Below are 287,522 nucleotides of genomic sequence, written 5' to 3'. Positions count from 1 at the left end.
TGTTTTCTGCTTTACATATAAAACGCAATGGTGAATGGCATAAATATGTAGCATTGGCTTTGATGATATAATAAAAATTACTAAAAATACGGCTAAAGTACAATTGAAATTACATTACGTGTCAATATTTCTCCAATAATCGACGTTACAGCCATCGCTTTATTACTTTCTTTATATCTATCTGTATGTGTGTGTAAGTGTGCTTATTGTGAGAAAATTAATAATTTCCTATACGGCTAGTTCTTGTGTATTACCTTTTCACACTGTTTTTAATAGTCGTATAATGAAAATTTACAGAAAAATTTTAAACTTACTTTTATAGATATAATCTTTCAAATTTCAGGTAAAAGGAAATTATCTTTGAAACCATTTTTTTGTATTACAAAGTAGTTATATTATAAGAAGGACCACAGAGAGCATAGCCAGGTGTGAGGGTCACAAATTCAAACTCCCATCACATCCAATATGCTCTCATTTCATTTAGGCGTAACAAATTTACGGTGTGTTTGTGTGTTTTTCGTATAGCAAAGCATCATAGGGCTATCTGCTCAGCCCACCGAGGGGAATCGAACCCCTGATTTTAGCGTTGTAAATCCGGAGACATACCGCTGTACTAGCGGGGGGCCAAATTTACGGTCAATCCCACTATTCATTAGTTAAAGGTAGCAAAAGAGTTGCTTTCTCTCTAGTCTTGTTACTAAATTAGGAACGGTTAGCGCAAATAAAACTCGTGTAGTTTTGCGTGAAATTCAAAATAAACAATAGAACCGAGATAAAGCTATGAACCAGAATCGTTATCTCTAAAACTGTACAGTTCATTCAATAACATATTTCAAGAAGACCAAACTGTAAACTCCATTGTTGAAATTTTGAACACAATACGAGTTCCACAGAACTTAAAAAAGTAGTTTTTAGCGCTATTTTTAGTTGAAACTATTATTTTTTTTTTTTAATTCTAAGAAAAATATGGCGTTTGAATTACTGACTTGAAAGTTGGCGGAACTTATAATTTCAGATATATAAAGAATGGAAGATTATCGAAATATCTTAAATATTGCAAAATACATAATACACATATGAACACTACTGAAACAGTATTGTTTAAAAGAGATCTATTTATATCTACTTGCTTAGGAATATAATGAACGAACTAAACCTTCGGTTAGTACCAAACAAATCCCATGGAGATATGATAAAATATTGATTCTTAGCACAGAGCTTAACATTGATATTTAACTTTCATCCCAAATAATTTCTGCGACATAAATATTTATGTCTTTTAAGAGAACTACAATGAAAGATTTAGACAAGTAATTATTTATATAAAATAAACCAAATACATTGATTTGATCACCATACATCATTTTAAATACACTTGAGAGTTACACAAAATGCTCACATTTGGTCTTTCAACAAAAAAAGTGTACAATTTCACTTCTGTGTCAAATTTACCTAACTTAATTAATTTACGAAACGGTTCATAAGTATGCATATAGATAAACCCTGATATAAGGAAAGAATACAATTATAAGTCTTATCTAAAAATAATAAAATGGCATGTCTGTGGGTCTGAGTGTATGTATGTGTGACCGCCATATCTTCAAGAGGAAAGAACCTAAAAGCCTGACATTTTACCAACATATCAAGAAGATCATGAGGGTGTAAACCTGGGTATTGTTACTCATCCACGAAAAGCCATCTACAAAAGAAATGTGATCACCACAGCTCCATGAAAAAGAAACCTAGAAACTTGATATTTTGCAAACATAATAAATAGACCCTTAGGGTGCGTATTTGGATGTTATTACTTATCTTATTCACGTTCGGGTGCGTCTTTTCAATAAGGCAAGCTAGCGAAAAGCCAAATACAAAAAAGTAGTTCCTTATACTATGAATAGAAATCATAGACAGACATACACGTACGTCTATGTGTATGTATGAGTGCTATAGCTCCAAGAAGAAAGAACCTAGAAATGTGGAATTTTGCACCCAAATTGAGGTTGTGCACCTTGATACTACTTATCTTATCCATGTGCGCATGCACTTACGCATGCGAATATTTTCAACGAGGCAAACTAACGAAAAAAAAGAAAAGAAAAGAAGTGGTTCCTTATAAGAGGCGTAGATCCTGGGGGATGGGTGGATACATCCCCCCTTCATTTTAGGTAGGAGCATGGTGCATACAATCATCCCCCCTACAGTTTGGTCTGTTGAATTGTTTTATTGCATCACAGGCCTACAAATTGTGTGTTTGTTCTTGTGATTCTCATGTTCTTATCACTCGAATTACATAATTAGGCTTAGATGTAGGCTTTTTCAGTAGCCGAAATGTACATCTTTAATATAGGCGCGATTCTAAGCTTTTCGATCTAAGCGATAATTCGTAAGTATCAGTCAGTAGGCCTAAGAATACATGCAAGGCTTGCAAGCACTATCACAGAATCTACCTACGTCTTGTACGTAGTGCAAGATTAAGTAAAATTTTAATCACAACAGATTGAACAGAGCATGAAATTCGAAAATATTACTCCCAAGCGTAAACTCTTGTTATCTAGATCTGGCAAGCCGTTTGTAGCTTGTAGCTGCATTATATCTTATGTCTATATTGTGCGGTTTTCCAATGCCATTTGTTCTTATGCATGTCTAGCCGGTTTTACGAGTATTGTCGAACGCCTTACTCTCCTTAGCTGCCTAATCCGCTGACCATAGTGTATGTTTAGTGTACAGTTAACGACAGGTTTGAGCTGCTCAGATCCAGACGCGCCCTACATCATCCCCCTCCGTTCCCTTTAGTCTAAGCCTCGATTTTACAACAAGGATCATTTGACCTGTGTTTGTGGCCCTCATTAATCCATGAAATTTCAGATTATCACCGCCCTCTAATAAAGTGCTGGTGCTTTATGGTAAAAGAACAATATATTCTTTTATCATATATAGTAAAAACTATTATATTTTCTTGTATAATTAGAACACAAAAGGAGCGATTTCAACGGCCTGAAGCCTCTACTCGAATTGTATTGCTAGTTTTTGTTTAGATGTTTTTATTTAATATACGTGCTTATAGACATTATATCACAACATGTTTGCCTTTTGATGAGCTTTAACAGGAATATAATATATTTGTGATTGTTTAAGTATTTTTCGAGAAACTTGCAATTACTTGTGTTGTAACTAGCACACATTATTGTCCCAGCGATGCCCAGGTGGTCAGTTGGCTCGGTAGTCACTGTGAAGTTCACGCGTTCGACTTAAATACATTGTACAATTCAGTCCTACTTCCATTCTGTTCTATCTTCGTTCGTTGTACGTTAGAGTTTTTCAATAAAGACTATATTTTAGCCTGTTGAGTCATCTGGAAAACAGATTCCAATTTTGGAAAGCAAGTGTCTGAAACTTTCTGATATTAGACAGTTCTGCAAGCCAGTTACTAGCACGACAAGTAATAATGCAGATGCAGATAATCCAACAACCTCAAGCAAAGGAATAGAAACTTGCCATACAGAGGAAATATCATGTTCATCAGAGAACGAGTCTGAAAATGCTTGTGCAACTATTGCACATCATGAACCACCAGATATTTGTGAAACAAGTTTGTGCAGCAATGAAAAATCTTACACTCCACAGATACAGTGTGGAAAGCCATATCATCCAGACGCACAACTAACACCACGACAGAAAGCAAAATCTCAAAATATCAACTTCCAGGGCAAGTGGTTTGATGAGTTCCCATGGCTACACTACGACAATTAGACTCAAAAAGTCATATGGTTTCATTGTGCCAAGGCGGAAAATGGAGGCCTTTTTTACAAGGAAATTGGAGAGGCCAGTGGAGTATACCATCATATCCACCGGTTTTTGCAACTGGAAAAATGCAAAACAGAAATTCAACGAACACCAATCCTCCTCTCAGTACAGATTCGCTATATCTCCAGAAGGTTCACTTGATGTAACTCCAGTAACTGTCCAGCTACATGATGGAAAAAAGAAGCAGCAGGAAGAATGCAAAATAAGTCTAGTCAAAATATTCAGAAGTTCATGTTTCTTACTGCGTTAACGTTTAGCATTACGTGGACATACTGATACGGAGGGTGACTTCCTGCAGTTAATGAATTGACGGCCTATTTGTCAAAGAAAACCACAAGAAAATCATCCCAGGCTCAGAATGAAATAATGGAGATGTTCAGCCATCAAATACTGAGGAACACAGCACACAAAGTGCAGCAAAGTAAAATCTTTGCATTAATGGTTGATGACACTCAAGATGTTACAGATGCCGAACAGGAAGCAATATGTGTACGATACGTAGATGAAAACCTTGACGTCCATGAGACATTTCTTGGTTTGTACAGTGTTTCAAATACAACTGGTGAAACAATATCCTCGTCTATACTTGATGTTCTGACTAGACTCAATTTACCGCTGTCAGGATTAAGAGCACAAACTTATGATGGAGCCGCTAACATGAGTGGTGCGTACAGTGGATGTCAGGAAAAATAAAAGAAAAGCAACTGTCAGCTTTGTTTTTTCACTGCGGAGCACACAAGGCTAATTTAATAATGCAACGTGCAGTTGAAGCTTGTGAATGTGTTCGAGATTCTATCCAGTGGGTACATGAACTTGGTGTCATGCTTCAGAGGTCAGGCAAATACAAAACAATCTTTGAAAATATTGTATCGTCAGACAGCCACAATGGTCCAGTTAAATACATCCGCCCACTGTGTCCAACACGCTGGTTGTGCCGCCTATCTGCAATTACATGTGCTAATGATAACTACAGTGGCATTATTGATTCTTTGTCTGAATTAGCAAATGAAAAATCAGATATAGCAGTGAAAGCACGAAGTCTCCTGGACAGATTTGACAAAGGAAAGACAGTTTTAGGATTGTTGATGGCTCAGCATCCATTAGCTACATTAGAGGAACTAAACCGTGCATTCCAAGCAAAATCAGCGACAGTATCTGGCATGATTGAAGTATCTGCAATGACAGTTGAGCAACTGCGGGTATTGCGAACAGAGGAAAATTACAACAAGATATTTGATGAAGCTGAGAAAAAGGTAACTTCCCTAGATCTGGTGCCTATTGAATTACCACGCATTCGCAGACCCCCCAGAAGGATCACAGAAGGATCAGCACACCATTCTGCAACAGCTAGAGATTACTACAGAAGCCAATATTTTGAATTTGTGGACACAGTCATAGAATATCTGACCATTAGATTCAATGCAGAGAACAATGACTTGAGGCAATATCTGGAACTTGAGAACATGATCACATGTGGCAAGATTGACAACTCGGTTATAAACTTCTATCCAGAAATCTCTGCACAACGGCTCGAGTTTCAGTTGCTCATGTTCAAAGGAACAACAAAAGCAGTATCTCTGAAAGGTACAGAGGATGCTTACTGTAAAATGTATGAAACAAGCCAGCAGATGTTTAGTGTTTCTTCTCATGAAAATTTTGCTTGTATGTCCAGTATCCAGCTGCGAATGTGAACACAGCTTTTCTGCATTAAGACGGTTGAAGACGTGGTTAAGGTCAACAATGTCTCAGTGCCGCCTCAACCATGTGACAGTTTGTCACACTCACAAAGATGAGGTCGACAAGAGAAATATAGAAGAGCTTATGAAAGAATTCATAAACAGATCATCACAAAGGAGGTCTACGTTTGGGAACATGTAGACGAGAGGACTAAATGAATCTTACTTCAATGAAAAGTATGAATAATTATGTGCTACATTTTATTGATGTGTAATTTTCAAGAGTTCGCAAAGATATTTTAATTATTTTTATCAAACAACATGAACAGTTTTTCAGTAGATATAAACTTATCAAGGGTAATTACTAATTTTATTAATATTTGAAAACGTAATTCATGCAATGAAAGTTATTAGTAACCTTGTCAAGTATAATGGCCATCTTTTATACTGTGCAGTGTGCAGGAATAAATTCATGTAGCAGTTAATTTATGACACATTTGTCCTTATTCTATTAACATTTTAAAAACTGTTCACAACACCTTACTTATACAAACCTACATGGAAACCTTGAAGTATCGTGGCAACAAGATTACTCTGTGACTGCATGTTTACAGCTTTCAGGTTCACTGAATCAGATATTACCAATTTGCAAATTGAACAGTCCACATAAGTGGTTGCAAAAATCATCCCCACCATCGGGTGTAAAAAATCTACGCCCCTGTTCCTTATATAACAACTTCTAATATATAGAAAAGCCAGTGCAATTTCGTAACAATGCTTCCAACAATGATTCTTGTGTTATGCCACTTATCAACAAAATCATATAAATTACACTTTTATGCTAAAATTGGTTCAGAATATACATACCATTTATTTGTTTTTAAATTTCGTGCAAAGCTACATGAGAGCTATCTGCACTAGCTGTCCCTAATTTAGAAGTGTAAGATGAGAGGGAAGGCAGCTAGTCATTATAATCTATCTCCAAGCTTGATCAACTGCTTTACCAACAAACAGTAGGATTGATCGTCAAATTATAACGCCTCAACGGTTTAATGGGCGAACATGTTTAGTGTGACGGGGATTCGAATCTGCGACCCTCATATTAAAAGTCAAGCATCCTAACCATCTGGCCATGCCGGGAATATACACACTGACATATTCAAGTAACATACATTAACCTAACAACCCGAGCGAAGCTAGGTACTTTCACTAGTCTATAATAATTAAAGGGCGTATATGTTTGTATGTGACCATCATAGCTCTAAAATGAAAAAGCCTAGAAACATGAAATTTTGCACACATACTAAGTAGAAGCTAAGAATTTACCTCTGAGTTTTATTACTTATCTTTGTGCGCGTTGTTACTTTTTCTGAGGCACGCTAGCAAAAACACACATAGAAAATATATATGTGACGGCCATAGCTCCAAGAGAAAACAACACAGAAACCTCAAATTTTGCACTCATACTAATTGATCACCGAGAGTGTGCACCTGGGTATTATTACTTATCTTATCCTTGTGAGTGCGAGCATGCGCATCTTTTTACTGAGGTAATCTGGTGAAAAAAAAAAGCCACACAAGAAAGAAGTGATTCTCTAAGTTAGAAACAGAAATTACAGACCGACAGGCACGCGTTTGTGTGCATGCGCACGTTCACGTGTGTATCTAAGTAAGTTAAACTGCTGTAACTTCAAGAGGAAAGAACCTGGAAACATGAAATTTTGCATCCACACTAAGTAGATCACGAGGACGTGTGTGCACTTGGGTATTATTAGTTATCTTAGCCACGTTTGTGTGCGTGCGCATATTTTTAATCAGCTGAAAATCTTAATGTATAATAACCTGGCTCCAGGGTTAAAAAAATTACTGTTCGAAACAAAACAGTTGCTAGGGGCGCGAATTTTAAGTTTTGGACTCGTAAAGGCGTGACAACGGTGAAGCGTGGGGAATGGGAGAGAATACCACAAATTAGATTCCGTGTTTAATTAATTTTTTAGGTCATGAGTAAACACAGGAAAAAATAGAACAAGAACCAACTTAATTAAAAATTGTAATACAATAGGTGAACATCTTTCTTTGTATAATATGGATTTACTTATGTGGAAGTTCTAAATAATTTAGAATATTTTAACGTAACTAAAAACTGTTAAGCTGTTAATATTCGCTGCTTTAATCAATTATGTAAAAACTATTAGAAGGTTTTACCGTATTACAAGTGAATATTAGAAGCTTAATGAAAACATATGATGCATTTATTTCGTTACTAAACGAAATAGGAATAAATTTTGATATACCAAGACTGTTTGTTTTTCGTTTGTTTTTCGAATTTCGCACAAAGCTACTTTAGGGCTATCTGTGCTAGCCGTCCCTAATTTAGCAGTGTAAGACTAGAGGGAAGGCAGCTAGTCATCACCAACCATCGCCAACTCTTGAGCTACTCTTTTACCAACGAATATTGGGATTGACCGTCACATTATAACGCCCCACGGCTGAAATGGCGAGCATGTTTGGTGCGGGCGGGATTTGAACCCGCGACCCTCGGATTACGAGTCGAACGCCTGAATCCACCTGGCCATGCCGGGCCTACTAAGACTAATAGACACTTTGTCAGATAATTTGCCAATTTACTTATTTAACACAGCCCGGCATGACCAGATAGTTAAGGCGCTCGATTCGTATTCCGAAGGTCGCGGGTTCGAGAATCCTCGTCACATCAAATATGCTCGCCCTTTCAGTCGTGGAAGCGTTACAATGTATCGATCAATCCCGCTATTCGTCGGTAAAAGAGTAACCCAAGAGATGGCGGTGGGTGGTGATGACTAGTCTTATACTGCAAAATTAGGGACGGCTAGCGCAGATAGCCCTCGTGTAGCTTTGTGCGAAATTCAAAAAAACAAACAAAACTTATTTAATATTCCAGGATATATATAAACTGAAACTTTATTAAATTTGAATTAAAGTAGTGGAATAATAATTTATATTAAAGACAGTTTAAAATCACAAATTAAGATAGATGAAATATGATAATACAATTTACTAGTTGTGACTGTTTAGTTTTACACGTAAAGGAACTGCAAGCTAATTAATAGTGCCCAGTTGTTCCTCAAACGAAATAGCAAATGTATTTGTCAAAGAGCTCCATGAACTAATAATTGAGCGTCTGAATTTCAAATCTATAATTATAGGAGACATTAATGTAAATATTTACAGTAATATTGATAATGGCATTGAGAGTGGTGAAGAATAATTAATTAATTATATTGGTAGAAAAAAGTGTCTCTATCTTATTGCATTCTGCGATAATCTAAAGGCGTGTATCAACCATATTTTTATTTATGGTTCTATGAACAATTGTACTTAATACTAATATTACGGTTCACTGCTCTACATCTGTACACATGGATTTCAAAACTTCCATTGTACGCACCTTCAACTATGATAAATAATTACCCACAACTGATCGAAATTCTCAAGACAGAAAAATAGAATACAGTGGTTATGAAAAATAATGTAATTATCAGCGCAAATAACTTGGTGACCGTAATGTATTTACATTTGCTGCAAATGCAAACCACTGAACAGCTAACTCGAAGTATCGAAAAATACAGTCATAGATAACAAATAGTTTACTGATTTCGATTAGAAGGAAAGAAAATTTGAGTAAAAAGTCTTCCACACAACCATTTAATTCATACGTACAAAAATATTTTAAAAATATTCAAACAGATCAAATATTTTATCAAAATAAGTTAAATAACAGACATTATGATAATAAAATATTGGTAAGTAATATTAATATTGAGTAAATGTGAGAAATAATAAATTTAATAATTAATAAACGAGTTTCACCAACAAAAATAATAACCAAATTAACTGATAGGAAAATTACGAATGAAAATTAAGACAGAAGATGATCCAAAACATGGAGGTAATATATTTGGGGAGTATTTTATAACAATATCGAAAGAAATGGCAGAAAAAATAGATAAGAAGGATGGGCTGGAGTGGGCTAGGGGTAGTATGATTCTGTAGGGTTTGTTTGTTTTGTTTTGAATTCCGCGCAAAGCTACACGAGGGCAATCTGCAATGGCCGTTCCTAATTTTGCAGTGTAAAACTGGAGGGAAGGCAGCTACTCATCACCATCCACCGCCAACTCTTGAGCTACTCTTAGTGGAATTGACCGTGACATTATAACGCCCCCACAGCTGAAAGGGCGAGCATAATTGGTGTGAGAGGTATTCGAACCCGCGACTTTCATACTGCGATCGAGTGCCTTAACTCCCTGGCCATGCCGGGCCGATTCTGTATGGATGCATGGTAAGAGACAAGGGGGTGCAGTGGCCCATAAATAAACTGAGGAAGAAGCAGGGTCCAGGATACGACGGAATTACTGTCAAAATATTTAAAAATAATATTGAGAGTGCAATTAAACCCATAATATATATGATGAACTTAACTATAAATAATTGTGTATTCCCTAGTATATTAAAAACGTCTATTATTACTCCAAAATACGAAAGTGGTGATTCAAAACTACTGTGGCGCGGCATGACCATGTGGGTTAAGGCGTTCGACTCATAATCTGAGGGTTGCGGGTTCAAATCCCCGTCGCACCAAACATGCTCGCCCTTTCAGTTGTGGGGGAGTTATAATGTGACGGTCAATCCCACTATATATATATTCGTTAGTAAAAGAGTAGCCCATGAGTTGTCGGTGGGTGGTGATGACTAGCTGCCTTCCCTGTAGTCTTACACTGCTAAATTAGGGACGGCTAGCGCAGATAGCCCTCGAGTAGTTTTGCGCGAAATTCAAAAACAAACAAACAAAACTACTGTGAAACTATAGGCCAATTTCAATATTTTCAAAAGTTGCTAAATGTCTTGGAGAAAATTGTTAAAAAATTCAGTATAATTCTTGGAAAATAATAGAAAATTATCAAGTAATCAACGTGGATTTCGGAAGGATTTTGGTACTCAAAATTTGATATCGGAAGTGACTACATAAGTTCCTGACTAGTTGCACTAGGGTGGGAAGCAGGCTGCCGTATTCCTGAACTTGGCCTAGGCCTTCGATATGGTATCGTATGAGGGCTGTTCAAAAAATACGCGGACTGACGTCATAAAACAAAATGTACTTTATTTAGAAGTTACAGGTCTGGGACCCCTTCAAAGTACTCTCCTCCCCAACGCACACACTTATCCCAACGGTGTTTCCACTTGTTGAAACAGTCCTGGTACGCTTCTTTTGTAATGTTCTCCAGCTCCTTCGTCGCATTTGCCTTAATCTCGGGAATCGTCTCAAATCTTCTTCCTTTCAAGGGTCTTTTGAGTTTGGGGAACAAGAAAAAATCGCAAGGAGCAAGGTCAGGTGAGTAGAGGGGTGGGAAAGAACAGTGATCGAGTGTTTGGCCAAAAACTCACGCGTTCTGAGGCACAAATTTCGCAGCAACGCGGTGCATCTTCAATTTTTCGGTCAAAATCTCGTAACAAGATCTAACTGATATCCCACACTCTTCAGCAAGCTCCCTGACAGTCAGACGTCGATTTGCCCGCACCAGGGTGTTGATTTTGTCGACGTGTGGGTCGTCAGTTGATGTGGAAGGACGTCCAGGACGCTCATCATCTTCAATGGACTGTCGACCACCCTTAAAACGTTCATGCCACTTGAAACATGCCGCTCGCTTCATAGCAACATTACCGTAAACCGTGTTAAGCATAGCAAAAGTCTTAGTTGCAGATTTTCCAAGTTTAACACAAAATTTCACAGCAAGTCGTTGCTCCTTCAGGTCATTCATTCTGAAATCCGCCAAACGAAAAAATCGCACTTCACTTAAAACCGCGTAGATATCTGCAATCGGGAAATGGCGTCGTAATCAGCTGATCTGTGCGGACCTAGCGACACCAAGCGGATTTCCCTGGAACCAACTGGAGCAGCGCAATTCAAACAGTTCGCGTATTTTTTGAACAGACCTCGTACTCTTAGCTGCTAATTAACTTGTACAATATAGGAGTTAGAGGGGTCATACTAGAGTTGTTTAAAAGCTACCTGCAGAGTAGACCTCATCTGGTTAAAGTAACGGTATTGTCGACTCTGAGTTTACTTGAGAATATTCACTCCTTCAGGGTATAGTTTTAGAACCGGTCTTTTCATAATATTTATAAATAATCTATGCAGCTTAGCACTGGACAGACGGTAAATTGCGCTTGCCGACGGTACAGTCCAACTTTGTTCAGGGGGTTATTGGGAGGAGACAGTCCGTACTACAGAGCTAGAACTTATCAACATTAAATACTGGTTATGTATGAACACACTTTCATTAACGTTATAAAAACAAAATTTGAAACATTTTCGTTCTATAACACAGACCAGCGAACGAACTCCTGCGGTTCTCAGCATTCATGAAAAGAACTCTATTCAATCCTACTCCCCAACAATGTAACTGCTCCAAAGTGAATAAATAGATAAAATTAAATACGTAGGAGCCACTTTAGGAAGCTGCTTAATTTCGAGGCCCTGTATATTAGATTCAACTACAAAAAAGTACAGACGTTGAAATATACATTTGCATCAGTCAGAGGATTTTTGTCGATGGATAAATTAAGATATTATACTATGAATCAGTTGATCCTGTTTTACAGTATGAAATCATAGCTTGTGGAACGACCATTGATTCTTTACAAATATAGTGAGCCATACTGCAGAAAAATATAATAAGGTTATTGCTGAGAACAAAATTACTGGAAACGTCTAGAGTTCTATTTAAGCAGCTGTTTATATTAAATATGAATCAGATGTTTTAAAAAAAAAGTGCATTGATTAGACTGAACAGTGGGAGACACCCGGTAAAGTGGATAAATTATTGTGGCAGCACAGATATTGGTCACACCAAACATGCTCGTCCTTTCAGCTATCTGTGCTAGTCGTCCCTATTTAAGCAGTGTAAGACTAGATGGAAGGCAGCTGGTCATCACCACCCACCACCAACTCTTGGGCTACTCTTTTACCAACGAATAGTTGGATTGACCGTAACATAATAACGCCCCCACGGCTGAAAAGGCGAGCCTGTTTGGTGTGACTGGGATTCGAGCCCGCGACCCTCGGAATACGAGTCGAGCACCTTAACCACCCGGCCAAGTGTAATCTAAAATATCATTATAATTTGGTAGAAGAAGCATATATTTTCCTTCTAAATAATTACCTAATTAGCAATTTATTTAAAACAGTGCCTACTGTTAAGTATTTAAGAAACAAGCGTAACTATATTGAGTTTATAATTTTGTTTTGTTTAATGTATGACATACCTACATTCTAATGTAATTATACTGAGACCTCCCATAGTACAGGGAACTAAATTCTAAAGTGGGAGATAACTTCGAATTAATTTCATTTTTGTATTAGCAATGTAAAATAACCTAATAAAATTTTATATAAAAAAGAAAAGAGCTGGCGAAAAAATTACATAGAAAATAAGTGCTTCCTTATATTACAAAATATTAAGCAGAATCAGCATATATTCAGCTGGATATTGTTACTAAACTTGCATGTGCGCATGTTTCTGATGGGGCAAGCTAGCGAAAAACTGTATGTAAAAGAAGTGTTTTCATGTTTCTGTGAAATGAAAACTTTAAAAATATTTTTGCCTGTTTTGAATATATCAACCTAATAACCTAAGCGAAACCCACTACTTTCGATAGTTTATAATAGAACACTGAAAGAAACAAAATATTCACAATACGAATGTGACGACACAGCGAGCTTGTGTTGTTACATTTAGTTTCTTAAGTGCACTGTCACAAGAACAACATTTTGGAGGTAATTTGTTAATTAAGAAAATGTACTAGATTGTTTACTACATTTCGCTGTCCAGAAGATCTTTGTTAATACAGAACTCAGTAGTTGTACTAGACTTGATGAAAGAGAAAGGTATATTCAAACGACTTAGAAAGAAGACATTTTAAAATTCATAATAAACTAATTATAAACGTAAATATAAGGTATGTAATCTAATGTATTTTGCCACAAATATTAGGTCTATTGGTTTTTGTTGCTGTGACGTTTTGCACAGTTGCTGTGATTATTTTTTGGAGCTAAAGAGAAAAAGCAAATGTTGAAGAATTTATGCATAGCTGATAAGTGCCTGGTATCAAGCGAAATATTCCCTGGGTAACAATTGAAGGCATATGTAAAAAAAAAAAACAAATATTTTTACACATCCTTAGTGTGAAATCTGTAACTAACTCCAAGGAAAATGACAAAAAATATTTTATCACAAATATTATGTGAATTTGTTTATTTTTTGCTTTCGCTATTAAACACCATAAAAATGTCGTTGCTATGTTTATTTCGACTAATAGTGTTGGTGAGAACAATACCGTTGCTAAGTGTATTTCGATAATTAAATTCGAGCCAACAATACAGTTGCCATGGTGACTTTAGGTAGCAAAGTTACATGGTTGATATTATACCTTTGTTTAATTCGATAAACAAAGCTTGCGTGAAAACATCGCTACTGTGTTTGTAAACACCTGAAGATTAATAAATTATCATTCTCGTGCTAAAAATTTAAGAAACTTTGTACATTATCGCAACTTTTGATTATTTTAAAGGCTTATGGTTGTATCAGTGAAGATATAAAGACAACTGGCTTCTGACACGTATTATGCTAATATAATATCAAATCGACAAACTATAATTTATAAGCCGTATGAAAGTTATTTTATGAAAGAATATAAATCATAATGTAATTTTTCATTGTCCTTATAAACAGCTATTTATCTATTTATTATTGATACGTACGTGCTTTAAATATCTCGAGAAAGTGCGTGAAAAATTTTATTATCCCATAATATTGGTGATTAATAGTTCCTCTGCTTGGGTTACCAGATGGAATTTTCAAACGACGTTAGTTACTGTCGTTGAAGCTATGACAAACATCCATTCACTGGATTCTTTGTTATCGTTCAAATAACCTTGAAAATTAACGTTAATTACCAAACAGCTTCTATACATTTTTCATGCACTGAACCAGATTTTATTCTTAGAACTTTTATCGTTTGAAATTCTCAATATTTTAGGCTTACATTAACGCCCAAAACAAACATTTTTAATCATAAGAGTTATCTGTTTAATACACACACGTGTGTATGAATATTCAGTTACTTTTATTATCCTTTTAATGGTAAGATGATGTGGTGCGTGCGTAACTGACCGATAATTTAAAGGACATGTTTTTATTCCATTTTGCAACTGTTAAATAATCAACTTTTCTTCTATGAGCTGACGTAAGGGACATAACAACGTTAACCGGTGAAGCTAAAAATTAGATATTTCTTTCGTAGACTGCTTACTATTGAATTACAAATTTACCATGTCTTAATTACAAAAAAATAAAATACGACACAGAAGCTTGTTTTGTTTATAACTTTGTAGTTACTGAAACACTTTTAGAATAAAATTAGCAATAAAGAGTTTATTTCTACTAGAAACAGACTTTGAAAACAGACTAAAAATAGACTTTGATAAAATAAGCTTCAAACGTGTTATCATTACCGATTAAAGTGTAGACTCTAGATCAGGGGTTCCCAACCGGTGGGTCGCGACCCCCAAGGGGGTCGCAAAGCCTTGGCAGGGGAGTCGCGTAGTCTTGTTAGAAGTAGTTTGGGATAACATTAATTTTATTTCATCAATTACATTTTCATGCTCTTACATATTTTTTGTTTCGGTGCAAAGCAAAACGTGTGCTACGTTAGTTCAATGTCATCAGGTGATATTATGGGTGTATGTATGCGTGCCTGTGAGTGTGTATGTGTCTGCAACTGTATGTATGTGTGTGAGTACTAGTGAGTAGCGAGTATGTGAGTGTACGCGCATGTACGTATGCTTGTGTGTCTGTTTAGCTGTGATTAAGTGTGTGTGTGCTCGCTGTCGACACGTGAGTCACATGTCCGTTGCTGATTGGTGGATGACGAATCGCGCGACTGGCCATGCTCCCTTCCCTCCCAATACTTACCCCATCATTACTCTACCTACACCCCCACAAGTAGTCAGTGTAAGATCTACAGTTGCCAAAGCGTTCATTATTCAACATTTTTATTTTATTTTAACAATGAGATAAGTAAGCAGTAGAGGTGAGTTGTGTCCATGGCTAAACGGCGCAGATACTCAGAATACTACCTCAACATTGGCTTCACCACTGTGCTCGCCAACGATGGCATCGAGAAACCACAGTGTGTTTTGTGCCATGCTGTCCTGAGTGCAGAGTCAATGAAACCATCAAAACTCAAGCGTCATCTCGAGACGAAACATCCAGAACACGCAAAGAAGGGTTTGGATTTCTTCAAACGGCATGAACGGTGTCTTAAAAGCCAAGGAATCGATAGAAGTGGGTCGTTTCAGCAGCAGAGTGCAGCCGTAGTGGAAGCTTCATATGAGATTGCATTCGAAATTGCTAAACAAAAAAAGCCTCACACGATTGGAGAAACACTTCTTAAACCCTGCATGATGAAAGCAGTAAATCGTATTCTTGGAGAAGCCAGTGCAAAGAAGATGCAGCAAGTATCCCTGTCAAATAATACTATACAGAGGCGCATTTCTAAAATGTCTATGGATGTGAAGGAACAGGTTTTGACTGAAATCAAGGGTTCCCCTTTGTTCTCCTTTCAGCTCGACGAGTCAACAGATGTAAGTTCATGTTCTCAGTTGCTTGTCTTCGTGAGATACATTAATTCAGGTGACATCAAAGACGAATTCTTATTCTGCAGTGCACATGAAACCACAACAAAAGCTGATGATGTCATGGAAAAAGTTAACTTTTTTTCAAGACGAAGATCTTCAATGGGAAAACGTGTGTGGGGTTTGTACGGATGGGGCACCGGCTATGCTGGGATCGAAATCAGGATTCCAGTCGAGAGTGAAGAAGCTAGCACCTCAAGCAAAGGGCATCCACTGCATGATTTACCGATATGCTCTCGCCAGTAAGACTCTCCCTGCCTCTCTGCAGAAAGTGCTTGAATCTGTTACCAAAATTGTAAATTATATGAAGACTCAAGCACTCAACACTCGCCTATTCAAAGAACTATGCAAAGACATTGAATGCTGACCACGAAGTCCTTCTCTTCTACACAGCAGTACGTTGGTTGTCGAAAGGAAACGTTATTAATCGTGTCTTTGAAATAAAAGATGAAATAAAGCTATTCCTGGAGACTCAAGAAAGGAAAGATCTTGTAGCTCACTTCGAAGATGAAGCATGGAATAAAAGGGTTGCGTACCTAGCCGAAATTTTTGACCAGCTGAACAAGCTCAATTTGAAGCTTCAAGGAAGGGAAACACATGTTCTCCTTTTTCAAGATAGTCTTCGGGCCTTTGTTTCCAAACTGCAGAACTGGTGTCGGAAAACCAATCTTGGAAATATCGCTATGTTTGAAAAACTTTGTGGAGTGACGGATGAGTCTCAGATCCAACTGGATCAGTTCCTCAAGGATGAGATTACCGAACATCTTCAGTCTCTAGAAAAGGAAGTCGAGCGTTACTTCCCTGAGCTATCACAGGAACAGGAGGCCCTGGTAAGGAACCCATTTTGTACTGAACTTGATGTATCCAGCATCCCAGATGATATCCAAGATGAATTTCTGGATCTAAGGAACGACTCTTCAGCTCGTGATCTCTTCAAGGTGAAATTCGTGACTCAGTTCTGGTGCGCTATGTATCAGTCATACTCCAAAGTCAGCATGATAGCTTTACGTGTCCTTGTTCCATTTGCTTCTACCTACTTGTGTGAGGCAGGATTTTCCACTCTTGTCAATATAAAAAACAAAGAATAGGAACAGATTGGATGTTGGAGATGACATGAGACTGGCTCTAACAAACGCTCGGCCACGAATTTCAAAGCTTGCTGCTGAAATGCAACATCAGGCATCTCACTAGCTGGGTTGGATAGCTGTTCAAACCTATGTTAATATTAGTTTAAGGAATATATGTTCGTTTTGTGAATTCAGGTTGGACCAATGTGATTTAATTTGCTAATAAATAATTACAGAATTTTTAAATATTTTTTTAGATGTTTCTTTCCCTCTCCTTCACAGAAAATAAAATAAAAATTAAGCTGCTGATAGTAAGCCCTAAGTAGGGGGTCACATGGGTTTCAAACTTTTAGGTAAGGGGTCGCGAGTGTCAAAAGGTTGGGAACCCCTGCTCTAGATGACTATCGAAGTGACTAGCTGTGAAATAGGACTTGTCAAAACATTTGTAGTCCGCATAACAGGAATATTAATGGAAAGCTACCCGAATTCTTCTAATAAATATGAGAATGCTGTGTATCTGTAATGGTATTATTAAAGGAAAGGGATGGAAATAAATCTGCAAAAAAAGAAACAACAGCAACAACAAACATGAACAAAAACACTGCATACATTACTTCAGTGGTATTTATAACATATGTTACAGTATACTCTTTGTTTGTTTTTGAATTTCGCGCAAAGCTATACGAGGGCTACCTGCGCTAGCTGTCCCAACTTTAGCAGGAAATACTAGTGGGAGGACAGGTTGTCATCACAATCCATTGCTAATTCCTGTACTACTCGTTTACCAACGAACAGTGGGATTGATACCTTATAGCGCCTCCACAGCTAAAAGGGCGCAAATGTTTGGTGGGATAGGGTTTCGAACCCGCGATCCTCAGATTCTGAGTCGATCGCTTCTAACCACCTGATCAAATAGGTAAAGAGGAGTAAATAATTAGGAATCAAATATTCGTAAAAATGGCACAACCTTTAAACCACAATTATTATACAAATCAAAGTATTTTGCTACATGTTTCGACGATTTTTAATGAGTCACCATCATACACACTTGTCCCACCAAAAGGAAAATGCATTCAAAACGTGTAATAACATATCATCGTTTTGCAATGATAAATAACTGTGATTTCGAAGGTGTATCCCTTTCAACAATTAGATGCCATAATATGGATGAGTGCGCCAGTTACAATATTCACATTTATTGTTTTAACCTTGCTATATATACTCATATATACATATTTCACTGGCTTAAAATAGGTGAATGAAAAAAAAACAACAAAAAAACGTAAAACAATGTAACCGTACCTGTTCTTTTCAATATAGCAAACATATATATACTCATTTAAAAATAAAGATTTCAAAACAACATGTGTGAAAAAAAAAGTGATTTGCTGGATTCAATTATCAAAGAATCCAGTCTTGTCAACAAGTCTGTAAACATAGAGGCTTATTTAGATTTTTCTTCGCCAAAACTTGAATATCTGTGAGAAAAGACGACAAAACTGGACTAATCAACTCTTTGTTTCGTTACTTCCGCTGCAGTGGACTTGTTTCGCGAATTCACAGCTCATCAGTTTCGTTAGGACGAACGACGCAATTAAACAAAGCTGGCCTCACATATTGTTGGATTGTGAACAGTTTGTTCAGTTATGTTACATAATATTTACTTATCGTTAACAATTAAAATGCTTTAGATGCTTGGAATGTGACTTCCCGCCACAATTAATTATCCATTATTATTCGGCATATTGTTTGGTTACATATTCAGTCGCACCATTTTTTTTTTTTATTGGAATACACGATTTGGTGTAAAAATAATTAACAAATAAACGAATAATGGTGGACACTTAATTGTGACGGTATATCACATGTTAAGGCTCGGCATGGCCAGGTGGATAAGGTATTCGACTCGTAATCTGAGGGTCGCGCGTTTAAATCCCCGTCGCACCAAACATGCTCGGTCTTTCAGCCGTGAGGGTGTTATAATGTGACGGTCGATCCCACTATTAGTTGGTAAAAAAATAGCCCAAGATTTGGCGGTGGGTGGTGATGACTAGTTGCTTTCCCTCTAGTCTTACATTGCAAAATTAGGAACTGCTAGCGCTGATATCCCTCGTGCAGTTTTGTGCGAAATTCAAACCAAACCAAGCCAATATCACATGTTATCCAATCACCTAAAACAGGTTTTTCAATCACCCGATTTTAAACCTGTGGATACTATTACAGCAACCTTGTCTGTTTATAGGATTTCACGAAAACAAGCAAACAAAGTTTGACCTAACATTCATTTGTAAATCGTAATGATTTTCCACTATTTGCACTTTTGTGGTTTGCGATACAAAGGGAGACAACGAATCAGTTCCTGATATTAAAACAGTTGAGAAACGCTTACCTAAAGTATTTTAGTCAATTAGTGGTGATCAAAGAACCATATACCAGAACCAAACGTATAGGATAGTTCTAGGAAAAAGTATGTAGTTTAACATATATACATATATTATGGGAGCTCCTCGCTAGTACAGCAGTAAGTCTACGGATTCCCAACGCTAAAAGCAGGAGTTCGATTCCCCTCGGTGAGCTTAGGAGGTAGCCCGATGTGGCTTTTCTATAAGAAAACATACACACATATATATAATGGATATAAGTTGGAACTTTATGTTAGCAATAGCCATGGGAAAGTTTATTGAATCACCCAGTTTTTCACACTTTTTCTTCGGAATCATCATCTGTTTTGAAGCCCAAATGCACTTAGATGCAAATTGGTTTCATGGATAACTCAACATTGTCTAATTATTACATCAGCAGCTTTCTGAATATTGCATCAGCCATTTTTTTTTTTGTCACCGAGTGCCAATTTAGAAACTTATTTGCTACTACGTATGCGTGATGCTACCATCACCAAGGGTTGCGAGTTAGCTCCACGGAAATAACAAAGCAGAACAGTCATTATTTCTTTGAGCAACGAGATATTTTCAACAAGGCAGACTGTCAGAAGAATTACTCATAACCAGTCTACTATGAACCATTAGGTATAGAGATATAGAAAGGTTGTGTGGAGCGGTACAATGAGAAGGGAAGGAAAAAGGTTTCCATAGCAGTTGATGATCGCGTTTTGAAATGAAACTGAATTGTCTACTGTCATCCACATATCTTAAAAAAGCATGGCAGGAAACTTCAGGAATTCTCGTCACTTCCCGCATCGTCTAGTCTCTCCTGTGTTCAGAAAGAAATTCATCCTTAACAAAAAGATGTGTGAGATGAGGCTCAATGAAGCCAAAGAGCATGCTGATTGGACTGAAGCAATGTGGGGGCAAGGTGATTTCCTCAGACGAATCAAAGTTTAACATGCACAGATCTAATGATAAGAAATTTTTTTGTTTTGAATTTTCGCGCAAAGCTGCACGAGGACTATCTGATCTAGCCGTTCCTAAATTTGCACTGTAAGACTAGAGGGATGGCAGCTAGTCATCACCGAGTAGTGGGATTGACCATCACATTATAACGTTCCCACGCAGAGAGGGTAAGCATGTTTAATGTGACAGGGATTCAGACTCGTAACCCTCTGATTGTGAGTTAAACATTCTGACCACCTGTTCATCAATTGTGTTTGAATACAACTGTGAAGCATCCACATGGTCGGGTGATATGGTGATGCATCTCTTGTCAGATTATGGGACACCTGCTTGTTTGTGAAAGGTACTGCCAATGTCGAAAGGTGCATCAAGATTCTCGAGCTCAGGTTAAAGCCGATGATTCGAGATCACTTCAGTGAAGATGACCAGTACACGTTCCAAGATGACTCTTTGCTGAATACTTTCATAATATTTATGCATTCTATGCAGTAGAAGTGAAATAAAGAGAAAATTTCACTCTGCGTGTATCGAAAAGACATCTTAAGTTTTGTTTCATTACTTCAGGTAAACAATAGAGTATCTTGAAGACACAAAGTTGGTCAAGCAACAGTTCAAATTTCAATGCTATTGATATCTGTTGGAAGATAGCAGGCAACAAAGTGCAACAGAAGAGTATTTTAGTGTTTGTCAATTATTTGATTATCTGCTGTGATATGTTTGTCAAGGTTGGTCTTAATAATGATGCATACATGTATTAGGATGACTGAAATATGAGTCAGGTTACACAACATGATGTCCATCATCGTTTTACTCTAATTGTGACACTTTCACAATAAACAGTCTCGTGAAAAGTTATAGGAACCAAGAAAAATATTAAAAGAAATTGTCTGTCTATAAAAGTTCAACGAGATGGAAGAGAAAAATATAAAAAGTCGAGTTTCCAAAAAGGAGTAAAACTATGGTAAAAATGCTTTCAACAATTTAAGTATCATTTATTTCTTAGAAATTATATCTGCTGTTAATTCCTACCAATCATATACAACTGGTAAATTCTACATCTGTGATTTACAATGAAACAACTGAGGTAATAAAATTACAAAGACGAAGCCTTATTTTATGTCGTTTTTTTCATCTTAAGAGTTGCATTATCGTGGGTAAAAATATGATTTAAATTGGGGACGCTGTGGTAGAGGTATGGATTTCGGAGTTAGTGAGCCGGATTGAGTCCTACGATATTATAAAATATTTCCGGTACTTTAAGTTGTGCATCTGTTATAAGAGTGAGAACCAATTCCTTATTGTAGATGACAGTAGAATGTTTCTGATTCAATGTCTTACCTCTAATCAGTAGTTTAAGTTAAGGAAGGTAACAAATGACAAACCTTAGTAGCTTTGTTATAAATATCATATAAAAATTCATATTGTTTTTGAGTGGACTATATAGACGTATTAGTAGATTAAATAACAATCCACTGTCCTCACACTTTTGTCTCCGGATTTACAACGCTAAAATCAGGGGTTCGATTCCCCTCGGTGGGCTGAGCAGATAGCCTTTGTGGCTTTGCTAAAAGAAAAACACACAAACACACCTCACACTTTCCAGCTTGGAGAAAAAACAATGAATAATAAATGGAATTTTTGCGCATTTGGATACAGTTAATTTTGTTTATAGCTACTAACTTTCAGAAGTCTCTTATAGTGTTACAGTTTACTTCCTAGAATATTCTGGCTTGTTAAAATATAAATAATAAATGAAAATGTCTGAAAAGTGGAAAAAAAAAACCCCACCAAACATCAAACGTATTTCAACGTACTTTACCAGTTTAAAATAATATCTAACGAACAGTTTTATTTTATGGAATAGTTATTATATTGATAAGCTATGTCGTAAGCTTTGAAATCTATTTTATTTATTTTCAATTTTAATGACAAAATGTTAACTATATATATATATATATATATATATATGCTTTTGTTATTAATCGAGGTACACCAATCCTTGAAAGAATAAAAAAAAAAGAAATTTCACAAATTACTGAAAATGTACATTTTTTATTAGATACAATTCTGTGTTTGGTTATGAAAATGACAATTTATATGCAATATGATATGTGATTATCGAAATATATTCTAAAATGACGGCTGGGTAGACACGTAATGATAGTGAAATGAACACTAGTATTTAAACCTGTAAATTGTTATTCTTTCTTGAAGAATTGAATCGAATTTTCCCGAGTTACACTGAATTCACGTCTTATTGCATCGTGGACATAAGTTTATTCAGCACATGAATGTTCACTTACCACACATATCACATCACAATCATTTCTGCTTACACTATTATCATATACACGTTTTATAATTTCTGGCGTCAGTAATCACATAAGTAAACGAAACAGTCTTAGAGAAGCAGTCTTTTCACAGAACAGCGTACACGTTCAGGTGCTGAAATGGAATTATGCAACACCATCTGACAAGTCCCCCAGTGGCATAGTGGTATATCTGAGGATTTATACTACTAGAAACCGGGTTTTAATATCCGTGGTGGGCAGAGAAAAGATAGCTCTTTCTGTAACTTTGTGCCTAACAACGAACAACACCATCTGACAAACAATATCTGTTTTTATATTTGCTTCTTTGTTTCTATTTTAGCAAATAGATTCAAAATAACTATATATTGTTCTTAAAAGTAATTTTAAGAAAAGTATTTTAATATACAAATGAGTTTGTTGTATCTTAGGTATCCTTAAAAGCTCTACATTGAGCGATGCTTTGTTTTTGAATTTCGCGAAAAACCACATGAGGGCCCTCTGCGCTATCTGTTGAAAGCCAATTTATTAGCGTTGCAAGTCCAAAGTCATGCAACTGAGTCCGAACTAAATCTTGCTTGTTTGTTTTTGAATTTAGCGCAAGGCTACACAAAGGCTATCTGCGCTAGTCGTCCCTAATTTAGCAGTGTAAGACTAAAGGAAATGCAGCTAGTCATTACCACCCCACTGCCAACTCTTACACTATTCTTTTACCAAAGAATAGTGATATTTACAGTCACATTATAACGCCACCACGGCTGAAAGGGTGAGCATATTTAGTGTGACGGAGATTCAAACTCGGGACCCTCAGATCACGAATATAGAGCCCTAACCACCTGGTCATGTTGGGCAATCGTATTGAGTGAACGACGTTGTTGACATTGTTTAATCTGGCATAATCTGGTTGGAAAACCATTACTATAACATTTTCTAATTCTTAAAAATCCCTGAAGGACGAAGTAAAGAATGTAGGCTTAATACTAATGTCTTATAAGTTAGTTACACATTCCAGTTGTTTGTTCCTGAACATCATATATTGTTACCTTTGAATGTGGTTTGTAGAATAGCATATTCGCTCTAAAGAATGTTAGTAAAATAGACACATCTGGCTGATTATTTACAATAGTATTATTCTATTAATCGCGAATTTTCTAATATCCGCCTAACATTTGGGTTTTCATTTCAAGAACATATATGTATACATGTGTACTGACACCTGCAAGTAGACATGTACAAGCGGTAATATTGATATTTAAATAACAGTTTTTGTCTGTTGAACGAGAAGACAATTTGTGTATAAAAAATTACTAAAATATTTACATATTTTAAGTCAAATATTTATGCATGGAAAGGAATTGTAATTCCTGTGGAAAGTTTTAAATTTATGTTTTCTGTTTTTATTTCACGAGCGAGTATCTTTCCCGGTTGATGACAACAATGGTAACGACTTTTTTATCTTAAAAGACTTATTATATACAGTATTAGAAATGACTATGATTAGTGAAAACATGATTTTTGTTATCGTATTTGGATGTATTCGCTCGGTAAACTCAGGATTGTTAAATAAGTATAACCAGTTTATAGCTAGGCCGATGAACTTTTGCATTTCAAAATCAAGTGTTATTCCAAGAGCTTTATTTTTCTTCTCTATGCCTTCTTTGCTTGCTTTATTAGACAGAAATATGAATCGTAAATGACATGCTTATTATAACTTTAAATTTGTACAGTGTATTCATATATATATAGAAAACCTAGAACCACGCTATTCCAATCAAAATAACACTGTCAAAAACAATAATAATAACAACTAAACAGCTTTCCTTTCCACAAATATTTCATGAGTATTAAAAGAAGACCTATGAAAAAGTAGTCATAAACTTGTCGTTTGCATTAAAGTTGTTAAATTTAATCTTATATAATAAAACATTAGGTTTAGGTTTAGGATAGTTATAATAGTGAACGTTGTATGAAGTTTTACTAGTTACCAACCACCAGCTGATTCGCTTACCGTTGATAAGTTTGTTTTTTTTAAAACGTACACAATACCAAAAGTTTTTTAAGTATTATATTATGCAACTGTTCAGTAGACGGTACACGAAACAAAGTCTATTACAGGGTCTTTTATCTAACACAGCAATTCTTTCGGTCCTCACTCGAAACGTCTTCCCTGTGTGAACCTTAATAACTAACATGTTCACATGATTTAATACGAAATTTCCACTGTTGCATCCAGCGTGTTGAACATCGTCCCAGACTGAATGAGTCTTATCTGTTGGAAAACTGAAAATCTCGTGTTTACACTTTCAGCTGCTGTTTGTCTTACTTGGAGTCTCGAAATCAGATGGCCAATGAAAAGGAAAATGAAGTTGAAAGCTGACTGGGTAAACAGAAGAAAACTTTGCACGAAGTATCACGTTTGACCTCGAGCGTGATTAATGGAAAAGATACATTGGATTAGAATATTCATGTGATCCCATTTCATGCCAGCCTTAAGCAGTGGACATTATTAATACATCATGGCGGGGAACTGGAACGTTTGTAAAAGGGGGAACAAATATTCCCTGGGTTTCTTGAATTATCTAATGTAATTACTAAATAAGATTTTTTTCTTCCGAGCTGTTCATGAAATAACTTACGGAACTATTATTTATCACTCTGCACACGGCACTTTTAGGCCTTCGTATTGTTTATCTATAAGAAAACGAAGTTAGAGAAATTACTAGTAATGCTATTGGTAATTTTACTTTCTGTGCCTGGTATGTTGATATTATTTCAGAGATATGTCCAATTAACCGATGTGTGTGGCTAATGGCCATAAATATGTTCCTTATGTGTGAAATATGACTGTAAATGCTTACCTTGGAAGATTATTTCAAGTCCAGTGTTCTGATGGTTATTTCTTGTCGCTCAGTTAATTCATTATACCAAGTATATGTTTTTAGACAATTTTGTGTAGTGTTATCAATGTTAAAAATATTCGCGCTGACAGAATAACTATTATCACAAAATTAGCTAAGTAAACTTCAGAATATAATTGTTAGTAATCTCCATTTTAGAGTTGAATAATTTTTTTATGCGGATGATTTTCGAAGTTCCTTCGGCTCACCCTAAGGAAAAAACGAATGATTGCTTCTTTAATAAAGTCCATTTATCCGTAAATAACTAAAGACTGAAAATTCTATTCCCACATTCTATTGAACAATATTTTTCTTAATATTGATTTTTTCTTTGTTATTATTGGATAATGGGTTGAATATCGGATTTCTGAAAAGCTATTTTCTGAATAGTCATGGTTTTAGAAAGAAGGGTCAAAGTTGTACAACGTTTGTAAACATACGTCAACAAATTTTGTATTCATTCAAATTTCAATCAGGAGGAGAGTTATATTATCACATTTGTAAGAACGCAACAAGTACTAGTTGGAAAGATTTCGTTCTTTCTGAACTTTGAGCTTACAAAAAGAAAGAAAACTATTCGCGCTGAACATGCTCGCCCTCCCATATATAAAATACATTAGCAAAATATAAACCTTCCCTCTAGTCAGTAAGATGGGCTCTCGAGATTACACAAACAAACAAAATACAAAAGCTTGAAATAACACGAGCAAAATATAAAGCAGTAAGATGGGAGATTACACACTAACAAAAGCTTGAAATAACACGAGATGTTGATTGAATTTAATTTAAAAAAGAATAGTGAATGAATTTTGTTTTAAAAACTGAACTTTTCTTTCCAAGAACAAAGGTTTCGAGGCTCGGGATATTTATGCAGATTAACCGTAAACAAAAACAGTGATATGTGGAAAGTTTCACATATAACAATACGTCTTCGAATAGAAGTGAACAATAGTAGTATTTTTAATTCAAATAACATAAAAATGTCCACCCTAGTGGCACAGTGGTACGTCTGCGGACTTACAACGCTAAAATCTGGGTTTCGATACCCGTGGTGGGCAGAACACAGATAGCCTATTGTGTAGCTTTGTGCTTAATTCAAAATAATAACAACAACATATAAAAACAAGATACACAGTTTTTAAAATATTTATATTGAACGAAATGGAAATTTTAAATGTTGCATCACATTATTTCTTCAAAGGTGCAAGCCTATTGTGTAGCTTTGTGCTTAATTCAAAATAATAACAACAACATATAAAAACAAGATACACAGTTTTTAAAATATTTATATTGAACGAAATGGAAATTTTAAATGTTGCATCACATTATTTCTTCAAAGGTGCAAGTGCAAGCCTAATAGAGAGATCATACAAATCCAATGACCCCAACCTCCATTACTTAGTACTTACAAAACATACCCCATAATGTCTCACAACCTTTCTTAGCGTTGCATCAGTGGCTATTTTTTAAAATTACTTTTAGTATTATTCATATACCAGTATATATTTTAATTTTATGGTTTTGGTTTGTTTGAAATTCGTGCACATCTACACAAAGACTAAATACGCTAGTCTCCCTAATTAAGTATAAGACTAGAGGGAAGGCAGCTAGTCATCATCACCCACCGCCAACTCTTTGGGTTACATTTTTTGCCAATGAATAGTGGGATTGACCGCCACTTAATAACGCCCCTCTCATGGCTGAAAGGGCGAGCATGTTTTAGCGTGACGGAGATTAGAACCCGGGACTCTCAGATTACGAGTCGATCGCCCTAACCTCCTGACCATGTCAGACTTTGGTATTGGTATTCCAGCATAATAAGCTAGTTGTTGCGCACATTTTTCGCGCCGACTTTTTACAGAATGACGAAACGTTGTCGAACAGGAAAGATACCCTAATCTAATTTATAATCTATCTAATTTATGAACATGATACATACACACATATATATATATATAGCGATGAATAAAAAAAAAATTAAAACGAGCCCAATCTTTCATTTAATTAGATTGTCCAACCATTCATGTAAACGAAATAAAACAAAAACGACTGGTTTGCTTTGAATTTCGCGTGAAGCTACACAAGAGCTATTTGCACTAGCCGTACCTAATTTAGCAGTGTAAGACTAGAGGGAAGGCAGCTAGTCATCACCACCCACCGCCAACTCTTGGGTTACTCTTTTACCAACGAATAGTGGGATTGACTGTCAATTATAAAGCCCCCACACCTGAAAATGCAAGCATGTTTGGTGCGACGGGAATCGAACACGCGACCTTCATATTACGAGTTAAACGCCTTAACCAACCTGGCTATGCCGAGCCCATCTGTTTGGTTTGGTTTGTTTTAAATTTCGAGCAAAACTGCACGAGGACTATCTGAGCTAGCCCTTCCTAATTTAGCAGTATCAGACAAGAGAGAAGGCAGCTAGTCCTCACCACCCACCGCCATCTCTTGGACTATTCTTTAACCAACGAATAGTGGAATTTACCTGGCCATGCAGGGCTTCAAAAACAACTGAACAACATTAAAACAGTTTTATATTTAGAAGAAATATTTCCATCACTTGACACTTGCCTAAGTAATTACTGGACCTACTAATGTATATGTTAAGTTTACGGTATTGGTTTTTTGACATGAACAGTAGCCTATACATGCACATTAACTGAGCGATCAGATCAGAGATCCTTTGGATTCTGGTATAGTCATCTCAGATTAATAAACTCTAACCAGAGAGAAGAAAATCAATATACAAAATCATCCAACGAAAGGATTTGAAGTAACTAACGGGAGTGATTGTCACTTTTATAACGCACTCACAACTGAAAGTGGTGAACATGTCTAGCGGCATCGTGGTTCGAACCTTAGACCTTTCTATTAATGCCTAATATCTTTATTGCACGATTTTGGTTTGTTTGTTTGTTTACTCTAGAGAAAACCAGTTTGAGCTATCTTCTGTATGTACTTCGGGAATCAAATCCCGTTTCTTAGAGTAGTAAATCCATAGATTTACAGCTGTCCTATAGGAGGAATTATTGTAAAAATATACCAAAACATCAAGGTTACGTTAAATAATCCTGAATACTGATCTTTGAAGGGCACGATTTGATTTTTTTATTATTTAAAGCATTTCAATGGAGGAACAAAACAAAACATTTTGAATTTTAACTGTAAAACTGAAGAAATAGTTTTACCAACTGTGAAGGACATTCAGTCGAAAATGAAAATACGTAAGATTTCTTAAGCAAACAGAAAAGTTCAGGTATTTTAGATACGTTTTATACACTGAATAAAATATGTTTATGTACGGGTTCGTGTTCGTACGTTTGGCACGTTTGTTGGAAAACAACTAGGTTTCAAAATGTTTTAACCTTTTCTTATTGTTGTTGAAAGCGCTTCTTATAAAAAAAATGCATTTGGTACGATAGCAATGAAGAAATAAAACACTAAAAGTAGTTTTGATGTTGTTATAGCACAATATTTTCCTTTCTGTCACATGCATTGAAATAGATGTAACGAAAACATGCGTTGAAAGCTCGATATTGCGATTTTGGTCTACATAAATGATCTGAACTGTATTGGAAATGAGACTTTTGGAAAAGGAGGAAAGCAAAATTAACATTTTACTGAAAAAAGAAATTGAAAAAAATAGGTTGAGGTGATACTGAATAACGACACGTATGAAAACCGTACGCGGTTCAGTGGGGTTAACGTGCAAGGTTGCGGATCCAATGGTCCAAAATATGACTCATTACGTGCCACTGACCTGCTTTGCACCTTCTGTTTTTCTCTAGAAGGGGTGTTATATATCTCACAGTCAATTCTTCCACTCGGTTAGAAGTAGGTGTAGAGAATGATGGGTGTTGCTGAATTTCCATCTTTATGGTGTAATTATAGACCAAGGATGGCAGAGTCTTTATATCTCTTATTTAGTCGTCCACGCTATGAATCATATAAACTACCATTGAGGTTTAAAGTAATAATTCATAGATGATAGTAAACGTTGCTGCGAAAGAGCGTTTTACCTTCTAGACAAAATTATAATAAATACCCAAGTGTCTTAAGCTAGATATATTCGAAAACCTTATTTTTTTAATACCATTTTTGTTAATATAATAAGTAATAATTATTTTAAAAAAATCAATTGATTTATAATTTAGATATGGAAAAATGTTTGCTCACTTAGAAGTATTCTTAATAATGTAACAGGAAACATTAAAATATTTATTTACTAAATAATGAGTGGCCTGGCATGGCCAAGCGTGTTAAGTCGTGCGACTCGTAATCTGAGGGTCGCGGGTTCGCATCTCGGTCGCGCCAAACATGCTCGTCCTCCCAGCCGTGGGGGCGTTATAATGTGACGTTCAATCCCACAATTCGTTGGTAAAAGAGTAGCCCAAGAGTTGGCGGTGGGTGGTGATGACTAGCTGCCTTCCCTCTAGTCTTACACTACTAAATTAGGGACGGCTCGGTGCAGTGGGCTAACAACCTCCTCACTTAAATACTTGTTGAAGAATCCGCAAGCGATTGCGGCCCTATGTTCCTAGATGGAATCTAATGGTGATAACTTACTAACTAACTAAATAATGAATGCGATACCTTAGCGATACCTTTCCATTGTTACACGTTACACTGCTCTTGAGGACTTTTTAACGCTAAAAATCAAATTTCAATTTCCTCGGTGGGCATGTCACCGTATCTTTTTGTTCCGCCCGGCATTGCCAGGTGAGTTAAGGCGTTCGACTCGTAATCTGAGGGTCGCGGGTTCAAATTCCCATCGCACTAAATATGCTCGCCCTTTCAGCCGTCGGGGCGTTATAAAGTCACGGTCAATCCCACTATTCGTTGGTAAAATAGTAGTCCAAGAGTTGACGGTGGTTGGTGATGACTAGCTGTCTTCTTTCTAGTCTTACACTGCTAAATTAGGGACCGGCTAGCGCAGGTAGACCTTGTGTAGCTTTGCGCGAAATTCAAAACAAACTAATCTTTGTGTTCAGTAAGAAACAACCCCTAATTTTATCAGGACGAATGCACCTTTTTTATGTTTATTGCATTTGAAGGTAAGCCCAAAGCTTCACAATGAGCTATTTGTGCTCTGCCCACCATAGATATCGAAGCCCGGTTTCTAGCGTTGTAGGTCCTCAGACATATTCCTGTACCACTATCTTTTAATATCTTACAAATGGTAATCGTTTGTTACAGAAATCAAATTGAACATTTTCCATATTCGACATCCCAGGATAAGTCCATTGGACAGATCCTGTTACGTTGTATAACCACAGTTTTATCAAATGATATTACTGTAAAGGAAAGACTCATAACTTTATGGATTTCTATTATAGAAGCACTGAACAAATAGAAATGAAAGTTGTCATGAATAATTGAAAACAAAGGATATTTTCGAGGCATGTGTACACTAACAATCTTAAATGTATATTATTCTGAAATAAAACGATCCAGAAAATGCAATATTAAATTGTTCTATAAAGGAATTCTATTTGAAGAGAGACGAGCTTTGTGATTCCTCAACAACATAAAAAATTGTAACGGAATAGTAAAACATTATGTTGTGTAAAATATCGGTAAAATATAAACAAACTGACATTTGGAAGTTTAAAATTACACTTATATGAGTGAAAGAAAAAAAAACACGTTTCTTCAATATAAAACAAAAATAACAACTTATCAATAATAAATAATATGAAAGAAATAAACTGACCATGAAATATACTCACAAAATTTGGTTTGTTTTGAATTTCGCACAAAGCTACACAAGGGCTAGCTGCGCTAGCCGTCCTTAATTTAGCAGTGTAAGACTAGAGGGATGGCAGCAAGTCATCACCACCCACCGCCGACTCTTGAGCTACTCTTTTACCGACGAATAGTGGGATTAACCATCACTTTATAACGCCTCCACGGCTGAAAGGGCGAACATGTTTGGTGCGACTGTGATTCGAACCCGCGTCCCTCAAAATATGAGTTGAACGCCTTAGCCCACATGGCCATACACAGCCGTACTTAGAGGAAACGAAGTAATTCTGAATATGGACTAGAAGACTAGATTTGTACGTTAAAAATATTTCAAAGAAAACTCTTTTACATATGTACTAGCAAAACTTTGAACGATCAATATTTTTATTCCTCTTTTGGTATATTTTGCTATGTTCTGAACCTCATGCGAAGTTACACAAGGACTATCTGCACTAGCCATCCCTAATTTAACAATAATGACTAGTTTTATAAATACCCTTCACCACCAGTAAAGTGACAATGTTACAAAATTAACGATGAAAGCTATAATAACATTCCATAAGTAAGTATTCTATAAAATGAATATTCAGCTCCCTCAAATCAGGACTTATCACGTACACAGCTTAAACGTATGTTGAAACCTTAAATCTGAAAGATTTAATAGCTTAACACTGCTTGTTAAAGTTTAACAGTTGACCAATTTATTTTCTACTTATGGTTGAAGACTAGATCAATTCTGTCATGATGTGACCCTACACTTGCGGAGAATAAACGTTGAACGTCAACAATATAACACTTTGCATCAGGTAAATGTGGTGTCGTTGTTGTTTATTTTAATTACTTACATATTTCGACCTCGACCTGCGATGAAATACTAGAATAATAATAATAATAAATGTGACATACAATATGTTTAACTTTATCAAATGTCAATTTACTATATTCGTGAAATAATGTGAGAAAGGAAAACCAAATCAACATTATCATTTATTGAGGATTTTTGTGAGCATTATAAAATCTTTCGTCGAGATTTAAGAGGATATAATACTTAGAATTACAATTCTATTTATAGAGAAGTAAGAAGGTGTAATTTGTTTAATCCGATAGGGAGGATGCGATAAAAGGAAAAACACAGACATGTAAACGCATAAACATGTTTAAGTGTGTAATATTAAATATACGGAACGTCATTTACTGTCCGCTAAATCAATATTTTTAGCCGCGGCTAAACGGCTTATAGTACGTCTCTACGTTTGTTTCTTTTATAAGGACAAATGTTTAGACCATATCTTCCCAATCTCTTGACTGATTTGAAATCTAATTACAGTTTTGGACTCGGAAGGTCAATCCCTTTCGATTCATGTACATGATCACGCCCAAGGTCTCAAAGTGTAATTTATTCTAATTCTGTCTAAAATCTTTTTAATTTGAGGGTATACTGGTAAAAGATCTTGACAAGTAATAAAATCAAATTGGGTATACGCGCGTCCCACAACTGATATGCGCGAGCCCCACTATTGGTATTGCTGGTGCACAAAAATATAGGTAATAAAAATGTGAAACAAAGGTCTTGAAGATTAATTCACTCCAATCCTGCTTAAAAGAATGTCAAGTACCACGACTAATTCTGAGGGTCGAGGGTTTAAATTCCTGTCGCAACAAATATGCTAGCCCTTTCAATCGTGAGGGCGTTATAATGTACAGTAAATCTCACTGTTCATTGGTAAAAGAGTAGACCAAGAGTTGGTGGTGGGTGGTGAAGACTAGCTGCATTCCCTCTAGTCTTACACTGCTAAATTAGGGACGGCTAGCGCAGATAGCCCTCGTGTAGCTTTGCGCAAAATTCAAAAACAAACACACAAACAAACGAAACCACGACTATTTATGATTCTCTCTTTTTTTTTTAATAAAGGGTATGAATTAAAAGTCTAATTTGCAAATTATCATCTTAATAAAGGTACAATTCCTTGGAAGTAAAACATCCCTAATTTATGTTTTACATTTTTAACACATCTGCAGGTCTTTAGTTTCATACATCTTACGGGATGAATTTTTTATGCTTTGAATGACTAAATATTTGAACAGATACAGCTTGTGTAATATTCTGATAAATTATACTTACTGCTACAAACGGAATTATGTATATTTCTCATACAGCACATCATGATTAAGCTCAGTCTAGGGAGTCTAGGGAGGGAAGGGAAGAAAGATAACTTCATCCCTCATCCCACCACATATACGGATACATTTAATGCTATGTGAAGAATGTTTTTAGTTCAGTTTCTACAGTACGGTACAACGTTCTTCCATTAATATTTTTTTCCTATAAAACTCTGCAAGAAGCTATGGCGATAAAAATGAATAGTTACTGAGGGCTGAGATTACCTATTTACGACACTGAATGGGCCTGATACTTAAGTTAAAGTGCTTAAAGCTTACCCATAATTGGTGCTTGTGTTATGCATGTATGTGCGTGCGTGTCTGTGCACGTATACACAATACGTACGTAAAGACGTACAAAGAGGAAAAGTGTAACTGCGGAACCTTTCATCTGATACAGAATATAAGTTCTAAGTCGTTTTATTCATTTTATTTAATACATTAGTATAATTAAGTTTAATAACTAAATTAGTTAACTTCGTTGCAGACGAGATGACATTAGCTTCCGGGATATAACGACAAAAGTTCGATAAGGAAACTTAGTGCTATAAAATCAATATTCCTTTTTTGTTTTTTTGGAATTTCGCACAAAGCTACTCCATGGCTATCTGTGCTAGCCGTCAATCTTGGGCTATTTTTACCAACGAATAGTGGGATTGAACGTCAACTTTCACGCGGGCGCGAACCCGCGACCCTCGGATTACGATTCGCGCTTGGCCATGGAAATATTCCAACTGTTTTGGAAAAACTGTTTTTAATTTCAATTGCTTCAAGAACTTACGACGGTGTTCGTCAATGAATGCATCATATAATCTTTGCTTCTGATGTTTGAATTAATTAAGGTTTCTTAACTGCGGCTTTGCCCCAAAAATTGTTAAATGTTTTCTTCTTCGTCAATCCATAATAATTTGGCAAGATAAAACAGTCGCTGTTGCACATACGAAACATATTTTTGTATGCAGTATTATATATTCTTTATATCTGAATTATATTTTACAATTAATTCTTAATATATTTTTGGAACCCAGTCTCACATGGCATGAGGACTGTTGTTGAACAGAGTTAAAAATTTCCTTATAAAAAAACGTTGTAATTCAGTGCAATGTTCTGTTTCTTTGTGTTTAAATTTATACTGTTGTTTAGGAATTGTTAAATTCGTTTTACATAGACACAGGATGGTAGAACCGAAAGGAAATACTTATCATTTGTGTGGAATGATCAGGTCGAACTTTTAGTGCAAAAAAAATTCTCATAAAGTTTTTAAACTATTTATTCCGTTAATCCGTATTGTGATGTTTGTTGGTAACCACACATGTGAACCATATCGTCAACGTCAATTATGTTGTAAAGACAAAAAATGTGCATGACGAAAACCAACTACACAGGGCTTTACTTTATTATAAAATCGACAGTTTAAGTATATATATTTTTGCGCACATCTACTACGTTACCTATTTCACGGTGTTTCTTGGTTTTTGTATTAAATGCCATATTATCGTTATATCTGCAGTTTTCTTCCAACCAACACACGAGAAATATATTTCTGTAGCTTAATAGCGAAGCTATAACACAAAGCTCTTGAAGTTTCATTTCTGTGGCAAAGATGACATGAAGATACTACAATCTGGCAAACACAGTTTCATTTGTCTGGCAAAGTTAACATGAAACTCTTGCACTTTTCCGCAATATACGAAATTTTAAGATACACTTCATCATTAAATCTTTCCTGTGTGTTTAACATAAACAGAACAATAAGAATTTCAATACTGGATAACAGCACAGCTCAACTAACATTTTTGTATATTTTTAGACTGTTAATTTTCTTTAGTTACCACTTATTTACAATTACCTCCTTTTATCCCATCTATTTTTTTTATTATATTAATGGTATAAAACCGTAATATTACTGTGTTTATGAATTAGCCTTTATACAGCTTTAATTTAAACGTGTTTTGAATCTGCAAAATGTAAAAAAAACATCACACACCTAAATGCACTTTCAATTAATAATGGATTAGTAGAAAACAACTTTGATTTTCATTTTGATGATAAACAAACGATAGCAAATCAAGGAAATTTTGAATTCAGAAGCATTGCTGTTTGATTCTTAAAACTACAGACTAACCATGTAGTTGAAACATTTCAAGTTTCTTAAGGATCTACTGAGTTTTTGACTAACCATCTAGTTGAAACATTTCAAGTTTCTTAAGGATCTACTGAGTTTGTTTTTTTTACTGTGACTTCGTATTTCGAAGATTCATTTCAGAAAAAAAAATTTTTGTTTGATGAGGCATATTTGAAGTGTTGGTATCTCAGAATTACGTGGTTATAATTAATCAGTTTTTTCCAGAAGTTTCTTTTAATTGTTGATATTTTTAGAATAAGAGTGGTTATTAATATGTTTGAATTATTTGTGAATTACATGGTTATTATTAAACAATTTTTTTCAGAATCTGTTTTATAATTCGTGATATTTTAGGATAATATGGTGGTTATTAATAAGTGTGAATATGAGGGACATATTTTAATTATTGTTTCTTAGAATTACATGGTAATTATTAATCAGTTTCTTCAGAATGCATTTTTTTAATTATTGATGTTTTAGGGTAACATGGTGGTTATTAATTAGGTTCAATCCCTTTCCTTTTTTTTTAAATACGCAAACTCAGATATTAAGTAAACTTTCATGACCGTTTACTTAATACAAATGATTACTTTTGTTTCATTGTATATTTTTCAGAAGTAATAGCATTTAATACATAATAATCCAGGTGCTGGTTCTTATAATTACCACGCATTCTTCACTTGTATAATTAAATATTACATATTTTTATCTACGGTCGGTATTTTATTACAGAAACTTACACCACTAAATTAGGGACGGTTCCATGCAGTGGGCTAACAACCTACTCACTTAAATACCTATTCATGAAACCGCAAGTGATTGCGGCCCTATGTTCCTTGATGGAATCGAGTGGGAGAATAGATAGAAGACTAGAGGGAAGGCAGCTAGTCACCACCGCCCACCGCCAACTTTTGGGCTACTCTTTTACCAACGAATAGTGGGATTGACCATCACATTATAACGCCCCCACGGCTGAAAAGGCGAGCATGTTTGGTGCGACAGGGATGCGAACCCGCGACCCTCAGATTACAAGTCGCACGTCTTAACCCACCTGGCCATGTCGGACCTAAGAGGACGCAAGATCAATATTGAACATTATCGTAACAAGGAAGGAAATAAAATGTTTGAGCATTACACTGTGTAACAACATTTTTACTTTTTTTTGTTTCTGGGCAGAAAGTATTATTTCCCAATTTCTTACGCCTAAAGTAAATGGAAAAAAAAACTATTTTTCTCTTCAAACTTTACTTTTGTGACCTGGGTAATGAAATTTTCAAATTTACCCAGTTTCCAGAACATTCCAGGTAGATTCAGGGCTGAGTAGCTGATAGAGAATTTTCTCGAACTTACAAGAATTTTCAAGAACTTATTAGAATTTACTAGAACTTTCCATAGTAATATATATACAGGGACTCACCATTCACCACTTCAGTTTAGTTCTAGCTGCCTAAGTGAACACATAGACCTATCTGATTTTATCAGAGATGGCATCAAGAACCTGCAAGCATTCTCCAGACGCATTCTGCTATGTATATGGCCAATTTATCAAAACAAGAACGTAAAAGTACTCTGTGACAGCATCTGCTAAAATGTATGGAGTCTACAAGGTATATTTCGGCATGCCTGTTGGGGATCAAGACAAACCCTGGGAACCTCACTTTACCTGTGAGCACTGTATAAAAAAAAAAAAAAAAAAAACTCTAGAAGGTAAGACGGACAATTTTGGCTTGCTTGAATAGTAAAATTTTATATTATACAAATTTTAGACCTTTTAAAAGTTAAATATATTTTTTAAATTTCCAATAGCATAGAAAAATATCACATATAAAATATTTTGCATGAATCTCTTACACATTAGTTGTGATGAAATAAATTTATTCTTCATAATAATTTTATTTTGCTCTTTTCAGGATGGTACAGAGGGGAAAAGAGAGCCATGAAGTTCACTATTTGAAGAATTTGGCGTGAACCCACTGACCACTCAAGCAATTACTACTTCTGCATGTTGGACTCCTCCAAACGTCGGGCTGGCAAGAATGCATCTGCTATCCGAACCTTCCATCATCCATCGCCCCAGTGCCACATTGCTCTGAGCTCCCTGTACCCATTCCGCCAGAGAGAAAACAGCCATCCTCAGAAGAGAGCAGCAAATCAGAAGAGGACGTTAAAGATTCAGATTACAATTTCAGAGGTGCAGTTGGTGAGAGAAACCTACACTACCCCCCCCCCCTCAACCAAAGGAACCTTAATGACTTGATCAGAGATTTTGGTCTAATAAAGTCGAATGCCGAGCTTTTGACATCGAGGCTCAAGGAGTGGGATTTGTTAGATGAAAGTGTGCAAGTCGCAAGTCAGAGGAAGCGTCACAGACGTTTTTCAAGCTTCTATTCACACCTTATGTAAATGAAAATGTTCAAATTTGCCGGTTTTTACATTAAAAAATAGGCTAATTTCTAAATTTCATTATCCAGGTCACAAAAGCAAAGTATGAAGGGAATAATGGCCACTTTCTGTACTTTTACAACATAAGTAATTAAGAAATAACACATACTATCCAGGAACAAAATTTGTGTTACATAGTGTTATCGTAACAAGTAAGGAAATACAGTATTTGAACATTTTGTAACAAGTAAGGAAATATAGTATTTGAACATTATCGTAACAAGTAAAGAAATACAATATTTGAACATTATCGTAACATGTAAGACAATACAATGTTTGAACACCATCGTAACATGTAAGACAATACAATATTTGAACATTATCGTAACATGTAAGACAATACAATATTTGAACATTATTGTAACAAGTAAGACAATACAATGTTTGAACATCATCGTAACATGTAAGACAATACAATGTTTGAACATTATCGTAACATGTAAGACAATACAATATTTGAACATCATCGTAACATGTAAGACAATACAATGTTTTAAGATTATCGTAACAAGAAAGAAAATACCGTTAGATTCTACTTACGAAGATCATTGAAATACTCTTTAAATGTATTGTCGAAACCACGCTTTCACGATTGAGACTGAAAACATGACACAGTCTAAACTGTACAAAAGTAAAATCTAAACCTATTTGTTCCTTCGCCATTTGACTTTAATATCACTTAGTTCTGGATTTGGCCGCTTGGATAATCAGTATTTAGATCAGAATCTAAATACAGGAATCCTGAAGGGATAGTATGTTCGGTGGCGGGCCTCGTATGTGCAACATACTGGTTGCACCAGGCCATGTCAGGCCAATAACCTACACATGGACGTATACATACATATGATACAAGTTATCCAATTAGAATTTCCTTATAATACAAATCTAATACGTATTTAGTTAAATATGCAATTTACGGAACCTTTCTTTTTGAATAACCATCTACTATTAACATAACATAACATAATAAGTGACTTATAATGTTATAAGAGAAAGAAAATGAAGAAAGACCTTTTTTTCCTTATTGTGCTCAAAGCCACACAAAAGGCTATTTGTGTCCAATCTACAACAGGTCTTGAACAACTTTGTCACAATGATCCATCAATTTTTCCACTGTTGATCCTGTCTCTCTTTTGTTTTTTACATTTTTAGGTGTAATCTTAAACTGTCAACATGCATTGTTTTATAGTTTCATCTTTAACAAGTGGTGTATTGTATTTTAATATTTATTATTATCGTTTGATTTATTTATGTCGTTTCTCCATCAGAATGTTTAAAGTGAGTATCATATAATGTATACGTTATTTGTATGAAGTGATTTATATTTGTTTTGAGAGATATCCTTTCTTCCCACTCATAGAAAATAATTGCGGTTTCCCATTATCTCCAAGGTTACCAAACACACGATACAATGAGCCAGAAAAATAAATATTTGGACGAGAATAGTGTGAAGATGACAGGAAGTGAAAATCATCGCAAAATGTCACAAGCAAAAAATTCTCTTTTTTTACAAATGAAAATGAAATGAAGGAAATATTACACTACGTTATAATTGTTATATCAGAAGAAGGCGAAGAAAGTGTGTTCGACTAATTCTAAAAGATACGACGTTCTTTTATACTTCCTAGCGTCATTGCGACTTTTCATTAAGTTACCGACACTTAATTGGATAAATTCACAGAAGCTCGGTTTGGCCTTGTCGCTGGATCGATGTTTAATATTTGTAAGATAATAGTAAGGGTGCTTTGTCAAGAGACACACCATCAGAGGGCGACACTTTTGACTACCATAAGCTTTAGAGAAGAGTCTATAAGATGACATCATAATTCCACGAAGTGGAACCAGTGAGAGTTGAGAGGGTACTTATAAAGCGAAAATGTAAACACAATGTTAATTTAATTTAATTTGCATAACTTTGTGTTTATATTTTTTCCGTTAGAAGTAAAGCATTAAATATATTTTGCAAATATGGATAGTATTTCTATAGATGGATTGTGTTACTAGGGGTAGTATTTCTGCAGGTGGATTATACTACTAAGGATAATGTTTATATATTCGGCTATTTCAATAGAAAGACGAGTTCGTTTAATAGGGTGTTTGAAGTTGTGATGAATATTTAGATTTAATTAGATATCCTAAATAAGTAAATCTATTACATTTTATTGGTTTAGTGTAACAATAAAGGTGTTCTTAAGAAAATATATCATTTTATTTTATAGAAGTAAAATATCAAATCTACTATTTCAACCTTATCAGCTTTTCTTTATTTTCGTCACACAAAGACGGATGGTGTTTCTATAAACGGATGTTGCTACTGAGAATAATGTTAGCATAGTATGTAGGATAATAAATTAACCAATTACGAAGCAGATTGTGTTTCTATAGGCGGATAGTGTTAATAAGATATTATAGTTTCAATTTATATATTTAGCTTTATTAGGTGTGTCTTACAATGGCGGATGGTGTGTCGCTAGGATGCGATTCATAGACGATTGGGTCTACAGTATGGCACGCTACTCTACCGCTATCTCACACCCGGTTTTACGAAAACAGTTATCTGTAACCTTTCTTCTCCAAGTTAATAGCCCCCACCTGCAGTGTCACAGCGGTGTGTCTATAGATTCACACCGCTAAAAATCGGGTCTCGATACCCGTGGTGTGCAAAGACCAATAGTCCTTTGTGTAGCTTTGTACCTAATTATAAACAGCAACAGCTACTTAATACAGGTATGATGATTATAACTTAATTCATAAGCATAGCTTTAATGTATGGCTGTACAATAAATGTGACAGTGAATACGTGGATGGTAGAGGCTACCATGTTTTTGACTGAATATTTCCTCTTCAGTTAATAGTTTAAGTTTAGAAATGGCCGTAATAGCTTGTCGTAATACTTGTTTGTTTTTGTTTTTTTGGAATTTCGCACAAAGCTACTCGAGGGCTATCTGTGCTAACCGTCCCTAATTTAGCAGTGTAAGACTAGAGGGAAGGCAGCTAGTCATCACCACCCACCGCCAACTCTTGGGCTACTCTTTTACCAACGAATAGTGGGATTGACCATTACATTATAACGCCCCCACGGCTGGGAGGGCGAGCATGTTTGGCACGACTCGGGCGCGAACCTGCGACCCTCAGATTACGAAGCGCACGCCTTAACGCGCTAGGCCATGCTGTCGTAATACAACATACAAGTACAATACTCACAGTCACAGTAAAGATTTGTATAAATTCAGAATACTCAACAAATTTAACTGTATTAACAACCAGAACGATATAACTGTATATGATGTTACAACCAGAACGGTATAACTGTATATGACGTTACAACCAGAACGGTATAACTGTATATGACGTTACAACCAGAACGATATAACTGTGTATGACGTTACAACCAGAACGATATAACTGTGTATGACGTTACAACCAGAACGATATAACTGTATATGACGTTACAACCAGAACGATATAACTGTATATGATGTTACAACCAGAAAAATATAACTGTATATGACGTTACAACCAGAACGGTATAACTGTATATGACGTTACAACCAGAACGGTATAACTGTATATGATGTTACAACTAGAACGGTATAGCTGTATATGATGTTACAATCAGAAAAAATATAACTGTATATGACGTTACAACCAGAACGATATAACTGTATATGACGTTACAACCAGAACGGTATAACTGTATATGACGTTACAACCAGAACGGTATAACTGTATATGACGTTACAACCAGAACGATATAACTGTGTATGACGTTACAACCAGAACGATATAACTGTGTATGACGTTACAACCAGAACGATATAACTGTATATGACGTTACAACCAGAACGATATAACTGTATATGATGTTACAACCAGAAAAATATAACTGTATATGACGTTACAACCAGAACGGTATAACTGTATATGACGTTACAACCAGAACGGTATAACTGTATATGATGTTACAACTAGAACGGTATAGCTGTATATGATGTTACAATCAGAAAAAATATAACTGTATATGACGTTACAACCAGAACGATATAACTGTATATGACGTTACAACCAGAACGGTATAACTGTATATGACGTTACAACCAGAACGGTATAACTGTATATAACGTTACAACCAGAACGGTATAACTGTATATGACGTTACAACCAGAACGATATAACTGTATATGACGTTACAACCAGAACAGTATAACTGTATATGACGTTACAACCAGAACGGTATAACTGTATATAACGTTACAACCAGAACGGTATAACTGTATATGACGTTACAACCAGAACGATATAACTGTATATGACGTTACAACCAGAACGGTATAACTGTATATGACGTTACAACCAGAACGGTATAACTGTATATGAAGTTACAACCAGAACGGTATAACTGTATATGATGTTACAACCAGAACGATATAACTGTATATGACGTTACAACCAGAACGGTATAACTGTATATGAAGTTACAACCAGAACGGTATAACTGTATATGATGTTACAACCAGAAAAAATATAACTGTATATGACGTTACAACCAGAACGGTATAACTGTATATGAAGTTACAACCAGAACGGTATAACTGTATATGATGTTACAACCAGAACGATATAACTGTATATGACGTTACAACCAGAACGATATAACTGTATATGATGTTACAACCAGAAAAATATAACTGTATATGACGTTACAACCAGAACGGTATAACTGTATATGACGTTACAACCAGAACGGTATAACTGTATATGATGTTACAACTAGAACGGTATAGCTGTATATGATGTTACAATCAGAAAAAATATAACTGTATATGACGTTACAACCAGAACGATATAACTGTATATGACGTTACAACCAGAACGGTATAACTGTATATGACGTTACAACCAGAACGGTATAACTGTATATAACGTTACAACCAGAACGGTATAACTGTATATGATGTTACAACCAGAACGATATAAGATCGATATATGTTTAGAAACATATAAACTACTACGGGATGTCTGACCGACGTTTTGGTTTGTACATATTTATGATAGTTAAAGAAGGAATTTTATTCCACGATAACGTTTTTTTAGAATTGTAGAGCATCAGAATAATTTATCTTTTCTTATCAACGTCAAAAGCAGGAAATGAAGAGACGTTACAGAACATATCGCCATTGTTATTTCGAGGAAATCCTTTCTCACGATAACTTTGTCAGAGATGATCAAGGATACTGTTTTCACAGCTATTTCTTCCACGACATGTACATTAAGGCAGTAGTTTGCTTAGATTTACCAGCAAGACACTTGGACTCGAGTTTTCAGTGCAGAGAATGTTAAGGATATAAATAATCACAGAATACACGCGCGAAATTCAATACATTCTGGTTGCATGAAGGTACGCAACATCTTAATTATTATTAGCTCCAAGTGTTCAAGAAGAAAACAGAAACTTTAACCGAATATATCACAGTGGCAGAACAATTTCAGTATTTGGAAAATTAAATAATTCATATAGTTCAAGGAGTCTGTATTTCATAGGCATGACCACGTGATTAGGGTGCTCGACTCACAAGTTGCGGGTGGTTCGTTAGAATTCCTACTTCACCTAACATTATCACACTTGCCCTCGTGAAGGCGCGTTATACAGTGACGGTTGGTATTCGTTTGGAAAAAAGTAGCTAAGAAATCTACAGTACTACATTGGGGAGCATTAGCACAAATGGCCCTCTTGTAGATTTGTGCGAAATTCGAACCATCTATTTTATTTTTTATAACATTCATTTTAAGAGTTTTAATATAACTGACTATTAAGAGTTCATTTATCTAGGGCCTGGCATGGCCAGGTGGTTAAAGCATTCGGTTCGTAATCTGAGAGTCGCGGGTTCGAATCGCCGTCACACCAGACATGCTCTCCCTTTCAGCCGTGGGTCTTATAATGTAATGGTCAATCCCACTTTTCGTTGGTAAAAGAGTAGCCTAATAGTTGGCAGTGGGTGGTGATAACTAGTTGCCTTCCTTCTAGTCTTACACTGCTAAATTAGGGACGGCCAGCGCAGATAGTCCTTGTGTAGCTTTGCGTGAAATTCAAAAAACAAATCAAACAATCATTTTTCTATTGAACCATTTTTCATCATCATGAATATGGAATCACTATTTGATTATTATTACACTAAGCAACAATATATTAACTATAGTTTATTTTGTGACTTAGTAATATTATTTTATTTTGACTTCCAGCGGGATAAGTCTTAGGGTTTATAAAGCTAAAAATCGAGTTTTCATAACTGCGATAGGTAGGGTACAGATAACCCATTGGACTTGACAACAACAATATTACATTTTTGATAAACATTTACAATCATCCATGCACACACAGATTTAGCAAATATTGGTGCAGGTTTCGTGATACAGTTTAGTTAATGTAATATATTCATTTTTAAGAACAACCACAAAAATACATTGTTGTATGCGCGGTTTTCTCACCAAGTGTTGTTTTTAATAATGAAACTGAAAACTTAGAAGAAACTAACCTACCAGTTGTTAAATCCTTAAGAACAAAAACAACTGATTGTAAAAACTATTAAAATACTAATACTGTACTCTTTGTCTGTAATTATTTAAGGCTCCTTTCTGAAATGACAGTTGTGGCTCTCTCGAATTAATTTAGTTTTTACAATTCAATTTTGAACAGATTTCAGCTCAGTGGTTTACCTACCTGACTGTAGATTTGAGATTATGGAATTTTCAACCTTTTACCGCCGAAAAGGAGAGAAAAAAAATCCAATCCGAAATTTGAGACTTCGAGTGCGTTATAAGATTGACGGACAAACGCCATTATTAAAATAACAGTTGGGGGTGGGGTGGATGACATAGACTAGCTATCTTCCGTGTAGCCTGTTATTTCAAAATTAGGGACAGCAAGCGCAGATAGCCTCTAACAGCTTTGTCAACAGTCATTTTAATTTCAAAGCTGTAATGCAGAATATAACTTCACGACACTGCACGACGATAGGCCTGGATGGCATATAAGTGGCTCCCAATACGTTAAACCAGAATAGAACGCTAAGTAAACTAAATTTTCATTTAGGCTACTTCTAAACGACATTTAGAGCTATTAATTATCATGCCAACAGATAAGCTTATCTTAGAGATAAAGCTATTTACCTCATACATTCGAAACTACACCGTAATTAACCTCCATTCTCCATGTGTATATACTGTATACCTCGGTTTAATGCATTTTGCAGGTTACTGGATCTTCATAGTAATACAACATTAGTTTTTTCATTTCAGAAGAGTAAACTTAAATTAATGATGACGGTTTAGTTCGTGAATACAGCTTTAATAAGCACCATCTACAAATGATTTTATTATAAGATTGTAGTAGTTTCATTGTGCATGCTTCATAAAATGAAGCATAAATAAACAATATTTGTTTATGTAGTTTCTGTGGCCTCGAGAAATGTTTCTTTTTCCAATTTGTTACGTTAATTTGTATGTCTTTTTCAATACCTCCATGTAATTACGTCTTGCAATAGCATAGAATCCATAATTAATATGCATCTGTGCATATTTTTGTAGATAATTATTTTGGTTTATTTTGAGCGATATTTGAATGATATAACTCTTTCTCTATTGCTCTAAGAGTTGTAAAATTAATTAACATATAACAGCCACGTACAGCTAGAATCTACAGTATATAGGAGGCATTACATCATGTAATGTAAATATCAAAGGTGTTTTGTGACGAATTGATATCACATGTAAGGGGACATCTTTACTGAGGAGAGAACAAGTAAAGTACACTGTGACATTAATTACTGAAGAATGCAATAAACAGGAACTGAAGTCATTGGCAGGAGTATTAAATATATTATAATAATAATCGATTTTTGTCTGTCCTGAATATGTGGGTTCGAGTCCCCGTCATACCAAACATGTTCGCCCTTTCAGCTGTGGGGGCGTTATAATGTTACGGTCAATTTCACTATTCGTTGGTAAAAGAGCAGCTCAAAAGTTGGCGGTGGGTAGTGATAAATACCTGCCTTTCCTCTGGTCTTACACTGCTAAATTAGGGAAAGCTAGGGCAGATAGTCCTCGTATAGCTTTGCGCGAAATTCCAAACAAAACCAATCAAAACCAAAACTGTTTTGAATGGCCCGGCATGGCCAAGCGCGTTAAGGCGTGCGACTCGTAATCTGAGGGTCGCGGGTTCGCATCCCCGTCGCGCCAAACATGCTCGCCCTTTCAGCCGTGGGGGCTTTATAATGTGACGGTCAATCCCACTATTCGTTGGTAAAAGAGTAGCCCAAGAGTTGGCGGTGGGTGGTGATGACTAGCTGCTTTCCCTCTAGTCTTACACTGCAAAATTAGGGACGGCTAGCACAGATAGCCCTCGAGTAGCTTTGTGCAAAATTCCAAAACAAACAAAGAACTGCTTGTTATTTTTGCCAGTTAAGTAACATTAGAATAGTTTGTAAACGAAAGGTGGAAATAAACATACTTCAGTAGACAATTTTTACAGCAACGTATTTAAAGCTTACCACTTACAAATTTTTTTTAAAAAGGTCTAGGATTGGGTCGTAGAATAACATAATAAGTTCATTTATTGACAGTATTAAGTATGGTAACATTTAGCCCTAACTACACTAAAACAAAATGCTTACACAAGTTAAAGTGTCATGTTATTTCTTTATCGAATATTGGTCGTACGTTATAAAGGTTTAACTAATGTTGACCCTAAGACAAGTGGACTTGTAGATTTCGGTGTTTGCGAATAGAAATTTTTTTTTATTATTATTCTATAATCTTGTTTTTAAAAAAGTACTGTTCTAATAAATATGCTAATGTGACCGCAGATGTTTTGCGGGTCTCTGACAATAGAACACCAAATGCAGATAATTGAAACTTGCTAGTACACTAACGTATTTTTTTATAGAAAATGTGCAAAGATACCGTAAAAGTGAACAAAGACGAGACTAAATGAAAAACTACGCTTAAACGGTTCCACCAGCAAAAATACAGGTTAATAGGTTGATCGAATTTTAACTAGCTGAGAAGACCTGGTCATTTCACTTCAATGACAGAATTGTATGTATCGAAATATAAAAAAAATCTATTTCACACGAATGAAAATATGTTTGTTTTGGAATTTCGCACAAAGCTACTCGAGGGCTATCTGTGCTAGCCGTCCCTAATTTAGCAGTGTAAGACTATAGGGAAGGCAGCTAGTCATCACCACCCACCGCCAAATCTTGGGCTACTCTTTTACCAACGAATAGTGGGATTGATCGTCACATTATAACGCCCACACGGCTGGGAGGGCGAGCATGTTTGGCGCGACTCGGGCGCGAACCCGCGACCCTCAGATTACGAAGCGCACGCCTTAACGCGCTAGGCCATGCCAGGCCCATGAAAATATGACATCGGAATAATTGGTGATTGGTACTTGTCATATCACTGTAGCTCTAAAGAAGAACCTTTCCCCAAAGCTATTACAGTAATTAATCTTCCTACAAAAGATCTTGAAAAAGCCAAAAGTGATTCCATGATTAACTTGTCGGGCTGTAAATCCGAGGATCCATGGTTGGCGTTCCGTTGATACAAAATGTGACGTGTTATAAAAGCGACGGAAAAATTTCCTCATTATGATTAGAGTATTTAAAGAATAGCAAGAATAGACAGTTGTTATCTGGTTATTGTGACGGATTTACTAATATATATTTCTTTTAATATCAATGCTTGTTTTAATTAAGTCTATATTTAAAATTATATGTAAGGTATATTGTTGGATGTCTATTACGGAAATCCCACTTGTTCTATAAATTTGTAGAAGAATCTCGGACGTAAGATACCAATATTGTTGTCTTAGCTGAAATTTCTAAAAAATCTCCCAAGCTTATAAAAAGTTAACCAATGAAACGCTGTGAGATAGTTTAATATCGTTGCTGTTTTATTACAGTCAGCATACTATAAGCATCAGAAGCTATGATTGTGATAAACGCTTAATAATCAGAAAACTACCGATATTTTCTCAGAAACTTTTGTAAATTTTGAACGTTACAAGCCGTTTAATTTCAGAGAATTAATTTCGTATGTTAATATTTCTACCAGGACATTTAAATATCTTCGTCTGAGAAAAGTCAGTTTATAAACGGTATGAGGCCAGCCAGGAATAGCTTATTTGTTTGTTTTTGAATTTCGCGCAAAGCTACTCGAGGGCTATCTGCGCTAGCTGTCCCTACTTTAGGAGTGTAAGACTAGAGGGAAGGCAGCTAGTCATCACCACCCACCGCCAACTCTTGAGCTACTCTTTTACCAACGAATAGTGGGATTGAGCGTCACATTATAACGCCCCCACGACTGAAAAGGCGATCATGCTTGGTGCGATGGGGACGCAAACCCGCAACCCTCAGATTAGGGAGTCACATGCCTTAACCCATCTGGCCATGCCAGGCCAATCCAGGAATAGGTAGTTAGCTAGTTTATCACCTCAGAATTAATTTGCTCCCTCTGAACCGTCAATAAAATATTCCGTTCCAGACCAGGTATACAACTCAGTATTGTTTGTAACTTTGTAAAACTTTTGTACATAAATCATTATTTGTAATAACCATCATAAAGTATTTGTTGTTTGTATGTTAAAATATACTTGCCCTAAGAAACAAAATTGTGGATGTCAATCTTTTTGGCAAATATCATAAATTTGATATACTCGAATATTGACACTCAAGTAACTTCTAGGCAGAAATTCAAATTTCTGGTTGTCTTAAATCGTAATACATTAACAACCGCAGCATAATAAATTGGAAACTTGTCTGAGATAAAGTATGATACGTAACACTATCCTCCCTCCAGTCTACCAATTCAAATGATCAGTGCAGGTTGCCTTTGTATTGCTTTGCGCAAATACCCAAAACAAGCAAAAAAAGATACTAATATTTTTATAAACGTACATCTGTACATAAGATTACCTTTATGGTGCAACGTATTTACCTTAATCTGAAAAAAAAAAAAGAAGAGATGAAACAAGCTTCATTCAGTGTTGAAAGAAGAATATGACGTTAGAGATATTTAACCTTTGAATTAGAAGTCATGATAAGGTGTAAAAAAGAAATCAAATTCAGCTTCGATTGTATTACGTTAGCGACTTTCTATATATAGAAAGGACATATCAATATGAAATTGGTTAAGTGAAAAGTTTTTCCTATTTGTACCTAGTTCAGTTACAGCTACATTGCTGGAATTACAAATTACAACGATTTATAATTTAGTCCGATGTTGAAGCCTATTTTACTCACTCTTAGTTAAACTGTATTTTGTACAAATTAGGAACTTTGGTCATTTAGTTTGCTGAAATCATTCGTATTTATATAATCTTAAGAAGAAAGTTGAAAAACACCAGTTTGAAGTAACCTAGTCTACTGGTACTACGATTTATAACCCATTTTTACGGACTAATAAATGGTCTTAATATTTTAATTTGTAATTCATTAAAATAACTGAAATTTTCTTTTTAATTCCACCATGATTCACACATCTAAGTTATTCATATATTTAGGACCATAACTTAGAAATATAATAGTCTTGTTTTATAATAACCCTGAGCGAAGCCCTTTCGTTTTTGCTTTTCATTTGTGTGTGTATGCTTCCTTATAACAAAGCCATATCGAACTTTTAGCTTTGTCTACCGAGGGTCCCCCGCTAGTACAGCGGTATGTCTCCGGATTTACAACGCTAAAATCAGGGGTTCGATTCCCCTCGGTGGGCTGAGCAGATAGCCTTTGTGGCTTTGCTAAAAGAAAACACACACACACACTCTACCGAGGGAAATCGAGCCATTAATTTTAGTTTAAAATCCAAAGACTTACCGCTGTCCCCCAGAGGGGACTTTTTTCTTTATTTTCATCTATTGCAAATATTAGGTAAAATAAAAATAAATAAATTTCGATTTGATTTTCTTTTTAGTTCATATTTAATTTGTCCATTTGGTGGTGGGCTAAGTGTGGTCCTATTATTAGTGGATTCTGGCTATGACGATTTGTGATTCGAGTCTTTCTACCATTAAACAACAACAAATTGTGTTCCGTACTTCGGAGTCGTAGCTACGTTGACACAACAACGGTCAAACTCATTTTCCAGTCCGATAAGGGTCGCGGCATGTTCAGGTGGTTTGGGTGCTTGACTCTGAATCTCAGGGTCGCAGGTTCGAATCTCTCTTACATCAAACATGGTCGCCCTTTCAGCCGTTAAGGAGTCGAAATATGACGTTACAAAGAGTATCCCAAGAGTTGGCGGTGGGTAGTGATGACTAGCTGCCTTCCCTATAGGGTTTCATTACTAAATTAAGGACGGGTAATGCAGATAGCCCTCTAATAAAACTAGCCTAACTTTCGGTCTATTCTCATCTATCAAAATTATGGAGGGCTAACTCAGATAGCTTTTAATACTAACTTTACGTGAAGACCAACAAATAATCAAACTAAATTAGTAGTAGGTCGCTGTAGTAGCTAGCCTTCTAGGCCAATGGTGTTACATTTTTATTTCGAATTGAGTTCTATAGGCATGCAGTGTGGAGGATTTTTTTAGCAATACCTGTTGTACATATGAATTTTACTTTCACTCCAAATTTTTTTTCCATCACACTTAAGGTATTTGGACCTATCACGGGCGTCATTTGGAGATAACTTGAATGATTTCATGTTTGTCGTTTATCTCTTTCATTAAATCTAAATTCCGTTTTGATTAACTTCTGCCTGTCGTTATAACTTTAATTCGTTATTGATGATGAGTAGTTTGATAAATTTCACTTAAAGCTAATTGAGGCCTAGTGCACTAGCAACCCTTAACTTTGAGGCCTCCCTCAGTGGCACAGCGTTATGTCTGCAGACTTACAACATTAAAAACCGGATTTCGATATCCGTGTTGGACAGAGCACAGATAGCCCAGTGTGTAGCTTTGTGCTTAATTAAAAACAACAACACTTAAATTTGAAATGTTAGATTTAGAGTCCATCCCGTCCATCGCTAATTCTTTTGTTATTCTAAATTTCAAATTTCTGCACATTGAACCACGCGCAACCTGACTGACGAAACTCGAAATTCTGTTTTCACACCATTAGATACTTATGATTTCATTCTTCCTCTTTTTTTTTCTTGTATGACATTTCGCTCACTATTTATAACCTTATTTTTATTACGATTTTCATCTTTTATGACAAAATCTACTTTTAGGCTTAGAATTCGTGATAAAAACCACGTTAACTGCAGATGTTTCCGTTTCTGTATTCTTCTTAATTTTTGAATTTCGGATTCGAAACCAGTGTCTTTTGAATCTGAAATGGGCAAATGTTGGATATGGGATTTTTTTTCTTCTGAAACTTGCGTGATTTTTATCACAAATCTTTCGCCTGCTTTTCGGCTTTCGGAGTTTCAATCATAAATCTACTTGTTTTACATAAAAATCTAACGTCCACTTTTTGTTTCTTTCAGGATCAATATCACAAACTTTATTCACATAAGACGTGTTCATTGTCTTTCGTATCCATCACGTTATAGCGTTATTGGCACCACGCAATATTAGCTCTAATGTGATACAAATTCAACATGAATAACTTACGTTTGAGGGGACGATGAATACAAGACTTTCTGAAATTTCTTACATATTATCAAAAGACCGAATCTCTTGTTATCAGAATCAAACTAACCTACTTTTTAACTTGGCCTTTCATTTGAAAAGAAAACCCGGTTCAACCAAAAATGACGACATAATATTTCTAAAAGCTATTTTGGTGACATTGCGTAAGTGCATGTTTAATAAAGTAGACTCGCGAAGAAAGTAACAAAGAAATATTTATAATACAATTATGTCTGAAACATGTTGTCATAAGAAAAAATTCCACGATATACTTCAAATAGGTGTCCAAAAATACACCTTTTAAGTGTATTCTTTATTTTTATCTAACTTTTATTTACGAGATTTCCATCACTCATGTGGCCATTTTCAGTTACTGGAAAAACAGTTTTTGTTATTTTTGCCAGATGTATAACGTTAAAACAGCTTGTTATTTTTGTCAGTTGTGTAACATTAGAATAGGTTGTAATCTTGCTAGGTGTGTAACATTAAAATACCTTATTATTCTTGTTGAGTGTGTAATATTAGAACTTGTTATTCTTGTTAGGTATATAACATCGGACCAGCCTGTTATTTTTGCTACACAACTTGCCTATCAAGATAACAAGCTATTATTGATAGGCGTCTGTCATTAAAATACCTTATTATTCTTGCTAGGTATGTACGAGAAAAACTTGTTATTTTTGCCAGGTTTGTACTATTACAACAACTTGTTATTTTTTACTAGATATGTAACATTACAACATCTTGTTATTCTTGTCAGTTACATAACATTAGAATAGTTTATCTTAAATACGTAAATATTTATTGATTGATAAATCATTAATAAAAAGGGTCTCCTAACTGTTTTATACGAAACTGTGATAGCATATTATTCTTTTACTAATTCTAGGGAATTCATCCCAGTGGAATCTGGAATTACCTGTTGATTATGAAACTTGATTCATGGGTTCGAATCCCGGCCCTGAATATGCTCGCTATTTCACCTGCAGAGTGTTATAATGTTTCAGTCAATCCTCTATCCGTTGATAAAGAGTAGCCGAATAGCAGAGGGTGGGTGGTGTTGATTATATTAGCTGTCTTCCCTTTAGCTTATTACTCCAAAATTAGGGGCGGCTAGCGCAGACACAGCTTTGCACGAAATAAAAACAAACAAACATATAATAATAGCCTTAGTAGTGACCCTCCCAGATTCCCAGATTTGATGAAGATAATTTCAGTGGTTTCTTCAGGGTGTGAAAGATCACATTATGCTCAGAGAAAAGGGATCACGTGATTTGTATTTCAAATAAAATATTGGCATACTTTACTTGCTTTCATGATCGATTATGCAAATTTTGCAAAACACATTTCTCTTTTCATGTATTTAATTGAATTATAAACGTGACACTTAGAATCGTGAGATCGTTTTGTGAGGTAACGAACTAAACGCCACACATTGTAGCCCTAAAAAACCACAAGATTGAGTGCTCTCATACTTTTTGTAACAGATAGTGATTTCACATTAATAAAAAATCTTTGACTTTTGATTCGTTTATTCCAAGAACCTTATAGAACGCGCTCACACACACATCCACATAAATATCCAGGAGCTTGTAAAATTGTTTTAACTGCTTGACATTTACATACACAGAGCTAACAATTTCCTGTGTGAATCCACACGAAAATGCACATCATTCCCATGTCAAACATTATACATATGTAAAAATTATAATTTTCCTTCTGACAAGCAGCTAAAAGTGACTCTGTAGTTATCATGTTCTGGTTATGAACCAAATACTTCATGTTGTTAAATTGGGAACGGCTAGTGCAGATATCCCCTATGTAGTTTTGCACGAAATTAAAAAACCAACAACAACAAACAAACAATCAAAAGAGTTTAAGGTATTCGAAATTTCTAAGCATTCGTTTACTGTAAGTGTTTTGATGACAGCTTTATTTAGAACCGTATATTATGTTTTCTGTTTTCAAAGTGAAAAACACTTTTATTTTAATTTTTGTACCAAACATGCTTGTTGAATTATTCCAGCTGTGAAAAAATGAACTTTTCGAATAATAACAAGAGCCCTGTTAAGGTTGAAAAGAATTCTCTGGAGGTGGAAGGGTAGATTTGAATCTTGTGTGTGACACGTAGTCTACCGTTAAACGTGTAAGAATATGTGAATTTGTTTACTCAGAATAAACTTGGCAGTATTCACAATAAATCTTTTCAAAAACAGCTTTTATTAGAATAGTTACGCTGCTTGTATAAAGGAGCAGTTGTATTTGGAGAAGAGGTAATCAGCTATTAATTAGTTTTAAGTTACATTATTATTCCTTTTGTTGCTTTTTGGCGCAAAGCCACACAGAGGGCTCTGTCTACCGTGAGGAATCAAGTCCTGCGTTTTAATCGTTGAGATTTTCTTATTATGAGAGAACATGCGTGTCTATACGAAGATCTTTGAGCACAAAGTAATCATGGTTTGTTTTCTGAATTTCCCGCAAAGCTATTCAAAGGCTATCTGCGCTATCCGTCTCTAATTCAACTGTGTAAGACTAGAGGGTAGGCAGCTAGTCATCACCAACTCTTGGGCTACTCTTTTACCAACGAATAGTGGGATTAACCCTCACTTTATATCACCCCACGGCTGAAAGGGCAAGCATGTTTGGTGTAATGGGGATTCGAACCTGCAACCCTCAGATTACGAGTCGAACGCCTTAAGCCACCTGGCCATGCCAGGACATATCGTAACAGTTATAGGAAACAGTCCATGAAGTAAAATATAGGTTATATCCTAAAAGTTATTTCTAATATGTTTGATTTTAATTCTCTAAGCCTGAATACCCACAGTGGTACAGAGGCATGTGTGCAGACCCACAATGCTGGAATCCGGTTTTCGACATCCGTGGTAGACAGAGAACAGACAGCCTATTGTGTAAGTTATTTCAAAGAAATAAACTATAAGCCTAAAAAGAGTATAAAAAAGGAAACAAAAACTTTATACACACGTCACGTACATTATTTAGGTTTAAGTTTCAATCACATGTATTTCTTTTATTCTTTCATCTTGTTCAACGTTGGAACTAGAAGTAACAATGCGTCAAAATAAAAGAAACTGGCGATTCAAAACCTCAAACTTAATACTGAACTCGAACTCGTCAGTACAGAAATACTTCACGTTCGTATTACTACAAATTCTTCATGAAATCAGAGGATGTAGTTTACATATAATAGTTGTAAACAGATAGTATTTTATAATAGCTGTAAGCAAAGATAGTTTTATGTAATAGTTGTAAACAGTGTTTTTATGTAATAGTTATAAACAGTGATAGTGTTTATAATAGCTATAAACAGAGATAATTTCTTATAACAGATATAAACAGAGATAGTTTTATGTAATAGTTGTAAACAGAGATAATTTTATATAATAGCTGTAAACAGAGATAATTTCTTATAACACAGTAAACAGAAATAGTTTAATATAATAGTTGTAAACAGAGACCATTTTATAAAATAGCTGTAAACAGAGATAATTTCTTATAACAGAGGTAAACAGAGACAGTTTAATATAATAGTTGTAAACAGAGATAGTTTTTATATAATAGTTGTAAACAGAGATAATTTATGTGATAACTGTAAGCAGAGACAGTTTTTATGTAATAGTTGTAAACAGAGATAATTTTATATAATAGCTGCAAACAGAGATAATTTCTGATAACAGATGTAAACAGATAAAATTTTATATAATAGTTGTAAAAAGAGATAATTTTAAACAATAGCTGTAAATAGAAATAGTTTTATATAATAGTTGTAAACAGAAATATTTTATATGACAGCTGTAAGGAGAAACATTTTTATGTAATAGTTGTAATTGTAAACAGAAGGTTTTTATGTAATAGTTGTAATTGTAAACAGAAGGTTTTTATGTAATAGTTGTAAACATAGATATTTTTAATTTAATAGTTGTAAACATAGATAGTTTTAATTTAATAGTTGTAAACAGAAAGAATTTCTTATAACAGATGCCAACAGAGATAGTTTTATTTAATAGAGATAGCTTTATATAATGGTTGTAAACAGAGAGAATTTCTTATAACAGATGCAAACAGAAATAGTTTTATTTCATAGAGATAGCTTTATATAATGGTTGTAAACAGACAGTTTTTATTATATTTGTGAACAGAGATAATTTCATATCATAGCTCTAAACAGAGATTAAATTGCAGGTGCACAACAAAATATTACAATACTGATCTGTCTATAATATAGCCCATCATACCAGAATAAAATGGAACACCGACATGAAGTTACTAAATATCTGGACTAGAATATAAATTATAAAGTCTTTACTTACAGTCAAGCAGATTACAAATATGAAAAACATGAATAACTCTATTTAAACCCATTTAAGTTATTAGCTGATGCAAGTGTTAATAGGTTGAAAATCAGGATAAGTGGATAGTTTACTTACCTTTTTAACAGTAAGATCCAGGATCGAGTTTAGACTCATATTAACTCGTGTAGTTATTTTCAGGACAAGCTGTGAAGATGGCAGCGAATTAGAAGACAAACTCTAAATATAAACTAATTGTCAATTAGCAGCAAATAAAATAGTACCGGTTGGACTTAGTTTATTGTATAGAATATTAAACACGACAACGACGACAATTCCCACTTTTGGTCAATAACTTTGACTGTCGTGAACGAGCCTTCAACCATGCAGTTTTCATCGTTTATTTTTTGAAAATAATGTTTTGATATTAATAACACAAATTTTTTGGTGTGGTGTGTATTCGTTATTACTATTATATATAGCATTCCTGACATATAATGTGTAGTTGTAACAGTTTTTTTTAAAACTGAATAGTATACGCGTTTTTTGAAAGAGTAGAACGTCTTCTAATGAGAAAGAAACACACGGTACTCTATGACTTGGAGATTGTATTACAAGATTCGCTTCAACTACTGCCGTTCTGTGCGTGCGCTTTCAAAACGGGTATATCGTGTATTATGTATTTGCCGACTGACTGCATTTACCTAAACCTTATTTCCTGCTCTTTCTTAATGAGTTTCTCAAAGGATTAACAGATTAGTATACGAAACTAGTGATAAGACGTTATTTATCTAACCCTACATCTTTTATCAATTGAAGCAAAATAATCTACGCAAACAAAGTGAGGAAGTCCTTAATGTATAAAGTCGCAATCGCTCTGCAGTTTCAAGTTGTACATGAAACGTTTGTTGTCTTTTGGTGAAGGTGATGGATTTTTATAGTCAATAAATAAATCTCAAAGTGAAATATATATATACACACACCACAAAAACGTTTGCTACATGTGAAAGATATTAAACAGGCTATGTTTGTGGAGTTAATTCGTGTATTTGATGACATCATTAATATGGAGAAGTTTCAAAAATACTTTTTTTATTTCAAAAGATAAAGCAAAGGAGTTAAATATTTGTGAAAATTCGTTGCAATTATCAAGTTTCATTTGTTTAGGTTTCACTGAGTTCCATATTATACGTACTAAACTATACAGTTATAGTGCATTGCAGATAGAATTCACTAGCAATGTAACCAAAACCTAGAAAAATTCCAGTTGTTTGTTTTGTTGTATTTTTATTTTCTCCCAACAAAACAAGAAGGCTGCGTGCGCTAGCCGCCCTAATTTAGCAGTAATAAATTACAGTGAAGGCAACTAGTGAACACCACACACGATCAACTTCTGGGCTACTCTTTTAACATTCATGGGAATGATTGTCACGTCATAACGCACTCACACCTGAAACAGTGAACATGTTCAGCGACAGGAGTTCCAACATTCGAACCTCAGACCGCAAGTCAAGTGCCCTAACCAGTTCGCCTTGCCGAGCTTAAAGTAGAAACAATTATCACAAGTAAGGTCAGTGCTTGAACAAAACGTATAAAAAAAATCGAGTCGAGAGCCTTAATTACCAGCCTATGATATTACTTTAAATATAAGGTTGTAATTTCGATGTGGCAGATTTCTTAGCATATATCTGTTTCAATATTGATATTCGTTTGAGTTAAACTTAAGTTGACAAATGTGCATAATTTATATTGAAAAAACCTGTATTGTGAAACTCCAGTCTATTCATTAAAGTTGTAGAAAATTTTCGAGTTGGTACGTAAACACTGGTGTATCGTCCATATTGTTATGCAGGCTGAAATTTCGAGAAACTGTTCTCACGCCTATAAAAGTTAGAACAAAACGCGTCAAGTGACATTATATATTGTTAGTTTTTTATGGTTCGTATGCTGTACACCTCGGAAGTTATAACTTGTTTAATACTTATTTATCAGGAATTTCAGAATTTTTGATCAGGAACGTTTATAAATTTCGAACTTAACTTCAGCTGATTACCACCAAACGTTAATATGTTTACGAAAAAGTCGCATAGCTTCAGCGACGAGAAACTCAACATGTGCTCAAAGAAGAATACAGAGCTACCTAGCTCCCTGTTAAGTGAATTGTATCTACATCAGCTCGAAATTAACTCGCTCATCGTGAACCTTCGGTATGACATCAAGGGAGTTTCAGGCCAGAAAGAGGACTCAATATTGTTTGTAACTTTGTAAAACTTTTGTACATAAATCATTACTTTTATAGCCATTATTGTAAATTGTGTTATTGTTTCTATAAAAAAACTAAGTACATATCGTCCCAGTCACACCAAACATGCTCGCCCTTTCAACCGTGAATGCGTTATAATGTGATGGTCAATCCTGCTATTCGTGGGTAAAAGAGTAACCCAAGAGTTGGCGGTGGGTGGTGATGACTAGTTGCCTTCCCTCTAGTTTTACACGACTAAATTAGGGACGCCTAGCACATATAGCTTTCGCGTAGCTTTGCGCTAAATTCAAAACAAACCAAAACATTTCAAATATCTGAAGGAACTGTATAGGAGCTAAACGAATAACTTGTTCAAGAATTCTTTAAAACCGTTCTCCCACATAATTCATGAAACAAATTATAACAGTTACATTGAGGACTAAACCTGTACTGACGTTTCGACAAATTAAATACTGTAATTATATTTAGAAATACCTTACAGTGTTCTTTCAGACTTTTGGGCTTGTGTAAGTTCTCCATAACAATGCGTAGTTTCTGGATTGTATTTATAACAACAGCTGTTTTGTTTAACTACATTATTTACACAAATTTAAGCTTTCAAAGACTCCTATTTTGAAGTTTGATTGCTTTCCTAAATTATCGCCTTCTCCCTTGCTCACATTTATATTTATGTTTTCAATGAAACTGCTAGATTAAAATAACCTTTTTTAACACGTGTGAAACAAGTGTGTTAGAGTCAGTTAATTGAAACGTTTCGATGAAATTGTACTAATTTATTCGGTTCATATTTAAAACAAGACATTTTAGACACATCGATAAGTAATAATATCCGTTTATTTAGAGTAACATTTTATGAAGTTAAAGTAGTCATTAAAAATAGGTACATCACTTATTCTAGCATATTACTTTTATTAACCCCGCTTTGATGATGAACACTTTGCTGAATAAATAACAAAAAACAAAGGTTACTGGCCGTTTTAATGGTTTTGTAGAAATGCTGTCTCAAATACAATGGATTTCTTTTCTCGTCACTAGGTGTAAAATGATTTAGTGGTTAGGGCGCTTGTTTCGAAATCTGTGGGTCGTGGGATCGAAGCTCTTCATTGCAGAAATTGTATGTATAGATTGTGCATGGACATTGCCCTGAAAGGGGCCTGAGTGAGTGCGGGTTACTCTGGCCCTTGTGTACTGTATATGAATACGCTTGACAGTTGGAAAACCAAAATTTGACGAAAGGAGGAAGAGGTTAACGAAACATGACCCTCCTGAGTATATAAACATCAATACCCAAATACCCATAAAGATATATAGAGAGAGAAACTCGCCATCAGATATGCTTGCCGTTTCAGCCGTTGGGGCGCTGTGATATAAAGGTAAATCTCACTTTTCTTTGATGAAAAGTAGTCCAACTACTAGGTGTTAACTAGCTGCCTTCCCTGTCACTTCTAAATTAAAAACAGCTGAAGTAACCCATGACGACAACAACAACAACATTTCTCGTCATTGGCCAAGCGTGTTAAGGCGTTCGACTCGTAATCCGAGGGTGGCGGGTTCGAATCCCGGTCGCATAAAACATGCCCGCCCTTTCAGCCGTGGGGGCGTTATAATGTTACGGTCAATCCCACTATTCGTTGGTAAAAGAGTAGCCCAAGAGTTGGTGGTGGGTGGTGATGACTAGCTGCCTTCCCTCTCGTCTTACACTGTTAAATTAGGGACAGCTAGCGCAGATAGTCCTGGAGTAGCTTTGCGCGAAATTCAAAAAACAAACAAAAATTCTCGTTATTACTTAATGTCAAACACCTACTTAACATAAGGTATTATCACAAACTCGTTATCGAAACTACATAGATAGCGACTAACGAACTAATTAATTTTATTATTTCAGTGTAGCAGTCTAACTGTTAACATGCAATCTCATAAAACAAAGCCTATAATGACTAAAATGTATGGGATAATTAGTTGGTTACTATTTCTTTTTTCGATATTTACTTTGGCAAAGCTAGTATTTACTTTAAGGTGGCTCAGAGGAAGAATGAAAGCTCATAACGCTAAATATTAGGCTTAGATTCCCTTGGTAGCCACAGCATAGACAGTTCACGTTTTGGTTTGTTTTAAATTTCGCGCAAAGCTACACGAGGACTATCTGCGCTAGCCGTCCATAATTTAGCAGTGTAAGACTAGAGGGAATGAAGCTAGTCATCATCACTCACCGCTAACTCTTGAGTTACTCTTTTACTAACGAATAGTAGGTTTGACTCTCACATTATAACACTCCCACGGCTGAAAGGACGAGCATGTTTGGTGCGACGGAGATTCGAACCCGCGACCCTCGGATTATGAGTCGAGTGCCTTAACCATCTGGCCATGTCAGGCCTAATCCATGTTTTAGCTTTGTACTTAGCTGGAAATAAGGTAAGAAATAAACAGTGTAAGTTTACTCAGGAAAAATGTAGATAGTAATTTTGCAGAAGGACATTTCAACCGTTCAGCTTTTCCTTTATCGTGGTTTTTAATGTTATTGCCACTTCATGTAAGGGGGAATACCGGGAAGGAAGGGAAGTTTAAGGTTGATGAATTAGAAAAAGGCTTAAATTAACGTAAAAAAAAAAGAGAGTAATTTTTATCGAGTGTGCAACTTCACACACGAATATTCGCAACCAAGAACTGAATTCTGGAAATGTCAAAAGAAACAGAGAAAAGTGTAAATATTGACTGGATCAAAGACAAAAGTCAATGAAACTTGTTTACGGTTGACCACAACATTCGATTTTACAGATAAACGCCTCTAGTCACCCCTTCGTTACGACTTGTTGATCAGGGCATTTGATTCGCAATCTGATGGTCGCCAGATCTTAAACTCGCTTTTCGCCCTTTCAGTGGTATCGGTATTATTGCTTTGCTTTAGTAATATGTATCTCAAGAATTCACGGTGGGCAATAATGACTCGCTATTGCCTCTACAGTCTATTATTTCCAAATTAGGAACCACTCAAGCTGATAGCCTTCGAATGGTTTTCCTGCCTGATCTAACAACAACAAAAAAATCCCTCTTTCTGACGTGGTCATGCGGGACAGCAATAACAGCGCATTTGGATGGCCTGTTATCGAACACAGACTAATAGGCGTTAAATAAATGTTACTAACAGATCAAGACTGTGACTCTGTAGATCGACCGTCTGATTTTGAACGCTCTAACAAAAGTTCTTATTAGCACTTTCAGCGAGAACGCATTCAGCTCTGATACAACGTAGAGATAAGGTCGTATCATAATGGTATCATAAAGAGTGAGATAAAACGCTGTTAGTTAAACTATAAATATTAAAGATTTAAAATAAGCACTTCTGTTATTCTGAAAGATGTTAGCAGGCCACGTATCAGTAAAGACGAACACGCGAAGAAATCATTAAAATAGCTATAAAAATACAGCTTTATAACAGTAATTTGTTAAATAATTCTAGCTTTAATATCAAATTAAGCTTTTATAGCTCCAAAATCTTTTAAAATAAATAACTTAATTCAATTGGTGATGGATCCAATTTCAAGTTAACATTTAACTGTTCTTAGTTTCGCAAATTAAGCATGAGATTAAATGTAAAGTTAATTGTTCCATATGAACGTCTTCTTTGCATTTTTAATTTTCTGTATTTACCTATTTCAGGTCTTCGCTAAATTGTTTTCCCTAAAGAATGTCGAAGGTGTTACAGGGTGTTAACTTATAGACACCAGTTAGAAATTTAATGAAATCCAAGAACGAAACACACCGAGGAAGGAAATGAGAGATGTCGTTAGTGTACGTTTCTAAATCGAGTTGTGTAAAAGTTTTCATTAAGTCGTTTACATGTCGTCGGGCACGGTCCTGATTTCAACGAGAAATTAACAAAAAAAAAAAAAAAATACAGCGTATTCACAAGTATACATCATGGTTACTGAATCAAAGTGTTTGACATTAATTCATGAGAAGCTCGACTTCATATCGCCTGAAAGAAAATCAAAACGAGTGAACAAAATCTTCAGCATCTAAGTTCGTTTGTTATTAAATGCAAAGCTACACAATGGGTTATCTGCTCTGTGCCAATCACGAGTACCAAAACCAGGTTTGTTTTTTTTTAGCGGTGTGAGCCCTTAGACTTTCTGTTGAGCCACTGAGGGTGGGCATGTCAATATGTAATTCACTTTGGTGACGGCCCAGTATGATCAGATGGTTAAGCCACGTGACTCATAATCCGAGGATCGAGTGTTTGAATCCTTGTCACACCAAGCATGCTCGTCCTTTCAGCCTTGGGGCTTTATAATGTGATAGTCAATTCCACTATTCATCGGTAAAAGAGTAGCCGAAAATTTGGCGGTGAGTGGTGATGACTAGCTTCATTCTCCCTGGTCTTACACTGCTAAATTAGAGACGACTAGCGCAGATAATCCTCGTGTAGCTTTGCGCGAAATTCAAAAAACAAACAAAACCACTTTACGCGTGCATGCGCTTATTATGATAAACTACACGAAAATGGTATATAAAAAAGCAAAGTACACTTGGGTCCATTTCAGGCCCGGCATGGCCAGGTGGATTAAGGCATTCGACTCGTAATCTGTGGGTCACGGGTTCGAAACCCCGTCGCACCAAACATGCTAGCCCTTTTAGCCATGGGTGCGTTATAATGTGACGGTCAATCCCACTATTCGTTGGTTAAAGAGTACCTCAAGAGTTGGCGGTAGATGGTGATGACTAGCCTCCTTCCCTCTAGTCTTAGACTGCTAAATTAGGGACGGCTAGCGCAGATACCCATTGTATAGCTTTGCGCGAAAATTCAAAACAAAACAAACAAGGTCCATTTCAATCTAATGTTTGTACTTGCACAGATGTTTGGATTTTATGTGTATAGCTTTGTGTGAAATTAAAAAAAAAAAAAATGAAATCAGGCGATTCTAGTTTAGTGTTATTGAATATCCAGTGTTGCAAAATTAAACTCGCCAAAGAGGAATCTTTGACAGATGAAAAGCATATTTATCTACGAATCGAAAGTTACAATGTCTTCACATTTTTATATTCACTATTGACAAATTTAGAGCAAACATTGGTGGAAACTAACAGTAACATTAATTACGTTATTTGGAAGCACATTCATTAAATCGGAAAGATAAAAAACAAAAGTACACCAAAATAGATGTTTATGATTATACAGAGAACAAGATTGTTTGTTTGTCTTTGAATTTCACTCATAGCTACACAAGAGTCATCTGCGCTAGCCGTCCCTGATTTAGCAGTGTAAGACTAGAGGGAAGGCAACTAGTCGTCACCATCCACCGCCAACTCTTGGGCTACTCTTTTACCAACAAATAGTGGGAATTAATCGACACGTTGTAATACCACCACGGCTAAAAGGGCGAACATGTTTGTAGTGACAGGGATTCGAACCCACGACCCTCCGAGCACCCTGACCATTTCGGGCCCGGAGAATAAGAAATCTAATTGTGTGTCTAACAATAAAATCCTTTATGAAAACTTCACGAATAAAATGTATTAATTAAAAACACGATTAACTTTGTTATTAATTCTGATAACTAATAATAATAATGTTATACATCGTTCCTCGCTGAAACTTCCAACACTTTAAAAAGCACCTCTATTTGTTCTTGTTATGAAAAAGCCATTTTCAGTTACGTAACAGAAGTTTAGAAATATCTTAGGATTATACAAAGAATGTTTGCTATTTCAGTTTTATCGAATTAGGATACGTGTTACTGAATAAAACTTATTTTACGTACTAAATATTTATATTGCTTTAATTTTCATTTTTTAAAAGTGGATAAAGTTCGAGAAACAGTTTTCAAAACGTTCTTATAGTTGAAGTGTCTCCCAGGGGCTTAAGACAGGTAGTATTAGAACTAATAATGTGTCTCCGTGTTGTGCAAAACCCATAACACGTTAAAACCTTGGAAATACTTCCCAATAATCTTTTTGGCCTCTTCAGAACGAAGGTTTTATGTGTAGGAAAATATTTTATCGGAGTGTCCATAAATTTTGAAAACGGAACAAAGAGCATTTCCGTTATTCGTGCAATATTTGATGTACAGTTACATGTGTTACTTCAATGTGTTGGCTATTTTGTACCCACATGACTAGATCAAAAGGCTTGCACATCTCTCGATGCTTTATTTCATGGAAAGGCTTTGGGGTTAAGGCGCTCCAATTGTAGTCTGTGGGTAACGAGTTCGAATTCCCGTCGACAAACAGGTAGGGAGTGTTATAAAGTTATGGTTAATCCTATAATTTGTCACTGCTAGATTAGAAACAATGAAACAAAAAACCTTATTTCATTATTTAAAAACAACAACAACACAGACTTCTCAACCAAATTTATCTTCAAGGTACTATTTTTACGAATCAAACAGATAGAATAGATGATATGTAACAATATTTTATTAATAAAAATCCCCCCAGTGGTGCAGTGGTGTGTCTACAGACTTGTAATACTAGACACCGTGTTTCGATACCCGTGATGTGTAAACTACAGATAGCCCATTGTGTAGCTGTGCGCTTAATTACAAGCAACAAATACTGACAAAATAACTTTTTCTTTTTTTTACTAGGGTAAAGTAGCATGCATATATACTTTTAATGTTACTATAACCTATGATTAAAGCTATAATAGCCCCTTATGGTTCAAACTTATTCTAAACTCTTAGATAGTCGTGTATCAATTTTATTTAAAATGTCTATAGTGTAGGAGCTGGAACAGCTAATTAGTTTTATGCATCATGAAATATTCATTGTAATATACACAGTAACATCACGCTGGCGGAGTGTATAGAATGGAGAGGATAGTAGAAATCCATGTTCTGATGTTGTCTCAAAATGTTTTAGTTAAAGAACGTAACTTAGATTAAAATTTACTTACGAAAGGATGTTATTTGAAGCTGTTTGGGACGTTTATTTATTTTCACAGTTACAAGCACTTTCAAAGCACATTAATTTTTGTACCTAATAAATATAATGAAATTATAATTGCGAGATAATATAAGTAAAAAGTTGGTATATGATATTCGGACGAGGAGATTAGCTTACAAGAAACTTAAAGAAACGCATTACTGGTAAAAGATGGCGCGAAATCAATCATTGTCACTCCTTGCAGTTAAACTGTAATTAGAAGAATCGCCGGTAGAGGGAGGATCTTAATTATCTTCCTTGGTAAATTAGTTTACTCTCAATTTTATTATAATATTTCATAAAACCGTGCTTAAAAGTAAAATTAATTTCTGATTATCCTTAAAACAAACGAAGTAAAACGATATTTTTTGTATGTAAAACAACACATTAAAATGTCTTTACAGTTATTTACAATGTTCGACTATTTTTAGTTCTGCAAAATTAACGCTCAAGAACTGAGCGTTATTTATTATATATTTTTTCCTTATCATTTCAAATCCCTGACAACTCAGATGGTTATAATTGTTTGTTAACGAGGTTAATAATTAACGCTACTATATCACTCCTTCTTCTGTACGCGAATAGTAACTACCAGAATTTAAACTGTAGGATAAAGTTATTTTAACAGGAAAACGAAAGAATCTCTTAAACAAAATCAAACTTAGGTTTAAAAACTGAATCCTGAAATGGTGTGATTTGTTTTTTTGCTCTTCGTTCAATCAATCATACTCCCTTGTAAAATGTTCGTTTAATAAAAGTAAAAAAAAAAAAAAGTATATATATGTATATATGTTTCTTCATTATAGGTAGAGAAATGTAATAATTACCTATTATTGGAAATTAGCCCTTTTAATTTTCTTTGTGGCACAAGGAAAGCGTAAATTATTAAACAGTTGCACATGCGTCTTTGTTTGACACTGAATACAACTCCCAAAACAAGGATGATGCGTTTTTTTTTAAAAAGCCATGTACATACAGTCTGTAAGAGTTGTATTTTCCCTATACTACTTGAATAGATCTAAGATATATATATATATATATACACACACACACAATGTGTTTTATGTTACAAAATGTATTGAATAAAAGAAAATCGAGTTTTTAACACGATGAACGATAAAAAATCCAATAGTCATAAGAAGAAACAGCTTATAGAAACTGTCTCAGGATATGTTTGCAGATGTGTTTATATATATAATACAACTGAGATAATTAATACAATATTCAATGCTTCTTTGCATATCATAAACATGACGACATAATTGCTGAAGTATATAAAAAGATGAGTGATGAGAGACATCGATGGTAAAAAATACACACACACACACATATATATATATATATACCTAAAACTATTATTTGTTGGTAACTGTCTTAATTTATATAATAAATTAAAAATCTATACAAAAACCAGTTTAACACACTAAAATTTAAATAATTTATTAATAAGATTCAATATCATTTGTATAATATACAAGAAAAAAATTAAAATATTCCTTATTATAAAAATTGTATTCGCGAAAACGTATTTTTCATGTCATTTTTAATTTATCATGCTTACGAAACGTTTACAAAGATAAATTCAAGTCTGAGTGAAATAGCAGTTTTATTATGTCGTCATGTTTATGATATGCAAAGAAGCATTGAATATTGTGTTAGTTATACTCATTTGTATTATTTAGTTACCCAAACGTCTTTAAGAATGCATCATTTTGCAACAATGCTGGAAGCAGACCACAAGAAACGTGAAAGAATAAATCGTTCCTAAACGATGTATCTCAAGACGGCTGGTATGGGTATTAAAACTTTTATTGAAATAAAGTAAAAACAACGTTCCGATTTTATTAGGTCATTTTCAGGTTAGCAAACTAAGAAGGTCGAAACGTTGTTCTCCACTTTATTTTAATAAAATATTTAATACCCGTGACAGTTATATCAAGTGGGTTTCTCTTCATCACGAATAGTTTCCTAAAGCTGAAACCTAGGTTAGCTGTTCAACATAAGACTTTATGAGTGTCTAAAAAACTAAATAAAAAAGAACAAGTTAAATTAATTTAACATCTATCTATTCGTTAGTTCACAAATCTAAGCAAATTATAGATAATTAAATTCATGATGTTCTAAAACACGTAGGTCCAAGAAGTCTTGATAAAAATGAAATAAAAACCCTATAGCCCGAGCGTTTTCGAAAGGTGGACCTTTATTCTTCAGGAACAAATTGGGAGTTTAGATAGTTATAGTTAAATAGATAATTAAATTTAGCGAAGATGGAGTATCTAATGCGTCGTTTTTAATTTCGAATAAATGGTCATTGGTTACCTTGTATTTATTAGGCCTGTACGAAATAAAGCTTTAAAACAAGTCATAAGGCGACAGAAAATGTCAAATAGATCATAGGAACAAATAATTGGAGCAAACAATCACACCCTTGTATTTTTATTTTTTCAGGGATGTTTATGAATTTGAAAATATATGGTGCAAGAACTTCAAAACGCAGAGTTTTCCGTTACACATTTATGACGACATCCATACGAAGTTAACACGTAATAAACATTAAGATTTCTTAATAAGATGTCCTCTTTAAATAAGTTTTTTAAGATCTAAATGATGAATAAGAAAGAGATTTAAAACGAACATTTTTTTTCGATTTTTGTTGTCATACTTATAAGTAACTAATTCAAAGACAAGTTAGATATACAAGCGAATATTGAGCGTGACACATTTGTGGAACACATTACACACAGTTAAGAATCTTCCAGAGATTCCTGTCTAATAAATTTACATCTACATTTTGAAACAAATATATTTGTTTTGTGTAAACATTTTGTTTTCTTTCTTTTCATGTAAATTTCCAAAACCTGATAAATCTGGAATACATTAACAATCAAATCAGCGTTTTGGACATGGATTCTAAATTAGTATCTAAATATGCCGACTAGGCATCAACTGTTTCCGGATTTCAATCCACTCACTCGTATCCAAGATAGTACAACCAATAGGCGAGATTGAAAGTAAGAAACAATGCGGGGAAAATGACCCGACTCAGCTGATCGATCCGTTTAGCAAAAGATCCGTAAGAACAAGCCACGGATGCAGGGATCGCCTTTTCCACGTTGGTCTCCTCAAGCTTAGCTGTTGTCAAGGAAACCTAGATAGGAAGAAGAGCAGACGAGAGTTTGTTACTTCGTCTTGAATCAGTAAAAACTGCTTGTGTCTAAATCTTTGTTTAAATAAAACAAATAGTGGGTCGAAAAATTTCACATATCTGATAAACTATCAAAACTCCCTAAATAACTAGGCCTTATTCTCTTTGAATGATAAGGATATCTGGAAAAGAAAAGAGAAATAATACTACTTTTTACACCAGTATTTGCAGTTTCGTTCATCTAAGTCGACATTTTGCTACTGTATTATAAATAATTGTTATTCAGAAACAAGTGTGGTTATAATATTCGTAGGTTGGCTTCAAAAAATTGAAACTTGTTGACGACATCTGTCTACATATTCTGTGAGATTTTTTATAGTGTAATACACTTTGTTTATGTTTTATGTATATTTTTAACTTGGCTACTTTAGTAGCGTTTTTACACCAGTTCTGTAAAATAATTCCCAATAAAACGTTTCGTTAATATGTGCAATAAACATGTAAAATACAAGAAATTCATGTTTAATGTTTTACACCGTTGATTTTTATGCGATGTATTCATAAAAAGCCAGCGTGACTCAGTGGTCAACTGTAGGGCTGCGTATCCGAGGCTCCGTGGTTCGCTCCTTTACTGTTAAGAAATCGTAACACTTAGGCCCCGGCATGGACAGATGGCTAGGGCACTCGACACGTAATCAGAGGACCGCTGGTTCGAATCCCCGTCACACAAAATATGATCGCCCTTCTAGCTGTGAAGGCGTTATAATATGACGGTCAATTCAACTATTCGTTGGTAAAAGAGTAGCCTAAGATTTGGTAGTGGGTGGTGATGATTAGCTGTGTTACACTGTATTACACTGCTAAATTAGGGACGACTACCGCAGATAGCCCTCGTGCAGCTTTGCGCGAAATTCAAAACAAACCAATCATAGTTATCGGTGGATGATGTTGATCAGCTAGTTTTATTTCCAGAATTTCGCTTATACATTAAGGGCAGCCAGTGCAGATATTTTTTAAAATTGTGTGACGTTCAATGAATGATAAAGTCATTATGTGTGCTCTCACCCCATCAGTGGAACAGCAACATCTCTGTGTACTTATACTGCTAGCAATCGGGTTTAGATACCTGTGGTGGGCATAATACAGTTAGCCCTTTGTGTAGCTTTGGGCTAAAATAACAAGATTATGGGTGTCCGCAGTTTTTCATTACGGTATGGCTGTTGTTGTTGTTTTATGTTTTGCTGTTAATTCCCGCCAAGAAGTTACAAAAACCTTCTTAATTGTTCATTGAACTTACGTGTCACTGAGTAACTGATTTCTTTCTTGTATTTTATTTTCGTAGAAAATGTAACCACATAGGTAATACGCTCTTAAGAAACTTCTCTATTAATGATATCTCAAACGAATAATTCCAATCTATCAAAGTAAAAATAAGGCAGTTTAAAAGACAGCTGACTGGTTAGGTATCTGCTTAGAGATTATGGTAATAACTGTTTTGTTATTTACGAAATATTACCTGAGTCTTTATTTACTGGGTAAAATATTTCGTAAAATAGCTAATATTTCAAATTAGCATATGCGACTCAGCTATTAAGTGTTTCAGAACTTAAAATATAGTTTATTGTACGAAAAGTTTTGTTTTCATTGAAGCAAGCCTTTTTAATTTATATTGTGATACAAAAGTATGTTTGATATGTAACCTCCTTCACACTGTTTTTGTGTAATATATAACCTTCACACTGTTTATTGTATAATATATAACACCTTCACACTGTTTGTTGTGTAATATATAACCTTCACACTTTTTATTGTATGATATATAACCTCATTTACACTGTTTATTGCATAATATTTAATCCTCTTCACACTGTTTAAAAATACTTTATAACTATTGGTTCCAGTGTGTACTCCTGTGAAACAATTCTTAATTGAAGTAAATATTTGGCTAAATCAACTTTTAGCACCTTATATTTCTGCATAAGTATCCAAAATATAACATATCATGCTTTTTCTTATAAACGAAGTTATATATATCGGTAAGTCTCAAGACCTGTAACCCTGTGGTAATATCCGTTGTGGACACAGCACAAATAGCCAATTTTATAGCTCTGCAGTTAACAACAAACAAACGACAAAACAAATTCATAGATCTATAATATATAAGCAAAGTGCCTAAACCTTAAGCAAAACTAATATCACAATTCCTTTGCCAGCAATAACATTTGTTACACTGAGTTCTTTATAGTCTCCAATACATAATATTATATATCACATTTTATATATGTACAGAAGATGTATTTCAAAATGGTGTCTACTGACTTACAGAAGTCTATTCGTATTACTGTTTTTTATACTGTCATTTCTAAGATAGAAAACTATCCCCATTTAGTTTATGGTTCTGTATATCACAATTATTTCCTAACAGAATCTCGCTTTTATGGTACTATCTCTCGACATCCATAGTTATTTTATGAAACTTTTTTGTGATGATATAGATATTACATAGAACAAGTATCTTTAATAAGCGAGTAGTTTCAGTGAAAAACAGTCCCAAGGTTATCGCGTTATTTATTTTCATTTGATGAAAATACGCCATCTGCTTACCAACATGAAGTGTATGTCTAGGTTTGATACTAATTATTTTTAATGATACGTTTCACGTAATTTCTGTGCAACGTTAAACAGGTCTCAAGGCTTTTAACGTGAGTTACTCTTTAATTGCTTAAATGTAATAATATTTCAGTTAGACTAGAAGAAAGTGGGTTAGAGCGAATAGGACAGGACCTAGGTGGAGCATGATGGTGCACGTGGCCTTCTAAAATATTATTTCACCAGATACTGTTGTAATCGACAGGGAAAGTATTTTCCAAAAAGAAAGCCGTGACCATTAAGGAGTGGGTAAAACAGAAGACAAAATCTGCTAAGTGCAACCTACAACAGTCTATGTTCTAATTTCTGATTTTATCCAAAGAGGTCAAGGTTCAGATATCTTCAACCATAAAAAATGATAGTTTGTTGTTCCTTTTGATAACAGACTTATCTGATGAAATGGTGTAACCATGGATGCTATACTCTGTGTATCCTACAACAAACAAATTTTAAATATCTTCGACTACGTCATGCGGAATATATCAAGCAAATATCGAAAAGAGTCCAAGCAGAAAGATATATCTTCAATGGTGCTAAAAGCGTAAACTATTACTAAAGCCTGTCTGAAAATATGTGAGGGGATCGAATGAATCGATTTGCCCCACTTTTTACTTTTGTAATGTTGTGAAAATAGGTGCTTTGATTCATTGGGAAGTAAGAATAACGTCCAGAGTGTACCTAAAGGTTGTTGAAAGATCAGGTCCATACTATGACAATGAAAGTTAACACTGATGAACAACGACTTTTCCGAAAATGACATTGAAACACTTCACAATGCTCATAATGTCCAAAATCGTTTCGAAAATTGTCGAGGTGACTTTTAACGATATTTTCAATTAGCACAACCATCGTGTTTACCATCATGCCTTTCTTCCACTGTCAACCGATATTTCTTCATATTGTTGTACGAATGGACTACTATCGAGCAATTCACCTTCAAACATCTTGCAGAATATACGCCATACTGAATCTAAGGTGTTACTGCTGTATGTATCCACTGTGAACAAAAATTATCGTAACATTGAGCTCTTTAGTTTATTTAGCGACAAAGAGCACTAGATGTCATCAATAACAGCCAAACTACGTCCATGATATTTTAGTATTAGTTTCATAAAATTATTATGTTGTTTTTTTATAAAACACAAATCTACACAAAGGGATATCTGTGCTATGCCCACTACGGCTATTAAAACCTGGTTTCTAATGGTATAAGTCCGCAGACATAGCGCTATGCCACTGGGGGGAACTTATTTATTACGCAATAAAATCCTTATTATTTCCACACTTACGTATCTGTAATTATGGAAATAAAGTTTACAACAGAACTCCTTTTGAACTGCACTTGTATGTTTAACATTTATTTATGTAATTCGTTGTAATCTTGGTGGAAAAATTTAATTTCACATAATCAGGTGTTCACAGTATATAGTCGTTTGATGAGCCAACGATACGTCTATAAGCTTTCAGAGCTAAAGTCCGTGGTTTGATTCCCAGCAGTGGACAGAATGCAACCAGACCACCGAGTGGTCTTGCGCTAAAATAACAACAACAACAGAACAGTGTATAAAAAAATAAGTTAATGTCATTTCTTTAATATTTCCTATGAGAATGTGTACGTATATTTTAATATAAAAAATCGATTAACCTCTAGTGTGAAGACCTAGTGGTAAGTATGAGGACTTATAACACTAGAAACCGGGTTAAAATAACCGCAAATAATCTATTTTATTTTTGTAGTTTTGTGCAAAACTAACACATAACTTCGTTCTGACATTATAGCATAAACCATATTTCAATTAAATAGAAGGTATTGCAAATCCATTTTATTAAGTTTAAGCCTCTTATTTCTCATTGTATTGTTGTTTCAATTTTTCTTGTTTTTAACGTTTGCAGGCAGGAAGTTTAGCTCACTTATCGAAATTATATATTAACAAGTATGAACTGTTTACTTAAACATTTAAACGGTTTGATAAAAGAAAAGAGAAATGTAAAGCTAATTGATAAGTTTGTTATGTATTTTGTCTTCACATTCGTATGGTGCATTTCAAATTTCTTTTCACGATTATTAACTAGTTGTGTTAATGTGATAATATGTAATTTATAATTCATTGTTGTCAGGAGACTTGCTTCATGCAACATAGATTGTTTTTAATGTTTTTCAACATACTGCCTTAATATTAAAAAAAAAAGAATTGTTTCAGTTATGAGCTCTTTTCAAAATGTTTATTAACCTACCATTTTCTATTTGCTATGTAACTAGCAAAACCGAAAGAAAAGAATGCCTATACCTGTACAGTAATGACTCAAACAGAACACCTATACTTGTACAATAATGATTCAAATGATCCAACTAAATGACTTTGATTGTTCTCCCTACAAACGATGACAGACACCAGACGGATAGCATAAACTTGACTACTGTTTGTTTCAGAGCAAAGCAGCACGATCGACTGTATGCGCAGGGATCGAGCCTTGAATTTTAATGTCACAGGCCATCATGATCACTGTTGAGCCACTGAAAGGGCAAGATTAGTTTTGACAGTTATGGAAATTAGAGTAATTGACACATTTCAAACTATAAAGACGATATAGATAACTTACTACGCCATGACAGCAGCTTTTATTTTAAAATTAAGTTTTTCCTAAGGCACTCTGTGGACCGTAGAATATATTAATGTGTCAACTTTCTATAAATGTGACTTAGTGATTATTGTGTTTACTGAAAACACTGTGTTATAGCGTCTATTAAGAATGAAAGCTATGGTGTGTTTTCACGACGTGTAAAACAGAAAAAGAAACCGTTAGAAGAAGAGCCTTACTGATATTTTATTGCTGTCTTTATAGTCTTACAAGTGAGATATTGCGAAATAAGAAGTAAAAATAGGTGGCGCTGTGTAAGACTGTCAGAACGATATTTTATACTTGTTTATTACAAATTTTCAGTACTTTTTCACGTATTTAATATATGTGTTAGATCAGAAGGTTGATAAAACTTATGGGGCTCTGCATGGCTAGGTGGTTAGGACTCGTACTCTGGGGTCACGAGTTCAAATCCCCATCACACCGATAGCCTGTTGTGTAGTTTTATACTAAAACGCAGACACAATTAGATGATTCACAGAACTACTTTTCTGAACTAATTTTTGTTAAACAAAGGCGAAGATAAATGTTTATTTAATCTTAATACTTTATTATGAAATCTTTGTTTTTCATAGTGACGGTTTAATAACGTTATCAGTTAGGTGTTTAACCAGAATTAACATACGGCAACTAGAACTGCTATTTAGTTGTATTATGTTCAACACTCGTCAAAAGGCAATTGTAATAGCTGATATGTTTTATATGTTAGCCACACTTGACATGCAATTAACACCATTTTGAGTGCTATTACTATCTCTATTTCACTTCTATCATATAATTTTTGTATTGAAGTTCAGCAATGGTTAGCTGTTACATGGAGACAAGGAATCCACAAATAAAAAACTACACTTACACATCTTCTGTTAAGATCAAGTACGAAAAATCTGACGGTTTTATTTGTAATTAAGCACAAAGCTAAACGATGGGCTGTCTGTGCTCTGCCCACTACGAGTATCGAAACCGGTTTCTAGAGGTGTGAGTTCGCAGCCATACCATTGTGACACTGGGGACCTGACGTTTTGAATGCAAAATCAGAAAACGAACAACTTCTAAATTACATAAAGCTATAAAACTGAACTTCTGAATTAAATATATTCTGAAATGCAAAATGAAAACATACTTATTAAATTTTTGTTCTTGCCAGTAGCGAGGGTCGAACCTCGAATTTTAGGATTATGAGCCTTCATATTTTGTATACAATGTGATCTTAAGTATTTATGGCAACAGGAAAAATTGAATAGATAATTAATATGTGTTGAATTAAGCTACATAATGGGTTATCTGTGCTCTGCCCACCGCGGGTATCGAAATGTGGTTTTTAGTGTTGTAAGTCCACAGACATACCGCTGAGCCATTGGGGGGACAGTAAAATTTGTTAACTAAAAGTAAGGAAAAAAAAGACGTAAAACATGTTTAGATGGAGAAAAAAGTAGACGAGGAACAATTAACCATTGAAGGAGAAAATTTTTCACATTCTGTGAAGAAGGAAATCGCAAAATAAATATCGAAAGTGTGTAAGTTTTGATGTGGAAAATTAAAAGTTTAAAGAAGAGAAACTTTCTGCTTTGACTGAATGGTAAAACTAAGGTAAATGTTTTATTTTATACCAAGAATTGTATAACTGGTGATGGTAAATGATGATTTCACATGAAATAAATCTGCACACTTTAATCATCTGCTAAAAATAACAAACGCACTTCAAAGTGATACAGTTGACAGTAACTAAGGGATGCATGTGGTAAGAAACATATGATTTATAAAGGATAATTTAGATGTGTTTTTTTTAAGGATAACAAGAATGAAATATGTGTAAAATACAATTGTAAAGGACAAAAATGAAGAAATATCTGTATAATACAGTACTAAAGGACAGCAAGGACCTGTGGATATTAAATAACAAGAGAACCAAACACTCGTGGTTTGCTAACATTATTTCGAATCACGTGATCAAAACGAAAGCTTCCTAGCTTCTGATGCTGGAACGAATCACTCTTGAACTTAAAGTTCGCGCGAACTCAGCAACAGAAGCAGTATCAATAATTGTGTAGCATCTCACGTTGTATAACTTGTAATATTTTCAATAAGCAACAACAGCATACAGTTTCGTATCACTTCCAAACTATTAACGTATAGAGACTCACAATAACGGGGCTTCAACATAAACAGAAACGAAATAACTGTCGATTCTTTATGAACAGGTCTGGCACTCGACTCGTCATCCGAATCCCCGTCACACACTTCCAGCCGTGGGGGCGTTATAACGTTCGGTCAATCCCACTATACGTTGGTAAAAGAGTAGCCCAAGAGTTGGCGGTGGGTGGTGATGACTAGCTGCGTTCCCTCTAGTTTTACACTGCTAAATTAGGGGCGGCTAGCGCAGATAACCCTCGTGTAGCTTCGCGCGAAATTCAAAACAAACCAAAGTCTACGTGACGTTATGCAATATAAACACCGCAAAATATCGAATCAACAATCACGTTTATTTTTGTAGCTTTAAAAAATTGTGTTGTATTTCAAAACATTAAAGGCAAAATTATTGTTGAAATGTTTTCACTCTTTTTTTTCTGAAACATTAGACATGTTTCTGGTCAAAACTGCGAAACAAGTTATCAAGAGTTTTTCGTATGAAGAGAACGAAGTATATTTGAAAAATGTTTTCGTCGAAGAGCATGTTTAGAATATTACATACCTCGAGTTAAACCAGCAGTTTATATAAATATTACCATTTCTACGTATAAAGGAACATTAAAAATGATCAAACATGAAATGTGTTGTAAATACACTGTTCATATGCAATCAAATAGCAATATAACAATTGCTGGATGGAACGTAATTAGAATAAATATTATCATTAAGTTACCGCAAGGGGGGTTGTACATTTAACAGTTCAATGTCAGCTTCCAAAACTTTAAATAATTTCGCGCATGGTGACAGAAATCTATCTCAAATAGGACTGAGAAGTAACATGCATAACTTGATTCTAATCAATCAAGAACTTCATTCTCCGTTGTATTCTGTATCGACGTATTTTATTAAACAACAATTTCTCCAAACTTAAATAATTCACCATTTATTTCCAATTTTGTAGTTCAAGGTCGGATGTTATACGAAGCCTTCCATAGTAGCTGGATGTGGTGTACATGGTGTGGTTGATATAATGTTACATATTTTTCTGTTCTTTACCTCACATGTGTTTTTAGAATTATTGATGTACATTTCTTTTGATGATGCTCAGTTGTTTTGATTCGATCCTTACGAGACATGATTAACTAAGTGGTCCATTAGTTCTTCTGAATATTAGTGAAACTCATTCAAATAAAATAATAATAAATAATTGTTGATACAAATAAATTATGTTATGTATTCATAGTTAAATAGGAATAGTGATAATTGTAATTTTCTTTCTCATTCTGGTCTGGTCCCCCAGTAGCTCAGCGGTATGTCTGCGGACTTACAACGCCAAAAGATGGGTTTCGATTCCCGTGGTGGGCAGAGCCCAGATAGCCCATTGTGTAGCTTTGTGCTTAATTCAAAACCACAACTTTCTCATTCTGGTACGCAACCTCACACTTGTATTGGAAGAAAAGCCTCTTCTACACTGGATATTCCAGATGTAGCGTGGATTATCTTATTACTACGTGCTGGTTTTTGTTTTCAATTATGAGTTCTTAGAATTACTTTGCCAAGTGTTACGAATTAAAAATAAACACAGGATCCATATCACACGTCATAGAAAATTAACAGCGAATGGTGTACAAAACCGAAAAAAAAATCATATACTTTGACCCAGCATACGTTTCGCTTGTGAAAATCAAATGTCATGTCCATCCTCAAAAAAGGTCTAATGCTAGTAGTAACATTAAGTAACCATTACCATCCAACGCCAAATCTTGGGCTACTTATTTACCAATGAATAGTGGGATTGACCATCACTTATGACGTCCCCAAGGCTGAAAGGGCAAACATATTTGGGGTGACGGGGATTCGGACCCGCGATCTTTAAATTATGAGTCGAGCGCCCTGACCACCTGGTCATGTCAGGGCGTAGCAATCACTTCACTTAGCTTTCGTTCAGTGGTAATCTTGAGAGCGTATAATGTTAAAATTTGGGCATCTGTCGTGTACTATGCAGCTTTCTGCTTAATAATCAACATACTTCCAATACTACACAGACTTTTTAACTCTGGTACAAATATAGTATTGGCTAAAATATAATATCTGACTCTTTAAAAAGCTGATTCCGTATGTACTTTTAGCTTGTTCTGAAATAAGTTATCGAAGATTTTGTGTCGTTATTGGATTTCACATAAAGCTACTTGAGGATTATCTGCGCTAGTCGTTCCTAATTTTGAAGTGATAAACCATGAGGAAGGCAGCTAGTCAACAACAACTACCGTCAAACTGTTGGATAACGTTTTTATCATAGAGCAGTGAGAGTGTCACATCGTAACGCCCCGTCGTTTGAAGTGGTGAGCATGTTCAGTCATGGATTTCAATTCAGCGACTAGCAAATCGAGAGACAAGCGAGCCTACTATGCCAACCCTTTTTGAGGAATAAATATGATTAAAAATACTAAAAATTAAATAACTAGAAAACTTTACCCAAGACAACATGAATGTAACGAGATATAAAATTCCAACATTATGACTCGTTGCTGTAAAGAAAGTACTTATTAATGTGTCACTAGATGACAGCACTAAATTATTAAGGAACAATTTCCAAACATAGTTTCAAGAAAAATCGTACAAAAACCTTGTTCAGTCTTGGTCTTAACTTATTTAATGAATCTTTTTTAATATTTATACGGCTAGAAGTAATGGCGAAGGCTTGATCCATGTTTTATTCAATGCACTTCTTCAGATTAGATCGTCTTGGAACCACCATTCCTTCTTAGTAGCTTTGGGCTAATAACAATGAAAAGCAGGAAAGACCAAACTCAGTTTAAAACGATGCTTTCAAGGTGCCTTCTGGTAATAAGAGAAAACCCACAATAAAAATTGCGTACACGAGAAATCAGGTAAATATTACCTATTTCAACGAAATCGTGAAGTCTAAAAATCGCTCAGCCGCCACAGGGGGAAATTATATGAAAATATATTCCTAGCTTTCGAGTTTCTTTCTTCCCAACATATGATTTTTCAGAGCTTCATTTTAGCTCCCCTTTTACTATTTTATACACTTAAAGATTTTCTGGCACGTGTTAGAAAAAAATCATAAAAGATATCAACACGTATTAAATAAAAATCAGTAGAATATTTTATAAACGAAAACATTAATAACGTACGTATACGTAGAACAATGTATTATAAATATATATTTTTATATCAGGTTTTCTGCATAAAGATGTTACTTTCCTTCTTATTAACGCATCGTGAATCATACTGCTGAATATTATTGTAATTATTTAAGGAAAGGAAATCCTGAAAAGTGAATGTGTTTGTACTTCACCAGAAATTTGTTATTTGTTAGAAAAAGGTGTTTTTATCGAAAACATTTCGTAAGAATGATTGATTATAATTGTTCGTAATTGCCAGTTAATATATGTTACTCTCTCAGATTTTCAGAGCTATGGGTCGACATTTTATGTAAATAAAATTATAACTTTTGCAACATGTAGTAGTAGGTTTAGATCTGATTAATGTAATGATGATAGTATATTGTTGTGTTTACAAGAACCACTCAGTTACGTAAGCATTTAAGGTAAAAGTTATACTGACATCTAGCTAATTATACTAGCAAGTCGAATATCTACGTTTAATTTCAATGTTTAGAGAAATAAAGTACTGATTTACCTGACAGTTAGATTTATTGATAGAAATGCAGAGAAGTTCTTTCGGTATTCTCTTCCTCCACAGATAGTTAGCAAATGTGAATTCCATTAGGGCAAGGAATACAAATGTAGTACATGAACCCATCCATACATCCATAGCCTTGACGTAAGACACTGGAGGTAAGTTATTCTGGATCCCAGAGCCTTTAGAAGATATTGTCAATAGAGTAGTGACCCCAAGGGTGATTCTAGCGGGAATAGCTTCAATGTCCAACCAGAAGGAGACCCAAGAGACAACGACAATCAAGACTGTTGGGAGATACGACTGAACCATATGGTACCCCAGTGATCTGTGGAGATAGAACTCTGCCAGTAGACAACTGTATTCACCTGTTTAAATAGGAAATAAAATAAATATAATTGAAAAGTATAAACCTGACAAAAAACAGTCCTCTTTTAATTTAAAATCTTTATGTTCCATTATATTACCTTTTATCTTACTGAAAAATATTCATTGATGACAAACATCACCGAATTTCGCTCACATCTTTATCTTGGTATCACCAATAAATATATATATAAAGGAATATCGACTTTGTAAGGATGGTGTTATCAATTTAAACCGAATTGTTTCATATCAGGTATTTGCATACATACTCGAGATTTACCTTTCGTGACCATGTTTTAATCTTCAACGTTGTTGCTATAGCAGTTTAATAAGTTTGTGTAGTGTTTCTTTGACTATCTGCAATATGTCCACCAAGGGGAATCAAACTCTAGACTCTAGCGTTGTGAGTTTCCATCGGAATGGAAAGTGGAAAGAAAGGTTAATAGAAATAAACATAGAATTATTCACTTAAGGCTTGCTTTAAAAATCAAATTATACCACATAACATAGCAATTAAAAGCTGACTAAATTTGTGAAACGTTCCTATAAAAAAAAAAAAAATCCAATGGATAATTGAACATATGATTCCGGTTCATTTCAGCATATTGTCGAGTCTAGACACTGTTTGCACTCTTATGGTATGGGTCAATATTTCACACAATAACACCAAGTAAAGGATTCATAACGGTTTATTTTAGCATATTGTCTAGTCTGGACATGATCTGTCTGCTATAATATAAGATAATAGACTTGTTACTTAGATTCTTGAAAAACATCACGTGAAGTATAGTTTATTTCTATAATATTCGCCTGATCAGTTTAATCTTGTACATAATTTCTATGAAAGTTACTCCAACTTCCGAAACGCGTTTGTATTAATTAACAAGTGACTACTATTCACTTAACCATGATGACCTCATTCTAGCCATTATCTTCCATGAAACTCTGAACAACACAGGGTAATTAGATAACACAAGTTTAGACCTGCACAAAAGATGAGAGTAGATGAAATCTATAGTAATTCTTGAAGAGTACGTGTTCAATCTCATGGCAATTATATCACTTACCAGAATCTAATAGAGTGGTCAGGATGTGAACGTATCTCATAACTGGAACTACAAGGTTGGGACTGAATGACCGAGGATTCAATATGACTTACTGTTTAAACATGAAACTTTCTTGCTGGAAATAGAGGTAAATTTACGGAATTACAACTCTAAAATTTAGGGTTAGATTCCCTGTTGTGGAGACAGCAGATAGCCCAATTTGAAAACAAATTCCCTAGAACAAACAAACATGAAAAAACGATATGGTAACAAGAAATTGAGATTTATAGAGGAAAACTTCTCGAGTACTTTTAAATAAATTCAGATAATCTAATGTTTAAAAATTCATTAATTTTTCCCTTTGTTATTTAAAACAATAAAATTATATATATATAATACATCCACAGGATCAGTTCAAACTGTTTTTATACTATATCATCCAGATCACATATATATACATCTATGATATAGAACAGAACATAGGTCTTACCAATGTGAAACTTCTCCTTGCACAAAGAAGTGTTAATTTTGTAGATATTGAACTGCGGCAGTTTCAGGTGATCGTAAAAGTTAACTGGTGTTGTTTCTGCCCATTTCAACTGTAATTCGTCCGTTGTTTTAGAAACTGTAACAGCAATAACAGTAAGTGTAAAAGAGCAAACGGCAGAAAAAGTCGCGTATTGTGTTTTACGATTATTACAAACCTCGTCATGTATTAAAACCGATATATTTACTACATAGTGTGCTATCATCTACAATGTTTCGTTCTATTGGTCTGTAACTGTGAGCGCAATAGCTTTTAAACAATTTTGACCAAGAGGTTTATGTTTTGCAAAGGTTTAATTTTTATAATGAACATAAAGATTTAGAATGTCGTCTTAACAAGATGACAGAAGAAAGTTTATTGATGTAACTATCTGATGACACATACAATTTTTGTTTGAAAATATATTACAAGTTGTTTTACTCATTAGATGTTCCTATTGTCGTGCGGCCACGAGTGCACATTCCTGTCTCTATACGTAACCAGTATACTAACTAATTCCTTTTTTTAATTTTTTATCAACACTTTAAACAAGATATACACACATGGAGATGTTAGAAAGTTTGGTTCCCTTCAGGACCGGCATGGCCAAGCGTGTTAAGGCGTTCGACTCGTAATCCGAGGGTTGCGGTTTCGAATCCCAGTCGCACCAAATATGCTCGTGGGGGCATTATAATGTGAGGGTCAATCCCACTATTCGTTGGTAAAAGAGTAGTCCAAGAGTTGGCGGTGGGTGATGATGAGTAGCTGCCTTCCCTCTAGTCTTACACTGCTAAATTAGGGACGGCTAGCGCAGATAGCCCTCGAGTAGTTTTGCGCGAAATTCAAAACAAACAATTGATTTCCTTCTTGGATAATGGGTCTAACCTTCTTACGTCCCTAATTTAGCAGTGTAAGACTAGAGGAAAGACAGCTAGTCATCACCACCCACCGCCAACTCTTGTGCTACTCTTTTACCAACGAATATTGGGATTGACCATCACATTATAACGCTCCTACGGCTGAAAGAGCGAGCATGTTTGGCGCGCCCCGGATTTGAACCCGCGCCGCTCGGATTACGAGTCGAACGCCTTAACACACTGGGCCATGCCGGGCCACATATTCAAGCGAAAAAAAAAAAGAAAACAATGAAAGTATTTGAAACACCAAGATAGTTTAATTTGAAATTGGTAAGACAATGTTACAATGCTAAATTCCAATATTTTCATATCTTTTCATATCAGATATTTACAATATCTGTAAATTATTTTTGTTAGATTAATTAAGCATCAAAGCATTAAATAAAAACGAGTTTATAGAAATAGCATATTTTAGGGTGTGCAAAGTAAAGCAAGTCTTTGTTTTTTTATTTAGGATTAGTGCTGAAACAGTTTTTGTTGCAGACGTTTGTCACGCGAATCAACGTAATAATGTGAAGTACAGAGAGTAAACCAAGTAACAATTCAAGAGACATTCATTAGGCACTATGCTATACTTGGGTTTCCTACCCACCGCCAACTCTTGGGCTACTCTTTTACCAACGAATAGTAGGATTTACCGTCACATTATAACGCCCCCGCAGCTGGAAAGGCGAGCACGTTTGGTGTGACATGGATTCGAACCCGCGACCCTCGGATTACCTGTTGCCAGGAGGTAGGTAACGTAAGACGTTAGCTAAGAATACTTATATTTCTGTTTGTTTAATTACAGTGCAAGTTATTAAGAAGTCATTTGGAGTTTTATCTCATATTAAACTATTAACTGACATATATTGAAATTTTCTCGTTTAGTCTCTCTGCCAAGTTAGACAAAAGTTATAAGTAGATTTATCGTGTTGTTTCATGTAACATTTTGCCATCGTATAATCTACTAGGTATCTACGACGTTTAAATTTACTCAGGCAAATGTCTAGTATATTGTGTCTGTGTATGTAGAAACTGTACAGACTCTAACCACTTCACTGGATTCGTAACAGTACGCTTCCTCCCACACAGCGGCATGTATGCGGACTCACACCGGTAAAAACCAAGTTTCGATACGAGCAGAGCACAGAGAACCCATTATTTAACTTTGTGCTTATTTCTAAACAAGCCAAAACAAATTGTATTTAGTAAACGTAACTTACATGATGCGAGTTCGATGGAACACATCTGAGAGTCCATTGGATAACTGGATAATTCCATCATACAGGAAAACCTGAGTTTTAGCCTGAAATAAAAGGTTTTAAACATCTGTATACCCAAAGAAAAAAAACACACACTGTAGAGAAATAATCTTAGAAGGAAAGTTACCGGACAATAAATCTAGTCTACTAATAAAACAATGTTGTGTAATGAATAATTGTATTAACATTCAATTATTTTTACTGGTATTACCATGATATATTACCACGATTAAGTTCATTATGCTGGAGATATTTTGAGTTAACTAATGATATTAAACCTTATATATTCTATGAACGGGTAAAAAAAAAGCAACAACTCCAAACTGAACGATTTGAAGCAGTTGTTCATCATGCTTAAGCCTATTTCCCTATAATAAGATTATATATACATACACACATATATAAGTCAAATTTGACTCCATTAGTCTTAGGTAGGATAGCCAAACTTTGTATACGCTTTTTATTAGCTAATTTTTGAACTACTGACTGTTGTTTAAGCATTTAAAGTATAGCGACTAACTCCTGTGCTATAAGTTTCACACATCCAGAAAATCATCTTAGAGAAACAGAGAAATATTACTTTAGAACTGTTACTAATAAACTAATTCTATATATTTTAAAGTATTGTGTTACTCCACTAGCTTCCTTTTTTCATTCACATAACATAAAGTTTGAAACAGAGACTCTCTCCCATTGGACTGTTTTTGACTCGTACACATTTGTCTTAAAATTACCACGAAAATGGCGTCACATTTAGAGCAAAGTTCTTTGCATTTATCACTTTTTGGCGATAGAAACTGTACGCAAGAGCATTTATTCGTTAACAATTCATGATAATAGCGCTTTTTAAAAGATAGAATGTATAGGAAAAGTATTACTGTTACAGTTAATAGTAGCCTTGTGACGTCTGCCGTAGTAAATGCAACATCAATAGCACTTGCATACATATATTATGACACAAATATGGAGATAATGATGACAGCTAAAAAATAATGATAGGTTTCAACAGAGTCTGTTGTATCTTCTATAATAATTCAGAGCTTTCTGTTTTAAATCTAAAGACACTCGAATAACCACTATCGATTTCACGTACATTAAAATTCCAACGTTTCTCAATTTATATTTATTATATACATTATCAAGAAACACAAGAAATATTAAGCCTTTTTCTTTCTTTTGTTTTGTTTTTCATCCGCCAGATTTATTTAATCTTAATTTTGTTAAAACACGATTTTTTTAAAAGTAAACAAATTGTTCCCTGTTTGTCAACAAAAAGCTGTAATATTACGCTTTTAGCTTTGTGTTTATAACGAGTGGATGTCCACATGATTTCGTTCGACAAATTATTTTGATTCTTAGATTTAAATACAGTGTTTTAGTACTTAATTTGAACATTATTTGTTCAGCAGGGAGACAAAAAGCTTGTAGTCGAAACTAGCCAAGTAAGAATCCATTGTAATTACAAACAGTTAAACGTTATAAGCAGGTTTATCGTGTAGTTTCATGAAACATCTCGCCATAAAGATTGCACAATTTACAAAATGCTTATTTACGTTTCATTTACTTGAGTAAACTTATGATAGCTACCTTGCGTATGAGGGAACATGTACAAACTGTAACCAGTTGATTAGGTCTCCTATTAGTATGCCGTATTTGTAAGCTACATCACTTTAGTCAGTTGTCTGGATGAGCTACCAGAGATACCCATGGCATCCTTGATGACCATTAAACTAGCTTTAACATCTCATACTTCATGTATATTCCGGGTTCATCACTGAAAAAAGGAAGATCTTTCTCCCGGTTTTATCCAGTAAAAAGAAAGGTCTTCTAACTTATTAGTTTAAGTTTGAAGAAGGAGGGTCTACCTTTTGGGTTCACCCTTGAAGAAGAAAGAACTATTAACCTCCTGGTTCACCTTTGAAGAAGGAGGGTCTACCTTTTGGGTTCACCCTTGAAGAAGAAAGACCTACTAACCTTCTGGTTCACCATTGAAGAAGGAGGGTCTACCTTTGTAAAACTCCGAGTTGGTTATTTTATGGTTCATCATATGTTTTATATGTGTGATTTCTCAGCATCATGAATCCGGTTTAAGTAAATGTTAAACTATCAGGCCTAGACTTTAGTTTGTTAGCTTACCGTAGCATGTACAAAATTTCTCCGCCTGAATTAATTCGTACTAGCACATTGGGCACTGTGACAAGTTGAAAATCTGCGCTCTTTGCATTGGGGAAAAACACTTCTGGTTTCCATATCCTCTTTACCAGTTCCGGATCATTGAGGTCAAGAGGTCGAGAACCAGAAGCTTCCTTTAATCTTTCATCGAACCACCTTTCCTGAAGGTACAGGTCAACCTCGTAATCCTAGTGACGACAATGCGTTATCTGATTATCTACTTGTAAAGCTAAAGCAACAGATTTTGATTTAAGTATAAAATTAATTGCCATTGAGTCTCTCAATTCAATTAACTTTAAAATTTATAGAGTATTGAAACGCAATGGTAAATATGAAATAGTGTTTTAAAGTTATATGTAATCCGAGAAATTGTTTAGTTAATAACATTACCTATCATAGATAAATCTAAAATTAAAGAACATTGTTGATCACAATATAACACATCATTTATTAAAGCATCACTGTCATACTCCCAGATATTTAGCAGAATACTCCTTAATATTAATTCTCTGTTAAAAAAAGTAAGACATATACAGAAGTACAAGAATGCTACTTGACTGTACAACTGTTTATACTTTGTATTTTTTAAATGTTTAGTTTTAACCGCTGTAATTTTTATTTTCTCTAGCTGGTAAGTCAGGTGTAATAAAACAATTATCGGAATATGATACTAAATTTAAATATCTCTGTTATTATACGTTAAATTTTGATTTTAAATATATTCACGTTAAAAACTTAATTATAGATGTAACCAAACATCGGTTAAAATTGAATCAAATTCCAACGAATATTTCGGTAAACAATAAAAAAAATCTTTTACATGTTATATGAAAATATATTTTAAAAATAAAGAGTATAATTATTTATCTATATCATATTGCCCTTGGTGAGTAGAGCACAGATATCCCATTATGCAGCTTTGTAGTTAACTACAAACAAACAAACACTGACGTATTTCATGCATAAAAGCGTTAAAGTATAACTATTTCCGATAAAGTAATTACAATTTATTTGTTTTAAATACAATATAACTGCAGAAACTCTTCTATTTAATTACTAACATTTATTCAAGAATTAAATCCGAAAGAATCTGATAATTTAGCAACTGTACAATGAATTATTTTATTGATTCTCTTTATAAATATATTGTTACAGGCAACTTAAGCGTCAGAAAAGATTAGGGCTTAAAACTGATTTTGGAAAAACTATACCAAATTTAGTATAAAAAAGGACAGAAAGTGAAATTTTAAAAAAATTTGAAAAACTTATTGATAATTAATTAATTAATTATTAAAATCAGTAAAATGCTCATTATCCACCGTATTTCTTTATTGAATAGAAATCATTGTTATTAACGCCATGGAAATTCAGTTAAATTTCCGTTTTCTTCACTATTAGTATTGTTAAGTTTTCCTTCATTTTTTGTGAGGACTTAACTATATAGGAGCTTTAAATTTTCTAGTTTTTTATAATTATTGTTATTTGGACATAAGAAAAACTGTTGTTTACAACGGTTCGAACTAAATTTTAGACGAATTTATACAAAATTGCTAAATAAGTTTAATAAGCATTTGAAACAACACTATCAGTTTGTTCAGATAACTGTTTCTTTTTCACTCACCATTGTTTCAGGGTTGATTGAACCGAAACTTCTGATGTATATCTCGCACGTGACCACAGTTGGAATGCCTGTGTAAGAAATTCACAGTTTTTAAGAGTTGGTAATTGACATTCAAATATGATTAGATATTTATTTCAATATTTTTAAAAACAAATTTATGAATAATGTGTCTTCAAAATTTAACCCAGAGTGTACTAAACGATTAATGACAAAATAATAATAGCCATTGTATTCCCAATACTTACTTACTCAGTTCACATATTTATTAGTCAGGGCATGATACTGTGGTTATCGTACTTGATTTATAAATCCGAGAGTTTATATAGTGCGTCCTTCGTTTCTGCAGTAGACTCGTAATCCGAGGGTCGCGGTTTCAAATCCCTGTCACACTAAACACGCTCGCCCTTTCAGCAGTGGGGATGTTATAATGTGACTGTGAATCCCAGTATTCGTTTGCAAAAGAGTAACCCAAGAATTGAAGGTGGCTGGTGATGACTAGTTGCCTTCCCCTTAGTCTCAAACTGCTAAATTAGGGATGGCTAGAGCAGATAGCCCTCGTGTAGCTTTACGCGAAATTAAAAAGCAAACAAAACATTTTGAACTTTGAGAAATACTTTATTCTTTTGAAACATAATGTATTTATTTTTTTAATTATCACTATCAGGAACTATTAGCTACTCATAAGTTGTGAGTATCCGTTTATAACATATTTTTGTTGCGCAAACTTTGAACATTTTCTTGTATATATTTTGTTTATATATAATAACTAACATATTGTGTTATAAAAAAACAAAACAAAAAATGAGGCTCTAATATACTACAAAATATGTCAGGCGTGTTCTAGTGGTTACCTAACTAGGTTGAAAATTGGGAGGTCCAGGATTCGAGCTTCTGTGTGCCCCAATACATTTTGAACTTTCAACTGTGGAGGTGTTACAACCATAACAGCATGTCACACAATACGGTTGAGAGTAACCGTACAGGTTTGGTTTGGTTTGTTTTGAAGTTTCGCGCAAAGTTACGCGAGGGCTATCGTCCCTAATTTGGCAGTGTAAGGCTAGAGGGAAAACAACTAATCATCATCACCCATCGCCAACTCTTGGGCTACTCTTTTATCAAGGAATAGTGGGATTAACTGTAACATTATAACGCCCTCACGGCTGAAAGGGCGAACATGTTTGCTGTGACGGGGATTCGAACCCGCGACTATCGGAAGATTAAGAGTCGAGTGTCTTAACCACTCGGCCATGCTAGGCCTAACCATACAGAAATCGAATTTTATTCACTGGCTGTCTTCCTTCTGATCAGCAGTTGAAATCTAAGAACAGTTATGACCAAGCTTTGGATATTCTGACCTACTCTGTTAGCTCATGCGTCGCATAAGGTACCATTCAGGTTGAAAGTATCAAATACCACCTTAAATATGTCGACTTATGAGTCTAATTGATGGTTATGAACGCTAAGTATCAACAAAAATAACACTTCAGAAATATACTGTTTCGTTTATGAGCAAATTTCAAATAAATATTTTAGGTTAAAAAAGTACAAACTGATTTACAGTTCGTAAGAGTACTGACTATAATTTATACCTAAATTGTGTTTAGATCCGTCAGAAAGAATATAGAACATGATTTGTTTGTTTGTTTTGGAATTTCGCACAAAGCTACTCGAGGGCTAGCTGTGCTAGCCGTCCCTAATTTAGTAGTGTAAGACTAGAGGGAAGGCAGCTACTCATCACCATCCACCGCCAACTCTTGGGCTACTCTTTTACCAACGAAAAGTGGGATTGACCGTAACATTATAACGCCCCCACGGCTGGGAGGGCGAGCATGTTTGGCGCGACTCGGATTACGAAGCGCACGCCTTAACGCGCTAGGCCATGCCAGGCCTTACAGAACATGAAGAGTAAAGAGAATACCTTGCTAAGGTATTCACAAACAAAGCGTAGAAACGTGTTAATAAATCCTTGTTTTTAGGCTTACCAAGATGACTGGTTGGAAGAGCTCTTCTGTCATAATTTCTCAACAAGCTGTCAAGAGTCTCAAAGTCTGTGGACTCCAAGGTTCCAGTGCCGTTTATACTATCGGAAAACAACATAACAAATTAAGTATATTTTTGATAATAAGAATCGATAAATTATTAGCTTAAGATAGTTACAAAACTGAACTTTACGATTCAGTCTTAAAACCTTCACCCCTTTCTCTCCGCTCGGTATATTTTCTATTATTAAATTATTGAAACTCATAATTTATAAGCAATGACAAAGTTTTAGATTTATTCTTGTTATTAGTTGTCAGAAGTTTGTCTCTAATCTTCAGTAACTCTTTCATACCTACTTTGTAAGAAAGAGAACATAGGGTGAAATGTGGTATTGAAATGAACCTTTACTTCTTTGTAAACAACTTTCTTATATAAAACATTATAATAAACTCGCATAAGTGGATTTAAAGCTACCAGAAGGACAAAAATGTCAAGACGAGATGGTAAAATTAAACTTAGTTTATTGTTAAGCACAAAACTAGACGAGATGGTAAAATTAAACTTAGTTTATTGTTAAACACAAAGCTACAGGATGAGTCATCTGTGCTGTGCCTACTAAAGGTATCAAAACCTGTTTTAGCGTAATAAGCCTTCAGATTTACTACTAAATCACTGGGGTGCAAAACAAAAGTAGGATTCAGTTAAATGTTGCACGTTTTGAATACTAAAATTAAAAATACTACTTATATCAGTACTACTGATACAATGATACTGACAGGAGAAATGTTCAAGAAAATAACCAGTAGTTCACCTCTCTCCTATATATTGTCATTACACTAGCATCAGATAAGTATCATATTTCTCGCACCAACATCTGCTGAGGTTTTATACTGTAGTCTTAATACGTCAGTTGTTGTCATACCAACAGATACTGTGTCTAACCGTTATACGAACGTTCTGCGGGTGTTACGCAGATAAATTTTGTTTTATAATATTAGAGTTCGTTAGAACCTCGTCCAATGAATAATTTGTTGCCACTCTACCTATATGCCAAGGTACGGATCTTAGAAAAGCTCACAGTTGAGGATCAGAACACCAATGTAATCATGTTACTAGGTAACATTATCTCACACTATAACAAACCTGTTGTTAATTACTTAAATTAAAATTACATAATTGATACTTGAAACCGTCGCTGTTTAGGGAAACTCTATAATTTCAGAACTAGAGAGAAAACAGTAATAATTGCACGCTTCATAAGTACTTCATTTGTTAAGGACCATGGTCGTTGATAAATGAAGTACTTGTGAAACTTAAAATTGTTTTTATTTTTAACTTTTTTAAATTTTGTATTAAGTCTCTATAGAAATAAACGTTGGTTTATTCCTGCTTTTTAAATAAGATTTAGCATTATTAAAGCAAACGCTTTCATAAGTGATGTTTTCGTTTCTAATTTATTAATTTACTAGCATAAAAGCTTATTAATACTGATTGGAACCACTGGAAACCAAAACCATTCCTATAAAACTGGCAATCCGCAAAAGAAATAAAATTTCTACATATTGTTCCTGAATTCATTACACATAACTGAGCAAGCACGCTACATACTGATGCTATTTGATAAAAGATTAAAGCACACAATGACCACGTGGCTGCAAAAAGACCTGTTCGTTACCTGAGAAACAGTCGTCCCTCTTCTCGAAAGATAATTGAAATCTTCAGTCTTTAACAAAGGTTTTTATTCGTAATAGTAACCAAGCACAGGTTTGGGCTAATTTTTAACCTATTTTTCTAGGTCATTGATAGAGTGCAAATACACTTCCGTTTCTTCGATGCCAAAAATCTTCTCGGCTTTCCAAATCAAATCCGACCTAATGTGACGTCATAATGATGTAGATGATGTTGTGTCGCACGCATAACGCCACAAATGATTTAGTCACGGGAACTTTACACTTGACAGGCTTTTGTATAGCGGAAATAGTGCCGAAATGTACGAATTAGTTAAGCCTATTCCAGCGATTAAATTCCACTAAAACAGGAACGAACAATAGGAAGAAAAGGTGGAACTGAACTCGCGTGAGTCACGAAATTCGGAGAAATCGAGAGAACAGAGAGACAGACCGACACTTGAGTTTTTATATCTTTTATATATATTTGTAACTGGCTTAAGATAGCATGTAAATAGCATATGACCGCTCAGAATGATACAGACTCTAGAGTCATCTACTGATGAGTAAAACCTTATTTATTTTATACTATATTTTAGTTTCACTACAAAACATCTGTATGCAGAACAGTGTAGTTTTAGCATGTACAGGCCCAACTAAACGATCATTTTTATGGTTTCAGGTCTGCGTCTTCTTTCATAAATTTATGTATTACAATTTCACTTTTATTTGATCATAAGTTGACATTTTGTTAATTAATATCTTACACTTTCGTGAATCCTAATTAGGGAAGAGTGATAATATTTATAACATTTTCTGCCTCGCTTGCCATGTGGGCTCCGGCATGGCCAGGTGGTTTGGGCGTTCGACTCGTAATCGGAGGATCGCGGGCTCGAATCCCCGCCACACCAAACATTTCAGACATTGAAACGTTATAACGTGATGGCCAATCCATCAATCCAATGATGGTAAAAGAGTAGCCCAAATTTGGGCTATCGAAATCAAAACATGCTCGTCCTTTCAGCTGGTGGGGGTGTTGTTACGTTACAGTCATATCCACTATTTGTTGGTAAAAGAGTAGCCCAAAAGTTGGCAGCAGGTGCTGATGACTAGTTGCTTTCCATCTAGTGTTACACTACTAAATTAGAGATGGCTAGCGCAGATAGTCCTCGTGTAGCTTTGCCCGAAATTTTGTACAAACAAACAAACTCTGGCCATGTCATTCTTAGCTTCGATATGAAACTCATATTGCTGAAAGTGTTTTGCATAATGTGCGTATTTGAAATTTTACGTTGACTCGGGACAAGATGGTCAATAATTCAGGTCTATCGAAGGTCACTGAAGCCATGCCAAAGTTGCGTTGGCCAAGTTGAGACGAAAACCCGGGAAAACATTCAGGCGATATAAATTCAAAGATAACAACCTGTTATGGAATAAAATTTACGTTCACATGGCAACGTATTTTATAAATGTGTAGATAGGCAGATATACATTCTAGCTCAACGCTACAAAATAGATTATCTGTGCTTGTCCACTACGAGATTTGAGATCAGAATTTTATTTCTCCAATTTACCATTAAGCCACCGCAAAGTGTGTATGTACGCGTGTGTATTTGTCGTGGTATTATAACATATCCATATTCTAATAACTAACTTAATTAGCAATATATGATAATGAATCGTTTGACAAAGTATACTGTGTATTATAACGTTATACATAATGAATCATTTTACAAAGTATACTGTGTATTATAACGTTATACATAATGAATCATTTTACAAAGTATACTGTGTATTATAACGTTATACATAATGAATCATTTTACAAAGTATACTGTGTATTATAACGTTATACATAATGAATCATTTTACAAAGTATACTGTGTATTATAACGTTATACATAATAAGGTTGCCGGGTAAGCAAATCATCACCACCAATAGATTTTTGAAAATACACTACAAGATAAACACAAACTCATCTATACAAAGGGCTATCTGTATTCTGCCCACTGATAGTAAAAACGAGGGTGCTAGGCGCCACTAATTTAGTAGTGAAAGACTAGAGTGAAGACGACTAGTCAATATCACCCGCCGCCAGCTATTGGGCTATTTTGTCACCAACGGAGACTGACCGTCACTTATAACGCCCCTATAGCTGAAAGGCAAGCATCTTTGGTGGTACGGGGATTTGAATCCGCGACACGCAGATTGTGAGTCGAGCGACCTAACCACGTGGCCATGCTAAGCCTATAACGTGAGGACATAACGTCCATTTGTTTATAGCGTGATGAGTACACATAGTGTAAATAATTTCAAAGGCTGAACACACATAATGCATAATTTTGAATGATAGTACGTTTTCACCTATTACAATTTTCAGTGTAAATAAACTGAAAGAAGTCACTCATGAAAGACGAATAAACTTATTACCATTAGAAATGTAAACCGGTTCAGAGTAAATGCGATTTTATGTTTAAAAATAATTATATTCCTAAAAGACGTGTCGTAGACTGAATAGAATTCAAATTTTAAAACATTTCAAATATACAGTTTTAAAGTATCGCTTCTAGTGTGACAAAAAAAACAATAAACATTTTTACTTTATTTAAAATATTATGTGAATTAAATATCATAAACATGAAATCATAGGATAAACTATCAGTGTATAAAGCTATTATCTAAAGTACAAAAGATATCGAATTATATCAGCAAATACTGGAGTATTTGGAATGATTTTCTGTTGATAATCAAAACTGCTCGTCTTTTGTAATTTCTTTTCTTTTTCTTCGTTATACAGTTAGTTTCTTAAACATTTTTCAAACACCCTTTCAAATTAATTTCACAATAACCAGTTAGTTATAAATAATGTATCCTACAGCTTATACAGTCAAAACTTCACAACACAATGCGCGTATTTTACGAAATGGAATCTCGTTTACTTCGCTACTTTTCACAATTAAGGTAAGAGATGGTCCAATAACAACGCAAGACAGTAAGAAAGCATTTCCTATTACCTTGGTTACGAGGGAAACGTATTTATAAACACTAATTTCGAAAAAGAATCTGCAGTAAGTGATGTAAGAAGACCGGAAAATGTCCTGTCAAATAATTTACAACTACTATTACAGACTAGTTCTATTATATCCTATATATATATATATACTTATTTCTATGTTTTCCGGATACTGACGAAAGAAAACTCAGTTATATTGTGAGAAGGTGACGTTATTTTCTTTGACAATCTTTCCAGCTTAGTTTTCGTTTCTATGTCTTTTTTTCTACTAGACAGATACATCCATATATAATGGAAAAACATCTGTATTATGTAGATTTACATTTCATTTTATTTTTCCAAAATGTAGTACACAACAAGTGAAGAGAACGTCGGCGTTCGTATTTGTTCGAGAAAAGCATTTCAAAATTATTTCCATTACTAAGGAATACTTTAAAAAACTGGCTAGGTAATACATTGGAAACAGATTTACTTGTATGTTGAGATTTAAGCAGAGCAATTATTCTGGTTTTATACTCAGAGCATGTTCGATATTTCTCTTGTTGTTAAGCATTCCGAACATGCTTTGTCTTAAATGCCATGTATTAAATTAGAAACAGATTTATTTGTATATTGAGGTTTAAGTAATACAGTTATTCAGAGCATGTTCAAAACGCTTAACAACAAGAGAAATAACAAATATAAAGTATCGTAACTTGAAGGCGGTTATGATATAACGAAAATATGACATGAAATAGAACTTTAAAAAAACATTAAATAGAACAATTAAGATAAAAGTAAGATAATTATAAAATTAAACTTTTTACTACGATAAATTTTGTTGGATTAACTTTGGTTTTTAGTGTTTTCAACTCGAATGGCATAATTAACGACACGTGGATTATACAGTTAGATCAGAAACCGCTAGGTTTCAGGTATAACCATCCCTAATTCAGAATTGTTGACCAGAAACAGAACAGCCAGTAAACAGCATCCTCGTTAGGAAATAATTGGATTATCTAATAAATTATGGCGCCATCATACCTAGCTAAAAATGTGCATTGTGTTCAGTAGCACATGAAACGCAATCTCCGGATGTTATATTTTACAGCCCGACACGCTAACCTTTCCATGACAAGTCTTCATCCTTGGTCTCTACCAGAGTAAAATTAGAAATGTAAAGCCGCCTCTTACTGTTCAAATAATTCAGAATTTTTTTTATTTCTCAATAAAATCGTAAAATGAATTTTACCCTTTACCCTTTATATTTCTGAATCTATTCGTGATTGGTATATTGATGTCGAGGGCTAGATACACTCAGTAGTAAAGATACATAGATTATTTTCTTGAAAATACATAACATACATACATTAATTTCAAAACTAGTAATCAGTTTTTATCCTGTGCCGAATTTCAAAATACAAAACTCTGCATAGTACACGATAAAAAAGTTTTATTTTTACGTATTTTCTATGCGTGTGTTCTATCTGCTGAGTCCACCAAGGGAAATCGAACCACTAATTTTAGCGATTTTCTATGCAAATCTTAACGTAAGAGTCACATCAAATATTTCCAAATATATCAGATATGTACAATCAACCACAAGAACGATAGTTTGATGGTTCGTAAATTGTAATTTCCATGAATTTGTATAAAACCATGTTTTAAGATTAAACAAAGTAATTTAACGTTTTTTTTTGTTTTAACATAGGTTATAACTTAACACAGAGTTCAATCATGTTTTTATAACGTCATCTAAGCCAGACCTGTGTCCACAAATTTGATATATCTCTGCTAATAATTTTCGTTTATATGGGAGAACTACAGGTAAAAATGCTCATAGCAGTTCATTTTTAAAGCCCTATTCTTCGTGACACAGCGATATGTCTACGAATTCACACTGCTAGAACTGGGTTTCGATACCCGTGATGAGCAGAGCACAGATAGCCCATTTTGTAGCTTTGTTATTAATTCTAAACAAACAAACTAATCGTTTATAAAACCTAGAATGTTGTTACACGAAATAATATCGTTTATAGAAAATTCTCGAATTACTTATTTTAACGTAACTTCCGGTTAATTGGGTCTACGTGAATATAAGTTTGAAGTGTTTTGGTGGAAAAAGAAAACTCTGATTAAAGACTTAACATTAAACGAATTAATCGTGTTCTAAAGCCTTTTTGTTCGATAAGTTGAGACAGGATGCTGTTACTTGAAGAAAAGAATGAGACACATCTTCACTTTTGCAAGCCTAATATGATGACCACATTCTCATCACAGTCACCAGGGACACTTACAATAGCAATTCTCATCACAGTCACCAGGGACACTTACAATAGCAATTCTCATCACAGTCACCAGGGACACTTACAATAGCAATTCTCATCATAGTCACCAGGGACACTTACAACAGCAATTCTTATCATAGTCACCAGGGACACTTACAATAGCAATTCTCATCATAGTCACCAGGGACACTTACAATAGCAATTCTCATCATAGTCACCAGGAACACTTACAATAGCATCAGAAAAATTTAAAATTACACTCAATAAACAAGTTACATATATAACTAATTTTTGAAACCCAAAGACACTAACAAAAATGGTTCTAGCCTTTCATTCAATAATAACCTCAATGATATTGAGGTAATCTCTATGCAGGTTTAAGAAGAAGGGTCAAACACACAAAAAAAACTCATAAAATTGAACACTAAACAACCCTTATTAAATTAATTAATTTTTTATGCTTTCTAAACAAACACGCTTGTTTTATTTATGTTTATAGGAAAGCAACAACTACATTGTTTGTTTGTTTGTTTATTTTCTTTATAGCAAAGCCACATTGTGCTATATGCTGAGCCCACCGAGGGGAATCGAACCCCTGAGTTTAGCGTTACAAATCCGTAGACTTACCACTGCACATGCGGGGGGCGGCAACTACATTACTTTGTCTAATGATTATTGTCAGTCTATATAGGGTTAAGTTATAAATGACATTTTGTTTAAGTGTATGGGGCACAAATTTCGAGACATTAACACCAATCTAGTTATTATAAAAGAAAGATTTAAACTATTGATTGGTCCTCCATACAGAGCACCTGTGACTAACAGATTTAACTATGGAGTTTGAACTATTTATCAAGACTGTGTTTTCCAATTCATTTGTAATTGCAAAGGATATTACAATATTGAATTCTGATATTAGGTATTAATTCCTCCCAAGAAAGTTTCACATTATTTTAAACAAAAAAAAACATCAACAAAAACTCTACGTACGAGGTCTGTTCAAAAAATACGCGGACTGTTTGAATTGCGCGGCTCCAGTTGGTTCCAAGGGAACCCGCTTGGTGTCGCTAGGTTTGCACAGATCAGCTGATTACGACGCCATTTCCCGATTGCAGATATCTTCATTTGTGTATTAGCTACGCGGTTTTAATCGCGGTGAAGTGCGATTTTTTTGTTTGGCGGATTTCAGAATGAATGACCTGAAGGAGCAACGACTTGCTGTGAAATTTTGTGTTAAACTTGGAAAATCTGTGACTGAAACTTTTGTTATGCTTAACACGGCTTACGGTGATGTTGCTATGAAGCGTACGGCATGTTTCAAGTGGCATGAACGTTTTAAGGATGGTCGACAGTCCATTGAAGATGATGAGCGTCCTGGACGTCCTTCCACGTCAACTGACGACCCACACGTCAACAAAATTAACACCCTGGTGCAGGCAAATCTACGTCTGACTGTCAGGGAGCTTGCTGAAGAGTGTGGGATATCAGTTGGATCTTGTTACGAGATTTTGACCGAAAAATTGAAAATGCACCGCGTTGCTGCGAAATTTGTGCCTCAGAACTCGTGAGTTTTTGGCCAAACACTCGATCACTGTTCTTCCCCACCCCCGCTACTCACCTGACCTTGCTTTTTGCGATTTTTTCTTGTTCCCCAAACTCAAAAGACCCTTGAAAGGAAGAAGATTTGAGACGATTCCCGAGATTAAGGCAAATGCGACGAAGGAGCTGGAGGACATTACAAAAGAAGCGTACCAGGACTGTTTCAACAAGTGGAAACACCGTTGGGATAAGTGTGTGCGTTGGGGAGGAGAGTACTTTGAAGGGGTCCCATACCTGTAACTTCTAAATAAAGTACATTTTGTTTTATGACGTCAGTCCGCGTATTTTTTGAATAGCCCTCGTATGTCCACGAAGTAATTCTTGACCTTCGACCACTTTTATTACTCGACTCAAATTATTCTAGACAGAATTCCATTAGATGATTGGTTAACACCCAATACTGAGTTGAAATAAATTTCTCCAATTATGTATATCCTATAACTCTATACTTTTATTAACATGTGGATAAATGTTTTGTATAGTTGTTTTTGTATTACCTATTCAATTTTCTTTATAATTACTTATCTAATATGGCAGTAACTTCATGAATTAGTAAACAAATAACATATAATATAATAGGCAGGCGGGTAATAGAGGTATTGCTAATCTTCACAGAGTATGTTACAAATAATAAACTGTAACAGACGATTTTGTTGAATAACTTTGTACGTGTAGCACAAAAAAAACGTTTCTCCACGTTAAAGAATAGTGTTTAGAAAACTATGAAAGTTTATCAAAACTTACTATTAACATGTTAATAGTGATTGAATTTGATATCATTATTTGTGAACGCAAAGAAAGATAACTAATAAAGAGTCATTTCATTTACGTAGGTCTACCATAACCAGGTGGTTAATGCACTCGACTCTTAATCCGAGAGTCGCGGGTTCAAATCCCCGTCACACCAAACATGCTCTCTCTTTCTGCTATGGGGGCGTAATAATGTAACATTCAGTTCCACTATTCGTCGGTAAAGGAGTAGCCCAAGAGTTGGCAGTGGGTGGTGATGACTAGTTGCCTTCCCTCTAATCTTACACTGCAAAATTAGGGACGATTAACGAAGATAGCCCTCGTGTAGTTTTGCGCGAAATTCAGAACAGAACAATCATTTACTCAGCAAGACTAATATGAACAACAACATAGAAAAAATCTGAAAAACTAAAATCCGTCATGGCTTTAACTAAAGTACTATTATAACGGAATCTACCTATAAATACATTACATCCTAGAGAGGTGTGTATTTTCTTATAGCAAAACTACTTCGGGCTACCTGTTGAGTCCCCCGAGGGAATCGAGCCCCTGATTTTAGAGTTGTAAATCCGTGGATTTAACGTTGTACCAGCGGGGACACATCTTTGAGTAAAGTTGTAATTAACTTTTATAGAATTGAACATTATTAAACGTTAACACTGTTATTTTCCCATTTCCTTGTTTCGTAATGCGTGAATAAAACCACTTTTTTTTTTGGAATTCTACAATAACAAAATATTATGTAAAAAAAATATTATATCATCCTATGATAATTTGTTTCTTAATTTAAGAAAAGAAGATTTATAACTATTTGTACTGTCATATGTCAATATGACAATATTGTGTCAGCAACAATCGTTTTGGTTTGGTTTCTTTTGAACTTCGCGCAAAGCTATACGAGGGCTATCTGCGCTAGCCGTCCCTAATTTAGCAGTGTAAGACTAGAGGGAAGGCTGCTAGTCATCACCATCCCCCGTCAACTCTTGGCCTACTCTTTTACAAACGAAGGGTGGGATTAAGCGCAAGTTATAACGCCCCCACAGCTGAAAGGACGAGCATGTTTGGTATTACGGGCAACAATGGAGGGATTCAACAAAATACACAATTTAAAATAACATAAAATAAAATCAAGCATAGAGCCATATTTAATTATCTGAAGCGACCCTCGGATTACGGGCAACAATGGAGTGTTTGATAAATACAACAAAATACAACAAAAGCTTTTACTGTTGCAAGCCTTAAAAGTTCCATTACTACTTCACGGTGTGTGTGTTTTTCTTATAGCAAAGCCACATTGGGCTATCTGCTGAACTCACCGAGGAGAATCGAACCCATGATTTTAGCGTTGTAAACCCGTAGACTACTAGAGGTGGGCTGCTACTACCTCGATGACGAAGTACTTCAATGTATTTAACGAACTTTATTTTTATGTATATTTATATATATGTATTACAAAGTTTCATGCATACCTATATATATATATATATTTATTACAAAATTATATTTGCTAAAAATAGTGACAGCTTGTATCGGGTTATTTCTTGGAATAATTTCCTTCATTAAGTAATAAATTCCCCGTTGTTAAAAAAAATGCTATCAAGTTAAACAAAGAAACTCCATAGTGTTAAACAAAGAGCACGAATCTTATCAAGGTATTTATACAAATTGAAAATTAAATCGAATAATCACGTGTTACAAAACTGAGTAAAATAAACTGGAATTTCAATTTACTTTCCACAATAGTCAGCTGTAATTTGTTATTTTGCCTGAAGAAGGTCTCGGAACGAAAATCAGCAAATTAAACCCATTTAGTGAGATTGTAGAAAGCATTTTTATCTACTTTCCTTTTTCGTCGTTAAATGTTATTAATAAAAGATTCCTCGTTAATGTGAAAAGAATTGTTAGTACGTATGCTCGAAGTACTTAAATCTAACAGTGCATACGGGACTTTTCCTAAGCATATTTTAAATAATGATACCAGTAAATGCCTTTAAGACGACTGTTAACAGCTAAAAAAAAAATATGGCTTGAATGAGTTAATTATTGGAATACGGATTTTAGGTGAAGTAATTATATTTATAAGAACAACTTTATATATATATCAAAACTCAAGGCATTGTTTATATTTATTGTTATGACACAAATAACAGCAGTGCTTGAAATAAGATCATATCTTCTAGTTTGGGTCTGGCGTAAACAGAAAATTAGTCACCTGAACTATGATTATCATTTGAAACTAACAAGGCCTAACAATTAAACAATGTTAAAACGAAAGGGTTATAATCTCTGTAATGGAGGAAGGATATTAGTTTCAATCATTTATAAAGCTTAGCTGTAACGTATAGAATAACTTGCGAATCTACAAACTAAACACATATATAGGAAGAATATGGGGGATTCGCGGGTTAGTCTACGTGAGTCAATGTTAAAAGTCAAGATATGTTACTTACGTCTCCAACTTGGAAGCGCAGCAACAGTAGAAGAAAAATACAATAACAGCTCTGTTGACAATCATAGCTAATTGTTGGGTATGTTATAAAAACTGGGATATTCTTAACGGCTAGCGTAAGCTTGTAAATTTGAGTTAGCGAGCTGAAGAGCGAAATGAGGTGATAGATGGCGGCTGCTTCGAGAACTATATTTTGTCAAGCACTCGAGCTCGTGGTCTCCCTAAAAGAGCAGCTGGAACAAAGACTGTGTGCGCAGAGAGAGTATCTACGTCATTTTATTATTGTTTCATTTTGCAGGTGAAATGTACAATACCAGAATTTCGTTACGAAGAGGTAAATTTAGTTTATTTATAATTTATTTTATCAAATAATAGGCTTGTCGAGTTCCGTTATTTAGGTAAATAAGTTGGATGTTTATTTTGTGAAAAACTTATGTCACTACGGAAACCAAATTGGTAAAGTGCAAGCTATAAAATGGAACACTTGTTTACTAAGATTCGTATCAGTGGTAAACATACAAACTTTTTGATTATTTATTTGTGAATGGCTTAGTGGTTAACGTGTCGGGCTGCGGGTCAGGAAGTCCAAGGCTGGAGCTGCGATGTCACCGTACACCTTCCTTACTTTCAGTAACAGTTATATTTGAAACTTAACATTCTTGCCGATTACTCAATTTGCTTATTAACCGTTCAGGTTATAAATATCAGCTCAAAATAAAGTTTTAGATAAGCAACATTTTTCAGGTACCTGATTCAGAAGTAATTGAAAATCTGAATGAGACAAACCTACAACCTGTTGCCAGTAGAGTTAATAATCAACGTTCCAGAAAATTTATAGAAATTACTCTGGAATAATAATTTTCCGTACAAAGTTAATCTTATAGGAAAACTTTAATATAATTTTATTTTATTTACAAGTTAAAAGATGTCTGAAACTCACAAAAGGACAAATAATAATATTAGTCGAAACTTTATTGGTCCTGTCTCTCGTTGAGACAACAGTAAATGTGCTGACTTACAATTGCAAAATCGAAGGCACGATTCTTCGTGGTGGACACAGCAAAAGGGAGAAACGAATACAATTTACTGGCTACATACAAGTTTGTACAAAGTAGTTTAGATGTAACATGTGATAATTCTAGATGTACTAAATTATTTGAATAATACGGATATTTTTTTTTCTCGCAGGATGTGTAAATATTAGAGGAAAAATATTACGTTTAAATATTTCTATAAATATGATTTGGGATATACAAGATCTAAAGCTAACTGAAATAACGGTGAATTAAAAACTAAGGGTGTTAATTAAGTTGTTTTTTTTTCAATTACGTATAGAAGTCAGAATACCGAAAACATTGAAATATGCAAATTATTCTTAGTAAAAAGTTTAATTTTAGGTTATTTTGACAAAATAGCATTTTAAACTCTTTTGTGTTGTTTTGAGTGTTTTTATCATTTTTCTAGGCCCGGCATAAAGTGAAGAGTGCTAAATGTCAATTCTGCTTTGTTTGTTAACAGCGATTATTACTGCTTTGTGTTACTTACTTTAATGGGCCTAGCGTTGCCCGATGTTTAGATCGTGAATACGAGAATTCATGGTTTGCATTCCTTTGGTTCAGAAATGAGCCCTGGAACTTGGGACAGTGAGTGTTCTTTAAATTAATATACAACTGACGGTCATATCTTACAAATAACGTTTCTTAACATTAACTTTACTTCAGTGGCAATTATTAACATCATATAAATTTCACTGATGTACTTTTTTCGTGAAAAAAACATTCTTTGCCACAATAATATATCCAAATATATTGGTTAAACTTTTACTGGCGTATTTAGAGGCAAATAGAAGATTTAGTGTGTGTGTACACACACCTATATATATATATCGCAGAATTACATAATACCGTAATGCATCTGACAATTACACTTTTTTTTTTGTGTGTTACTTTTATGTTATTTATGATGCTGTAATGTCAAAGGCTCTACATGGGTTTAGTGTATTTAATATTTTCTATCGTTATAGCAACCAATAATACAAGTTACACGATGCCTCAGATTTCCTGCTTTACGACAATTTTTTTTTTTTAAATTACGAACTTTTATGCAAATTAGAAAGACATTCGAGTAACATAACAGAAATGTCGACTAAAGTTGGACTATTCTACATATTGTCTATCAGCATTAGTTGTAACAACTACAGCTCTTTTATAATTATATAAATAATGAAAGATATTTTCAAATAAGATAAGTTTTATTTACGTCTTTGAGACATGACTTTTTATAGTTTATATATTTTTCTAAGTAAAAATAAACTACCAAGCTAGTAATGAAAGACAAAATAAATAAACAACAATTAAACAGTCATAGAAACTTTAAGAAAAAATATCAAACAGGTAAATTATCATTTCACGCATTTCGAAACGGGTATTTAGCGACACCTAATGGATAGAAACGTATTAACGTAAATATGTTCGATTTATTGCATGGTTAATTGGTATAACTGTAAATGTAATATTTATTATTTATTTTATACAGGCTTTTACAAGTAAAAATTAACTACATAACATTAATTTAGTCTATATTATTACATAATGATTAATTGCATTTACTTGTAGAAGTACAACGAACTACAATTTATTTTCAGGTTTTCTTCACAAGGAATGGCCCGGCATGGCCAGGTGGTTAAGGCGCTCGACTCGTAATCTGAGGGTCGTTGGTTTGAATCACGGTCGCACCAAATATGGGGGCATCATAACATGATGGTCAATCCCACTATTTGTTGGTAAAATAATAACCCAAGAGTTGGCGGTGGGTGGTGATGACTAGCTGCCTTCCCTCTAGTCTTACACTGCTAAATTAGGGACGGCTAGCGCAGATAACCCTCGTGTAGCTTTGCACGAAACTCAAAAACAAACAAACAAGCTTAAACTAAGCGGTCTGCTTCGAAAGATTTCTTTATAGTTTCTTTTGCTAGGTCACATTTTATTATATTGGGTGCTGGTTTTAAGTTAATGAGGTATTAGTAGTCAAAATATCTCGTTAAATTTTGAAGTTAAAATTTATCTAAAATGTTGAAGACCGTGCACATTTCGAGATTTTATTTTCTAAAACCTTCGCTGTCATATGGTAATAACTTTTATATCATCAACATCGAAATAAAACCGTTCCAGTAATTCTTTGACACATGCACAAGTGCGTTTTAGCGATTTGTTTGTTTGTTTTGAATTTCGCCCAAGGCTACAAGACGGCTGTCTGCACTAGCCGTTAAACTGATTTTATTCGCCCTTCTGTTGTAAAAGACGAGGATTTCCATCTAATACAATGTGATCTAAACTACGAGTGTTTTATATTTTATTGGTTACACTAAAAATATACGAGAGCTTAATTAATCTTAAGGTCCACGCATTACTTTTAAAAGTTGGATTTAATTTTTTGTTTATTTTGACGATATGATTTCTTCAAATTGCTTAGGTATGGCAAATGTTTATAAATTATCACAGTGTATCTCCTTGTAAGTCAGATATTTTATTCTACGATATATCGAAACCGGTTTTATTTTCCGAGATCCATGTGTGTGTTTTCCAAGAGCAAAGCCACATCGAGCTATCTGCCGAGTCCATCGGGTAGAATCGAACTACTGATTTCAGCGTTGTAAATCAGTAGACTTTCCGCTGTACCAGCGGGGGATAGAAAGATCTGATTAAATAGTGTTTTGTGTGACAGTTTAATATTAAAAGATATTGGAATCTTCATTTTTAACAGCTCAAAGTTGACTCCAAACATTTTTCATATTTTATTACTTTGTTCTATTTTGTTTTGTTTAAAACTCCATCATGTTCTAAAGAGTGCGAAGTTGAACGTTTGGTTACCCAGCACAAGTGTTTTACCAGATTTACAGTTTATCGCTTAAATAATTATAATAACTACAGTTGATCTTTAAAAGAATGGTAACCATTACAGTTGATCTTTTAAAAATGATAATCATTACAGTTGATATTTCAAAGAATGATAACAATTATAGTTGATCTTTCACATAATTATTATAATTACAGTTGATCATTTAAAGAATGATAACCATTACAGTTAATTTTTTAAAGAATAATAGCCATTATAGTTGATTTTTTAAATAATTATAATCATTACAGTTGATATTTTAAAGAATGATAACCATTACAGTTTATCTTTTAAATAATTATAACCAATAAAGTTGATATTTTAAATGATTATAATGATTGCATTTAATATTTTAAAGAATGATAACTATTACAGTTGATCTTTTAAAGAATGATAATTGTTACAGTTGGTCTTTTAAAGAATGATAATTGTTACAGTTGATCTTTTAAAGAATGATAATCATTACAGTCGATCTTTTAAAGAATGATAATTATTACAGTTGATCTTTTAAAGAATGATAATTATTACAGTTGATCTTTTAAAACATTATAATCATACAGTTGGTCTTTTACGGAATGGTAAATAACGTAAGTTTCTTTTCTTGAACTTCTACAAGATTAAGTCTGCACGTGTCAGAGATTTTAAAAAAGAAATAGAACATTGATAGTAGGAGTAACTATGAAATATCTAAAGTTTCAATAAGGAAATTTATTTTTGATCTCACGAACAAAAGCAATAACGCTGAGATGTAGCAGTCACAATAATGTGAAATTATTTTTCTTGCATTTTCTTCCGCGTGTACAACTTCCTTCTCATAAAGTTTGTTATTAGCTTTCTTGAACCAAAAAGTGTATTTTATTCTAATAAGAATGAAACTTTTTCAATAGCATAAGTTTATTCTTTCACCTATTAGCAATATGTTACATAAATTTATTTACACTGTTTCATTAAAAATATTCAAGGTGTTATATTTATACATTAAATAAACTTGATATTAGAATGATAGTTACAGTTTGAGAAACGTTTATGTCAATATTAAATGTTTAGTCTACCAATACTAATACATTTTGAAATTCTTCCCAGTTGCTCAGCTGAAACGCTAAACATCGGGTTTCGATATTCGAAGGGGGCAGAACATAGTTAAGCTTTAGTGTTTGGTTTTGAATTTCTCGCAAAGCTATCTGCACTAGCCGTCCCTATTTTAGCAGTGTAAGACCAGAGGGAAGGCAGCTAGTCAACACCACCCACCGTCAACTCTTGGGCTATTCTTCTACCAACGAATAGTATGATTGACCGTCACATTATAACGCTCCACGGCTGAAAAGGCGAGCGTGTTTGGTATGACGGGGATTCGAACCCGCGACCCTTAGATTGCGAGTCGAGCGCCTTAACCACCTGGTCATGCTGGGCTTAAGCTTTAGTGTAGCTTACAACAAACGATCAAAACATTTTAAAATTTTTGTTTTGAATTGTAGGACAACATCTGCCATTAGCTTTTATGATGGCCCTAAACTCGAGACTACACTCTCTTCATATAACTACATTTTTTTCTTTAAAAAACATAAAAGATAAATAGCAGGCACTTCCTCTAGGCAAATTCAATCGAACTACTTTAAAGAGCCGATTCTCAATCAACTTATAATCTTATGTATAATGTAAAATAGTTGGGACATGATTATGTATGAATTCAAGTAGTTTCTATCCCTTACGTAGAAATTTCATTAATATTTAATTTATTTAGTAGACCGAATGAGCTTTTAGATTTTCCCTAACGTTATTATTTTTAATGCGTAAAACTAATTTCTAAGGAAAGAAGTTTGTTCTGATTGTGGTCCATTAGTCGCATTCTTTTGGCCCAGGACCACGTTTATTCGGAGCTAGATTCCCCACGTTAAAACAAATAAACAAACAAAACACGTTTATTACTTGTGTGTGTGTTTTTTGGGGGGAATTTCCGAATGCTCTTCTTAAATAAGTTCTAAGGTTTCTGTAGAGTCAATTTCAAAATACTGTAAATGTTTAGATGGTAAAAATACTAATCTCTAAAAATTCAATCTTCTGTAAAAATCTCTCCTAAACAAGTTTCTTGGAATCCACTGAACAAGTCACTAACAGCTTTGATGTTCGCGTGCGCTTGAAAACTCAGTCGATAATAATTTCTGTCTTTCTGGGCAATGCGATTGCTTTAATCGATTTGAATTTGTACGTTATATATCAGGTGTCTCGCAGCAACTGTGAACTGCTACTGAGCTACCTGATGTGTTATTGTAATCAGTTTTGCACATAAAACTTCAACATTTGTAAGTTATTTCTATAAGTGAGCAGCAGTAGTGAGAAATATAACATGAAGGTAAATAATAATAAAGACTATGTAGTTTTCCAGGAAGAATTTTGTTTGTTTGTTTTGGAATTTCGCACAAAGCTACTTGAGGGCTATCTGTGCTAGCCGTCCCTAATTTAGCAGTGTAGGACTAGAGGGAAGGCAGCTGGTCATCACCACCCACCGCCAACTCTTGGGCTACTCTTTTACCAACGAATAGTGGGATTGACCGTCACATTATAACGCCCCCACGGCTGGGAGGGTGAGCATGTTTGGCGCGACGGGGATGCGAACCAGCAACCCTCAGATTACGAGTCGCACGCCTTAACACGCTTGGCCATGCGGGCCTCCAGGAAGGAAACAACAACACAACTTAATGAATATATCCTTAAGATGTTATATGTATAGCTCTTTCAACTACAAAAGAGCTGTTAGCTTTAGTTCACATGGTATTTAATCATAATTTGTATATAAAGCCTGGAACGGTCTACTGGTTAGTGAGCCCAGCTTCAATTCGGAAGGTCTGAGGTTCGAGTTTCGATGTGCCCATGAATAATTCTCTAAAAGCAGCTAACTGGCTGTCTTGTCTCTGGTTAGTGATTTTAATTTATGAAATAGCGCAGGTATTCCTCGTGTAGCTTTGCGCGAAATTAATAAAAAAAAATTATGAAATTCTATGTTTAAACCTTAATGACTCTGTCTTTTCTTGTCCATTTTACGCATCATCTACGATAGAAACGTTCTGAATACTATTTATGTTCTCGGCACTTATTCAAAAGCCTGTCTCAGTATCAAATCCCGTTATCGTTCTTAGAGGTAAAGTCTTTACGATCGTCAGCGCCCCCCGCTAGTACGACAGTAAGTCTACGGATTTACAACTCTAAAATCAGGGGTTCGATTCCCCTCAGTGGGTTCAGAAGATAGCCCGATGTGCTTTTGCTATCCAAAAATAGGTTTGTTTATTTGGTTGTAATTAAGCACAAAGCGTTTTGACTCCCACGACATATCTCTATGCCACTAGGAGGCATCACAAACAATAAAGCATAAAACTCCATTTATAAATATCATTTTTTTCAAAATCAATGAGATAAGTCTTCAGTTCAGTTGATACTATCACAAATTTAACATAAGATTGTTTCGAATAATTTTCTCTAATTGCTAATAAAAGCCAATTTAATAAGTTACCAGTAATTGACTGGGATGCTTTTATCGAAATAATTATCCCGAGGTAATAAGCAGTTTCTCATGGTGTATTTCTGTTATGAAGACTCAAAGAATAGTGTAATATATACATATATATATAACTCTATTTGATATTTTCACAAAACTTGTTGAGTTAAAATATTGTTTCATATGACCAGTTAACTGTTCGTAGCATATAAAGGTGTCGGTTTTAAGTTACAAAAGAAGACAAAAATTACTCAGTTCAGTTAAGATACATAGTGTCACATTACAGAATTTAATAAGAAAATGTGATATTGAAAGTTGATGCAAGAGGAGACCTATCTTTCCTTAATTTATGTTTCAAATGAAAATAGGTTTCTGAAAAATAATTAATTTAGTTACCTTAGAAAACTGAAGAACAAAATATCAGTGTAACATATCATGTTAATTTATGTTCCAAAGTAAAGAAGATTTCTGATAAATAATTAATTTAATTATCTTAGAAAACTGAAAAACAAAATATCAGTGTAACATATGCTCAGTCAGGTATACGGAATATTTATACAACAAGTTACTGTTTGCAAGAAATGAAGAAACGCATGATATCATTATGGGTATATCAGTAGTTATTACGTTAGTAACATTGATCAGATTAAGTTATGTAAATGACGTAAACAAATATATCCATTATGATATCGATGTGTCTTCGTTTAAAACATGCGTGTACATGAAGCTCTGTAACATTCTACCCACTGTCATCTAAGGCTCATTTCGGTACTTGTAGATAATCAGATAAATTCCTGTTCTATTAAATTATTTTACACATGTGAATATAGCCATTATTGAAGACAAAATGATATTTTACCTTGGCTTTAAATAAAAAAAATTATCACACACGTGCGCGTGTATACTTGATTTAAGGTCGATCAGTTTCAGTACTATCTGACCTAATTCAAAATAAATACATGTTGATCTTTATTAGCATCTATAAAATCAGACATTTTCGTGTTTGTTTGAAAGAAGGATGAATTAATGAAAATATTAGATGGAAAGAAGACTGAGATTTCTAGAAACGTGACACAATAGTACAACGACTGGAATATCTGAAGCTAGCCATTTTATTTTATCTTATGTGCACTTTTTATATCACATGCTAAATACACTCGTTAACTAAATAAACTTCACTTTTCTGAAGTTAAAAAACAAAAGAAGAAATCTTGGTTGTTTTTTGGTTTACAGCTCGCTTAATCAGAAGGTAAAGCGGTTGTAGTACTTAAAAACGAACTACGTTTAACCCGAGACGGAAAGAGTTACAACGTTATAAAATAAAGATGGATGAAACCTATTGTTAGCGCGTCAGAACACGGATCAAAGCCTCCAAGGTTCTAGATTATATTGTAGGCTGGTTATAAAAATCATAGTTAATCGTGATAAGTGGTACCACAACATGGACAAAATGTGAAGAAAGCACATACTGTTTTGGTCAGTTTTGTATATCTGTGCATATGATACAGTTCAGGTGTGAAACTGAAAACTGATCAAATATGTTATTTTGGAAAAAAAATATTTTAAAATTGAAATTTTAAGGTTTTGCAAGCCAAAAAGCAACAACAAACTATTCCAAACAAACTTAACTTTTGTATCTCAGAACAGCTGGGCCCAGCATGGCCAAGCGTGTTAAGGCGTGCGACTCGTAATCTGAGGGTCGCGGGTTCGCATCCCCGTCGCGCCAAACGTGTTCGCCCTTTCAGCCGTGGGGGCATTATAATGTGACGGTCAATCCCACTTTTCGTTGGTAAAAGAGTAACCCGAGAGTTGGCGATGGGTGGTGATGACTAGCTGCCTTCCCTCTAGTCTTACACTGCTAAATAAGAGATGACTAGCGCAGATAGCCCTCGTGTAGCTTTGTGCGAAATTAAAAAAAACAAATAAATCTAATCAAAATCACCTCAGGTTTGAAAAGAAAAAAAAAGGTCTGACCGAAAAAGACTTTAACATGGGAATTAAAAAAATGAAATCAAAACTGGTGACATAACTGGTAGCTTTACTAATAGCATTGCTAATAATTTTATGCACCATCATGCTAAAATTTTATGTTTCACAGCTAATCTGTTTTAGGCCACATCTTTATTAGAATGTTTTTTTCACATTTGCACTGTAAGTAAAACAAAAATTGAACGTAACAATTTTATCACTTGTTACATCGATATTAGAAAATATAGTTGTTCCTGGTTTGTTTATATTTGAAATACATGCAACTGGTATTATTTTGATTGTTTCTTTGTTGAACGCGAAGCAACTCGCGAAACATCTGTGCTGTGTCATTCGCACGAGATACTTTTCAACCACTTCTAAATGTAAATGTTTCCATGTAATGAGTATTTCTCTTAATGACAGTGATAAGTTCGTTAATTTAGTACATGCTGTTATGTTGACATTGGCGTTTTCACATAATAAGGATGTAGTGTCACTATCTTGTTTGACCTCTGACAACAGATGAGTTATATGAACACGTGAAAAACAGTATTATTAACACTGATGATATTGCATATAAAGATACCAGTTCAGTCATGATGTTAAAAAAATCTCATAGATTCACGAAATTAATTTGTTACAAAAATACGATATCCTAATACAACCTAAGCGCTTTCTTCTTCTCGGCAAATTCAGAATGACCGTGAGATAAAATAAGGTTTAAGTGACGTCATATAGGCTATCATGGAAATTTGGAACTGATTGAGTAACTTTCAATGTATTGTTTCCAGAAACGTATTTAAGGTAACAATTCAGTTAATTGAAACGTCCTCATGGGGTTTCAAGAATTTCAAGTTTTTAACCTACTGGCTTTCCACCACAAGAAACGTTACCGGAATACTTTTCCTAATATACTTATATATATATCATACTTGACGTATTTTAAAGTACATACGTAATAACTAGACTTCTCAAGTCAGTCAGATTATATTCCTGATTTTAAAGTACTAGAAATGCACCTTCAATTTACCAGTATTGCACAAATATATATTAACTTTATAATACTTCATTTGTTACATATGTACAATATTTATCCAGCGGCAGTTATTTGTTGTTTCCTTTAAACTTTACAAAGCAGAATGTAAAATTTATTTCTATAATTACATTGTATTATTAAAACAAATGATACGCAAACCAGTAACTCCCGAGAAAACTTCATTGGATATAAGGATGTAACGGTGTACATCATATTGCACATTGAAATTGTTTGCAGTTTCTTAGTTAGAGAGATGCCACTGAAAATTGATTGCTTTTAGGAAGGACATGCAACAGCCCTTTCCAACGCAAGATATTCATACATTCAAATAAGAAAAGGTACGTTTAGACTGGGAATTTAGAATTTCTAAAAAGAGGATAATTCCTACTTTTCATGCCATAAAAAAAAAGACGTGGATCAAGTTGAGGTACAAGGACTATCTAGAAAAAAACCTACAACAAGTTGTACGTAGCCATAGTAAGCAACAAAGGTTTGTTTGTTTTGAATTTCGTGCAAAGATACACGAGGGCTATCTGCGCTAGCCATCCATAATTTAGCAGTGTAAGACTAGAGGGAAGACTGCTAGTCATCAGCACCCACCGCTAAGTCTTGGGGTACTCTTTTACCAACGAATAGTGGGACTGACCGTAACATTATAATGCCCCCACGGTTGAAAGGGCGAGCATGTTCGGTGCCAGGAGGATTCGAACCCACGACCCTCGGATTATGAGTTGAACGCCTTAACCTACCTGGCCATGCGGGGCCTGCCTGCGAAAATTAATAGATGAAGGCTATGAGCTTGAAACTGTTTAAGCAGATGTAAAGAAGGGTGAATATATCTACTAAATTGCTTGCTAGAGGGTGATTTTAATAACAGACGATGTATGAAACACTCAAATATGGGGAGTAGATGTTCTTAGCGTGAGCGAAAGTCTCATAAACTTTATGTCTGTGGCCTGGACATGGGTAAAATTCTCATAAACCATACTTATTATATGGACAGTTTCTTCCCTTATCATTATATATCCATGGTACCTTCAACTTTGCGCTTATGCTAAACTAAGCAAATACTGATTTACCACACGAGAGGGCGCTGTGGTTAAAATTTGAACTAGGCTTGTCCGATGGACGTGAAAGGGTTTTATCAATTCATAGTATATTTTAAAATTAAATGAGTTAGGAAGAACTTTTCATGAAATTTAGATATCAGCGAATCAGTAAACATAAGTAATTAACTTATGGTACTGAGCGGTCGGATATGATTGTTTATTCAAAAGCTGATGTATCGTGTTAGGGCATGTAAGCTCTAGACTCAATAATAATTTTAAGTTATAAATAAGGTATACGATTTATATTACGAACAAAATGATCCATCACGATTTATCCCCTCACGAATGATAAATGAGTAATAATTAAATTATTATTACTAATGACCTCATATAATACTTTAAGATATATATTATAGTACCAGAACATACTGATTAATGCTTATTAGTGCGGATTAACAAAAAAATATGAACAAGGTCGTACATTATTTCCTTGGGGAAATTATTAAAAGGGTAGGTTAATAATGGATTATGTATGACGTCATCAAAAATGGCTGCATTCATTGGGAACAGCCACTTCCCTTTACTAGGCCTCTCCTCACTTTTCATTCGAATCAGATCTATTCTAGAGGATATAACGAATCTGAATATATATTTCAGATATTTGTCTTTATCATTATTGTTGTGTGCAGTGGCATATATATACATTAATATCCAGATGACTTTTCCAGATTCGTTACATGCAGTGGTATATTTATATATTAATATAGAGATGATTTTTCTAGATTTTCTGTGTAGAGTATTATACTTACATATTAATAGCTGGACGAGAGTCGTCTGATGTCAAAGCTTATGTGGTTTGTATAATTGTAAGTCTTATGCGTTTTCCAACAGGTTTACACTAGACATGATTCAAAACGATTTGATACTGTACTTCGTCATATCTAACTTTTAACAGACCAGAATTAATTTGTCTTTAGATAGAAACAAATAAACTGTGAAATAACTAGTACACTTAATATTTCGATCAGTATTTCTAGTCTAACTCATAAAAACAGAATGAATTATTAACAATAAAAGACAGATATAGGGTAGATGTTATTAGCAGAATTTCGATTCTAGTGACAAACATCTACAGACAGTTTGGAAAGTACTAATTATAATTATTTTCATAATTAACTAAGAAAATAAAGCAGCTATTTGAAAATACTTGTCTCGAAAGATTTTAATAAAAATGAAGTTTAACGTATTTAAATATTTTTACAATAAACTGCGCGAGTATTGCTAATACTATTATCAGGATATTAGGAAACGACACAGAAATGAAAAGGGTCGATGACACAAAAATGTGTATGTTTTCCGTTTAGAAAATGTAGATGGCGCTACCTGCTATGACTACCGAGAAGAATCGAACCGTTCATTTTAAGGTTGTAAATCCGTAGGCTTACGGCTGAATTAGCTGTGTACGATAAATTATTTTATCCTAATATTTGTTGGCAGAAATAAGACACAAAATAAACAGGCTTTCTGGTTTTGCATGCCTAAATTTTATTTTTGTTTAAATAAATTTGACGTTTTCACTACAAGATTAAGTGCTTACAGAAGGTTTTTTATTTGAGACTGCCAACACAGACTTGAATATCAAAAGCGCTATCTATCAACGAGTGTTAAACATAATCTCAAAACTTCGTAAAGTATTAATTTTTCAGAAGTTTCAAAAGCTACCTTCTGAAAGTTCTTCAAGACTGTTGTTACCATGCTTTTCCGTTTTCACACGTGAAAGTTTTGTCAACAATACTGACACCTATTACTTTGTTACGTAGATAATAATTATGTTTAATTATTTAATTGGTTTGCGTTGTTTTATTTGCACAACTTTTTACAAATTATTAGGACGAATGATTTAAAGAAGCACATAATGAAACAGTAAAGCCAAAGTTTTAACTTGACATTATATTGTATGTTGTGTAAAACAGCATATGTCAAATATTGCATATGTTTTGTGTAATACGAATTACAAAAATATACGATGTGATAAAATTTTAAGACAGTTAAAATTTATGAAATGGAAAAAAATATTAACATAGTCAGTATTTATAGTAAATACGCTGCTAAACAAATTAGTAATTAGGATATTCTATGAAAATATATAATAAATTACTCAATATACGATGTTCTACAAGTATTCCATTAGTATTTCGTATAGTCCGTTTACTACCTTAAGATACCCTGGTCTTCTATAAGGCCTTAGAACATACAACCAATACTTAAGTTACTTCCCTATGGCCCAGCATCGCCAAGCGTGTTAAGGCGTGCGACTCGTAATCTGAGGGTTGCGGGTTCGCATCCCCGTCGCCCCAAACATGGTTGCCCTTTCAGCCGTGGGGGGTTATAATGTGACGGTCAATCCCACTATTCGTTGGTAAAAGAGTAGCCCAAGAGTTGGCGGTGGGTGGTGATGACTAGCTGCCTTCCCTCTAGTCTTACACTGCTAAATTAGGGACGGCTAGCACAGATAGCCCTCGAGTAGTTTTGTGCGAAATTCAGAAACAAAACTTCCCTTACTCCGTTGCACATCAGTACGCGTGAAGTTTTTATACAGCTAATATTCGGGTTTCTATACCCCTCCCACGCGCAGCATAGATAGATCAATTTCACACCTTCGTGAATAGCACCAAACAAGGAATAGTAACTTCAGATTACTCGAGTATTCTATTATAACTTTAGAAAACCCTGTTCAATATCTTTGTTACTCGGGTCTTCTATTATAACTTTAGAAAACCCTGTTCAATATCTGTGTTACTCGGGTCTTCTATTATAACTTTAGAAAACCCTGTTCAATATCTTTGTTACTCGGGTCTTCTATTATAACTTTAGAAAACTCTGTTCAATATCTATGTTACTCGGGTCTTCTTATTTAGAAAACCCTGTTCAATATCTGTGTTACTCGGGTCTTCTATTATAACTTTAGAAAACCCTGTTCAATATCTTTGTTACTCGGGTCTTCTATTATAACTTTAGAAAACTCTGTTCAATATCTATGTTACTCGGGTCTTCTATTATAACTTTAGAAAACTCTGTTCAATATCTTTGTTACTCGGGTCTTCTATTATAACTTTAGAAAACCCTGTTTAACATCTGTGTTACTCGGGTCTTCTATAAAACTATAAAAAAACCTGTTTAATATCTATATTTCTCGGGTCTTCTATAAAACTATAAATATGTCGCTCAGATGTCCGTAAAGTCTTCATCATACATAATATTTATTTTTACTTAATTATTTTTCTTCTTAAGATATTTTAGAAATTAAAAGAAATTTTTATCGTCAGGTTTCTATTGTAATTTATAGTATTTTAAAACATCCTGTCCAATACCTAAGAATTATATTTTCTCGTAAATATTTATAGATGCCGCTGTCTTCCATATAACCTTAAAGTACGATGCTCAGATCCTGTTTTTTTTCTTTCTGGTTTTCTTTATACCTTAAGTCACGATGTTCAGAAGTTTGTATGTACTGGCGAATATAGTTGTCTTTAATCGATCTACAGGGTGGCCCGTAAGTCCCTACCCATCCATATATCTTATGTATCCAGTGTATCTGTGTGGTGTCCCTCATTCTCGCTGCGCTCATGTACCCATGTACTTGTCACAATATGCTCTTCAAGTGTAAATGGGCTTACATCGGACATGTTTCTCTGAAAAAAAGAAACACATTTATAATACGTGCGTAATTGAATATAACATAATAGCATATGGATGGGTAGGGACTTACGGGCCACCCTGTATGAAGGAAAACGTTGTATTTAATAAATTTACTAAGGAAGGAAATTTGATTTTCATAAACCTATTAGCTAGTGATAAATATATAAATAACGCTATAAATTTGATATTATATGAAAATAAATCGTATTAGACCAATTCTTAACACACAAATTCGTTCCTGATGTATGCGTACAGGTTCTAATTTATCTCCTGAAAATCACCTGAAAACCCAAAATCGTACAAAAAACATTGGTTTATCTAATAAGCCATAGCTCTAAAACTTAATATGATACAAAGCTGAATGTTTTTTTTTTCAAATTTTCTATAACATATCAGTTGATAAATCAACAATTGTTGTAATTAAAAGTTTATTAGATCTCCTGTAAAAAAATATAGTTGGATGCAACTTTTTATGATTTAGCTAAAGATAGCCCTACTTCAGGTCACAGTTTGACCATGTCACCTGTTATTCAGCCTTTTCAGATTTTTACCATATATTCTTATGTTTCTGAATATGATCTGCAAAAAACATCGAGATGGTGTTAAACTTAATAATGCAAGCCTTCAATTGTCTATAAATAATCTAATTTTAAGTGTCTGATATGTACCATTGGATAAAGGACCACATTCAGGGCATTCACTTCTTTCTTGTCAATCAGGAATCAGTCCTGCAGAATTGTGTAAAGTTTGATCTTCTTGAGCACTATGAAAAATACAAAACTGTGACAGGTATTAGGTCACATCATAGCTTTATTCTACCAACAAATTGTATATGAGAAGGTTATCAGATGATGATGTGTACACAGTTGTAACTGTTGGTAGTAACAGTGAAAGTGATGCTGCAGCAGCTCAAATAGGGTCTAATGATAGCAATGACAATTATCAGCCAGGGAAATATGTGGCATGCATATACAATCATGATTGGTATGTGGTAAACAAAAAAGATAGATCAGATGAACATTCTGATGTGTTGGTGTCATTTATGAAGAAATCAAGAAACGAACTGTTCTCATGGCCTGCAAGGTCACGTAAAGATGAAAGCTGGATTCCTTTCCAACATATTCTTTGTCTGATAAGTGCACCTACCGTGCAAGGCAGTAGTACTTGCCACTATGTTCTAAGTCAAAGTGATCTCAACATAATCAAACTCGAATTTCAGAAATTTATTTAAGCTGTCTGAACAAAGCAATGTTTATTTGATGTTGTTAAGGCTAATTTATCACCAAAGCAGTTTTTGTAACATTTCATTGTCACGATTATTGCAGTTTGGTGTGACTATAATCTTTCTCAGTTATCCCCTGTTATAGCACTGTGCTTGTTGTGTCTGACTTACCTTTGTATTTATTATGTTAAGAATCTTAAACCCAGCCATATCTGCATAACTGTAATGCATACACAATATATTTACATTGCCATGTGATCTAACTAGTTATGCCAATAAACTTGTTCAGAAATGAATGAATTCTTTCTTGTTTCTTATAACTTCATTATTTAACATTGTGAAAGGGTAGTTAGAATATTTCAGTGGGATTCATAACATTCTAACAGGTATTTTTCAGAATTGTATGGATATATTTGCACACAGTAACACACCGGAACTGAATTTTTTTAAAATAAAAAACGTATGGTCATAGAATATTTAAAAAAATTATAACTCAGAAAGTAGGTTGAACACCATCTTGATTTTTTTTGTAGATCATATTCAGAGATGTAGGAATATATGGTAAAAATTTGAAACGGCTGAATAACTGTTGACATGGTCATACTATGGCCTGAAGTAAGGCTATTTGTAGCTATATCATACAAAGTTGCATGCAGCTAAATTTTCTTACAGGAGATATAAAAGACTTTTAATTACAACAATTGCTGATTTATCAACTGATATGTTATAGAAAATCTGACAAAAAATCAGCTTTGTATCATATTAAGTCTTAGAGCTATGGCTTATTAAATAAACCAATGTTTTTTTACGATTTTTGGTTTTCAGGTGATTTTACAGCCTCACTATGCAAATTCTAAGACTATTTTGAATTCTGTGAGATTAATTCAGTCAGTGTAGCAAATGTCAGCCTTCTACCGCCATTACTCTTGCAGCTTTAAGCAGCCAAAGTTGCCCGAAAATGAATTCGCCAAAACTAAAAAAAAAAAAAAATTAAATTTTACAGAGCTGTAAATCAGAAACTATTAGAGATATAGATCTAATCTTTGGCAAATTTTCATTAAATGGGTAGATGAGCACATGTGAATTTTTTCCAGGCATTCTGTGGGGGTCACCTGCAGCCCCCTGGATGATTTGACATGGAATGACCCACGAACATTTTAACAAGACCCTTTTCAACTCATCCATTTATGAATCACAAACATGAATATTATTCTTTGTAATTTATTAATAAGTACATAAACTTTATGGATAAATAATTAAACAATAAATTGATGAAGGCAACTCGATATAACAAATTGTGTAGAAGTACTTACACCGTAAACGACTATGCCAGAAGACAAAACCTACACTCTGCGTTTGTCTTAAGTCCATAAAATAGGCTTAATCTTGAAGAATAATTAAGCCTATTATGCCTAATGTTAAGCCTATTTTATGATTTATGAACAAATGTAAATATATATATATGTTACAAGAAATATAATTTAATGAAATAGAGTATAAAACATGAAATAGGCCATTATTTACGAAATACAGACTTTTAACAAAACAAAAAATAACCACTTCACAACCGCTCATGTATTTGCAACAGTGTACAACAACAAATACTGCTAGAAGTTACGGTACAACAACTTAATGAGTAAAGGAGAACGTGATATCACAAACAAGCTATTCAGATAATTAAACTGATAGCCTTTCACTGATTACCTAGGTAAACGTGATACAAATATAAACAAACCAATGTGCCTAAAATCTTCCCAAAACAATTGCAAGGAACCAACGGGAACCATTTTTTCGACCTCCAGCTGTGTAACATAATTAGTTTTACTTCGAATATAAATCGTTTCCGACACGTATTAGTTACCAACGTAAATTATATCAGGGAAATAACAAATTTAAAGTTTAAAATAAGTTAAATTAACCAAAGAAATATAATCATGGTAGGTGAGAGAACTTATCATGCATACAAACGCACGTGCTCAATTTGAGGAACGAGTGTCTGGAAGTGGTAACTCAATAAAAGTTAAACCAGGAGTCACTAGCTTAGAAAAATGGTGCACTTAGATATATAAATAATTACTGCAATAGTGTTACTCAACAAACGACAAAACACGAACAGAGAGAAATATTCAAAATTCTCGTCTATTAGTAATTTTCTTTGTTTGTCGTTGAGCATAAAGTTACATAGTGAGATATTTGTGCTGTGCCCACCACGAGTATCGAAACTCGGTTTCTAGCGTCTACAGGTGGCTCAGCTATCAAACTAAGACTTAAATCGCTAAAATTCAAATTTTGATACTCGTATAAGTACAGTTTTGAAATATAAACGGAAAAAATAAAGTTAACAATCTGACAGTTTTTTTGTTTAACCTTAGCTAGAAAAGGAAGTTCTGTTTTATATAGGAAAAAATAGCAAACACGTGAAAATTATCTTTGCACATTTACGAAAATGATATAGGAATGGTTTAAAATTAAGAGATTATGTCCAGATGCAATGCGGTTCATAAAGAGATTAATATTACAACAATAAATATAAAAAAGATATTTTTCTTACAAATAAATCTCTTTTTTTTGTCAGATTTCTGCTAAGATAAGTCACCATCTCTATAATCTGTTCTGAAATTACCTTGAAGTTCCCTCCAAATAAAAAAAACAACAACAACAAAACATGAGAACATTTAGTATATTTTATATGTAATAACCTTCGGGTTACATATTACGACTTTTACTTATCTGTTTTTATAACAGTTGTAGGCTGGTGAAACACCATAATAGTGAAAGTAAGGCTAAATTTCTTAATATCTCACATATCGATAGTTGGTCCACTGTAAACTGAAACTTTAACAAAGTTAGATTAATACAAATTACATTCACTGTTATTTTTACTAAGAGAAACTCTTTAATATCTTCTACTAAGTATATCCTCAAACTTATACTTAACGTCAAAAGGTGTGAAACATTACTATAAAAATATCACATATTTTCAAAGTGATAGCCGTAGACTCCTAGGAGCAACCAAAAACAAAGATGCTAAATTAAGTTTTAATTCGAAATAACCAATAAGACAATAAAAATGTATTTAATTAATTAAATGATACAGTTTGTTGAAAGAAATTTTACTGTTTTTACTGCGGCACTGTTTTTAGTCATCATGTTCAAGTTATAGGTTAGAGAGACTCAAACTCTATTATTTACATCAATGGAGCCTCAGACTATAATAGTATGGAGATTGCTGGAGAAGATGATAACCCAACATAAAACACTTGAAGGTATAAACGGAATGGTTAAAGTAGCATGATAAATATAATCTCTTACTGTTATCGTTTGTGCACTGTTTGACATACACACTTAAGTTACAAAACAAGTATAAGTTGCTTTGACGACTTGGTGATGTGAAGGATGTATTTTATTATCTATGTTAGTGTAAGTTATATTTATATTTATAATTTTACGTAACTTATACTGTTAATCTGTATTGAGAAATTCCAGTCTGTTAACTAAAGTTGTAGAAGATTATCGACGTAAGAATCAACAATATATATGTATGTATAAATGCCAGTACTATTGTGCAAGCTGAAATTTCTACAATCTTGCCTCACGCTTATAAAAAGCAACCAACGCCAGGAGACAGTATATATTAATGGTTTCTTATAGTTCGTGTTATATAAGCCTCGGGAGCTATAACTGTGATTGATATAGTGCTTATTAATTGAGAACTTCACATATATAATCTGGAATGTTTACAAGTTTCGAATATTATAAATCATATAACTTCAGCGAATTCATTTGAGTCATTAATATTTTTACGAAAACATTATATAACTTCGGTCGTGGAAAACTCGGGGTGTGGCAGGCGAAAAACAAAGATAAAGCTAACTAGCTTGCTCCCTTTTAAGTAAATTCTACCTACATCGACTCAAAATTAATTCACTCATCTTGAACCTTCGATAAGATATCAAGAAAGTTCCAGACCAGACAGAAGACTCAATATTATATGTAAGTTTGTAAATCTTTTGTACATAATCATTATTTATAATAACTAATATTGTAATTTTTTATTGTATGTATATTAAAATATATTTTTATTGGAATGTGTGTGTGTGTTTTTTCGTATAGCAAAGCCACAAAGGGCTATCTGCTCAGCCCACCGAGGGTAATCGACCCCCTGATTTTAGCGTTGTAAATAGGTAGACATACTGCTGTACTAGCGGGAGAATTTAACGACTGACTTTAAATTATCATTTAACTTAGTTTCATGCTATATCATAATTTATTATGATAAAATAAATTAATGATATACAAACTTTTAAACTTTTGAACCGATCCAAAGATACAGTAATTAATAATTTCGTTAAAGTTTATCATAAACTTTATCTAAACATAATTCTTATGCATATTTGCCGTTTATTTATGCTGTTCAAAAATTGGATAAATCTCCAATTAAATTTAGATTTATTTCCAATTCAATAAAAACACTTATCAAACACCTGGCCTTATTATTAAATAAATTACTCAATATTTTACTTGATAAGATAGAAAATGTAGGTATTAACAATAAAATACATACATTTTGGATAATAAAAATAACCAACTTATTTTAGAATGTATAAGAAAATATGAGCAGGTAAATAGTATTCAAACATTTGGTTTTACAACATTCTATATCACAATACCATTAAAAGATTTAATCTTTGTTTCAAATTTATTAATAGAGCAATATTGTTATCCTTTTATAGAACTGAAAAAAGAAAATACGGTTCCAAAAACATAAAAGATATATTAAGTTTCTGTATTTATTATAATTATATATTTTTCAAAAAACAGGTTATTAAACAAGCGATGGAGTTTCAATGGGAGCTAACTATTCAACTTGTATAGCGAATTTATATTTGTACTATTATGTAAATATATTTATTGAAAACTATGCAAATCCAGATATTTTTACTTTAAGTTACAGATATATAGACGACTAAATAATTCTGAAATATATAAAGTTATTGACACCATTTATTTAGCAGTATTAGAAATTGAAAATACTTTAATTTCTAATACGGATGCACATTATTGAGAATTAGAAATTAAAGTAACTGATAAAAGAAATATCAATATAAATATTTTTGAGAAAATAAAATATTTTGACTTTCCAATTTATGGTTTACCCTCCTTAAATATTAATGTGTTATGCCCATCTGTTATGAACATTATAACTTCGCAGTTAATCAGATATTGTAAAATTTGTAATAAATTACAACACTTTATTAATAATGTTCAAATACTGATACAAAAATTAATAGTTAATGGATTTAATAAAGAAATTTTAGATAACATTACTAAATTATTCTGTAATAAATATGAAAATGTATTAAATAAATACAAAGAAATAAAAAATCAGAGAAATTTTACTAAAAATATTTTTAGTTAAAATTAAGGTCTTTTAAGAACTTGGCACTACTTTATGTGGACGTATACCTTGAGCTGCATATAAAAGCACGAAAGTCACAATAAGTTTCGTATACTGACAGGATTCAATGTCCTGTTAAATAGTCTGTCTCTCTACCATATTGGGGGTGGAGATGCTAACTTCAAGAGGTAAGTTTCATGTTACTAACTCCCAAATGGCATTACTTAATTAACTTATTTTTTATTTCTATCTTTTATATTTATCTTTTTATTATTTTTTATTTTAATTTGGGAGAGAAGTCACCTTCCCACAACTGTCTGCAAGCAGTGAAGGGTGATATAGATGTGGGACTTTATGGGCTTGACTACCCACATCTCGCTCTTCTAATTTCTAATCTTCTTATGTGAGACGAGCGAATTGGAGGTTAAGACTGATAGACGGTGTATCCCCACCACAATGTTGGTCCTACATATTAGTCACCTCCCCAACCCACGTTGTAGCTTGTACCCAAGGATTTTTTTGTAAAATCTTATATATAATCTATTTCCATGTATGTTAAATTTATGCACTCAAAACAGAATATCCACAGCATGGCTAACTTATCGGAATAGTAAAATCACTCTGATCAGGGACAACTCAAGGTAGCCGTTGGTGTAAATTTTTATGTTGGACAAAGGTTTCTTCATTATGAAATAAAAATGTAACCAAAAAAAAAGTAGAAAAGAAAGGCCTACCAGTAAAGATATGTGATAAAACAATTCTACCAATTTGGAAAATACGAAAGTATATGCTATTATTATCCATCGAAAATCAACCAAAGCTTGTCGAAAACAATTTTAAAAATGCAACAAAAGATTATAAGAAAGAAAAAAACACTTTTTATTATTTTCTACAGTTACAATTTTGCAGATATGTAATCCTGTTTAAATTAAATAACACATGCATTATAACATTATTAGGACTTCTTATACTGTTTAAAACGTGAAGTATTACTAATAATTTTTGCCACTAAAACTCGAAGGTTTTAACGGGCTGAAAAATCCAACTGATATCATTTTCTCATGCATTTACCTGTATTATGCGTTACCTGTAGGCCCCCTAGTAGCTCAGCGGTATGTCTGCGAACTTACAACGCAAAATACCGGGTTTCGATACCCGTGGTGGGCAGCGCACAAATAGCCCATTGTGTAGCTTTGTGCTTAATTCAAAACAACAACAGTGTTACCTATATTGCGTTTTGGGTCTCACCTAAAACGTATTTTAAGAATTTCATCTACTAGTTTCTATTTTTTTTTTCTTTTTTGAGAACAACGTTTCGGGAATATAGAACAAAGCTTCCAATGTACAGACGTGTTTTTAAATCATCTTTCTTTGTAAATGTAATGCAATATTAAAACAATAATATATGCTATCACATGTGTGTGTGTGTGGCGTATATATTTTATATATACACATACTGGTGTTCCTGGTTTAAAAAATGACTTGATTTAAATATATGTTTATGATATGATACTCGGATTTTCTTTTTCAGTATTCTTTCAGAATTTCCAGTGTTTTATTTGTGTTTAACAGGTTATTTATTTTAACAAGTAATATTGAATAACAATTCTGTAATTTACAGAATTAATGCTACTTATGCATTTTAGACACATAGAAAAGAATATTAACATGTACCCGAGAGCTATCTGCACTAGCGGTCCCTAATTTAGCAGTTAAATACTAAAGGGAAAACCAACTAAACATCACTAACCACCGCCAACTCTTGGGTTACTCTTTTTACCAACGAATATAGGCCTGGCATGGCCAGGAGATTAAGGCACTCGACTCGTAATCCGAGGGTCGAGGATTCGAATCCCCGTCACACCAAACATGCTCGCCTTTTCAGCCTTGGTGGCGTTATAATGTGACGGTCAATCCCACTCTTCGTTGGTAAAAAAGTAGCCCAAGAGTTGGCGATGGGTGGTAATGACTAGCTGCTTTCCATCTAGTCTTACACTGCTAAATCAGGGACGGCTAGCACAGATTGCCCTTGTGTAGTAGCTTTGCGCGAAAGTCAAAACAAACCAAACCGAAACCAACGAATAGTGGGGTTGGCCGTCACATTATAACGCCCCACGGGTGAAAAGGCAAATATTTTTGGTGATATTAATGTGTATTTTAGTACCGTATCCATCTTAAATATTCTAGAAATGTCAGTGATCTGATCATATTAGAACATGATAATAATTTTAGAAACGTAAAGAGCTCACTGGTTCAGGATATACGTTCCTCATAAGTTTTTTTTTTTTCTACAATGCTTTTCCAATATCCAATGAACATATTAAGTATGATATTTCTTAGACATGAAACAGAGATTCACCCAGTCTTTCTTTCATATTAAATATAATAAGATGCCTTATTTAATATGAAAGTTTTAAAACTATATGATTAATGATAATATAACAGTTGTAGTTACACACGTAAATTTTGGTGTAGTGACACGTTCTGTTTAATATATTAAAACTAAGTGAAAAATAATTAGTTACTGTGAATAACTTAATCAGTTAAGAGCTTTAGAAGTTTAAAAAATATATTTCGGTGTATAATATCTACAACTTGTTATATTGACAAAGCATCTATTTCATTAAAATTTATACGATTGAATATTTTAATATTTATACATTTACAATATACAGTAAATCCAAAAGTCTCGCACTACCTTGATATTTCTGTCGTGTCTAATAACTGTGTGATATATTATTAACTATGAAATGGCTTGTAGAAGTCCTCCTGTTGTGCCATATTAACCATGTGCTTAACGAACAGTTGAATGTGTGTGTGTGTTTCTTACAGCAAAGCCATATCAGGCTATCCGCGGAGTCCACCGAGAGGAATCGAACCCCAAATTATAGCCTTGTAAATCTGTAGACTAGTTGTAAGAGTAGGACTTCTTAGAGTAGGACCAGGAGGAAAATAATCGTCATGATACGCGACTTTTTCACTCATTTTATGTGTTTTTTTAAATATAACACTTATTTTGTGTTTTTTTAAATAACGCATAATTATGTATTTTTTAAATATAACATACTTTACGCTAATACAGTTCAACAATGTGTCCCTTAGTGTGTAAACACGACAAACGTAATTTAGTTTTTCATTTCATAAAATATATATTATATCCTCTCACACAAATTCTTATCACACTAGTTTCGCATCAGTTAGTTTAATAATTTACAGAAGATCTGAGGCATGTCTCTTCATCATCGTGTTTGCATTGCTAAGTGGATGCATATATTTAACCCAGTAAGATTTCTTTGATTTTGTTTCACTTGTACGTATATTTCCCACATTATAGATTGTACCTTGGGATCTTTTTAATTAGTGTAACGTTTTTTGTTTATTATGTTTTAATTCATTTTTGTTTCGGCTTGTTTTTAGGATATAACAAATAAATGTATATATAAATATACACAGATACAGAAATTAGCTTTTCAAGAACTAACTGGCACTTTATAACTGTCATTACATTTCTGCTAAATATATTCTTTCATGTAGTTCTGGATCTTTGCAGAAACTAAGAGTGCATATTTCGCAATAAAAAAACAGCTAACATCTTTAGTATACTGAGAATTGAACTTAAGATTTTGACTGTGATTTCGAAGAAGAAATTGGTTGGTGTCAGGTCGTCAGGTTTAATACATATACCATAACGTATGGAAATATTCGTACACTTAAACATATGTTCACTCGCACGAACTTATATTCATTAAATATCCAGACATTAAATAACGAGCGTTGTAGAAAACTGAAGCGAACAACAAAAATATAAGGCACGTGGTGGCACGCTAAACTGTGCTTTTGCGAGATACAATTTGTAAAAAGCAGAATCCTGAGATGTAACGTCTACTTTCAAATTCAGTACGTACATTTTAATTAGAAGCGCGTGTAATCTATAGTCGATGAACAAAAGAAAACTGAAAATTACGTATAAGCAAAAACGTGATGTAAAGCAAAATTTTATCAGCTGAAGATCTGTATTTCGTTTCACTTCGTTTAAATATTCATAAATACTACAGAAACCTTCAGATGGCATTTTCGATGAGTTCTGGTATAATATGAAAGGCTCCTCGGTACTTGATACAAAAGACATTGTGATTGATATATCATTACAGTTTTTTTCACTTTCACTCATAATTTCTTACAAATTAAGTGTCCTTCGTTAAAAAAGTAAAAAAAAATTACTTCTTACGGGAAGTAAGATATTAATTATATAAATTTTTAAGAACTGTCCAAGAAGAGGTCCTTTACGGAAGGTACATAATTGGATTGCCCCCTAGTGGAACATCGGTATGTCTGCGGAATTATAACGCTAAAAATCGGATTTAGATACCCCTGATAGGCAAACCACAGATAGCTCTTTGTGTAGCTTTGTGCTTAACTTCAAACAAACAAATATAGTTTGATATACGTAATTTTATTTATATTATATGACAACTGAGTAATTTAAAGACACTAATGTGATTGTTTATTTTAATATGGTAAATATCTGATGCTCAAATTCATCCCAGTAAACCAAAGTAATGACTCTAGATTATTTAAATATGATAATAACATTAGAAATTTCACAAAGACTGAACTTTTATTCTTCCTTAGTTCACGTGTTGATGTTGTTTTCCTTTGACCATGACCTTTAAACTGTTCTATAAGGAAATCGTGAGCATTCTTTATAAAATTGGAATTGAAACTTTCAACACGAAAGGTACCATTGAAGCGCATGGATTAAACAGCCAGATCAGAGAACCCAATGGCTCATGCATAGTCATCTCTGATTTTAGTCCATTAATAAGACGTATCACAGCCAGCTAGAAGAATATGTAGTCACAAAGGGTGGGCCTACTCTCTGAATCAAGTAATGAGATTGAATATACTTTTTTCACAATGTGCCTAGAGAGGCAAAGTGTGTTAAGTTGAACGTTTCCTGCACTCTCGTTCTGAGCAATAACCACTTTCCTTTTCCACACATACCTATTTCTTATATTAAATAAAGTGTATAAGAACCTGGAAATAAGTCGAAAATAAATTAGTTTTTACTAGAAATGTTTATAGATTTGTTCAACGATTATTTATTTGTTGCTCTGTTTAAACATGCGTGTAATTCCGATTAAAAAAAAAAAAACTTTACTGCTTGGCATTTGAAAATGATTTAATGAAAACTCTATAATAATATACACAAAAAAGTTATAAAACCAGGATATATTGATATAAAATAATCATGCTTTCCGTAAGTGCAAAAATAATTAGTCATCACAAAAGAAAAAGTGAGTGTTATAACAATATTGTGGAAAATGATATTGTAACGAACCAATTTTATATTGGGTTCTAATAAATTATTTTATGTATCGCGTAAGTTCTGCAATAACATTATCTGAGGTTCAGATGGCGTGAAGGAAGAAAAAAATCTTCACGTTATGGATTGTCAGTTTACAAAACTATATTAAACTATTGAAGTTTACACCAATTTGCTTATGAATTCGAACTTTATATACTAATAGGTAGAACATTTTAATGCTCATCTTAGTGAAATGGATAATGACAAAGATTCTAATTAACAAGTTAGTACCGAGGATCACGGACAAAAGCTGTAATAGTTTTGAAACGAGACCCGAAACTTGAGTGCTTTCCAATACTTCACTGCTTCGGGAGAATAATGTTGTCAATTAGAATGAGCTCGAGCTTCGGGTATCGTTCGAAAACCAAGTGCACAAATTGATATTGTTCTATAGACACTTAGTTCGACGTCAAAATTTAAACTGGCGGAAATTAACATTAATGTTAAATGTATAACAGCATATTAACTAGCATTAGCACAGATAATGAGAGAATATAAGTTACATCAATTTATCTTGCCTAATGCTTTCTACTACCACAAAGCTTTAATTTACATAGTGTCTCACAATACTATGAGTTCTGGTGGAAACTTTCCTGGTGGAGGGCAATAAACAAAGATCCTTCATTACAGAGTGATGTTAAGGCGCTGTAACCAGAACCTGTGTGTATTAAGGAAATCCTGAACAATGCAAAAGGGAGAAAAATAATCTAAGAGGTATGTGAACGTAGGGGCGTTAGATTTTTGATCATTTATTGCTACATCACACCTGAGATGTGGTGTCAACAAACGCGCATTTTTTTTATTAAGACTAATGATTTAATTCTCAAGATACATTTGAATTTTGAAACTCCTAGCAAATAAGTTAGGCACTTCTCTTATTTCTTCATTAAGCTGTTGACCCATTTCAAAAAACTAATACCTGCTGCGTAAGCCGTATAGCCGTACGTTATGGAGGTGTGTATAGGTATAATTCATCTACTCTTATCAATTGAACTCTAAAGCTAACAGAATGCGAGTCGAAAAACGTTTCTGTTATCAAAATTAATTTATCTTAAAAGAACTACAGCTTGCAGCTCGTTGGGCTGTCGATACAATTATTGGGTTGTCTTCAGGAAATCTGTTCACTGCTAATTGATCTGATACACAACTGTCTCTGTTTTTAGTAATGACAACGATTATAAGGCAGATAGAGCACATTCAATGGTAAATTATAAATTCTATAGAATTCTGTCAATATAATGTTTGTTCTATTTCTATAGGTTTAATTTAATTGGTAACACGCATGTAGCCTACTGTAAATTATTATTGTGATATTCATTCCTGTAAGAAAACCAACTTTTTTTTACTGTTTTATCACAAAGTTACATAACAGGCTGTCTCTATTCTATTCGCCGCGGAGAATCGAACTCCGTATTTTAACCTTTGAAATTCTTTAAACTTATCTTTGTTCCACAATGGAATTTAACAATACAAAACCACAGGCTTTACTTTTTACTGGTGCAATAATATTTTACTTTCTAACAAGAAAGTTAAGATAAGGATATATGATAAAAAAAGAACTTGGTAAAGAATAACTTACCCTGACCATCTATCTTCGAATTGTCCTAATTTTTTGTTAGCCCTTAAAACGATCTGATTCTTTACTTTCTATTGTAAATAATTTAAAGTTTTTTTCGTTCACTACTAATACTTACAACAATAATCGATTATCTCTTTAACATTTTTATCAAATTAAAGTCATTTCTTTCCTAAGTTGCCACCATTGGCTCAGCGTTATCCTTGAGAACTTTATAATGCTAAGATTAAGCGTTTGGTCCCTGCTGTTGGAACAGCGCACATAGTCCGACATGGCGCTTTGCACTTAAACAGTGGCAAATAAATTGCCTAAAAATAGTCAGAAACAACACAAAAGAGGATTCTTTTGTATAATAGCCCTTTATGTTAAAATTAAGAATATTTATTTATATACATAACAGACTATTCTACAATTTTAATACGTTCACACCAAACTGGCAACCACTTTCAATAGCATGGGTGCTCATTTAACATAATAAAAACAGTTGTTTCAAACTATCTAACAACTGTGTTTAAATAACCGTTTACATAATTATCAGAAAAATCATTAAAACCACTTGCAAAATCACCAGTAATGAATTAAACGGTCCATAACACGGATGAATATTAACCATTAGGAAACCCGTACATTATACAAGACAAGTTACTGTCATTTTCATAAAGATCAAAATATGAAGAAACCGACCTCGTGATAAAGCTGTTTGCTTTTTAATTTCGCGCAAAGCTACTCGAGAGTTATCTGCGCTAGCCGCCCCTAAGTTAGCAGTGTAGAATTAGAGGGAAGGCAGCGAGTCATCACCACCCACCGCCAACTCTTGGGGTACTCTTTTACCAACGAACAGTGGGATTGGCCGTCACATTATAACGCCCCCACGGATGAAAGGGCGAGCATGTTTGGTGCGACGGGGATTCGAACCCGCAACTCAGATTACGAGTCGAACGCTTTAACCCATCTGGTCATGCTGGGCCCCGTGATAAAGCGCCTCTGGATATGTTATAACCATTATGATACTGATTCTTAAGAAGGAAAAGTGACATCGCAGGTTAAGATTTAAATGGTTAAATAACTGTTTAAATCTTAACAAAGTCTTTCATCTTCAAGACTTTCGAAACTTCGTCTTCCACGCTTGTGTCTCCACAACAGGCAGTTGTCGTCCATTCTACAAAGTTTCATTATTTTATATTTTTCACTTCATTAACTGAAACATTACAACATTCTAGCTTATGAGTAAGAAAAGTACCTTCACTGATGATACAGATATTAATTCAGTTGAATTAAGCTCATTTAAATGTTCAAAACCCTCGCATTTCCTTACATATATTAAATAATTTATGTATCTACTATATAGCTTTTCTCAAGTAGCTCTTGTGTAGCTTTGAGCGAAAATTCTAAAATTTATTTTTAATCTTTTATGTATTCTTTAATGTTTATGTTTCTATCAGCTGCATACATCATGCATACATACATATCCACATCATATCGTTAAAACGTTTTTTGTTATATTAATCTATCACGTATATATTTCTTGTCTCTTTCTTATGCATTATTATATACATTCCTGGCCAAAATCTTAAGGCCAATGTTTGTTTGTTTTGAATTTCGCGCAAAGCTACACGAGAGCTATCTGCGCTAGTCGTCCCTAATTTAGCAGCGTAAGACTAGAGGGAAGGCAGATCACCACCCACCGCCGACTCTTGGGCTACTCTTTTACCAACGAATAGTGGGATTGACCGTAACATTTTAACGCCCCCACGGCTGAAAGGGCGAGCATGTTTGGTGCCACCGGGATTCGAACCCGCGACCCTCGGATTACGAGTCGAACGCCTTAACACGCTTGGCCATGCCGGGCCCTAAGGCCAATGAACATAAAAGAAAAATATTCATTTTGCGTTGCTAGACTCAACCACTTATTTGAGTGCAGCTTCAAAAGATGAAAATTAGAAAATGGAAAATAACTTTTTTAGCATTTAATAGAGAAAATGTGAACATTATGAAATTAGCCCAAATACTAGCTGGTCAAAAGTTTAAGACCATACTGAAACGAAGCGTTAATCAGTAAACACGTTACGAAATTTAGACATTTGTGTTTAAGCATTAGCGTTGTCAACATCTCCCACTGATATCTCCTGTGTTATATTGGATAAAAACATGGCAAAGGCTAAAAAGTTGATAGAGTTTGAACGTGGCAGAATTGTCAAGCTTCGAAAGCAAGGTCTCTCTCAACGTGCCATCGCTGGTAAGAATGGGCGTAGTGAAACTGCTGTTGAATATATCTTAGAAGACCCTGAAGGATATGGAAAGAGAATTTTAAGTGTTCGGTCCAAGAAAATTTCGCCGGCGTTGAGCAGGAGGATTCGATTTGTTGTCCGGCAAGACAGCAGCCGATCGTCGAACCACATTAAGGCCATTACAGACGTAGAATGCAGCTCAAGAACAATAAGACGGCATCTACGAGAGAAAGGCTTTATAAACCGTAAACGTCTTCAAAGGCCACGCCTCCTTCCTCACCACGAAACAGCTCGGTTAAACTTTGCTGAGAAGCACCAAACATGGGACGTAGAAAAGTGGACGAAGGTTTTGTCTCTGATGAGAAAAAGCTTAATCTGGATGGTTCAGATGGCTTTCAACGTTACTGGCACGATAAGGATATCCAACCGGAGACATTTTCTACACGACACAGTGGAGGAGGTTTCATCATGATCTAGGTGCTTTCTTCTTCCATGGAACAATGGAGCTTCAGGTTATACAGGGGCGTCAAACAGCAGCTGGCAATATTGGCATGTTGGAGAGAGAGCATCCTTATTGACTGAAGGCCCTCGCTTGTGTGGAAATGACTGGATCTTTCAGCAGGACAACGCTGCAATCCACAATGCCCGTAGGACGAAAGACTTTTTCATGGCGAATAACGTGATTCTTTTGGACCATCCAGCGTGTTCGCCCGAACTGAACCCCAATGAAAACGTTTGGAGGTGAATGACAAGGGATGTTTATAGAAATGGACGTCAATTCCAAACAGTGCATGATCTTCGTGAAGCCATCTTCGCCACTTGGAATAACATTCCAGCCAGCCTTCTGCAAACGTTTATATCAACCATTCCAAAGCGAATGTTTGCAGTTATTCACAATGACGATCGCGCAACTCGCTACTCTTGTTGGGCATTTCCTACTCTGTTCTTTTTGGCATGGTCTTAAACTTTTGACCAGCTAGTATTTAAGCTAATTTCACAGTGTTCGAATGTTTCCTATTAAATGCTAAACAAGTTTTAGCATAAATAAAAATATATTTTTCCTTTTCTTATTTTCATCTTTCGAAGCTCTACTCAAATAAGGCGCTGAGTCTAACAACGCAAAATGCATATTCTTTCTTTATGCTCATTGGCCATAAGATTTTGTCCAGCAGCGTATATGAGGGATATTTTAGTACAAGTTCTCTGTTATTATTTCTGTAATATGGCTATCTAAATTCACATCTTTTAATTTCTAACAGAAAATAGTCTAAATATGCTGTAAAAATATTTATTAGTTTTAGTGTGTGTGTGTGTATATATAGCTGCTTTACAGATTAAAAGCTCATACATTTGATTTAATATCAATCAAAAACTTACTCTCGGATTCACTTTCCTTAATTAATAATTAATAACCGATTAACAAATCTTTTTTTCTCTCATTATATTCTACTGGATTTCCATCATAACTGTTTTTCCATAAATACATTCAAATACGTTTACCAATTGACTCCCGCTAATACAGCGGTATATCTCCGGATTTACAACGCTAAAATCAGAGGTTCGACTCCCCTCGGAGGGCTCAGTAGATAGCCCGATGTGACTTTGCTGTAAGAAAACACACACACACCCACGTTTACTAATTAGATTTTAAATTTGAATAAATATTATCTGGTATACGGTAACATTGTTAATTAACTTCATTGAAGCACCAAACTAGAGGGCCCGGAATGGCCATGTGGGTTAAGGCGTTCGACTTGTAATATTAGGGTTGCGAGTTCGAATACCGACACATCAAACGGTTATCTCTTAAGCGGTGGGGGCGTTATAATGTGATGGTCAATCCCACTATTCATTGGTAAAAAAGTAGCCTACGAGTTGTTGGTGATGGCGAGTTGCCTTCCCTATAGTCTTACACTGCTAAATTAGGGACGGCTAGCGCAGATATCTCTCAAGTAGCTTTGCGCGAAATTCAAAACAAACAAACCAAACTGTGGAATATGAATGGATGTAGTTTTTAGTTATGCTAATCTCGTGAACATGTAGTAATATTAAAGCTAATAACGTTATTTTTAAACATAAATTCTTTGGTTCCTTCTATATGCTATGTATAACAGCTCATAGCTGCAAGATACTCAATATGATCTATTGAAACGGTTCGTAATTAAATTCAGTTGAAATATTTTGGGATCCATGCTGTTATAATGCATGCTGAACTCTGTGAAAGTAGACTCAGGATGAATAAAAAAACCGAATATTAAAACCTATCCAATTATTACAAAGAACTAAAAAGGGGAATCATATATATATATATATATATATATATATATATATATATAATTTTTTTCTCGTATACGTTTTTAATTAAAATATTTTTCAATTCAAATTCTACTTCGATGAGCATAGCTGTGGATCTATGACTCCGTGGTATTCCATCATTCGATTAGAGTAGCCCAAGAGCTGACGGTGGTGGGTGTTTAATAGCTATTTTAACTGTAGTCTATCCCTTTTAAAATTGAAGATAGCCCTCAAATTTCTAACCCCCCCCCCAAAGTAGTTGAGCTGTATGTTTGAAGGATTATGACGCTAAGATCCCGGTTTCGATAATCGTGGTTGGCACCAGTGCAGGTGGTTCATTGTACAGGCTTGTGATTAACAACGAACAAATAAAAATAAATAAATCTTTGTTTTTGGATTAAATTGCAACATTTGTTCTCAGTTTTCATGATGACCCAAAATTTTGCAACAAAAATATAAACAAACCTTGATGCAGCTTTGCACAAAATTCAAGTAACAAAAGTAAGTTTTATTATATGAGTGTTCAATGGCAAAACTAGCTTTAAAAATGTCTTATCAAACAATATTTTGATGTATTCTCTTTCTTTTTACGAACGACTGTGTAAAGTGACGGGTAACTTATGATTGTAGGCACAAAACATAGAGATAAACCTATTTACCTGTTAGACATACTTGTTTATCTGTTAAGTAAACCTATTTTCCCGCTGAACAAACATATTTATCTGTTAAAGAAACATATTTGTTCGTTGGACAAATATTTTTCTCTTGGACAAACTTATTTATCCTTTATATCGTTATCCAAACACAATGAAGTGGTTTTATTTTAAAGAACATACTATATTATGTTTAAACCATTTTTTTGTTAATTTGCTATTGTATTGGCATAAAGTACTTTCATACACAAGAATGGGCTTTTACTATAGAATTCATAAAATTACTCTTTTTACTTTTAGGTTACTTTTATAATTTTTATTCACTTAAAAACTACAAACTAAACCGTCATTTGGTATTTGAATATCATGAGAGGACGAGATGCATTCCGAGTAAACAAAACAGTGGTTTTAGTTGTTGTAACAAATTGTCTAAAGACAACTATATAACGTCTCTTAATTTCTTGAATTCATTCACCAGAAGTTTTTCATGTCTGCTTATAAATGAGGTGACAAATTATTAATAAATCAGGATTTATGAAGGAAGCTCTTACCTTTACTAGTTACACTTGACTGATACGATTTTTGTTAATCTCTCATTCTACAATTAGACAGAATCTCGTTATCTGTAATCTTCATTATTTAATCTGAGTGAACATAATTTACGAATAAAACTAATATTATTTTAAATTAGCTTCTCTCAGTTGTTTAGATATAGTTCCAACTAATATATTTATATGTTCTATATCACATCATAATAATTATCCAGAGCTTTACAATATCATTTTAGTTAGTTAGTTATCACCATTGGATTCCATCAAGGAACATAGGGCCGCAATCGCATGCGGATTCTTCAACAAGTATTTAAGTGAGTAGGTTGTTAGCCCACTACACCGAGCCGTGGCCTGGCATGACCAAGCGCGTAAGGCGTGCGAATCGTAATCCGAGGGTCGCGGGTTCGCGCCCGCGTCGCGCGAAACATGCTCGCCCTCCCAGCCGTGGGGGTGTATAAGTTACGGTCAATCCCACTATTCGTGGGTAAAAGATTAGCCCAAGAGTTGGCGGTGGGTGGTGATGACTAGATGCCTTCCCTCTAGTCTTACACTGCTAAATTAGGGACGGCTAGCACAGATAGCCCTCGAGTAGCTTTGTGCGAAATTCCAAAACAAACAAACAAACAAACAAACAAAAACACCGAGCCGTCCCTAATTTGGTAGTGTAAGACTAGAGGGAAGGCAGTTAGTCATCACCACCCACCGCCAACTCTTGGGCCGTCGCATTATAACGCCCCCACGGCTGGGAGGGCGAGCATGTTTGGCGCGACGCGGGCGCGAACCCACGACCCTCAGATTACGAGTCGCACGCCTTAGGCGCTTGGCCATACCAGGCCTATACAATATCATTTACTGGATTTAATTATATTTAATATTTAAAATACAAAATTGAAAAAAACACCATAAGGTTTAAGAGAATCTGAAATAAATATTTTTGTCTAAGTTTTCAAATATAATGTAAGTTTTTCTTAAAATATGACAAGTGTTTTATTATGTTTTCAGTTAAGAATTATGTATAGATACATTTCTTAAAAATCCATGATAAATTAAACATTCTAGGATCTTGATCAAAATATTAAACATTAAGGCGCTCTCCACTGCGGATTTACAACGCTAAAATCAAGGGTTTAATTCCCCTCGGTGGGTTCAGCAGATAGCCCGATGTGGCTTTGCTATAAGAAAACACACACACACACACACACACACACACACAAACATTAAGGCTAATGCATACGAAAAATATTATCTTTAAAATTTTAACTATTGCCTGTAAAATTAAAAGCAGAAGGAAGAAACATGATTGGCCTGTTTTAGGTGAACAAAATACAGCTAATATGAATATTGCAAATTTTTAAACTAGAAACGTAAAGTACTTTTATAATGTTAGGCTTAAAATCTTCAAGATTAGTGAAACTCGTGGGTGAAACTTTCGACTGAAGCTTCATTTGTGTTGATTATAAAAACTGAACAATGGACTATTTATGCTTTTCCTATCGTAGGAATCAAAACTCGATTTTTCGAGTTCTAAGTTCTCAAACTTACCTCTGAACCACAGGTAGACCAGAAGCCTTTTGCGTAGTGAAAAGACAAGTAAACATAATTAACAAAGTACTAGCCATTAACATTACTAGAATAATTTATTACAACTAATATACTTTAAGAGATTTCCTGGTATTTGTCATAAACAAAAGGTAAGTAATTATGATAATCTTAGGATAGGAAGATGTAATTCAATTTTAATGATCTCTTGTCTCAAAGAAATAGTTCCTTGTAGCAAAAATCTATCAAAGTCCATATACAAATTGACTGTACGAATACAATGCTTGCATCTACGTAGAGTAGTGGTTAGGACGCCTACGATGGAATCCAAAGTACTCAATGGACTATTTACGAGGTTAAGATGGAATATTTCGGGTGTGGACTGACAATACATTTACCCATGTAAGAGTATTCACTATGTGCAACGTGCTTATGTTTGCTAATTATTTATTACTAAAACAAATGCAGCAAAACTTGTGCACTTCATTATTGATTCGTTTAGGCACAAACTGTACGATAGGACTGATGTGGGGATCGAATCGTAGCTAGTTAAGTCACATAACTAGCATTTTATCATATGTAATATTTAACATGAAAAGATGCTACTTATATTTATTCACAACGCGAGAATACCAAATTCATGGAGGGGACAGAACAAATCCTTCATTGTGTTGCGTTGAACTTAACTACAGACAATTGTTTGTTTGTTTTTTATTTTACGCAAAACTACACGAGGGATGTTTGCGCTAGCCGTCCCTAATTTAGCAGTGTAAAACTAGAGTTTGTCATCACCACCCATCGTCAACTTTGGGCTACTCTTTTAACAATGAATATTGGGATTGATCATACATTATAACACCCCAACGGTTGAAAGGGCGAACATGCTTGGTGTGACGGGGATTCGAACCCACGACCCTCACATTATGAGACAAGCGCCCTAACCGAATAGTGGGATTGACCATACATTATAACACCCCTACGGTTGAAAGGGCGAACATGTTTGGTGTGACGGGGTTTTGAACCCGCGACCCTCAGATTATGAGTCAAGCGCCCTAACCATCTGCCCATGTCTGACCAAATATAGGCAAACATATTTACAAAGTGGAATGTTTCTTTCAGTCGATACAATTTGTACTTATGAAACAAAAATATTGATAAATACAAGATTAAAAAAGAGGTTTCATCTCGAGGAATTAGAATTTAACTAATTTAAATAAATTGTGTCGGTGGTGATTAAAATGTGAATTGTTATATTAGAAGTAATACGTGTGAATCGCAGAAATGAATATTTCCGTCGCTGGAGAGAAAGTAATTATTGGCTTGCAATTTACAAATACAGTAAAATTAGAATAAAACAGAGATTTCCATGTTAGATGAATACTTAAAGTATTTCTGGAAATAATTTACATATCCCAAAAGTTGAGAGAAGTTTATCAAATGTTTATCCGGTTAGTAATCCTTTTATAAATTTAAAAAGTACACTGCACGAAGATTGTGTGAAATACAAAAAAAAAAAAAAAACTTTACAGACAAAATTTCATTACGCATGCTTTCCTGACGTAAATTTTTTCTAGAATTTTGTCACGAAATTTTAACCCGAGTAATGTAAATACACGCCATCAATGTAATCATGTTATATAGAAGATTCATCCTGATTCCTGAATAGACATAGCGGACCATCATTCATGAGTAGTTAGTTTAAAATTGTGGTGTATACATCTTCGAAGATATTATTAGTATTGCATTCTTGTGTGTTTTTTATATCGCATCTTGAAAGGGTTTGTTTACGAGTTCATATAAGTTGGTTCTTTTACTTTCATATAACATCTTCCATTGCTGACCTCCTTTGATTATATTTGTAAATTATATTTTGTTTTTACAGTCGACTTCATATACTTCTATTACCTTGCACGTATTTTGTTCAAAGTGAAATAATTTCATTCCTAGTTTATCGAAATTGCGACTTTTTTCCTTGCAAAATACTCTTATCGTTTGATTATATACTCTGTTTATTTAGTAAAAAACTATTTTCAGAAGTCAATGAACTTTGCTTTTATCTTGATTAAAACCTGAACTCCCGCACCTGGTCTTTTTAAGTGTTTTGGCTTTGATGGTGGTAAAACGTAAGAAGATGAAAAAATAAAAAGAGATATTTACTACACTTTGAATATCATTACCTATATTGTGTGTGTAAAAAACAGATATAAATTAAATGCACATTAATACAATATATTTTTTGAAAATAGTTAAACAACTTGGCATTTTAGCCTCTAATCTAGCAGTGTTTTTGGATACCTATGCTACCACCTCCTTTCAAACATTGCATCAGCCCCTCTTCTCTTTGGTCATCAGTTTTAGCCTAACATCTGTGGAAAGCATTTCACTACTGAAATGGAGAAAGAATATGTATTCAAATGAATTAATATTATGTCTTGCAACTGCTAAACCTCATTTCAGATTAATACATAGCAGTACAAGTTTGTTCAATAAAGGTCCTCCTTTGTTTGGAACAGGTTTTTGCCTTTTAAACAAGAAGAACAAAAAATTTTACCACTTCTTGTGAGCGTTTATTTCTGTTAAAATAAATTAGATATTAAGTTGTAGTCGTTAATGTGACTTAAAATATTTAGTTATGTTCAGTTTGTTTGTATTGAAGTCAAGCCTGTGCTCTGCCCACCATGGATATCGAAACTTGGATTTTAGCGTTGTGAGTCCGCGAATATATCGCTCTTAGGAAGGGGCAGAGTTGTTCAGAAACGTAAGATTAGTAGCATTTCAACATTTGGTAAAAACTGAGACAACACACCAGAGCCGAATAAAAATGTCATCCTGTATGTTGTGTCACAGCAGACAACATAGGAGTCACTACTGTCTCTCTCTTTGTGTTTTGCCTGTAAGCTGATAATTATTATATTTTTATCTTTTCTTTAAAAATTACAAAGACGTACATCTAGGTGGTCCTGTGTGTAGTGTCACAGCAGTATTACATAGGAGTCACTACTGTCTCTCTCTTTGTGTTTTGCCTGTAAGCTGATAATTATTATAGTTTTATCTTTTCTTTTTAAAATTACAAAGACGTACAACTAAGCCGTATGTACGGTTTGTGGAGAAGAAGATTTACGTTTCGCGTTCCATTGGCTCTCAATTTGGAGATAGAGATGAGTTGTAAGAATGAATACTATATTCCACTACTGGTAGGTGAGAGTAGTCCAACAGTTTGCGGTGACTGCTTTTGATAGATTACTTCCCTTCCAGTCTTTTAGGTTAGAATTAAGGACGGTTGTACAAAAATAAACAAACAAATACCAATACCTCGCATCTGGACGATTTGATGCTCTGATACTAGTGAGTTAAACAACGTTTCGGCACTCTTCTGTTTGCTTTCCTCAGGTGTTGTATCTGTGTGTGTTTGTTGCGTTGTTGAGTATTAATACATTTGATGTTTTAGTTCTACAAAATATCACAAGCTTAAATTGATCTGCCTACAGAAAACCAATGCCAAAGATAGTGCCACCCAAACAAGGAAAATAAAAATAGATCGTCAGAAACAAGTAAACGTCTAAAAAAAAACAAAACGACACAATCAGAATTATAAAACAGAGTTCTGTCATGATAGTTGGTTAAAGGAGTAAGGATATTTCAAGTCGATAGACCAAGAAAAAAATAGAAAAGTTAAGAAATAAAAGTCATTACAAATAATGGCCAAATATTTAGCCTTCAACCCAGATCAAATATTAGACTCGCATCAATACTTAATGAACTACATTTCTCATAAGTCCAACAGCTCTCTCGATGGAACGCGCTCATTAGCCAAACTAGCTAAAATAACCGTTCTCAACTATTCATCAAACCACATTAATCTAATATCCACCTCACAAGTCCACCTGTGAATAGTCAACAACATGGTGTGCACACAATCGCATAAATATGTCACACCTCATTGACACAATTCTTTGACATGAAATACCAATGACAAACACATACCAAACTAGGTTATGATGCTTCTCCTATTCATCTATAAATCTCATATTAGTCCCATTACTGAACATGGTTGTAAGATTACTATTGCTATATTTGAGAATTCTCTTCAAAGGCTACAAATCTAACAGAATCGTGCTTCTAGAATTGTTTCGACTTCCCATTTACACCCTATTATATTACGTAGAAAATATCCAGGCAATACCTTTACCAACATTTAGATAAAGTACACTTGCTTTAGCCTTTTACTCTAAGGCTAAACAACAAGTCGTGTACCATCGAAAGTTTCCATGTTAACAATCACACCCTGCAAAGATATCTTTCTCCTTTCAATCGGTATAACATTTAGAATTCTGGGTTTCATTAGGTTAAAAACTAATTATAAAGATAAGGTTATAAATGTACATATGTATCTGCACCTTAGCATCATTTATTACTATTTGTTCCTTTTCTTCAATACTGCCAGTTCTTAACCTAACATGTAAAAGCTAACAGAAGATTGGATGGAAGCTGAAACGCTATAAAGCTCATCAATCTCAAGGCAGCAAATCTGTGAAAATATGTTAAACATAATATAAAAACTGACTCTAGATTGTTTTACATGTTGCACAAAGCTACACGGGGCTATCTGCGCTAGCTGTCCCTAATTTAAGAGTATAAGACTAGAGAGAGGGCAGCTAGTCATCATCACCCAACGTCAACTCTTGAGCTACACTTTTACCAACGAATAGTGAGATTGACTATAACATTTATAACGCATCCACGGCTGAATGGACGAGCATGGTTGGAGTGACGGGAATTCGAATCCGCGTCCCTCAGATTATGAGTCGAGCGCCCTAACCACCTGGCCATGCCGGGCTTCAACACCCTCTAGTGTTCTTGAAAGAACAAATAACTCTTTTTCTCGTTTCTCCAGAGTTCATTTACATTTTTAAAGCTTTAATCTTGTATTTATTAATCAGGAAATACAAGGTTAATTTAGATCAATAATAAACTTTGTTATTTTAATTTGTAGTAGCGAGTATGTCCGCAGTTATATAATATTGCACTTAACTATATTTACCTTATGTACACTTTGTTAAAAGATTAAAAGAACTCTTATTTTCTCAAGTTTTACTGCCTTGCATCTTTCCACGTTAAGAGTTATTCTGTATCTGGAGTTAGCAATCGATTGACTGCCTTTCCTTAAATTTTAAAATTTTAATCTCATTGAATTTCTCAAACGCCCTCTATATCCTCACGTTTCAATGGGGTCTTATTTGCACATCTTTTCTACTTCAAAGCTTTTCTAGACCCTTCAGCCTTAAAATCAGAATTGGGTGCTACTTTTCAGTGATATGTCTGATTTCTAATTCAAAGCGTATAGCTTTACATTTACTCTCACTCTATGTTTTACATACAAAGTACAGTCTTCTCCTGTGTATTAATACCAGTTTAAATCCTACACCACTTTACTGACAGTTTCATTTCTTAAAAGTAATATTATTCACAATATCTACCAACGGAATCTCTTCTGTTAAATAAATAGTCTTCTTATTATGAAGATATTTTACAATTGCCTAAGTTACAATTTGATACTATGTATTATTTAAATGTATCGAATGTTAAACATCGTATGTAGTAAAGATATTGTTTATAAAAAAAAAATGTTAATGGACTCCTTAGTAGGTTTTAATTTTTAAATATTTTCTACTTAAAGCTAGAACTTGAGCGACTACAGATTATATGTGTAAGTAACAATACTTCTAATTAACGTCCTCTTCACGTGTAATATTACGATATATTTATTAGGTTGTGTCAGTTTCCAGGAAATTAAATAACAACCACTTCTTAATTTGACGTAAGTGTTGGTTAAAACTTATTTGCAAAGATAACAGTAATTTGGTGCAATGTAAATTTCAAAAATGGTCTTACTGCAACTGTCAAAGGAGCCCATTTAATAAAATACACATCCTAATGGAACCTTTAGTGTTATTTTAATATAGTCATCAAATATTCAGTTGGTTGAATTAAACATGACTGGATGCATTCCGTTTGATATTGCTATATCATTATATTGCTATTAAAGAGCCCAACAGATGTGACAATAATGTTCCTCACTATTATACCTCCTCCAACAAGTTGTAAAGTGCTTCATGTATTTTCTCCAAGTATTTATTCTACCGTAATTACTGTCTGATTATAACACACGTTTTCAGTCATTTCTTATGCGCAGTTTGTATTTCAAGCACCATTGAAGCTACATATTTCTATTCGCATATGCAATAAGCGGATTTTCGATTTATTGTAGACTTACAATATGACAGTTTAAGTAATGATATTTGGACGAAACGGTTAGAGAAAGCAAAATTTGACCACTTCTGGCGCAACTGGAGTCGATCACAATTTGACTTCTGTTTCATTCTCCAAATCTCGGTCAGCGATTCGAGGTCACATCATGAAACATATTATATTTCAATTGGCCGTATCTGATAGACCCTTATGAAAAACATAACTGAGCAGCTGGTCAAAGAAATGGTATTTTTATAACGATACTCCTGCTAGATGAGACTTTTTACAAATCTGAGGAATCATTGGTTTTATTCAAGGTATAAATAAGCATTTAATTGATATTAATCGCTCGATGAATTGTGACAATCTGTTTTGCATTAAATGGAACATTCTATATAAGAGTGTGTGGAGACCCTAACAAAGTGAACTGTCAGAGTACGTTTATTCTGTTTCAAAATATTACAAAAACCACGCATCAACAAAGTATTAACGACTGATTATTATACTAACACAAAATAATGTGGAATAATCATATTTCATGTCGAAAATGTTAACTAGAATAACAAATTAAGAACCGATTAACCACATGATGTTATTATTCCAAACATTATTATGGGTTGCTTTACTGGAACAAAAACACTATAATTGCTTAAAACATTATGTCTGGTTACTGGTTTACCACTTTCATTTAACAGTTTCGTCAAAAATCCTTTCCTTTGACAGTTCGATTCCTAAAGACATAGAAGCAGATATAAACACATAACTAAAGTTACCTTTTAATTTACTTCGAAAAATCGTCTGAGCTTTTTCTCGAAATGATTTGTGAATCGTTAGGCCTAGAGAAAACTGTCGATAATATAATTTCTTATTGAAAACTCTGGTAGCACTTGTCGATTAATTTAACAAACGTCTTTAAGTTATTTTCGTTTCTGTATTTTTCCTTAAATTTATTAAAATTTACGTATTATTTTATTAACGCCCACCGCTAGTACGACGGTACGTCTACGGATTTACAACGTTAAAATCAAAGGTTTGATTCCCCTCGGTGGGCTCCGAAGATTGTCCGTTGTGGCTTTACTATAATAAAACACACATACACTTTATTAAAAGTTATATAACTAAACCTACCTCATATTTTTCACGAAAAAAACACTTATTATACTACAGCATCATAATTGAAATAAAGGACATGACGATAAATCATTTTATTTTTATTTTTACAAGCTGCTGTTTACTTCTAACAGTATCTCACCAAGCTTATTTGTTCCGATTTCTACGCGAACCTCAGCTGACCTGGAAACCACATTGGTTTCTACAGTTAAAACAGAGAGTATTTTTCATCACGTTTTTCGATCACTAGCCCGTGACTTCTCGAAGCTAAGCTGTAGAGAAATATATGATTGGTTAAAATCGATAAGACTACGCTTGTTTTGAAGTTGCAGGACCATGTTAGCCATACCTCACTGACAATGATTTTTTGCTTTACCTACTGAGGAACTATAGATACTGTATAATATGGAAAATTTAAAAGTTTCATTTCGTAGCTGAAATCAATCCAGAATCACATTTCGCGATCTTTATAGTTTTCTCACGTTCGATGTAAGTGGAATTTCCACTTTTTAACTGAATAATTTTATGAGAATAGTTTTATTTTTTAACTTTTCCGAAAGACTGTTGATTGTTGATTTGCTTTAGGGCAAAATCACACTGAGATATCTCTTTAACTCGAACCTAGGATTTTAGCGGTCTTTCGTGTTATATCCGTAGATTTATCGCTGCCACACCGGAGAACTACTTGTGTCTTTTCACTTAACTGGCCTGTATAAAAATGAACCGAGAGGGGGAATGTGAAATGATTTAATAAGTGGTTTTTACTTGTCGTAGTTCTGATATCACAAACTCCGGTAACATATCGGTTGTTTTGTGCATTTTCGTAATACTACGCTATATTGTTTGTTCGTTTGTTTTGAATTTCGCGCAAAGCTACACGAGAGCTATCTGCACTAGCCGTCCCTGATTTAGCAGTGTCAGACTAGATGAAAGGTAGCAAACCATCAGCACCCACCGTCAACTCTTCGGCTACTCTACTACCCTCAGATTGCAAGTTACGCGTTCTATCTAATCACCTGGTCATGCCGGGTCACCATGCTTCATTACAACAACAGTAAGTGTACCGATAAGCAATGGGAATTACTCAGACACATCAGTACGTTAGTTAAACTAGTTTCGTTTGTTTGTTTTAAAGCAAAATCATATTGGGCTACCTGCTGTGTCCACCGCGGGGAAGTGAGCCCTGGATTTTAGCGTTGTACGTCCGTAGAATTACCGAAGGAAAATCCTTTATTCTTCTTCGCTGTTTCATTGGCTACCCAAAACGGACACACCCTAGTATGAGACACAAAATATTATAGGTTTTTTTTTTTTATAAACGCACAGTGAATCTGGCTACTAACTCTATTTTATTTCAAAGTTTCTCCATTTTGTCGATTTAGCATATTTATAATGCCTGCTCTGTCTAATTGCGTTGCTAATATCTATAATGTCTGCTCTGTCTAATTGCGTTGCTTAGCTAATTTTGTTCTTTTGTATTTTTCGCATAGATACTCGAAGAATATCTTCGCTTATTGTCCATAATTTTGAAATGATAGAGGGAAGACAGCTAATCAACATCATTTACCACTAACCTTTGAGTTTCTCTTCCCAGACTGAATAATGGGATCTTACCGTCACGTCTATAACGCACCCATAGCTTCAAAGTGAGAAGTGGATTTTTTTTAATGGTAGAGAGACGGGAACCATAAAAACTCGTATCCGCAGTCTAGCATGTTAACCACTTGTAAACATACCTTCATATAATACTTTCTCCATTCTAAACTCTGGATAGAAAGTTATGTAAACTGTCAACAATAAGTAAGATTTATATTGAAAACGTTAGAAGTTCAGTAGCGATACTTTAGTTAGAAATGCTACAATGTATTGGTTTAATTTCTTAGATTGCAAACAGATGGCAGAAACATCCCATATCTCTGTTATTAATTAAACGCTGAATCTCTAGCTTAAACGTCCGCTATAATCTAGTGTGAGAACTAACATCATTATAAGACCACTGCCTTAAAAGTTACATGTTCAAAGAATACATACAGGGCAAAACTTCATATACCAACTTCGTTATTTCTCAAATAACACTATTAAGTAATGTAACTGATTTAGTACAGTTAAGTTACGACATGAAAATAAGCAATAATTGTAAAAGAGGCTCTAAAGATTGTCATTTGGGCTATTTCTGAATGATTTTGTACATTAAGTTAAGTACCACAAGAGTTCTAGAGAGTAAAACAAGTTAACCATAAGACAATTCTAATTGCAAGATCAGACGTGATTTGTATGCCCAGTATGCTCATTGCGAAGAAAACATTTTCGGCATATTAGGGCCGTGAGTGAGCTGTACGTTATTTATCGGGCAGATAAAAATAGCCCAAGAGTTGGCAGTAGGTGATATTAAGTAGTTGTAATTCCTCTAGTTTATCATTTGAAAGTTACGTACAACTATATGCTGATAACTATTGTGCTGGCTTAAAACGAACACACATTTCTAGTGTCATACATGCATTATTTGTAACAAGTAATACCGAAATATTTATAAGTGGCAACCGTTGTATATCCATATTTTTATTATTTATTGAATATACAGGTCCAAATATGTGTTTGTCAACATGAAAATAATCGCAGTCCAGTTTTTATGACGTCTTTAATCTCGTGATGAAATTTAGTTGAATGGACGACAACTGTCTGTTGTAGAAACACAACCGAATTTCACCACGAATAGTCTGTCTAAAAAATCTGTCAAAGAACCTCCTCATTTTGACTTGCATTAAAACTGAGCTTTATTGATCAAAGCGTTGTTTCTGAAAAAGTATTTATGTTGGTGGGAAAATACCTTGACGTTTTCACAAAATTGTGATTTGGTTTCATTCCTATACGTAAGAATTATGCTTTTGGTTTTAATATGAACAATTTATGAATTGCGCATTAATGTTAAAACTACCAACGTTGTCTGCCGTAGTCAATACTTTCCAAACACCGACCAGAATAATTTGTTTTGTTATTAAGCATAAAGCTACACGAAGGGCTATCTGTGCTCTGCCCACCACGGGTATCGAAACACGGTTTCTTGAAGTATAAAACCGCAAATTTTATAGGGAGCGATCAGAAGGAAAGCATCTGTCAGTAGCCCACTATTACCCACCATTCTTGCCCTTTAAACTCTTATAACTCACCTACAGCTTAGAGTTGTGGAAATATTTTATGGTGCACGAATTCGAACAGACATTTCTGATAAACATATATTACGTTACGTTCCCCAACTTTAGTAAAAAAACAATCTTTCTCTTCATAACATTCCTATTACGCACGTGTTTTTGAAAACTGTAAATTTGTTTTTCAAGCTTACTTTTCAGAACTGTCAACGTACAGATTTCGACAAAAACAACAGTGTTAAAAACGAAACTAAATTCCATGAACTAAAAAATAAACAACAGTAGAAAAACAAACAAAGAAGAACGACAAAACCGTGACGTGGGACTGTAGAACTTTAGATTTCTAAACATTTCTAGACGTAACAAGACAATAAACACAGCTTTCAATAACTTAAAGCTTGCTCCTATATGCTATGCAATTCAACTAATACTTTAAAACAATATTTTTCTTTTCAGAGTTGCGTAGCAGTGTTGCATACATATTTATATACCACTTATTAAACAGACAACGATGAATATATTATTTTAATATATACATACATACATATGGTATTATGGATGAACTACGTAAACATCGGAGCTATCAAGGTACGTTGCATACTGATTCGTTCTTGCAAGATTTTGATAATTTTACTTAATCGATAAAATAAACTCGAGGTAGTGCAGCATTCTCTAAAGACTTTTGGAAGAGATAAACTGATCATAAAGTAGGAAATGTTCTTACCCTAAAATAACATTTAACGTGAGAAATGAATAGCTGGCTAAGATGCTGTCAGTTTATATTGTAATTATTGTCCCCCATTAAAATGTGTTTGAGTCATTGAGTGTCAGAGTTTTATATATGAGCGGACGGGAATTCCTCTACAGTAGGTGCCTGTAACTTGTTGTCGATAAATGCGAGCAATGAACAGACAGCACACAATCCAATTATTTTAAAATAACATACTCAAAATAAGTATGTACAATACATATGTACAGAAGACTCTTTACACAATAGAATAACAGAGTTGTATATAAATCTCTAAATAATTCTCTTTTCTTGTCAAAAGTTCACACAGGTTGATTCATTTACTTGAGAATCCAACTGACAAGATGAGACAAACAATTTTATCTACTTTATTTCTTACCGTACAATCTCCGATAGGCTCACTAACGTTACTCCGTGCGTTACTACAGTTGTATACAGAATTTTAAATAATTGTCTTCTTTTCGAGTTCAGTTACTTTAGAACACTCTTTGAGAAGACAAATTATTTCCTTATATCTATTAAACTTTGTAACTCACCTTAAAATGTCCGTTACAGCTGACACGCCGAATAACTTCACGTTTTCTAACTTTTTACTGATTGAACTTTACTTGAATTTGTTTTTCTCCACTTCTTTAGTTCTTAACTTACAGTCGCCATCCACCTATATAAATACATTATTCATTTGGTTATGGAGCGCTCTCTAACGTATGCGAGCAGCACTGATTAAATAATACGAGAAAAGCAGCACCGGTTCGAGTGACGTGACGTCAACAATATTAGTAAAGCTCAGAGAACAGTGTATTTGCAAACACAACGTACGACCGTTACCGAGTTACGCAACCAAACTTGTCATAATTATCACATTCTTGTTATGAAAAACTAATCAAATATTAAATATAAACTCACAATATAATGAAATAGTAACTCCTACACTAAACCGTCTTGTATATACAACATTCATAGCTAAACGGAATCAGCGAAAATGAATCCTACATATCTTGTTATGAAGTTAGGTTTTAACATAGCGCTTGAAGTTCTGGGCTGTGATTCTGTTTATCTGTGTATATGGAGTGATATATGTTAAGTATATTTTATCTAGCCAGTCATTTCTGTTGCCTTTCACTAGCATCCAATGCAAATAAAGATATAAAAATAGCAGTAACAGATATTTTTATCCGTTTCTTAACTGGACCGTGCAATAGTAAAATTAATAACCCCAACACCAAACATTTACCATTTATTAACTACCAACCTACTGCGATTGTTATTAAACATGTATATAGATATACGAGGATGGATAAAAAACGTTGTTATTTCGTTGCATCTTTTATTAGATAACAAAAAATAAGTAAAACTATGTTTTTATAACACATAGATCTGTTGAAATATGATCTAAAATTCTAAGTTTGACACTGGCTTACGTAAATACCTCAACTTTCTATGATTTTAATTACATTTTCTCATAAAAAACGTATTATGCCCCTGGTGTAGTTTCTTAGATGTTATTCCAATTAGCCTACAAAATTATTAAATAAGTTCCTCTGCAATAATCGAATGTAAAAATGAAACTTAAAATTAAACAAATTAGTTTTACAAGTTAATATTTAGTCGGAACTCCCTTTGACTTCAATGTCCCTTTGACTTCAGTGCTGCTTCACGTCAGCGTTGAGTGCTTTCAGTGAGTTTGTGTTGATGTTCCTGAGTTATTGACTGCCATCTTTCTTTGAGTACTTCAAAATGTTCATATTCCACGTTTGGTTTGCAGTATTTCTTTAATTGGTTTAGCTCAGCCCATTAGATTGATATTAGATGATTGACCATTCTATAACATCAGTTCTCTTATTTCTAAGATATCTTTTAACGACTCCACAATTGCACACAAACTTGGTTTGATCATTTTGTAGACTAAGTGTAATAAGAAGATATAAGAAACTACAACAGGTGCACATTTTTTATGAGAACATGTAACTAAAATCAGGAAAAGTTCAGGTAATTACGATATCCAATGATAAAGTTTAGAACTTGAGAACATATTTGAACGCACTCGACAAGATCTGTTAAAAAACATATAGTTTTACATATTTTTCTGTTGTCTAATCAAACATAAAACAAATTAATGACATTTTCAAGTGGGATCACTTTTTTGTCCACTCCTGTAAATATATACTTGTATAGAACATTTTACTGCACAATTAATTTTAGTGTAAATCCTTCTACAAAAGCTTACGTACTATGAATACTTTTGGAATATCGACTGATTAAACGTACGTTTTTCTGTACTTACGACACGTTAACAGTTGCAATAACCACAGCTTAAAGGTTTGTTGCTGTTTTTTTCTCGCACCTCGAAAACGTTTGTTTTACGATTTAGATTCTGTTTATAGCTTCTCTTTGAGACATATTTGATGATTTAAATGCTTAGAGTAACGGTAGTTGTTTTGAGACAGCACGTTCCGAAAGGATTCAGCAGAGGTCGTGAAGGGGCGAAAAGGGTTTAGATATGGTGCATCTACGGCATCATATTAATTATATATAATTAACTGATATATTTTAACAGATTAACTTCATTTCCTCAGTTTTTTCGCTCTCTGGTCATTCTGCAGGAATTTTTTTTTATTTTTCCATTTTTAACATTTGTTTTATGTATTCTCACAATAATGTTTAAGAACCATCTTCTTATATCTAACTTTTAATTATGAACTGATAGATTAGCGTGAGGACATCTAGTTGTCAGTGTCCTTCGCCAATTCTAGAGCTACTTTTTTTTCCACGGTATTTGACAGCAAATTTTATAGTGCTCCCACGGCCTAATATTCGAACGAGATTTTAGTAAGGGGACGAGAACCAACAACCCCCGGATTCACATCCTGTGCACCCTAACCACTGACCTTGTTTTAAATATTTTCCATGTTTTTTTACATGCTTGTTTTAAACTTCTAAAACTAACTTAAATATAAATTACACGTTTGGAACTTATATAATCGTAATAAGTTTTTGTTGTTGTTGTTGTTAAGAAACAGTCGTCATTCTTTGTTTTTTTTTAGTTGCGTAACGTAAAGTAGGTCCTAACTGTTCGTGAAAACCCTTGGGTTAAAGAATACAAAAGGTACTTAAACAAATGTTACCTTCCATCAGAATAACATAGTTAGGTTACATTGCGATATTCTGTCATCTATCTTGTGGTCCCTCTGTTGTTAAAAATCTGTATCAACATCATTTAACTCATTTCAACCTACGCTGCTATTGCGCGGTAAGTGAATATTCTAGGTAGGTTACGCGCATCTATGAGAGTAACCGAAGTGAACGCGAAGAATGTAAAAGCACAGAACGCCGAAACGTTCTCTTTTCTGCCGCCTATCTGCGCAGGACGAACAACGTATATACGATACTTCGTAAATTCGTGTTTACCTAACAGAGATAACACCTTCGCCACTCGGTATAATAATAGTGGCCATATAATAGTTAAAAAGTTGCTAAAACACTCAGCTAGGCTAAGACAATAATCTTCGAGGAAAATGCAAAAATTACAAAGAATAAGCAGAAAAAAACATGTTGTCTCTGTTGTGCTGTTACTGCTTCTTACTCCAAGCCTACCTAAAGGCCAGAAAAGGTAAGCATATAACTTAATACTTACATTAAAGAGGATAAAAAGTGGATATTGTTGCTTTCTGCTCTATTCCTACTTACCAATAAACAATGATGACACAAACCATCTGCACAGTAAAGGACAGTATTCTCAAATAGACAGAAATACACATATACGTTTGTGTTGTGTATTGTATACATATATAAAAGACGTCACGAGGCTAGTTAATAGAAAGACAGCACAGCCCTAGATCCCACGTTCGATGCATAACACGAGCTTACACTCATTTTTAACTTCGTTTGTGATATACTAAAGGAAAGGTTGCTAGTCAACACAACAGGACGCCAATTCGTGGGCTACTCTTTATCGAAGGAAAACGGGATTGGTTGTCATATTATAACATCCCATGGCCGAACGGGCTAGTGTGTTCGGCGGTGAGATTCGAATCTATGACTCACAGATTCTAAATTAGCTTCCTTATACAGATTGCAATGTTTGGATTAAAATATTGTATGTAACCTTATCGAGGACGTGTCATTAAAACCAAAAAGATGGAGACATAAAATAATATACTTTTCCAGTTACTTACCGAATGTACTTACTTATCGATCTAATTTAACGTTTGTTCCTACAGTTATATTTACATTGTGACCAAGGTGGTTTATGTTTCAGGTGTTTCACAGGGTGTTCGGAAAGTCACTGTGCAGTTTTGTAATCATATGTGTATTCAGTCTATTTCAAGCCAGCAACTGATAGCGGTGTTTAGAAACAAAATGAGAAGGATTCAAGCCTGTATTGATGCCAACGGGGGTTACTTTCAACATTGTTTATAACAGTCATTCATATTTACCTCCTGTATTCTAAATTGAAACATGTCTGTTAATACATATATATAAGTGCACAGTGACTTTCCGAACACTCTGTATTTAATAATGGTAGATGAATATATCCTGGAGCAGGATAGGGTCATTTTGTTGCGATACACTGAATATATCAGAAGAAGAAATCACGTCTGGTAATTGTGGAAATAGTGAATAAAGCCTTATGTAAAAGTAGAGCATTTTGAGCAAGAACTCTTCAAATTGTTAATATACAAGGTTTATATTTAACATCTAAATCGTGCCTTTTCGTCATCAATTACTGAAATATCATAGCTATATCGACTGCCATTTATTTGAAATTTCTCACTTATACTATCTTTAGCATGTTATTTTGATTTCATAAGCCTATCAGCAGTCACTTAACCCAGTAAAAGATGGAAGTCCATAACTGTTCTTTAAAACTGTGGTTCACCTGTACGTAAGTACGCTACGTAATAATATATTACTACAAAGAGCTAAGTCTCAAAGACGTAATTTCAATACAACAACAGTATATAAACTGTATTTACGTAGATCCTTAGATTAATATATAAAATGTCTCCAATAACAAATTAATGGTTTCTGTGTAACTGGTCATCTACTGGGTCAGAGTTGGATTTTTGGATTTACAACGCTAAAATCCGTGGTTGACAGTGTTCAGATATCCCATTGTGTTGCTCTGTGCTACAACAAATGAACAATTAAATATTAGAAAAAATACGTTATATGAAATTTACACAGTTCTTATCGGTTTTCCAAAGTAAAACTTTTTTGTTTATTCTATACACACGTTTCATTAGGTTTACCTCGCATTATGTATTGAGATTGTTAAACCTTGTGAAACGTTGTAAATGAAATGAAGACAAGTTTTTTAAGGTACAATCAGTAAAAGCTTTTGTGAATACGTCTTGAATTTCAATACACATTTATGTAGTGTTCCAAAAAGCTTTTATAATAAACGTGATTGGACCGTCAATTTTCTTTCTCTGTTTTTACCACCATATACAAGTGTTTTACCTAAACTACTCATTATTTATTTTGTTTATAGAGTGGAATAAATATGTACTTGAGTATTTAACAATTAAAATATAAATTTACATTACTATACAAATTTGTATCCAAGTTTATCTCATTTGATGCCTATGCTCATATAGAACTGTTTATTTGATTTTTAGAATTTTTCGCCACAATTTAGATATTTGTAAACAGCATTCCTTAAGATAACATTTATACACAAGAGAGGGAAGGCAACTAATTAACAACACACACCGACGACTGTTGGAATACCTTGTTTGATCGCACAGTGGGATTTCACCGTTACTTCTGTACTGCACCCACGACCAGAAGTGTGGAGCTCATTTTAGAGGCATCGGATCAGAAATCATGGATTCACAACTCGAAGAACCTAATCGTTACAACACATAGGGCTGGACAAACGTATATTTCTGTTTAACAGTTATGTGAAAGCTTTTAATATAAATTACTGTATTTTGTAATTATAGATCTGATTATTTGCACTTTGCTTTTCTATGAGTGGTAATAAATACTAAATAAACTCTCGTGCATACGGAAGAATAAAAGAAAACTAAATGAACTCTCATATAGACAATTAGGTTAAGAGAAAACTAAATGAACTCTCGTATAGACAATTAGGTTAGGAGAAAGCTAAATGAACTCTCGTATAGACAAATAGGTTAAGAGAAAGCTAAATGAGCTCTCGTATAGACAATTAGGTTAAGAGAAAGCTAAATGAACTCTCGTATAGACAATTAGGTTAAGAGAAAGCTAAATGAACTCTCGTATAGACAATTAGGTTAAGAGAAAGCTAAATGAACTCTCGTATAGACGATTAGGTTAGGAGAAAGCTAAATGAACTCTCGTATAGACGATTTGGTTAGGAAAGAGCTAAATGAACTCTCGTATAGACGATTAGGTTAGGAGAGAGCTAAATGAACTCTCGTATAGACGATTTGGTTAGGAGAGAGCTAAATGAACTCTCGTATAGACGATTAGGTTAGGAGAAAGCTAAATGAACTCTCGTATAGACGATTAGGTTAGGAGAAAGCTAAATGAACTCTCGTATAGACGATTAGGTTAGGAGAAAGCTAAATGAACTTTCGTATAGACGATTAGGTTAGGAGAAAGCTAAATGAACTCTCGTATAGACAATTAAATAAACCCTAATTTCCCAACTAGGTTAGTAAGCTTATAGCGGTTCGTACAGAATGTGCCAAAGAAGAAGAAATTATTGAATGAACTTGAAGTTTTGACACCTGAAAACAGAAACAGCAGAGATACAGTTTATATAAATATATATTACAAGTAAAATACAAGGGTTGTCGTCGTTAAAGCGAGTTATTTTGATTTCGCTGGACAACTTTTGAAAACTTTGTTTAAGCATGCATATAGTACAGTAGGATACAACTGTTTTAACGATAAGTGTATGATATACTAAGTTGTATTCTGAGATTGAATCAGACGAAGATGAATAATAGCATTGAAATCTTTACAATAAAATATCATAGGTGGCGCTCTATCGCACGTCCTGGGTTCATTATTACATCCTTTCGTAAGCTTCGTGATATACCTCCAAAGATACAACTCACAAAAGCATCTTTTACTTTTGTTTATTTATGATTTTAGGCGTGTGTGATATTACCAGGCTCCTAGCTACAAAATACTGGTGTTCAAATTACAGAGGGTGTAACCGTAGTTTATATGTCATTGTGCGTAAGAAACTTAATACATGTACGCTGCCTATGACACGAATTCAATCTTCAATATGCTTTAATTATGCAACAACTTAGATTCACAAACATGCACACATATACGTACATGCAGGGGGAAGTAATCAAGGCAGACTGATAATGGTAGCTCGTCTGTAAAGCTCAACAATTACATTTTTATATGCTGAAAAACAATGTTTAGAAGTACGTGAAACGTTTAGTATTACTAGTTCCAACTAGTTGCAATAAGCCGTTAGGTAAGCTAACAAAAAACTTTATAAGAATCTAAAAGCCAAATTCGTCTGTAATAAATTTTTGATTTTAAAGAATAATAAACTATTAAATTACATACATACAAACAAACATCTAAAACTCTATGAGTAATGAAATATGCACAAACTCTCATTTTATTGTTTATCTACGTGCCTGGCATGGCCAAGTGGGTTAAGGCGTTCGACTCGTAATCTGAGGATCGCGGGTTCTAATCCCGGTCGCACCAAACATGCTTGTCATTTCAGCCGTGGAAGCGTAATAATGTGACGGTCAATCCCCCTATTCGTTGGTAAAAGAGTAGCCCAAGAGCTGGCGGTCGGTGGTGATGACTAGCTGCCTTCCCTTTAGTCTTACACTGCTAAATTAGAGACGGTTAGCGCAGGTAGCCCTCGAGTAGCTTTGCGCGAAATTCGAAACAAACCAAACCACCTACGATGATTGTGTGCCTGTATATATTTCCCTTAAATCTGTTGCTACTTTAACACGTAATAAAACAACGAGAATCAAACTCCGAATTTTTGGAGTTCTATGTCTACAAACTTACCCCATCACAAGACTTCTCTCTTACCGAACTACAAGTAAATATATCAAGGTATCAGTGAATTATCTTTTTGTGTTTTCTCTCGACATGCCGTTCGTAAGATAAAAAGCCAGTTAGCTGTTCGCACTTATTCACAGACATGAGAAGAACGTACGGGATTACAGAAACCTATCGGGCATTATAAAATAGTTTTAGTTAAATTTACTTCAGTGTTATGTGTCATAGTAAACATAGAGTTGATTTCAAACACCTCAATGGGTTTTGACGTATTACAAAAAGCATTTTGGCTCTAAGAACTTTATTACAACAAATACATCTGTAATAGGAACACAGTTTCAATTCGTATCTGAAGACGGCTGGTATTGGTATTAAAACTATTAATAAAATAATGTAGAGGACAACATTTCGGCCTTCCTAGTCAACCTGAGGATTACCTGAGGACGAAGCATAGTTCTTTACTTTATGTTAATAAAAGTTTTAATACGCATATCAGCCATCTTGAGATACATTTTTATTTTAAGTGGACAGTTTCAATTCATGCCAATAGTCAAGCAACAACAAAAAAACATTGCCAATTCTGGTAATACCATTAGAGGCAATTTTCTGGCACAACAATAAACGTAAGATCTAAAAAAAACATTTTAAAGTCTCTTTCTGAAAAGAACAAAGGCTGTAAAGACGGAGTTATTCTCTTAAGTTCTAGGAATTTACAATAAAACTGTATTCGACACAAATCACATTTCTCTCTTTCCTTCGAGTTAATAAGAACAGTAAAGCTATTTCGTAAATGTTACGATTGAAACTTCAGAACTCGGCCTTCTTAAGTGATTGTTAGAATTGTTAGCCAATCTACGGAACCAGAACACAAATTTGAACGAAAAGGTGTGGTCTTTGCTTACATGCTGAGTATTACGCATCTGCTCTCTCCAGTGGCACAGCAGTATGTCTGCGGGTTTAAAACGTTGGAAACCGGGTTTTGATACTCGTGATTGGCAAAGCACAAGTAGCCCATAGTGTAGCTTTGTGCTTAACTACAAACAAACATTACGCACCAGCAATAAGTTCAAATTCATTGACTTTCAACATTAAATTTCGATTCTACACAGTGGACAGAGTGAAGATAACCAATTCTGTTGCTTTGCACCAAAACAAAACAAACAATAACAAACACATGGGGCAAAAGATGTTCACTTTGCAACAGATTGATGACTATCTAAAAGCGTTTCTCATAATCGTAGCTACATTACAACATCGATAAGACACTGATTCTATAACGGATGCTTGAGATATCTAGAGGTGATTTCTTCTGTTGTAAGACTTTCCTAAAGTTTCCATAGATCATTTTATTAAGCATAATTTTTCTAATGGTGCCAGAACATACAATTTGATTCGCACCAGTACTGTGGACTAGCCATTTCATAATTCTTATGTCTTCATCTTTTCCTTTCTTCTCCTAAATTGATTCTTCAACATCATAAGACGTATTGATCGTTATCCGCTTTTATTCAAAGACAAAATTCATTCAAAACTCAGCCTTTTCACCTGATGATGGGCGTCGAAGAGGAATGTGAGATATTATTCATTTTTTATAATTTTATCAATTGTAACATATTTTCTTCTTCCGCGGTAGATTTGTTTTGTTTCAAAAGTTCTCATAAAATTTCTTTATTTGTTTTTTAGAGCTAAGGTCATACTGGCCTATCTGTTGTGTCCACCACAGGGAGTCGAATTTTAGCGTTGTAAGTCTATAATTTCTTTGTTTGTTTTGGAATTTCGCACAAAGCTACTCGAGGGCTATCTGTGCTAGCCGTCCCTAATTTAGCAGTGTAAGACTAGAGGGAAGGCAGCTAGTCATCACCACCCACCGCCAACTCTCGGGTTACTCTTTTACCAACGAATAGTGGGATTGACCGTCACATTATAACGCCCCCACGGCTGAAAGGGCGAGCATGTTTGGATGCGACGCGGGCGCGAACCCGCGACCTTCGGATTACGAGTCGCACGCCTAACTAGCTTGGCCATGCCAGGCCTAGTAAGTCTATAAACTTGCTGTTGACAAATGGAGACTTTCATATAGCTGCACAAGTGCTATTTGAGCACATTTGTTACCGTGTTTGAGCTGGTAAACTGGAGAGAGAGAGAGAGTGAACATCTCCCAACGTTAACTCTTAGATTACTATTGTGTGATCAAATAATGGAATTTTACTGGTGGTCTTACAGAACACCCGCGATCCTCAAAGTGAGTAGGTAATTTTGGCAGCAAGAGTCTTCTGCAAGCCATTAATCCTTAAATTTACAGGCACAACACGCTATCCATTAGACTCGCCTGGTTCACTGTGATAAAAGGTTTACCCAAATCATTAAATATACATCACCATGTTTTGTTTACACACTGATGTAAACTTCTTCTATTTTCTCACGATATCACCCTCGGGGACTCAGCAGTAAACACAAGAGCTCATTACATTAAACATAGAGATTCGATATCCTCGAAGGATACAGTGTAGATAACCCACTATGCAGATTTGCGCTGAAACACTAAACACATAGCATAATATATGCTTCCTAGGATTTTCTAAAAAGCTCGATTCTCTAATATCAAGCCTTTTTCACCTTTCTTAGAACTGAATCTCTTCACCATTAGAAACATAAGCGGCCTTGCTTCACCATCAGAAATATTATGCTTTTGGCTACACCATTAGGAACATTAGAGTTGGGATGCTCAAGCTGAACCGAACACCATGTTTGCTTGTTTTGAATTTCGCGCAAAGCTACTCGAGGGCTATCTGCGCTAGCCGTCCCTAATTTAGCGGTGTAAAACTAGAGGGAACCCAGCTAGTCATCACCACTCACCGCTAACACTTGGGCTACTCTTTTACCAACAAATAGTGGGATTTACCGACACATTATAACGCCCCCACGGCTGAAAGGGTGAGCATGTTTGATGTGACGAGTATTTGAATTCGCCGCCTTCGGATTACTAGTCGAGTGCCTTAACCACCCTGCATTTTATGATAACGTTATACAAGAATAATGTGGTATTATTAATATCATCGTTAAAAAGCTGTACAAACATAAATGTTTTCATGTTTAATTACACTTTAAAGGGTGAGGTTTGTTTTTAGTTGAAAGATAAACATGAAAAAAGCTTTAGTGAGCTAAACAAATATTTTATTGAATAAACCGATACAGTTAATATACGGGGCTGATAAAACCCGCTGTTTAGAATTTGTTTCTAATGAAATATACAGCTACACGAGGAGCTATCTGTGCTCTGCCCACCACGGGTATCGAAATCAGGATTATACTGTTGTAAGTCCGCAGGTATGCCGCTGTGCCACTGGGGGTTAGTGTTTAGGAGGTTCGACAAATAATCTGTTGGTCGCGAGATCTAAACCTAGCATCGAACATGCTCGCTCTTTTAGCAGTGGGGCGTTGTAATGTACCGATCAATTTCGCTATTGGTTAGTAAAGAGTAGCCCAAGACTTGGCGGCGTGTGATATTAACTTATTGCTTTCCCTCCAATCTTTAAAACTATGAACGTTTAGCTCAGATACTCCTTTAGTAGTTTTTGCGAAATTCAAAAAAATAATTAAACAAATGTTAAGCCAGTTTCTCATATCACGCACAGATTTTAAATGTTTTTTGTTATAACTGTAGTTTTAATGACAAGTGGTTTGTTACTACTTTAGTGTTCGTTTTGTAAGTAATTTCTTGTAATCTTTTTTTTTTTTATACGTAGTTTGTCATTGTTCTAGTTTCTTAATACTCCAGTACTTATTACTGTGATATGTTCTTACAAGTACTTCATTACTATAATATTTTAAAACAACTTTTATTTCTATAGTTTTTTTATACGTAGTTTGTCATTGTTCTAGTTTCTTAATACTCCAGTACTTATTACTGTGATATGTTCTTACAAGTACTTCATTACTATAATATTTTAAAACTATTTCTATAGTTTATTTGTTGTCACCGGTTCACGAGTAGTTTATTACTATCTATACCAGTTTTTTATTAATACGATACCATTTTTACACGTAGCTTATTGTTTTGTTTTGTTTTTCTTAATTTTGCGCAAAGCTACTCGAGAGCTATCTGCGCTAGCCGTCCCTAATTTAGCAGTGTAAGACTAGAGGGAAGGCAGCTAGTCATCATCACCCACCGCCAACTCTCGGGTTACTCTTTTACTAACGAATAGTAAGATTGACCGTCACATTATAACGCCCCCACGGCTGAAAGGGCGATGATGTTTGGCGCGACTATTACGAGCAACTCTTGGGCTAACCAACGCCAGATTCTAACGCCCCCACGGCTGAAAGGGCGGGGACGTTTGGTGCGACGGGAATTCGAACCCGCGACCCTCGGATTACAAATCGAACGCCCTAACCACCTGGCCATGCAGGGCCTTATTTTAAACTTAAGGTTAGTGTTATTTGCATTGTGTTCTATTAAATACTATAACACTGTAATAATAATAATTGAGATAAATAAAACCTTATAAGTGAAATAAAAAAAAGAAAGCTCTACAAATGAATTAAATGAAAATATTACATTCCTCTGTTCGTTATTTGGTTTGGCTATAATGAACGTCTTTATTGACTCGTTACTGTAGTATTAAATATAACAATCATGTGGAACAGCATACTTGTTGAGTATGCGAACACCGCGAACTTAATAGATAAATATCTGAAATAAGCCAACACGTGTGTGTGTTCTGGTGCTCTTATCGATCTGAACCTCAATTCCCTGTTGAGGGTTAGAATGCTTTTGCGGATATTTGTGTGTACAACATTCTTTAAAATGCAGGGAAACAATATACATCAAGCTAAGATGCTCAATATTTTTGAGGGCGAGTGGGTGTGGTTATCAATCAACCCTGTTTTATGGGCATATTTTTATACTTTGACTCTGGCTACTCATCAGTTTTGAAGTAAAGTGTGTCTATTTATTATATCAGTTCAAATATGCTTCATCAGGTTAACGTCTTTAGATGTTTTTTTTAACAATAACTAATCAAATTAATCTTAAATGTGATTGAGAAAATGCTAAATAATTGATGTTACTGATTTTAAATTTAAAACACAAGCTTAGGAAATCTGTAATAGTTTTTTTATGATTTTTTCAATAATTTTGCATAAAGTTACCGTTACTACAAGTGTTGAAGCATCGCGTTTAGGTTTCTGGGGTCAAGATTTTATGTAATTCTTATTTTCGCTTATAATAAAATATAAAAAAAATTATATGAATTCTTTTTTTCTGAGATTATCTGTTAGACTAGAGTAAACAAATGTTTTTGTATTACTTACATTAAAATAGGCATTAAGCTTTTAGGAACTTATGATAGAATTCTTCAGTGAGAAATAATAGAGAAAGAAAGTTAGTTAAGGGTTACATCTGAGTGTGTTATCTCCTGAAACATGTAACGAAATAATTTCGAAAGGATTCAATAAACACTTAAACAATTATCGATTGGTTTACAATGATTTTGATGTCACTATGTTAGTTAGTCATGTGGTTAAATGGGCTTTGTAATCCATATTCTACTGCGTCTGTAATAAATCAACTAGAGGATATGTTTATCTATAGCATAAATTTCTGAAAACTATAGAAAAAAGAAATGTCAAACGAAACTAATAGTTCGACAGGTGTTATGGCCAAACGTGGAGACAAACAGTTTGGAACAGCTCGATTTTCTTGGCCTGAATCCAATTTACAATAATTATATATCGAAAAACAATATTTTTGCTAGCCTACTGGTAAGCTGTTTGTCTCATCTTTATTTCTATCAAGATACAAATTACAAATCACAGTAGTTCAGTAGCGAATATTATAATGGACCGTTTAATTCGTTTGAATAAATAGGGATGACACCAATACGCACAAGAAATGAGAATATTTTTACTGCATCTAAACTAGGCTGTTTGTAATATGCAATCGAATTAGAGGATAATATTCAATGTTACTTCTTGTGAAATTACTTCGTATAAAAATTACGGTTAAAGTAATTTGTTATGAATACGAACGATGCGCATTATTGTTTTTCATTAAGAGTATGAACAAGTCAGTTACAGATGTCATCTTATCTCCTGAGCGTAACGCGTCAACAGGCGCAGATGCGTATATCATAGAGAAATATTTGTCATAACACTAACCATTATATTTTATGTCTGCGACAACAGAATAAAGAGAATGATGAGCTTTTTGGCATTCTTATTAAAAGTATATGACAATTTGACTAATTCAAGTGGAGAAAATCTTTATAATAAGAAAATAAGTAACTTGTTTGTTTTTGAATTTCGCACAAAGCTACTCGAGGGACAACTGTGCTAGCCGTCCCTAATTTAGCAGTGTAAGACTAGAGGGAATGCAGCTAAAAATCATCACCATACAATTCAATAGCCGTTGAAAATATTCTCTCAAAACTTTATTCCATAGCAAAATATAGATACTTAACTGTAACGTTTGGTCTTTACTCTATACTATCAACGTATAGTGGGATTGACGGTCACCTGTAACGTCCCCACGGAAGAAAAGGGCGAGCATGTTCAGTGTGACGGGAATTTGAGACCGCGATCCCCAGATTACGAGTCGAGCTTCCCTAACTACGGGGTCTTTGTTTAAGAAAATCAAATAATGAAGTGGAGAAAATACACAAAATCAAAGAAATTAACGAAGCTTATTGGATAGCGCTGTTAAATACTGTAACACCAAACGGTACCAATCTTGATTCCAGGGTTGATGACATTCGCAAGTCTCTGGAAAGATTTCCAAAACTAACTTCACGATTGAATTTACTTTACGTTTATGGTTATAATATATGTGTGTGTGTATATATATATATATATATAGGTTTGATTTCCTATATATTGAGCTACATTATTATTTTCTCTGTTTCCCACTGTCTTTTGCTGTTACTTAATTTTAATTTCTATTGTTTATTTTGATTTTATCTTATATATATTAATTAACTATTCTTATAACCATTATGAACTTTACACACACCTTTGACACAAAACTGAACCTGACATAAACAACTCTACGTTATGTTTGGCTTGCTCTCAAAACCAACTTACATTGAACATCCGGTTTACTTAATATCGACGTTCGAGCCTATGCGTTTCATCTCACTAATTAAACCTAACCCTTTAGACTCCTGAAGAAGGATAGTCAACTATTCGAAAGTGCTCGAGATTTGTATCTCGTTTTGAAAATATTACAACTTTTGTAGTTGTTCCTGTGTGTTAGCTATTTAACCCGAATTTAACGCGCTACATTGGTGAAATTTCTATTTGTCACAGACAGCACTCTTTGTAAAGAATTTGACCAAAAACATAGTGTGTGATCCCAGCAGTACTTACTGGAATTACTTCTAATGTTGATAATATTTTTGCTTTTCCTTTTACATTAATTGTAATACTGTTGTTTTTTGTTTGTTTTTTCCTTACTAGTGTGTTATAATGAGTCCTATAGACAACATCGCTATGATCTCACAAATAAATTAGGGTATGATTAATAATTAATTAATTAATAATTCTAGACTCAAATTTTACCCTGATATTAAAAGCATACTGACGTCATGAACTATTGTATATCATGCGTTGTGTAACAACGCCAACAAAAAAAAGACTTCTTCCATACACCATTTCCTCTTCTTCTCCGTGTATATTTTCCTCTGACTATTTTGGTCTTTTATGTGGATAACACAACTAACGAGAACAGAAAACAGAGCCCTAAATAATCGTTAGGTATGAAAAGCAAAACTGTGCAATACATTTATTTATTTTGTTCTGTTTTTCTTTCCTGTGTTTGCTTTATAATAAAGCAGTCACCAGTATTTTATATAAAGTGCCTAATGAAACGATAACTTTTCTGAAGCTCCTAGAATATTTTATTGGTTAAATTCCTTTCTTTTTTATGACTATCTGTTATTCTTTTTAAGCTTTTTTGCTGGGTTTTTAAAACGAAACTTAACTGTAGTTTTTCTTTATTATTAACTTTTCGGTATTGAAGATTTTGAATTTACTAAAATTTGTTTACGTTTTGCTCAAACAATTTTTAGAAATTAACTGACTTACTCATTTGATTATAAGCCGGTAGTAATACTGGGTTATTAACATTTTGTTATTATTTAGATACATTTACACATAAAATAAAGTAATCAACATGTTTACATTAAAATGTTTTCTAAATGCTGAAATTTGCATTAAAAATTTATTCTGGTATTAAACATACGAAGGTTTAGTTTGAATTTCACGCAAAGCTACTCGAGGGCTATCTGCGCTACATACCAAGAAAGTAAGATATTAAACATCTACTAAATTAATGTTACAAATATGCCTACACTTTTCTATAGTGTTATAACGTATAGCTTGCATGAAATATTTGTCTCATTCATCTTTATTTAACAGACTGGTGTGTTAAGACTGTTCAACAAAACACGGTAGGTATGATCAGTAGTTAACCGGCTCGGCATGGCCGGGGGGTAAAGGCACTCGACTCGTAATCTGAAGGTCGCGGGCTCTCCCCGTTACACCAAATATGCTCGCCCTTTCAGCCGTGGGGGCGTTATAACGTGACGGTCAATCCCACTATTCGTTGGTAAAAGAGTAGCCCAAGATTTGGCGGTGGTTGGTGATGACTAGCTACCTTCCCTCTAGTCTTACACTGCAAAATTAGGGACGACTAGAGCAAATAGCCTTCGTGTAGCTTTGCGTGATATACCAAACAAACAAACCAATCTTCTTCAGGAAGGTTCAAAGTTTCACAACTTTTTACTCGTCAAATACATTACTTAATAAACAAGAATAATCGTTCTCAAATAAAACAAACTCTGACTATTTAGAAATCTACTACGTCCATCCAGCTTCTCAGGTTCCATTTTTAAAGAAAGAGATTTGATCTTCTGACTTTTGTTATACCCGCTCTTTTTTTAGGTCTTTTCTATTTCTGCACATCTTCTGTAGTAACTTTGGTCTATTCAAGCATTCAAAATAGTTTTAATAGATTGCGCCATCAATATAAAACATCTGTAAATAAAATAGCAGTATTCCTTTCAGTAAAAAAACAAGGAACAAAGTTTCCGATCGTTACTATTCTGTAAAGAAAGATGCATTCACCCTTTGCTAAATTTCTGTTTTAGCATTTATTTATTAGCAATAACAAAGACGACGGTAAACCAACTGCACATTCTTCGACTTAAAACGTTAATTTTTCTCGCTGAAAGATCGCTAATTTGTTCGCGAAACGGATAATATATACTAGATGTATGTCACTAGCATTAGTCTCTGATTGATTCTTAATATCTCTGAGAGCGTTTCATGATGACGCACGAGACCACTAGGATCCGCCTTTTTCTCAGGGTTACATGGAACAAAATATTTTGTGTTATACAGCGGAGAGTAAAATTCAGAACGTATAGAAACAGTAATATTTATGGATTATAACGGTGTATTTAAAAATATCAAGGGTAATATTTTGATTAATCAGTTAAATATCATGAAGTGTCTTTATATTAGGTGTGTAAGAAAAACAATAAACAATACTAAGATAATGAAGAAACAGATAAGACAAGTCAACAAGCAATAAAACGTAAACATTACTTAAATGTATCGATTTATAGGTAGTTTTACTAAAACTAGTGTTTATTTATTTCGAATTTCGCATAAAACTATACCAGGGCTATCTGCTCCAGCTGTCCCTAATTTAGCAGTTTAAGATTACAGGGAAGGCAGCTAGTTATCACTACCCACCGCCAACTCTTGGGCTACTCTTTCACCAACGAATAATGGAATTGACCGTTACGGTATAACGCTCCCACGGCTGAAAAGGCGAGCATGTTTGGTGTGATGGAGATTCAAACTCGCGACCCTAAGATTACGAGACGAGTGCTTTAACCATCTGGCCATGCCGGGCCTACTTATCGTTTTTGTTTTTGTTGATATTAAGTTAACGCAAAGGTTTCGTTTTCCACCACCTACTGTTTTTGAGATACGTTTCATTGTGCGTTATGAGTTCAGTAGAAAATAAAAATAGAAAATCTGATGTAAAATCTGTGGAATAACATATCAATAGTCGGAGTAAGCAGACAAACAACTTATAAAAATATCATATATGTATATTCAAATATAAACAAATATCAAACTGTAGTTGTTCAATATGTTATAGGATCTTTTGGAGACAACCTTATAAATACTTGGGAAATGTTTATATAATGTGACAAGAACGTTACTCTGTTCGTCGTATTTACGTAACTACTGCGCTCCCAGTGGCACAGCGGAATATCTGTTTAGAATACCCTTGAGGGTCGCGAGTTCGAACCACCGTCACACCAAACATGCTCGCCCTTTCAGCTGCGGGGGCGTTATAATGCGACGGCCAATCCCACTATTCGTTGGTAAAAGAGTAGCTCAAGAGTTAACGATGGGTGGGGATGACTAGCTGTCTTCTCTCTGGTCTTACACTGTTAAACTAGGAACGGCTATCGGAGATAGCCCTCGTGTGTCTTTGCGCGAAATTTAAATCAAACAAACAGAATCAATATTCCACATAAATGAATACTTTCAGTCAGGGTCGAAATCTACAAGACAATTCAAAAAACAGTAATCTCTTATTATAAGGCCTCACGACAGGATTGGATGTCATAAAGGTTGAGGTTAGATCGGATATGACGAATAGTGATATATTTATCTATTTTATTGACTATTTATGAAAATTTATATATAGTCAAGATACACATAACTACACAACAGAAAATAAACAAATGATAAATTATAACACTTAAGCCACTTCAATGCCTAATGCGATCTAACACCGACCACGCCGTAAACGATAGACATCAATATTTTTTACGCTAAATAATAATCGATATAATCATTTTAACATTAATAAACACGGACATTTCTGTTCATTTGAAATTATTATTACATGGCTTAAGCTATCGACATTACTTTGGAAAGTTTTTTTTCATTCGGTTCTATTATTTTTAATACTATCTAAAGGGTTTCTAAGTTTTTAACGCAATACACACGTTCAAGTGTTTGTAATTCGTTAAATAAAACCATAAACACTGCCTTCGTACAGCGAATCTAGAGCGTCGTTCGGAAATTGACTTCATTCTCTCATTTATACGAAATGCTACTTTTGTAATATGCGAATGAAGTACACGTGGAAACATTCTCAAGTAAAACGTTGTTAGAATATTTATGTGACGACTGGTGGTATATTTATTTTTTATATTATTTTATATATAGGATGCCTATAGTTGAATGTACCGTCAATAACGAATAACTTTGTTGTTCTTTGAAGTAATAAAAATCGAATATAAATATAGCTAGCAGGTTTTTAAATTTTGTTTTGTTCTTGTTTTTTTGATAAACAACTTTTTATTGGAAATGCATATCTACATATGTTACAATAGTTCTTCATTCCAGAACTCCAAGAAACTCCTGGTCTGTTACGAAGAGCTATCTGTCTTCTAACAGGTTGGTTATTTAGTTAGTTTTTGAGTTTCGCGCAAAGCTACACGAGAGCTATCTGCACTAGCCGTCCCTAATTTAGCAGTGTAAGACTAGAGAGAAAGCAGCTAGTCATCACTACCCACCGCCAACTCTTGGGTTACTCTTTTATCAACGAATGTTGAGATTTACCTTCAATTATAACGCCCCACGACCGAAAGGGCAAGCATGTTTGGAGTGACGGGGACTCTAACACGCGACCCTCAGATTACGAGTCGAAAACCCTAACCACTTGGCTATGCTGGGCTCCAACGGGATGGAGTACCACCTACTTTGCTCGAATTATTTAAGTAATTTTAAACCAATTTTTTTTTCCAGAGCGTTGGATTGGAAGGAGAAAGCTATCAAATAACTTACTCTTTCATCCTATTTAACCCCTTTAGATTTTCACCTCTGGTGTTTTTTTTAAACAAAAGTCTACTATAACAAACCAAAAGACCTTAAAGAACTGAAAGATCGGATTTGTGATGCCATCTTATCCATTCATATTGCTGTGTTGGTAGTGGTTTCTCAAAATTTGAACGTAGTATTAGATTAATTACAACGAATGATGGAAGATACGTAGATGTCCATTAATAATTAAAACAAAAACTTGCAAGACTACCACTTGTAATTATATTCAATTTTTGTTATCTCAAACAACAAAGTTATACAACTTCTGTTATATAACATCTTCAGGCCCCCTGTATTGTCAAGATACAAATAACTACTCTAACAAGTAGAAAACATGAAAGCTAAGACACTGTAATGCCGAATGCAATTTAACATCATTCACGTCGTAAACGAATATCTAATGAGTCTTTAATATATTTGTTCTATTGTGTTTTTTGCCATAATATTACACTGTTAATGTTTCATTTTAGATAAACCAGCTAAGCGCGTTTAATACACTTGAATTAATAGTGCTGTCCATTGAGGTTAATCTCGCAACTCATTTAATGTAACAAAGTATTACTATTAAAGCTGACTTTCATGGATGTGCTCAATTAAAAATACAATTATCGGAGTTTATATACGATAAAATGCTTTACTTTAAGTATATGAATGATTTCATTATCCACATGAAAGTGTGGTTATAACATGTACTTTTGTCAGATGCGGCAGGAAGTTGCTTGAAATCATAAAACTGATTATATTTTCAGTAAATGGTTTTCCCTGTTTAACTTTTTTACAGATAGAACTAATGACATGATCTTTTTAAAGTCTAATGGAAAGAATTATTTTGAACGTACTCAGGCCGAGCGAGAGTGGACTGGCGAGTTAGCGTGCCAATCAGAAGGTCCATGGTTCGAGTCATTATATCTCATTGAATGCATTCTGCTCTTACATCTTTTAGTTCATTAGAACAAACAGTTAACCTTTCCTCGTAACCGGTGCATATTTTTGACTGATTCATAACCTTCTGGTCAGCAGTTTAGAATTAGCGATGACTACCCTTGAACCGTGAGGTCTGACAATTGAGATAATGTGTCGCTTGAGATGATTATATTAAATATTTAATTTGACAGTTACATATGATTATATATAAACATTTTGTAAAATGAGTTTAGTTACAAAACATGCATTCGCTATTTCTTTATTTCTTATTCCATTAATATTGGTTTCTAATTTATCCGAATTATACGTACCTCGAGTCTGCTACGGAAATGTGATATTGTGCAGAAATAAAATTATAAACAATAGAACTAAACATACTTATATATATACTTTCTAGTTGCCAGAAATAAAGATCTAATTGAAAAATTTCATTAGCCAAATTGATATCAAACAGTAAGATTTCATACGATTGTACATACACATTGATCATTCTATAATTTGGAAAGTTTATTTTGAATTTCGCGCAAAGCTACTCAAGGGCTATCTGCGCTAGCCATCCCTAATTTAGCAGTGTAAGACTAGAGTGAAGGCAGCTAGTCATCACCACCTACCGCCAACTCTTGGGCTACTCTTTTACCAACGAATAGTGGGATTGACCGTCACATTATAACGCCCCCACGGCTAGGAGGGCGAGCATGTTTGGTACGACCGGGATTCGAACCCGCGACCCTCGTATTACGAGTCGAACACCTCAACACGCTTGGCCATGCTGGGCCTAATTTGGAAAGAAAATACAACTACGTTTCGGAAAACATAAAATTTGTTAATAGTGTGATATCGAACTCATTTAAATATCTATCGAAAAAAATACAATTTGTGATGTATTCTCGCTTTCAGTACAAGAGCAATATTAGTTCATTAGTAATTGAAAAGCCTTTAAGTTTTTGTTAAGAAAAATATACCTTTTTTTTCCTCAATGCGACTTTTCAATCGTGTTACAACACCTGGTCACGAATATATGAATAGCGAAATTAAATATTTCATTAATTCTATCTCGCTGCATTTCATGAATGTTAATCAAAGTGAAAACTTTTAGAAATCATAATTTCCGTGCTATTCAGCTAGAATTTTTGTCAGAAACTTTCGTCTACTGTTGTAACTTTCATTCGACTGTGTTTGAAATTCCTTTCGTAAACACAAACGAAAATTTGAATGTACCCCAACCCTGTCACTGTTATAACTATTAGGATTCTGTTCCTCAAGGTTTTCTTTATATTATCAAACCATCAACATCCTAGAGATTTCGGTACTAATTACTATTGACTTGTTTCCGAACAGAAGAAGCTATGCACTCTGAATGAAACTAAAATCAACTTGCCAATCAATGCAACTAATTAAAAATATAGTCTTCTTACGGTTGTACTTATAAGGATTAGAATACACTGTTATATCAAAACAAAACTCGAAGGTTCAAGAAGTCTTGATAGAAATGAATAAAACCCTTGTAACCCGAGCACTTTCAAAAGGTGAACATTTCTATATATATATATATATAGATGTAGGGAGGTTAGTGAATCATGAAGATCATCTGGTTTTCCATGTTTATTTCTCTATGTGCTATTGTAAGCGCCTCGTTTCCGGTACAGTGTAGCCGATGGCGATAGGTCATGTGAATAGGTGTTAGGGATATTTTAATCTATAAATTGTTAAATAGATGTATGTTAGCTATGCTTATGTGTTTAAGTAAAGTAAAGGTAACAGCTGGATACTGATTAAAAAAGATAAATTATACTAATTAATTTATAAAAACAGGTACGAAAAATTATCTTATACAAATAGTTAGTTTTGGGAAATTCAGCTTTCATATTACATGGGAAAAATAAGTAGCCCGGCATGGCCAAGCGTGTTGAGGGATACGACTCGTAATCCGAGAGTCGCGGGTTCGAATCCCGGTCGCACCAAACATTCTCGTGCTTTCAGCCGTGGGGACGTTATAATATGACGGTCAATCCCGCTATTCGCTGGTAAAAGAGTAGCCCAAGAGTTGGCGATAGGTGGTGATGACTAGCTGCCTTCTTCTTAGTCTTACAGTGCAAAATTATGGACCGCAAACGCAGATGGCCCTCGAGTAGATTTGCGCGAAATTCAAAACAAAATGAAAAATAAGCAAAGAATAAAGTTATTTTTCTAACAGAGATCACTGGTTCCTGGATATCGATTAACTCTGAAAGGTTGAACTGTGTTTAGATTAGCAATCCAGTAAGCTCCTTTTATTTCTTTATCTGCTTTAGTTTTGAATCCTGTTTCAATATTAATGAGATTAATGGAATGACCGGATTGGTTAAAATGTTGAGCAACAGGGAGATCTTTTTCAGTGTCACTAAGCTCCCTCTATATATCACTTGCTTTATTACACCACCATTCTTAGTTTGCTCCTGAAGCAGAAATGCCCATCTTTCAAAAGCGCTCGGGTTATAGGGTTTCTATTTGTTACATCATAATGTTACACTCGCTGTTAACGATGGTTTCAGCCATAATCCCATTAATGCATTACAAAGTTCAGCCAAGTTAGAAGATTTAGACCAGTTCTAAATACATACCAATCATCAATGCAAAACAAGTTTTAAGACAAAAGTAAATCATAAAATTAAAAAGTAATAACGTACGATGTATTAAACAGTCTGATCAATATTCAAATCCCACAAACGAACATTTTATAACGCACAAATAAAATATTCATTTAAACTGATTAACAGTTGCAAAAGTCACTTCAAATGTTTCAACGTGGTTTCCCGCCATCTTCAGGAATAAAAAAGTTACTGTGTGCTGAATAAGTACAAAATGTTTGTGGTCATGCGACTACTAGTTTATAATTCAAAAAATTACGACATCTAAACACTATCTGATGCCCTAACCCTTTACCCTAATTTAAGATCAATTTGCCTTTGCTCTGTTTTATTATTTCAGCTGTTTTTCTAATATTTCTTGCAGTCATGCCAGTCGGTTGAGTCAAAATAACTGATTTTTCCCTCATTGGATGAAACATACGTCCAGTATAATTCGTATGTTCAATTTTTACGTATTACAATTTCAAATTGTCTAAAACTGAGTTAAATTGTGATTTAAATTTGGAAGCTAATAAAATATCGATATGTATCGAATTTATGATACTTGCCGACAAGACTGACACACAGCTTTTTTGTATTTAATACAAAAATATTTTAATACACCAACAGTAACACAATTTACACTAATGATCTATATACAGAAGTTTTGCAAAAAATATTGAGTCTTGTATTTGATCCGGAACTTCCTTGATATCTGGCTCAGCATGGCCAGGTGGATAATGCACTCGACTCGTAATCCAAGGGTTGCGGGTTCGAATCCCCGTCACACCAAACATGCTCGCCAGTTCAGCCGTGGGGACGTTGCGGTCAATCCCACTATTTGTTGGTAAAAGAGTAGCCCAAGTGTTGGCGATGGGTGGTGATGACTAGCTGCCTTCCCTCGTGTAGCTTTGCGTGAAATTCAAAACAAACCAATCCTTGATATTTTATCGAGGATTCACGATGAGTGAATTAATTTCGAGTTGATGTAGATACGATTCACTTAACCGAGAGCTAGCTAGCTCTGTGCTCTTCTTTCTTCGCCGGTTACACATCAAGTTTTTTCACCTATGAAGTTATGTTACGTTTTCATAAAAATATTAATGTCCGATGTAAATCCGTTGACGTTAAATGATGTGCAATGTTTGATTTTGTTTGTTTAGAATTAAGCACAAAGCTAAACAATGGTCTATCTGTGCTCTGTCCATCGTGAGTAAAGAATAAATGCACACAATGAACTATTTGTGCTCTGCTCATCATAGGTATCGAAACCCGGTTTTTTACGGTGTGAATCCGCAAACATGCCATTGTGCCACAGGAGAACTACAAGCGTTTTTGGTCAACATGTCTGAAGTTCCTGATTAATAGGCGTTAATCACAGTTATATCTTCCGAGGTTTGTAGCATACCAACTATCACAAGTCAATAATATATACTGTCCCTTGACGAGTCACATTGGTTATATTTATAGACGTGAAGAGAATTTTTAAAAAGTTCAGTTTACGCAACAACATTGTTTACGTACACAAATATATTGTTAGTTCTTATACTCGAGAATCTTCTACAACTTCAATGAATAGGCGGGAAGTTAGCAATACAGATTTAACAGTACAAGTTATGTACATTTCTAAATATAACTTTAACTTAAACAAACGTCAGCAGTAAAATAGATATATGATAATAAATCCCTCACATAACTAATTCAGAGTTTAATTTTCATTTTTAATATTTTTCGTTTGTTTTTTATTTTATGAATTTCGCACAAAGCAACTCCAGGGCTATCTGTGCTGGCCGTCCCTAATTTTGCAGTGTAAGACTAGAGGGAAGGCAGCTAGTCATCACCACCCACCGCCAACTCTTGGGCAACTCTTTTACCAACGAATAGTAAGATTGACCGTCACATTATAACGCCCCACGGCTGGGAGGGAGAGCATGTTTGGTGTGACGGGGTTCGAACCCACATCTCTCGGATTACGAGTCGAACGCCTTAACACGCTTGGCCATGCCGGGCCCAATATTTTTCTTATGCTTATTTATTCTAGATTTTAAGTTTCTTCTACTTTGACCAATGTATGTATGTTCACATTTACAATAAACTTTGTCCTCCGCTAGTACAGCGGTAAGTCTATGGATTTACAACGCTAAAATCAGGGGTTCGATTCCCCTCGATGGACTCAGCAGGTAGCCCGATGTGGCTTTGCTATAAGAAAATACACACAATGAACTTTATATATACCTGTTTGTTTATTTATTTTTCATTAGGTTGTTTGACTAATTCTATCCAATGGTCTGTAGATGGTAAAAAAGGTATTTGTTTTGTTTTTTGAATTTTATGGAAAGCTCGACATGACAAACCTGGAATATATGATAAAAACATTTCTTTTGTAGCTGCTTTATTAAAGTTGGCTTTAGTTTACTTTTTTATTTAACGTTTATTTTTTTTAATTTTCTCACGTCACTTAACAATATGAGGCGAGAAATTTTTATTTAGTGCAACATGTTTGATAATTAACAGGTTTTTTAAAATCTTCTAAAGTAGAACGTAGTTTTAAAGAATGAATAATGTATCACCTACAAATGTTGAAGAAACCATCGAAACAACGAAATATAGTAAAAATATCTTGATCTTAAATGAGAATGAAGGGTTAAAAAAATAAAAAACTATGTAGATGGCGTGATCTTCTTTTTGAATTATAAACTAGTAGTCACATGACTATTACCTCTGGACTTGAACTGCACACAAAATCCACGTTGAAACATATAGTGACTTTTACAACCGTTGCGTGGTTTAAATAAAGATTTTAATTCTGTATTTAAAGCATCGTTCGTTTGTGGGTGAGATCGATTTCATTTCTCACAAATAACAATTCTGTCTTCCTGTGAGACATCGCAAAGCCAGCGGATTTACAATGTTAGGATTAGGTGTTCGATTCCCCTAGGTGGACACAGCAGACAGCCTGATGTGGCTTTTTGCTATAAAACAAACATACAAATGAGATTTTAAACAAAAAAATTAATTTAAATCGGTGAGAAATTTAATCTTTTCTTGCTAGAAGTTTTTAAGCATATTACTACCTTTTAAAAACATTCATGTCTACATTTCAATTTGTTTGAACATTATTTAGTATAGTAGAGAACCGCTTAAATGTATTGACTACAAATATTTTCCTCTATTTAGTTTAGATTTTAGTAACATATTGTTAACACTAGGTTTATTACAGTTTTCTGTACAGTAGTAAGGAAATGTGTAGTTAGTTTAGTTAATACAATTTTCTAAATAATTATTTTCCTTGTCACAAGAACGAGTCATAACTTTCCTTTCTAAGTCGTTTATTATTATAAAACTTTATAGAGATTTGTTGTTCCTTTGTCGGCTTTTACCAAAGATTTAACGTTTATTTATTACTTTCTGTAGCCTGCTCCATATGCTTGTTAAATAACAATAGTTAAAGTGAGTGCTAACTCACTTCATACTGTATTTATAGTATTGTTTTCTTTGTATTATTTTAAACATTGTTATACATTTCATGGACGAGTCACCTATTCCTTTAATTTGAATGTCTATATTTTAATAAACTTACGTTTTTGGCTATACTGTAGATAAATTACTGTTTATAATTTGACAGCTTAAAGAGTAATGTGTCGTCGTAAATGTGTCACAGACGTCTCTCTTCCTTGCAGTTAAACTGCGTATTATTCAAAAGAAAAACGAAGAAAACGAGATACCTTATATCGATATGCGTTTTTTTAGAGAATAGTATTTCTACGACTGTAATTCAGCCCAGTAGCTAATATTTCCGTAAGCGAGGCATAATAGGTTATTTAATTATTGTTTCTTTCATAAATAGTACTGGTTAGGCTATTAAAAGATGAAAATTCAAGGGGCTTGTGTATATATTTAGATATTAAAATATGTTATGTTGTAATACAAAACCTTTAATTCGGTATAAGAATATTTATATGTATACATACAAGCATGACTGAAGTATACAAAGCATCATTCTAGTCTGTTCTACTACATTTTGTAAGGTATAAAAATGTAAGTCTAAATAAACACAGAAGGCTAAAATTACCTCCCATGGACATTTCGTGCATTTGTTTGAAGACATGTTCGCTAAATTTCTCAAATTTATTATCAAATAAAACATACTTGACCAGCAAGAATTTCTTTAATATGAAACTGTGGTGAATTTTCTGATACTGTCATAGATGTATTTTTTACTGACGCAGAGTAATAATTTACCACAATTATTAAAAGACCTTGATAGTAGAAGTTTACCAGAATTATTAAACGACCTTGATATTGTTAATTAAAAACATTTAAAATTATGAATAAGATGATTAGTGTGAAAATGACTGATATATAATATAATATGTCATTAATGTTTTCTTTACATTTGATGGAATTACTAAAATAATTTCATAATATTACATTATTTCCTTAACGTATTTTAGACCATTACCTATTATATTGACAAATACCTATCTGTAACGTTTTTGATTCGGAAATAAAAGTGTATTTATACGGTGTTATTTTATTATTATTTTACAAGTCAGGAATCCAAAATAATTTAATTCAAAGAATGCAAGTTATAACAGGAGATAGAAAGTAAAAGACACATGACAGTTTTAGATAGTACATTAGGACGGAAAATATTAAATAAAACTTCGTAAATAACCTCACAAAATATTTCTGTCGGCTAAACCTATATTACACATATACTTTCTGAAACTCCTAGAAGAAATTAAACCTAAGATGCAAAAATTCCAGATGAAATTAAACCTACCAAGCAGAACTACATTCGTAGTCGTTAGGCAATCAAAACTTTCACCAATAAAAGTCCGTGCGAGATTAAAAATGAATAAATATTGTTGTGCATTACAAGTTCACAGTTATAACAAGACTTTCTTTATATCTTTACAATATATATATATATATATTGCAAATTTTGACTTTGCAGTTTTAGATGCATTTTACGAGTGATATTTTCTAGGTAGAAACAATTGTCTCGAATAAATCGATCGAGGAAAGTGAATCTTAACGTATTTTATTTCTATAAAGCTTTTGAGGTGGAAAGTCTTTACGTTGGTTTAAGTTGTCACTTATGGGGTTGAAGATTGTAACGGTTATGAAGACAGATTTGTATGTCAGATTCCTAGGATACTTCTCCGATCTCGAATTCTGAAATCCACCAAATTTCCATTAAATAACGATACATTTATATTTCCTGATCTTTCGTTAACAAATATATATATGAAATACATTTCGAATATTTTCTGCCTTTATGTCGTCCTTACCTTAAAAGTTGCAATCCCAAATGTTTTCCGTTCGCACTGATGGGGGAGCTTAAAGTCATAAAATGGATTACTTCTCCAGGCTGGTTAGAGCAAAAACAAACACATCGTTCTGGATTTTAGTATAATCACTATGCATTTCTATCGATCGCGGTGCTATCAAGATATTCTTGATACCCACTACCCATTGTTAATACCCATAATCTGCAGTTCACAGGTTCGTGTCCCCATTACACCAAACATGCTCACTCTTTCAGCCGTGAGGGCGTTGTAGTGTGACGGTGAATCCCACTATTCGTTTGTAAAAGAGTAGCTCAAGAGTTGACGATGGGTGGTGATGACAGTCTGCTTTCCCTCTAGTCTCACACTGCTAAATTAGGAACGACTAGCGCAGATAGCCCTCGTGTAGCTTTGCTCGAAATTAAAAACAAAAACTTACCTGCGTGCATCATTTTTCTAGTTTTATCACTTCAGAAGTCCAGATATTTGCAAATATCTTTCTCTTTATTGTTAAATAGACTGCAGAACGAATAATGAAATGGTTTTCCTTTCAAAGAGGAAGAACCGTTTGTTTTCATTTCTTTTAGATTTCTACAATCTTATTCAAACCTGATTGACAAAACTCTAGTTTGCAGATTAATATTTTAGTTTTCGGTCTTGATAATAACACATTTTATTTGTTTCTTTTATCTGAAATATTGGTGTAAAATAATAAATGCCAGAAATTGAAAAAAAACAGACTCATTTCAGTTTATCGTTAGGATGTTTCTTAAAACACTTTCGGTGTAATCAGAATCTTGTTTATTTGTTTTAGAATTTTAGGTAATCGCACTGATATCCAAGATTAAATACCCTTACCTTTGTACTGATACACTATAGGGAAGACAGCTAGCTAGATAACGCCATCAACAAACCCCTTTCGGAATACTATTGTCTAATCAAACAGTGAGATTTGACCGCTCTAAAGTGAGGAACGAGGCTTTTAGCAATAGGATCGTGAATGATTAAAAAGATTTCACCGCTCCAAAGTGAGGAACGTAGATTTTAGCAAGAGGTCATGAATGAATAGTGGGATCTAACCGTCCCAAAGTGAGGAATGGGATTTTTGGCAGTAGGTTGTGAGGATATTTGGACAAAATTATGGGATTTTACCATCACTGTCATAGTGCACGTAAACTTCAAAATGTTTATTCTATGCTTACAACAACGGACAATGAACAACAAACTCATGGATTCACAGTAGGATCCCTCTCCACCAGGAATCTCGAATGAAATATATTATTTACAACAATAATTTTGTTTTGTTTCTTTTCTTTCCAGCAAACGTTTAGTAAACTCTACCTTTCATGACCTGGATATGCTCGATGAATTGTTAAAAAACTACGACAGGCGGGCTCTTCCAACAAGTCACATCGGTAAGTTGACAATAGACTTTATAGAATTTTAATACTTTGGCAATATAAAGAGAAAATATTTTTTTTTATAATTGTTAAAATTATATTTTATATTTCTTGATGATTGAACATCAACATATTTAAATATTTATGAAAGAGTTTAATTCAAATTCTTTATAAGAAAGTAGATGCTCCCTTACTAAAAAATTCAGATGATATATAAAATATTTTTATTTTCTACAAACCTTTCATTCATTTTCAAAATGGATGACTTAGGAACGTGTACTCGTGATAATTCAGTGACGAAGAACTAACCCTTTTCGTCGGTATTCTACAAGTCATTTTGACTTGTAAAATTAACGTAAATACAAGTAATTAGAAATAATTAGAAATCAGTAACGATAGTCGTAGAAATACATTACTACCTTTACTTTCCTAACAGGCGTTCCGACAGTTGTTTCTTGTGAAATCTACATCAGGAGTTTCGGGTCCATCAACCCAGAGACTATGGTAAGAAACCAGCTATTTTATGGTAGTTGTAAAGCATTGGTTTGATACCAAGTTTCGTGTTGTTATGTTTTTTTTTCCTATATCTTCAATAAAATAAAACTATCTTCAGACAACAATGTAAAATATAGCTACATAGAAAAGAAAAGAAACATTGTGATGATTCAAGTATTTTTGAATAACTCGTCAAAAATAAATCAAAGTGACAAATACTTTCAAAGACTTTTTAAATATATATATGTAGAGTTATTTTACTGTTATTTTATAAGCTATATAACATTTCATGGTTCGAATTAGGATTAAATTCGGATTAAAAAGCAACAACAACAACATTTAAACCCACCTTTTAGCTTTTAGATTTGTCGCTGGCTTACTGTGAGACGATATAAAAGAAGGGGATGTTTTGTGGTTTAGAGTATTTTCTCAAGAAGTTCCATACGACGTTTGGTAGTTAGATAACGAGAAACTTGTTTATTTAATTTCGCGCCAAGCATCTGAAGGGCTATCTGCGCTAGGCGACCACAATTTCTGAAGTGATAGACTATAGGAAAAGCAACATGCCAATATCACCAATCAAGATCTCTTCTGCTATGCTGCCCCCCGCTAGTACAGCGGTATGTCTCCGGATTTACAACGCTAAAATCAGGGGTTCGATTCCCCTCGGTGGGCTGAGCAGATAGCCCTTTGTGGCTTTGCTATATGAAAAACACACACTCTGCTATGCTACCAAAGCAAAGTTGGATTGATTGTCACATTATATCACACCCACTGTTGTTGTATGTCACAGGTTAACGTCTATCGATTTTTGTGGACATTTAGACGTACAGACTATCCACACTTAAGGTCCTCGTCCAGTGCACAATTTTCATTCCAGACTATGGCGTTTATTTCATCGCAGTCCTCCATACTTTACGATTACGAAAAAAAACACAAACTCTTTTTTTCTCTTCAGGCTTCAGGGACAAAAAGTATTCATCTGTTAGTCTCCAGAGATGACAAATTCTTCATCTTTCAGTTCCCAGACCAATTTGAGGACATCACCATGACAACAGATGAAGCGTATTTTATTACCCTAAGACATTCTAGAGAAGTCACCAAGTTTGCAGGAGTGGCAAGTTTTGTATGAAATGGAATATTTTGTGGAATGATGTATGGCCTACCTATCCTAATTTTCCACTCACGATTCACAGGCCTTACAGATGGCAATTATTCATACGTGAGGTTATAGGATATAGCAAAGTTTCAGTGAATTTATTGAAAATATAGTTTTTGATATACTTTCCCATATTTCTGACATGTGAACATTTTGTAAGCACTAACAAACCATACGTTTGTTTAGCTGGAGCACTTTTTATAAATGGTATTATGACGTTTCGAATATCTTTGATTGGTCTCATAAACAGTTTATTATGCAGTTATGTTTGATAAGTTTTGTTTTAATTTCGCGCAAAACACTTAAACTAGACGTTCTGTGGGCTGCTCATTTATTACAGAATAGTGGGATTGACCGTCACATCATAACTTCCCCACAACTGAAAGAGCTAGCATATTTGTTGAAGGGATTCGAACCAGCAAACCACAGATTGTCATGTCAAGAAACTACAAATGTGTTTCTTACCCAGTTTCCACCTTTTCTTAGAAATATATAATTTCTTGTCTGAGGAGATTTCGTTGTTCACAACGTTTTGCTGTATTACACAATCTTAAATGGTACGATTCGAATTATATTCTATGCCCCTGTGAGTATATTTACCGATTTATCTTACAAAGCATGCTGGGTGGACTATGTCGCATGCATAATTAGAATTTAAGTTCTTATGGCAGGACATATGTGCTTGCGAAATTCTTAACTTTGATTTGTTTATTTACTACCAATCTATCTATATACTTTTTGAAACCAATAAAAACCCCAAAGTACTAGCACTGATTTTCTGTTTTGCCTCTTCATGAACTCAGGAATACTCGTTAAAATTCAATTCAAGTTCCTGTCTTTTAAAACTATTTTCATTTCCGTAAACTGTTTGGAAGTACTATAAAAACGACTCGTTATTTACGTATTACCCACCAGGATGCTAATCTTAAGAAAGACTCAAAGGAAAAAAAATATTTTGTTTGGTTCGTGTATTCTCATTTATAAGACCTAAATAGTATGGTGGAAAAAAGGACAGGTTCATAACTTATCACTATGCTATCAGCTTAGGAAATGTTCTGCAGTAATCTAGGTCTTAAAAGCAACAGGTGATACGTCTAAGAAACTCTTCTATTTGGTGAATCTCATATATAACCTACTTGTAATGTAGTATTCCACTGAAGAGTTGTTAACTTAGCTAATATGGCAAATACGCTTCACTGAAGCGAAAATTAGTAAAAATATATTCTTCTGTTATAGCATGTCAAGCGAAATATGATATGTTAATGACTTACTGGTAAACATGTAAACTTGGCATAATAAAGAACGGTTCTGCTTTGTATGGTTTAAAGGCACAATCAAACCACTCTTATTTACTGAATAAATTACATTTATTTAGTTATTACTTATTGTAATAAAATAGCCCCATTAAAAATTTTGATATTTGAAAAAAATTACAAACCCAGAGTGATCTTATCGCCAGTTGTCGTCGTAGTTTTTCTCTAGTGATTCTTGCCTAATTTTACAAGTATCGAAAGAGCACCTCGCGAATACAACGGTATGTTCACGGAATTACAACCCTGAAATCAGGGTTCCATTTCCCGTGGTGGGCTCAGCAGATAGCCCGATGGGGCCTTTCTATAAGAAAAACACATACACAAGTTCAGGGGCTATTATAAATACCGAGACTATTGTAGTTATTAACACCGAAGAATTTTATGATACAATGAAATGGAAATCGAATGATGTATATATGTCAATTTCTTAATTATCATGTGTGTTTACCTTATATATATTAAAACCATAATTTTTAAGATTACACAAAATACGCTGCATTTTTTTAAAAAAAGATCCTAAGCTACAACATGGGATTATAAAACGTATCCTAGGTTTGGGAGGTAACTGATGAAATAGGACCCATATTGCGGTGGGAACACATTGTTTATCAGTCTTAACTTCCAATACGCTAGCCTCATATAAGAAGACTGGAAATTAGGAGAGCGAGATGTGGGTTCTCAAGCCCATAACGTCCCACATCTACATTACCCTTCACTGCCTGCAGACAGTTGTTGGAAGGTGACTGTTCTCCAAGTTGAAGTAAGAATATGAAAAATAAACATATAAAGATGGAAAAATGAAAAATAAGATAATACCATTTGGGGATAAGTAATATGAAACTTACCTCTTGATATCAGTATTCCTGCCCCTAATATGGTATAAGCACTAATTAACATGACATTGGTTTTGGAATTTCGCACAAAGCTACTCGAGGGCTATCTGTGCTAGCCGTCCCTAATTTAGCAATGTAAGACTAGAGGGAAGGCAGCTAGTCATCACCACCCACCGCCAACTCTTGGGCTACTCTTTTACCAACGAAAAGTGGGATTGACCGTCACATTATAACGCCCCCACGGCTGGGAGGGCGAGCATGTTTGGCGCGACCCTCGGATTACGAGTCGTGCGTCTTACGCGCTTGGCCATGCCAGGCCAACATGACATTCAACCATATCAGTATTATTACGTTTGTTTCTTGAGAGTGCAAACAAATAAAACACTTACAATGTTAATCCTATCTATAAGACAGACCTACGACGGTTTTATAGTCTTAATTTTTAAATTTTCTACAGTAATTCCTGTATGCTAAATTCGTAACTGATATCCATTTTTCTCCATCGCGTATAGATGTTTCACGAAACGTCATGTGTTCTTTTACATAAGTAAATCATTTTCATTGAAACTGCTTCAGACGTTTGACAACCACTTGCTATAGATTTTTTAGACCAATCGCGACGTGAGATTCTTCTCGATCGTTTTCAAACTCACGAGAAACACATAAAATAATGAATTTTTATCATTGTGATAAGCGTAATAATAATTTGATATAAATAATAATTTATTTTCTTCCCCGTTACGTGAGAGAAAGAATTAATATTATTCACTAAGTATACGTAGTTGAACTATGGGAAAAATCTGTTATTAAAGCCAAAACAACTTTTAAGAAGTTTACATTCGCTGGTCTATGTAATTCTACGACATAATAAAGTAAAAAGAAAAGACAAACATTGTTCTCGAGTCACTCATCGTCTTAAACGCTCTTTTTAAATTCAATCCGTAAACAAATTAACAAACACTAGATAAAGAGTGCGTGCAGATAACACCCTATTAGCTTTGCAGGAAATTAAGAAACCAGCTATAGAAAACGTAATTGCTATGAACATTTTTATGAATGAATTGTGAAGGGGCTATCTTCTAATATAAGTAAAGTAATGTTAAATTTAAATAAATAGCAAAAGTTTTACATTTCAAATACCTTAAAACTGTTCAGAAAAGTTGGATTTCTGCTTTTGCTTGACAATGATGGGTAATGGCTAAAGGAGTGACAATTAAACCATATATTTGTTGCTTAATGTTATTAAAATATATTGACAAACATATAAATGTAAAAACTTATTCGACTCTAGTTGTGCAAATATATATATATATATATATGTATCAATGGAAATTATTTTCTTTTAAAGCAAATTGAGAACTTGTCTTAATGGAAATTATATTGTGCTAGCCGTCCCTAATTTAGCAAAAACTAGAGGGAAGGCAGCTTCAGAACTTGTCTTTTAATCATTATATTTGAATAAAAACGCACTCGGCCATGCCAGGCCACCTTGTCTTAATCATAATTTGAATAAAAAATTCAGTCAACATTTTATGAACTTAAAAAAATCATTTATCAGATATTTAACTCGAATAATAGAGAAAAAACTAAAACAAACAAATAAGGACAGATGATAGAAATTAAAGCTTTGTTGGCGAAGGTAACTCCACACAACTGATAAATATAAATGTAAATTTTCATGTTCTCAGTAGGATTGGTATAGAAACTCTGAATAAGTTACGTGTGGTTGATCATTACTGTTGGTATTAGAATAGCTGAAGTAGAAAATTCCAAAATCTTCAGAACTTATGTTGAGTAGCTGAAAGTATGTTTTACAAGAGAATCCACCAAATATCTTATTAATGATTTAAGTGTAAGTACAGATGTTAACGCTACTACAAGAAAAGTTAGATACACATTAACACGAAAAGGCCTCAGTATGTGTTTGGATGCTTGCAAAACATTGATTAAGAGAGATACCAAGCATAATGTGATAAGCAAATCTCTTTAAACATGAATACATATTGAAATTATTTGGTAACAAGTAAATACAGAGAAGAAAACTATTATGGTCAACGTAAAATAACTACGGTGGAGTTAGCATACAAGGGACAGAAATACGTGTGTGGCTGAAGCTCAGTCAATAAATAACGTTAGAGATCTACACAAAAGTTATAGTACCCTGACCGCTAGAGTGTATAATCAAATTATTTTCAATCATATAATTTTCTTAAAAACACGAACTATTTGGCTAGGACTGATCTTTCTGCAAGACAGGGATTGAAACCACGTAGCAAGTATAATGACATTAGAATTAAAACGAGGCTGAGAAAACATTTAAAACTGTGGCATGACCAACAAAAAGTGCCTTTACGAATTATATTAGGTTGTCTAAAAATAAGTCTCGTTTTTGAAGTGCGAAATTTGGAAAAGTATAAACCAGTGTTGTAAAACATACTTTAATCAAAATAAGTATCATTTGCTTTAACACACTTTTTGCCAACGTGTAACGATACTGTTTATACTCCTGCTGTAGAAATCAAAGTTTTTATGGTTAATGAGCTCCCTGAAAGATTCTTTTGTAGCTGCATGGTTTTGAAAACGTTTATTGTTCAAAAAATTGTCAAAGTGCTTAACAAAATGAAATTTTGCAGAGGAATGGTCTTGGTAATAAAATGGATGAGGCAGGACTTTGATTCCCAATTCGTTCGATTTTTAGAGCATCATCTTCGACAGTTCTTATAACGCCGGTTTTGTTGATTTTCAGTCACCTCATGTGGAACCCACTTATCCAACATTTTCGACTCTCCAATCACACTCAGGTGGTTGGCAATGTTTGATTTGCTTGTGCCTAGCTTTACTGCAAGCTCACGTACTGTTGTGCGAGGGTTTGCAAGTGTTGGGAAACTTACTCTGAGTATAGTTGAAACAGTAGACAATTAAGACACCTTGTAAGCGACAATCGTTGGATTAAACCAACCAACCAACCAACGATAAGTTACTCAGTATTCTACTTCGAGATGTGAGAATTTCGACATTTATTTCTGGACAACCTAATATTAAAGTTGTGATGTTTTATATGGTCAAAGTGTAACCTGACAATGTAATTTAATTGTAGAAGTTGTACAGGAACAACTTTTAACAACAATACACCGATAAACTTGTGTAGCTCTGCTCAGTGTAGATACGAAATACTAATTATTGTACATTGTTTTATTTTATACTTTCTTTACTGTACTAATGAGACAATGAGAATTTAATGTAATTACTCATAATTATTTCCAGTGCTTTGCATAAAACACAAATGATTTTTTTGCATAAATATACATAAATATATATTTATTTATTTGTTAGCAGAAGTTACTTGATTTATAAATACCACTCTTTGGCCTTCTAAGTATCGAAGTATTGTACACTTTTGAAACTAGTATTATTTACACGTAATAATAATACACGAAAAGGGATTTGTTTGTTGAATATCTAGTGAACATCCTTAACTTATTTTGTTAGAGAAGCGATGGCTGTATACGTGGCATACTTAAAGGATTTAGTGACTTATAAATTGAGAATTATACACCAACAAATACATATACATAAGCTTTATTATAATTAAAGGAAATTTTAATTCTCCTCGAAAAGCACCTAATGATTATTTATCTTTTTATTAAAATACAGCACAATCGGTAGGTAAACTCGTAAATCTTGGCATTTCAGTTATTATGTGCGTACTCACATAAGTTGACCTATTTGATTCACAGTTCATTGGCTTCTTTACCATTTAAGTTTTCTATTATTTACCCTATTAATTTCTCTTATCTGTTTATTTATTCGTGTTAAATTATCACATAATTAGAGCATTTTATTAAGTCGTCTCATCCGTTTAACAGTACGTAAGGAAGAAACACATATCTCGATAGAAAACCGACGTTAGATGGTGCTACAAGTCAAATATTTTTACATATGATACAGCAGAGAATTAAGTGTGAAAGAAACTGAGTTTATTACTACTTTATAGTTTCTACTATTGGTTGGCTTTTTAATTATGACGATTTTCCTAAACTGTTTAAGCTACTGAAATATAAGCATATCTCAGTTAACACTGGCTCCAATATCTACGTAACATTTATTGCATAATGCGATATTTTTACAATTTATATTGTAATGGTGATAAAATGCATACATTTCTTTGCAACGTACCATACAGTTATGCCTGATGAAAAACGTTCAGTAAGATAAACATTACTAGGGTATAGATTAATGAAATAAATTGGTAGACAATTAAACAAAAACACAATATTTTGGGTTGCTTTGTCTTGAATCGTGAATGTCTGCGACTTTACTATTTCCTGTTTAGGATTACGAAGTAGACTTGTATCTACGCCAACACTGGCTCGATGAAAGATTACGTAAGCCCAACCTTTCGAAACCGCTAGACCTAAACGACCCGAAGCTAGTACAAAGGATATGGAAACCAGAAGTGTTCTTTGCAAATGCCAAACACGCAGAATTCCAATACGTCACAGTACCTAATGTTCTAGTGCGCATAAACCCCTCGGGAGAAATCCTCTATATGCTCAGGTAAGATTACGTTTTTCTATTACTTCTCTTTCCAAAAAAAAAAAATTGGTTCTATATAAACTATACTAATTCAAATAATTAATTTGTTTTCAAACTTTAAACATTGTTAAAGTATTTGCAAATAAGTTTCTGTCCAAGAAACAACAACCAATACGTTTAGTATATAGCCTTGGTTTTATACATGAGTAATAAAACTGAGTCGTGAGTCGAGAATTAGCACATCAGTGTAGGTTCTTTTTATCACCACGTTAATGGCATTAATATTATAAATTAATAGATATTTGTTTAAAAAATAAACACTGACTTTTAATTGGAAGCGCTATAGTGAGTCCTCCGCTGGGATAGCGTTAAGTCTTCAGATTTATAACGCTAAAATCAGGGGTACGATTCCACTCGCTAAACTCAGCAGATAGACCCAAGTTGCTTTGTTTCAAGAAAACACACACACACGCGCTCACTAAATCACAAATTGAAACTGACAGTACAAAGCTTTAAATGTATTGTCAGTTTCGGTTTGTGTTTTAGTGAACGTTCGGCAAAGCTACTCGAAGGCTATCAGCGCCAAGCTGTCCGTAATTTAGCAATGTAAGATTAGAGGGAAGGCAGCTTGTCAGCACCACCCACCGCCAACTCTTTAGCTACTATTTTACCAACGAATTGAGCGTATATTATAACGCCCCCACGGCTGAAATGGCAAACATGTTTGGTGTGATAAGGATTCGTACCCGCGACCCTCGGATTGCGATACAAGTGCCTTAACCACCTGGCTATGCTGGGCCAACTTTGAGTGTCTAATTAAATAAAAACAACATATTGGTGCTGTAAGGTCGCGTATTTCTAGCATTAATATGTCTTCCATACACCAATACGCACTACAGAAATTAGATAATGTTTATACTGTATTAATGACTGATTATAATGCCTTTTTAATAAACCTTTGTAAATTATAGCATAAATATTTTTGTTTTAGAATAATAACTGAAAATTTTACCTTTCTTTTTTCCATTAAAACTGTCAAATATTTCTGAATCGAAATGTTTGAATACACATTAAAACGATAAATGAAAAGAATGAAGCGAAAAATAATCGAACATCTACTATTTAATGGTTAAACTGATACTTAACACTCTAGTAGAATGGTGAATAAACAGTTAAAAACCAAAACTTTTAACACTGTTCTAAGATGGTGACTCTATGGTGATCATAGGATTTAAAACCACTTCTTGTTTCCCAAGCGTAACAGATTTATTATTATCTATTCATTTTAATACTGATGTATGTTTTAGTTAAATATATCTGGAAATGTGTGCAACTTATACTGTTAAATGTGTATTGTGAAATTCACGCTTATTTCCTACATTAGTAGGAAGTGTTCGAGTGTAAAAATCAACAATGTGTTTGTATATAAATACTAGTGATTGCCATTACTGTCGCCAACTAAACTTTCAAGAACCTCGTCTTAAGTTTATAAATCGATGGGTCAAGAGACAGTATATTGTTGTTGATTTGCTTGGAAGTTATCACTATGATAAACGCTTATCAATTGGGAAACTACAGACATTTGACAAGGAACGTTTATAGATTTCGAACATTACAAACAGTTTACCTTTAGTGGATTATCTTCAGATGTTGGTATTTACAAAAAAAAGGAAAACAACAACATTGTATAACTTCAGCGGGAAACATCACGTGTGAAGAGCGAGCTAGCTTACTCGTCAAATTAACCGTACCCATGCCAACTAAAAATCAATTCGCTCATTGTAAACAGTAGATAAAATATTCATTTCCAGACCAGATAGAAGACTCAATGTTGTTTGGAAGTTCGTAAATTTTTATGCATATAAATCATTTTTTGTAGTAACCGTTATTATTAATTTTATTATTGTTTGTATATTAAAAATATGTTTGCGTTGAAAAAGAAAAAAAGAAAATTATGTATCAATCTTAAATATCAAATATAATAAATGCGATACATATCGACATTTAATTAATTTCTGAATCCAATTTACAATTTAATTTAGTTTCAGACTATTAGAACTTGTAATATATCACATAATAAATTGGAAGCTCGTCCAAAATAAATCATAATGCAAAATAAGGTAGCTTCGAACATGCTGCCACACTTCCTTTGTGGGTATTAATACTTATGAAGTTTTGTAATGTAAACATTAGTCCTGAAAGCAGTATTCACTTTGTATTAAAACAAATATTATATTTCCAAAAGTGGCCGGGTTAGCTAAAATCCTAAATTTCATATGCTATTATAGTTTCGTGATCTGCAATGGAACTGGATTTTATACTTAAAAACACACTTATAGTTGTTAATTGAATGAAACCAAGTCTTAAGACATATATCAATGTATATAGATCTCCAAACCAATAGCCTTTCCTAGTTTAGTTGCTAAGGCGTTAATACGTTGATTTTACGCATATTAGTATGGAATCATAGCTGCCAAAGCATTAGTATCTTGAGATTACGCCCATATCAATATGGAACCGTTGCTCTCATAGCATTAATATCTTGAAATTGTACGCTTATTAGTATGGTGGGTTTGTTCACTTGTTTTATGAATTCCGCGCAAAGCTACACAAGGGCTATCTACACTAGCCGTCCCTAATTTAGCAGTATAAGACTAGAGGGAAGGCAGCTAGTCATCATCATCCACCGCCAACTCTTGGACTACTTTTTTACCAACGAATAGTGGGATTGACCGTCACTTTATAACTCCTACATGGGTGAAAGGGCGAGCATGTTTGGTGTGACGTGGATTCGAACTCGCGACATTAAAATATATTTGCATGTTTTGTTGTAAACGTTGCTGATAGCTGGAATGGTTTTGATAACAACGTTTTTAACACATCTGCCAAAACACCAAACTATAATAATACTTCTGAAATATCTTGAAATTACCTTTGTTGCTAGATTAAACCAGTTGTATTTTTCTCCATATGAAAGGAAGACCTCTATTACGGTTATTTTTCTGTGCTGCAATGACATCTTGACAGTTTATTAAGGAATGTTTTAATTGCAACCATAGCACAAGGCAGATTATATCATTTGAGTGCTAACACATCAGTAACATTTTATATGTACCTTATCAGCTGGTTTATTGCACGTACATAGTTGATGGTAGAAATTAGATGTCGCTGGTAGGATGTTGGAAGTGGTACAAGGATGTAAGTGAAGGTTTAGCAGTAACAAGTGAACCCAGTAATATTCATCCTGGTATGGTACTTTCTTGGTGTATTAAAACAAAACCACAGGCGTGGGTGGAACGTATTAATATATGTTTATGCTCTTGTAACAAAAAATTGTGTTCCTCACTGACGCCCCGGAATGGGAGAACGGTAAGTCTATGAACTGGCAACGCGAAAATCCGGGTTCCGTTCCCTACGGTAGACAAAGAAAATAGTCGATTGTGGCTTTTCTCCGTCACAAACAAACAAAATCTTCATTTACACTTGTACAATCGTACAATATACAGCCGCGGTATTTGGGGGTCAACCTGCTTAACCGCTGCTTAAGTGGTCCGCGGCTTAAACCTTTGTGACTGAAAAGCCGAAGTCGCCAACAGCTCCGCCGAGGAGCCTCATCCGGGCCATTGCGTGATCATTATATCGGATTATCGAATTAAAAATAATACTTTAATTATTGATCACTTTTTTCACGGATTTACTGCGGATTAACTTTAATGTATGGAGAGGTGTGATTCGGTAACAATGGCGGCCTCCATAAAGCTGACATAGAGAACGGATAAGGTAGATTAACGGTCGATTTCTATTGTAATATATTTTATTTATTTCCCAAATTAAAGCAAATCCTTTTTAAATATCCCCTTGAAGTTATAAAGCCAGGATTAAATTCGTAAGCCGCGTTTTTACACGTTCTTAAATTAGCAGTGAGCCGCGATAATCCTCGCTCACATCGCTCACAAGACTTGCTACAGCGGCTTAAGCGATTTCGCGGTTTACTGGTCCGCGGCTTTATGGTTCTCCACTGTAATAAAAACGATTTTTAAGACTAGCATCACAGCGTCCTCTATGTACACTGTTAGAATATGGCAAAGGACTTCCAAGGAATCTTTCCCTTTTTTCCTTCCTGAGAAGATAGGTGTCAGATTGCAGCCATTAAGTGGGAGAGATTTGCATTTTTTCACGTATTGTGATATTTTATGTGATAATATGCAACTTAAATGTTTACCTCTCCCACACCACACCCAGAGTTCAGAGATGTCTAAACGTTGGCATGTAACAACTGAAAGGTATGACATCAACAGGCTGTACTAAAACTGTCTTTGCATACCAAAATGTGCGTAATTTGCATAATTTTTACTAGATGACCTACGGTGTGGTTGATATGTACCGATAGTTGTATTCTAATAAGCATTTTTTTTTCAAAATCTACGAAAATATGAAGTCATTTTATTGGTTATAGCAATAACAATGTATTTTTAAATACCATTGAATGGCTTCTGTGACGGACTTACAATTATATATTAATTTTAATATTAATGTTCCTTTTAGAAATCTATTCAACTTATACTTTTACATCTGTATTGCGAAACTCCTGCCTATTCACTAAAGTTGTAGAAGATTCTCCAATGTAAGAATCAACAATGTATGTGTGTTTGTAAATACTAGTGATTGACACTATTATTGCCTTACCTAAAATTTCTAAAAAACTCTCCTTTCAAGCTCATAAAAGGTAACCATCGTAACGCGACAAGATACATTATATATGATACATTTAGAATACTATAAATCTCGAAGATTTCGAACATTACAAACCGTTTAACTTCAATTAATTAACTTTGAACGTTAGTATTTTTACAAAGACATTATATAACTTCAGCTGTGACGAACTCACATGTGATCAGCGAAGAGAGAGCTAGCTCCTAGTTAAGTACCCATATCAACCCAGAATAAATTCGCTCATCGTGAACCCTCGATAAGATATCAGGGTCGTTCCGATTCAGATAGGAGACTCAATATTGTTTGAAGTTTTTTAAAACAATTCTATATAAATCCTTATTTTTAATAATTGTTTGTAATAACCGTTGTTATATATTTTATTATTATAATATTAAAATATATGTTTGTATTAAGAAAGAAGAAAAAAGTGTGTGTATCAGTCTTGCTTCCAAACATCATAAACTTGATACATATTACATAACATAATATGTATAATACATATTACATAACATAATAAACTGGAGACTCATTCGAGATAAATCGTAATACGTAACATTTATTTTATAGAAATGACAAGTATGACAACATATTAACTCTGCCAAGTTTCGTGCATTTTAAAAGCAAAACTCACGATTCATTTATTTTTATGCACTATCCTGCTGAACTACTACATAGTTTCATAAATTAAATTATTATCATACACTAACAAATCCTAATTTATTAGCTTTTATTTAAGGCATCGATAATTAACGTTTTAAGTAGCAGAACTGCTGTAACTAATATACACTATATACATATGAACTGAGACCTATCATCTTAAAATGGCTGGTATTAATGGATAGCGAACTCAAATCTATTAGGGATAAAATTCTAAGCTCTGCATTTATAAATACTTATTGCAAATAAATAAATATACTTATTTATTTAAGGAAAAATCACATGTTTACTCTTTATGGTTAAAATTATAACCATTGGTTTGACTTCTATATGAACAATATTGGTGGGTTTCGAGCCTGTTACATTATTTACTTTAAATCTTTATTAAAATTGTTTGTAATAGCTTACTGTTAGAACACTATTGTAGCTTCTCAGCAGGACTATGATGGAATGTGTGTTTGATAGTTTTTAAAGTTCTACTGACAGCCGTTGTTAGTTTTAAATGCAGTAACTTAGAGAAAGCGTGTTGGCACGTTAGCTATTTTATTAAGACAGTCATATTTATCATATTATTATCACGTTTTGCTCGAAACTGTATTTTTATTTCATTATAAAATGTTATTACTGAAAGCACGTAAGTTGACATTTGTGGATGTAGCAATAAAACAAGGGTAATCGGGTAAAACCTTACGAGTAACATATCCATAATTCAAATTATTATGATGTTATTATGTTTGTAATCATTGGTAATCAACATAATAATCATATTTCAACGCTATTACTTATCTACTAAGCATTATTATAATATGCTCATTATAATAATATATTTAGGTAATAATTGAATTTTTCAGTCCTTTCGATTGCATTTTTTCATAGTTAACGTGTTAAAATACATCAAATTGCCTATTACATCTGTTACTTTTGAATAAAAATAATAAAAGGGATAAACGCCCCAACCCCCAGTGACACAGCGGTATGTCTGCGGACATACTGCTAGAAACTGGGTTTCTGTACCTGTGGTTGGCAGAGCACAGATAACTCTTTGTGTTGTTTTTTTTGTTTTTTGAATTAAGCATAAAGCTACACAACGGGCTATCTGTGCTCTGCCCTCCACGAGTATCAAAACCCGGTTTTTAGCGTTGTAAGTTCGCAGACATACCGCTGAGCCACTGGGGCAAAACCCTTTGTGTAGCTATGTTCTTAAATGTTTGATTAAACAGAAATAAAATCGAAGTACTATTGTGATAAATTTATATTTTTAACATCGTAGTGTTATCAACTTGTGAGAACCTCTAAACTTTTTATTTTATTAACATTCTCAATTATGGATTAAGAAAGGTTTCGATATGTGAAGAAAAGTCTTCTCTTACCTCCCATCACAGACACATTGTTCTCTAGCGAATTTAGTCAACGTCATTGTAAAAATCATAATATTAAGCATGTATGTATGACGACATTGTAACGATATATATATACATAACCTTCTAAAACTGGAAACAATATAGATAAACTAAATACGTTAAAAACATTTTATTCATTCATGAATTATTATGAAAGTAGCTTTATATACATACCTGCTACATATACCTGTATAAAGCTACATTTTTTGTTTGCATTGTTATAACTGAGCTCTCCAATGAGTTTCTCAACGTGTACCTTTTGAAGTATGTTACATTTAATGTTCATTACATGCAAGCATTTCAGTCAGTTCCGATATCTATGGTCGGTACAAAACAGATAGGCCATCGTGCAGCTTTGCGTTTAGTAATAAAACAAACATAGAGTATTTTCACTAGCAAGTCCATCTCAATCAGGGTATAGGTAAGAAATGATAGTACTTCTAAAATGGGTTACCCTTCTGAATGTTATAAGGATATAACGTAGGGTACCAACAAAATTGACATGTAATAAAAGCTTTTGTTATATCAGACTGAACAAAAACTATTCATTAACTAATCAGAAACACAACACACTTGATTTGATTTTTGTTAATTGAATTTCTAAAATAAATTTTTCCTGAATATTGTCAGAACTTAATTAACGGCCTCTGATACTTGTATCACGTTGTTCAGCAGGCCCAAACAACTCCTGAGTTAAAACAAGAATTGTATAATTCCATTTAATTAAACTCATTCAATCTTGCATTCTATGATGAAAGAGATGTCCTCCCAAAACCTTCTTTCGATTAAGAAAAGTGTAATTTGTATTTCGTGTTTTTGTTATTTTGCAGTTAACTTGGTCGAAGTGTGGGTATGAAAATTTCAATTTCTGAAAGTTATGTAATTAATTGTTGTTTGAAGGACACGTGACTCTTAAGTACTGAATTATTTATAAGTGAGTAGAAGGTACAGTAAATAATTAAATGTTATTACACACAGACTGAAACTGACGTTCTCGTGCATGATGGATCTTTATCGATATCCACTAGACTCCCAAGTTTGTACCATTGAATTAGCTTCATGTAAGTTATTTCGTCTTAATACTCAATACTTTTTCGAATGTATATTAAATATTAATATCAATATTCAATACGCTTATTAATGTATCTAAATATCCCAAAATCAATTATATATATATATAAATGGTAATATCTTATTTTCTTTAAAATTTCCTTATTTTTTCTTTTTATGTTTATCTTTTTCTTGTTCTTATTTTAAGTTGGGAAAGTAATCACCTTCCCACAACTGTTTGCAGGCAGTGAAGGGTAATATAGATGTGGGACATTGTGAGCTTGAGCACCCACATCTCGCTCTCCTAATTTCTAGTCTAATTGTGTCTATTTCTTATGAGACTAGCGAACTGGAGGTTAAGACTAATAGACGGTGTATCCCCACCGCAATGTGGGTCCTACTTCCCAGTCAACTCCAAAACCTAGAATACATTTTATATTCTCACGTTCTAGCTTGTACCCTAAGATCTTTTTTTTTTAATGCAGCATATTTTGTTATCTTTTAATGTGTTTTGTTTTGACTTTAAAAATTATGGTTATAATATAATTAATCAGAGATTGGAATTTGCTGTTTCTAACGCAGTCCTTCCTCATGATTTTGTTTACTTATTTAACTTCATTTGAATGTATTTATTTAATTTCACTATCATTATATATATTCAAATTATAGCAATCTGTTAAAATTGACGCATTTAAAAATACTTATCAAATACTATATGAAAGATATGGCTCACTGTAGCATTGATAATAGTTCTCCGATTTATTTTATTTTTAAAAATATCTGAGTGGAATTTTTCAGTTTCCAAGACAACTGAAGAGCTAAACTTGACCTGGTCCGAGGAAAAACCTGTCAAACTTTACGAAAATCTCAAACTTCCTCAGTTCGAAATCACCGACATGAATACATCTGTGTGCAATGAAAGGTTTCATATCGGTAAGTAACAAGTTAGTTATTCTTATAAGCTTATTTCCTAATAGAAGATGTTCCACAATTACAACAGATCCGTCAATTCAATACCATCATTTTATAGACATGTTGACTCGATATAAAGTCTGTTATAAAAATACGATTTTTTTATAATAGAAATAACAAAATATGTATGTGTTAGAATTGGGAATCACGTATGTTTTAAAGTTTCGAAAGGTGTCTAACATAACTTCCGGTTACAATAGGGTTTCAGGTGTATTAGAATATTTACAATTTATTTTGTTAACCCTATAAATTTAATTTTAAACCACTTGTTTTTTCAAAGTTGACAGTTCTTTTTCTGTGATAGAATAAATTGAATCTCAATCCTTGCTTTAGAGTAACACAAATCAATGTTCAGCAGCAACGGAGAAACGTCAAACTCCTTACTTTTACAGACAGATCCCCACCTGATAGCTGGTAGTAAGTGAGAGGGCTTATGACGTTAAAATAGGACTTCGATATCAGCAGTCGGCAGAGCATAGATAGAATATTGTGCGCTTTGTATTGAACAACAAACTAACAACAAATAACATAGTATTTTCCTTACCCCCCATACACACACACACACACACACACACACATATATCATATATATACTTGTACGGGCCCGGCATGGCCAAGCGTGTTAAGACGTGCGACTCGTAATCCGAGGGTCGCGGGTTCGTGCCCGCGTCGCGCTGAACATGCTCGCCCTCCCAGCCGTAGGGGCGTTATAATGTGACGTCAATCCCACTATTCGTTGGTAAAAGAGTAGCCCAAGAGTTGGCGGTGGGTGGTGATGACTAGCTGCCTTCCCTCTAGTCTTACACTGCTAAATTAGGGACGGCTAGCACAGATAGCCCTCGACTAGCTTTGTGCGAAATTCCAAACAAACAAAATTGTATAAAATTATTACTTTCAGACCACATGCTTATACAGGGTGTTCGGAAAGTCACTGTGCAGTTTTGTAATCATATTTTATTAAGTCTATTTCAAGTCAGCAACTGATACCGGTGTTTAGAAACAAAATAAGAAGGATCCAGGCCTGTATTGATGCCAACGGGGTTCACTTTCAACATTGTTTATAATTGTCATTCATATTTACCTCCTGTATTCTATATTGACACATGTCTGTTAATACATATATAAGTGCACAGTGACTTTCCCAACACCTTGTATAACAATGTTCCATTATAATCACGGCGATCATTGGCTGCTCTCAGATTTATTCCATCTATACAGCTTTCAGATACAACATTCCTACTTTTGCATCTATTTACAGTCCCTTAATACCCTACTAAAATTATTCAGACAGTAGATGTGTGAAATTTTATTGTCACAGTAAATCTTAATATTCCATTTAAATAAGTCGTTGTAGTAAATTTCAATACCTTTATTTCCATGTTACTGAACTGTAAGGTTAGGTTAATTCTCCTAAGGGCCCGGCATGGCCAAGCGCATTAAGGCGTGCGACTCGTAATCTGAGGGTCGCGGGTTCGCATCTACGTCGCGCCAAACATGCTTGCCCTTTCAGCCGTGGGGGCGTTATAATGTTACGGTCAATCCCATTATAATGTGACGTTGGTAAAAAAATAGCCCAAGAGTTGGTGGTGGGTGGTGATGACTAGCTGCCTTCCCTCTAGTCTTACACTGCTAAATTGGGGACGGCTAGCACAGATAGCCCTCGAGTAGCTTTGTGCGAAATTCAAAAACAAACAAACAAATTATCCTAAGGTGGACAGAGTTAAGTCTACGGACTCACAACGCTATTATCCGGTAGACACAGAAGTCACTTTACGTAGATTTGCACCGAAACACGAACAACGTTCTTACAAAACAGTAAAATATTCATCTCAGTTCTTTCGCTTTAATGTCCTTTTTATTATTATTATGTGCGTTGTGACATAGGATGATCACGACAATAAAAGAGACGTTTTATTGTGTTTATTTAAGTGTATTTACTCAAGACTATGTTTAGCGTAAAAAGCAATTCTTTTCATGGATAAATATTTATTTCTTAATAAATATCATAAAAACCATAGAAAGTAGATCGATTATCTAAGAATTTTTTTTTTCTTTGTGTCTTTCGTTTACTGCCTGTAAGGTTTTTTTTTGTTGTTTTTCTGTAAACTGCTCGTTGTACAATAATGTCACGTGACTTACAGCATAGTGGCACAGTTTAAAAAACGTTAAGACGATTTATTTGTTGGTTTTAGATTTCTCGCACAACACTCACTGGAAAAAAAATTCTAATTTTAAGCGCTTAAAGAACAGAGAGAAGGAAGGATGTCGACATTACTTATCGTTGAATTTTTCAATTACGTTTTCTAACTGAAAAGTAGGACTTAACCACCACACTTCTGAAACAGGACTCGAACATATTAGTCCTTGGATCATGTCTATGCTGAGTTACTAATAAACATTACATAGTGACAAATCGAACATAAATGAGATACTAATTGTCACATAGCAAAATTTAAATACCTTTGCATCATACTTTTAACGAACTAACAAGCGCAACAAACGCATTTGTGTTTGTTTGAAAACAAGCACAAAGCTACCTAATAAGCTACCTGTGTTCTGTCCAACACAGGTACTGAAACCTGGCTTTTAGCGTTGTAAGCCCTTAGACATGCGGCTGTGCCACTGAGAGGCAACAGATGTTTAACACATTATTTGGTGTTAAACATAACAAGTTATAAAAATATTACAGGGGAAAGGTATCATTAACGAATTTTGCCCGGCATGGCTAGGTGATTAAGGTGCTCGACTCGTAATAGAGGGTCTCGGATTCGAATCCCAGTCATGCCAAATATGCTCACCCTTTCAGACGTGGGGGCGTTATAATGTAACGGTCAATTTTACTATTCGTTGGTAAAAGAGTAGCCCAATAATTGGTTGTGGATGGTGATAACTAGTCTTATATTGCTAAATTAGGGACGTTTAGCGCAGATAGCCCTCGTGTAGCTTTACGCGAAATGCAAAAAAACAAACAAACTTTAACGAATTCTTCAAGCTGTTAAGATATTACGTTTTTATTTTAATACAACTCGTGTTTACAGGTGAGTACAGCTGCTTAAAGGCTGAGTTTTATCTACAACGATCAATCGGATATCATCTGGTACAGTCTTATCTTCCCACTGTTCTTATCGTTGTCATTTCGTGGGTGTCATTCTGGTTAAACGTCGAGGCAATTCCTGCTAGGATAACACTTGGCGTCACTACTCTCTTGACGATTTCCTCAAAAGGTTCTGGTATCCAGAATAACTTGCCTCCTGTTTCTTACGTGAAGGCTATGGATGTCTGGATGGGGGCGTGCACTACTTTCGTCTTCGCTGCTCTCCTGGAGTTCATCATTGTCAACTATCTCTGGAGAAAACGCATTGAAAATTCATCTTCTGTTGCTACAGACGCGAGCCAGATCTCTCTAAAATTGGTAAAGGAATGTTTCTGTTTTAATCAGTGTATTAATTTAATTCGAACCACGTTCTCGTCATTAAATATAATGTAATCTGTTACAAATGCAATGAATACGTTCATCTTCAGTTTGCATTTATATATATTTCTTATTTTAACAATCCAAAGAACAAGTTAAATATTAAACACGTGCACCTGTATGTATAGTGTAGATATTACATAGAGCAGTTACTTTTGGTTATTAGCAATGTAAATAGCTTTACTGTAGCAATATGAAATACGGGTTTCGTTTCCTTCTTAGATCCATTTAGACAGTTACAAGTCTGATAAACGACTGAAAGTCCAGTCCTCTGTGATTAATAAAATACAGGAAGAAAAGTATTATTCTTGGAAATACCTACTGTTGGACTTTGTTAGAAAATACGAATTTTACTTAAAAACAAATAATAATCCCTTGTAGACACATATGAGAGAACAATATTGTTTCAACGTGACACAAGTCACTCAACAAAGTTTGTTATTTCTTAATTAACATTTTTGTTTACCCTTTTACCTTAACGGACTTGTGTTTGTGTTGTTTTTCATCTTTAAATGTCCCTCTGCAATAAATGAGATGTATTTGGTTTTATACATTGCTCTATTTGGTATGAAGGGACCTCATATGTTCTAAGAGTCCAATTAATTCAAATTTTATAGGTGCTATGAGAACACATTTGGAACAGAAAGATTAAGCTGTGGCATACATATATCCTTCATAACTTGCTGGATATATCTTTTTCAAGGTTAAAAATTTATAATGCACACTAATGAATACACAAGGCTGTAAAAAACAGCAACAAATTTTCAATTAAAGTTTTAACTAATCCCGAAAAAAGAATGTAATATAATATAATATAATATAATATAATATAATATAATATAATATAATATAATATAATATAATATAATATAATATAATATAATATAATATAATTAATATAATATAATATAATATAATATAATATAATATAATATAATATAATATAATATAATATAATATAATATAATATAATAAAACACAAAGTTTCGGATACTCTTTTTTTAAAGGGTTATAGCGTTACAGACAGAAGTATCTTTCATTAATCTTACGAAAAAAAAATTAGAAAATTCTAAGTTTTGGCTTTCATCTTTGTGAAGGATAATGTGGTGGGGAGTTCCTCCATAAAAGCCTTCTTTTATTCTAGAGTTTGAATAAATATTATAATTAACCCCTTTAACTTGTACTTAAGGGGTGCTGGTTCCTGAGATCATGAAGGAAAGGAAAGGATCAAAAGATGCAGCCCAGTGGATTTAATCATGAGTGTGAAACCGTGTCAAGTTATGCACAGAGTGTGAAGTCGTGTCAAGTTATGCACAGAGTGTGAAGTCGTGTCAAGTTATGCACAGTGTGAAGTTGTGTCAAGTTATACAAATTAATATGAAGTCGCGTCAAGTTATACAAATTAATATGAAGCTGTGTCAAGTTATACACAATGAATGTGAAGTCGTATCAAGTTAAGAAACAACGAGTATGAAGCCGTGTCAAGCTGTACACAAAGAGTGTGAGGCCGTGTCAAGCTATACACAACGAGTGTGAGGCCATGTCAAGCTATGTGTGAAGCCGTGTCAAGCTATACACAACGAGTGTGAGGCCATGTTAAACTATACACAACAAGTGTGAAGCCGTGTCAAGTTATACACAATGAATGTGAAGTCGTATCAAGTTAAGAAACAACGAGTATGAAGCCGTGTCAAGCTGTACACAAAGAGTGTGAGGCCGTGTCAAGCTATACACAACGAGTGTGAAGCCATGTCAAGCTATGTGTGAAGCCGTGTCAAGCTATACACAACGAGTGTGAGGCCATGTTAAACTATACACAACAAGTGTGAAGCCGTGTCAAGTTATACACAATGAATGTGAAGTCGTATCAAGTTAAGAAACAACGAGTATGAAGCCGTGTCAAGCTGTACACAAAGAGTGTGAGGCCGTGTCAAGCTATACACAACGAGTGTGAGGCCATGTCAAGCTATGTGTGAAGCCGTGTCAAGCTATACACAACGAGTGTGAGGCCATGTTAAACTATACACAACAAGTGTGAAGCCGTGTCAAGTTATACACAATGAATGAGAAGTCGTATCAAGTTAAGAAATAATGAGTGTGAAGCCGTGTCAATTTATACATAACGAGTGTGAAGCCGTGTCAAGCTATACACAACCTCTATATTTCCTGACACAATATCAATTTGTGATTTATCGTTAAAGTTAGTTGTATAGTTGCACTTCGGTAACAATGACAAACTAAATCTTAACACGTAAAATTAGTAGTTTATATTACAGATTAACTACTTTTATAGCGTACTGTATGGCTTACACACATATTGCCTAAACTTGCATTACATGAAGCAAGCCTGTTTTCACTTTATCGTAAAACTTCAAAACTCTGGATATATATATATATATATACGAATTAAGCCTAACATTAACTCAATATATTGCAGTACACTTTGATATCGCGGTTTGCATATATGACCATACGTATGCTATCTTACAAATACGTAGTCATGGAAAGGACTGTTTTGTCATATTACTCTAAGGCACATAAGATTCAAAATTTACAATTTTCACCATATGCACATCAATACACTAATTTAAAATACAATCTACGTCGGCCTGATATGGAGTGCACCCTGTTGTTTTTACGTAAAATGGTCAAACTGTAGGTATTACTGCTTAAGTCGTGCACACAAAAAATTTTACGACGTGTGCAAATGGAAGAAAAGTCGTTACATTTCATTTTATTTAAAAAGACCGATATAGTTGTATTCTCATTTTTATATCGGCCCAAGATGGCCCGGTTATTAGAGCGCTTGACTCGCAATCTGCTTTTTGCGGGTTCGAATCTCGTCACCAAACATGTTTGCCCCTCCACCAGTGGGGACGTTATTCTGACGAGCAACACCACTATTCGTTGGCAGTCGGTAATGATGGTTAACTGTTTTCCCGTTCACTGCTAAATTAGAGACGGCTAGCGTACACTGTCCTTGTGTAGCTTTGCGCGAAATTCAAAACAAACAAATGATTCTTATATTTTCTTTTATCTTATGATAATTAGACTCTATATCTAGCTTTGCACCAACCACCTCTACTTATACCGACAGTTCTCATACATAAACTTCTCAGATTTTGTTTTATATAAACTAAACGAAATAAATACAACAGTTAACATGTTATATTTCATTACATCAGATAGAACATCGTGACTTCTATGTGTAAACTGCACCTTCAGTTTTTTACGGTTATTTTTTCATTGTTTTGACCAGAGCTAAGGATCGGATCCCTCTGAAATGTAAGGGTCCGGAAGTTCGATTTCAAACTTGCTAGATTCTATAACACCATGATGACTTTCAAACATTCGAAGCTCTGTTACACTGAATTGGATCTTCAGCTGAAAAAAAGTGTTCATGTCTAAAACTTTGTACTGCGAATGATCAAATTATAGACCAAATTGTAAACCATACAACAAACAGGTGACCACGCCTTATAGCTGATTTTAGTGGTAACCCGTAGTAGCACATTTTTGGAACTACTTGCCTCCTAGCAATGCAACTTGAAACTATTCGTCCCTGGTGACAAAGTTTGAAACTATCTATAACTTTGTGTAATTATGACGTAATGTAACTTTTCGGTCTCAAAGCATAATATAACAGAGTAGAACTTGTTACACCCCTTCTCACTGGTCCCCACCCACGTTCTGAGGCTTCTCCTTTGAAGGGTAAAAGAAGGGTTGACTACTGCTACTATTTGATAAAAAAACATTTTTATATGACATAAAAATATTTTTTTTATGCTACTTGAGTATTTTTAGTGGCCTTCTAGTCTTCCAACAACTTGAAAATATGAATCCAACCAATCATGACAAACATATATATATATATATATCCTTACGTTTTCCGAGAATGTTTCAATAGTTGGTACATAAAAAAAAGTTTGTGTCACCTAATATGATCTACAACGTTTAATAAAAAATGCTTAAAACAAATTTGTTTATTAATGTAATTCAAATTAATTCACGGTAAAATAACTCAATAAGTTAGTAAAGCTGTAATTTACAAAAAAGTATTTTTCGTATCCGAATGCAATAAATGACAGAAACTTAATACATACCAGTCAATTTTTCAACTTACAATAAGGAACAGTTATAAGCAATAAATGTCAAAGATCAGTATTTTATTTTCATATATCAAGCTTGATAAAAACAATTGAGTTTCTTTTCTTCCTCGCAGATTTCGAACTCTACAGACTGCAACGGTGACACGAAGGTAAGAATAAACTGTTTTTAATAATATTTAATAAATATTTTTAATATTTACGTTTTTAATATATGTTCTTGTTTCAGATATATTCTTTGTGTTATGTTTTTAGGTTCTGTTTCTTGTTTCAGATCCATTCTTTGTGTTATATTTTTAGGTTCTGTTTCTTGTTTCACTTCTGTTCTCTGTGTTGTGTTTTTAGGTTCTGTTTCTTGTTTCACTTCTATTCTCTGTGTTGTGATTTTAGGTTCTGTTTCTTGTTTCAGATATATTCTTTGTGTTGTATTTTTAGGTTCTGTTTCTTCAACAGATAATAGTGTTAATAAATAATTGTGAAGGTCAAGCTAGCTAGGTCAGAATATCTACACGCTACTTTAACTCTTCTATAAATACAATGCTTTGACTTTTTTAATGTTATAGAAACTGAAAATTAACATTTCTTTGTTAAATTATAAATTAGTGACTAATTAGTAAGTGAGTTTCCATCTGTCTTTGTAAAAACACGAGCACTCGAAGGACAAATGAATTTAAATTCAGCTTTTATCAGTCTATGCACAGACGAGTCTTCTATGGATGGCTTCTGAATTCTATTTGTTTAGTTTGTTTGTTTTGTTTTGAATTTTGCGCAAAGTTACACGAGAGTTATCTTCGCTAGCAGTTTCTAATTTAGTAGGATAAGACTAGAGGGAAGGCAGCTAGTCATCACCACCCACCGCCAACTCTTGGGCTACTCTTTTACCAAGAAATAGTGGGATTGACCGTCACATTATAACGCCCCTACGGCTGGGAGAGCGAGCATGTTTGGCGCGACGGGGATGCGAACCCGCGACCTTCAGATTACGAGTCGTACGCCTTAACACGCTTGGTCATGCCGGGCCTGGCAGCTAGTTATCACCACCCATCGTCAACTCTTTGGCTACTCTTTTACCAACGAATAATGGGATTGACCGTCACATTATATCGATCCCACGGCTGAAAGGGCGAGCATGTTTGGTGCGACTGGGATTCGAACCCGTGATCCTCAGATTGAACAAATATTTTGATTGAAAAAATATAAACACAATTAGAACATTTTTCACGGAAAAAGTAAAAAAAAAGAAAATAATTACGAAAAAATAGTACTGAAAAAAGACACTCCAGACACTTAATTTCCAATTTGTGAGATCTTTTAAAATATATTTTTTTTTCAAAAAAATGTTAAAACCAATGTGTTTATGAATTTTTTTATTTTTACATCTTAGTGAAAAATTTCCCTCGGAGGGATAAACATTGACTCATGTTCTTTTTATTTTGAAAATATGTAGAAACAACATATATGAACTTATACGAATATCCACACTTTATATTTTTGTGCTAGCCAAGAGCCAGCAGATATTCTACAGGAGAGATTGTTAAAAATAATAACATCGTTTTAAAACTTTGTTCACTCTTCTTCTTAGTGTCAAATGATTGCTCCTAAGTTGGCTGATAAATCTGTAACTTCTTAGACAGATGATATTTGTTATTTAAACGTATTTAAGCCTGTATTACATGTCAACGGTCAAACAACAGGAAGGAGTTGTTATTTACATGATATTCAAAGAGAAACGATTTTAGGAGAGCCAGGTTATTAGGAGTTTTACTTAACTCAAATTGTTAAGCCATCTCATCTTGGGAACAAGAACAATATTGAAGACTGTTACAACATGGTCATTATCTAATAAAAGTCATCAATCTCACATAGGCGTGACTCAAAGATCGTCCTTGCTTTATATACCAGTTATGTTCTCAACGGATACAGCTTAATTCCTGAGCAAACCTATTTGAAACATACTGATACTATAAAGGCATTAAGCAGCTCTAATCTATTTGAAACATACAGATACTATAAAGACATTAAGCAGCTCTAACCTATTTGAAACATACTGATACTATAAAGACATTAAGCAGCTCTAATGGACTTCTTGTTCCCAGTCATATGTTATTTATCAGATTCCACAGGACGTTTCTGATTTTTGCTCCTGAGATTACGTAACTGTGTAACAGTATCCTAATATTAGGGTTAACAAAAGAACAATGAGATAAATAAATATGTCACAATGTGTTGTTATTTTGTTGGAAAATTAAGGTAAGCAATTCCTATAGAAAAAAAACGGGTTGTTATCAAACGTAAAACAATATAAAACATCTGTTTTATTAACATTTCTCTTGAAAACATGCAAAGGTAAGAACAAGTTTTCTGTATCTCCTCCTTGAGAAACCGCGAGCTCTTCATTCTATATCTATAGCTCTTAACAGGTTAATTTGGTTATGTGTGTTTTCCTATAGCAAAGATACATCGGGCTATCTCCTGAGCCCACCGAGGGGAATCGAACCCCTGATTTTAGCGCTATAAATCAGTAAACTTACAGCTGTACTAGCGAGGTGCTAATTTGGTTGCAAGTAACAGAAATAGGTAGTTTAAATACGATTTTTAAGGCTTTCTATTAAATAAAGTCAAGTCAACTTATAATTAGTCAACTTTAATCAGTTATATCACATTATTCTAGTATAATAACAGGCTGACAAACAACGAGCTACAGGCATAAGGAAGAATTTTACTGATGGTGGAACGCGTTACATATTTTGACAAACCAATTTTCTGTCTTCTGTAACATGTTACACCATCAATAAAATTTTTCCTTATGCCTGTAACTCATTGTTTGTCTACCTGTTATTATTTTTATCGTGTTATTTATGCGCAGTTGTTCTTGTGATAGTATTAGTTATATTGATTAATTATTTGAAAAAAAAAAGATTAATCATTAAATACGTTTTGTTATTTACCTTTAGAACGTTATTAAGTCCAGCGAGCCTAATGGACCAGAAGACGAAAATGTCGAATTCCATACTGTTACTCCAGGCAAGCTGCGTGCCAAGAAAATTGACCGGTTGTGTCGAATTGCTTTTCCTTGTGCTTTCCTGGTATTTTGTGTCGTTTACTGGCCATACTACCTAATGTAATAATCAGTGGTCACACTTCCAACGTCCTTCTAGTCAAATTCCTTTACAATTTGTATTTAATTAGGTCAGAACTGTTTGGTAGTGTAAGCCTATTTTCTAATTTATGTCACATCTCTCTCTGTTATTGGTAGTATTTTTGCTGTCTTACTATAATTGCTTATCGTATCTATCATATAAGGTAAATACATTATATATACTCTATATGTCTATGATATATCTGTGAGTTTTTAGTCATTTCTGGAAACGATATTTGTAACTACGTAACAAGATAACCGTAGCAGACCTATTTAAGGTAAAATTTAATTATTACACATTATTAGGTATCATGTTCATCAGTGTATCCAACAGTTTAAGAATGTATTGCTATTTAGTTAACTTTACACATGTAAGATATTCTATTTCTCATTTCTAGGGTGTCTTTTCACTTATGCACCTTTATATATGTTTCGTGTATATATATATGTGTGAGTGTATAGTGAAGCTAACTGATTTGTTATAGATTAAAAATAAAAATGATCTGCTGAAGAATAACATGATAAATGATCAGTTCGTTTCGTATTGTAAATACTCTCGTCCGAAGTGGATTCTTCATACATGAATGTTGGCACTAAGCCACAGATGGAATTACAAATTTAAACAAGAGAGAATCCTTAACGGCTCTTTAAGGCAGGATTTGAGTAACTTTATCTCTGAAACATTTGTTTCACCTTTTATTAGCTCTACTTTTGTACTCCAGCAATATGAAGCACTGGGCACAAGATTTTATTGCTCATCAGCTTCTCTACCAGCTTACTCCCAAATTAAAATCGTTTTAGATTGGAGAAGAATAAATTAATCCATAAGAAGTTTGGCGTGGTCAATACATCAATCTAAAGTGTTTGACCTCCTAATTCAAAAACTGTATTTATATCTCAAATCGGTCAAGAGACGCAAAGCTAAAAGTTTTTAACCGAGAAAACAAGCAAATAATAAAAAACAAAACAAATAACAACTGAGAGGCATTCTATCACCCACTTTGCCGCAGCTTAAAATACGTTTTTGTCTTTTAATTTTATTTGTGACTCTATCTATGTGTCGTAGTTAGAACCATTATTAAATTACAAGTACGCTATTCCTATGTATATATATGTGTATTGTTATTTTAACTCAAAAACATGTCGAAGAAAAAAACAAATTAAACAAAAACGCTGCATCAACTGTTTTGACTTCTTTTTGAGTTAAAATAACAAATTATGTAATTAGTCAGAGGTTTGATTTGCTTGTTTTGGATTTCGCATAAAGCTACTCAAGGGCTATCTGCGCTAGCCATTCCTAATTTAGCAATTTAAGACCAGAGGGAAGGCAGCTAGCAGCTAGTCATCACCACCCACCACTATCTCTTGGGCTACTTTTTAATTAACGAATAGTGAGATTGACCGTTACTTATAACAGCCCCACGTCTGAAAGGACGAGCATGTTTGGTGTGACGGATTACGAATCGAACGCTTAAACCTACCTGGCCGTGCTGGGCCTAGAGGTTTGGATTTGCTGTTTTCAACGCACTCCTTTCTTATTATTTTACAATTCAACTTATTTAAAATGTAATTCTTTTCACTACATATATACATAGGTATATGTATTATACATCATTTAACCTGTAGTCTATTTCCCTATTGATTATATGATATTAATTTGGAACAAAATACTCAAAATTGCCATATTTACTTGTATGTATGTCTCTGCCTATGATTCTGCCTTTACTTCGATATATATATATATATATGTATCTGTGCGTTACATTTGTGTGAAATATTTAGAAGCAATTGTTTCAGTACGTGCAGTTAATAAAGACATTTGCGAAACGTTTTTTTTAATAAATCATTTCGCCACTAGAAATTGAAACGTCAGTGTTAAACTGATAAATATCAGTGTTAAACATGAAAACAACAGAATTAAAAGATACCAGTTGATTTTCAATAAACATTCACATTAATACGAGAGCATTATATAAAAGAGAAACTATAAAACAATCAATCGGTTAAAAATGAAAATAATCACAGTATAAAAAAGATAAAGTTATTTTATTTTTTGCGGTGTATATATAATTATTAGTAAATTTTGTGTGCATATAAAAATTCAACCCGATCGCACCAAACATGCTCGCCCTTCCAGCCGTGGAGAGTTATAATGTGGCGGTCAATCCCACTATTCGTTGGTAAAAGAAAAGCCCAAGAGTTGGCGGTGGGTGGTGACGACTAGCTGCCTTACCTCTAGTCTTACACTGCTAAATTAGGGATGGCTAGCGCAGATAGCCTTCGAGTAGCTTTGCGCGAAATTCCCAATAGACAAACAAACAATAAAAATTCAAGTATTGATAATGGGAAATTTAGCTACTTAATGCATGAGAGGGACGAGTTAAGATGATTATTTTAATTATGTTAAAGTACCTTTATCTGTAAGAGAAGGTCTGACGTTATCAAATAAAATGTTTCAGTATTATTTTATTCTTTGAGAAATGTTGTCTTTTTTACCTGTTTTCTCAATTCACTTATTTCATAGACATGTTTATAACTTCTTTATTTCTTGCGTGTTATGGATCTAGTTTAAATATTTAATTACGTATGTTGTAAATCGTGAATAGAGCAAATTGCATTTCAGTTAAGAAAAACTGGTTGTTTTTGAATTTCGCAAAAAGCTTCACGAGAGCCATCTGCGCTAATCTTCCCTTATTTAGCAGAGAAAGACTAAAGGAAAGGCAATTAGTTATCACCACCCACCACCAACTCCTGGACTACTATTTTACCAATGAATAATGGGATTGACCGTCACATTATAATGTTCTCATGGCTGAAAATGCGAGTATGTTTGGTGTGACCGAGAAATCTTTATAGTCTCGGAGGGCTAACTGTACTATGCCCACCACAGGTATCTAAACCTGATTGTTAGCAGTATAAGTACACAGAGATGTTGCTGTTCCACTGATGGGGTGAGAGCACACATAATGATTTTATCGTTCAGTGAACATTACACGATCTTAAAAAATATCTGCACTGGCTGCCCTTAATTTATAAGCGAAATTCTGGAAATAAAACTAGCTGGTTAACATCATCCACCGATAACTATGATTGGTTTGTTTGGTTTATTTTGAATTTCGCACAAAGCTACTCGAGGGCTATCTGTGCTAGCCGTCTCCAATTTAGTAGTGTAAGACTAGAGGGAAGACAGCTAGTCATCGCCATCCATCGCCAACTCTGAGGTTGCTCTTTTACCAACGAATAGTGGGATTGACCGATACTTATAGCGCCTCCACGGCTGAAAGGATGAGCATGTTTGGTGCAACAGGGATTCGAACCCGCGACCCTCACTCAGATTACGAGTTGAGTGCCTTAACCATCTGGCCACGTCAGGCCCCAAGCGTTTGTATTGGTGGCTATTGATCACGTGTCTTCTTCTTGGTCTGTCAGTCCAACATTAGGAATAGCTAGCGCAAAATGCTCTGGAACGGCTTTGTGCAAACTTTCGAATTAAAAATGTAGAATACATAAATTCAATTGAAACAATTAAAAACATTGATTATATATACGATATAAAGGTATATGATATTTAATGATTTTTAATTTAACTCCAATATTTGGTAATCGCTGGGACATTTTATTAATGAGGTGTTTATAGATATATTTTAATTTTTAGTGACAAAAATTCCCAATTTCTTGTTTTATACATCATTCTATACAAAAAAATTGTAATACTTGAAGATGTCAAAATCCTTTAGTTTTAGTTAATGAAATCCATGTATATACGCATTATATTTTACAATGTCACAAACCTTTAGTTTTAGTCAATGAAATCCATGTTTATACGTATTATATTTTACAACGTCTTTTACTTTTAGTTTTAGTTAATGGAATCCATGTATATACGTATTATATTTTACAATGAGATTGTTCGTTGATCCTTTTTAACGTAAAATTTGCTAGTTGGCAATCATAAAAAAGCTTTTTATTTCTATAGTTCAATTTTTGTTTGTTTAGAGCACATAAAATCATATTGTTCGCCCTCAGATTTCATGTTATTCATTGTTGAAACAAATTACATCGTACGTTAATAGGTGGGTCATTCCATACCTGGGCCTGGCATGGCCTAGCGCGTTAAGGCGTGCGCTTCGTAATCTGAGGGTCGCGGGTTCGCGCCCGAGTCGCGCCAAACATGCTCGTCCTCCCAGCCGTGGGGCGTTATAATGTGACGGTCAATCCCACTATTCGTTGGTAAAAGAGTAGCCCAAGAGTTGGCGGTGGGTGGTGATGACTAGCTGCCTTCCCTCTAGTCTTACACTACAAAATTAGAGACGGCTAGCACAGATAGCCCTCGAGTAGCTTTGTGCGAAATTCCAAACAACAACATTCCATGCCAACTCATCTCGAGCTTTCCAGTTCATGTCATAGATTTTTTTGAAGAAAAATTACGCCAAAACCTTGTTTCAATTTATTCAGCCATGCAGTACAGATTTAGGATTTTGCATGGCTGAATAAATGAAAATAAAGTTTTTGCTTGAGGTTTTTCAAGAAAATCTATGACATGAACTGAGAAAAGTTCTTTTTTTGTGGGTGAGTTGGCATGGAATGACCCAGGTACAAATTGAAATTCACGAGAGCTCTGTTGAATTTATGTTACAAATTACGGCAGCTCAATGGTAACTTGAGGGCGAACAAAATTCTCCTTCTGGCTCATGGATAAGTCTGAGGGCTTAAAACATTACAAAACATGGAAAACCGATTGTGTAGGTTTGTGCTTGATAACACAACAAATCATTAATGTTTCTTCTCCATTCAGTGGCTCAGTGGAAAATCTGTGGGCTTATAAGGTTGAAAAAACTGGGATTTACACGCGATGGGTAAAGCATAGACAACCTATTATGTAACTTCACACTTAGCAAGAAACAAATAAACATTAGTTTTCATTTTCTTTAAGAAATATTTTTTCTGTCTCTTACTCCTAAAACAATATTTCAAGTGTAAAATACCACTGGCTGTTAATCATCAGTTACTAAAAGATGAATGATTTATTTGGACTTTTCTGTTAGGTGTTTCATAGTTAAACAATATTTCCTTTAGAAGAGTTATAGTAGCCTGTACTACTAGTAATATGTTAGCACGTAGCTTAACATGAGTTTGAAGAAACATACAAATTACGTATTTATTAAACTTTTATCGTCAGTAATGTAATCATATCCAGAGGAGTTTTGTCAGTAAGTTCTAATATTATAATTCTGCAAATAAAGAAATGAAGTCATTATTGAGATGATCCAATCTTCAAGGTTAAAAAGGCAAAGAACATGAGAACTTGTAAAATGGGCTTTGTTATTGGGTTCAAACGTCAATAGGGATTAATATAAGGCGCATAGTTGCCTTCCCTTCTTACTGAAGAACCAACACAAGCTGTCAGAACCAAGTTCCTTTTGATAGTACTGCTTGTTTGTTATGAATTTCGCTCAAAGTTACCCCAGAGCTATTTCCTGTAGCCGTTCCCAGTTAAACAGATAAAAACTATAGAGAAAACAGCTAGACATCACCATAAAGAACCATCTCTTGGGCTACTCTCCTACTAACGAATATTGAAATTTACAGTCACATTAAACCGCACACGCGGATAAAAGGGCAAGCGTGTTTGGTGGGACAGGGATTAGAGCCAACCACCCTCAGATTGCGAGTTAAACGCAAACTATCCTTGATAGTTTTGAAGTGTAGAAGATAAATGACATGAGCCACCAACATGTTTTCTTTTTCCTAATGTTTGAATTCCCGCATTCAGGTTATTGAATTACGTTATTAACAACTCACAAACTTAGAATATGATCAGTGGAAAGGGATTCTCGAGATTTTGAGAAGTCTTTATCCAACTCTGGAGAAAAGGTTGTTTGTGAAGGAAATCAATCACTAGCGATGGTCAATCGAATCTCCTAGACGACCGTCTTTTCAATACAGCTGTCTTAACAATCTCTTGTATGTCAGGATCATGTGTTTTCTTCTGAAATTACTATGGTCTTAACCTATAGATCATATTTCTCTATTTTTCTTTTTGCTTTCGAAAACCGAAAACATGTTTGTCCCCACCATGGCACAGCAGCAAGTCTGTGGGCTAAAAATCGAGTTTCGATACTCACTGTGTGAAAAGCGCAGTAACCCATAGTGTAGCATTGTGCCTATCAATCGACCAACTATTACTTATTCCTCTGAAATTATTTTAATACTTAATTTCGAAACTCCGAATTATTTAACTACATAATTAAGTAATCACGTAGACACGCTCACTGTAAATGGATATACTTTATACTACGTTTCAAAGCATTTCTCAATTGAAATCACTTGAGAAATCTCTTAATATTTCTACAGGAATGACCGATTTGCTATAAGCACGCGATCTACGTATTGTGGACACACTCACGTGTGTACAGAATCGATACGCGAATCATTTTTGGCAGTGTACTCACAAAGTCTCTTTTAAGTAAAACTGCATTATAGTAATTACTCTAAGTGATAAAACTGAATGTATTTAATTGAAAATAACTAACTTGTTATTATCCGCAGCCGCTCTTATGTGGAGCCTCACAGCATCACAAGTTAAATAAAAACATCATACACAAAATTATTTCTTCTTAATCTAAACGAAATACTCTTATCTAACAGTCACTCGGTGGGGCAGCGGTAAAGTTACTGTTTTACCAAGCTAAAATCCAGGGTCCGATTCCCTATAGTAGATACAGTATATAGACCGACATTACTCTGCTATAACAAACTGGCCTGATAAAATGTTGTTCCAAAAAGTGCTTTTAGTATAAATTTCGTGATAATTATTTGCATTACGTTTTTTAACGATCGGTTTAAATGTACCGTTCTAGTGTACTTCAACAAGGCGGAAGCACATTCTCTCTTTTACAGAAAGGGCGAAAAAAGTTGTAAATAGATCTCCCAGTGGCTCCGAGTTACTTTACCGTGATAAAACACTACTAATGTGTATTACTTAATATAGTTGAATACTATACTACTTTAGTATCTTGTAATGATATAGAGGTGAAGTGATAAGTTTTATATCGTAATAAAACGCTGATAAGCCCATGACGTCCACAAATAAGGATTAAACAAACTAGTACATGTGAAATTAAACTGTAAATCTGAATCTAAAAGTTCCAGAATCTACTGATAAAAATATGCGATGAAGTTAATTACATAATTAGCCATTGATAGAGTTTTTTACCACGTGATAAAACTGTTGAGGAAATTAGTGAACGTAAAAAAAGAAACAAAAATAAGCGAGTGGCTGTATTTCGCAGAAAATGATTAATTACCAAAACTTGTAGCAACATTAAGTTAATGTCAGTGACTAATTAATTTCATGATATGAAGTTATTGTGAATATCTATCTCTCAACTGTTCTACTAGGCTTACAGTGACAAACAATATATTTAAGTGAAAAGAAAGTAGTAACGATACTCAAAAACCCTTTAAAGATTGTAGCCAATCACCTTACTGAAACTAATTACGAAGGATGTTTAAAAACATTTTAAAGATTGTAGCCAATCACCTTACTGAAACTAATTACGAAGGATGTTTAAAAACATTTTAAAGATTGTAGCCAATCACCTTAATGAAACTAATTACGAAGGATGTTTAAAAACATTTTAAAGATTGTAGCCAATCACCTTAATGAAATTAATTACGAAGGATGTTTAAAAACATTTTAAAGATTGTAGCCAATCACCTTAATGAAATTAATTACGAAGGATGTTTAGAAACATTTTAGAGGTTGTAAATAATCATCTTAATGAAATTAATTACGAAAGATGTTTAAAAACATTTTAAAGATTGTAACCAATCATCTTAATAAAACTAATTACGAAGGATCTACAAAAATATTTTAAAGATTGTAACCAATCATCTTAATGAAACTAATTCACGCAGGATGCCACTATATTCTAAGAAGTAAGTTTTCTGTTTCACTTTGAAACACCTTCTAATGATCTCATCTTTTTTTTGATCACTTTAATCTTAGTTCTTAACGTGCTCGTTATTCAAATTCTGGCGCTCTTATCGAGAAAACTGGAGTCAGTTGCGCTACCATGAAGAACTAGCCTTTTCAAACTAGTTGTCTTTTTTCCGGAATGTTTATCTTTACGTAGTTCTTATATGTTGTATATTACCAAATATTTAAACCTGTCCATTTGTGTTTCACAATTTAAAAGATGTCTATGTTTATTTTCGTAAATAAAAATACTTGTATTATCGACAGTTCTCGGAAGTGTTTTATTACTTTCTGATTGTTTGTTTGTTACAATACACAAGGTCTATCTGTGCTAGCTGTTCCTCGCTTTGTACTGGCACACAAGGTCTATCTGTGCTAGCTGTTCCTCGCTTTGTACTGGTACACAAGGTCTATCTGTGCTAGCTGTTCCTCGCTTTGTACTGGTACACAAGGTCTATCTGTGCTAGCTGTTCCTCGCTTTGTACTGGTACACAAGGTCTATCTGTGCTAGCTGTTCCTCGCTTTGTACTGGTACACAAGGTCTATCTGTGCTAGCTGTTCCTCGCTTTGTACTGGTACACAAGGTCTATCTGTGCTAGCTGTTCCTCGTTTTGTACTGGTACACAAGGTCTATCTGTGCTAGCTGTTCCTCGCTTTGTACTGGTACACAAGGTCTATCTGTGCTAGCTGTTCCTCGCTTTGTACTAGTACACAAGGTCTATCTGTGCTAGCTGTTCCTCGCTTTGTACTGGTACACAAGGTCTATCTGTGCTAGCTGTTCCTCGCTTTGTACTGGTGGCCTAGAGAGAAGGTTGCTACTCAACAGCACCCACTGCCAAGGTTTAGTCCACTGTTGTTTTCTGAATAATGGGATTTAATCCCCGTCAACGCATCCAAGAGAACGAAATTCAACCCGTAATTTTTATTTTCATTTTATTTTTACGATAACAGAGATCGATCGTAGGTCTCGCAGATTTGTAGTTCGGCATTCTAACCAATGAGCCACGTTCGTTTCCCGCTTATGCTATAAATTATCTTATTTGGATCATTATGTAATAAAGTGTATCACAATATATAAAAGAGGTGATTTTAAATTACAAGTTTTTCACATAGTTATTTGTGATTTGTCTACTGATTAACGATCCTGAACTTAAATAAGAGGGTTCGTGGCTCACGTTCCCTTGTAACAAAAAACGCGTGGAATCGCGTGTGCGAAGCAAATGTGAGATCAAATCCTACTACTCGATCAGTAAAGAGACGTCTTTCTAAGAGTCGGTAGGGTGTGTGTATGTGTTACCTATCTATCTTCTCTAATGTCTATCCATTACAGCACTCGAACCGTAATCCGATGGTCGCTGGTTCTAATCCACATCGCACCAAACACGCTCGTCCTTTCAGCCGTGGGGGCGTTATGATGTGACGGTCAAGCCCAATATTCGTTGGTAAAAGAGTAGCCCAAGAGTTGGCGGTGAATGACGATGAGTACCTGCCTTCTCGCTAGTCTTACACTGCTAAATTAGGGACGACTAGCGCAGGTGGCGCTCGTGTAGCTTTGAGAGAAATTTAAAACAAACCAATCGAACCAGGGACATTCAGATATCGAGCGAATCGAGTGCCGTAACTATCTGGCAATGCTGGGCCCGCGGGTTCGTATCTCCATCAAACCAAACATACTCGCCCTTTCAACAGTGGGGGTATTATAATGTGAAAGTGAATGCCACTATTCGTTGGTAGAAGGTTAGCCGAAGAGTTGGCGATGGGTGGTGATGACTGCAGCCTTCCCTGTAGTCTTACATTGCTAAATTAGGGACAGCTAGTGCAGTTAGCCCTCGTGTAGTTTTGGGTAAAATTCGAAACACAAGCAAACAAGCACAAATAGCCCTTTTTATTTTATCTTAATATCAGAACTGCCTTTTTTTAATTTTGTAGACGTCCATTTTGTTCCACTTTAAAAATTCTAGCTTTCTAGACAAGAATTAAAACAAACGCTTTGTTTTGACCGTTGTCAGTATTTATATTGAGGGTGTTTTGACAGTACAACTGTGTTATAAGTTATTCAGTTTTTATTTGTTTTGTGCCCTATATTCGACAGCCCAGAGCGTGTACACAATTGATTCATATTTATATACTCACGGTTACAGGGATTTGAAAAATAATGACATAGAGCAAAACGTGTTTGGAACTGGTGGAACATCCTAGATGTTCATAATGTTTGTATTCTCTCTTCACTCCACTTTTGAAATATAAATAATATCAAATAATGTAAACGAAACAGCAATAACAAACATTTATGTAGGTAATTGAAAGGTAAATTATTTTTTTCCATGAGAAGTTAGGAAATGTAAAAGATTGAAGAGAAAAATATTGCTGTGGATTGCATTTATGGAAGAGAAAATTAAAACTTGTGAAGCTAAGTTACTTATGCGAATCACATAAAGAGGAAGTTTAAAGTCTGTGGGAATGAATTCCTGTAAGATTTTAAGTAAGGGATCGAACAGTAATTTTCATGTGACTATTATCTTGAATTTGCAATTTGTTTGACCAAGAGAAAGTATCTTATAATGAGCAATCTTGCAATTATATTACAAGATTCATCTGATATATGTTTTATAGATTAAAATCATGGATAATGAGCTGAGGCCACTGAAGACGTCATCAGCTGCGCATAAATAGGATATTTGTATAACCATTATATAAGACGCCACCAGTTATGCGCAAGACAATTATACAACTATTATTTAAGACGACATCAGTTATATATACGTAAGACATGTGTATAACTATTTAAAAAATTATTTTGTAAAAGAAACGTCCTCAGGAAATAACAGGTTGTCTTATCCTTAAAAGAATAATTTTAAAAGATTGAGAAGAAATGTTTTCTGTGAAGTTCCTTAAGCAAAATAAAAGACTCATAACGATAATTATTTAGGTCAATTGCTCAGATGCGAATTTTTTGCCATGGCCATGACTGTAATTACTGCTGTGCTCCAGTTCTAACAGATAATGCAAGCCTGCGATGGTTTTTATTATCTTGAAATGTTCTACAGTAATTCCTGTACACTGAATCCGAAAATTATATCCAATTTTTACCATCACATATAACTTTTTCACTAATGTCATGTGTACTTTTACAAAAGTGAATCATTTTCATTGTAATTTCAGTCTTACATTTTGTTATTTTTCAAACGCTGACAACCACTGGCTATGGATTTCTCTAGACCAATTGCGACGTGAGAGTCTTACCGGTAGTTCTAAAACCAAAACATAGTAATAAAGAATGCTCATGTAGTAAATGAAAGTATAATTTAATCTAAAGTAAGACTTATTTCTTCTTCTCAATGTGTAAGACAATCTTATTTCATAAAAAAAAAGAATATTATTTTCAAAATCTACGTAGCTGAACGGTGGGTAAACTTTTATGAAGTTTAAACTCAGAGGTCTGTGTTATTCAAAGGCCTGTGTTATATAACTAAAACTAATTAATAAAAAAGTGAAGATCAACAATGCTTCTTAATATTAAGTTTTTAATATCGTCTAACTTAGTGTAGTCTTTTAAAATAATAATATCTGTTTTGAATTTTGAGTTACACGAAAGCTATCTGCGCTAGCCGTCCCTAATTTATCAATGTAAGGCTAGAAGGAAGGCAACTCGTCATCACTACCTTAGCTAACCCTTGGGCTGCTCTTTTACCAACAAATAGGGGGCGATTAACATTATAAGGGCGATCCTGTTTGATGTGATGAGGATTTGAACCTCCGACCCTTGGATTACAAGTGTAGTGTCTTAACCATGTCGGGTCATCTGTTTTTCTTAGTGCAAAACCATAAAATTCGCTATCCGTACAGTGTCCACTGCTTAAATCGAAACCCGAAACCTACTGCTAACTCGCCGGAGGACTTTACGTTTGTCAACAAAGCTAGAATGAGTTTAACAAAAGTTAAACACTAAGCTACACAATGGACTATCTGTGCTCTGTACATCATGGGTATCAAAACCCCGATTCGAGCGTTATAAGTCCACAAGACACGCTGCTGTGTCACTGGGGGCGTTACATGTGAGTTTCAAGAATTGTGGTTACAAAAGTCATGATTTAGTTTGTTAATTCTATTGAGATTATTTCTATCTTGGATGTTAAAGTATCATCAGAAGAACAACTTGCTCATTACTTTGATCTTCGCAGTAGATGGCATTACAAATTAGAGACAGGGATCATGAGCAAATTATTTTAATTTTCGCTCAAACATACAGAGGAACTACTCCAAGAATAAATCGTGCGAAAACAAAATTTTAATGTAATCTATGGTGTGTTTTGAATGAAATACGAATATTATTATTATCTTTTTTAACGTGTTGCCAGATTTTGTATAGATGGGTTGCAAGATTTTTTCACAGTAAGAGTCTGTAACTTGTTGGCGATAAATTCGAACAACAAACGGAGAACCCACAATCCACTTGTTTTAAAATAATTCATTCAAATCAGGGTAAACGTACAAACAAAAACTCTTTAAGCTGTCGAATATCACAGTTGTATCTAAAACTCTAAATAATTCTCTTTTTCTTGTCAAAAGTCCACGCAGACTGATTCAATTACTTTAGAATCCAACTGTATTTGCATTAAATAAGTGTCTAATTTTCGTCAAACTACACACAGATGAGCTCAATTATTTTAATTTTCACAATACAGATTATTCTAATTATATCTGTTAAACTGAAAAAAAATTCACCTTAAAATATCGCCCGTTACGCCTAAACTAATAATCACTCAGTCTAACTTCGCTTTCATTAACTTATTTTTTCTGACTTGCGCTCACTTCTTCACCGATATAAATACATTGCCTAACTGAGGCCTAGAACTTTCTACAAACTACAAGACAATACGATGTTATAATACTCACTGAAGGCAACAAGAAAAGTACACAAGTTTTGAGTAATGTGACTTCAAATTACAACGTTTGAACTATACATACAAGATACGACTTTTACCGAGATACATAATGAAATCTGTTATAAATGTTGACTTGAAAATAACTAACTTAAACACTTTTTGTTGAGAAAACTAAATAATAACTCTTTGACACTAAACACTCTAGTATATCCAACACGCAAGGACAATGTTTTTCTTTAAGGAGACCATAAATCATGATTAACCTTCTAAGACTTTAATGTCTTAGAATTAATTTTACATGACATTGAATATTTAATAATATTAAAAATACCGTTGTTAATCATAAGCGTACGAAGATGGAGCTGTGCAATTTTTGCCCGGATGAGATTATGAGTAAGAAAACTATAGTTTGTTTAAATTTTTTTGAATTTCAGACAAAGGTAATCAAGGGCTATCTGCGCTAGCCGCCCCTAATTTAGCAGTGTAAGAGTAGAAGCAAAGCAACAAGTTATCACCATCTACCGCCAACTCTTGGGCTACTTTTTTACCAAGGAATGGTGGGATTGACCGTCACATTATAACGCCCTTACTGCTGAAAGGGCAAACATGTTTGGTGCGACGGGAATTCGAGCCCACGACCCTCAGATTACCAGTCGAACGCCTTAAAAAGCTATAGTTTCGGAAACAAATATCCAATACAGAGGATTTACTTTAAACGTTTTACTTAGTCCGAATATAAACTGAAAATTTGGTAGAATTGTTGAAGTTCCTTCGAATAAAGGTAGAAATTGTCTGAATCATCGAATTTTCTGCTTTTAATTTTTCTCGAACGAAGACTAAAATTCTGATGGTATGTAGTTGAAGCATCTCGTCTCGTGTGCCTATGTTATAAATATTAATAGAATCTGATTCCAAGTCATCAGAGGAATAAACATTTAAGAGTCTCTACACGTTGGTATCAAAAGAGTTTCAATCTTCCAGATAAAAATAAAAAATATTAGCAGTTTGGAAATTGGGGAGAACATTATGACAAAGGTTGAAAAAGACAGGATTCTGACTTCCTATTAACTTATGCAGTGAAGAGTGATACTGTAAAATGTAATCGAACACGAAATTGGCTGAATTTACGTTAAGACTATTTTACACTCCTTATTGTGATGTTACATTTCCCAAAGCTATTTATAAGGATTTTTTTTTTTTGTTTTTTGCACAATGTTACTCGAGGGCTATCTGTGCTAGCCGTCCCTAATTTGGCAGTGTAAGACTAGAGGGAAGGCAGCTAGTCATCACCACCCACCGCCAACTCTTGGGTTACTCTTTTACTACCGAAAAGTGGGATTAACCGTCACATTATAACGACTCCACGGCTGGGAGGGCGAGCATGTTTGGCGAGACTCGGGCGCGAACCCCAGATTACGAAGCGCACGCCTTAACGCGCTAGGCCATGCCAGGCCTATTTATAAGGAGCTTAATCATTGGTTATATTTACACATTTAGTTTTATCACCAGCTATAAAAGAGAAAAACGAACAAAAAATACCAGAAAAATATTGGTATGTATTTACACAGAGAGTAGAACAGTAAATTATTTCGTGTGTTTGTTTGATTTGAAATTCCGCTAGCCGGCTGAAAGGGCGAGCATGTTTGGTGGGACCGTGATTCGAACCCGCGACCCTCAGATTACGAGTCGAACGTCTTAACCCACCTGGACATACCGGGCCAAATATATTTCTACAAATCATGAATCTAATTTAACTGGAAAAATAATGACGGCAGAAAAAAGAACAGAATATATTTAATCAATACTTACTGTAACAAATTTCTGAGAATTTATTAATAATTAAACAAATTATTAATTAAACAAGAGCTTATTAATAGTTAACAGGCTATTAATGGAATAAGAAATTAATGTTTAATCAAAAACATTTTTTCCCTCGTTTGGCAGGTTCCGCCGTATAGAGGGCCTTTTATGAGAGAAATCTTAGGATAACGCTGAAAAATTGTGATATTTCCGTTCTGTACAGGTTTCCACTCTATGCAGTTTCCGGCTCAGACAGGTTTTACTGTACATAGTTATCTATTGCTTTAGGCTTCAGGTATATTTTGTTAATAAAATTTCTTTGTTACAGATGCACACTATTATATTATTTAAATAACTTAATTATACTGATTATGTGTTTGTTGCAGGAGTTGGTTACTTGGTATAGCTGACACGAAATATTTAGAATAACGGGATATAAATCATGGCTCAGAGAAAGAAAGCAATACCTAATTATTTAATGTATCAAGCGATCATTTGAATCAAAATTTATATATTAAAAACAAAATCAAATATCGCTTTCCCATGACAATGCATCAATGTCTTATAAGAAATAAAAAAGTATCGCTTTCCCATGACAATGAATCAATGTCTTATAAGAAATAAAATTAAAAAATCAGTTACTTGAAGAATACGTAAATAATATAACATAGTGAGTGAAAAGGGCATGGCATGGTCATGTGGTTAGAGCGCTTGAATCTCGGTTCCAACATAAATGGCCATCTTTCCAGCGTTGTTATAATGTGACGATCAATCCTCTTATTCATTGGTGTGTGTGTTTTCTTTTAGCAAAGCCACATCGGGCTATCTGCTGAGTTCACCGAGGGGAATCGAACCCCTGATTTTAGTGTTGTAAAACCGACGATTTACCGCTGTACTAGCGGGGGACATATTCATTGGTAAAAGAGTGGCACCACGAATTATCAGTGGGTGATGATGACTTGCTGACTTTCATCAAGACTGACTTTTGCTGTTAGATTAGGGACGGCTACAGTACACATCCCTCGTATAATTTCGCGCGAGATTGAAAACACACCAAACTGGGTGGAATTTGGAACAAAAAAAAAAGGCACACAGAAGAGTTTATCGCCTTTTATTGCTAATATATCATATATTTTGCATATATCTTATATGATATATCATAATTTCATTTGATTTATTGCACAACGTAATCGTCTTCTATAGAATTACATAGAAGAGGCGATGTTCTAATGAGGTTACCAATCAGTGAGTTACAAGTGTACGAATTTGAGTGGATGTTTAAGAATGGTTAGGCTTTCTTTTACAGTCATTAAATGAAAACACGAAAAGTCTTGTTGAGTTTACCCTGTAGGCTGCGATCACTTGCTACTAAGACTATGAAAAAGAAAGAAAAAAAATCACTGGTCGAATAAGAAAAAACATCATAATATGATAAAAGATTTCTCACAAAGCTACTCAAGGACTATCTGTGCTAACCGTTCTTAATTTAACAATGATAGACTACAGAGAAGACAGCTAGTCGACACCACCCATTGCCAGCTCTTGGGCTATTCTCTTAACAACGAATAATGGGATTGATTGTAATAACATAACACCATCGCGGCTGAAAAATCGCACGTTTTTGATGACAGGGATATAAATTTCTGGAGTTCTGATGATGCTAACTGGTTCCGTTGGTCTTTGAAGCCCTTCCCACCCCCTCCCAGTAGCATAGCGGGATGTCTCCGGACGTACAGTGCTAGAAACCGGATTTTGAGACCTGTGACGGGCAGAACTTTGTGCTTAACTTTAAATAAACCAAATGGTCCCTCAATAAGATATATTATAGAGAAGTAGAATGTTGCTCTATTTATTCTCGTATGAAATAATACGATACATCACTAAATAAAGCAAATAAATATCATATAGCCTATATAATCTGAAACTTCATGGAAATTCGTTTAGACAGTGTGGTTAAGGTATTCCTCTTAGAGTCTTCTAGATTTATTAGACATAATTTCAATCTATGAGTTTTTTCATGAGCGTCGTAGTATGTTTGTGTGTGTGTTTTTATAGTAAATCCACATCGGACTATCTGCTAAGTCCACCGAGGGGAATCGAACCTCTGATTTTAGCGTTATAAATTCGTAGACTTACTGCTGTATCAGTGGGTCACGCGTCGTAGTAAGTCAAATATATTAATTTTCAAGCATATCATATGTAACGAGACCCAATGTATGATGATATGAGAGTGTAATTGTTATATTTATAATTCTACAAACTGTATAGACTGTTCATCAAATATTCGTATTTAATTAATTATTATTCCACTTTGTTTGTTGTGTTATTATGCTCTGCTCACCAAGGGTATCAAAACCCAGTTTCTGGTTGTACAAGTCTGCAGATACACCACTGTGTCATTGGGGGGCTTATTATTCCTATATTGAATATTTTACAGAAAAATGCCTCAAACTGTTAAACTTGTTCATTCTAGTTATAAATAAATAATCATCGAATCATTTAAGAAATATAAGACGCAAAATAAATACGAGTGAGAAATCTATTTTAATTATACAATTATCTAATTAACACAGGCTATATCAAAGTCGTGAATACACATATGCAAACAGAACTAAGTGTTAAAAACAACTGTGGGTAATTTCCTAACATGTGTTTATAGGAACATACATTAGAAACACATAAACATACTTACTTGTAGTAAAATTTTGCATTCTATGAGCATACGGGTGTCCTTGCATGTGCTGTACGCTATAACTAGGCCAAGCGCTTTTATGGAAAACTTGCAGGCTCAAACCATTCAACTGGAGAGACAAATGACCCGACATGTTGAGATAAACATCTAACTACCTCCTACATCTTCCGAGCTCCGTATGTTTAGAACCCAATTTAGTTAAGTACAATTGCAGGTAATTTTCTAAACTCCATCTTTATACAAACTTATTATTAGAAACACAGTAACAAGATTAATCTTTAGACCAGCGTCTGGAGAATTTTCCGGCACTTAAGTATCAATTAAAGTACTTTTAGTAATATAATATATTATTTATCAAACTTTATTTGTTTCTTATTCCGTTTGTATTTTAGGTAGTGTATTTAGAATAGCGTGAGAATTTTTATTGGGATTATTCTGCCTTGTGTCTTAAGGGGTTATTCTGCCTTGTGTCTTAAGTAGACTTCTTTTTTCGGGGCCTGAAAAAAGAGGATCTTTTTCAATTAAGATATTGTATTTCTAATCATAATACAGCAATGCTAATTTTAAAATGTTTTTGTGTTATTTTATTCTACTTTAGTGATCCAGGAACAATATAAAGTCTCGGAATAACAATTTGTAGAACTTTTATGATGTTAGGGCCTGATATTTTGAAGGTTACTATAGATTCAATTGATAAAACGCATCTGCGTAAATTTTTCGGTAGAAAACATCTTGGCCCGGCATGGCCAAGCGTGTTAAGGCGTGCGACTCGTAATCTGAGGGTCGCCATGTTCGCATCCCGGTCACGCCAAACGTGCTCGCCCTTTCAGCCGTGGGGGCGTTATAATGTAACGGTCAATCCCACTATTCGTTGGTACAAGAGTAGCCCAAGAGTTGGCGGTGGGTGGTGATGACTAGCTGCCTTCCCTCTAGTCTTACACTGCTAAATTAGGGACGGCTAGCACAGATATGTGTCGTAAAGAGATGGGTTAATAATGTTATCAGCCGTTCAATAAATTGTCCAAACCAGTTTTGGTTACTCACGTTCCATACGCGATTCAAACTCAGCTAAATGTCCTTAGAATGTTAATTAACATATCACAGGACCGAACTTTGGGCACTTCGATATACAGCTTTAAAACACTATAGCCACAACATCACGCGCGCTGCTGGAACTACACGATTATTAATCTTTATTATAGTTATTTTCTGAACAAATTTTCTTAAACGTAAAATCCTTAGTTCGTTCATTGGTTCAAGCTACAAAGAATGATCCCAAAGTTAATGGAACGTATAGCATACATAGCGTGGAGTAATTCACTTTTAAATGTTCCTGATAACAGTTTCCCCTTCCTGTATAAGCAATGGAGCGTATAGCATACATAGTGTGGAGTAATTCACTTTTAAATGTTCATGATAACAGTTTCCCCTTCCTCTATAAGCAATGAAACGTATAGCATACATAGTGTGGAGTAATTCACTGTTAAATGTTCATGATAACAGTTTCCTCTTCCTGTATAAGCAATGGAACGTATAGCATACATAGTGTGGAGTAATTCACTTTTAAATGTTCATGATAACAGTTTCCCCTTCCTGTATAAGCAATGGAACGTATAGCATACATAGTGTGGAGTAATTCACTTTTAAATGTTCATGATAACAGTTTCCTCTTCCTGTATAAGCAATGGAACGTATAGCATACATAGTGTGGAGTAATTCACTTTTAAATGTTCATGATAACAGTTTCCTCTTCCTGTATAAGCAATGGAACGTATAGCATGCATAGTGTGGAGTAATTCACTGTTAAATGTTCATGATAACAGTTTCCCCTTCCTGTATAAGCAATGGAACGTATAGCATGCATAGTGTGGAGTAATTCACTGTTAAATGTTCATGATAACAGTTTCCCCTTCCTGTATAAGCAATGGAACGTATAGCATGCATAGTGTGGAGTAATTCACTTTTAAATGTTCATGATAACAGTTTCCCCTTCCTGTTGGAAATGGTGTTATAACGTACACGCAACACTATATATTTTCTTTTGTTTCTGTTTCTTCACAACAGTGAACCAAAAAAATATAAGTGATAACTACTGAGCATTTTTTTATCTTTCTACGTCATAATTATCAAATTTAGTAAATATTTATGTATTTGAGTTTAATTATATCTTGCGACTTCCACTCGAAACGTAAATGAGTCGCTTCAAACACTTTTAAATGTCATGCAAAGTTTAAGCAAGCCATTTATCAAATCGTCATTTTGAAAGCTAGATTCCAATGCTAATAGGCTATTTTACAGCTTAATTTTTTATTTAGTCTGTCGTTATTAAAAATAGTTTTATTAAGCTATTTATTCTGTTTGCATTGGAACAGAAACCTTGATTTAACCCGTGCTTGATGGGCTTAATTGTTTGTTTTGGAATTTCGCACAAAGCTACTCGAGAGCTATCTGTGCTAGCCGTCCCTAATTTAGCAGTGTAAGACTAGAGGGAAGGCAGCTAGTCATTACCACCCACCGCCAACTCTTGGGCTAATCTCTTACCAACGAATAGTGGGATTGACCGTCACATTTTAACGCCTCACGGCTGGGAGGGCGAGCATGTTTGGCGCGACGCGGGCGCGAACCAGCGACCCTCGGATTACGAGTCGCACGCCTTACGTGCTTGGCCATGCCGGGCCCGATGGGCTTAACATTAAAGGAAAAAAAATAAAATGATGTGTGTGTGTTTTCTTATAGTGGAGCCACATTGGGCTCTCTGCTGAGTCCACCGAGAGGAATCGAACTCCTGATTTTAGCATTGTAAAAAATAAAAGAGTACCAATGTTTTTCAGTTATATCGTGCACTTCTTGGAGAATGGTTACACTCATAACAGATCCTTAGGGTTATGGCAACTATAACAGATGTCTAGAGTTATAGCAACTATAACAATTCCTATTGTTATGATAACTATAACAAATCCCTATGGCTAAGGCAACTATAACAGATTTCTATGGCTATGGTAACTATAATAACTTTCTAGGGTTATGGCAACTATAACATGTCCATATGGTTATGACAACTACAACAGATCATTGTGGCTATGGCAACTATAATAAATCCTTAAGGTTATAGCGACTATAAAAAATTCTAATGGTTATGACAACTATAACACATCCCTATGGTTATGGAAACTATAACATATCCCTGAGGTTAAGGCAACTGTAACAGTTCCTTCAGGTTATGACAGTTATATTATATTCCTCGATTTATGACAATTATAATAAATCCCTCTGGTTATGGTAACTATAAAGAACTCCATATGTGTCGTAAAGAGATGGATGAAGACACAGTTAATAATGTTATCAGCCGTTCAATAAATTGTCCAAACCAGTTTTGTGATTTTTATTGAAAAAACCACGAGGAACCTCTGAATGAGTAATCAAGAGATATAAAAGTTGACAAATGGAATTAGTTTAAACATTATTCAAGCTATAGGACTTCATTTAAAATATTATCAGCAGTACATAACCACTATATATTTTGTTACGCCTTGTTTCAAACAACTGCCGTGCACCTTTGAAAGTCAATTTAGATTTCGTTACACCAGAAAGGTAGTGTCTATCTATATTTATCTCCCTCTTTAAACATAAGTAGTACTATTTAAATAATATGTGTCGTAAAGAGATGGGTTAATAATGTTATCAGCCGTTCAATAAATTGTCCAAACCAGTTTTGGTTGCTCACGTGCATAATCCTTAATACGAAATATGGCAACTATGAAGAGTACATATAGTTCAATAGATGTTAGCAGAAGCTTTTGGACTTTTTAAAGCAGTATAAATAAACTACATATGAATCTAATCTTCTCTATGCGTTTGCACATGTTATCTTTAAAGATTGTTATTTCGTATATAGAGCAATTTCTTTAGCTGCTTACTGTAAAAATAGTTTTTTTATCCTGGAATCCTCTGCACTAGATTCGCCTAAAATAACCAGTTACTATAGCAACCCTTAAATCGGATTCTAAATGTGAAAATATTTTGGTTTATAAAAAATCTGGTTAAAATTTCGATTTTCACATTCGTATTTTTAGAACCTTTATACTATTTCTGCGTTTCACACTTTAATGTAAGAAGATTAACTCGAAATCGGGAAACTTTACTTTAAATTTGGAATTATTCGACGATTATAAACACGCTATTCGTAAGATATAACGTAAGAGCCTTTTATTTATTATTCGTTCCAGTTCGATGTGTTGTGCACACACCTTCTAGTTTGATTGAGCACCAACTACACTGACGTCCCAGCAACAAAGATTCCAACGTTAAGCGGCTATTACGTGACGTCATTTTACTGTCTACTGATTGACTGACAGACAACTACTGTATAGCGGTGCGAAAGATTAAAGTTGGTATTTTTTAATCCTGTAATGTGGATAAAGAGGTATGAAGATAATTCTTCATAAAACAATTAATACTGAAGAAATACGTTCAGAAACAAAACTCTAAACATAAACTGTTTCTCAACATTACTTGTTTAGTTTCGCTGATAACACATTTTATGCAGAGAAAACAAATATGAACGTCTTAGGATGAACGAGTGCAAAAGTTTCATTCTGCTTTATCATGTGCACATATGCCTATATTGGCCCAGAATGGTTAGATCGCCATGGCGTTTAACTCACAAACTGAGGGTTGCGGGTTCAAAATCTACGTCCAACCAAACATGCTCACTCTTTCAGCTATAGGAGCGTTATAACGTTACAGTCCATCGCACTATTCGTCGGTAAAAAAGTAGCTCAGGAGTTGGCGATGAGTAGTGATGGCCAGTTACTTTCCCTCTAGACTTTTATTGCTAAATTAGGGACAGCTATAGCTGATAGCCCTCATGTAGCTTTGAGCGAAATTAATAAAAAAATCAAACCATTCAAATGATTCGTAAGTAAAATATTGGTCAATATAGATGTGTAATTGTTTGTTTGTTTATTTGTTTTTTGAATTTCGCGCAAAGCTACTCGAGGACTATCTGCGCTAGCCGTCCCTAATTTAGCAGTATAAGACTACAGGGAAGGCAGTTATTCATCACCACCCACCGCCATCACCACTCTTGGGTTACTCTTTTACCAACGAATAGTGGAATTGACCGTAACATTATAACACCCCCACGGCTGAAAGGGCGAGCATGTTTGGTGCGACGGGGATTCGAACCCGCGACCCTTGGATTACGAGTCGAACGTCTTAACACGCTTGTAATAAAAATAGCAGAAAAATCTGACTCTCTTATTATAATAGCCATAAAACCACGTTGGATTACTTTATCACTTTAAAGTCCTGCATCTCCAGATGAATAGGGCGCTTGACTCGCAATATGAGGGTCGCGGGCTCGAATTTCCCTCCCATTAAACATGCTCGCCTTTTCAGTCGCGAGAGAGTAATAAGTTTTGGCCATTCCACTATTCGTCAGTAAAAGAGAGGCACAAGAGTTGACTTGCAATAACTAGCTGCCTTGTAGTCTTACACTGCTAAATTAGATACAGCTACTAGCACAGGTGGTCTTATGTAGTTCTGGGCAAAATTCAAACACAAACAAATTACTAATCTCTTTTTTTTGTGTTCTTTAAAAAATGTTCTTCGGTAGTACAGCGTGCATTTTGTTACGATACGTTTAATCAATTAGCTTACAATATGTATGCTGTGCTACCGAACTTGTTTTAACGGACGCCTTTGTCAGCAGTCTCGAATGTTCTTACTCTGAAAATTTTAGTTTTCACAACACACTGTACGTGTATAAAAACACCAAAAAAACGTGACAAACTTCTTTTCGTTTTGGTGATATAATATTGTGAGAATGCGTCCTCTTAACTCGGATTTTTGATTCATTTATAAACGCCTACAAAATATCTCTCAGATAACGGACAAAACTGAGCTTTACAAAGGACTGTAGAATACTACAGGATCTATTCATGTTTTCCGAAGCATGGAAAGGAGCACTACCTAACGAAAACCTATTAAGTTATACGTTGCTCTGCTAGTGTTTGTTAGCAGTAAGTGTAATTGACCATGCGGTGTTCACGTGGATTTTCTTTGAGGAAGTTAATGAAGATAATTCGAAACTTTTGCTTGAATTAACTGCTTTTATCCGTTATCGCACACAGGAAACGCGGCAATTCAATGGAATATTATATAGTGATTCATATTCTGAATTTTTTTATATAATTCACACAACAATGTGAATAGAACATAACCTCATTTGTTAACAAATAATACACTCACAACTGAAAATTGAATATTGCAAGCTAATGTAATCTACCGTCTTGGAAAGTACTCTATTCACAACATCAGCTTAGAGATTTTTTAAACTAGTTATTATAAGTGAGAAATGATAAATACAAAACGCTATATTCTGTATCTTCGATTTAAATATTGACACACACACAAAAACATCCAAATAACTTCTAGCCTCTTCACTGAAAAAAAAACAACATACGCATAGAAAAGCTTCGCATCGATATGACATACTTTAAATGTGTTTGTGCAGATATTCCTGACTGATTGACAGCAATCATCGTTTGTGCACTTCAAAAAGTTCGTCTTCTTTGTTTGGTTTGGAATCTTTAGTTAACTGGTTTAACTCAGCCCATAAAGTTTCATTCGGATTGATATCAGGTGTTTGACCTGGCCATTTTGTAATATCAATTCTATTATTTCTAATATATCTTTTGACGACTCCAGAATTGCAGAGAAATGTGTTTGATCACGTGAGTTGTTTAACCAACTGTTGTACAGGTCTTACAATATATTTATCCTCTCGCCTCGAGTATTCTTTACTGCGCATGACACAAAATTTTAGTATCTTAATTTCAATTTTTATTAAGTTACCTTTTGCTATACCGATTAATATAACATAAAATTTTATCCCACAAACCATATTTTAGATTATATACGTTTTAAGTTTTAAATTTTACAAAGTAATGTTTTTAAAACCTGAATTTCTTTTTTTGTGACACGCAACACGTTTACTTAAGACATTTTCTCTATTTTGTTCATCTTTTCTTCAGAAAGTAAGAAACTTGTTTGTTTTGGAATTTTGCACAAAGCTACTCGAGGGTTATCTGCGCTAGCCGTCCCTAATTTAGCAGTGTAAGACTAGAGGGAAGGCAGCTAGTCATTACCACCCACCGCCAACGCTTGGGCTACTCTTGTACCAACGAATAGTGGGATTGACCGTCACATTCTAACGCCACCACGGCTGGGAGGGCGAGCATATTTAGCGCGACGCGGGCGCGAACCCGCGACCCTCAGATTACGAGTCGCATGCCTTACGCGCTTGGCCAAGTAAGAAACTAAACGTAAGTTATTTACTCACCATAAAAAAATGTCATTGATCAGACAAATCATAAATTTTATAGCCTCCAATTTTGTTTGGTTACAAAACTATGGAATAGAAAATCCGACCACTTCTGCCACACTCACCTCTATTTTAGGAATTAATAGTTTATTCTTAAGTTTAATTATATATTACTTATAGCCAACAGAAAGTCGAGGTTTTCATCCATCAAGCAGCTTATTGTTTTACTTTCTGAACAGATAATCGTCATTTTAACTTGTAACACAACTTTCGTTCATTCCCTGAACCACAAAGACTAACTTGGATACATAGTTATAGTGAAAAAGGTAGTGATTGTTAAACGGGACTTCTGAGGCTGGGTCCTCGCAAACTATTCTGTAATACTCGTTTTACTTATTACACTTTTGACGATACTGGGTTCATTAATAGTGAAACGATAATTCTCTAGTACTGTATTGTGCCAATACAAATAAATATTGTGCCACAATTGACTTTCCAAGGCCTTTTCTAAGCTTTGTAACGCACGGATTGTTTTCTAGTTGTATATTTAAATACTTTCCATTTTTGAAGTTGTATGATGAGAAATACAGTCGGCCATCTTGTAGTTTTTAGGCTAGTCCTTTACAGTGCAATCAAACCGTTGCAGTTTTAAATACCACCTTCCAATACAAGCTGTTGACAGTGATTTTTGATTGCTTAACTCGAATTCTAATGGTTCAGAATTTGTAATGCTGATGAAGAAACCTGAACCATAGAAATAAATATTTTCACACCACACAATCTTAAAAAGTTCCTTTTCCTTCTGTGGGTATTATTTTCATAGAAAGTTACTTTAAAACTCATTTAGCCACAACCAGAAGTTAATGCTGCCACTCAAATGCACTCAAACACTAACTCAAGCTGAAAATATCAGAAAATCAATAATTCAATATATATTCAAATACCTTATGTCTGTGCTGTTTGTTTGAAGCGAATTGTATACATAAAGCTGCATGGTATTTTACAGCTAATGACTAAGCTATGATTGTCCTGAATTTTACTATCCTGAAGACTGTCCTGAAGTTTTGAAAGTATACCATCATCCCTTTATCTTTAATAATTCGTTGAAGAAAGGGGCATCAGATGCTGTGTTAGGAGAAAGGGGCATCAGATGCTGTGTTAGAAGAAAGGGGCATCAGATGCTGTGTTAGAAGAAAGGGGCATCAGATGCTGTGTTAGAAGAAAGGAGCATCAGATGCTGTGTTAGAAGAAAGGGGCATCAGATGCTGTGTTACTGTTGGATCGTTTGCATGGTTAATTAACGAAGACAAGTTTCTCAAGGAAATATATGTAACAAAAAATACTAAAACGTGTGAAGAGAAAGTCAAAATTAGAGTTATTAATATTACAAACTAAATGAAAACCACAAAGAGAATCAACATTATACCATTTGTCAAGGAAATACAAAAGGTATATATTTAATCGAAATTGCTGTGGTATTAGCTTTCAGAAGTGTTGGAGAATATCTCGTCTACAAGATATAATCTAAGATAATTATATGAAGGACGAGAAACATGGGACGGAGGATCAACTAGGAGTTAGATATTAGGTGTTTTAACGCACAACGTCCAAACACCTACTGCCATTCATCATTTACAGCTTGTTATGCGTGTAGGTAGTCACCCTTAAAAGCCATTAAAGATGTTAAAAGTAACATTATGTCACTAAAAATTTGAATTTCGCGCAAAGCTACACGATAGCTATTTGCGCTAGCCGCCACTAATTTAGTAGTGTAAGACTAGAAGGGAAAGCAGCTAGTCATCACCACCCACCGCCAACTCTTGGGCTACTCTTTTAACAACAAATAGTGGGATTGACCGTAAAATTACAATAACACCACGGCTGAAAGGGCGAGCATGTTTGGTGCGACGGGGATTCGAACCCGCGACTCTCAGATTACGAGTCGAACGCCTTAACCCACGTGACTAAAATTAAAAAAAGCCTTACTTATACAATAACTCAAGCCCAAAATAAACCAATACAAAGGAACACCTTTATATCTATATTAATAAATATAATCAAACATCTAAGCATGTCCTCTACATTCCTACACTCAGTTACACAACCCCCTTCAAACATATGATCAGCTGTCGGTCAGTTATCTCTTTTTTTTTTCTTTGTGAACGTAACGTTGTTCGCTCCTCTGCATAAAATTTTTTCTCAACCCAAACCTGCCGTTTTTACATGTATATTTTTCTCTACAAGTGGGTTTTCTCGTAATAACTGAATAATTTCTTATACTTTATAACCATTAAAGTTTGGTTTACCTAATGAAAGCTGAACATTGTTTATGGATAAAGTACTTTTGTTGTTAACACTTAAATGCTTTTTAGTTGTGATTTTTTTTTCCTTTCAACAGAATTTAAGAATTTATGTTATTTCACGTGGATGAAAAACGGCTAAAAGCGTTCTATCCTACATATCTAAATAATGTGCAATATTGTTATTATTGTTGTTTCTTCGTTCGAATTTACTATCGTTGGATAGATCTGGGAACGATCAAAATGCAAATTATTAATATAAATAAGCAATCAATACAATTAAAGTAAAAGCATATTAGCTGGGTTTTGTTACTTGCTTCAACGAGGTATTTTGAAAGAAGCACAGATATAACTTAGCCACAGATGAGGAAATTTACTCCCATATAAATACCATTTAATTATTTAAATATATTTTAATTGGAGTTATATAGTTATTACATTAATACAAAATTATGTATATTGTATTTCCACTTTTGGTAGCTCCCTTAGTGGCACAGCAGTATGTTTGCGGAATTCAACGTTTCAACACCCATTCTGAGCAGAGCACAGATAGCCCATAGTGTTTCTTTGTGCTTAACTGTGAACAAATAAGACTTTAAATAAAGAATAATTTAGAAATAATTAAACTAATATCTAGAAATTTATCTATTAAATTATTAAATCCTCTTATCGAACCTTTAAATTCTATTTTGATACATAAAATAATTCGAAAAATTTGAAGCAGTCAGGCATTTTAAAACTGATATATTGTTTATAATAACTAAAAATCAATGATGCAAATTATAATCTGACAGTAAGTTTATTTTACTAATAAAACATCTAGAATTTTATTAAATGTAATAGAGGGAGGTTTAATAAAGGTATTTATTGAATTGCTAACAAATCTGAATTTAATAGTTGTTATTTCGAGGCCGGGCATGGCCAGGTGGTTGAGGCATTCGACTCGTAATCCAAGGGTCGCGGGTTCAAATCCCCGTCATATCAAACATGCTCACCATTTCAGCCATGGGGGGCGCTACAATGTAACGATCAATCCCACTATTCGTTGGTAAAAGAGTAGCCAAAGAGTTGGCGGTGGGTGGTGATGACTAGCTGCCTTACACTGCTAAACTAGTGACAGCTAGTGCAGATAGCCCTCGTGTGGCTTTGCACGAAATTATAAAAACAAACATGTAATTTCGAAATTATATGCAAAAATAATATTTATATTGAATTCTTATGGCTTTCTGTAGGTTAGCAACAACTGTATTTTCATTTAAAGTACTTTAATTATTTACTTTAGCTATATTAATTTCACTAATGGAAATTTGTATATTTTACGTACAAGTTCACGATTACAACCTGGTTTACTCATGGCGTTGATGACTATTTCGTTTTTTCTTCGAGTTTCAATTCGAGTTTACTTACTGGTGAAATATATTTCACTGCAACTCACAGCCTTCACAGTAAGTAAGATTAGTTTTTAGAAAAAGTGCATCGTTTCGATCGCATAAGTTTTAAAGGTAAAGCAGGTTTTAGTGTTAATAATAATTCCGTTATGACATTAAGACCATAAATAATAATACTTCATATTATACATTGTTTTATATTTCCGGACTTAGAAGGCAACATCATAGCTTCAGAGAGAAAAAAACCTGAAAGATTAACGCTAGTCCTTTTTTATTAGTCCTTAATGTAATTACACATTGCTTGCTGAGGAAGAATATTCTTCTAAAATAATCTGTGTATTAGTATTTTAAAACATTTCTTTTAGCCTGTATGTTAAACATCGTGAGCTGAGCTGAGCTGGTTAAAGTGCTCTATTGATTAATGTTTACTTCTTACTTACGTGGTTAACTTGCTTTGATCGGAAGTTAATGATAATTTATTTCTCAAGTAACTGGAGTACTGGGGGAAGTTATATAATTTAATGACATGAAAAGTTGCTTCCCTTATATGTAATTTTAACAAACGCAAAATACCCATAAAACCGTAAAACGCTAAATGCAAAGCAAAGCTGAAAAGTTGCATGCATTTCTCCGTGGACTTAATGAGCTTCCATCCCAAATTTAGTGAAGGTGCATCCGTATGTGGTGAACTAGTGGCAAGAATGAAAATAACGCCCATTAAAACCGCAGAATCTAAAATGCAAAATTCAAAATTTGCATGTATTCCGCATGGACTTAGTGAACCAGCTGTGGTGACGACCCATCCACACCCTGCGAAGTAGTTATCTGGACAGACAACATACAGCACTGTTATATTTATATAGATACCGTAAAGCACATATTATCAGCACGATACTCTTCCACTACTGTATGACTTACACAGCAGGTAACAGGTGTAAGGCATCTCAATATAATAAGTGTTCAAACTGAAACACAAATCATAATTGGCAACTGGTGAACTTGTTTGTTTTGATCTTTTCATTACATTTTATATATAGAACAGCCATTACAGATCTGACTTTTATGACTATATTAACCGTCCGTTTTCTATGAAGGCCAATACAATTAGCAGCTGGATCATAGCGACTCTTAATTTCTTCATCTCGTGACCGATTTGAGATCTAATTGCAGTTTTAGACTCAGGGGGTCAAATTCTTTACTTGACCACGCCCAAGCTCTCATAGATTAATTAATTTACTCTAATCGTGCCTCAAATACTTTCAAGTGCCGCGACTATGAAGGAATCCCTCCTGTTATTTCAAACATCGTGTGTAAAACTTTGAGAAATAAATGTCAAGCAAAACAAATACATAGTCTCTAGTTTTGAATATTTCCAGTTTACACATGAGAATAAAAGAGAAGTAATTTGAACACTGACCTTTTTTTCTTTTTTGTCAGATTCAAAAAAAGAAATTGTTCAGTTGCTTACGTCCCTTCAGTCATTGTGTTACAGTGGAATTATCATGAGCTCCATTACAGTCTGTAGTATGCCCGGCATGGCCAAGCGCGTAAGGCGTGCGACTCGTAATCCGAGGGTCGCGGGTTCGCGCCCGCGTCGCGCTAAATGTGCTCGCCCTCCCAGCCGTGGGGACGTTATAATGTCACGGTCAATCCCACTGTTCGTTGGTAAAAGAGTAGCCCAAGAGTTGGCGGTGGGTGGTGATGACTAGCTGCCCTCCCTCTAGTCTTACACTACTAAATTAGGGACGGCTAGCACAGATAGCCCTCGTGTGGCTTTGCACGAAAGTATAAAAACAAACATGTAATTACGAAATTATATGCAAAAATAATATTTATATTCAATTCTTATGGCTTTCTGTAGGTTAGCAACAACTGTATTTTCATTTAAAGTACTTTAATTATTTACTTTAGCTATATTAATTTCACTAATGGAAATTTGTATATTTTACGTACAAGTTCACGATTACAACCTGGTTTACTCATGGCGTTGATGACTATTTCGTTTTTTCTTCGAGTTTCAATTCGAGTTTACTTACTGGTGAAATATATTTCACTGCAACTCACAGCCTTCACAGTAAGTAAGATTAGTTTTTAGAAAAAGTGCATCGTTTCGATCGCATAAGTTTTAAAGGTAAAGCAGGTTTTAGTGTTAATAATAATTCCGTTATGACATTAAGACCATAAATAATAATACTTCATATTATACATTGTTTTATATTTCCGGACTTAGAAGGCAACATCATAGCTTCAGAGAGAAAAAAACCTGAAAGATTAACGCTAGTCCTTTTTATTAGTCCTTAATGTAATTACACATTGCTTGCTGAGGAAGAATATTCTTCTAAAATAATCTGTGTATTAGTATTTTAAAACATTTCTTTTAGCCTGTATGTTAAACATCGTGAGCTGAGCTGAGCTGGTTAAAGTGCTCTATTGATTAATGTTTACTTCTTACTTACGTGGTTAACTTGCTTTGATCGGAAGTTAATGATAATTTATTTCTCAAGTAACTGGAGTACTGGGGGGAAGTTATATAATTTAATGACATGAAAAGTTGCTTCCCTTATATGTAATTTTAACAAACGCAAAAATACCCATAAAAACCGTAAAACGCTAAATGCAAAGCAAAGCTGAAAAGTTGCATGCATTTCTCCGTGGACTTAATGAGCCTCCATCCCAAATTTAGTGAAGGTGCATCCGTATGTGGTGAACTAGTGGCAAGAATGAAAATAACGCCCATTAAAACCGCAGAATCTAAAATGCAAAATTCAAAATTTGCATGTATTCCGCATGGACTTAGTGAACCAGCTGTGGTGACGACCCATCCACACCCTGCGAAGTAGTTATCTGGACAGACAACATACAGCACTGTTATATTTATATAGATACCGTAAAGCACATATTATCAGCACGATACTCTTCCACTACTGTATGACTTACACAGCAGGTAACAGGTGTAAGGCATCTCAATATAATAAGTGTTCAAACTGAAACACAAATCATAATTGGCAACTGGTGAACTTGTTTGTTTTGATCTTTTCATTACATTTTATATATAGAACAGCCATTACAGATCTGACTTTTATGACTATATTAACCGTCCGTTTTCTATGAAGGCCAATACAATTAGCAGCTGGATCATAGCGACTCTTAATTTCTTCATCTCGTGACCGATTTGAGATCTAATTGCAGTTTTAGACTCAGGGGGTCAAATTCTTTACTTGACCACGCCCAAGCTCTCATAGATTAATTAATTTACTCTAATCGTGCCTCAAATACTTTCAAGTGCCGCGACTATGAAGGAATCCCTCCTGTTATTTCAAACATCGTGTGTAAAACTTTGAGAAATAAATGTCAAGCAAAACAAATACATAGTCTCTAGTTTTGAATATTTCCAGTTTACACATGAGAATAAAAGAGAAGTAATTTGAACACTGACCTTTTTTTCTTTTTTGTCAGATTCAAAAAAAGAAATTGTTCAGTTGCTTACGTCCCTTCAGTCATTGTGTTACAGTGGAATTATCATGAGCTCCATTACAGTCTGTAGTATGCCCGGCATGGCCAAGCGCGTAAGGCGTGCGACTCGTAATCCGAGGGTCGCGGGTTCGCGCCCGCGTCGCGCTAAATGTGCTCGCCCTCCCAGCCGTGGGGACGTTATAATGTCACGGTCAATCCCACTGTTCGTTGGTAAAAGAGTAGCCCAAGAGTTGGCGGTGGGTGGTGATGACTAGCTGCCTTCCCTCTAGTCTTACACTACTAAATTAGGGACGGCTAGCACAGATAGCCCTCGAGTAGCTTTGTGCGAAATTCCCAAAACAAACAAACAAACAAAACAGTCTGTAGTCTCTTCTAACAGAATGTCACGCCATCTAGGTTACTGAACTTGCACCTTTCCTTCCTCGTATTTTCTAATGAATTTTCCGTACTGAACCTCAGTAAAACACCTACAATGACATAAGTTCTGTGTGTGTTGGACCGAAGTATTTCAACACTATATATTCATGTCCTTTTAACTTGACCGTAGGCAGTCTCGGTATGGACAGGTGGTTGGTTAAGGCGCTCTAATCGTAAGTTGAAAGTCACGGGTTCGAATGCCCGTCACACACAACATGCTTACCCTTTTAGCGGTGGGGGTGTTATAATGTTTCGGTCAGTCCTTCTTTGATAAAAGAGTAGCGCAAGAGGTGGCGGTGAGTGGAGATGACTAGCTGCCTTTCTCTGTAGTCTATAAATGAGGGAATGGTAGCGCAGGTGACCCCGTGTAGCAAACAAACAAAGTTTTGTTCGAGATCAGTAACATTGTCTGCGGACTTGCAACAATAATAAATTGGTTTCAACGGATAGAGCAGATGATCCTCGTGAGATTTTGCGATAAATTTAAAAACAAAACATCACTCAATACAGAGCTCTTCAGGATAGCTGAGCTACAGCAAACATTTTTCTATATTAGAATATTTTTCTGACAATTACTTTTAAGAATAATATATAGTTATTTCAAATATATTTGATAAATAAATATTGTTTTCTCATAATGAACCATGCTTAAACCAGTTGGCTTCTTCACGTAAGACAATTTTCTCGTACAGTTTTAGTACGTTTCTAGAAATGAAATAAAACTTATAAATTAATTCACTCGTTATAGATTCCTTCTATAAAAACAGTGCGGCTGTTTTAAGTTTTGTAACTATTTCTTTTATAATTTATGTCTGCACTTAACAATCCCGACATGGCTGGTGGTCAGAACTCAAGATCGAAACCCCTTACCACACATGTTTACCCAGCCAGCCGAAGAATATGTTGTTTGCTGGTAAAGAGTGTACCAACCAAAATTATCAATGGTTGGTGTTGCCTTTCTTGTATTTTATCACTACAGCCCCCCACCCCGCTAGTATAGCGGTAAGTCTACAATTTACAACGCTAAAATCAGCGGTTCGGTTCCCCTCGGTGGGCTCAGGAGATAGCACGATGTGATTTTGCTATAAGAAAAACACACACACACTATCACTACAGCGTTAGAAATAACTTTGTTCTAAAATTCAACAAATCAAACAGACGTATCTAGTCAACGTTAAATAATGTTTGAATTTATTTTTTTATAAATTAGTCAGTCACATTCCCCTCAGATGTTAATTTATGGACTTGGTATGCTAAAATCCGGAGTAAGATTCACCTACAGTTTTAGCATGGACAGGTTCAACTAAACGATATTTTTTTAGGGTATCAGTGTTACGTCTTCTTTTACCTTCTTATTTGCTCAGTTGAAATATATGTTTAAATTAAGGTTTACAAAATTGTTCATTACAAGTTCCCTTTTTTGGGTATATTCATCATTAGTTAACACTTTATTAATTAATATTTCACTTTTTGTGAAATCTTATCAGGGAAGAGTGAGAATACTTATAACAATTTTCTGTTTCTCTTGTTATGTGGGCTCTAGCATGGCCAGGTGGTTTAGGCGTTCGACTCTTCATCTAAGGGTAGCGCGTTCGAATCCCCGTTACACCAAACATTTCGGCCGTGGAAAAGTTAAAATGTGATGGTCAATCCCACAATTCATTGCTAAAAGTAGACCAAGTGTTGGTGATTGGTGGTGATGATTAGCTCTGTTCTTCTAGAATTCCAGTGTAGCTCTGCGCGAAATTCAAAAAACAAACAAGCATCGGACGCAGTTTGTTCTTCAGATATTCACTTTCTTATGGCGCCATTTTTAAAGAGCTGTCGTTGGCAAAATTTGGGATGAACCGGAACAATACTTTGCTAGCCAAAGAAAGTTACATTTCCATACTAGCATCTTCAATATGACACGCTATTTTGATTATTTCTACCTATTTAGGATCAGGTTCTACTTTATAGTGAAAATGTTTGGCTATAAAACTATGGTTGATTTTGGTTGAATTTAGACTTGACTTAAATTTTGTTGAGTTTTCTTTAGTTTTTGTGAAATAAATGCAGTAAGATTGTTTTGATATTTTCCATATTTTAGAAGGTCATCACCAACATTTAGAAAAGATGGAGTTTATGGCAGTGTTTGTTTAATAATTTCTTCAAAGGGTTGTGCTACAGATGAGATGTCAAAAGCCAGACATTTATATCTGTATAAATCAAAGTGGATTGGTAATTATTTCTCTATAATGAGAATGTTCATTTAGTTAGTGTTAATGGTGTCTTTGTTGAAATATTCTTTTGTAAACGCTCGTGCTCTACTTAGTTCGTCAATGATGCCATCTAATGTGGAAGTGATGTGACGTATTCCACATAAAGCTTTGTTACAGATCCTTTTACCTATACAAATTCAAAATGGGTTTGGGTACAGGAACAACTCCAAAACATCAATACTATAGGGTTAGATACTTCACCATGGATGTCTCTAAGTATCCAATTACTTTACTCAAGACATCCTTGGTGAAGGGCTAGTTATTTCACTGAAGAAACCCTTGGTGTAGGGCTAGTTGTTTTACTGAAGACATCCATAGTGTAACTCTGGATACTTCACTAAAGACATCCATAGTGTAGGTCTTGTTACTTTGCTAAATGCATAAATAGTGTAGGTCTAGTTACTTTGCTAAAAACATCCATAGTGTAGGTCTAGTTACCCCACTGAGATATCCATAATGTAGGTCTAGTTACTTCACTGAAGATATCCATAGTGTAGGTCTGGTTACTTCACTGAAGACATCTATAGTGTTGGTCTAGTTACTTCACTAAAAACATCCATAATGTAGGTCTAGGTACTCACTGAAGACATCCATAGTGTAGGTCTAGTTACTTTGCTAAAAACATCTATAGTGTAGGTCTGGTTACTTCACTGAAGACATCTATAGTGTTGGTCTAGTTACTTTGCTGAAGACATTCATAATGTAGGTCTAGGTACTCACTGAAGACATCCACAGTGTATGTCTAGTTACTTTGCTGAAGACATTCATAATGTAAATCTAGGTACTCACTGAAGACATCCATAGTGTAGCTCTAGTTACTTTGCTGAAGACATCCATAATGTAGGTCTGGTTACCCCACTGAGATATCCATAATGTAGGTCTAGTTACTTCACTGAAGATATCCATAGTGTAGGTCTGGTTACTTCACTGAAGACATCTATAGTGTTGGTCTAGTTACTTCACTAAAAACATCCATAATGTAGGTCTAGGTACTCACTGAAGACATCCATAGTGTAGGTCTAGTTACTTTGCTAAAAACATCTATAGTGTAGGTCTGGTTACTTCACTGAAGACATCTATAGTGTTGGTCTAGTTACTTTGCTGAAGACATTCATAATGTAGGTCTAGGTACTCACTGAAGACATCCACAGTGTATGTCTAGTTACTTTGCTGAAGACATTCATAATGTAGATCTAGGTACTCACTGAAGACATCCATAATGTAGATCTAGGTACTCACTGAAGACATCCATAGTGTAGGTCTAGTTACCTTTCGTATATCATCTTCCAAGAGCTGATTAATTTACTTCTCTACCTTTACCTCACGTGCAAATTAGTTCATTAATTTATAGTTTTATCAACTCTAACTTTCTTTAACCTGTTTTACCATTAAAATCATAATTAATATTTTTGTATTGCGTCCTCTGTTAACAATCTTTTATAACCTTTATTTTACTTAACGTCTGAAAATTACGTTATGGTTCATTCTTTCTGGCAAAAACATAGAATTTTGCGCACGTACTTTTGTCTTCATTTAATTGTAACATCGATCGTGTCTTTTATTGATAAAAATTATTCAACTTTGTATGTAGAAATATTAAATTTACATATCTTGACATTCAATATTAAGACTAATTCCAGAATCAAATACAACTTCTGTGCTGTCAGAGTTTAGTCTAATATCGATGTAATAATGTTTCTCATGATTCACTGCATTCACACACACTGAACATTACAACTTCCTCCTTAAATGGTGGACAGAAAGTCATTCCCTATTACGGTTGTAATTGTAATAGGCGGCTAATGCAGCTCAAATATTCTAAAATTTTGTTGTTGCCCCGAATGTGACATTTGATCACTTGCTCTTTACAAATTATGAAAGTTGATAGTATAGGGTACAAAGCCACCTGGTGAAAAATGGATCTTTACAACATTCGTTAATATCTTTCTTTTACATAGAATTTTCTATATAATGTACATTCGTTCTTTGTGTTGGATTTGGGCTTGTTTCTCGTCTTTTGATTGGATTTGAGTTTCTCATCTTTTGACTATTATTTGTATTATGTATTTATATGTTCCTTTAATGACGTCTGATATTGCTTTAGACGCCTTATAAACCTAACAATTCTTTCAGCGTTACGTTTTCCTGAAGATGTAACATCTAATCATTGGTAAAGAAGCATTTGGTACAATCTGTTTTTACTTTTACCTCTCTGCCTCTAAATGCACATCTGCCTGCTATACTGCCTTTTCAAGCGTGATAAGAAACAATAGTTTGTTCATTTCTTCGCCAAAACTGCCGAAGTATATACACTGTTTCATCGATAATCGTCACTTACAATATTACTCACTGGAAACAAAACAAACGGAATTTAGTGCCATGGCTGTACTAAAACTGTTGTTTTTTTAAATATCAAGAGATGAATGTACCTCTCCTGACTTATATGGAAAGTGTTAGGGTCCTAACCGACTTCAAACTAGAAATGACATCAATGCTACTGATCCTTCTGCCATGATAATATTACCTAATGGATTGGATAACAAAGGAATTTTGATGTCTCTGTTCACCAAACGTATCTTAAAAATCATTTATAGTGTTTCTGTTATTCGTTTTAATAAGTCAAACATTCTTTAGTTCAATCCACAGTTTATTTTTGTTCACTCTCCTAGTGATGTCACCCTACTCACTTCCCAGTCATGACGTTGACAGTTCTTTCTATTACTCATAGTAAATCCACCAGTAAGGATCAAGAAGATATGAACTTGTTTGTCAAGACGTCAAGAATTATCTATGTTTTACTTACAAAACTGGCATTACATTTTAGAGCACCGTGGTTTTTACACGTTCTTTAGCTAATCACCGACTTCGAATGGGTTTAGACACTTAGATAATGGTTAGCCGTACTAAACTTTACAGATTATGGTTTATTGTTTAGAAGTTTCTGCTAGTGAAAAGGTATTTCTGTATTTTTAACTAGTTTTTCCGTTTTACAGAGTGAATACATAAATGTTACATGACGATTTAGCTGTTTATCATGCTTATATATTCATTTATTTCGTGTAAAAATGTGGTACGTGATTAAGACGATCTATTCACAATCTGCGAGTTACGGGCTCGAATCTCCGTTACGTCCAAATTGCTCGCCCTTTAAGCTGTTTGGGCGTTATAAGGTGAAGGTCAATCCCACTCTATTCGTTGGTAAAAGAGTACCCTAAGACTTAGCGGTGGGTGATGATGACTAGCAGTCTTCCCTCTAGTCTTACACTGTTAAATTAGGCACGGCTAGCGCAGATAGCCCTCGTGTAACTTTGCGCGAAATTCAAAACCAAAAGCTGTTGTAAAAACGCAGAGTTACATTATGATACGTCTGCTACCTGATCAAATATAAGTGCAAGAGCAAAATCCTGACTTTTCGTAGTGCTACGTGTGTAGCACATAACTTCAGATCGAAGGTTATTTTTTCAGGTACAGTTATTATTAAAACGTCTTTTGAATATATTTTTTGTCGTTTAGTGTCTTGAATACAACACATACTTTAAACAGTTAAAGCAAATTTCAGGTCGCTTCATTTCGCGAGTTAAGCAATATATCTTTTACACCATTTGATAATAAACCGTTAATAGTGTAATTTATCTTCTCTGGCATATCTTTAGGGCAATCCATCTATTCTGGGATTTTCCGACGTCACTGCCATTTACTGATACCTAATTACCTGGAATATGAGCACTTTCTTCGCATTTTGAAAAATCGGTATTCGTATGAACGTCAAATTTATGCGATAAATGATAATCAATTTGTCACCAGAACTAAAATAAGAAAATAGCTGTGAGATAGAAAGATATATAAATAAAAGCAATGTAACTAAACAGTTTTGTTTGTTTTGTTTTTTTGAATTTCGCGCAAAGCTACTCGAGGGTTATCTGCGCTAGCCGTCACTAATTTAGCAGTGTAAGACTAGAGGGAAGGCAGCTAGTCATCACCACCCACCGCCAACTCTTTGGGCTACTCTTTTATCAACGAATAGTAGAATTGACCGTCACATTATGACGCCCCCACGGCTAAAAGGGCGAGCATGTTTGGTGTGACCAGGATTCGAACTCGCAACTAAACAGTTAAATTGACTTTCCTTTCTTTGATAGTCACCAATACGTATTTTCTGGAATGAAAATATAAATTTCATTCTCACTTTTGCAGAGTATAAATAAACTTTTATTAACTGACGTAAAATTATGTGTAAGCGTGAAACTCGGGCTTAAAGTAGTTTTGTAAATAAATAAGAAAATATATTCTCAACACACCAACATCAACAAAAATAGCTAATATTATCTGTTTAGCAAATAAACTGCTTTGAATATGAAGCGAAAAGACGTTGTTTATTCCATTCATTCATAAAATGAAACGGTTAATAACCGAGCATTGGGTACTAAGGACGTTGGAAAATAAGGTTCTATTTTATATTTTTTATTTGTTGTTAAATACTGAATGGGTTATCTGTGCTTTGTATATTTGTATTTGTGTTCTTTGCCAAATTGCTAAGGCTATCTGTTGCAGTTCCTAATTTTGGATAAAGAACAGACGAAAGACAGCCAGTTAACAGAACAATCAGCTGGTAAACCAGCCGCAGAATGTATCGAACTATATTAAAACAGTGTACAAGAAATTATAACTTTTATTCTTTTCCAAATCTGAAGAACAAATTAAAATTAAACTGAAAAACTGATTAATATAAATAAGTGGCAAAGAACATTGGGTCACTGTAGAATATATTAGGTTGTTAATAACAAATAACGAGTTATTCATAAAGAAAAGTAGCAAATATAACAGAGTGTAACAAAACTAGTTCATACGAAGTCGTATTTAACGTTAGCACGAGAATAAAAGAATGGTAAAAGAAACATATTTCCTTAGACTTATAGTCGTACACTGTGTGTTCGTGGATGCCTTTTTGTTTTTGCGAAGAGTCACGTGCAGTCTAGCTGCTGTGTCCACTGAAGAGAAACGAACCCCTGGTTTTAGTATTGTAAATCCGAAACTTATCGCTGTCCCAGCGGCAGACGTTGCAGAATGTTTTTTTGGTTTTTTTCTTGTGCTGTTCTCATTACAAAGACGAAATAATTATATCTCAACTTGTCGTCTGGTGGCATCAAAATGAATACCAAAATTAGTTTATTTTGCTTCAAACTTATATATAGAATACATATTATTGTATTCGAATATATTACTAATATTAATTATTCACAAAACGATAAAAGAAATGGAAAGATAATGAAGGTGACTATTATATGGTAATAATATACAAAAACACTTCATTCCTTTCATAACATGTATTGGCTGAAAAGCGTTGAAGCGTCTTTGTTATATGAGGGGCTGGCATGGCCAGGTGGTTAAGGAGCTCGACTCGTGATTCGAGGGTCGCGGGTTCGAATCCCCGTCACACCAAACATGCTCGCCCTTTAAGCCGTAGTGGCATTATAATGTGACAGTCAATCCCACTATCCGTTGGTAAAATAGTAGCCCAAGAGATAGCGGTGGGTGGTGATGAGCAGCTACTTTCCTTACACTGCTAAGTTAGGAACAGCTAGCGCAGATAGCCTTCAGGTAGCTCTGCGCGAAATTCAAAACAAGAAATATTTGTTATATGAACCCTTGTTATTGTTTTCTATATTCGTGAGGTAAAATTTCGTTTAAACACAAAACTGTGTATGTACATATGCGTGTTTCTTTTAGAACAAAAGCAAAACGTATTATCTGCTGTGTCCGTCGTAGGGAATCGAATTCCTAATTTTAGCGTTGTAAGTTCGTGGACTTACTGCTGTGTCATTGGGTGACGAATGTCAACGTAATGATGTTTAAAATAAAATTTACTCTCACTAAATAATAACCAAGTTCTATTGATGGCAAATGTGCTGTGAGTTTTACATCACCACAAACGAACGTGACGATGTGGTTAACATTACTGTTCATTGAAAAATAACTTTCTTCAATATTAACTTCAGCGATTATCAACCTAGTTACCACTGACCAAAATGATCGATAAATCTTAGTGATTAACTACGTGTCCACTATAATTTTCCAAACGGCTGACGAGCAACTAACTGGGTAACAAATTTCGTCCCTTGAAGACCTTTATGAAGAACGTCTTATTGTCGTCTCTGACTTTCGATCGTAAAGCAAGAAGATACTTTATTACATGTGGTGCAAGAAATGCTACAGTGAAAAGCAATACAAGGCTGACATTTATTGTTCTTCTCAGTTGTGTAACTTTTCTCCAACGAATTATTAACAAAATGGTGGAAAATTCAAACTGTTTTTCTTTTTAGTTTACTGAAGTGTTCATAAATAAGTTTTATTACAACAAAGTAAAACCTTTGGAGTGAAAGTAGATACTTTGTGGTTAAAGATGAAATAACCAATACAGTACCAAATTTTAACAGGCTTTTAGTCTATTAACGCTAAAATTCACAAGTTATTTGTAAAATACTATATTTTAATGCTTGAACTGCATTTAAGTTATATTTACAGCATTTGAACATAAGCAGGCGTTGCTATACATTTAGTAGAAATGTGTATCCCAGAGAATAAGTTGTGTCAGGACAGTACGTGCCGTTATCTTTAAAACACTTATTTGAGTTCATTTGATTATAGTCTCAACCCGAAGCATTAATTTTAAATGAGCTAACTCGTATGTTTCCAGAAGTAAAATTTAATAGATGTTACGACAGTATACAAATATAAACCTTAGAGCAGATAGCGAATGGTGCTTGGACATCGTCCAACGCAACGTGGTTGTTTTCGTGCACTGTCCAAAGTGCACATCAATAACCAGTACGAAAGTGTTCACTTGAGAAACCATTAAGTTAAGTGGCTTAGTAAGTATAAGATGGACCCAAAATGGAGATTCAGGTGAAGCCAAATTGAATTAGAGACTCTGTTCTATTGATGTTAGTGTGGAAAATTGTATATCCAAGTATGACATTAAAAATAGATTCCTTATATATCCACGAGACATTACGTTGTAGCTTGCAACAACACTTGAGCACGTCAATTATACCTCCTGCTGCGCTTAATAACTATTGGTTTATAACCTGCAGTATCGTAAAATAAGCGTTTGAAAAGAAGTGCTTTTAAGATCTTAATAAAATATATAATTTATACTGAGCTATCAAAATTTTTGACCAAAACTATTTGCTTTCGAGAGCTGTTTATCCCAAGGCGTAAGTACGCATACACTTTAAGTAACATTATTGTTTCTTCTTGTCATAAAGTACTTCTGAGAGAACGTGCACAGAATGAGGCCTAACTCTTCGTTATATTCCTTTGTACAAACTCTAAAATTAATTATAAAGAAAACACGTGGAATGCTAAAAGATTGAAGATATGATTTTGTTTTGCACACTAGGTTCGTCGAACTTTCTCTTTCACCACGAAATCGTGTATTCATACTCTAGATTCATTAGGCGAAATGAAGTAAAAATAAATAAATTATTACGCCTTCAAAACCTTAATAATCAGTATTACTTTCTAGAATATTCGGTAGGATATGACCATTTTAGCTTTACTTAAGGTAATATTTCTCCTGATTAATAAACATAACCCTTAACTAAATCATCATGTATTAATTATCGATTATATTACCATACAGCACTATTTACGTGAAAAACACAGAAGTTGTTTTTCTTTCCAATGGGTTTGCGTTCTTCACTAATATTTCATACCACGGATTATTTATTTGCTTGTCTTTTACATTATGCATTAATAACGAAGTAAAGTGAGCAGTAATACAATTGTTTTAAAAATATTCGGTATTAATAAATAAGAATAGATAAGAACAATAACGAAATAAGATAGAACTTCCAATCTTCGTCTGGTTCTGGACTTAACAGTGATGTCAAAGAAGTGAATTTAGCTCTGAACTAGGTTTCAACGCGTGTTAAACACAATTTCAGTTTTACTTCATCTTAATGAGATAATGTTTTATCAGAATTGAAAATTAAAGTTCTGTTTGGAATTTTGTTCATGAATATGCGTGATACTTTTGGATTATTCGTTATTATATAAAAGGTAATATCGTTAGTATGACTCTGTATTATAACATTTCTGTTTCATAATAAGTCATGAATTGTGTATACTTTTAGGCTACTCTTTCTTCTAAATGACTTGTTTATGTGTGTTTTCTTAAAGCATAGTCACATCGTGATATTTGTTGTGTCTACCTAGGGGAATTGAAACCTTAATTTTAGCGTTGTAATTCCAAAGATTTACCACTGTCCCAACGGGGGACAACGTGTATACGATCTTTAAGCACTTCAGAATAATTTATTCTGAATATATTCTGACAAACCTTTTACTTTTTTTTTAAGTGTTTGGGTGCTATTTGTATTTGCAGTGGATAATGCCGTAATAACTGATTCTTTTAAATGAAATTTCTTTTCAGAATAACGTATCGCGAATAATAAATAAGTTTGATTATTTGTTTTCTTAAGGTGATATATTTTGTATATAACACTTAAATTTAAACGCAAAAAGCTAACTAACTACTAGAAACCAAGAGGTCTAAGTTAGTGTAAAAATTAGCACAATTTTAGGCCTAATGCTATATAGTCTTTTGTATTTTAACTGTTAACTTTAAAGTACTATGTTACATATATATTAATAGCGTATTATCATCCAGCACAACTGGCGAATTCTGGTTCTGGCGAAAGGCCTTTATAGGCACTAACTTGTGGGAGAGAAAAGATGGAGTTTTGATGGTAGTTGTTACGTCTCTGAAATGAATGAATTAAAATTAATGTGGAAAAAAAGTCTGAGTTTATGTGATTCTTACCAAAAAATCTAAATTTATTGTTTGTTTAAGTGTATGTGCTGATATAATGCACGATGATGTCTATATTCTAAGGAAAAGATAATAGTGATATAACGCACTACAAATCTCTATACTTTAAGGAAAAGATAATAGCGATATAATGCACTACAAGTCTCGATACTCGAAGGAAAAGATAATAGTGATATAATGCACTACAGATCTCTATATTCTAAGGAAAAGATAACAGTGATATAATGCACTACAGATCTCTATATTCTAAGGAAAAGATAATAGTGATATAATGCACTACAGATCTCTGTACTCTAAGGAAAAGATAATAGTGATATAATGCACTACAAATTTCCATACTCTAAGGAAAAGATAATAGTGATATAATGCACTATAAATCTCTATACCCTAAGGAAAAGGTAACTAATATAATGCACTACAGATTCCTGATCTCGAAGGAAAAGATAATAGTGAGATAATGCACTACAGATCACTACATTCAAAGGAAAAGGTAATAGTGATATAATGCACTACAGATCTCTATACTCAAAGAAAAAGTTAAGGTAATAGTGATATAATGCACTAGAGATCTCTATACTCAAAGAAAAGTTAATAGCGGTCACATTACTAGCTAAAAAATAACATTTCTATCAACTTTAACATTTTAAAAATAAATGCTTTTCCCCCTTTAATACTCAAAATGAACGTTACCTTTGGATTGCAGAATTTGTGGTGTGAAGATTAACACTATTTTTTCTGAAATCCTTTTTATTCACTAAAAAACTGCTTTTTTCCATCAAAATTCAACTATTATTACAATGCAATCATTGTTTGTCGTTTTCAACATGAATGGCACATTGTAAGACACATATACTAAATAACCAGTTCAGTGACTCACAAGTTCAGATATAGTTATCCCTAATTCTGGAATTGATGACCAAAGGAAGGACAAGTGATCATCATCAAATCTCTGTCCGCAATGGGGAACTTATTTTCATTCATATAACACCCTCGTAATATAATAATTTCGTTCATTTAAAGTATATATATATATTAGTTTGTTATAACGTGAAGAAACAAACCGAAAAATTAATTAAACGAAAAACGCTGCACTAGTTGAAAAGGTCCTAGAGTACACACTATGATGTGGGATTATAAAATGTACCCTAGGTTTTGGAGGTGGCTCAGGAAGTAGGACTCACATTGCGATGGGGATACACCGTCTATCATTCTTAACCTTCATTCTCCAGTCTCACATAAGGAATAAAATAATAGCAATAGATATAGAAATAAAAATTAGAAGAGCGAGATATGGGTGCTCAAGTCCACAAAGTCCCACATCTAAACCACCCTTCACTCTCTGCAGACAGTTGTAGGAAGATAACTGCTCTCCAAAGTAAAGAGGAAAAAAATAATTGAAATAAAAATAAGAATAAGAAAATAAGGTACTACCATTTGGGGTTAAGTAAGTTCAAAATGTATCTCTTGAAGTTATCATTCCAGCCCACAGTATGGTAGAAAGGCACTAATTGATAGCACAGAAGACGAATTATACTATTACGAAATGTTCCATCCAGTTATCTAAACAAACTAGTATATCTCCAATTTTTAATAAGTTTAATACTAGAATCACTCTACGTGAAACGCATATTCCCAAAAATAATTATATTTGCACATTTAATAATATATATATATATATAAATATTTATTCTGAAAAAACATATATAGAGTGATAGGTAAACTGAGAAAAACATAAGAGAATATATTGAAATCAGCTGCTGGTAATTAAAATGTTTTTGAATAATGTTAAAAATACCTAATCCTTAACTGATGCTAAGAAATAGGAAATGTTAATATAATATTTTTTATTGTGATGCAGACGTAATCCAACTACTACAAAAACCAAACTTTTAATATAATATATAACACCACAAGGAGACTATTTTATTTGGATTAAAGGTGTTAATTATACTATTATGAAGTGTCCCATCCAGTTATCTAAACAAACTAAAAGGTTTTAATCAGAAATGAAAGTTAGTTTTATTTTATTGTTTGTTTGTTTGTTTTTTGAACTTCGCAAAAAACTACACGAGGGATATCTGGGTTAGCTGTCCCTAATTTAGTACCAGTTATTCTTTTACCAATGAATGGTGGGATTGGCTGTCACATTATAACACCCCCACGGATGACAGAGCGAGCATGTTTGGAGGAATAAAGATTCAAATCCGCGACCCTCATACTGCGAGTCGAGCGCTATCATTTTACTTATTTTATAAATATATATTTATACTCTCATGATTCAACGTCCTAGCATGACCTGGTGATTGGGGCACTCGACTCGCAATGTGTTGGTCGCGGATTCAATTTCCTTTCATTGAACATGCTCGCTAACTTCAGCCGTGGAGGCGTTATAATTTCCTGATCAGTCCCACTATTCATAGGTAAAAGTAAACTGATTGTTGGCGGTTGGTTTTGCTGACTAACTGCCTTAATTTTCGTTTATTACTCCTAAAATAGGGACAGCTGGCACAAAGTAGCTTTGATCAAAATCGAACAAAGAAACGAAGAGAACTAAGAGAAATATAGGATAAAATATATTATTCAGTAAAAGAACAGTCTATTAAACGTATCTAATATTTCACCAAAGAGTTAATTTTCTGAAATGTTTTTTTTTATATCCCAGTCTCAAAACGTGTTTTTGTGTTACGGCTGCAAAGCATATTGAGTCTAATTTATCAAACTGGTAAAGTTGTATGACAAATAACAAATATAACAATTAGTTAGCAGTATTTATGTACATATGTACATAACTTCTAGAAAGTAAGAAATTAGTGTATTAATAAACTTTTATTTACATTTTTGTCCTATTTATTGTCCTTATCGGACTTTTCTTGTCTATGTAATTACTATTTCAATGTTACTAATACTGAATATCGAAACAGATGAACATCGACGCAAATACATTTTCTGTTCGTTGCTATTTCGTACAAGAAACAGAGTTTCATATATTGATATACGTTACACACTTATGTAATGATATATTCGGATACAACTTTAAACAGCCTTAATCTCAAACTAATTATACTGTATTACTTCCATTATGTAATATTACAACTTACACTTTACTGCATAAAAATTATCAGATGTAGATTAATTAATGTGTCTTAAACTGTTCTAATTTCAAGCTAATCATGCTGTATTAATTCTATTATGCAATATTATAACTTACACTTTACTACTGCATAAATTGTCCAGCAAGTGGAACGATGAGTATTTTCATTTTTGTTTGTTCTATGCGCCAGTAAATACACTGAAATAGTACATGCAAAATACATATTTTTCTGCACACACCACTGGAATCCAAATAAGACTTCAAAAGTCTATTGGAATGAACAGTGCATACCTTAGAATCCTGAAAGTAAAACGTGACCACTGAGAATTGAGTGCACTGAACTGCACGCTACAATATATGGAGTAAAAGTGAGTTTCTGGCAACCAGGGAATTCGCATATAATATAACAAAATGCAAACAGCCAATCATGGTTGATTACCGTCGCTATGATCCTGCAGAAATCATAGATTGTCTTGAAAGTTTTGCATCTGTTGTAAATATTGTTTTCAGTGTATACGTTGTGACGCCCCCTTTAATAATAAATCAAATATCACGTGTTAGATTCACCAGATAATTTCGAATATGACCGTATCATAATAACGTTGATTTCATCATGTGGCTTATTTGTTCTAATCGGATTATTGTCGATATTAAATTAATTTCAATTTTATATTGTTGATTTTCCTTACATTAAAGAATATTTTCTAATTTTATAACATAACATGTTATAAAAACAGACTAAAGTGTTGGCTTTTGTTGAACAACATGTAAGGTTAAATAATGTTGTTCTTCTATTATAGAACTTGTATGTTTGGTATTAGTATCACATCAAAGCCCAGCATATACTGGTTTATTTGTTTGTTTATTTGAAATTAAGTACAAAGCTACACAATGATCTATATGTGTGTCTGACTACTACGGGTGTCAAAACATGGTTTTTTAGAGTTATAAGTCTGTAGACATGCCGCTGTGCCACTGGTGAGCAGAAAAAAAAAAGAGCAGTCATAAATAATTAATATCGTAAACCTTGTTGATGTAGGTCTTGTCAAATGAAATTTAACAATTTTAAATATCTAATATAATAAAACGTATTGATGCAGGTCTTTGAATACTCATAAATCCACGAGATCATTAAACTTTCTGGCCTGATAGTTAAGGTGCTGATCTCGCAACCTTCAGGTTGCGGGATCGAATCCCCGAAATCGAACATGTGTTTTCTTTAAGCCGTGGAAGCATTACAACGTGATAGTTAATCTCATATACGTTTTGAAAGAAGTAGGCTAAGACTTTGCTGTGGGTGGTGTTGACTAGTTGCCTTCCCTCTAATCTGTTAAAGTTAAATTAGGGATGGCTAGCGCAGATAACCATCACATACGTCTGCGTGAAATTCAAAACAAACTAAACCTTTAAATTTTTTATGCAAATTCTGTTATATATAATTTAATCGCCACAAATTCTTAATCATATATATTTTCTATTATTATATATATAAATTGCTTCCCTGTCCGAAGAATCACGCTTCGTGCGTATACTAAAATATATAAATTACTATATAAAACTATTTAATACGTTTATAACAAACTGTGAGCATTCATTATGTTTATACGATCGTGCACTTTAATGTCAACGTATTTTGTTAATATTTTATACGCCTTTCATTTTACGAAATCAATTCGGTTATTAAAAATTTTGTACAGTGTATCGTGAGCGAGAAGGTTGAATAACGAAATTGTTGTTTGTTATATTAACTCAATTTTCCTTCAAACGTACTGCAGTGCAAATAGGTGGTGAAAACCGGAGTAACCCTTTATCCATTTGTTTTATTACTCATGACATTTCTACAAAAAAAAGAACAAATTCAAAAATGAAGTATGTAAGAGAATCAGAATCTGGCATTGATTGAAAGTTCCTTTACATTCATTGTTTCCTTGAAGGAAGGTTTTATGTTAGAAAAGCTTCCTTTATCGTTTAATTTCGATAATTACTAAACTAAGTGATAATTCGAAAGTCATTAGATGTAATTTAACAATTACAATTATCCATCATGTGCACGAGGGCGTATAAAGTAGTTCTTTGTTAAGGATAGAGGTTTTAATGAGTATGAGGGCGTATGTGATTGTAATGGGATTAATATTATATATTTATTCTAATATCTATGTTTGTTTTATAAATAAGTTATAATACGTAACATGATAGCTTCGTTAGCGATAGAGGCGTTTTACAACCTCCTTTGAAGCGTTTTCTACAGCCAACTTAAAATACCTAGTAAGACTAACATCCATAACCGTGGACGACCATTAAGCAATATAATCTTTGTCTTATCTTTAATCCTGAACATTTATTTTAATATAAAGGCACTTCTTATGTTATGGGAATTTGTGCTGAAATTTTATAAAGTAAAAAAGTAACGGTAATCTGATTTATTCTATCCTGTAAAACATAAGGTACTATAATACAGGCAGTTTTTAGTGTCCAAGGGCTCGCAGACACTAAGGAATCAGTCTTACACTTTTATTCAAAGCAAATAATAATTCTTAGTTACATCCAAATCAGAGACTAGAAAGCACTTCAGGTGTATTTGACCTTTGATGTTTTGCAATGACTCAATGTTTTAAAAACGTTCTTTGTTTGATTGGAGGTTCTAGATGGACAGGCTGAGCAATACCGATCATTTTTCTGTTGGTAAAAATAACCATTATCACTGACATCGGTCATACTTTCTCTGCTTTTACAGTATGCCTTTGTTTTCTATGGCTGACTGAGCAAAGCTTCAGAAATAATGTTGTTTGTTAATGTAACTGAATGTATGTCATTTCCCGTGGTTTATTCTGGAACCATACTGGTGCGATTCATTTACACCTGGAATAATTAATTGTTTTGTCATAATATATCTTGCAATATCGTCCCGTATAAATTACCATGGGAAATAAAACTCTCACTCTTACGTAATGGTTTCCATGTTTCAGAGATTATTAAGTGTGTCCATTCATCATCTTTGTCCGGAATACAATAAGGTTATTTTAAGGATTAATGAACCTTTTCTTGAAATGTTTACCTGTAAAAGGTCATTCTTTTCGTTACTGTTGTGAACAGTGCCGTTTATTTGTTTAACATGTGGTTCAGAATGTATTGTTTAACACGTGGTTCAGTATGTATTGTTTAACATGTGGTTCAGAATGTATTGTTTAACACATGGTTCAGAATGTATTGTTTAACACGTGGTTCAGTATGTATTGTTTAACATGTGGTTCAGAATGTATTGTTTAAAATGCGGTTCAGAATGTATTGTTTAACACGTGGTTCAGAATGTATTGTTTAGCATGTGGTTCAGAATGTATTGTTTAACACGTGATTCAGAATGTATTGTTTAACACGTGGTTCAGTATGTATTGTTTAAAACGTGATTCAAAATGTATTGTTTAACATGTGATTTAGAATGTATTGTTTAACACGTGGTTCAGTATGTATTGTTTAACATGTGGTTCAGAATGTATTGTTTAACACGTGGTTCAGTATGTATTGTTTAACACGTGGTTCAGAATGTATTGTTTAACATGTGGTTCAGAATGTATTGTTTAACACGTGGTTCAGTATGTATTGTTTAACACATGGTTCAGAATGTATTGTTTAACACATGGTTCAGAATGTATTGTTTAACACGTGGTTCAGTATGTATTGTTTAACATGTGGTTCAGAATGTATTGTTTAACATGTGGTTCAGAATGTATTGTTTAACACGTGGTTCAGAATGTATTGTTTAACATGTGGTTCAGAATGTATTGTTTAACACGTGATTCAGAATGTATTGTTTAACACGTGGTTCAGTATGTATTGTTTAAAACGTGATTCAAAATGTATTGTTTAACATGTGATTCAGAATGTATTGTTTAACACGTGGTTCAGTATGTATTGTTTAACATGTGGTTCAGAATGTATTGTTTAACACGTGGTTCAGTATGTATTGTTTAACACGTGGTTCAGAATGTATTGTTTAACATGTGGTTCAGAATGTATTGTTTAACACGTGGTTCAGTATGTATTGTTTAACATGTGGTTCAGAATGTATTGTTTAACACATGGTTCAGAATGTATTGTTTAACACGTGGTTCAGTATGTATTGTTTAACATGTGGTTCAGAATGTATTGTTTAACATGTGGTTCAGAATGTATTGTTTAACACGTGGTTCAGAATGTATTGTTTAACATGTGGTTCAGAATGTATTGTTTAACACGTGATTCAGAATGTATTGTTTAACACGTGGTTCAGTATGTATTGTTTAAAACGTGATTCAAAATGTATTGTTTAACATGTGATTCAGAATGTATTGTTTAACACGTGGTTCAGTATGTATTGTTTAACACGTGGTTCAGTATGTATTGTTTAACATGTGGTTCAGAATGTATTGTTTAACAAATGGTTCAGAATGAATTGTTTAACATGTGGTTCAGAATGTATTGTTTAACACGTGGTTCAGTATGTATTGTTTAACATGTGGTTCAGAATGTATTGTTTAACACATGGTTCAGAATGTATTGTTTAACACGTGGTTCAGTATGTATTATTTAACATGTGGTTCAGAATGTATTGTTTAACATGTGGTTCAGAATGTATTGTTTAACACGTGGTTCAGAATGTATTGTTTAACATGTGGTTCAGAATGTATTGTTTAACACGTGATTCAGAATGTATTGTTTAACACGTGGTTCAGTATGTATTGTTTAAAACGTGATTCAAAATGTATTGTTTAACATGTGATTCAGAATGTATTGTTTAACACGTGGTTCAGTATGTATTGTTTAACATGTGATTCAGAATGTATTGTTTAACACGTGGTTCAGTATGTATTGTTTAACATGTGGTTCAGAATGTATTGTTTAACATGTGGTTCAGAATGTATTGTTTAACAGTATGTATTGTTTAACACGTGGTTCAGAATGTATTGTTTAACACGTGGTTCAGAATGTTCATTGTTTAACATGTGGTTCAGAATGTATTGTTTAACACGTGGTTCAGAATGTATTGTTTAACATGTGGTTCAGAAACATGTGGTTCAGAATGTTTAACACGTGGTTCATGTATTGTTTAACATGTGGTTCAGAATGTATTGTTTAACACATGGTTCAGAATGTATTGATTAACATGTGGTTCAGAATGTATTGTTTAACACGTGGTTCGGAATGTATTGTTTAACACGTGATTCAGAATGTATTGTTTAACACGTAACTCAGTATGTATTGTTTAACATGTGGTTCAGAATGTATTGTTTAACATGTGGTGCAGAATGTATTGTTTAACACGTGGTTCAGTATGTTTTGTTTAACATGTGGTTCAGAATATATTGTTTAACACGTGGTTCAAAATGTATTGTTTAACACGTGGTTCAGAATGTATTGTTTAACATGTGGTTCAGAATGTATTGCTTCCTTCTGCGATAAGGATTAAACACACTTCATATTAACTGTTGTCATTTTTACCATCAGTTGAACATCATCTGGACTGAGAGAGAAAACCTCCTACATTGATAGATATGAAATATCGCCTAAGAACCATATTTTGGTAACATAAACATGGTGCAATTACACAATTCGACATGATGAATGCTTTTCCAGATTTTGGGTTCATCTTTATTTTAGGGATTAAATTGTAACTATTGTGTTGTCACTTCACAGTAAAAGCCTGGATTACTAAATTTTTTACTTTGAATCTCAGTAGTAAAATGTTATTTTCTTTTTGTGTATTTTCAGAAAGACGTATACCAGTTTGTATTGTATCTTCGTGATTCATGTTTATGTAAGGTGGACACATAGGTATGAAGATGTCCTCATGGAGTGACAGGGGAGAAATCATATCCGAACACAAATATCCTTTTTCACTCCTATGGATTCCTTCGATAAAGTTTGGTAAAGATCAACAGAAAGCATAGAAAACACATAAGGAGTTAGATTCGAATGCAGACCTTTATGTCACTTTCCAGAGGGGTCTAAAGTTAGAGTACTTGCCAAGTTTATTTAAGACTGATCAGAAACTAGAGAAATGTGGATGGCAGACAAACAATCAATGGTTCTCTGGAGAAAGTACTTTGTAAAGAAACATTTATTCTGTAAATATTGTAAGAAAGTTTACAATAAACTTTAACATCCATTGGATCTTGATTAATAAATGTCTTCTGGAGATTCTTTTTTGCTTGTTTGTTTGTTTGTTTTTGAAATTCGCACAAAGCTACTCGAGGGCTATCTGTGCTAGCCGTTCCTAATTTAGTAGTGTAGGACTAGAGGGAAGGCAGCTAGTCATCACCACCCACCGCCAACTCTTGTGCTACTCTTTTACCAACGAAAAGTGGGATTGACCGTCACATTATAACGCCCCCACGGCTGGGAGGGCGAGCATGTTTAGCGCGACTCGGATGCGAACTCGCGACCCTCAGATTACGAGCGCATGCCTTATCGCGCTCGGCCATGCCAGGCCGTCTTTTTTTTTTTTTTTAAGCAAATAAAATATTTTGTGAACCCAATGTTAACGTTCAGTCTATTTATTTCACGATGATCGTAATTAACGAAATCAATTTATTAATTTACGATAAGAAAGAGACATTGAAACTAAAGCTTTTAAAAAATTCTATTTTATCTGAACGTTCCCATTACATGTACCAATTACTTTTGTCTCTCATATATGAAAGATCCGTAATACATTTTCATAAACCGAAAAACTCGAAAATCATAAATAGAATTAGTATTGATTGTGATAAAGTAATGAATATTCATAAGTAGGAGTTTATGCTTCTAGAAATAAGTACATAGCGTAATCATTTTGGGATAGAAGAACTTGGAAATTCAATGATATTTTTAATTTGGTCACCCAGCACACACGTATCAGCGTGCAAAATGAAATGGTCTAGATCTAGAAGAAAATATATAACGTCTTGTTATTTAATCGAGTACTGAGGCTGAATTACGTAGATATGACGTAGAACTCACTTCAAAGAATAAGAAATAACAAGCTAGTTCAAATATTAATGAAACTTACAAAGAACGCAGTTGGACAATAATAGGTGTGGCATTAAAATGTTGCTAATTAAAAAAAGATCTCAAAGGTAAGTACAAATAAGAGTACATTAACTTGAACAAGTACAAAATAAAGGCATCCATTGGCACAGCTGTATCTCTGCAAATTCACAACGCTAGAAACCGGGCTGCAATATCCATGGTGGGCAATGCACAGCTAGCCCATTCGGTAGCTTCGTGCTTAACTTCAAACAAACAACTGCAAAATAAATATATTTGTAAACGAACGTTTACAATTATTTGCTAAGAGGAAATAATTGGAACAGAATTATTTCAACAATATGCAGTTTTGACATATTAAACTGTATCTAGTTTAATAACTAGTAAAGAATATATTTTAATTAAGGTATATTCATGTCAGCCTATTTTTCAAAATATTCGTGCAGATGTTCCTCATTTGAATGTAGTCAGGAAGGAGGAAATTCTCAAAATATCCTTCCACTCTCCTGAAAACTCCTGCATATACTTAATTACATTTTTGTAAGTAGCATGTGAGAGATCGTAAACTTGCACTAATTCTCAAATTTAGACAAACACAGCATGGCATAGCAATTAGTTCATAAGGCTTATAACTTATTTGCTCTATGTAGGTGCTAAAACTGAATTCGTATTCATTTTTATGGGTATTACACAAACTTTTATAAGCTGTGGTTTGTCTCCCTCGAATATTTGTAATAGGAATGACCGCCGGTAACCAACGGATTGTAAGACACCGTATTAAAACTTGTTTTGACCTACAAATGTGACATCATTATTATTTTGGTCTCTGTCACATCCCAGAAACTAGCAGGTTAAAATGACTCGTATCTAATTTGAATAAAATATTTTGTGTATTTTCTCACTGGTATTCACTTCAGTCGTTTTATTGTCCGGTTGATATATTTGGCATCTGTTGCATTGTAAATACTTTATCTGTTAGACGTTAGGGCCCCTGAATATTACAATAACAGCCATGGCACAAGAAGTACATTTTTAAAAGCCTTTTTTTTATCTAGATATCAAATTATTTATGGTAAATGCAATCGAACACTTCTATTTTTAATTACTTATTCTAAAATGTACCTACTCGTGGAATTTGCCTTTAAAATAGAGATTTAATATTTTATTTTTTCTCATGGTTTACATTATAATGAAACTTTAGTATGTGCATATATCATAATACATTTACATAAACCTACGTAGTTACATGCACTTTTGTTTGGAAGAACATTTCTAAAAGTTGTTTTAAATATTAGTTTATAATCAACTTTATAAAATATTGAGAAATATCTATACACTTAACGTTACATACACTTTCACCGGGACAGCATCAACTCAGGTTTTGATCTTATGTTTTCACAGAATGGAACAGAATTATTTCAACAATTCAAAAACAAAGGATTAAATATCGCCTTCCTTTATACGGTTATCGTTGGAAGGAGATAGATTTATCTAATCTAACAGAAGTTATTACAGCGTACAAATTAGTTTTATATAATTTAAAATTGTCTTCCGAAGTACTTTGTTTCGTTAAATATGTAGACGTAAAAATATGTTTATAACCAAACCGAATAACGCTACTTAAACTGACAATCCGTTTGATGGTGTATAAGACGGTCACATGGATACTTTGAGCAAATTAAGTGCATTTTGTTTGGTAGGTTCGCACTTTAGGACGACATTTATTGTCAAACACGTCTAAGATGTTACTTTTGTAAACAAATTGTCAGAAGTTATTTTCAGATGTACTAATCTGTTTGCTTGTTTGTTTCTGAATTTTGCTTAAAGCAAGACGAGGGCTATATGCGCTAGCCGTCCCTAATTTAGTAGTGTAAGACTAGAAGGAAGGCAGCTAGTCATCACCACCCACCGCCAGCTCTTGGGCTACTCTTTTACCAACGAATAGTGGGATTGACTGTAACTTATAACGCCCCAACAGCTGAAAGGGCGAGCATGTTAGGTGGGACGGGGATGCGAACCCGCGACTCTCATATTACGAGTCGCACGCCTTAACGCGCTTGGCCATGCCGGGCCCTTTAAGGTGTGACATTGACTTGTAGTTTAAAATGTCTTTGTTTAATTATAGTTTGATACATCTTATATTAACGATAGAACATGTTAGGTAAGAATGAAGTGAATGAAATTCATACAAAATAACCTCTATAACATTTCTATATGTGTACTTTTACATTTCAATAAGGCCCATCTGTTTGTGACAAGATTAAACTGTTACTGAACCTAATGATTTCAAATATGTCTGGAATGACGTCAAGCAAAAACCTACGAGTTGAAAGAAATGAAGTTAATTCAGTTCAGTATTCTGTTTTTCATGTCCAGCCCTCAAAAAGTGTTGTCAAAAGTATTCTATAACCTGCTGATAACATAAGAATAAATGTTATTAATTAATGAAGCACGGTTTTCCAAGAAGAAATACAGGGGGAGCATCTGATGCTGCTGCTGGGTTGTACATGTACATATATTTTTCAGTAACAGAATTCCAAGACAAAACGAAGTGATAATATAACAAAAAATCTACCTGACGATTCTATTGGATCGTATATACAAAATAAAAGAAATCGAGGATACACACAAATAATGTATCTAGTGATACTGTTAGGCTGGGAATGTGACATACGTATATTAAAATATTCATAAAATTATTTTTGGTTGTTTGCTCTCAAGAGTTTCAGACTTAAATGAGGTTTTATCCAGAATGTTGTGACTGGTCGTGGTCTAGTAATTATCGTGGTTGGCCTGTGAATCCAGATGTTCATTGATCATGCTCATTATCGCAAAAATACGCTTTGCGCATGGGGGCGGTGGGTGTTTTTGTGGTCTAGGAGATTAGCAGGAAAGTTAGGAGTTTTGTAGTAGGAGTATTCCACAAGACGTGTTAACACTACTTGCTGTACTGAATATTTTTTGATACAGGTCAAATTCAGAGAGCCCATGGAGATAAGTAGCCCCATCTACATTTTATTTTGTAATGGATAGCAAAAATAACGAAAAGCAACCATTTTCCTTTTAGCAGAATATAATCTGATTGGTTTATGGTCTACGTTTATGAAATAATAAATTCTATTTCATATGGATGTTGTATTCGTAACTGATTCTTGCTAAGATCTTAAAAAGAATTCAATATATGACAACATCACAGTCACCTAGGAGATGAATGTTCCAATGTACTCGATCGACTTTGCTTTCGTAAACGTTCATGTTTTTAACTCGAATTACTGTTTTCTTGTAGCAGCACCGAAGTTAATCTTGCTTGAAACAAGTATTCTTAAAATGATAAAACATATTTAATGTTTTCAATGAGTAAATACGTTATTTATATTCCAATAAATGCCATGAAACAAGTACAGGATTCCAAATGCACCACAGTTTTTCTCTACCGAAGTAAAACATGTGGTTGTTTTTTTTAAAATGCAGAAAATATTTTCCATTATTTGTCAACATTTTTTTTCAACTCATCATAAATTATTCGGCCACTATGATAAATACAAAAGTGATTTTTTTTCTTGAGAAATCAATCACAACACTAGAAACTGGGTTTCGATAGCCCATTGTGTACCTTTGTGCTTAATTACAAACAAATAAATTTTTAAGAAACTTCTCGTGTGTCATACTTCTTTACGCAAATATTCGTGAGTTATTGACATTTTAAACACACAATGAACTAAACTCTTTCATGAGTACAACAGTGCTTGTTTGTTTGTTTTTTGGGGCCCGGCATGGCACGTGTTAAGGCGTGCGACTCGTAATCTGAGGGTCGCGGGTTTGCATCCCCGTCGCGTCAAACATGCTCGCCCTTTCAGCCGTGGGAGTGTTATAATGTGACGGTCAATCCCACTATTGGTTGGTAAAAGAGTAGCCCAAGAGTTGGCGGTGGGTGGTGATGACTAGCTGCCTTCCCTCTAGTCTTACACTGCTAAATTAGGGACGGCTAGCACAGATAGCCCTCGTGTAGCTTTGCGCGAAATTCAAAAAACAAACAAGTGAAGCATTTTTGTTCCTCACGTCTCTGTTTTGTGTAGTCTTCTTCTTAAAGTGGGTAGCATCCTTCTAACCCAGATTTTTATATTTTCGGCACGAGTCATTTTGGTTTTGATGCAAATATCACAACAGCTGTTGTGCCAAGATGTCTTATGGCTCTCTTTATCAAACCTGAGAATGTTTACTGATAAGGGTTCTTGTCCTAGTTCACAAAGTCTCATCTTATCTCCTAGAAGGACAAGTGTCGATTTCTTTTATGTTTCCTCGGGAGTTTTTCTGGCAACTGTAAGTTGTATTTTTCTTCTTCGTGTGTATGTGTGACGGAAAAGAGTTTGACATAATTTTCAACTGTTGGTGTTGTAGATTTACTGTCCAACATAGTTCATGAGATCCCGAAAGAAAAAAATAAAGTATAAAACATACATAAAATTACTCAAGACGGCGGCTGCGCCTTACGCCAAGAAATGTTCAGCACACATATTAGAATATCTATACCAAGTAGCAAGTTCCTTTCATAAGATTTTCAAATCACATGAAATCGCCTCCCAGAAAGTATGATGATTTTTACCCTTAAATCAGAATAACAACACACTCAGTGGTTAGAGTACAGATAATACATAGCATAGCTTTTCGATTAAAAACAAACAAACGTTTGAAATGTGGAGCAACGTTAATGGAATGATAAAACAGACGGTAAAATCCTGCTGTTTTATCAGAGAATAAAAGTTAAAGTTTTAGCGGTGGGTCCTATTTTAGTAGCTGCCTTCCATATAGTTTATGAAGCCAAATTTAGGAACAGCCATCAAAAAATAGTGTGTAGCTTTGCGCGAAAATTCTGAAATAACCAACACAAAACGTATACCCTTATGCATACATATATATATATATATACAAAATGTATACCCTTATGTATATTTATATATATATATATAAATGTATACCCTATATGTATATTTATATATATATATAAAATGTATACGCTTATGTATATTTATATATATATATATAGATATATAATGTATACCCTTATGTGTGTATATATATATACACCTTGATTAAATATCAGTAGCTCAAATCTTCCTAGCAATAAAATAAAAATTCAAAACAAATCACCAAATGCCAAAAGTAGCAAATTATTCTAGTAATGTAAAAAATGCTTGCAGGCATGGCACGGCCAGGTAGTTGAGACACTAAATTCGCAATCCGAGGGTCGTGAGCTCGAATCCCCGTCACACTAAACATGCTCGCTCTTTCAGCAGGGGCGTTATAAAGTAACGGTCAATCCCACTATTCGTTGGTAAAAGAATAGCCCAAGAGTTGGCGGTGGGTGGTGATGACAAGCCTCCTTTTCTCTAGTCTTACATTGCTAAGTTAGGGATGGCTAGCGCAGATAGTCCTCGTGTATCTTTACACGAAATTCAAACCAAACCATTCTTTCTGTGGCGTTATTCAGAATGTCGTGTAGGATGGACATACTTGTGTACATTTATAACAAAGGTTTCAAGACATTCTTAAAGCTGTCAGGCTCTGATGCAAGCATTGATTTCTCACTCTCCAAAAGGAATACAGTAATTACAGTAACGTTACTTGGAAGATCGCGAACATAACGATACTGTGAATTTTATGAGAAAATTACCATGTTAAAGTGAGATGAATAAATGTCATTCTTTAACAATTTTTGGACTTTTTACCATATCTTAGATATAAAAATGAAATTGTCACTCACGTTGAGAGATTTATAGTTTTCCTTTATGGACTTTAATTTCCATTTTCTTAATATATATATTTATATATAGGTATGATTATGCTCTTATAAACAGTTCAGACATCTTTATAAAACAGAGGTAAGCTAATTAAGAAATCTCATTTCATGACATATCACTTGTATTCGTTTTTGCTCATGCATTAACTCTAACTTCTACTGAGGTCATGAACGTAGTAAAATTAAAGGAAAACAGTACTTCATAAATATTACATGAAAGGCCTCAGAAATCAGCGTTGTCAGTATATATAACGTTATTTTCACGTTAATAATTTTTGTAAGCAGTCAGTTATCTCGTTTCATTTATTAATTACACCAACAACATCAATAATTGGGTTTCACATATATTTACGTTAGTACAAAAAAACATAAGACAAATATTGCTGTCTCTTTATTTTTTACAGGTATATCCTTGTCTAAATATCCTACTATTATAATTACATAGAAGCTCGTTGTCTAAAGATCTGGAATGACTAGTCGATCAGGGCGATTCTCGTCCCACTAAACATGATCGCCCTTTCAGTCATAGAGGCATTATAAAGTGACGGACAATCACACCATTCGTTGGTAAAAGAGTAGTCCAAGAGTTGGTGGTTTGTTTTGTTTTTGAATTTCGCGCAAAGCTACACAAGGGCTATCTGGACTCGCCGTCCCTAATTTAGCAGTGTAAGAATAGAGGAAAGGCAGCTAGTCATCACCATCCCCCGCCAAATCTTGGGCTACTCTTTTTACTACCAAATAGTGTGACTAACCGTCACATTATAACTCCCCACGGCTGAAAGGGCGAGTATGTTTAGTGTGACGGGGATTCGAAACCCCGATCCTCAGATTACGAATTCAAGCGCATTAAACCACCTGGCCATGTCGGGCCACTAAATAAGTAGAACATGCACGTAAGAATTACATGTTTAAACATCTCAGGCGCCCTCTTTTTAATCTACTCTCAAATAAGCTCTATTGCAGAAGAATGTATTTGTCTTCAAGTAGACTGGGATACAGTACAACAGTTATGTGTATTTGACACGCAAACCATGTATGTCTGAAACAACCCATGAAAAATGTAACTCTATCTTCTCTAGTTTAAGACATCTGCAATTCTAATTCAACAATGCGTTTTATTGCACTCTCACAATAAGATAAGAAACAGGAAGAATTATCGTTATATTACATATTATCACGAAAGCTTTCCTTATGCAGGTTGGAATGGTACTTCATTGTACTGTTTATATTGTTATTAAAACTTAATGTGGTGTTTATTTTAATGAGCACGAAGTACTAAATAAATGGAGCCTAAGCCTAGTTATCAGACTGCTCACGAAAAGATTAACTGTTACGAAAGCGTTTATCTTTTCATAATGAGCTAAGCATTTCTGTTTGGTCATGTGTTGTAATTTATAATATACATAACATTTAAGAACTACCATAGCAGTCACGAAACTGTAATGACCAATTTACGTGAGAGCAACACTAAAGCACTGCTTTACTTACGTGCTTGGAAAACCTTAACACGTTACACCTATATAAATATATATACATAAAACAATAAAGAAAATTGGTACGATTATAAGAGAAGAATAAATATAAACATACTATACGCGATTGTAGAGCAGAGGCCACTCAGAAAATATAAGTTTACTGGCATCAGACTTTAATAGAGATAATTTTCACTGTAGATCTTATGGTTGTAACAAACTCTGATGTATTAGATTAGGGAACATATAGACAATAGATGGCTAGAAAGATAAAACGATACGACATATTTTATTATATGTATCATTGTTATTCTAACCTATTTGAGTATGTGTCTCCCTTTAATCTTATGTTGTATTTCAATAGGTTTTCTAACTATAACTTTCATTTGTGATAAGTGGAAACTAAAGAATTAACTTATTATTTTTATATTTATTTATGGCCCGGCATGGCCAAGCGTTTAAGGCGTGCGACTCGTAATCTGAGGGTTGCGGGTTCGCATCCCGGTCCCGCCAAACATGCTGGCCCTTTCAGCCATGGGAGCGTTATAATGTTACGGTCAATCCCACTATTGGTTGGTAAAAGAGTAGCCCAAGAGTTGGCGGTGGGTGGTGATGACTAGCTGCCTTCCCTCTAGTCTTACACTGCCAAATTAGGGGCGGCTAGCACAAATAGCCCTCGAGTAGCTTTGTGCGAAATTCAAAAACAAACAAACAAATACTTATTTATTCTGTCTCTTTAGGTAAAAGTAGTTTTGTCGATGACAGATATAATTATATTCAAGTACTTGTCTCTTAATTGCCATAATAATGTCAGTTTCGTTAGTCTTCAACAACTAAATTGTTTTTAGTTAAATTGAGCATTAAATAACAGTTGCATAGGTTGCACTTACCTCTTCATGTGAGGACTGGCTGCTTCGAATAAGGTGGATGTGCCTTTCTTTACTGATGTGTACTGTGTTATGTATTATAATTTATCTCGTACGAGCCTCCAATTTATTATGTTACGTATTACGATTTTAAATAGCCTAAAACTGAGTTAAACTGTAATCTTGAAGTTAATTAAATGTTGATACGTATCAAATTTATCATGTTTGTCAACAACATTGATACTGACGATTTTCTTTCTCAATACAAATATTTTTAATACACAAACAATAACACAACTCATAATAACGATTGTTACAAATAGTGATTTATATACAAAAGTTTTGCAAATTTGTATACAATATTGAGCATTTTACCCGATCTGGAACCGAATATTTTATCGACGGTTCAAAATGAGCGAATTAATTCTGAGTTGATGTTGGTACAATTCACTAAGCGGGGAGCTAACTAGCTTTTCATTCTTCACACATAAGTTCTTTGCAGTTGAATTTATACCTTCAGGCACTCGACTCATAATCTGAGGGTCGGGAGTTCCAATCCCCGTCACACGAAACATGCTCGCTCTTTCAGCTGTGGGGGCGTTATAATGTGATGGTCAATCTCACTATTTTTTGGTAAAAGGTAGCCCAAGAGTTAGCGGTGGGTGGTGATGACTAGCCGCCTTCCATCTAGTCTTACACTGCTAACTTAGAGACAGCAAGAGCAGATAGCCATCGTGTGGCCTCGCGAAGATGTTTGTTTGTTTTGAATTTTGATTAAAGCCATACGATTAATCGGGAAACGACAGACATTTGACCAGGAACGTTTATAGATTTCAAACATTACAAATATCTGTTGTTTCTCGATCAATCATAGTTACAGCTTCCAAAGTTAATTATAATATACCAATTATAACAAAACAGCAATATATATATATTGTATCTGCGCGTTATTTTGGGTATCTTTTATAAGCTTGCATGAAGAGTTTCTAGAACTGGAGCTAAGGCCACTATACTGACAGTTACTGGTATTTACATTTTCACGTAATATGTTGTTGATTCTTACACTCGAGAATCTTTTACAACATTAGTGAATAGGCGGGATATAGCAACACACATATAACAGTATAGGTTACGTTCATTTCTAAATATATATATATTTAACTGAAAAAAAACATTGATATTAAAATAAACATACAGTAGTTAATCCGTCAAATCTTGCTTGCTTTACAAAATTACATAAAAGCTTTGCAAAATTACTCTACTTAGGTTCGTTCTCATACGGAATGAAATTCTGGAGTTGTTGGCTTTTCATCTGATATCCTAATATATTTTCATATTCTTTTCTACTTCTTATCAGACTAAAGTCACGTAACTGTATCAAAGCTTTGAATCCCACACACTTGAATTGAATTTTGTATACGAAAACAGAAAAGCTTTTATTAAATCTTGTTGTGGCCCATAGTTGCTTTTCTAACTATGTTATCTGTTCGATAAAAACTCTCATATGAACATTTTTCCAGTTTATGTCTTTTTGATTCCGATCTGACATAAACAACAACAAATTCTTAGTATAAATATTGTTCTTTATAATTATTTTCAGTTTGTAAGTTCAATAAGCTCTTTCTTCAGTCTCTAAACCCATTATGTTAAAAAGTATTGTAGTAAACTATATTAGAATCCTACTCGTTAATTTTCTCCAACCATGGCCTTCAACGATAACCAAACATTTCTTTTGAAACATAACCGTGCTTGCTAATTAGATGCAATATACATTTGTTTCACTTTCATTCGACTCATTTCAGACTAAAAGTCCAATTTAAATCGTAACAAGCAACTAAGGCTCGGCATGGCCAAATGGTTAAGGCACTCGACTCGTAATCCGACGGTCGTGAGTTCGAATCCCCGTCGCACTAAACATGCTTGCCCTTTCAGCCATGAGGACGTTATAATGTGACGGTCAATCCCAATATTCGTTGGTAAAAAAAGTAGCCCAAGAGTTAGCGGTGGGTGGTGATGACTAGCTCCTTTCCCTCTAGTCTTACACTGCTAAATTAGGGACGGCTAGCGCAGACAGTCTTTGTGTAGCTTTGCGGGAAATTCAAAACAAACCTGCTAGAGATTGAAATTAGCGCTTTCGACGCTATTAGACAACGAGTTTCTAGTATAATAAATGGGAACACAGTGATCAAGATTTATATTTTTCAAGTCAGTTGCTTAAATCATTGTTTGAGAATCGTCTATGTGGATGTCCACATATTATATTAAGGGCTTCGTGGCAACATTATGAATTTATTTATTTATTTATTATTATTAAGTTTCATTTTTCTATTACATTTCGTTAACTGGCTATAAAATACTTAGAAGTAAACCTGAAATTTCTAATATTTTGCATTATGTTATATAGTTAATGTTAAAATATAGTAGTAAGCATCGCACTTCAGCGTACCCCAAAAGGGAGACTCTTGTATAAAGGAGGTGATGTTATCAAATATGACGATGTCGCAGTTCTATTACGTGCCACCAGATAGCGGGTCGTCAAGAGCGCATTACTAAGCCGCCATGAACGACGGCTATGATGTCAAAATTGTCACCAGGTGGAGTATTGTTAGGGACGTGTTGCTAGTCCGTCATGGTATATAATTGCGTTTGTTTATTTGTTTTGAATTTTCTCGCAAAGTTACACGAAGGCTATCTGCGCTAGTCGTCCATAATGCTAAAGACTAATTTATTAAATCTTTTATAATTAATTAAATAATTTATAATTACGTTACCCTAAAATGGACGCTTAACACGAACTGACAAGTTATATTAAAAAGGACGACGAACGCTAATAAATTAGTTGATTAATTAATAATGAAATTATTCTACCGCAAAGTAGAGAACATATTTCTAGGCAGCTATATCTCATGCAATACATGTCTTAACAACAATATAACTATTGATTAATTCGATAGTTATTTTCTTAAATCTTCGCTAAAAAGATGGTTAACACTAATTCATTAGTTAATTAAATCGTCACAATAAGGACACTTAATGCTATGTCATTACTTAATAAAATTTCCTTACAACTTATACGACCTAGAAGAACGATATCTTAAACAAAACTTACTCTTTTAATTATAAATCAAGTGTTTTCCAAATACGTAACATATTAATATACATCTTGTGATCACAATTATATATATTTTTACCACATTTACATTAAGCAATAATTAAATATATGTGAACGTCCGTTTGTATACAGCATAATAAAAAGTATCATGCGTAACTTATTTTGCCACAAGACAGTGAAAATATTATTACATAAAATGTTATTGTATAAAATATTTTTACATAAAATGTTATTGTATAAAATATTTTTACATAAAATGTTATTGTATAAAATATTATTACATAAAATGTTATTGTATAAAATATTATTATATAAAGTATTATTGTATAACATATTATTATATGAAGCATTATTGTGTAAAATATTATTATATAAAATATTATTGTATAAGATGTTATTCCATAATAAACGTTTTATTAACTATGTAAATTGTCATAGGCATAGTCAGGTCGTCAGAATTCTCGATTCGTAATCTGAGAATCTCAGGTTTGAATCTCCGTCTCACTAATCATACTCATACTTTCAGCCGTAAGAGCGTTTTGATGTGATGGTCAATCCCATTATTCGTTGGTAAAATATTAGCCCAAGAGTTTTTACACTGCTAAATCAGGGACGGCTACTGCAGATAGCTCTCGTAAAGCTCTGCGCGAAATTTAAAAGCAAACAAACAAACAAACCATTTCTACATGTATCAGCACTGACTGTCAGTGAGCCATTACAAAAAACACACAAAACAGTGTAGTAAATGGCTATATTACATTAGAGATGGCTAGTGCAGATAGCTCTAGTGTAGTTGTGTGCAAAATTCAAAACAAATAAAGTTAACGAATAAGGAAAAATGTAATTCAACATATTCGATTTTCATATAATTGAAATGCGAAAATTTATATGAGTTTTCAGAGCTCATTTCTTTATTGTGGCCTCACAGGGGCATAGCAGAATATTTTCGGACTTACAACGCTAAAAACGAGGTTTTGATACCCTTGGTGGACAGAGCACAGACAGTCCAATGTGTAGCTTTGTTATTAAATGCCAATAAATAACCAAAAGTCTTTGTTGTTAGTTTATGACTATGATAAGGCAACATAAATATATTGCTTTTGTCTTTTTGTATCTATACATGCATGCATATAATATTACTTCATATTTGTATGAATCGGGCTTGGCACAATGATTAGCCTGCAAAATTGTGAATACAATGATTAGCCTGCAGGATTGTGATTAAGAGGAGCCATGGTTCATGTTCCGTTGTTGTAGGTGTGTTATAAGATTGACAGACAAATTCTACTGTTAGAAAAGTTCAAGAATCTGTAGTGATTCCTCTTGACTTTTTACCTTCTCTTTAATTATGAGATGAAAATTATTGATAGCTAGCTTGTGTAGCTTTGCGCAGATGCTCGAATAAAAAACGTATTTATATGCAATGTGGCAATAGGCGTATTCTTCGCACTGGGAGCTTTAGTTACTATACAAAAGTCAATCCCTAAAGGTGGAAAGTAGGCTGTGCTGACTTCCCTCTGGTCAGTAGCTCAAAATTATGGACGGTGGCAGATATTCATTGTAGCTTTGTTGTAATCACAAAATACAACACGTACGAGATAGTTGTATCTCTTGCTAACACTTTTCCATCACATGACACAGTGTAGATACAAAGGTAAATGAAAATATATTTCATCATTGGGACTGCTGCTGCTGCCACCTTTCCGCTACTTAAAGAAAATAGAAACATTCAATTTATGATGCATCAGAGTCCCATTACTTTTGGACCACATTCTGTTAATCATTATACTTAATAATGGCACACGATATATGCCAACTTTTAGTTTATGTGTGACAAATGGATATCGCACGTGGCATACACGTTGTTGTTAATTTAAAGCGCCACCTGAGTTTTTTTTATGTTATGTGAGATTGTGCAAATTGTTATTGCTAATGTCTTTACATGTATCTTCGATTGGGATTTATTGCGTATACATCTGGTAATCATGGATGGTGTCGTATAAGTATTCTGTGTATATATGTAAAGTGTGATTCAAAGTAGCTTCGGTTAAAGACGAACGGGTATGAGGAATTATTGATCATTTCCTTCTCTTATAAACTGTTCTTTATTTACTTTTACCAGTTTCGTAGCATCACAGACTAGTATTCAGTATAAAAATAAGAAAAATGACTAAACGTTGGTTTTCGTCAATTAATAAACTTAAGTTAATACGTAGGTGACATTCGTCAAAATATTGGCGAACATCGTTGACAATAAATTGAAAATTGATGTGACATTAGTTGGTGACATATAGCTTCTAAGTTTTTAATATTTACTCATAAAGACACTTGAATGTGAAATCTTTGGGAATTGCGTAGCTCGAGAGTAAAACACCATAAGATAAAACAAAAGTAAAGCGTATTATTTACCTAGACTTTGTCATTAAGAAAACTGTTAACATAATGCTAGAAACAAAGTTATTATATCCTGTTAAATTTAGGTGTCAAAACATGCACTTTACGTCTATTGAGTGCAGGCGTTTCTAATCTTAAACTTTTGGCATGTGATTGCAATATTGAAGCTTTTACTATTTTTATGGGCTTAATCATTAGGGTTTTGAAGCTGTGTATCTGGTGGTTCGTGTTTTGTTGATCGTACTTTGAAAGTTATCGCAGCACATAACAACGAGAGTATCTCAAGAGCTGGCCCAGCATGACCAAATGATTAAGGCACTCGACTAGTAATCTGCGGGTCGTGGGTTCAAATCTCCGTCACATCAAACATGCTCGTCCTTTCAGGCGTAGGACATTATAATGTGACGGTCGCTCCCACTATTCGTTGGTAAAAGAATGGTCCTCGGGTTGGCGGTGGGTGGTGATGAGTAGCTGCCTTCCCTCTAGTCTTACCCTGTAAAATTAGGGACAGCTAACGCAGATAGTCCTCGTGTTGCTTTGCACGAAATTCAAAACAAACAAACGAAGCTCAAGAGATGGCGACGAGCGCTGTCGATTGACTCTTCTTATGCTTGTCTATATTTTTAAAATTACGAACGGTAACGTGCACACAGATCCACGCGCAGCTTTGCGGGAAGAAACTTGAAACACATGATTTTCTTTAAAACATATCCTTTTAGAAATATTGTCAGATGTACATCAGCAAACTGTGAAAGCTGAAAGTGATTTTTGTTGTGTAGTGTCTTCCAGAGACACCTGTAAACATACGTAAATTTATAGTTTATGTATATATATATTTAAACAGATCAAGCAAATAAATCATAATATTTAACACAGCCTGAATAACAACATTTGAAACTGTCATTTTAGTGCCTTAAAATATTCTTATAATAGGTAAAACAAAACCATATAATTAAATTTCTGCTCATTACAAGCTCTTTAATCGAACTGTAAAGCAGATTCCCACACTGACGAACATTTTATGAACAAACCATGTTATCTACCAGGCACATAAAAAATCCTATACACATCATGTCTTCGTAATGTATTTTATGTAATTTGTCCTTGAAAAAAAAAAGGTCTACCTTTTGAAAGCGTGTTTTTGTGTTTTTCTTATAGCAAAGCCACATCGGGCTATCTGCTGAGCCCACCGAGAAAGCGCTCAGGTTATAGGGTTTCTATTTCATTTTTATCAAGACTTCTTGGACCTACGTGTTTTTAGAACATCATTAGTAGAATGATTAATAATAATTATCACTAATTACGTTTATGGCTTTTCATTCAACAAGTGAACTCATTCATTACACGTGGTGTATTATCATTGGAAGTTGCTTGTGTTAGTTCCAAGTTTCACTGTGTCGGTATTTGGGTATTGATGTTAGATACCCAGGAGGGTCAGGTACATTTGACCTCTTCCTCCCTCCCGAACGATTATAGCGTCTGTCTTTAGGTTTTTTTTTGTGTTTTTTTAGCTTTGGGCCAGAGTAAAAGTATAACATCATACTCAGGCCCATTTCAGGGCACAGTCCATGCATGGACGAACAAGAAGTTTTTTTTTCCTTTTATTATTTCTCTTGTGTTTTTTTCTTCATTTTTTATTTTTTTTGTATTTTCATATATGTATTTTTTTGTATTTTTCTCCTTTTTCTTCATAGAGAGAATGCAACGACTACTTGCAGTAACACACACACACACAAAGAAAGTAATAATAATAATTATTATTTTTCAATACTTGAATAATAATTCAAAAAAGAGAAGAAAAAAAAATAATAATGATTAAAAAAGAAAATAATAATTATAAAAATAAAAAGAAACAAGGACTAAGTGTCTAGTGCATAGTGGCCAGCTTGTGTTACATTTCTTAAATATATGTTAAAAGGGGAGAGGTATTTAGGACTATTTACATCATGTACGTGATATCTGTCGAGATCTACATTAAGTCATTTTTATGCCAATTCTTATTGAAATATTTTAGAGAATTATGCAAGAGTCTTTCAGATATTGTGTCTATGGTTGCATACTTGTGCATAAATGTGGTTGAGGTGCTACGTGGTACTTTATATGCTGAAGTTAGTACTGAATTTTTTGTATGCTTGTGTTAGCTTTTTTCCAGGTGCCGTGTTCAAAAGTCCATATCAAGAAATACAGCGTCATCTACTGGTATTTATTAGAATTAATAAACTATGGTTTCTTTACTTAATAAAAGGCTAGTGTTATACAAGTGTTTAACATTTATTGTTGACACCATAGCATCACAATATATTTTAAACTAGAGCAGAAAGTGAAATAAAACTTATATATACGCAAACCCTTTTATTCCACGAAACTAAAGGAATTATTTACAAATCTCAATCACAGAAAGTAAAAATATTTAATGTTATAATACCAGCGAAACAAGTGATTTTCGAATCAGAATATCATAGTTCACCTAAGTAGTTTTGTTTCATCTCTACAACTGGTTCAAGAACTGTAAATTTCACTTTAATACATGAGGTGTGATCGACTTATCTGTAAATTGAATTTATAAATCTCTGTTGTTTTTTGCTCAGTTCACCATACAACAAATTTTAAAATAAGTTTATAATGTAACCACTAATGCAGTATCAATAAGCCAATACAGTTAAACGGAGTATACCCAATCATTTAGCTTTAGCTACACAAGGAGTTTGGAATTGATAAAGCTATTCACTTGCATAATCTTCTCTAATGAAAACTGATGAAACGAACTTAAATTATAACGAATAGTCCTAGTTCTAGTTGTATAATAATAGTTTACCTGTGCTTATAATGAAAGGTTAAAACATTTAAAATGTTATTTCAAAGTTATCGGTCTAAATGAATATTTTTACTGTGGCGATGTAACAATTGTTGTTCCTTCCATTTCAATAGGATATATATTAATTTTCTTGAAAATATTATGAAATTACAAAATATCTTGATCTAATGAAATATACAGTTTTGTTTACATATGTGTAGACTATACAACTGATTTTTCTCAATACCTACATTATTATTAAATATGCGGACATAAATGTAGAGTTTTATTTGCTTGTAATTGTACCAGTAATATGTCATAAGCAAGCATTTGTTCTCCTGTTTGGGCGCTTTCTAATTTAGTTAGTATTGTATATTTTGAAAGAAACCAAGAACAAATTACAATTTGATGATACAGTATCTGATATTTGAAGTGTTCTTTAGTCACCATAGTAAACCTATATTTATAATTTTGACGGTAAGCGAAGGAGATAGGTTAACATGCTTAAAATAATTATTCTCGTTAAGTTACTTTTACTTAGTGGAGAACAAATATTGAATATATTGGTATAACAAGCTCCCTAGTTGCCAAGTGTTCATCTGAATGTACCTTTGCTTCCCCAGAAACAGAAGTGTTTTACCATATAATTCTATATTTGGGTCTTAGAATTTATAAATAACACTATAAATATTGTAACTGGGTAAACGAGGCCTATCGGTTTTGCTGGCTATTAAAACGAACTTATTATTTGTTTTGGAATTTCGCGCAAAGCTACACGCGGGCTACCTGCACTAGCCGTCCCTAATTCAGTAGTGTAAGTCTAGAGGAAAGGCAGCTAGTCATTATCACCCACCGCCACCTCATGGGCTACTATTTTTACCAATGAGTAGTGAGATTGACCGTCATATTATATCTTCCCCACAGCTGAAAGGGAGAGCATGTTTGGTGCGAGGGGAATTCGAACCGGAGATAATCAGATTAGTAGTCGAATGCCTTAATCCACCTGGCTGTGCCGCGTCTGAAAAAACGATGTTGTTAAAACTTCAGACCAGTTTGTTGTCTGTTGAACAGAGAAAAAAAATATTTTGTGTTGAGAAATCGGTAAATGTCTAGGAAAGAACCATTTTGTATCGGCTTTGATTATTTACGTTTGAGATTGTGAATAACGAATTTCAAACATTATGTTCTGATATAATTTCATTTTGTTTTTTACGGGTTATCAGTTGGTCCAGTTCACCATGCAGTATTCATTCGTCACAGTTAGTATGTTGGTCTAGTTCACCATGCAGTATTCATTCGTCACAGTTAGTATGTTGGTTCAGATCACCATGCAGTATTCATTCGTCTCAGTTAGTATGTTGGTCCAGTTCACCACGCAGTATTCATTCGTCACAGTTAGTATGTTGGTCCAGTTCACCATGCAGTATTCATTCGTCACAATTAGTATGTTGGTCCAGTTCACCATGCAGTAATCATTTGTCACAGTTAGAATGTTGGTCAAGTTCACCATGCAGTATTCATCGTCACAATTAGTATGTTGGTCCAGTTCACCATGCAGTGTTCATTCGTCACAGTTAGTATGTGCGCACATTGAAGAATCCTCTCGATTACCGTTATTACAAGGGAGAGATGGTAGTATACCGAATTACAATACTAAGATACGGAGTTCAATTCCCCTACAGGGTCACAGGAGATAGCCCATTTGGCTTTGCTGTAAAATAAACTTTTGGATTTTCGGGTTCTAAAATTATTTTATTGAAGATCTAAAAAAATAAAATTATATATAAGAAACGTTATTTAATTTCTAGGCACTGTAAAATATTGTGGTACTACACATTTAAGTTATGGAGTCCGACTGGTAGCTCTTATTGGTCTCAAGACCCATAAATGGCCCAGATGGGACAAATACTGACATATAGTAAAGAAATCAGATTCCAATTTGCCAGTAAAGCAAAAACAAAAAAACTTAAAATACTTAGAGACATGAAAATTTTAATTTTTTTTTTCCAGTTTATTGGATATAACTTAGCATTACATATATATACATAGCATTACATATTATACATAACATTATATATTATACTTAGCATTACATATTATACTTAGAATTACATATTATACTTAGCATTACATATTATACTTGGCGTTACTTATTATACTTAACATTACATATTATACTTAGCATTACATATTATACTTAGCATTACATTATATACATAGCATTACATAATATACACAGCATTACATATTATACATAGCAGTTACATATTATACATAACATTACATATTATACTTAGCATTACATATTACACATAGCATTACATATTATACATAGGTTACATATTATACTTTAACATTACATATTATACATAGGCGTTACATATTACATGGCGTTACATAATATACATAGGATTACATATTATGCTTTGCGTTACATAATATACATAAAATTACATATTATACTTAGCATTACATATTATACTTAGCATTACATAATATACATAGCATTACATATTATACTTAGCATTACATATTATACATAACATTACATATTATACTTAGCATTACATATTATACTTAGCACTACATATTACACATAGTATAAAATATTATACATAGAATTACATCATATACTTAGCATTACATATTATACATAACATTACATATTATACTTAGCATTACATATTATACATAGCGTTACATATTATACATAGGTTTACATAATATAATTTAACATTACATATTATACACATAGGGTTATATATACTTATTACATATTATAGCCTAACGGTTATGAATATATTATATACATAGGTTACATAATATACATCTTGGCGTTACATATTATACATAACATTACATAATTATACTTAGCGTTACATAATATACATGCATGGCGTTACATATTATACCTGGCGTTACATATTATACATAGCGTTACATATTATACCCTAGCGTTACATATTATACACAGGCATTACATATTATACATAGAATTACATATTATACTTCTAGCGTATTACATATTATACATAAGCATTACATATTATACTTAGCATTACATAATATATACATATGCTTACATATTATAATTTTAGCATTACATATTATACATTGGCGTTACATATTATACTTAGCATTACATATTATAATTATAGCCAGCATTACATTATATACATGGCATTACATATTATACATAGATTTACATATTATACATAACATTACATATATAATACATGGCGTTACGTATAATTTAGCGTTACATATTACACATAGCGTTACATATTATACAGGTTATTACATATTATACCATAGCGTTACATATTATACATGGCGTTACATATTATATCATTAGCGTTACATATTTATACATAGAATTTACATAATATACTTAGTATCACATAATATACATAGAAATTACATATTATACTTTAGCATTACATATTATACTCTAGCATTACATAATATACATGGCATTACATATTATATACAGCGTTACATATTTATACATTTAACATTACATATATATACTTAGCATTACATGATTATACTCTTAGCATTACATATTACACATAGTATAAAGATATTATACATAGAATTACATCATATATATAGCATAGCATTACATAATTATACATAACATTACATGTTATACCATGGCATTACATATTATACATAGCATTACATATTATACATAGAATTACATATTATGCTTAACGTTACATATTAATACACAAGAGATTACATATTATACTTAGCATTACATATTAAACACAGTATAACATATTATACATAGAATTACATAATATACTTAAGCGTTACATATTATACATAGCATTACATATTATACTTAGCATTACATATTATACATAGCATTACATATTATACTTAGAAGCGTTACATATTATACATAGCATTACATATTATAATTAGCGTTACATATTAATATACAATAAAGCATTACATATTATATACATAGGATTACATATTATACTTTGGCATTACATAATTATACATAGCGATTACATATTATACTTTAGCATTACATAATATACTCTAGCATTACTTATTATACTTAAGATTACATATTATGCATTGGCGTTACATATTATACTTAGCCTTACATATTATACTTAGCATTACATTATATACATAGCATTACATATTATACACAGAATTACATATTATACATAACATTACATATTATACTTAGCATTACATATTATAATACTTAAGCGTTACATATTACACATAGTATAAACATATTATACATGGGATTACATATTAATATACAATAATTACATATTATACACAAAATTATATATTATACTTAGCATTACATATTACATAGTATAACATATTATACATAGATTACATAATATACTTAGCATTACATATTATACATAATATTACATATTATACTTAGCATTACATATTATACATAGCATTACATATTATACATAGAATTACGTATTATACATAAAATTACATATTATACTCACCATTACATAATATACTCACCAGTTATTACATATTATACATAGAATTACATATTATACTTAGATTAAATATTATTTTTAGCATTCTATATTATACATAGAATTACATATATACATAGAATTACATATTATTCATAGAATTACATATTATACTTAGCATCACGAATTATACTTGGCATTAAACATTATACATAGCATTACATATTACACTTAGCATTACATATTATATATAAAATTACATATTATACTCACCATTACATATTATACTTAGCATTACATATTATACATAGAATTACATATTATACTTAGCATTACATATTATTCATAGCATTACATATTATACATAGAATTACATATTCTACTTAGAATTACATATTATACATAGAATTACATATTATACTTAGCATTACATATTATACATAGAATTACATTTTATACGTAGCATTACATATTATACATAAAATTACATATTATACATAAAATAACATATTATACTCACCATTACATATTATACTCACCTTACATATTATACATAGAATTACATATTATACTTAGATTAAATATTATTTTTAGCATTATATATTATACATAGAATTACATATTATACTTAGCATTACATGTTATACTTAGCATTACATATTATACATAGCATTAGATATAATACATAACATTATATATTATACTTAGCATTACATATTATACATAGATTTACATAATATACTTAGCATTACATATTATACTTGGCATTAAATATTATACATAGCATTACATATTATACTTAGCATTACATATTATACTTAGCATTTATATTATACTTAGCATTATATATTATACATAGAATTACATATTATATTTAGATTAAATATTATTTTTAGCATTATATATTATTTATAGAATTACATATTATACATAGCATTACATATTATACTTAGCATTACATATCATACATAGAATTACATATTATACATAGAATTACATGTTATACTTAGCGTTACGTATTATACTTAGAAGCATTATATATTATACATAGATTTACATATTATACTTAGCATTACATATTATTTATAGCATTACATATTATACATAGCATTACATATTATACATAGCATTACATATTATACATAGAATTACATATTATACTTGGTATTACATATTATATCGGCGTTACTTATAATACTTAAAAATAATATATTATACATAGCATTACATATTATACTTAGCATTACATATTATACATAGCATTACATATTATGCAGCGTACATATTATGCTTAGCATTACATATTATGCCAGCGTTTATGTTATACATGGGGATTACATATTATGTTTGGCGTTACGTATTATGCATGTGGCGTTACATATTATATACTTAGCGTTACATAATGTACATGGGATTACATATTATGCGCGGCGTTACATGTTATATCGGCGTTACTTATATAGCTAGGGTCGATATTATACATGGCGTTACGTATTATGCTTAGCGTTACATGTTATGCATGGCGTTACATATTATGCTTAGCGTTACATATTATAATATGGCGTTACGTATTATGCATGGGTTACGTATTACATGGCGTTACGCATGTGAAATTATGCGTAACGTTACATGTTAATATTAGCAGATACATATTATGCTTGGCGTTACATATTATGCATGGGATTACATATTATGCTTGGTTGTTACATGTTATATCGGTAGTTATATATAATGCTTAAAGATTACATATTATACATGGCATTACATATTATGCTTGGGTGTTACATGTTAATACATGGCGTTACATATTAATGCGGTGATTACGCATAGTATACATGGCGTTACATATTATACATGGCATTACGTATTATGCATGGCGTTACATAATTATGCTTAGGGTTTATGTTATGCTTTATCGTTATATGTTATACATGGGATTACATGATTATGCTTGGCGTTACATATGCTTATACATTATTACATATTTTTACAGGCGTTATATATTATACATAAGGATTACATATTATGCTTGGTGATTACATATTATATATCGGCGTTGCTTATAAATGCTCAAGAGATTAAATATTATACATGGCATTACATATTATGCTTATCGTTACATATTATACATGGGATTACATATTATACGCGGCATTACATATTATACATGGCGCATGTATTATGCTTGGCGTTACATATTATGCCATGGCGTTACTACATTATGCTTAACGTTACATATTATGTATCGTTACATGTTAATAATTGCATTACGTAATTATGCCAGCGTTACATAATATATGCATGGCGTTACATATTATACGCAGGATTACATGTTATACATGGCGTTACGTTATTATGCTTGGCGTTACGTATTATACTTAGCGTTACTACATATTAGCGCATGTGGTGTAAAACGTATTATGCAGCATGGATTACGAACATTACATATTATACTTAGCATTACATTTACATATTATATTATCCCATGATATTACAACTATTATACATTGTACGTAGTAATCATATTATACTTACATAGCATTACATATTATAATTGGTAATAGATATTATACATAACATTATACATATTACCCATTACATGGGATTACATATATATACTTCAACCATTACTTTGCATATTATTACACAAGATTAGATATTATGCTCTAGCGTTACATATTATACATAAGTATTACATATGTATACATGGGAATTACATATCTATGCTAGAAGCGTTACATATTATGCATAATCATTACGTATTATACTTGTAGCATTATATATTATACATTAAGCATTACATATTATACATGGGATTACGTATTATACCACTAAAGATTACATATTATACTCAATCATTACATATTATACTCACCATTACATATTATGCATGGGATTACGATAATTATGCTTGGATTAAATTATATAAGCGTTACTTATTACTTTGGCGTTCTATCATTATGCATCTTAGGATTACATAATACATGGGATTACATATATTCATGGGAATTACATATTATACTTGGCATTACATTGTTATGTTTGATTACATGATAGGCATTAATTATGCATAATTTAGCGTTACATATTATACATGGCGTTTACATAATATAATATAAAGGATCATATATTAATACTTACCATTACATATAAATGCATAGCATTACATATTGTACATATAGGATTACATATTATCGCTTGCGCATTACATATTATTCATAGCGTTACATTATTATACATGGATTACGTATTCTGCTCAGGTTACGTATTATACATGGCGATTACATATTATACTTAGCGTTACGTATTATGCAGCGGATTACGTTATTATGCATTGGCATTACATATTATATACATAAAGATTACATGTTATACATAAAGATAACGTATTATACTCACCGATTACATATTATATACTCTAGCATTACATATTATACTTACCATTACATATTATGCATGGCATTACATATTATGCTTGGATTAAATGTTATTTTTAGCGGTTATATATTATACATGGGATTACATATTATGCTTGGCGTTACATGTTATATGCCAGCGTTACATATTATGCATGGCATTACATATTATACAGCAACATTACATATTATGCTTAGCGTTACATATTAATACATGGATTACATATTAAGCTTGGCATTACATGGCCAATACATGGAAGTTACATATTATAATTCTAGATTAAATATTTATTTTTGGCATTATATATTATTTATAGGATTACATATTATACATTAGCATTACATATTATATTTAAGCACATTACATGTTATGCATGGAGATTACATATATACATGGGATTACATATTATTCTTAGCATTGCACGTATTATGCTTATATAGTATATACATGGGTTGCGTATTAATATTGGCATTACATGTTATACATAGGATTACATTAATATACTTGGCGTTACATATTATACATGGAATTACATATTATGCCCTAAGCATTACATATTATACTCACCATTACATATTATACTCACTATTACATATTATACTTACCATTACATATTATACATAGAATTACATATTATGCTTAGGATTAAAATGTTATTGTTGCACGTTATATATTATGCATGGGATTACATTATTATGCGTGGCATTACATATTATGCTTATCGATTACATAGTATACCTGGCGTTACATATTATGCTTGTGCGTATGCATATGATATGGCGATTACATAGTAATACATGGCGATTACGCATATTATACATAGGATTACATAATAAACATAGCGTTACATATTATACATGGCATTACGCATATTATATACAAGCGTTACATATTATGCTTAGCGTTTATGTTATACTTGGCGTTTTATGTATTATGCATGGCGTTACATATTATGCTTAGGATTCGATATTATTACATGGCGTTATGTATTATTTATACAGGATTACGTATTATGCATGTGGCGTTACATGTTATGCTTGGCATTACATGTGTATATGGTGTTACATATTAGTACTACCATGGATTTACATGTGCTTGGCGTTACATATTATACTTAGCAGATTTACATGATATGCCTAGCGATTACGTATTATACATAGCGTTACATATTATGCAGTTAGGATTACATTATTATTATAGCGTTACATATTATACATAAAGATTACATATGCTACTTCATTATTACATATTATACATAGCGATTACATATTATGCTTAGCGTTGGATATTATACATGGGATTACGTATATTATGCGTAGCGTTACATTTTATACATCTGGCGTTACATGATTATACATAACATTACGATATTATGTACTGGCGTTATATTATTATACTTAGCGTTACATATTATACATAACGTTACATGTTATACATAGCGACGTTACATATTATGCTTAGCGATTACATATTATACTTGGCATTACATATTATACTTGGCGTTACATATTTTAAATTGGCGTTATATATTTATACGTAAAGATTACATATTATGTTTAGCGTTACATATTATGCTTAGCGCAACATATTATGCAGCCTGCATTACATAATATGCTTAGCGTTACATATTATACGCTTAGCGATTACATATTATTACGGCAGAATTACATATTATAATGCATGGCATTACATGTTATGCTTAGGGCTTTACATATTATAATGCGTAACGATTACATATTATGCTTAGCGTTATGATTAATATAATAATAAAGTTACGTAATTATACTTGGCGTATTACATATTATACATAGGGATTACGTATTATGCCTGGCATTACATATTATATGGCATTACATATTATACATGGGCATTACATATTATGCTTAGCGTTACATATTATGCAGCCAAGCGTTACATAATTATGCAGCTTAGCGTTACATATGATTACATACAGGATTACAGCGTATGATATACCTGGCGTTACATATTATGCAATATGGCGTTACATATTATACATGACTTTACATAATTATACGCAGCGTTATATGTTATTCATGGCGTTACGCGTAATAATACATAGCGTTACATGTTATAGCGGGACGATTGCATTATTATGTAACCAATACATGTTATACTAGGTGATAACGTATTATACATCGGCGATTATGTAATTATACATTTAGCGATTACATGTTATACTTGGCATTACATATTATACATAACATTATATCAATTATGTAGCGTTAATGATTAATACATGGGATACGTATTATGCTTGGCATTACATATTATGCATAGAATCGATTGGATAATTATGCTGGCGTTACATATTATACATTTGGATTATCCATATTCTACATTTAGGATTGCATATTATACATGGCATTACATAATTATACTTGGCATTACATATTATACATACAATTACGTTTTACATGCTAGCGATTACATATTAATACATAAGGAATACATATATACGCCAGTTACATATTATACATGTAAGTTGCATGTATGCTTACTTAATATACGTATTATATTTACCATTACATTTTATTCATAGCATTACGTATTATGGTTGGATTAAATTTATTTTTGGCGTTATATATTATACATGGGATTACATATTATATGGCGTTCACATATTATAAGCATTATATATTATGCATTTTGCGTATTACCTTGGCGTTACATATTATGAATAACATTATATATTTATGCACATTGATAGTACATATTAATACTTGGCTTTGCATATTATACATGGCATTACGTATTATACATGGCGATTACATATTATACATAGGATTACATATTATATTTGGTCGATACGCTATTATATCGGCGTTACTTATTACTTATAGGTTAATAATTATGCATTACAGCGTTACATAATTATGCCAGGTGTTACATATTATGCATGGCGTTACGTAATATGCCAGCATTACATGTTACAGCAAGCGTTTATGATTATGCTTAGCGTTATATATTATACATGGGATTACATGTTATACTAGCGTTACATAATTATACATAGCGTTACATATTATATAGCATTAGATGTTATGCATGGGATTTACATATTAATGCTTAGCATTACTGAATTATACATAAGATTACATATTATGCTTAGCAAGCATTACGATATTATCACATGGATTATATATTATGCTTGAACGTTACAATATTATATCGGCGTTACTTATATTGCCAAGATTACATATTATGCATGGCATTACATATTATACATGGCGTTACATTATTATGCTTAG

General features: G+C 34.0%; 2 protein-coding genes across 3 annotated transcripts; one reads left to right on the top strand and one right to left on the bottom strand.

The window, feature by feature from the left end:
* Positions 1 to 67,862: 67,862 nt before the first annotated feature.
* On the bottom strand, positions 67,863 to 101,509 carry LOC143225050 (glycine receptor subunit alpha-2-like). Its single transcript, XM_076453745.1, has 8 exons — positions 101,289 to 101,509; positions 89,544 to 89,641; positions 87,562 to 87,629; positions 85,905 to 86,128; positions 83,730 to 83,812; positions 81,572 to 81,706; positions 79,670 to 80,037; positions 67,863 to 68,590 (listed from the first exon to the last, which is right to left on the bottom strand). Exons 1-8 carry the CDS (start codon positions 101,351 to 101,353, stop codon positions 68,411 to 68,413), a joined length of 1,221 nt encoding a protein of 406 aa, XP_076309860.1. The 5' UTR covers positions 101,354 to 101,509; the 3' UTR covers positions 67,863 to 68,410.
* A 50,289-nt stretch (positions 101,510 to 151,798) lies between these two features.
* Positions 151,799 to 259,070, top strand: LOC143225049 (glycine receptor subunit alpha-3-like). Of its 2 annotated transcripts, none has more exons than XM_076453744.1 (9): positions 151,799 to 152,116; positions 178,547 to 178,641; positions 179,063 to 179,130; positions 186,760 to 186,983; positions 194,711 to 194,793; positions 195,581 to 195,715; positions 198,793 to 199,166; positions 203,449 to 203,484; positions 258,667 to 259,070. In XM_076453744.1, the coding sequence occupies exons 1-9, from the start codon at positions 152,022 to 152,024 to the stop codon at positions 258,727 to 258,729; spliced, it is 1,173 nt and encodes a 390-aa protein (XP_076309859.1). In that variant the 5' UTR covers positions 151,799 to 152,021; the 3' UTR covers positions 258,730 to 259,070. The 2 variants fall into 2 exon arrangements, with proteins under 2 accessions (XP_076309859.1, XP_076309858.1); XM_076453743.1 differs by lacking the exon at positions 258,667 to 259,070 and adding an exon at positions 206,287 to 208,940 and having other exon boundaries at positions 151,801 to 152,116.
* Positions 259,071 to 287,522: the final 28,452 nt, after the last annotated feature.

Source organism: Tachypleus tridentatus, chromosome 9, assembly GCF_004210375.1.
Source record: "Tachypleus tridentatus isolate NWPU-2018 chromosome 9, ASM421037v1, whole genome shotgun sequence".
In the NCBI taxonomy this organism is placed as follows: Eukaryota; Metazoa; Arthropoda; class Merostomata; order Xiphosura; family Limulidae; genus Tachypleus; species Tachypleus tridentatus.
Note: the sequence above shows the minus strand (reverse complement) of the source record. Positions and strands in the feature narration are given on the sequence as shown.

Excerpts from the sequence above, each read along its gene's own strand:
- LOC143225049 (XM_076453743.1), top strand. The coding sequence starts at position 152,022 with ATGCAAAAATTACAAAGAATAAGCAGAAAAAAACATGTTGTCTCTGTT. Across the intron at positions 179,131-186,759 it reads CCATCAACCCAGAGACTATG|GATTACGAAGTAGACTTGTA; the intron begins GTAAGAAACCAG and ends TTTCCTGTTTAG. Across the intron at positions 199,167-203,448 it reads GCCAGATCTCTCTAAAATTG|ATTTCGAACTCTACAGACTG; the intron begins GTAAAGGAATGT and ends TCTTCCTCGCAG.
- LOC143225050 (XM_076453745.1), bottom strand. The coding sequence starts at position 101,353 with ATGATTGTCAACAGAGCTGTTATTGTATTTTTCTTCTACTGTTGCTGC. Across the intron at positions 81,707-83,729 it reads TTCCATCGAACTCGCATCAT|TTTCTAAAACAACGGACGAA; the intron begins GTAAGTTACGTT and ends TTGCTGTTACAG. Across the intron at positions 68,591-79,669 it reads TCAATAAATCTAACTGTCAG|GTTTCCTTGACAACAGCTAA; the intron begins GTAAATCAGTAC and ends CTTCCTATCTAG.